The sequence below is a fragment of the Poecile atricapillus genome, chromosome 1 (genome assembly GCF_030490865.1).
Source record: "Poecile atricapillus isolate bPoeAtr1 chromosome 1, bPoeAtr1.hap1, whole genome shotgun sequence".
Taxonomy (NCBI): domain Eukaryota; kingdom Metazoa; phylum Chordata; class Aves; order Passeriformes; family Paridae; genus Poecile; species Poecile atricapillus.
In genome coordinates this window covers 59,388,436-59,630,158 of record NC_081249.1, presented here as the reverse complement: position 1 = coordinate 59,630,158, position 241,723 = coordinate 59,388,436, and the positions used below count along the sequence as shown (strand labels likewise).

At 40.0% G+C, this 241,723-nt stretch overlaps 5 protein-coding genes across 18 annotated transcripts; 2 read left to right on the top strand and 3 right to left on the bottom strand.

The window, feature by feature from the left end:
• Nucleotides 1–22,625: 22,625 nt before the first annotated feature.
• RGCC (regulator of cell cycle) lies at nt 22,626–36,588 on the bottom strand. Its single transcript, XM_058829340.1, has 5 exons — nt 36,407–36,588; nt 36,012–36,188; nt 26,536–26,643; nt 24,959–25,021; nt 22,626–23,236 (listed from the first exon to the last, which is right to left on the bottom strand). Exons 1-5 carry the CDS (start codon nt 36,441–36,443, stop codon nt 23,229–23,231), a joined length of 393 nt encoding a protein of 130 aa, XP_058685323.1. The 5' UTR covers nt 36,444–36,588; the 3' UTR covers nt 22,626–23,228.
• An 11,745-nt stretch (nt 36,589–48,333) lies between these two features.
• NAA16 (N-alpha-acetyltransferase 16, NatA auxiliary subunit) lies at nt 48,334–111,303 on the bottom strand. Of its 2 annotated transcripts, XM_058834484.1 has the most exons (20): nt 111,170–111,303; nt 98,945–99,029; nt 96,586–96,690; nt 95,852–96,009; nt 94,770–94,904; nt 88,680–88,833; nt 87,047–87,166; nt 84,796–84,891; nt 81,100–81,206; nt 60,728–60,800; nt 60,325–60,494; nt 59,803–59,959; nt 57,792–57,916; nt 57,058–57,271; nt 55,121–55,314; nt 54,294–54,402; nt 53,684–53,782; nt 52,953–53,096; nt 50,404–50,501; nt 48,334–50,138 (listed from the first exon to the last, which is right to left on the bottom strand). In XM_058834484.1, the coding sequence occupies exons 1-20, from the start codon at nt 111,221–111,223 to the stop codon at nt 49,938–49,940; spliced, it is 2,598 nt and encodes an 865-aa protein (XP_058690467.1). In that variant the 5' UTR covers nt 111,224–111,303; the 3' UTR covers nt 48,334–49,937. The 2 variants fall into 2 exon arrangements, 1 of the variants encoding a protein (XP_058690467.1); XR_009277142.1 differs by lacking the exons at nt 48,334–50,138; nt 50,404–50,501; nt 52,953–53,096; ... (4 more) ...; nt 57,792–57,916; nt 59,803–59,959 and adding an exon at nt 71,075–71,246 and having other exon boundaries at nt 60,454–60,494.
• Nucleotides 111,056–128,850, top strand: MTRF1 (mitochondrial translation release factor 1). Of its 4 annotated transcripts, XM_058834567.1 has the most exons (12): nt 111,056–111,187; nt 114,621–114,765; nt 115,404–115,536; nt 118,093–118,551; nt 121,069–121,160; nt 121,983–122,064; nt 122,328–122,435; nt 122,527–122,699; nt 123,856–123,973; nt 125,109–125,245; nt 126,877–126,975; nt 128,626–128,850. In XM_058834567.1, the coding sequence occupies exons 2-12, from the start codon at nt 114,670–114,672 to the stop codon at nt 128,743–128,745; spliced, it is 1,617 nt and encodes a 538-aa protein (XP_058690550.1). In that variant the 5' UTR covers nt 111,056–111,187; nt 114,621–114,669; the 3' UTR covers nt 128,746–128,850. The 4 variants fall into 4 exon arrangements, with proteins under 4 accessions (XP_058690550.1, XP_058690558.1, XP_058690566.1 ...); XM_058834575.1 differs by lacking the exon at nt 114,621–114,765 and having other exon boundaries at nt 111,130–111,245; XM_058834583.1 differs by lacking the exons at nt 111,056–111,187; nt 115,404–115,536 and having other exon boundaries at nt 114,643–114,765.
• A 7,808-nt stretch (nt 128,851–136,658) lies between these two features.
• On the bottom strand, nt 136,659–155,371 carry WBP4 (WW domain binding protein 4). 4 transcript variants are annotated; one of them, XM_058834606.1, is made up of 10 exons: nt 155,265–155,371; nt 148,752–148,824; nt 147,265–147,327; nt 147,045–147,168; nt 146,016–146,228; nt 145,162–145,217; nt 142,268–142,334; nt 140,162–140,301; nt 138,899–139,131; nt 136,659–137,145 (listed from the first exon to the last, which is right to left on the bottom strand). In XM_058834606.1, coding segments are annotated over exons 1-10 (1,179 nt in total). In that variant the 5' UTR covers nt 155,267–155,371; the 3' UTR covers nt 136,659–136,937. The 4 variants fall into 4 exon arrangements, with proteins under 4 accessions (XP_058690589.1, XP_058690598.1, XP_058690618.1 ...); XM_058834615.1 differs by having other exon boundaries at nt 146,016–146,225; XM_058834635.1 differs by lacking the exons at nt 148,752–148,824; nt 155,265–155,371 and adding an exon at nt 154,554–154,583.
• Nucleotides 155,372–155,426: 55 nt separating this feature from the next.
• Nucleotides 155,427–240,309, top strand: ELF1 (E74 like ETS transcription factor 1). 7 transcript variants are annotated; one of them, XM_058834528.1, is made up of 10 exons: nt 155,452–155,531; nt 160,416–160,488; nt 202,440–202,737; nt 211,001–211,175; nt 219,334–219,441; nt 220,033–220,197; nt 225,019–225,102; nt 228,108–228,300; nt 229,366–229,833; nt 238,615–240,309. In XM_058834528.1, exons 3-10 carry the CDS (start codon nt 202,666–202,668, stop codon nt 239,225–239,227), a joined length of 1,878 nt encoding a protein of 625 aa, XP_058690511.1. In that variant the 5' UTR covers nt 155,452–155,531; nt 160,416–160,488; nt 202,440–202,665; the 3' UTR covers nt 239,228–240,309. The 7 variants fall into 7 exon arrangements, with proteins under 7 accessions (XP_058690493.1, XP_058690511.1, XP_058690503.1 ...); XM_058834520.1 differs by lacking the exons at nt 155,452–155,531; nt 160,416–160,488 and adding exons at nt 174,395–174,578; nt 176,241–176,352; XM_058834547.1 differs by lacking the exons at nt 155,452–155,531; nt 160,416–160,488 and adding exons at nt 174,664–174,778; nt 176,241–176,352.
• The last annotated feature ends 1,414 nt before the right edge of the window (nt 240,310–241,723 follow it).

Genomic DNA, 241,723 nt, shown 5'->3' with positions numbered 1-241,723 from the left:
TCCAGGGCCAGGTCTGACCATGAGGGTGGGTGGAACTTCTAAACCTGCCCTCTTTCAGTTTCCCCTTGTTCTATTGCCACATGCCCTTGTAAAAAGTCCCTCTCCAGCTCTCCTGAGCCCCCTTTAGGTACTGGAAGGTGCTGTAAGGTCTCCCTGGAGCCTTCTCCAGTCTTAACAACCCCAGGTCTCTCAGGCTGTCTTCACAGGAGAGATGCTCCAGCCCCCTGACCATCTTGATGTCTATTCTCTGGACTCACTCCCACAGGTCTGTGTCCTTACTGTGCTGGCGCCCAGAGCTGGATGCAGCACTCCAGGTGTGGTCTGTCAAAAGTGGAGGGAAAGAGGTACTGCAGTAGATTTGGAGAAAGTGAGAAGAAGTGAGTGAAGCTTTTTTTAAAATTTTCAGCTCAGAAGGGAAGGATTTGGATTTTGGCTTTAATAATATTTCATTGCAGAGCATATTTGACCTGACAGTGTCTCTCTAAATTATAAAAATTCAGGGCAAAATTTTCCCCAGGCCATACATCTCTCACCTGCTTTAATGCCCATCGCTACCCCAGGGAAATCAAAGCAGCAACTGTGCTTTTCCCTGTCTCACCAGGACTTGCAGTATTATTTCACTGCTCAAAAATTCAGCAAACACTCCTCTTTCATGTTCCTGGGATTTGCAGAGCTTCCTAATATGCATTTATTTTTAATTAGTGGAATGCTTAAGAGTAACATGGCATTGTCTGGCTAACAGCACCAGTGGCTGCTCTCATTGCAATGCAGGCACCAGCTTTGTCTGTCACTCATCCCCTCTGAAAGCATGCTAAGGTGTTTTTCATCTCCTCTCACAGTTTAATAAGGCACTTTTGCACTCATCAGTTTTTATGGAAAGGCCCTGTTTCGGTGAATGAATAGAGCTGCCAGTTGGAGCAGGACCTGACCTATCACTAATGCTTTAATAGAATTAGTCACATCAGCAGCAGTGATTTTAATTACCTCTTGTAATGCAGATTTTGGTCTAATTCTGTTTCTATATGTAATATGTTCATACCCACTAGCCAGTTAGTAACACTACACAGTCTTTTAGGATTATTATTTAACTTGGTGCAAAAATTTAAAAAAAATAAAAGAAATCAGAAAGTCCAGGCAGATGAGATTTCAATCAGAGCAAATGCAGGTGATATCTCACTCAGGCATGTGAGATTATTTACAACAATTTGTAGCAAACAAATCCTCCTACAAAAATATAACTTGCAAGGCAAACTGTTCAGTTGAAGGATTTCCTCTTCTAGGAGACAGACTTTACACCACCAAAACAAACAGGTAACAAGTTGCTTAATTCAGAAGTGGTTTTGTTTTTGAGATTGCTATGTTAATGTGAACAGCATTGTCACCGAATAAAATGTTTTAAAGTCAGCTACATTTTCTGGGAAATAGGTGTATGTGGGAAGATTGCAGAAAAGATTTTACATTCTCCAGGATGAAGGTGGTGGGTTTGTGGGTGTTTTTCAAAGACAAGGACAAAATTATAAAATTTGAATAACTTCATTTTCATGACCATCTATTCTCCACTTTTTGACAGGACAATTAAGCATATGAAAATGAAAATCTATTTTTAAAAAACAGATACTTTAACATTACTCACAACATCCTTAGTCTGAACATCTGGCATGACTGCATGCAGAAAAATTCTGTGTATCAGAACACAGGTCTACTACTACACTTGTGCTGTGATCCTAGTCAAGAAAAATCTCATTGCAGTAAATATACAGAGAGTTGGAAATATAAAAAAACCTGAAATTTCAGATATTGATCCTGTTTTTTCCATCCATCACATACAGTTTTTCTTTGGGTGGGCTGAGCTGTGCAAATCCAGGTAGGGCTGGAAACTAGACCCAGACCCTGGTTGCCTGAGGCTGTGGATCCCTACCACTGGGTGTAATCTGGCACCAGCGTTCCCTCAGTTCCAAAAGAAACGTAAGGAGAGAGAGCAAGAAGGAGAAAAAAGGACAAATTCCTCATTTTCAACCTGCTCAGCTTTCTGAACTGTCTTGACTTGAGCACCAAAGCAGGCATGATCAGGATGGAGGTGAGAAAAGCAGATGAGGTAGCCAGAGACACCAACCAGGCACAGCCACAGCAGTAAAATTACCCCTACGGAAAACACCAGTGCGAGACCGGGAGAGGGTGGTCAGGGGAGGCACACTGGGCTCACAGAGCAGCACTGAGATGCTGCCATGTCCTGGCCAAGCCCCACTGTGGGCACCAAGCAGCACAAACCCACCCTGGCTGAGGATGGGCAGGCTCAGAGATGGAGCTCAGCTGCCAACGTCGGCACCACATCAAAGTCTTGAGGGCTGAGCCTCAGGCTTCAGCCCTTCAGCTCTTGTGTTTAAGCCTCCTCATTAGCAACAGGCATCAAATAAACTTCCCAGGCACGTGCTCAGAACAAATTGAGGCTTGTTAACCTCATGGAACAGTGGCATGGGGACTAGAATAAAACATCTATGTTCCCTGCATACAAATTGCAGGAGCTTTCTTTCTTTTTAAACACATGCAATTTCATTCTAGCCAAGCCAAAATTTATTGGTCCCTGGAACCTCTTACTGAGGGTGGAAATATCCACTCAGCACCTATAAACTAAACAAATCTCACAAATATGAAGGAAAAAAAAATCTTTTTATATCAGAACTTGATACAAAGCCCATTCTTAGCAACAGCCTTTTCAGTTCAAATCATTAAATGAATATTTTATATGAACTACTCTGGCCAGGCTGAGTGAGATGACAATATTATGTGCAGACTGTGGTCTGGAAAAAGTCCACAAATAACATTCATGGTTAGGAAAATGTGTTATACTGAAGGGTGATATAAAGAATGGTGTCCCACATATTTTTGCTGTCGTCATGACTAAATCATGCCCCATGCCATCTGCACCAACATCTGCATTTCAGCTTGAATTGGTTCAGCATGTGCAAGGTCACCACTTTGGTTTCCAAGTTGATAATTGTAAATAACTTGGAGGTTTTTAAAGAAATATATTTGTTAGAAGCAAGGATGCTCCCCTTGAGTGCTGCATTCAGCAGCAGAAAGTGTGGCAGAACTTTGATGCACCTAAACTACCATATTTTTTCAGAATTATCTGAAATTGCTCTGCATGTCTCCACTACTCCCTACTGTCTCTAGCTCCCTTGGCTGCCTTCTTCAGGAGGGTGAACAGGGAACACTGAAACTCTGTCCTCCTTCTCTGCTGTACTGAGGACTGAGTACCTCACTGCATCCCTTTAGAAAGTCATATAGAAGTCATATACTGTGACCAAAACAGCAAAATCAGAGTAGTGATACAGCTGTCATAGCCCTCCTCACTCCCTCAGTTTTCTGACATGACCCACTTTCAGTGCGGCACAGTTCCCAGAGAACAAGCCAGATGTGAGAGGAAAAGGAACCTCAATTCATCAATACATTTGTAATTGAGGCCCTGGAAAAGGACCATGTTTACCTTTAAGCACAGATTTCATGAGACAAGGGCTGTGCAGGCAGGCACAGACTGGCAAGCCAGCCCCTAGTGAGGAGATGTTCTAAACTGGCTGTCAGCTTGGTATCTGAGGGCAGCAATCATATTAGGAAGAGCAAACAGTGGAGCCCATGCTCGCCCAGGGCCATGCTGACCTGGAACACAAGGGTATGCCACACTGCAGCTGCTCCCCATGTCATCACTGACTTCTCCTCTGCTGTTATCTTCTTGTTTGAAGAGGACAGAGATTGTTTCCTGCTCCTGCTGTGATTTCAAAAATTTGCTGCAAAGGTTGTAGCTGAGCACTGAACAGGCATGGACTGATGGAGCAGTGAAGTGGGGGCAGTCATTGTAAGTGCCACTGAAAAAGAATTTTAAGTTGCCTTATTCTCTCTCTTTCTTGCATTTTTAAGTCACCTCAATTGCCATTGCTTTCAAAAAGGTATCCATACCCACAAAACAGCAGATTTCCCTCTAAAACCTCAAAACTCTCCTTTAGCACCAGCTCAAAAAAAAAAAATATCATCATCCTCTCAAATCACTCCTCTCTCTGCTGCAAATAGTGCTATAAGATCAAGGAGCCTGTGGGGTCTGGTCTTTTGCAGGCAGGATAGGTTGGAAGCAGACAGTCTTAAAACACACAAAATCTGGATTAACACAGCAGAAGCCCCACACTCCAATATTCAGGAGCCAAGCCCTGAACTGCAGCATCCATACCCAAACATGGGCCAGCATTGATGCTGCTTGTGCACTGCATGCAGAGAAGTAGGAATTATTTTATTACAGCTTTAATCACGTGGTATTAAAGCTCTGAAGTCATAAAGGAGTTTATAAAGCAATGAAAACAGTGTCCTTTCTCCTCTGTGTTTTAATTCATCAACTGTGAGTTTTTATCCTCATGCATATCACAGATAGATCATTCAGTTAGAACTAGATAGTGACAAAGGCCAAAATATCATTTTAAACAGCATCTTAGAGTGTTAATCCAATACTTTGAATCACAAAATATAAGCAAAACACTTCCATAAATGCTTCTGAATGATTTACAAAACAGCTGAAAGATCCCAGTGTTTGCTGAAAAGCAGCTCACAGCCCATTAGCCTTTATCTTCTTTCAATCATCCTTCCTGTTTAGAGCAGCTCCTAAGGGGTGTCTCAGGAGAGACAGGCAGATGCAGTCACTTAACACAACTTAAATCTCACCCACTGGCACCTGCAAGTCCCCTCCACGAGACCCTGCACTCCCTTCTCAGCCCCTTCCAGACGGTTTGGCTAAAATATTGCACTAGCGGTTTGCTAAAGCAAGACACTATAATGCACACCAAGCATCTGCAGCAGGTCTCTGCATTGACACCTAAGTATGACCCTTGCAGAGAACTGTCACATGAGCCTCTGAGGACTTGTTTGCACCCTCCACGCGGCACACCTGCCCCAAAACCCGTTACACAAACTGGAGCCAGCACACAGCCACAGGGGTTTAAAGGCTTCCTACTCAAGCGCAGGTGTGTGCCCTCATTAGTGTGCCTCATTTGCAGGGTGAAAAAAAAGGAAGTAGCGGTGTTTCTCTGTGAAAACAAAAAGGGAAAAGATCTTTCCTTTCACCACCGCCACCAAAAATGAAGAGGGAAACCAGGAGAGAAGTTATTTATCTAAAATAAATGAGAGCAGAAATAGATGTGAAGGGCTGGCTAGAAAGAGACAGGAAACAAGTCAAAGCCAAGCTGACACAAACAAAAGCAAATAGCCAAGAATAAGTGTGCCAGGCACAGATTGAGGCAGAAGAGAGCCTAAAAAGAGCTCTTTTCTATCTCTATTCCTCTCAAGTGCTGTGGAGAGTGGCTCTGAGTAGGTGTCAGGCTCCAGACTTGGCGTCTCCTCCTCCCACCCAGCGGCTCTGCCCCATCCACCCTTGGAGGCCCAGGCTATGCAGGGCAGCATCTCCCTGGGCTTTCAGCTGAGAGCTGCTCAGTGCACGCTTCAGAAAACAAACACACCTCTTCAGAGGGCTTGAGGCCTCCTGTCTGTCAGCTCAGCCTGTAAAGCCCAGCCTAACTTGAGATAATGTGAGACAGCAAACCAAAAGGGCACTGAGCTCTTTCTGTGCCATGGAGGGGTCTGAAAGCAGCATTATTTAACTCAGTGGCTGCTCCTAACAAAAGGCATGTTGTTGCTCTGGATGACTTATTCTAGGAAAAGCATATGTGTGAATGTGGGAAACTTGGACTGGCAAGGCAGTGAAGGTCAAAGCTTAGTCAATTTTTCCTCAAAACAGGAATTCAACGCTACATGACTAAAAAAAAAAAAAAAAAACCAAAAAAAAACAAACCTCACCAATTCCCTTTGAATCACTCACGTTTCACACTCTGTACAAAACTAGGTAAGCATCACTTGTTCCATCCTTAAATATTTTTTAATCTCCAGATTTTCAGGTGGATCTGGACCCAAGCCATAAGGGACCAGTCTGCAGTCCTGAATCCCCAATTCCCTCCAGACTCCAATACTCACTGCTGCTGACTTTCCACCATGTACATAATGAGTGATGCAGCCACTAACATTGTCCTCCACTGCCTTAGGGTAACAGCTCCCATCTTACACCATTCCTTCCCATTTCATATCTCCTGCTTCAGCAGGATCACTGCAGGTGGGAAGAATTTGCTGGTTTTAACCTTATTGATGGTTGATTGATATTTTCATGTGCGTGCTAATCAGCCAGCCTTGTCCATGCTAAGGAGGATGTGTCATTGTGCTCAAAGTAAGGTGGACATGCCTCCTACAGGAAAGAGTGGTGGAAAATGGAACAGGCAGATACTTTCTCAGCTTTAAAGTATTATGGTACAGGATTACATTAAGTCAAGACAGGAATTAAGATTCTTGTAACAAACCCATGATTAAAACAGTTTTAATTTAACAAAGGCTAATGCATACAAATATTTAAGTATTTGAGAATCCCTTTCTAGTAACTGAAACTCTCAAGTATCCATCAGTCATGGAGCCTTGGTTAACACTGAAAAATGCCAAGATGAAGCAAACTCCTCAGGGAGTCAAAGACAGAAATTCTATACATAGGCATGAAAGTAACTTGTTCCATTACAGATGGAGTTTGAGCATTACTTTTGCAGTTCGGATGCTGTGGTGTTTGTGAAGACACAGCTGGTAGTGTTGTTTAACGCTTTTCTGAAAAGCTAGTTATTTTATTAATATTTATTTGATCTCTTGGTGATTGCTGCAAAGCATGCCAAGAGATTTGCTTATGGAGAAATTAAAAGGCATGAGACACCGTATGAATCACATTAACCCCTGCACAGCCAGAGGCAATTATACATGTTTGTACCAGGTTTCCCACAATCTAATTACAACAAGGTGCTCTAGGAAAAGTCCAGCTCCATCTTGCAGGCCCACCTGAAGATAATTCTCTTCATTTAGGCTGATGGGCTTTGTTAATTTATGCTATTTGTATCTCATGCATATTTTTTAAGAAATAACAAGAAGAGAGCAATCAGAGGATTTTGGGGGTTCTCTTCCCTCTCCTAGTGGGCATGGCAAACATGTTGGCTCCAAGACTCAGAGGTCACCATGTTCCAAAGGGCAGCACAATGGCAGATCTCTTGTGGGGTCTGAGAGGGTCAGCTCCAGCCCCCAGCATGCAGATACACAGGAGGAACCTAAGGGCACAGACAAGTAAGAAGCTCAATGAAATGGCTAATCCATCATCATCTGAGCTCCTGCTGGCTGTTCAGCAGGGTGCCAGCACACACTGACCATTTCTGCTTGCGCTTAGAACCCACCGTCAGTGGTCAATTCATTTTTATGCAATCCTCCTTCTTTTCACCACAACACTGTCAAAAAACCTTTACAATGGAAAAAATTCTCTATGGCTTCTCCAAATGCAAGGACAGAGTTTGGCATTAAGCCCGCAAGAGATTCAATTTGTAAGCAGACGCCTCATTGTGCTCTTGTGGTCACTGTCTGGGTTTTGTGAGTTTTGTCCTTGTAAAGCACAACTTCCTTTGTCCAAACAACTGGAAAAATGAGGAATATAATAAAAATAGGTGAAAGAACCCCTGCCTTGGAAGTAATCCATTCTCCTCTGGGTACAGACCACCAGCTGCTGCCCCATGCCTCTCAAGTGCCAGGCCAAATGGAGCAGCTCACCCTTCCCTTGGCTTTGGAAACACCAGCACCACATAGATCCTGCCTCCTTCTGTAGAGCACTGGGCCAGGGGAGGCTGGTTGTTGGCACAGAGCAATCCCTGAGCCCACTTCCCCAAGGCCACATCCGTGTTTCTAGTATTTCCTAAGCCTCAGGAGTCCAGGAAATCCCAATCACTAACCAATCTCTCATTATCTTAAAACCAAAAGTCCTGTTAATGGCTTTACCTCATACTCTGCAGCTCTGGAAACTTGCCCAGCTCCTTCTTGAGTTACTTACTTCAGCTGATGATCTTGGCAGGTTTTTCCCCAAGATCTTGGCTACTGTTCCTTGGTGAAACTGTGCAACCCTCTTGTTTTGTGGTTGTCTGTGCTCAGGCTTGACTCCACGGGGCATTAATTCCTGCAGCCGTTCACAGACTAAAAGCTGAGCAGGCAATTAATCAGTGCAATGCATGGAGGCTCTCAGGCACCTACAATCAATTAATGACTTCACCATGTGTTCATTAGTTAAGAAAATCTTTCCATGCATTTGTGATAAAATCACTGTGAGTGGTTAAACCTGCTTTCCATAGCTTAATTTAAAAACTAAGCTTTATTGCAGTGGTTCTCCCATGGCAGAACTGAAAGGTGCAGCCCTAGCTCCTGTGACTCCTTTAATAAAGTTTAATAAAGTTCCCATTTACAAGCATCTCTTGTGCCATTATCTGGCATGAGGTACATGAGACAAAACCCTTCAGAGCCAGCACCTTTATTAAAAACATTATTAGGGTTTCATTTGGGGCTTCTTTGAAGGTCAGTGGGATTTAATGACCCTCCTTGCTTTCAACACCAAAAGCTGAGCAGGGGCTGTGCAAACCTGAGGCCCAGCCACGGACAACTGGTGGAAGAAAATAGCTCCAAGTTTCAAGGCAAGACAACATCCATCCAGAAATCAGACAGGGATGGAGGATGAGGTCTGAATTCCCCTAGGATATGCATTTGCACCAGATAAGACATAATGAGCTTCTACAGCTGTCTCATGGGTTTGGGCTGAGTTCTGATGAGAGACACATTTCTGATGAGGAGACACTTTTGGGGAGTTGCATCCAGTCAAAGTACCCCATGATTTGCCCTTGGGGTATACCCACAAAGAGGTTTCAGCCAGGTTCAGGACTAACCCCATCAGTGCCTGTTGTTTCCTCAGCTGCCTTTTAAGACAAATTGTTCAAACAGGATACTGGAATGCTGTTTTCAGGAGTCATGGACAACTCATGGGGGTGCTCATGTCAGCTGCCACCATCCCCAGTGCAAAACCCTAGCACTGGCACTGGTGACAAGGACGTTTGAGACTAAGCTGTATCTCCTAAAAGAGAGAAGTGGGATTTCTTTATCCCTCCTAAGACAAAGCAGAAACAATGATCTCAGAGAATTTGAGCAAACTTTGCTTGCAGACAGGTTCTTTACCCTGCCACGTGTATTCATAGAAGACCATTGCCCCATCGAGCCAGGTGGGTTGAAGGATGCAGAATTCTCTTGGCCACCACTCCCAGGCAGCCGCTGTCTCTTCTTTGTCCCAAGTCAGCAGCAGAAGCAAATCTGGGAGTCGTGCTCAGCGCACGCCAGCTGCTGCATAATGACGCACGGACAAAGAAAACCCATGTTCCCAGGCCTGGCATCTCCCAGCAGAACAGTCTCCTCTTTGTGGCTTCAAAGAGACCAGCACTATTTACAGCACTCCAGATTCTGTTCTTCAGCAGTTTCATGTTCATTGAAAAACAACTTTCTAATTTTGTAGTGCTGCACAAAAAGCACAGACAGGATGGATTTGTCAGCTGCTCCCGCCTGTAAAAAAATAATAATTTTACCACCAAGTCTTCCTTCACCAGACTCCACCCCTTCCTCAATACTCTCTCCCACAAAGAGCTTCTTCAGCTTCTGCCTTTGCAGGTGGACAAGTACCTTGCCTCTGGAAAAGCACTTCATCGAGGCAGTGGTTAACACTGCAAAGGAATCTACAGGGCAGGCCTCACAGAAAGTCATTTTACATTTCAGAGCTTGGAAAAAGCTGTGAAGCCTCATTAAGAGATTAATAGATTTGGGAGCTCCTGTGAGATGACAGTGCAGCTCTTGACATTCTGGGAGGCATTGGTTTGTATTTATGGTAAATGCAAGAAGGGGCTGCATGTGATTTGCAGCATAGAACCACAGATTTTGTGCTGGAAGACACCAATAACCTGCCACGTGCAGGGACAGCTGCCACTACACCAAGTTGTTCAAAGCTCCGTCCAACCTGGCCTTGAACAGTGCCAGGGATGGGGCATCCACAGTTTCTCTGAGCAACCTGTACCAGTGCCTCACCACCCTCATAGTGAAGAAATTCTTCCTTTTATCTGATCTAAATCATAAATCCAAAATTAGTGTCTCATGACTGGGGAATATTTGAGGGGAAGGTGAGGATTAGCTCACAACACTGTGGAAGAGCTACAAAGGGGCTACAAAAATAACTGGAAATACCTGTATGGCCATCACTGCTTACCATGAACCTACATACCTGTCACAACATCTGCTTGAGAAGCCTCAAGTGAAATCAAAGGCTTATTTGAAGTCCAGAATTACTTACTGTCCAGTTCCTTAAATGTCACACTAAAAGAGAGCAAACTGAGAAGTTCCTACAGCATTTCAGAAAGAAACTTGTCTAGATAGTGAACACCAACAAAGACAGAACACCTGGCAAAGTCAGAGCCACCATGCCTAAGTTGGTTATATCTAAGAAACACTTGTATTTTTCCACTTCTGAGCTCAAACTTACTGATTTTGGAGCCCTCACTTTTTATTCAGAAGTCTGCTTTGAGAAGTTCCACATTAGGTGAGATTTCCCCCTTCTTTTTAAGCGAAGCTTCCAGCCCTTCTGGTTTCAGAAAAAGTTTTTAAAACATGACACAAGTCAAGCAAAGGATTAAAATGCTGTAATAATTTCTGATGTCTGCCCTGAAATCAGGTTTGAGACAGTTTGGAGTCTCTCCTTGATATGTTTTGAATACTTGTCATAGCTTTAGCTTTAGCTTCCTAAAATGTTCTTGTCTCAGCAAGGCAGACAAAAACATGGATGACTGTTTGACCTGAGCAGATCAGATACACCGTCCTGGAAGAGAACATGACTTTTGGCTCAGTGTGTGTGTCCTCAGCAGTTTGCTATTTGACCTTTCTTAACAAACAGCACTTCAGCAGTGGGACTGGGAGCTATTCTGCAGGCAGTTCTTTGAGCCACGCTGTCATTGTTCAATATTTAAATGTCCTTTTAAAATGCTCTCCAGATTTCATAATATTCACAATCAAGTGTTTGCACCTTCCTCACTGGGCACATCCTCAAAGGCTCCTAGTTGCATGAGTCTTCTTACCATGGAGGGGCAAGCCTCGGACCAGCAGTTTCTAAGGTTTTCAAAAGTTTTGCTAAATCAGTACAAACTGGTTCTGGCTGGAACATTTTATAGCTGGGGTGTTCTGAAGAGCTTTTTTTCCTCCCTTTGTGATGCATTAAAATTCGAGACAGATGATGAGGGGGCTGAAGAAGGTACTAGAACATTTCTAGTCACAAATGGGGGAGAGGAGAAGCTTGGGCCAAATCTGCAGACAGCCTCCTGTTTCCAAGTCCAGAACATTTTATTTTGGATTCAGAGGTTTTAAGACAATATCAGCTTTCACCAGAGGTGATTTGGGACCTTGGGGTAAAAGAACAAGCATCTGGTGTCCAAGGTTAACAAGTTATTCAGGAAGAAGCACAGGTCCTTGAAGAGTGAGCATCAGAATATAAAAATGAGGGAACATGGCATGAAAAGCTTAGCAAAGGCAGCAAGATATGCCATAAATTAATAATCAGATCAACTATCCAAAAAAACAGAATTAAATGAGATTCAATTAGTTAAAGCCAAACAAGTATGCAAAACAAGGATAGCAAAACAAGCTACAGTTTTAGATCCCCTCTATGCTGTGCATTGGAAATGACCAGGTGGAGTCAGCTGGAGTCTCCTTGGAAGCCTTTCCATGCACTGCAAAGATTTTATGATCAGTTCCTGCCAATATTCAGTCACAGAGACGGGTCTTCACCTCAGATCTTGGATACAAACTGTGTCCCCAACCAGCCAAAGACTAAGGGCTTGGAGCAGAACATTGGAGGGAATCCTGAGGTGTATGCTAAGCACAGAAAATCAGAGTAAATGCCCATGACAGTGCCTTTTAATGCCTGTCTGACTTGAGGACTCGATACAAAACAGAGAACTTGGATGTGGCCTGCAGGGATCTGAGTAACTTGGCCCATACACACTGCATGGGAGAGGAATTTGGCCCAGGATACACAAATCCTCTTCTCAAAGTCAACCTGTGTTTTAGGGTGAAAGAAACCCAAAAAAGGTTCCGAAGGGAATCACAGCTGTGGACTGCACCAAAGAGGGTGGAGGCAAACCTCCAGTGAGTCACATTCTTCTGGAAGAGGGATTCATGCTTGCAAGGAATATTTATTTTGGGCAAAGTCAGTCACTCCTGAGTCATGCCAAAGCAACACCACTCAGATGATCAGGCAGAGAAAATTATCCACATTGCCTTTCCTAAGCAGAGCAGGTGGCAAATGCAAAGCAGGTGGCAAATGCCATGCAGAGGAGTGTCAATGTCCATCTGCAGCCCTGGTCCTCCTCTCTGAATCCTAAAACCCAAAAGTGGAGGGGAAGGAGGTGGAAAGAGGCCTGGAATTCAAACTGGATCAGTTTGGCTCCCCAGGAGGGATGTGGTTGCCCCCCTGCAGTGACTCAGGGGTCTGGAGGGCTCCACCCTGGCTCTTGTGAAGCTGCCAAGACCAATCCCTCCAGCCACAGAAGAGCCTGCCAGCCCCGATTCCTGGGAGCAAGAGGAACTCATCAGTGGCAGCGAGGGGAGAGGGGGATGCTGGGAGCAGCAAAGGGGAGCATGGGAGGCAGGAGAGGAGAAAATTAATTGTGGGCAGAGAAGATGTCTCCAAAGAAAGCCAGAAAGCACCTACACATAGTATATAAATGAATACCTGCCTGTCCCTAATTTTGACACTTGTGGAAATAGACCTCTTTTGCTGTGCATGCTGGTGGATCTGGGGGTGGATCTCAGCAGCTGCAAGAGGAGCACACACTCCTCAGTGACTCCCTTCACGTCAGGATGAAGGGGAGGAGAGACCTGCAGATGTCCACCCACTGTTCCTTCCCTCAGCTCCTGCACATCCAACAGTGAAAAAGCCCCAGATATTGGACAACTTTAGAATCCCCAAAAACATGGCAGAGTCCTGCCCACACATACCTCAAAACTCTATTTCCTTTCACTGAAGCAATTTCCACCTTTCAAGGCTGGAAGCTTAACAAAAAGCCATAAATGGTATCTACTGTTTCAGGATGTTTTCTAAAGAGAAAACACCTGTGTGCACATAGGAGGAAAAACATTCTGTTCAGGCTCAGGCACCCAGGAAAAGGACCCCCATCAAGCCCATTATTTCAAGCCAATGTTATTTTCCTAGAACTGGTAGGGACTTGAGTTAATCTGGCTTGTAGATGAGGAGAGGCTCTCATATGGGGTCAGGCACAGGAGCTCAGTGTCTTTAGAACAGGCAGTAGGTCTGAGCATGATGCTGGCAGTGAGTCAGGTCAGCTCCTCATCCAGGCGGCTGAGGTTTCACAGGACAGAGTCAGCAACTTTCTCAGCTCCAGTTAAAGCACAGTGAGCTAAGTATGAAAAAACAGCCTGAAGCCAAGCCTCTAAAAGCTGAGAATACATAATTTGATGTGAAAGTAGGTCTTGATTTCTATTGAGCTGGCTCTCTGATGCACATTCCTGCGTCGGCTGCTTCACATTGCATCAGGCAGGAGCGTCACACTACCACTTGTTCTCTGCTTGCCCTGTAGCTTGATTTCTGAAGCGGCAAGCCAACAAGCCAGATAAATTCAAACTTGCCACGCAGAGACATGTGTTAGTGTTTGGGTGTTGCTTGGGCAAACTTCCATTAAAAGCAGTTTATTTTCCCCCAAGCTTTGGCAAGGAAGTAAATATGCCAAAAGGGCCAAGATACACGTGGCCTGTCCATCAGCTTCTTCCCTCTGGATGAATGACATTAACACTATAATCCATCCTTCTGGCATATCTGAAAATGGTTCAGGATCCATTTCTGTCAGCCCTCCTTTGATGATTCCAAATGAGGGTACCCAAGCCAGAGGCACAAGGCTTTTAGAAGTGTTTCATCCTACCAGTCCTACCATCTCCTGAACCTCCCTTCACCTGCTGCTAGATGGAGGAGGAATGGTACACTTCATATAGTAGAATTTGGGGTCAACCTTCCTTTAAACCAACAAGCTAAGCCCCAAAAGGACTGGATACTGTACCAAAAAAACTTCAGCAAAACTTAGAAACCGTTGCTGAGACTTGCTTGTGTCTGCAGGGAGCTAGACACAGCAGAGGGTCACTGTAGGGCCCAAAACCAACAGTGGTTTTGCTCCTGGGAAAACCCAGCATCTTGGGGTCATTTCTTCACACAGCCAAGGTGACAGAGGCAAGGCCTCATGGGCCACCAGAGAAACATTGACCTGGTTAACACTTACACATGCACACAGTACATTAACATATACTTTTTTTCTATTTCTCATCTGGTTTCATGAAATTAGATGGAGGCATCACACCAGGCTCTGCATATAGGCTAGTAATACTCACTATACTCACCACATGAACTGGGGTTGTCTGGAAATCTTACATCTTTTTTTTCCATTAGGAACAAGAGACTTGTAATTCTGGCACTGAGATGAGCTGAGGGCATCAGTTTCCATGCAAATCTCTATGATATCAGTGTGATTATGGGGGAAAATAAAAGTTCAAAAACAGGAATTGGAGAAAAGCCAAAGAATAGGAAAATGAGAGGCTGAGCCCTTAACTGAGCAAAGCTGAGAGAAGGCACTTTTCCTGCCTTCTGCCTTTAGCATGGTCAGTTTGCAACCACACATCGTTACCACGTAGTAGTGTTTCTTCTTGATAAAAAATCAACATTTGCAAAGCTGGCAGGTCTTTCATCCTGCCATTTGGTTCTCACAAAAGCCAGGAAAATTTATTGATCTTGAAGGGATTTATAACTTTCAAAAAATACAACAGAACTGGTCTGGCTTTAAGAAATGGTCTGTAAATAGTAGAGGAAACATCTAAAATTGTATCAGTGGTTTAACAGACACATACTGCAAATGCATTTTTATGTACAGAATTAGAATAAAGCAGGAATTGCACTTTTGGAGTCCCAGTTTCCTGTCTGCTAGCATGGTACTGCATGCAGACACACCAGCTCCTGTAATTCTGCCTCTGAAAGCTCTTCAGAGAGCTCTTCTGTTGTATGCCAGAAACTGAGAAAGCAAATCCTTACAGCCTGGCACCCTCAAAATCCTACCTTGCCTTTTCCCTGTTTCTGCAACTTCACCTCTGCTACTTCTTTTAAGGACCTACACCATCCTACTTCGGGCCAGGCTTTTATGTGTATGCATATCTGTGCACACCAAACCCCCAAAGGAAAGGCTTTCCTCAAGGAACTGGCTCAGTTCAGAGTCTGTCTCCCATTTTGGACATCGTCATCACCTCACCAACTGCTCACCCCTGCATGGAAAGAGAGAAGAAGACTGAGAAATAAGAGCTGCTGGAAATTTTTCCATCAAAGTCTAGACACGTCATTATGGGGAAATAGTCTGCAACAGAGGTGCTCTGAAAGTAAAAATTCCTGAATAAAAAAGGAGCTCAAAGAAGGTTTCCAGAAATGTTTGGGTGATTTTATTCTCCCTTCCCCTCATTTTATGAGGTGCTAACAATGGTATGTCACAGGATAGCACAGAAGCTTAACTGTCTTACTGGATTTTGAATATCAGCCAATAATAAGAATAAATTTAAATCCCCTTTTTTTTTAACATCAGGCTTTTGTTACGTGGGAGCCAAGGGACATTTCAAAACAACTATGTTATTCAAAATACATAGGGAAGTCTGCCTCATTGGCTTGGTAATGTAAAATTTATTTTTAGTCAAAAAGAAGTCAGTTTTTTGAAAGGTCACTGGAGAAGTACAATTGGCAGATGCTGAATGGCTCCTTCTTATTTAACCACTCAGTCATGAAGACTAGGGAAGAGTGGCAGATGGTCCCGCCATCATTGTGAGAAATACTTGTTTTAGTCTTAAACGTGAGTCCATATACTCATGTGAGCTGTTGTGGATGTGTCCTATTAAAGAAACACTAAAACAGATCTGAAATTTTAATATTTAAATGTTTTTCAATCCAGATTGCCCATTGTTTGGGTAATTCCCCTCCATCCCTATCCCTGATAGAGATAAATAAAGTAACACGTACACCAGGGCCCATCCTCTGAAGCTGAACCATTTCATCACAAAGAAAAAAAAAATCAGATTCCAGTAAGCTGTGTTTTGGTGCTTGCTGCTGTTCTAGCATAGCCAAGGTGTGTGCATGGCTGCAGCTGAGCCAGGCAGGGCAGGGAGGGACAGGAACAGAGTCACACCACAGCCTCACTTGGCCACTGAGAAGGGATGTGATGAGGGAACTGCTGCCCCTTGATGGACAACAAGGCGCTGATGATGCTGGGGAAAGCCAGAGTCTGTGAAACAGTCTAAATGCTTACACTTCCTATGGCCCCACAAATCAGGGGGATGGGGCCAGCTGGGATGCAGAAGGTTTTAGAAACCTGGAGAGATGAGCAGCGTCTCATTTAGCTCAGCTCTGGCTCTCCTTGCTTTCTGCCTCTGAGGTAGCAAGAGGCTCACATCTCTCACAGTTCTTTCCCAGAGAAGACCATGTGAATTTTGAGCCACAAAAAATAGATGGAGGAAAAGAAATCTGCAACCTCTAATTGTGTCTCTCATCTTTCCTTTTTCTGTGGATGGACCAGCTGTCAGACAGCCTGCAATGCCCATCTTGAGGTCCTGTTTGGGAAGACCACTCTGTAAGAAGGGGTTTGTTAGATACAAAGAAATGTAGAGGGAAGAGAACTATTCATGTGAGGTGTTTTGTGTTAGGAGGTACCTTTACAGCTGGTGGAGGTGCATTTCAGTAATGTATTTCATCAGGGACCATGTATTTCTTTATACCTTCATGGCTGGTGGAAGTGTAAAGAAAAACATGGTCCCTGATAAAAGCATTACTGAAAACACTGAACAAGGTTACGAATGGATTTTTGGACAAGTTTCTCGAAACTCTGTAACTTTTCTCTGCAATCACCTGGGCTGGAGTTACCTGGTTGCAAGTTCAGGAAAAACCTACCAAGCTGGTTCTCTTAATTTCATTCAGCAAGGGCTCAGGAATGTCAGACACACTTGCTATGACATTTCCTACAAGATTATTTAAAGATGAAGTGCTGTGAGCAGGAAGCCTTAATCCTAAACTCAGCATTAATGCAGTCTTTGGATCCCTGATGGACACGGCCAGCCTCCTCTGGCCAAGCACCAAACTTTCACCTCTCCCTCCAAACTGGGGCTGCTGCATGCTGGAGAGATCTGCCCTGAGCTTTATAGTGGCATTTATTTATTGGAGCATGCCAAAGTGCTTTGAGGCAGCTGATGTATGGCTGCTAATGTGTAGTAACTACTGTTGTATTAGCAGCACATTGTACCAGCTGTCAACAAAATAAATTATCTGGGATGCTATTTGGAGACTAAGAGCTGAACTGTTCTGTATGGCCTCTGAGAAAAACATGTATTTTGCTTCACATCATAAACTCTACACATAAACAAACAAAGCTACTGTTCATAAATCAGTTTTCCAAGAGCATAAAACTGCTAAACTATACACAGCCTTGAAAACCAGTCTATGGAGACAGATTTCCAGCATCAGAGTTTAATGTTGCATGAGAGTCCACTGAAGTCACAGCTTGAAAGCACAAAATATTTGTGGGTATAAACTCTTTAGCACCACTCTGTTGCCAAACCCAATTGGGGAAAGAGCGTCAAGTCCCATCCACCCTTGTGAATCACTCTGCTTCTCACAGAGATGGAACAAAACCAGGGGACAGCACAACCCTTCACTCAATTTTAACTGAGATACTAGGCTAAATGTCTCCTGAGGTGTTCTAATAGTGTTCAGAAACTCCTGACTGCATTGCACAAGAAAGCTGACACAACCCAAATTTATAGACTTTCTGGAGCTCTGAAGGAGCCATCAGCCCAGCTGCACACTGACACAGAGATAAATCCCAGCCCACCTGAAAATTTCACCATGGACTTCAGCAACATCCATTCCATCCTCAGCCACTGAGCCACACATTACAGATAATTAACCTAGAAATTGTCTGCAGCTGAGATAGTCACTGGCACAGTCCTAGAATGCATTTTTTTAAAAAAACAAACTCCAAAACTCCAGATATCTTGCTACAGCAGCAGGGCTGGCCTGACTGAGCATGGGGCAGGCAGGTAAAGGATTGGAGCTGGGCTGCAGATGGGGAGCACTGGTGGGGGGCAGCAAAAGCCAGAGTGTGTTCTGGGGGTACAGAAAGCCAAAGGGCACAGCCCTGGGGTCAGCACCGTGCCACCCAAGCACCATCCCGAGACTCCCCGTGGTTCCCTTGCTCCTGCCCAAGGAGGCGACTGGAGCTTCCCACCCTGCCTAACACGGTGGGAATGGGCAGGCAGTGCGCTGGCAGTGGTGAGGATGAGGAGTGCCCTTCTCCTGCAGCTTCTTCTGGCAACTCTGCTTCAGAGCACAGAGCTCCCATGGGTTCATCCTGTGGCATCCCACAAGGGCTTAGTGCCCGGGCTGTGGGCCCAGCACCTCCCGCCTGGCCCAGCAGCACGGGGCCCCAAGGGCCAGGGCTGAAGCAAGCTGCTGTGCTTGCACAGTGCAGAGCCCCAAACACAGGAGCCCTGCCCAGCTGGGGGTTTCTGCCTCTGCTCTTCCAGCCCCACCAGCTGTAAGGCTTTAGGGTCACTTGTAGGCAGATTTATTTGAGCACCTACACTTTTCTTTAGTCAGTGGATTAAGGAGCCCAAATGAGAAACCTGCTTAGCTGTCGTGATTTACAATATTTGCTGTAGCAAAGGACCATCATTAGGGGATAATTCTGTCCCCCCCTCCTTTCTGTAATGGCTGGCAAATGAGCCAAGGGCAACATCCTAACCTCAGTGGTTTATGTAAGTGCTTAATTCAGGCTAAATTGGTCCTGACCTGATTCAATAGAGTAGCAAGACTTTTTTTAATGTGAAGGCTACATATATACCATAATACTTTGACTGCTTTGTTTTTTCTTTAAGACAAGGGCAACAGTTTTAATTAAAACTAATGGTCTGAAATACATTATCAACAGAACCAAATGATGGCAATCGGTGTTAAAGCCATCAGCTATGGAGAAGGCAACATTCACCTTATTAGGCTGAAGACTATTTAAGCATCCTTAGGCCTCCCAGAGAAAATGATGAGCTCTAATGCCTTGGGAGAACGGAGGCACAGGCCTCCAGTCTGTAGCTTTTAAAAGCTAAATCAATAAATATTTTATCTTTCCAAACACAGGTGTGAAAGAGCAAAAGCAACCAAAGCCCTGGGGTGGCTTTGTAAAAGCTGGCCTATTTTAAACCCACAGGTCAATCTACAGCATTTGACTGATAGCTCTTTTAACCTCTAAGAAAGAAAAGAACCCTGAAAAGATCTGGTTTACAGGTCTGATTTACAGTTTAGAATCTAAACTGATGAGATGTAGCAGCTAAGATCATGTTACATTATTGTAAAGTCATCTAGAGAGCTAGAGCTATTGGACAGGCTGCAAAAAATCAGTAATGTAGCAAGTAACATGGAAAACAGGAGATTTCCCCATTGAGAATATGGATTTTGTGCTGTCAGTGTGCAGAGCTGGATTTAGTTCAAGAACTGCTGCAGTCATATTGGCTTTGCTTCCAAACATTGCAACTTTGGAAGTTTCTCCTCAGCATCTTCTCTAGCAGATGTCATGTCTAGCATCTTCAGATAAATTAAATCTCCCATTATGGCGCCAGTGGTGCAAATACCACTCATATGGTCAGCTGGGTACACCTGAGCCATCTGAGATGAGCTCCAGAGGAGACCCATGCAGGGTGGACCTTTCCCACTGAATTCCCACTGTGAATTCCTGATGCTTCCCAGCAGGCAGAAACATCCTGTGTCAGTTTTCTTTGCAAGCATCCAGTACTGAAACCAAGGCTTAAATTAATCTGTGAAGCTCTGAACATGGATTCTCCTGCCCTCTTTGACCTTTCAGATTAGGTAATACTGCTGGGAATCAGTTCCACACCCGGCATGTACAAAAAAGGCCCATAACAGTAAAAAAGAAGGGGAAAAGGCACTAGCACAAGGGTCATGGGAGCCAGCAGGGGTTGAGCCCTTCCCTTACAACCAAGCTCCATCACTGCCAATGCAACTGTTTTCCTCCCTTCTAAAAGCTCACCTGGATGCCAGTGCATCAGCAGTGGCTACAGATGCACAGGCAACCCAGGAAAAACATAAATATAAATCCCTCCTTTGTCTGGTCTCTCTCCCTTATTCAGGTTACCAAGCATAACGTGTTACCCGGTATCAGCTTGCACCAAGGGCACACAGAGTCAACAGCAAACCCAAGATAAGATACATTAGCTCAAGCCTTGATGGTGGAGGGTTAAACTAATCCAGTTAACCTTGAATTTGCAGTACGTAAAGAGCACACGTGCAGGTAATTGTTTCACCTCACCCTCCACAGGTTAAGCTCTGGCAACACATCTGCTTAGTCTAAGCTGCTCATTTCCATTTCAGGGTGCCTGGTGTTGGCACAGCAGTGCTGAGACTCTTCTGAATTCAAATTCAGCATTGCAGCACAAGAGGGAGGTCAAAACAAGGATTGAAAAGTCAGCCAGGCCCATAAGGACAGTGCAGTCTCCAGCAATGTTCCTTGGGGATAAAGCATGACAGAACTTTTACCAGCAGTGCATTTTTCAGTGCCATATGTAATTGGATGATGAACTTAAGTCATAAGCATCCTCCAGTGAAATGACATCTATGTTAGTGCCTTTCTTCTGACGCATTGAAAATTGAACTTAAACTGGCAGGAATTCAGATAAACAACTCCACAGAAGATACTCCCAGATTTGCAGCTGATGATCTCCAGATCTGCTGTACAAGCAAGAAGTCTCCACCTGTTCATGCATAAACAAGATTAAAAAAACCCAAACAGATGGTGACTTAATCCCCAACTCCATCACCACTGACATTAGACAACATGAGGAACACACCTTGCTAAAGCCTTTGCTTATACCGGAAGAACCTTCAAAATTGGGTGTCTGTAAGGACAAAGTATTGCCATTCCAAAGTACTGCACATTTGTGCTGATTTCAACTTATAAAGGGAGACATCTGACTTTAAATACTGATTATAGGCACAGAGTATTCAACAGGATCAAGCAACAACTGAACATGCAGAAGTGGAAAACTCATGCCTCAAACAATCCAACCTGAGGAACAGAGGAGCAAACAGGGGTCCATCTCCCACCGCCTCAGGATCCCTTGAAGTGGCCACCCCCTTGTTCACACTATCAACTAGCATTAAAATATAGAAACACAGCCAAAGCTGCTGCTGCTGCTATTCCAGCAGGTTTAAAAACATGCCTTATCCTAAGAACGTTTCTGAAAAGGGAAGCACAAACTTGTCCCTGCTGTCCCGGTTCCCCTTTCCTCAGCTCCTGCTGAAAGGCACAGTGTCTCCACATTTAATAGAAGTCCTACACCAGTCAAAGGAATCCCTTCACATCTGGAACTGAGGAGGAGGGGCAGACATCCCCCTCAAGTTCCACAGAGGAAACAAAAAGCAGTAATTGCCCCTGTATGCTTGCAGCATAGTAGCAGTGAATTTTACACTTCCTGTGACACAGGAGCCTCTGAGAAGGTCTCAGCAAGGAGAAGGACATCACGGCCTCAAACCTGAATCATAACTATTTCTTTCACAGATCTGAAAGTTAACCTACTGCAAGCATGAAACTTTACCCTCCTAATTAATTTTACTCCCTTTCTAGTCTAAGGGACAATTTACCAACAGAACCTGCAGTAGGAAATGCTGAAAGGAATGTTTCTTCTCCAGGAACACACTTCACCACACACTGTGGACTGCCTGACAGAAGGAAAAAACTCACATAACCTCAAGACTCTTTCAGACTGATAAAAATGTACCCAGTTCAGAATTTTTATTTTCTTACTAATGAATAAAACTGGGGAAAAAAAAAAAAAAAGTTGTGGTGTTTAATAAAACCCAAATATTTTGGTAAATTTTTAGGAAATCTAAAATTCAGGGAGATAGATCTGCAACATCCTTATGGTGTTCCTATTAGGGATACACAGTAGGTTTTCTCCAAGATGCAGAAGGCAGGTCTAAGTGTCCTTTGAGGTCCCCTAAGCAGGTAGCTGTGCCACAGGTACCCACACACTCCAGACACTCTCAAAGATAACACATCAAGGGAGCACAATAACTGAGCCGTTCAAGCAACTGCTCACGAGACAGCTTTGGTCAAAATAAGGCAGGAGTTCAAACCAGCCCAGCCCCAGCTCACTGAACAGACTGGAGAGCACAGACAGCAGAGCCAGGTGTAATGCCTGCAGCAGCTGGAGGAGAGCTCACATAATGGTATTCCCAGAGCCTAATGCATATGGAAAGAATCAGGTTCCTCATAAAAGTACAGGTCCACCTTCCCTCTTTCAGCAGCACACTGATGGACAGGAAGTCTTTTCAGAGTTGTTGACTGTTCCAGACCCAAGGGCTGGTGTTAGAACCATCCAGACACAAGTAATTTCTCAGTGGTACAGGACCTCCATACCTTTAAACTGATGAGCCAAAATGTCTGACCTTCCAAATAGTGAGTGCTTCATGTCAAAGGTATCAGAGTTTGAAACCATCTTTTACATAGGGTTTAAAATATGTGTTATTGTTCGAATGCTCAGTAAGTAAGTCTTATTTCATTTGTATTAACACAAACCTGAAGTAACAGTTTGACCAAATTTATTATTTTCCTGATTGTATTAATTTTACAGAGTACAAAGCTCTCTTATTTAAGCAACCAACCACATTAAACTAGCATAACAAATTTTGCCTAACAGGAAATATACCATTATCAAGATATTTTGAAACATGTTGTTTTCAATAAGAGTTTAATTTGCACTTATATTTCAGAGTTTGAACGTTCATAGGAAGCTTCCAGACATCTGGATTCCAGCTCAGGATTTATTTGCATACAAAAATATATTATAATGGAAAAAAGCATTAAAGTTTTCAACTATATAAAATTACAAATATATTTGCATAAAAGCAACTTTAAATTAAAATTAAAATTCAAGCTATATTTTAAAGCAAAATACAGCTCTAACATTTAAGTTATCTTATTCCATCTGCTGCAAAGTGAAAAAAAAATAAAAATAAAAACCACCAATGTTGCCAGTTAAATACTTGTAGGAGTTCACAAAGGTTATGTTCAGAGGATATCTTGGGGAGCAAAGTTATCAGACAAGGGCAGCAGTTCTCAGTGATTGATGTCACTTATCCTTCAGAGGACATTCACATGCAAGCACAATGCTGAAAATTCATTTTACATACCTGAAAATACAGAACAAGAAAGATCATTTAGTTCTCTATTAAATAAGATCACATGTTGTTGACATATCAGACACTTGCCTGTGCCCAGCTTGCTAGACTGCCTGATAAGCCAAATTACATGGTTTTTTTTAAGTTAACATGAAAGCTGAAATGCTGATGTGCAAAAATGACAAGGCAAGTACTGTTCTAACAAGTGCATTAGGCTTGAAAAGGTATCTGTACAAAGTTCTGTGTAACCTCAAGCATACCTACAACTCCTCAAAAATGTGATGATAAATACCAGATGGAAGTTGGACTTCTTCCTCACTGTACAGTGGTCCTGTACAAATGAAACTCTGCTGAGATCACTGGAGATTTGTCTAGTTAGGATAAATAAAAATAAATTTAAAAATCTAAAAAATAATAAAAAAGTCACACCAAAAATAAAAGCACAAAACCACTAGAGCAGGTGGTAGTTCCTGCCTTCACCTTTGATGTATTTTTGCAAGGGAAAAATAAAACCTACATATAATAGGCAGCCCCTTTAGAGCTGCCACGTGGCTGTGCAAGATACGGCAGTGGAAATATTTAGCTGTTTGGCCTTTCATTGTCCCACGCAAACCTTCTAAAACTTGGATTTTTTTCAGAAGAGCAATCAATTCAATTTCAGTGGTGAAGATGGAGTTAGCTCAAGCTTACATCCATGACAGAATACAGGAAACTAGAAAATGTATTTTAAGTATGAGAAGTGAAACCAGGATTAAGGTGCAAGTAAGACAGCAGGGAAGCAGGGAGCTCATAAGGGCAGCTGGCTTGAATTAAGTCCACATCTTCAAGAAATACAGGGAAGGGAAAATACCTAATGAATACACAAAACTCTCAGTTCACAGTTTGAGAGGGCTTTGCTTATGCTGCTTTTTAGGTCTAGTCCTACAACTTGTTGGTTTGGGCTCTATAGCCTAGTTCCACACAAAAAAAAACTTCAACCTGAAACACAAAAGAAATGGTATTATGTCCACAACAGAAGAGGATGAAGCAAAAGGAATAGGCAGAGGACATGGTTGGCAATAGGTGGCCAGATTTTTGTTTGTTTTTCTTTAAAAATCATAATGAGGAATTCATTACTGTAGCTGAAAGATACAATTTCTAGATAGTGGAAGAAAAAGTGATCCATATTCCATTCCTGGTAAAGGCAATCACAAACAGGATTTTGACATTAAGTCAACAGATACAGATATGTGCTCCTTAATTCTTTCATAAAGCAAAGTCTAGAACAAAACGTTTTTTCCTCACCTAAGGATACTCCTCCAGTTACTTAGTTTTATAATGAAGAAATAGATCAACAGTTTTTAAACTGAGTTTTGAGTATTTAAGAAACTGATGTTTATTTATTGATCCACTGTCAAGGAGGGATCCTTGACAGGATGGCCCTGACAGGGGTGAATTGCAGCTGACTCAGAGGTGGGACCAGGGATTCATTGAGTTCAGCCTTTGTCACACAGGCTAAACTTGAACATACAGGCAGTCTGAATTTAGTCTGTTCTTATTCAGATAATGATCCACAGGACTTTAGTTTAGTTCTTATCCAGATCTTATCCACAGGACTAGAAAACTAAAAGGAACCCAACATTATAGAAACTATTTGTATTTTTCCCTTCCCTCTTTCCCTACAGATTGGTTTTCAACACTCTTTGTAGCAAGTACCAAGTGAGATGCAAGCAACTAATAAAAAAATCTACTCACTTTCTAGAGTTCTGTCAAGATCAGCAATGAAGTCCTCCAGTTCTTTTGTGTCTCCAAGCTTTGCTGCAAAATAAGGGTCAATACTTAGGCATGATATTTTCTCTGGCTAGAAGAAACTCTAGGAATGTACGAGCCTCCAAATAATTTGCAGGGGTACCAAACATGCTGTGCATTATCATCAGCAAAGCTCAGTATAGTTGCTGCAATGTCCAAAAGCACTTAGAGAACATGGGAGAGTGAACTGAAATTCTAGCTTTCATAATTTTCTATTTGACAGAAGCAACACAAAGGAATACTTTCTGTAGTCTCCTTAAAAAGAAGGGGTTGCAGTGAAGAATAAAAGATACATATCAACTGATCCATGTCTTTGCTACTGTGGCCACCTTTCCTGTTTCATCTCTTCAGATGCTGTATGCATGCCCCTAACCAATCCCAATGAGCTCCCAGTCCTACTCAAATCTCAGCCCTTTAAAATCATGTCAGTATCACAGGTTTGCTGTGCTGACAGATGCTTTGATCTTGGTCCATACACAAACATCCACCAAATTTCCCACTACTGGAAACACCACTGGTTCCATTCAATGTAGTTTTACAGCAAGTTGCTTCTTTATCTCATTTCTGAGGTCTTTTCCAAGTCAGTTCCAACTCCTTCTGTCTTCTCATCATGAAGAACACCTTGTCCTTTAGTGTAATTCTTTGCCAAATATTTCCTGTCAGTTTAACTGAGCTCTTTTTTTGCTACTTCAGAGAAACCGTTACTAATTATTTCTCCCTAATATACCACTAATTGAAAAGAAAGCACTTACTTTGTTTTTTTATGACTGGTCACTGTGGAAAAGATATGAAAGCATGAAAGGCTATTGAACACACAGCTGAGGAGAGTAGTTGTAACAAAAGCACCATGTGCTACACATGTATGAGTGTTCACTTATTGATATGTCTGCTCCAGAGCTAATCCAAGTTAACATGAATGAAACACTGTCCTAGGAAGTCAGATCAGCTGCAAGACAGAAACCTCTCTGAAACAGCAGAACTTCAAAGGAGGAAGGAATTGCTGATACATGGCTTGTGTAAGCACTGTGAGAGGTCTGTATGGATCTGAGCAATGGTGTTAAATGGCAGTATATGGCTTCAGAGGAGTCCCTCTGCCCCTGCATTCGGGCTAAGCATTTTTATAGAAAAATGGGACACTTAAGCCACTGAGCTGCTTCAGTAAAGAAGTAACCAAGTTAATAATTAATCCTTATAAGCCAGAAAACTAATTTTTGAGCTCAGTGTTTCAAAACCAAGAGAATTTCCAGGCCACCTGACAAGTGCAGATACAGAATGCTATTGCCATTTACAATCAAGACAGCAATAATTGCAGCTGTAGTGTGCACAACAGTAATCCTTAGTTTTGTTGTCATTAAAATAAAACCAAAAAACCAAAAACAACAACAACACAAAAAAAATAAGAGAAAAAAACCCCAAAACACAAAAAAAAAAAAAAGTCCATGCAAACGTGAATCCTGGTTCCCAGCAAGAAGCCCATATAATTGAGGATTAGGAAGAAATGCCAACAATTAAAATTAAGATACCTTTACAAGGAGTTACTGAAGGGGACGGCAAGCTTGGAGTAGATGCAGTTGAAGAGTTGAGCTTTTCATCACTGAGACTGAAACTATTTCTGTAGAGGGAATCTGCACCTGTAAAAGAGCAGCATTATAAAGTAAATTTGACACCTTCTGCAAGCTTGCAATATAATTGAAACCCAAAATGCAGCTTTTCCTAAACAGACTTCAAAGTCTGTAGAACTCAAAGTCTCCAAAACCAGAAAAGTGAATAAATAAATCCTTTATTGTTTGAAGGTTTCTGTTCCCACTCTTACTATTAAAAAGAAAGCAGCCCTAGTCTCAATCCTCATCCCCAGTAAGGAAAGTGTTAGCTTGCCCTGAAGTCAGCACCATTTGAAAAATTAAACAGAAATTATGATTATCCCACATCAGCAAAATTAGACCTGCTAGGACCTGCCTAATTCACAATGTTCTGGGAAATTCTGTTACCTCAATTTTTCAAAAGTTACCAAAAAACCCTGAATAGATCACTCCAGGACAAGGACAGCCCCCCAGGATAAAGACTATATTTAATGTTGTCCTTTATCCCCAAAGCAAGTGCACCCCTTTCCCCATTACTCACATCACTCTCACCCACTTATCACGTTACTCTGTTGCTTTAGGTATGGCATTTTTAATTATTTTATTCTGTGACTGTCTGGAGTTCACAAAGCAGTACACTGGTACACAAAACATCCTACAATCTTATTTTAGGTGATCTTTCAAAGGAAGCCTTATATGTCCTGGAAAGGAACAGAAATGGCCCCAGTACCATTTTGATGTTCTCATATTTTAGAGGAGGCCTTAATCTCGAAAAGCATCTTTACTACAGGGCACCCAATGTATTAATCCTGGCTCCACTGGAAGGAGGCATTGTCATCCTGCTAGAGACACTAAAATTGCTGGTCCTGCAGCTTCAAGCCAGTGGTCTGAAAACTGCAGCTCTACAAAAAGGCACCACTGTGATGCAAACATGACCATGGTCTCCATGTACTTGGCACATTGCCTAGGACATCAAGGTATGTCTTCATATACGGCGTGGTGACTACCACTGCTTGCCATTGAGGCCAGCAGTTCTGCTCCCTGCAGCACACACAGCACTTGTCCCTGGAGCCACAGCCTGGGAGGTGGCTGCACTGCAGCACCAAGTCCACTCAAGAGAGAATTGTCACATTCCTTGGATGCCTGTCCCATTTGCTGTGCCAGGAGAGGACTGCTTTAGCTAAACTAAGGGTGGCTTGATGAATTGGCAAAAGGGGGCAGGACCACAGCTTGCCCTGCCAAGATCTGCACATCTACACCTCCACTGAACATCTGGATGTCTCCAGACAGCAGACACTGAGACCATCCTCTTGCAGGAGGTCTCACTCCCTTGCCTCACGTTCAGCTGTCTTTGGGAAGAAGAGTGTGTGCCCACACCCCACCTCCTCTAGCCTGCTGTTCTTCCCAGCACAAAAGCACCTTCCACAGGAGCATACAGACACAGAGACAAGTCAGACCAGACCACTGCACCTACAAAGCCTCTCAGATCTCTCCTCAGCCATAAAAGCTGTTCTGTGCTTGTTTGTTCTGTGCCAGCTTCCAAGCTCACCTCTGTTACAATACACACTGAAAAGCCTCAGGGGAAAAGCTTCAGCCTGGAATACTTTCCTCTGTCTCATGCATTTTGGCCCACCACTGTGTTGGATCTTTCAGTTTCCTCTGCCATCATCTCAGATCCTGTTCTGGCAAACACGTGTGACCCTCAGTGCCACCCAAACATGAGCGATGGCGTGACTGACACCTGGGACCTGTTGCCACTTGGTCAGCCCCCACTTGGAATTTCTTGTTTATAGAGGCGGGTATGCTTCTTCAAACTACCCTCTGATTGCAATTTCTTTATCATCCTCACTCTCAAGAAGTGCTGTTCTCTCTAAACTTCAGCAGATCAAAACCAAGGTACTTGAAACTTCAAATACATGGAAGACTTGGTGAATACGATGCAGAAATGAGATAATTTTAGACAGAAAAATGGTGAAAAAAGATAAGCTGTTTTAAAATTAGCTCCTAAAAACAGAAAAAAAAATTAAAAAATAACCTAAGGGTGAAAGAAACCTGTTAGTGTTCTGTAAAGATGTGTGTCACCAGTGCTGTACTACACATGAACCCTGTACATTAAGTTGATACTTTCTCTCCATTAAAGGTATGGCAAATTTCCTCTGAAATGAGTTTACAGAACAATTACCTACTAAGGCCACATTTTTTTCAGCCAAGATGCAAACCCCAGTGACTAAAACACAGAATGGAAAATTCTAGCTGTTCAGGACAAAACCCCCACCATCACCAAAAAAGCCAAGTAACTTGTAATAGCTCACTCAAACAGAGCTGTAGCCAAGACTGTAATTCACTGAAACACTGACAGAAGAGACCAAAGATAAAACACTTTTCAGGCTATTTATTTGAAAAGAAGGGAACAAGAATTTCCAAATTAGTTCATATTTTAAAGGTTTTAGAGCTCATTGAACTAATAAAAAACACAGAGAACTATGGTTGTAAATCTGAGTTTATTTTTAATGTCAAATCTCTACTCCTAACACCCAGACACCAAATGTGGCAAGGCTGGGTTAACATGAGAAAATGTTATTTCATACTGGCTTCCATAAACCTTATGCTGGGAAATATTTACAACTGGGCAAAGATAAAATATGACAAAACTGTTGCTTTAAATCTCTGAATGTTTTCCTTCCAGTTTCAAAAGGTGAAGTGTTTTCACATAACAGTGTTATCTTCTGATGGGTTGTAATAGTTTCAGGAAAATATCGACATTTATCTTTCTCAAAGCAAAAATATACTTTAGCTACTGACTGTGGCTTATTCATGCCGCCAAGCATCAGAAATTCTAGTGATGTAAGGAGGAATGCATTGACTCCACCAGCAAGGTCACCATAACTGCTGAAAACAAGGTACTGTTAAAAAATACTTATGACATCCACCACAGAAAAATATCCTCTTTGGCAAAGTGTGGCTGTAGGGCAGAAAGCTCTGGGAAAAGGACACTTCAATCTTTGCTCTCTACCAGCTGCCAAAGCCAAGATTTGCTCATTCACCTCCAATAATGGCCCTTGGAAAAGTTCCACTGCCAGAAAAATACAACATCCTCTGCAACCCAATAACCAGGGGCTGATGCCAGGGATCTCATTGCTGCCGTCCTTCCTCATCCAGCTCCTTCTCTCCCACCACAAGTTTGTAATTCATTACTTATTTTTCACTTTGTACCTTGATTCTAGTCCCTGTGTTTATATATATAAACTCTGTCACTTCAGCTGTTTAAAAAATAACAAAATTCAAATAGCCTCTTAAAAAAAAAAAAGCCTTAAAATCTGAGAGTTTTATCAGTGAGTTGATTTACATCAGTCAAGCTACACTGCAAAATTAGGGGGCAAGAATAAATATGGGTATCTTTTACTTTGGCAAAGTAATCTGTAGTTAGTACAACTTTACTGTTCCAGTATATGGTTAAACCACAAAATAAACCATGGCAACACCATGTAAATATAGAAATGCCCCCATGAAATGAGTAATTGAAAGGCTCTTGACAGTAATGGACTGAAGGAGGAAAACCTCAAATTTTTCATTTTAAAACAGACGACGGAAAAGTTCAGATGTGCAGCTTCTTTAATATCATGCTCTTTCTAGTACCATGGCTCAAGATACAATTTTGAAGAGCACTGGAGTTGGTAAAATTTTTACTGCAGTTTTCAGTGGGGAAAGTTTTAGGGGAAAAGTTTAAAGCCCATCTCTAAAGCTTTCAGAGAGAAGCTTCACAAGCCCACTCAAGTGTCCACAAACCATGAATTCATTATAAAACAGGAACTCAGCCCTTAATGAGCAGGCTGCACAAGTAATTCCTAACAGAACATAGCCTACTTGCTAAAAAAACAGAACAAAAAATCTGGAAATTGTAATGTCACCAGTAGAAGTGAGAAATATTTATGATACAAAAAGCCTGTTTCACAATGCGTATGTTCCAGCCCCCAAAGACAGTGTTCATTTTTACCATCACCATCACCACAGTTACTCTTGGCTGCATTGTTTATTTTTGTGGGGATTTTGCCTAGCTAACAAACATCTGTTCCAATACTGACCAAAAAATGACACCTTTTCTCTACTGACACATCTAAGCATCATTTAAAGGATTTCAAATTACATAGCTATAGGGAAGTGCTCTAGGAAGCCTGAAATCCAGATGTACAAGCATGTCTTCTCATTACATACAAAGCTGACCTTCCCACTCCCCTCCATGCTTACGAGCTATGAGGCAGTTTCCAACTCCAGACTACCCTCAACTAATTTTCATTTCTAATGAGTAAGGGCAGTGGGTGTGCTGGAGTGACAAGAATGGGAAATCCTATGAAAATGTGCATTTCTCAGCACACTGAAATACCTGTGGAGAAGGCTATGCACCTGAAACTTCAATTTTTTCTTCCTCTTGAACATACCAGTAATGTAATAAGTTTATCTCTCAGATCATTTAATAAAAGGGACTTTCTCCAGAAGAGTCTCACTTCACTTTTTTTTTTTCTTATAAGCATTTTATTGTCCTCTTGTTTGAGGCAAGCCATTGGAAGTTCACAGACACAATCTACCTCCTTTTTATGTTACAAGGCTGGCATTTGCTGCAGAGACCAAAGGTTCATCTACTTCACATCCTGTCTCTCACAACAACTCACTGCAGATGCCTGTAGAGGAGCTTTAGAGTGGTGCAGCCACACAGTGATAGCTGCAGGATGAGCTCAACCAAGTGCTCTCAATGCACACACCAGTGTCTTTCCTGACACAGCAGTGGCACCAGCCCAAGCAGTCTCCAATGGCCCCATCCCTCCTGCTGGGATTTTATCAAGTTACCTTTGAGTACGTGAACTTGTAATATCAATAATACCTTAAGGCAATATCTTTAACTGCTCATGAAAGAAATAACACCTCATTTCTTTGAAACACGCTAATTTAACTTGATTTCCTCATACTGGTGAGGTAGCAGTCACTTTCCTAATGTCACTTAGGATTCTCCAGAAGACTGTCTTGTCCCTACCCAAAACATCTCTTTTTTGTCTGATAGTCCCAGACTACTTAAGCATTTGGAAAATATTTTACATCTTCAATAATTTCTGTTGCCTTCTTTATGGTTACATAGACTGATAGTGTAAACAAGTTTTTTGGGGTGAGTGCTGCAGTACTAACAGTGGCTGATGCTTCATCTCTGGACAGCCTAGGCATTAGCATGAGCACATGGAGACATCCACAGCCACATCCATATAAACACAAGTGCTGGCACTACACAAAGCACTGAGTGTTAAAAGATCTTGCTCAACCCCTGCACCTACTTAATTTTAAAATCATAAAACTAAGAGTTCTAAATGCACTCAGGATTTCTTTCTTGTGTTTAAAAGCCATGAGGCATTGCTCAGAAACCATTTACTTACCACTAAAAAAATAACTACAAAGAAACACTGCTGTCTGTATGAGCACAAGAATTGAATTAATGAACTTATTTTTGCAATGCATTTAACTGAGAGGCAGGAAGCTGAACCTGCCTCAAGAACACATGGAACTACAAGTGTCCAACATTTCTGGCAGCAGAACAGATTATGATGTAGCTTTTCAGTGTTATTGTAACTTTGGCCCAAGAAACAATAAAGCACTTCCCACAACCTCTCAAAATCTAGCTTCCCATTCATTATCCTAAGCCTAAACTTGGAAGACTGTCCTGACACTGCCATATACTGTACTGGCACTGTGCACTGGCTGGGCATGCATTACACAGGCGAGCCTGCACTCTTCTTTGCAAGCTTATTCTGACACAAGGAGACAATGCTGTCTGTAAGTTCATTAATACAGCTGCATCTACACTAGCAGCTTCTGCCAGCACAGCACTCTCTAGCACAAATCCTCCTTTATCACAGCCAAGATACGTGGTGAATAGCAAAGAGTTATAAAGTATTCCTCAGCTTAGAAGCCCCAGCACAGTTAATAACCTAAAGAATGAAGCTGCTAGACTCCAATTCGTTTGAATACATCAAGCTGAAACATAACTGGTTCCAGTCACAACTCACTCACAGTCCAGAAGCTCTGGAATGCTGGAGTAGCTCAGCATTGCATCATGATTTCCAGCACTGACCCAGTCAGCTGTGGTGGTTCGTGTAATACGCGTGGGCCGAGATGATCACGCACATCTGCACGCACGAGCCTCTCCGTGACCGCGAGCTCTAGAGTCCATTGTGCTGCCAACAAGGCTTCACCACAGCCAAGCCAGACCTCGTCCAAAGATCATTTGGGCAAATGACAGGACAAGATGTGGGAGAACAAAGTACTGTTTCACCCGTTTTTCACACAAAACCCTACCTTTTCTCAAGAGGCAGAAATATGTAATATAAGAATTTAAAGCAGTATTTTTGGAGCTAGCTCCCTCAGGAGATTTTAAGGATAACAGAATATTTGCAGGATTAACTGCATTGACAGAGATCTTTTGCAAACTTTTCTGTTAAATTAAATGGGCTCATGCTCATGGCAAACCCCAGGAGAGTAAAGGTTTTCCTTACCCTGCTAAGCAGTATTGCTCAAGTACAACCACTTGGTATCTGTTGGTAGCTTCTCATGACACTGAATTTAAGGCTGATTCGGGGACACTGAAACAAACAGTCACAACAGTTTAAAATGTTTCCTCCCCTTACAGTTCCATCCCTGAATGGAAAGATATCACTGCAGGAGTGGCCAAAAGATACATATGCCTAACCTTCAGCCACACCACATCAGTTAGGAGGATTAGATTGAACAGCAAACAACAGATAGCACTGAAACACAATAGTCTGAACTGTTCTATACACACCTGATAAAGTGTACTTGCAATAGTCTTGGCACTGGATAACAGGATTTTTCAAAGATGTAAAGAACCTTCAGGAACAAGATGATCATGCAAACAACCTGCAGATAATATGGCTTTTAAAGATTCGTGTTATCAGAACTTAACTCTTTCAGCCCAGTTGCCCCTTGATTCTGCAGTGGTATTTTAACCTAAGCCTTATCACAGGAAGAACGAAGTCATGAATTCAGCACTATACTGGCTAACACTAAATTGCAGAAATCAAAGGGAAAATAAACTCAAGAAATACTTGAGTTTGAACCAGAAGAACCTGGGTAAGTAGGCAACTCCCTGCGTTTATTCTTAAAATAGATGTAGGGAGTGTAGCTGGATTACATCAGACACTAGAGCCTGTGTTATAAAGGGAGCTCTTCATAAATCCACAATTCCTCTCCAATCCTACTCTAACTTCAAAACAAAAAGTTGACTGCACTGAGTGACTTCTTTAAGAAGTGTTTTACCTGGCCTTTCCTGAGTCACAAACAGAGCTGGCTGGTTTTGTTTCCTTTCCCTTAAATATGTCCTCACAGACTCTGGTGCACCCTCCTGGTGCCCTATATGCCAGTGTCCAGAAGGCAGTGATTTCAGGTTCTCCAGAGCCACCTTTCACATGATGCACCACCAAGGGAAGGACTCAGCCATGGGACAGGATTTGAAAATTTGACAAATTCCTCATACAAGATCTTTGAGGACTTTGTATAGAGCCATCAGACCCTCTCTATCCTACTACCCCACTACTGTCTTCAGACTAAATCCATGTGGATTTGTCACACAGATTTTTATTTTCCATATTTTCCTGAAGATGTGATCTGCCTGTTTACATGAGCATGCTGTTTTCTCACCAGGCCTTCTGCCATGCCAGAGAGCACTGTAACCTTCCTCCAAAGATCCTTCTTGCCAATTCTAACAGAGCAATTTCAGGCAGTTTTCAAGATTAAAGTTTTTTGAACCATAGCAGATAACTATCTGTAGTTACTTAGGATTTCTTCACAGAAGAAGAATAAGTTCTAGATACAGGGTTGGGGTTTTTATAATTTTCTCAACAGTAGATTATTTTGGTCTGTCATTACAAGTGTCTCAATTGTGAGACACAATAAGTGTATGTGAGAGGTTGACAAATCACACCAATACAGACTGCACAAGAAGTAGTAGCACTAGGGCTGCCAGTTTGACTCAGTAAAGGCGGACTTCACCTTACACAACCTCAGCCATCCAAAAGAAAAATGTTCAGTCTAAATTTGGCACACGGTTTGAAATCCACCTTGGAGGTAGAGAGATTCTTTGAAGGAGTTTTACACTCACTACATTATGAAACAGAAAAACAGCATCTTGGCGTGTGTATTTCCACAGAAAAAACCCAAAGGTAGTGCTAGGCAAGGTATCCAAGTTCAGGGCAGGTAAAACAATATCTGTCAAGGAATTGAATTACATGATCCATGTAATCCTTGGATGATGAAATAAAGGGCTCTGATAATGTGGAGAATCTGTGCTCTCACAGCTCAAGTCTAGGGAGATAGCATTAGTGTTTAAGCACTAAATCAACAGAAATGCACCTCAAGTCCCTCAACTGATAAAGAGGCAGAACAGATATTAGAGGAGCAGTCTTATTATAAATACTGCAAAAGAGGTAAGTTTCACCAGACTTCCATATAGTTAGGAACTGAACAAAAAAAAAAACCAAAAAAAAAAAAAAAACCCCAAAAAAAACAAAAAAAAAAAAACCACAAAAAAACAAAAAACCAAAAAACAAACCAAACACAAAATCCAAACCAACTGGTTATAGTCTGCATTTAGCAGGACTTACTTCTGAGAAAGTGACCTACTGCTCTCAGAGAGAACAGCAGTTTCCAGCCTCACTATCTGGAAGAGGAAAGATGTTTTCTCTCCTTGATTAGTAAAGTCAGTAAGAGGGGTTGAACTTCTTTCCAAATTAGCTAGAAAAAATTTAATTTCAATTCTTTATTTTCTTGCTCCAATTAGCTTCCTACCCTTCCTGTTCCATGTTCTGCACACACCATAGATATCTAGCTAGCGTAATTGGGCACAAGGAAGCTTAAAATCAGCACTTCTGAAACAGCAATAACTCTGTGGTCCATCCAGATGGATGGATGGATGGATAACCATTCCTATAACGGGAAATCTGGGTGAGTTTCCACCTGTTGTGGGAAGCACGTTTTGGCTCGCTCGCTCTGTCCAGATGATTCTGGAGACACAGCGGACAGTCCCTGGGAACCTGGGAGACATTTTTCACTGCAGATACCGAGATGTCCCGGTGTCCCGCAGCCGGCTGGCAGCCCCACCTTCTCCCACAGACAGCTTTTTAGGCTCCACTGCAGCAACTCTCCCCTCTGTTCAGCGAGTAAAACCAGCGGGGCCGGACTATGCATCCCTGTGACTTCTAAACCCAGAACGTAAAGGAGAAGGCGCTGCTTTTATAGAAACAGACGGGGTCCCGGATCCCTGCCTCTCCCGAAGAGGATGACGTGCTGGTGTGACGCCCGCTCTGGAGCCTCGCTTCCCGGCCGCCCCCCGCACAGCCGGCACGGACGGACAGACGGACACTCACTCTCGGAGTCGCTGAGGCCGCTGCTGTCGCTGACGCTGGCGCTGCTCCGCCGCTTCATGCGCTCCAGGTGCTCGCCGTAGAAGAAGCGGCGCCGGCCGGCGGGGCAGGAGAACTCGGCCAGCACCGCGTCGAACTCGCCCAGCGCCTCCGCCAGGCCCCCGCCGTCCTCCCCCGGCGCTGCAGGGCGGCGGCAGCGGCGTCAGAACCGGACCGGACCTGCCCGACCCGACCCTGACCCGCCCGCCCCCCGCGCCCACACCCCGGCAGAGGGAAAGGGAGGGAAGAGATGGGAGGGAAGAGAAGGGAGAGAAGAGAAGGGAGAGAAGAGAAGGGAGGGAAGAGATGGGAGAGAAGAGATGGGGGGGAAGAGGAGGGGTCCCGCCAGCCTCTCCCACCTTGCACCGCCGGGCGCTGGGCTGGAGGAGACTTCATGGCGGCGGGCGGAGATGCCCCAGCGCCGCTGCCGCCTCCCGCCGCCAGCCGGAGCGCCCGGCCCCGCTGCCGAGCCTCTTATAGCGGCGGGGCCGGGAGGGGCGGGCCGGGGGCGGCCCCGGGCGGTGCAGGTGCTCCGGGCCGGGTGTCCCAGCGCCAGCGCCAGCGCCAGCCAGGAATGCCGCCCGTGGCCGCCCCTCAGAGGGAGTGCGGCTCCTCGGGCAGGGTCGCGCTGCGCTCAGCCCAGCGCCGGCTGCCGGCCGGGCTCTGCTGCGGCAGCCAGAGCCGGCTGCAAGGAGGGATCGTCACGGGAACGCAGGACTGGGTCAGCCTTGCCCAGCCCCATGACTGCCAGCAGGACGGGGCACACAGCGCGACGAGGAGACGGCAGCTCGCTTGCAGCGAGCGCCCGAGGCTTTGCATGCAACAGCAGCGCTGCTCGGCCACCCCCGAGATCCCCTTCCTTCCCATCGCCACGGCACTGGGCTGGCGTCTGTCTGTGGTTATTGCCCTGCTCCGGACATTGGTGAGCAGCGGGCACCGCCGTGGGGGCAGCTGGGCCAGGTAATTCCAGAGGATGACCCGAGGAGAAGAGCAGGTGGCAGGGGACACGCAGGGAGTGTTCAGGCAGAGGGAGTCACGGCCCCAGGTTCATCAGCCAGGGTGTTCTCCATGGAGTGCTTTCCTTCTTAGGAGGAGGATCCTAGCACTTGTCCTGAAGACAAGCAAACCTGATGTTTATAGATGCCATAGCTGCGGAGTGTTGCTCTTGTGCTGTCTCTTGCTCGTTTTAAATGTAAGCTGTCTGAGCAGCTAAAATACCAGTTCTGTTAAATACTCACTGGGGAAGACTCTGTCGTATTTAGTTATGGCCAGACATACTGAAAACAGACATCAGGTGCTATTCCATGAGAATGCGTCAGCAGTTATGATTATGTTTGTGTGCTGATGAAAATATTTAGAAGAGTCAGGGAAAGGTAAGAAAAAACATCTCTGAAACTTTTTGACATTTTCAGACATGCTGTCATTGCTTCTGCAAGATTCAAAATGAGAAAAACAATGTTCTAGACAATAAAACAGATTTGTCCACCTCTCCTTACCGGCTGATATGGAGGCATTTATTTATTTTTGCAGTGAATCAAAAGAAGTTCTCATGGCAAAGTTCAATTGTTATTTATTCTGTGGCTTCCTCCTCTCTGTGGTCTTCCTCTGTTTTTCTTTCTGCTAATAAAAGTGTCTACAAACAATCCTTTTTAAAGACCATGGTGACACAGATGGAAAGCGAGGTTAAAAAATAGGGGACAAGGAGATACGAGGGTGTGACGTCAATAGCACGAGCAGGAGGAAAGACAATGGATGCAAGGCAGAAAGTGGACGTGACTAGGCACAGCTCACAGCCAAAAAGACAAGGACCTGGCTCTGCAGCTGATGTCAAATCTCTTTTGTTCAATCACATATGATCAACCCTACCTGTACCACACACATCCCCACCAAGCACTGGTGCTTTTTCTATAGCACAATCTGGTTTAGGGGCAAAAGGTGCTTGAGGTTAGGCTTGAATCTGTCCATTTTCTGAGGAACACAGGCAAAATAACCAAAGGCTAAAGGTGCTCTTGTGCCCTTCCTGTTGTTTCTCTTAAAGATGGTCAAGCAATCTCACAGCCTTTTGGGATGTCATGTCACAAGAAAAGAACACAAAGGGGGATGAAGCTGCACAAGAAGGTTTGCATTGCTTGGGGCCTTGCTGCCAAAGGGGTATGACCTGCCTGTTTCTCTCTTCTTGTGCTCCTGGCCTAGACCTTCTGCATGTCTTTTGAGCAGGTTTTTCTCATCTGCTGTTGAGCTAATTCATCAATGTTAGAACAGCAGAAAACTAATCCAGCAAGAAAGGGAGTGATTTTCTCTTGAATTGAGTGGAATGGGCTCAGCTCAGCAAAGCTATTAAAAGGAGGGTGTGAATAGGTAGGGGAAAAAACCAACTGCTTTTCTGTAGTGACATAAGAATTTATCCCTGGCATTCTCTTCAAGTTATTATCTTACACTCAAATTGACCATTTTCAGAATGATTTCTAAGCATGCTGAAGAAATGATTCTATGAACTTCCCTTTTTTAGAGCCATGTGTTTGAGAAATCATCTTTCCTTAAGACAACCTGGGCTTAAAACTACTTAGTTGTGTTTACTGCTCCCCAGACTAATCTCTTAATATTTCTTTCAGTAAATACTCATGTTTTCTCCTAAGCAGCCTTGATTCTGCTGAATGCAACCAAGACAGCTGATGAATTTCAATTTTCCACATAAACCATTAGCTTATACAAGAGAAAACAAAGATTCACTTTTATGCTTATTGGTTATGTCATGGACTGTGGAGCCATACACAACCATAAATATTCTTGAAAGGCTCCAGCTGAACTGCCTGCACTTTTGCCACAGATGCCAACAGGAGCAGCCCACATCCCACATCTGGCAAAGCGAAGGAGTCGCTTTTAAGTGCAGCGCCCTGAAACGCTGCAGGCTGACACACCCAGCTGCTCATGTTTATGGGGAGAAACATCCAACACAACTCCTAATGTAAACCTCAGCTACTGAATCCCTCTCATTTTCTAGGCAGCCATCCAAGCTGTATTTAAAGTGAATTTCTTCTTGACCATTCGACACAGCGTCTCCAGATCCTCCTTGGCTGGTGACGCGATGTTTACAGTGGTTTCCTACTGCATTTTTAACCTCACAAACTTGTGAGCCACACAGCTATTTAAATCAACAAATCCTGCCTGTAAATGTGCTCCAGGGAAAGGCTTTTAAAACAGGCACTTTGATATAGCCAAGCTGCAAGGCTCATGAAGTCCTAGTTTTCTAAACGAAGCATGGAGTAATTTGGGACACAACACATTATGTAGAAACACCAAAGAGACTCATAGAATGGGTTTAAAAAGGCATTAATGCTGCAGGTTGAATAATCTAGTTGCTCCCAAAGCATGGCCCAGAGATGCCCACAGATCCGTAAACAGCTTCTGAGGCATTCATATAAAACAGGAAAAAAACCAAAACCAAAAAACAAACAGAATGAGGAATTTACTGGAAATAGGTTATAATTCACAGTACAGGTGTAGCACCATGTGCACATACACAGAAACTGGAACTGCAGGAGGGGGAATATTCATATCTGAAATGGCTGAAAAGTTTTTGTCTAACGAACCATTTCTTTTCATTACTTCAAAGATCAAGAATAACCCAAAATATCAATTCTGTTGAGTAAATACCATATTCCCAGAGTTAAAAACAGATCTGTTGTGAAACTTACACCTGTCTTCTCATTGGTATTGATACTAGACAAAAGCCAGAGTGCCAGATCCCTGCTCATAGGAGCAGCCTGGAGTTTTGAATATTTAATTTCCACAAGTCTTTTAATATTTATTAGTCTGTGAAAATAATAATTCTTTACATAAGTAACAATACCAAGTTGTTGAAGTAGATAATTCAAAACCTGTGAATGACAAACAACAGCCCATCATTGCCAAACTTCTAGCTAAAGGAAGCAAAGGAACCCAAAATTAAGACAGCTGTCAAAGAGAAAAACGAAAACTGCCAGAGGATGAAAAAGCACAGGTGCCAGCCAGGCTGACACACAGGGAAACCCAACTCCTTGGGCTGCAGAGCAGGAATAGACCAAACATCACCAGCATAACTTGTCTCCCTGTGCAGCACATCACAACCCTGCTCTTGGGATGCTCATTTGAAGGGAGGCAGTGGTTGACACTTCAGCCAATTTTATCCTTCACGCTGCAAGTGGAATTGCCTATGTGAGTTAATTGCTGAACTTGTTTTGTAATGAGGAGAGCTGCCTAATTAAACCTTGTCAGAGATGAGCCATGCATTTTACATAGGCTGCCCAATTACCATTCAGGGTGTTTTGCTATTTTTGCTGCCAGCTGGGCTAAACAAAAGCCTATGACCTGTAGCTCAATCCACATCATCAGTGGGAAGAGTGAGTGACTTACAGCCATACATTAATCTTGAAAGATTGCCAAATAAAAAATCTTTTGCCTGAGGTCTTTCATAGGACTTTACTTCCTCTTCTCCCAACACGTTCTGTAGACCTTGAACTGGAACCTGGAGTTATTACAGACTGATGCATTTCCTTTTGGTTTTCTCTTTGCCCTTGACTGATGCACAGTGGATGCAAACTCATGGACCTGCTCGCAGCCATTCACTGCTGTGGCCTTGTGAGAAAACCATACACCTTCCTGCTGAATACTGCCAAAACCTAAACTCACTTTCTCTGGCCCATTATCCTTCTAAATTTTCTGCTTGTCAAATTAACCTCCTAAATGTGCACATGATATGGCCTGTGTCTCTTCCTCTGTCTTTCAGTAACTAGGGGCAGAATCTCTTGGAGAATTTACCATTTATTTATTTATTTATTTATTGCATTATAAAATTGGAGTTACAAGAGTTAGTGGGCAGTAATATCTATTATAGCCAGGTTGGGGGGAAGCTTCAATCTTGAATTCACTAAAAGTCACAGTAAAACTTCATGTCCATCACAAAATCCTCAAAATCCAACTGCCCAGAGCTTGCACTGGCTGTAAAGTATTGGGGCAGTTGATAATACAGAAGTGTCAATGGAGAAAGGCAAAAAGCTTCTTTTCAGAGCAAGATTGCTTCAGATTTTGGAGAAACCAACCAATTTTATAATGCTTGAAAGCTGTACTAGTGTTTCTGGATCTCAATGCAAGGAGGTGGATGTTGTCTGGTAGTCTTTTCCCTGCAGTACTAAGGAGCCACCATAGAACAAGCAGAGAGAAGTGGACAAAAAGCCAAGAAAATGTAAGCAAAGGGCCCACGGCAGTAAGCCAGGACGGGGAGAGAGCCTGGAATTTGGAGTGCTGTGTGGCAATCAGAGGTGAAGAAATTGCCTCCATTCTGGCTCTGTTTTCAGGAAAACAAGGCTGTGCACATATCTTCTGCACATGGGGGTTGCACATGACACTGTACAAGGCTGATTAGAGGAAAGGGTTTGTTCTTCTTCCATTAAGTACTCCCTCAGCAGAAGTCATCCAAGAGTCCAGCAGCAGTAAATACCTGTGTTAAAGGGTAGTGTGGGGGAAAAGAAAGGAAAAGCATACTTATGAATGTAAGGTAAGAAATTTATTTCCTGTGTTAGATTGTGGGCTCAAGCTCAGGGCAAACCACTATCTCTACCTCTACCTGATGTTGCTGCCACCATATCAGCATCCATATATATGGATCAGGAACTGGAGACACTAAATTCTTTATTTTTCTGCCAGTTTTTCTTCAAAACCTTTCATGACTACCACTCTTTCAAGAAACTTGTACTGTTTCAAATAGAAATGAAAAACAGTTGTTGTTTCCACCTGCTTTGGCTCTGAATTGTTGATAAATTGAGGAGTTAAGATTGCTGGATACTGTGCTACTTTAGGAAAAAAGTGGCAACTCTGTCCAAAAGAGAAGGAATGTTCACTCAACAGTGGGTGATTACATACAAGGAAAAAAAGGGAATTTAAGGCTTGAGAGGCTTGTATTTCACAAAAAATATGTGACACACAAACCACATTGGAAGTAAATTTAAAGCCCTGTGAAGCAAAACATATAAGGGAGCTCTTATGTATTAAAACAATTTAGACATCTCTCCTAATTTGTCTCCTCCATCAGTAAAATAAAAGGTAGTGAATTTTTCTGGTAGATTTATTTCACATTAATGCTACTTGCTATGACTAAAAATTATGCATTTTGTGTTTTTTCTGTTATATTTCACACACTCATGCATACAGAGCCTGTTTGGCTCAGTCATCTGGTACTTCCTATCCAACACTGTTTGTGGACTCTGTGTTTCCAGAGCCTTAAATCTGGCCAGGAAATAGAGATTCTACATAGATGCAATTAATAACTACAAGGATAATAAAAAAATACTTGTGGCCAAAATACCTAGCCAAAAAGATACTGACCACATCTAAAGGAATAAAAATACTTCTTGTAAGATAATTTGAATTAGATTTTCCTAGGAATACTGAATACCCTATGGGTTTTGTGGAGGCTTTTTGGTTTGTTTTTAAAAATGTACATCGATTTCCATTTTGTTGTTTCTCCTTGTCCTTGTGTTATTAAACCAATATTTTGAGTTTTCCAGGGTGTATTGCACCAATCTCAAGGAAACTTAGACCAGCATAGCCACAAGAACAAGGGAAGTAAGAATTGGCAGGGGGTGCTGGGTGTTGCTCCCATCTAGCCCACTGAAGCAAGCTATCAAAACAGGCTGGAAAAATCAAGACTTTCTCTCCCTCCTGAGCTCTGTTGGCTGAAAGGCAGTAGGAGGCAAAGGGAGAAGCCAAGGCTGCTTGCTTGCTGTGGCATGAAGGCCACAGAGGTTAGAACAGGAGAGGAGCTCTTCAATTACTTGTGTTGCAGTAGTGCCAGCCATAGACCAGGACCCCATAGAGTCAGACACCATACAAATGTGGAACAAAAGCAGTAATTCTTGAGCTTTGGTTAGCCAGTAATTCACGCCCCTTTAAGGGGCAGGAATTTGCATGTTTATGGTTGGGGAATAAAAATGTTGGAGTCCATTGGAGCCTCTCCTGTTACCAGTGCACAGAATATTGTGTAGATGGGAAGAAAAAATCGGTGTTACAGCCAGTGATCATGTATTGCATCCAGCCCTTTCCTCTGAGTGATGCACTTCATTTTAGGAATAATTATTGAGCCCTGGGTATTTTCTCCATTTTTCTCAGCTTCAAATAATTTTGTGGCAAACCATAGCAGAACCATGCTTTTGTCACAAACAGAAATTAAGTAAACCATGCTCTAATTCTCTCAGCCAGAGGGAGGATCTGTGACAGCAACTTCTTCCATATGCCCATTTTCCATTTTCAACTCTTATTTCATAAATAACAGGCTTTCAGAATTGCTCACTCCATACTGCCCAGCTCCACTAGCTGTATGTCTACATCAGAGAACTTGCATGCAAGACTAGAGTTCAGAGCATTTACACAAGAGGGAGGCAGTTAAAAAAAATAAAAGAACATGAAACACCACTCAAAAGCAGAGGCTTTGCCACTGTAGACAGTTAAAAAACACAGCTCTGCACATCCAGATTTATCCCACCATGGCACTGAGAAACATTTGTATTGTCCCATTGTATCCAGGGCTTCTTGGGCCATAGGTCTTCCTGAAAGCACATTCAAGGAGCACACACCTACTCAACACTTACAAAGCAGGGTGCCACACTTGGCACTTGGCACAAATGTGAGTTTCCTGTTATTACAGCAAGATTACAAGCCCTCAGTGAGTAGGAGGAGACAACAGAGGAAAAGAGGTGGTCACCAGAGACAGAAATAGCTCATGTTTTTAGGAGGATCTTTGCAGCCAATTTATATTGTGGTAGGCCATATACCTGGTCCAACCAGCATGGCCACTGCCCACTGTGGCCCTCGCTTCTCAGGAAGGCCAGGGCTTCTGTCAGCTTGGTCAGTGCTCACTATCTCTAATAATAAAGAGACAAATGCAGCGACAACTTTCTTCTTACCTGTTGCTGTCAGTTCCATAACGCCCCTGCCTCCCAGCCTGGCTCCTCTGAGATGGCCAGGATTGTGAGATTACCTGTGAAACAGGGTAGGGAGAGCTAGGCATGGTCATAGCAAACCCAGAAGGATCACAATTTCTTTGAGGAAAAGCACTTCCTATGACGGAAGCTGATTGAGAGGAATTTGAATCTTCCTTGAATGGAAGGCCATGCACAAAATAGCCTGATAAATTTATGTGTGGACTGCTCATCAAATACTTGATTAGCCATTGCCATCTTTTCATTTTCTGTCCATCTGTAATTGGTAGACAACCAACCCACATTTGCCAGGAAATGTTTGTGCTAAGCTGTTGACTTGACTCTGTTCACAGAAGCAAAGAGCAAGTGCCAGAGCATGAAGTGGAGAGAGAGACTGGAGAAATACAGTGGGGAGAACATAAAAAGTTTTTAGCAACACATTGTCAGATAAGCTCAGGAAATCACATGGATATACATCTTTCAGCACCACTTGTTATAGTCTAGGTGGCACTTCAGAAGCAAAAAGAAAAATCAGCTTTGCAGATCTCAGTACTGCAATAAGTATTTTTAGATGCCTGGCATCCTGAGATGCCCATAGCTTTGCACTGGATATAGGGGTGCCCCTACATACAAGAGATGTCCAGCCTTCTGATTTTTTTGTGAATTAATTGCCTATTAAACCAGAGAGACTTCAGTGAAGGTGTAAGCTCCCAAAGAGAAGATGGACTACACCTATCGATATCACTACAGGGCTGTTGGCTTTTCATTACCTGTCCCCTGGAGAATCACCTTATGAACCCTTCAGTGTTCACAAATGACACAGCTGAGTGCCGTGGTCCTGAGCAGTGCAGGAACAGCAAGGGACTGCTGACTTTGCTACACCACTTGGGGGATGGATGCTCTGCAATGCCCAAGCTAACCACCATGGCTCAGCACCTGAAGTAACCCTCCAACCCCTGAGCAAATGAATCATGCTCTCTCTTACAGATCCCCAAAAAAACTTATCCATGGCAAAACTAATGGCTGCATCCCAGTGGTTTGAATTTCCCTGGACAGGTATTTAGACATGCAGGGAGTGTGTTACTAACAGAAAAGTTCCTCCAACTTCAGGAACTATCAGAGCTCATTTTAAACGCAATCAAATGCATGGGTTAGCTAACAGTTGATTAAACGCCTCCAGTGACAATGAACAGACTCCTTTGGTGTTTGATGCCTTTTGTGGATTCCTGGATGTCTCCTGCACTACTGTTTACAGAGCCTAGCCTCAAGCAGGTATAGCTTGCTTGCATTTACAGATAGGCTTTATGGCAGTTTACTGCCCGTGGAATAAACCCTTGTCTCTGTGCTGTATGGAGAAGACAGCTCCTGCTTTGATCCTTGCTTCCTCCTTCCTGTGTTGCTTTAAATATGAGCATTTATAATATAAAATCAGTCCTAAAACTACCATGTATTAGTTCTTCCATCTTACTGCATACCTAAAATACATCTAGGAACCTCTCAAAACCCAAGCCTCCTCCTAAGTGCTAACAGCATGCTCTCAAATACTTTGTCTAGACTTGAAATATGTTCAAGCAGCAAAGTCCAAGTGGGGAACAGACAACATGTTTAGTTCATGATAAATTAACAGGAGTGAAGGCTAATCTTCAAGGCCAGCATGTTCTGCCTCTCTTTGACAGCCTGAAGGCAAGAATGGGGTTGAGTGAAATTTTTTGCACAGAACATGGGATTTCCCGAAAAAGCCAATCTGATTATCTGTGGGCTCAGACATATTTTCCCAGTATGCCTGTTCTCTAAAGGTCTGAAGTCCAAGCAACTGTGCTCCCAAGATCCCCACATCGATGCCCACAGTCAGCTAGGTTATACAAACACGAATCTAATCCAGACATTTAAGGACATACAGAACAACGACCTCACTCCAGTGCCTGAAAAAAGGAAAAAAATATAAGCATTTTCCTACACTCTTCCTACAAAACAACGCCTAAGAGATTCAGCATTGTTACTATGAAAATATTCTGGATGCAAGGCTTCCCTCTAGTGGAAAATCCAAGAACTTTTCATCAGCAGCTGCAGTTAAGGCATGGAAAAACAAATGCAGTAAGTACATAAAATGTTACTGTTGAGACAGCAAGTGGCAAGCGCATTCACACACGCCAACACAATTATGCTTGAACCTTCTGTGTCACACTTAACGCTTGACCTCTTCCTAGATGCTGTAGCTGCAGAGATGTGAGAAATCGCCCCTTTCACCTTAATTGCCAGTTCCAGACTAAATGTTTGCTATCCATACACATATCAGGTCAGGATTTTCCATTAGGACCTGGGTTCAGAACAAGCTTATTTTCTATGATGAGAAGTTTTGTCAGCCTTCAGGGTATGCCTGCCTGCCTGTGGGAACAGGAGAAGGAGAAAGGGCATATGAGATGGCAGGACCCTATGCGAGATTAGATGCTGAGTTAGTGAGTTCTCTTGACATGTATGCTGTTAACACAATTATTTGGTTGGTGCAGGGACAAGAAATAAGTATTTTAGAAAACTCACAACAAAGCAGCTCAAAAGGCTTTCAAAGATCTAGAAAACAAGACAGGTAAGTAAATAAATTACTGTAATTAACAGCAATCGTAATCCAGGCATCTATAGCTTCACATCCAGACTGGGAAGGAAATTTGAAGGTGTTGCTAAGAGCAAATGAAGCCTAATTAACCTATATAGCAGGAGATCACAGAATACTTCACACAATGATAGGGCTGCTGTTTAAGTGCAAGGGTTGCAGAACATGTGCTGCAGGTGGGCAGCAAACCCAAGATCTAGTCAGAATGGTGCCCAAGCCTTGTTGCACACATATCCCAGTGGTGTTAGTCCTACATACATTGTTATGTATTCAGGAATCACTGCTGCTACTCCAGTCATTCTCAGCTCCTCCTTACATGGATTCATAGACCCTGAGGGAGAGCACAGCCACATTTTTTGACTGAAATGCCAAGCCAGAGGTGCAACATTTTTGAGACCCTGCTAGTCAGCATGAATAAATCCTGAGCCATCAGAGATCACAGTGCTGGCACAGTGTCCCAAGCAGCAGCAGCACCTGCACTGCAATGGAAGAGGAGCTGCCCTGCCTCAGAGCACTGCTGCCACACTTCCCCTGCCCTGGGTTCTGGCCATTGTCTGATGAACTCATTAATCACCAGAAATCAGAGCAGCCAAAACAAACATTTATAACAGTTCAACAAGCTCAATTTAGCTCTTCTCTCTGAACGATCTAAAGCCGCCAGGTTTGTTTAGATAAATGAGGTCCTGCATTCTGCCAGCAGCCTTAGGCTGCTTTTGCATATTTTCCTTATTTCCGCCTGGACACCTTAAGGTAGCAGCAGGTAGTCAGGATACACAGCACGCCCTGCCCATCTGCAACAAAGATGAAATTTGGAGACTGGATTGCCAAGCATTTGTTACCCCAATAAGTTCACACCTGCAATGACAGCCCTGAGAAAAACTAAGCAGGCTGCATGCCTCCAGCAGTTCTAAGAGAAAACCAAGCCATGCACTGAGTGACAGAAGACTCAATTTCCAGAATTCTAGTATAACTCTTAGCCTAGATATCAAAACTATTCATCTACATATTCAAGGAATCCACCGCTGAAGAGTGCTTTTGCTGAAATCTGACTTCAAGTGTCAAGCCAAACAGCACAGGACTGGATAAGAGTGCCACAGCCTTCTTGTGAAGGCCTGAATGAAATCTCTAGCAAGAGCAGTGTTAGCACTAAAAAAGAGACACTGTATCACTTCATGTCACTGTGCGCTGACAATAGAGTGGTTCTCAGGTGCTGCTGAGCCAAAACAATGCCATTATGCTTCACTACCTTCCCCTGAGACATCTTTCAGCAAGTTATTGCACAGCCAAGGGCACATGGTGAATGTGTAGGACAAGACCACATCACCATTTCTCAGGGTAGTGTGTTACTATCACAGAATGGTCTGGGTTGGAGGGGACCTTAAACACCATCTGGGTCCAACCCCCCTGAGACCAGGCTGCTCAGAGCCCCATCCAACCCTTGAACACTGCCAAGGATGGGGCATCCACAGCTTCTCTGGGCAACCTGTTCAAGTGCCTCACCACCCCCACAGGAAAGAATTTCTCCCTGTTATCTGATCTAAACCTACTTGATTGCAGTCTGAAGCCATTACTATTTACAGACATCTCAATCTGCTAAATACTAATTTTTTTAACTACTTACAGAGTTAACGTTAAACCAGTGAATGTTGCAGCTCAATAGAAAAAAATTAGAATGATGGGCTAAAGTTTGATGTCCATAAACATGCAAAAATTCCAAACCAAAGGCAAGTGTGTACAAAATAATTTATTACAGCATAACATATGTTGGCAGTATTTTACAGTGAATTTTCCATTCAACAATTTTTTAATCTAAACAGATGACACGCAAAGGAGAATTTTAATTAGAACAGTTTATTTGTTTAATAAAATCTCCTCTTCATGAACTGGTATTTGCCTTTGAGGGGCTAGTTAATATTACTGAAATTATTTATATTGCAGTGAAATAAAAACAAACCAAACTGAATAATTCCATTACAGTTTCCAGAAAACATTTTCTGTACAAGCCACAGTATAATTATGTTTTGATAGCAGTTCTTATAGAATGTAAAGCTGTCATGTGATATGTAGCCATTTTGTCTAGCAATGCTATGCTTTAAATAGGTATATTAGATTTAAACTTCCATTTTGATGTGTTGTATATTTTTAATAGTTAATGCACCAGAATACAAAGTAAGAAAAAGGTTCATTATGATTTGTAGTCAGCCTCTTTGTGCTCCCTTAAACAGTTTTAAAATGTAGAACATATTTCTCACACACTGAGTTACCTTGCAGCACCTACAGCAATAGCATTTAGGCATGAGAAGTTCTGGAGTATTGGCCTTAAGTGGACAACTAAGACTTTTAATGGAGGTAATACAGCACACCCACCTGTGAGTTTTTATGATGTAGAGAAAAACTGTATTCCCCATTACTGTACCTTCTGCATTTGCCCAAAATTGGAGCAGCTTTTTTCATTCTAAGTGTCAAGAGATGAACAGATGGGGAGAAACCAGAAGAAAGAAGAGGAAAGGGGAGATGGAAAAAAAGACAAACAACAGTATTCAAATTCATTTTGTCTTCTTAGGGAATTGCTTCAGGATATTAAAACCTTAAAATGTTAAACTGACCATAAAATTAAGGAAACAATAGCTATGGAACACAAGGTAGAGGAAATAGTTTTCAAAAAGCCTTAGATAGTTGTTGTTTTGGATTTTTTTTTTTTTACACAAACCTTATCTTCATATCTGTGAACACTGGTTCCATATAAGACACACACCTGACAAAAACATGCAACCCCCCAGTGCTTTCATTGTTGCTGTGCTTCAAAAGAAACCAAACTGACCAAAGATTAAAAAAAGAAGTCCGACCCAGAAAACAACCCAGAAAAAGAAAACCCCTGAAGAACAGTAAAGACAAAGAGGGCAATTCAAGCAGCACTTCAGTCTTATTCTGCTAAAACCTCTCAAATGATAATTTATTAACAAGATATGTTCACATATATCTGCATATGTAACAACACTTAAGTGAAAGCAGTCTTTAATATCCATATTACTGTGAGGGAGGGCTGATGAATTATTAAAAGACTTAAACCTGTACAAATATAAACATGAAAAATGCTGATTAAACATGTTTACATAAATATTGGCAGTTTTCATTGGGAGGGAAAAAAACCCTAATAGCATACTCCACTTAACTATCCAAATTTTTTTTTTTTAGATATCTGTTAAAGATATTAAAATACAACCCAGAAAAGTAACCCTGATCTGTATCCAGCCAGCATGTAATGAGAGTCAGTTTCGTATACATGTGTGCATGTAAGTATACACACACACAGGGCTTGCACACACTACTTCAGATTTCATTGGACAGCAAATCATGGTTAATAGCCGTGTGATTCACAGACGCAATGCTGCTGTTGTCCTCGTTTGTGGCAGGCATGAAGGCAGATGTAAAAGGAAACAGTTTATGACATGCTGCTTGATATTCTTCACACTGAGCGTGGCAGCTTCCAAAACTGCCATCAAGCAATGCCTCAAAAACCTTTGTTAATGTCTAAAAAAACAAAAGCAACAATTAATAAATGCAATTTACTATTGTTTTATTTTTAAAGGCACATACTGTGTTAAACAATACTAGCTGAGCAAACAGGTTTCTATGTTGATATTTACGTATCTTTTACTTAGAGGAAAAATTAGAAACCTTGCTCTTTCAAGTATTAATTTATCATGATAAATGAAGCATGCACATTATCCTGCATTAAATTACACACTATTTAAGATCTCACACAGTTGGTGGCTTTACATATTGTATCTTTTACCTTCACATTTTTGTCTCTCATGTTTTTATCCAATTTAGTTGCAACAGCAATTGCTTTTTCTTGTCTTGATTTGTCCAGGAAATACATCATCTTTGCACCTTATCACAAGACAAAAGCCACAGTGTTTAGTTTTCCTAAATGCCATACCACATACACAGACACAGTACCTGAGAACTTATACATAAACGTGAGTTAGACTTCTTACAAGTTTTAATAAACAATATCTTCCTCCCTGATCTGTAACTGAAAACTAATGAAACTAAAGCCATTTTGAAATTTATTAGAAGCATAAGGTTTGAATAATACAGGAGACCCATTCCTGCAAAAGGGACATGCCTCACTTGACTGACAGGTCTTGAGTAGAGAAAAATATTACAGAGTATGCTGATGACAAACCCTTCAAATCAGCAGGCTAAATGAAATCCATCCAACAAACACAGAAGTGAGTAATTCTCAGAGACACACTGAATTCTATTTAGAAGTACTGGAGGTAAGTGAACAACAGTTACTAAACCTTGGAACATGGCCCAGTAGAAATTCAGGCCAGGCCACATGGCAGAATGCAGGGCCATGGCTGCTCACCCAGAGCTAAGGGCACAGCTCATGTACAAGGAAAGTGCAGCACAAACTTGGTGCTTCGCCTGGACCAGACTACATTGGTGGAAAGGAAAACGCTGCCTTATGGAACTACACAGCTTCTTGGACCACTAACAGTTTACCAAAAGTGGTCTGGCCATCTCTGCAAAATCCTGTACATAGCTACCTTAATTTAAAATCTCATCTTAATAAATGTGTTGCCACTTTATGTACTTTCCTTTGCCCAAATATAAAGTGCAGACTCACCCCACTATGTAATCTACCGCAAAAACCAAAAAGCTTAATCATTTTACTGGAAAAATTAAAACCCCACATTCTGGATGTTTTGTCCGTCTTGTGGTTTTGCTCAATTCATTTCCCCAATTATTAGTTTTCCCAATTAAATACAGTTTCCTAGTTCTTACTGCTTTTTGTAGGTTTAAGAAAATAAATTGCTATACTCAATTTAGAGCCATTATTGCTCAAAAGACTTCTATTAGCCTAGTTACTCTTGCTTAAAATTAGGGAGGCTATGGTACAGAAATCGGAAAGAGGTTAGAAGTCTGCTTACAGCTTTATACTAGTAATTTTAAGCTGAAAAAAACATATTTGTGCCCTCAGATTTAGGGTTTAGGTCTTTCAGATCTTCACATTTGCAAACTTTAATTAAAGATAATTGTTCAAGAAACTTAAAAATTGTACAGTACGTAAGTCAATTGCCTCAAACCTGTTCCAGCATAAACAGAAGACTGAGAGCTTGGCTGAAGTCCTAAAGCTACCAAGAACCTAACTGGTGACTGTAGCGTTTTCCATAACTCTGGAGGATCAGAAAATAAGACCTGTAAAGCAGCCAGTGAGATGCTCAACATTTACAAGAACATAAGAACACATCTCTCAGAATTAGGAGCAATTGACTGCTGAGATATCTGTACTTGACTTCTCAAATCTTGAGCGTGCTTGTAGTTAAGGGGTCCAGGTATTTCACAAAGCTGTCCAGAAACACAGATCTTATAAAAGCCAATGGAAATCTGTGGTAGTCCACCTAACCTTCCTTTAGGAGCAATGAGTAATCCTCTGGAGCTAACTTCTTCCAGTTATTCTGGACAGACCCTGGGTAACTTTTAAAGACCAGGTGAAATTAGCACTCAGTACTTGAAGTGCCTGATAAAACTACACTTACTCTTGTCTCTTAACTGCTAGAAATGCATTTTGTTCTCTACCAGCTTATCAAGTCACATCAGTATTCCAAAACTTTCTGTACTAATTTAATTCCAACTTCCTTTGACTTAGCTCCAGCAGCTACTTGTGGTTCTTCTATATAAACAGTGTCTGAGAGTCAGATTTCAACAATTTCACTGCTGGCCATGAAGCAGAAAAGCAAAGGCTGCATAACAAGTTCATCATGGTACTTTTATTGATGCTGTTGCTACGTGATAAAATTATGAGTAGGAACAGAGACATTCCAGCTGAAAAGAAAACAGGGAGAAGCACTTGCTAATTGATATGGGATTTTCTAATATTTTTCTAATAAATTTTGTATTTTCTAATACTAAAAAAAAAAAGCTGTAACAGGAAATACATCAGTGCTTGAAAACATGAATATCTGTGGTGGTTTGACTGCACTTTTTGAAGGTAAGGAGCAAGTTCCTTATGCATCTAATAAAAAAAATGTAGTTCATGTTTAAAAAATGGTACAAGCATATAGAAAACCCAGCCTGGCACCCTCCACCCCAAATGCAATTTTATATATCATCCCATTAGAATTTAGGTATGAATTCACAGAATGGTTTGGATTGGAAGGAACCTAAAAGATCATCTAGTTCCACATGCCCTGCCATACCCTGGGACACCTTACACTGGACCAGGATGCTCTAAGCTCCATCCAACCTGTCCTTGCAGACTGCAGATAAAGATTCTGGATTTATATCACTTGAATCACCTCCTTTTCAAGAGCATGAAAAGGTCAGACAAACCTGACAGTTGGTGCTGAATGGAGGTAGCATTGTGTTTGAGAAATTCTTCATTAAAACTCTCCAAGTTTTTATGAACAAAGATTTTCTGCATTTCTTGAGTTAGGACCTTGCTCACAATTTCTGGGAGGTTACTATGGTCAGACACTAGAAGAGGGAAGGCAGAGAGACCAAAAAAAAAGCCATTTAAACAACTGTAGAAAACACTGAAACCACACACATCACTGCTAAAAGTCCCAGTTTTAAATTTTGCGCACAGAAACACAAATCTCAGATCAAAATGTGTCAACACAAACATTGCTGATGCATTTACAGAGGAAACATTCATAAAGGGTGCTCTGTCATGTAAATTTTCAAGTTCACCACACAAATTGTTTCAGTCAGAATACTCTCTCCTGTATCTGCCACTCATTTTCTTAAAACTTAAGGTTTTCCAGGATGCTTAGAACACTCACTTTCCTGTGAAATCTAGCCAAAATGAGTTATTTGGTCCACCTGGTGGAACAATGGAGGAAGGAGTATAATATAATACACTGTACAGTACACAGTACAGAGTACACTGGGTAGCATAGCCTTCGTCTTCTTTGGTATTGCCATGAAAAAAAAAACCTTGTTTTTATTTTCCTTTGTATCAGTTTGTGTTTCAAGAGTACACATCACAAAAATATATAATTATATTCTTGCAGAAAGTAATTTCTTGTATCTTTATAATTACGTATTTCCTAAACACATACCAGCTTTAGAGAATTTAATCAAGCACTCATGTAGCCATGGGTTATTTCTGTTGATAGCAAAAGCTCTTTTGACAGACTGTAACATTAACAGAAACTTTCCTGTGGGAAGGAGAAAAAACAAATATTAGGAAACCAAGATCAAGAATGAAGAACTTTTTTTCTTAATTATCGATTACTATTTTCTTTAGTAAATCTAGTACAAATACTACAAACATCAGTTTCTATACAGAATTAGAAAGGAAGTTTCTTTTCCCAGTCAAATTGCTTAATAAAACAGAAGTTCTTGCTGCTCAAACTCTAGCAACACTGCACAGATGTTACCACCTATTTACCTTTGGTTTCCTCTATATAATTAAAGATCACCCCAAAAATACCATTCCACAGTATTTATGTGTATATACCACAACATAATCTGCCTCTTAGGGTTTTTTTGTTTAAGGGTGACTAAAGAAAAACACTATTTACCCTATTATTACTGCATATGATGCACACCTCAGCTTCAGTCAGTTAAGTATTTATTCCGGATCATTTCCACTACACTTGGATAACACAGGCTGCACTGAAGGAGTAAAATTTTGTAGAGCAAAAATAAAATTAAGCAGTACTTTACCTTTTCTAAAGTATATTTCAAATGCTAATAAATGTGTTTCTATATCATCTCCAATAAGATTCTTAAGTGGTATAAGGAACTTAATGGCTTCTTCTAATGGATTTTCTACCTGTTTTAATAGAAGAACAGTGAAATTCACGGCTTAAAGTAGATGTCAAATAAAACCCACCAGTAGTTTCTGTTATTCAGAGCCTTTTAGTAATCAGAGGTCAAAGGTGAACGGAAATTAGCTTTCTGGATTAAACTGCACCACAACATTTTTATTTAAACAGCAAGCTTTTTAGAAGTGTTTATTCATCATTTCACGTTGACAAAGCATCATTGCTAACTCTGGCACTGCTTGGGCACTCAGTGTTGTAATTTAGCATTTAAGAAACAATTAAATACAACCACCTTAGACAACAAGCTTGAAGTTTAATGTGGTAACAGAGGTAGTTCTTTATGCATAGCAAAACACTGGCTCATGCCTTCAGACTTTGTAAATTGAAATAATTTGTGTTACTTTTTCCTCTATTCCCTGTATGAAAAGCAGATTTCTTCAGGTAAAACGTGTCCTTCTGTTCAGTATCTATTTTAATGAAGTATGGCCTACTGTTTGGAAAAAAAAAACCCTGAAATTTAGGGAAAGTAACAACATTAATGTAGAACTTGGATTTATTGAGGAAAAACACTTTTTAGTGTAAAAAGAGATGGACAAAAAGGCACCTCTGCATGCAAAAATGATTTTATAAAAACAGCTAGATTTGTCTAAGATAATCAGATAGCAAATCCATTTTTTAGGCTTTTTATGATAATCACAAGAGTTTAACATGAAAGACCATACTAACCCTTTCCAGTTTTTCAGGAACCAACTCTTCCCTGGGTCCACTAGTTTCCTCCTCCTCTTCATCTCTCTTTTTCTTCTGATTTTTTTGCTGTCGTTCTCTTTCTGCATGCTTTCTTTCTTCTTCAAGTTTTGCTTTCTTCTGTGCTCTTCTTTGTTTACTAAGCATTTTCTTCAATTCTTTGGCTGAGAGATTTTCTACAGATTAAAGTAACAGACAATATATAAAATATTTAATTCAAAATCTTCTTTCTCTCAAACAACTCAGGTCATTATGTTTCTCCTCATCATCTCAATATGGCAAACTTTTAAGTGATTTCCATAACTACCAAAAGTCACCAGACTATCACCACTACACAGGCCAACACTGCTGCTGGATTACTATTTACAGCCTAACATGGCACTTCATCTTGTGTATTTTCTCTTACATGGCTGTTACAGAAACCTCAGTGATTTCAAAGGTTAGCTACATGAAGTTGTTACATCTGTCACAGGTTTTACCTCAGAAAATGAACAATGGTAACACTAAGCTCTCATTTTCACTGTAGCTCAGCTTGCTTCTAATGCCATCTAGAAAAATCCAGATTGATTTGCATCCCATCTGAAAACTTGCTAAACTTGCTATTCTTTGTTAAAAAGTGTCTGACATGTATACAGCCATGATAACTGCACTGATTTCATGCAGCTGCCATGGGATAACTAAGTGGAAATTATCAGTTTAGCCAGACTAATACTGCAGCTTCCAGTCTGTTTACTGTGATATTTCACTGAGAATAGGATTTTTGCTAAATGTGGCAAGGCACAGAAAAATGGGCTCCCAAGGGACTAACACATCATTTTGTGGCTATGGCAGCATGACCTCCCTGCTTGGGTCATCCCTATTCTGACACAGGGCAACAAGTGATCTTTTTACCCCGTCCACACAGTGCTGCCTTCTCCCACAGATAAGCCTACTGAACCCCAATGAGCAGCAGGCAAATGCACTAACATGACTTCTTAGACACCACCCACCTTTATGATATACTGCTATCTTCTGTGACAGATCCTCTGTCACACACTGATTATTATATACGGAAACAAAGTTGGAGAGAAAAAAAGGTGCAAGTTCAACTGTTCAAATATACCTCTTCATTAATCATAGGCAGGTATAGAAAAACTTACTCACCTCTGAATAAAGATAAGATTTTATTTGCAATATTAAGCAAATTTGGTTTAGCTTCCCTTTTTCCCCATGTCAAATATTTTTCCCTTTGCAAAACACCAGACATGAATTTCACTGGTTTAGTCAACAGCCACTGCAAGGCTGACAGTAACTGTAATTGCACTAAAGGAGAAGCAACTATTTACCTTAAGTAAAAAAAAAATCTTAAATAATCTGCCATTGAATCCTCAGATTTCCAAGCCATACCCCACTGGCTTCCTAAGAATGTCTCTTCCGTTTAATACTAGTTTTAAATAATGTTCTAAATGTGTTAATATTGCTAATACATTTACCCATTTATTCTTTGGTCCTCAAGTTGTGTGAAAAGTGGTAAAACTTAATGCAGTAGTAACTAGTATTACCATGTAATAATTTAAATACATGAGACCAAAATTAAATTCTTACAATTCAGACTGCTTTTCCACAAAATCTATCAATTGCTTCATAATTCAATAGTTAATAATATTTATCTACAGGCTGAACTGAATCTGATTTTAATGTTCTGAAATGTCACTCCTCCCCAAATAGTCCAAAACTACACCTAGGTTCATTCATGTTCTAGTTCTACAAAGTAATGGGAAGTGAGTAGAGAACTGTAGCCTGTTATCTATGATCTCTTTTCAGTTATAGTGACAGAAGAGAGGAAAAACTCGTGCTCTATTTACTCTGTAACATGTAACTTACTTAGCTTAACCTTTTACATGTGTCAGACATATGAGGTTTCATTAAAGTGTAGATACCTGAATTCACTTCCTGCTCTTTGCTTTCATTGGTAAGAGGATTATCATGGAGCTTCAAGTAAATTTCAATTGCTGATCGGGCAGCCTTGAAGTAGAAGGCATGTTTCCTGAGCACATCTTCTAATCTCAGAAGGTCTACATAGGCACGGAGAGTCATCTTTCTCATGCAGTACGTGTGGAAGTCAAATTGATCATCTGTTATCTCAAAAAAATGCTTAAAAGAAAGAAAGAACACACTTAATATACTCAACCTTTATTTAGTCTACTTTTTATTAGAGGTGAATAAAGTTACAATTTATATTTATTTACAGACAATACTTAACAGGCATAGACTGTTCAAGAGAACCTATCAGTAGGGAAAAATCTCTGTTAACAAAACTTATAATATGATTATTCAAAGACTTAGGCACTTTAAAAGCCAACTGAAATGTGACTGTTCTGATTCAAAACACAGTTGTCAAAAGTCAGCATAAAATTAATGTATGAATAGTTGCATAGTTAGGAGATCTGGTATTTTATATTGAAACCTTTTGACTTCAAAAATAGTCTTTCACATACTAGCTAGAGAAGACATCTCCTGCTACAACAAATCATCAAGTATTAACCTGTTACTGAAAGCCATTATACTGTTTCATATGCCTCTAACATACAAAACTGTGCTGATTACAGCAACAAGTACCTTCATTTGCATATAAGAAATACTGGTGAAGCAATGAGTGGTGTTTGTTACTTACCCTCTCTACTTCATGACATTTTTTCAAGGCATCACCATACTTCCCTAGCCTTTGATAAGCCGCAGCACATTCCGTCTGGAACCACATACACTGCATCTCATTAAGGTTCTCCATAGCAGAAGTTCCTTCCTGAAATAATCAGGTTTTGCTATTGTAATTTACCAGCTGCATCTTTTAACTGTGGCTGGTTTCAGGCCATCAGGAGCAAACAATCAATCCTTCACCTTACTTGGAATAGAACAGGAAATGACCCAGTGACTGAGAATAACACTTGTGATATTCTATGCTCCCCAAGATAGAAAATAATAGATTGACATGATTAAAAAACCCCAGTTATCTGAAGATTATTATCTCAACAGGTTTTTAAGATTAACTCATGCTTGTACACACAGTCTCACATCTACAATTTGGGGGCCGAAAACAGCATTATATTAAAAAATGCCTTGAGTTAAGCAAATAATTTCAGCTGTATTTCCCCATCAGGTAAGTGGCATCCACCAGTCTAAAAATCCAGCAATATTCACTGCTTTATCACACAGTATGAGCGATTACACATTTCTCAGGACTTGTTTGTCTAAATAAGCCAAGTTAGATTTATATTTGATATTTTTGACAAGAAAAAAATCCTAAGATTGAGATTTTATAACCATTGTAATGCTCTAGACTAAGTGAACTGGAAAAACAGCCCATGTATTGTTAATATAAGTCATTAGGTTTTCAGAAGTCTTTAGAGCAGAAAAAAAACCCAGCTAGATTCAACATTTAGTTACTGAGCATGATATTTAGCCTGTCTTTCCAGATATCTATGATAAAGTTCTTCCTTACTTTAACACTTCTGACAAGCGAACATGATGAGTTTTAGTAATCAAATTTTCAATCATTCCTAGAACCACCTAGCAAGCTTAAATTCAATTTCAAGTGTTACCACATCTAAAACTTAAAAAAATAGAGGAGCCTAATTTATGTACTCCAGGATATCCCATGAAGTAGTCTTCATGTTTAGTTCCACAAATTATACAAAAATCTGATATTTATAAATCCAAATTTTGTCCAATGTCCAAAAAATGGAATTTCAAGTGCTTGTCCCATCTTTTAGGGACTGACTCTGCTTTAACAAAAATTTTGTGTGTAATACTAGCTTAAAGGAATGAAATGTTCAAGTCTAAATTAATTTATGTTAATACTAAATCACAATGAATATAGCACACATCCCTGTGCAGTTAGATTAGATGGTACCAAACGGAAACAACAAGGTATCCATCAGATGCATTTCAAAAGTATTTTGAAGTATGGCAGTAAAAGTACTCCTGGACAACTACCTTTGAACAACCATTTTTTTTCCCAGTATTTACTGGGTCTAGGCACCTGGAATATCGCCTCTATCTCCAGGGCCCCCAGCACAAGAGGATCATGGGCCTGTTAGAACAGATTCAGAGAAAGGCCATGAGAAATCAAAAGGCTGGAACTCATGTCCTGTGACAAAAGGCTGAGAGAGCTGTGGCTCACCCTGGAGAAGAGCAGGCAGGCTCCAGGGAGACCTTACAGCAGCCTGCCAGTATATAAAGGAAGTTCATAAGACAGAAAGATTTGCCACCAGGATCAGTGGCAACGTCAACAGAAGCAAAGATTTGAAATAGAAGAGGGCAGCCTTAAACTGGACACAAGGAAGAAAAAAATCTTTACCGTGAGGATATGGCAATACACTGGATTGCAGCTGCCCAGAAAGGTTGTGGATGCCCTGTCCCTGGAAGTGTTCAAGACTGGGATGGATGCAGCTTTGAGCAACCTGAGTTAGCCAAAGATGTCCATATTCATGGCAGTAGCATTGGACTGTTCCATCTTTAAAAGGCCCTTTCCAATACAAACTGTTCTATGATTCTGAGTAGTTCCTTACCAGCAGGCATGGAAGCATTATAATAAAGATGGGTATTTATAAAAGATATTTGATCAAAAGTTATGAGTGAAAAACCACCAGAGGCAAGCAAAACACCTCTTAATTAAAGCAATATACTTGCCCTTGTGAATTTAGAGCACATCTCCTCTGCATCCTTCACCATATTTGCTCGCAGCATGTATTTAGCACACTTAGAATTGATAAATCTGTCTGCAGTATCCAAAGACTGTGCTTCATCCATCCATTTGGCAGCTTCCTTGATGTTACCTACATGCTGTTAGGGAGAAATTAAATAGTTAACTTTCAGTAGAGGCCTGCTATTGACCATCTCCTAAAGTCTGTATTTGCTACTGCTAACTCTCCATCAGAACCAAAAGCCAGTGCTATTCTCACTCCCCCCACTTCCAGACTTCTTTTCAGAATTACAATTTGCTGTAAGTTGTGACTAGCTTTGCAAAACCCAAACAAAAGGGTTTTCATTTTCTTCCTGACAAAACAGTGCCCAAAAAGAAACCCACATGAAAACTGATGCCCATAACCACTGCTAACTGAAATATTACCCCCACATTCAAAGCATTTTGATGAATTGATTTTTCTTTTATACACTAGGTACTCCACATGTCCAAATTCCCCTTTTACCTTGTAAATTTTTGCTTTCAAATAGAATAGCTCTATTAATGTTGGAGTGCTTGCAATTGCAGCATTAATGTAATCCAAGGCCAAAGAACACTGGCCAAGTTTGTCAAAGTGCTGTGCCAGGAAATACCGAACCCAAAGCAGTGTTGTTGGGGGCTCTTTCTCTCCATTTTCTGCAATAAAATGGGAAAGGTTACAATAACCAGTAAAGCTGAAGACTGCATTTGAAAAATGAACACAAAAACAAAGCTCAGCAAATTCAGCAAATATTTACTGTAATTTTTTTACTAGAAAATATAGTAACTATTTTTTTGCAAAAAGTATCAGCACTTCAAAGGTTCTTGATAACTTCCATGAACAGTATTAGTAGTTACAGGGTAATTAATATAAGACCATAGAAACTTACCACATGTACTAAAAAGGTCACAAGTTTTCAAAGAGGCTTCATAACCAGTAACGAGTTCCTGGATTGTAGAAACCTATATGAAAAATAGTATGTGCTTAAGTTTTGCTTTACTATCACTTTAACAGAAACTAATACACTGAAAAGAACACTTGAGCAGAGAAATTGTACAACTACTTAATTTGGAAAAAATTCAGTGCATTTTCACATAGTTTACTTCACCTTTCACAGCTATTTTTGATCACCTATTATAACTAGTGATGTGTCAGGGAAATGGGTTGATCTCAGGCAGCTTACAGCAGAAGGTTTTCAAGTGCATCTGATTCGTATCTTACGTAAAAATTCCAAAATACAACTTAATTTATGCTATTCATTCTTAAGCATTGAAACTGAGCCAATTAGAAAAAAAAGTGCTGTGAAAAAGACCATGCATGAATTTCCCATAACAACAACGAAACAGACTTCTGTGTTTTTTCAGCAGGTTGATCTGTACTATTAATGATTTCTGTTTTGCTTGAAAGGCATTGTTGCCTAGAATGCAGCTTCTATCTTATGATAAAAATCTATACATTGACTGACTGAAGGCTAATACTTCCTGAAATCAGACCTTGTCAACAATATTGGCTTTCATTCCTAAGTTTAAGACTCAAAATTCATCCATACAGTTTTTAACTCACACTATACAAGTCTGACATTTCCAGTAAGTACAAACATTAGTATCTGTGCATTTCATGACAACTACTCCAATTCCAGGTCCACAGCTCAAAAATGCCACTTAGTATTTCTAAACATTTTATGAAGTGCTCAATCTGTTTTATAGCTTCATTCGAAACATGCCTGCCATATGTGTCAAGCAACCAATGAGTCTCTTTAGGTAACAAGAACGATATTACAGTAAGAATATGATGTATATACACTCAAAACACAGAAGGGACTTAAAAACCTAAGACCTGACTTTAAACACAGGAGGATAATGGCTACATTCACCATTAGGAGACATCTCTAGATGCTAACCTAAAACTTCAATGGTTAAAAGTAAGATGATACTACATTCAAAAAGCTGCTTGCAAGAGTAAATAGAATCGTAGGGAGACAGCAAAATTTTAAAAAAGCACAAATTGACAGCACACGCATTCACTTCAAGATATACTTTGTGAGAGAAAGAAGAAGAGAATAAACCCTCTTCTAGAAGATCAGAGTATACAATTGGAAGGACACCACTTTATTTAACCTAATTCAGCACAATTGGCAAAAATGGTTTCAAAGAAAGCACAGAAAGTGACACACCCAAGTCACACACAGCTACTGTAAATATCTCCAAAGTGTAATAAAATGTATAAACACACACATTCTGGAAAGCTCTGGACAAATCTCATAAGAAATGAGTTTTAGCAGCAAAATCTCATAAAATATAATAAAATGTTACTGGACTTGAAGTAACTACAAAGCAATAAAGGAATGCGAAGAAGTCACAAGTAAATGGATGAAGGCAAACAAATGCATTAAGTTGTTCTCTGGCCTGCCTCAGACATCTGTTTGCCAGAAGAAATCAACACCCTCAGAAAATATTTGAAGATTCTCCCTAAAAAAAAGTTTAAAAGCAGAAACATCTGCTTCAGGTAGCAGGGTTGCAGTGTGCATATGCAACTTTTTAAGTGTTATTTCCTTGCTGATTTTCACCGCCATTTCCAAGTATTCCCAAAGTTATCCTCATTTGGCTGCTACTAACCTCATAATCGGTGAGCTGTGTGTAAAGGGATAAAGATTGCTTCATTTCCTGAATAAGCACACCCCACCACCAAACTCTACATATAGATGTTTCAATTACTGCACACTTTGGAGTACAGCTTCACATCTGGACAAACACCAAGCTACCACCAAAAAGAATGGCATCGCCACCCCTGAGTCACATGTGCCTGGTCCCTGCTTTGGCTGAGTGCTAGTGACTGTATCCATGGTTATCAGTGATTTTTCTCCCTGTTCCACTTCAGTGCACCAATGCCCAATTACTCATTCAATCAGCAGCAGGCACTGGCAGTGGACAGACCTGGGACATCCTCATATGAGGGTCTTGAGTAAACTGACATTAACAGTGAAATAAAATACTCTGAATCTTGAGGAGATGAAGAATACAAGGAAGTATTCTGTTGTAAAAGATGCCAAATTCTTCCAAATTCAGAAGACTACAGTGGTTTTGGCTTTTGCAGCTCAAGAAAATACACTGTAATTGTCATTCTGGAAGCTACTATGAACAGTACATTTGGAAACAAGTATTCAGTGAAAGCAACGCCTAAGAAAATGCAAATGGAATAGCTGGATTATTGCAGACATACTTAATGAAAATAGCATTATCTTTTTCCCTTACTTTTTATGCTTATGCTTCAGTCTCTTGCTAGTAATTTAGGAAAATAATTCCAGGTTTGTGTGCTGCTTCAGGGAGAAAATGATCTGGAAATATGAACCATAATTTCTGTGTCCATATTAAATGCAAATTTAGTTGCAAAATCTGTCTCTTGAATTTGCTATTATCTGTATTCCACAGTTACCACTGCCATCTTAAAGACAGTAATATTTTACTATTTCTAAAAGCTACAGCATTCTTCATGATTTTATGATTATTTTCATTATTTCCAAAAATCCAGCTGAGGTATATGGAAATACCATGATATTGACCAAAAGCTAATTTCAAACAGAATAATTCTAGGAAAACAGTGTGTTTGTTCTCTTGCCATTGAGTTGAAAAAGCTTAAGGTATCACAAAAGTGTAGTTGAAGTCATCAACAAATCTCTCATTTCATTACAAAAAGACTGAATTAATTCCTGGGGTCACCAGTTTCAGAAGCCTCTTAATCAGAAACCAAGCCTCAAACCTTTCATAGGTCACTACCTACACCTTTAATTCATTATTGAAGAACAATGAGCTGAACAGCAAGAATCCAAGAAGGAGGAAATAGGCTTTAGCCTAATTTGCAGGAACAAGTGAAGTGCTCGTTTCTCCTCCTAAAGATTAAAATTGTAAATGCTCACAAACCATTATATATTCTTGTCAACTGTAGTAATCCTGAAAGTTAAAAAAGCATCTTCCACACTTGGTACTACTTCAAGCAAAGACTCCACCAAAGTCACAATGCTCTTCCATTCCTGTGCAGTGTATTTCCATTAGAAAGGACAATTTTGTAAGTAAACTTCAATTAAATGTCTTACAACGAATAGCTGAGAAATACAAACAAATCAGAATAAATGTACACACCCCTTAATTTCTTTTCAAATTATAAGTAACAAGAATCTAATTTACTTCAAGTCGAACTCTGAAATACCTTTTTCTGTGAGTGCTAGTTGGTAGTTATCTGATTACACCAGTATATGTTTTGTGTCCTCTTTTGTAAGGGACAGCCTAAGGAAAGTGACTGTGTTCTAGGTAAATAGGTGATGACCAGAATACTTCTACCATCTTTTGTAGCTATCACCATGGCATCTATGGGCCAGTCATTAGAAGGAAATCTGTGCTGCATGCTATGCTATACACCAAGTGACTTGTGCTACAGAAATTTTTCTTTAGACAAAAAAAGGCCTATCAAGGGTAAGAATGATAGGTAAGAACTACAGTAGCCTAAATTTTATTTTAATTTTCTGTCTATATTTCATGTAACTACACAGGAAGTAAGTTGAATGAAATGATAAAAGGAATTAAAGTAAGGAGAACAGCAATACAGAAAGGTTAAGAAATATCCATAACAAACATGAGGTGAAATACATAATGGAAGATGAACTCAAGAGCCCACTATCACAAAGCAAGGATGCAAATTTTTCAAGTAAAAGGCTTACATTTATGGTTATTTACAGAACCTAAGTAACATAATTGATTCCATATCTTATTAAAATTACAATAGACATCTGTTTCAATGACAGCCTTCCAAACACCAATACAGCATTTCCTTCAATGAAACAATTGTAACAAAAGGAACTGAATTATTGCAATGTACTAGAAAGTGGTTACACTTAAGCTGTGTCAATAGTAGGTTTTTTAAAGACTTCAGCTTGTTAGTTTATCAGTTGCAAACACTTTATTTAAGTAGTTTTGTTTTCAGTTGTTCCTATTAAAATTCAGTAAGAAGTTACCAGCACTTCCAGCACAAACACAAGTCAAAAGTTACCATATAAAGGTAGTTTGGGAGGCAATCCACGTGCTGACACTTGGCACAGGTTTGAGTCCCTGCCATTTGACTTCCTGAGGACACATTTAGTATGATCTGCCCATTTTCAAAGCCAAGTGACCAAAATGGAAATGAATAATGGTACTGAGATGTAAAATTTCAAGGTGTACCCAATAAAGCTGCCCAAACAAGAAAACATGCTACTGATCTATAGATATAGATGCAACCGTGATCTTAAGCTTGGAAAAATTCGTTATGCATTAGTACAGGCAAATCCAAAAAATACTGTAAGATGTGTGTTCTCGTATGCGCTTTTATAAAAAGACTTGACTCTTGCAAAATTCATACATAATTACACTGCTGATTCAGGCAACGGGTATGTTATCGTGCCTTGAACACTGTCAGCAGTGAAAAGGACACAAAACAGTGAGTGACACTTAAAACACTGAAATGGTCCATCATCATGCATCAGATGGATCACTTCTGGGTATAATCACACAGTAGGAGACGGATGCTGTAGAAAACCACTTTGCATGTTTCCTCCTTATGGAATGCCTAATAAACATACATACTGAAAGCTAAACATTTGCATGTTGTGGGCTGTTTTGGGATTTTTTTTAAAATAACTGAAACTTTCTAAAGACCAGTTAGTCACAGTTCTGTACTGCATCCAGAGTAGTTTTAATTGTTCAGTTACTTTAATGAAAGTCACTTTATTCTCTTTCAAGCACAGTCCACTGCAGCCTACTCCTAAACGGCAAACAGTGTCTCTACGATGATGCTACTGTCTCAGAAAACAGTCTCACCTCAGGGTCAAGTCTACAAGCTTCTGAAATATCAGTGTCTCACATGGTACCTTGTTCTTCAAACAGTATTCAATGGATTCTGTAAGTTTGAAAACCCCCTTGATCTGGAGACTCTTCCACGTGGGAACACTTCAGCTAACCCTTCTCATAACCTCTGACACAGAGCTAGAAGAAAAAAACTAGACAATTTTTCAGCAGGTGGCCTAACAACGCTTCTCTTAAACAACTTCTGGGTACTTACTGGACAGTAATTAGAGCAGACAGGTACTAGAAAAATAAAAATTTCACAGGAATCTCACCTACTCAGCTTCATCTGTCCCAGAAAGCTCTTGAACAAAAATGTAACGGAAGGATGACGTAGAAGAATCATTCTACACTCAAAAGCCATCTAGTATCAGACTGGAAAAACTAGAGTGAAAGTATGGGTGCTTTTTATTCCCCTCCTACACAACAGAACTCATTTGAGACATCCAATCCTGAAATATGTAAAACCTTCAGTTGCAGAAAAAAGACCTGTAACATTCAGCAATCAAAACTGCCTTGGTATTACTGAGCAGGTATCTCCCAAATAGTTAGCAGCCTGAAAGTTCAAACACTAACTATATTTTGACCCAAGAATCAGATAGACAGGCCCTTCATTTTGGGGACAGTGTTACATGGATCATTACCTTTCTAAATTTCAATATGCAGATAATTTTAAAGACAACTGTAGTGCTTCCTGAGGAGGGCAATAGCTTGCTGCCAAACTATTCTCCCTCCTTCAAACAAAAGCAAGTCATTTCACACAAACATCATCTTATATTGATAAAGCATTTTTACTGTTGTAGCAAAAGGACATCTAATGCAGAAAAGCCTGAATAAGAGAGGGAAAACAACTGGGAAGAGGGGATACCCTTCATTAACTTGCTCATCCTCCACAGGATGAAGGTCTTCTGCACTAGAAAATAAATAGGATGATTCCTAAAAGATGTTCTCTAATCTGGAATCTGACAATCTGACTCAGATAGCAGGCAGCTTCTCATGATTCGAAGTGACTATATGGATGGTCTTTACCACTGGTAAGATGGATTTTAAGTGGTTCTGAAGCTCTGGAGGGGGACTGAAGAAACCAACCTTCAAAGGCAGTATTTCCACATGTTGCATTTTCACTTAAGGCAAAATGATGCATACAGGGGAAACAAGAGCATGTGTGCTTGCCCTTCAAGAAGAGGTTATGTCATCTGCTCTTAAAACTTCAGATTGAACAATGTTTCTCCTTAAAGAGAACTCTCCTGCATCTTTCCTGAAGAAAACTTGTTTCTTGCATATAATGCATGGTGTTGACAACATGGGCCCTGCTGGTCACAGAATCTGATCCCAAAGCAGCATCAGCAAATCAAACATCTCTGAATCAAATGAGTACTTATTTGAAAAGCCAACTCTTAAAGATGCAAAAACCTCAACTTTAATAGCAGCAAAGTACATCTCAAAGCTGAAGAAATCAATCCCTTGGTTTACCTCTGAAAATATAATTGAATTTTTACAGTATCTCCCTTCACTGGTGTTGCTAATAGTGGTGCTGAAAGTGAAAACCTTCTGGTTCCACAAGAATAGTATCCTTTATTCAGGAATATGGGATTTTGTTGAGTTTGTGACACCACTTTTCCAGCCCAGCAGAAGCAGCATCCGTTAGACTTGTCACTCGAAACACCTAACCCCCCTATATCTAGATATCTCTGTAGCAACACATTGAGATATTTAGAAACCATTTGCAAATGGCTTTGCTACACAGTACCCAAAGGAAACAGCTGTTGTGCCACTTCAAAATAGCCATTCCTCATCATCTAGAAAAAATAGGATACCTAGAGACTGAATGAGTCTTTTAACAGCAGTTGAGTGTTGTTCTTGCGCCAGAAAACTGTGAACAGAAAGTCCTTGTGACCAAATTAGGAATATCTTTCACAACACAAAGAAACATCTAGTTCATGCCCTGAAGCAATACTCTACATTCCTCATGGGAAATGGAGCATGCAACAATAAATAAAGTCCACAAGAGTACTATATCAATACTTGAAGTCCTTGCCACAACAAGATGTTATCTAAGAGAGTGGTAAGAAGGCGCATGAAGCGGTATCACATTATACAAAAGTGGTATCAATACAGCCTGAAGAACATTTATGAGCTTCATACCAAATAAATTAAGACTGAAAAAATATAATGCAGTTGCTGGCCCAGAGTTCTGGAGAAGGCCGTTAATGACATCAGTTTGAACAGGGTTTGCAGCTGGTGTGTGGCACACAGCTAACATCAAATTAAGCCTTTCTTGAGCTGTGTCCAATATCAGCCCATTTCTGAGACAGTGGTAATCATTCACACACACACAAACCCAGCCAACACAACAGAGCTGAAAGCTGAACCTATGAAACAATGCAGACTCCCACTATAAAAGCTGGTACCATGTTTTCCTTTTGATTCTACGGTGTCCGCATCATTCTAAACAGAACCTTCCCCAGAAACAGCTTATCACTAGAAAAAGCTCTGACACAATGACAGCACAAACAAGAATGTCTCCCATTGCTCAACAAGACACTTTCATAGCCTCCCTGAAAAGGGTTGCTTGATTGCTTATGATGGATGAGCTAGACGTATGGGCCGCCAAAGAACTTATACTCCCTTCTTGAGAAGGGTCTCTAGAAACACTGTGATAGAGGATGCCAGGTTCAGACCCGGGTAAGCTCAGCCCATATGGCGAATCTGCAATCTGAAATTCCCATCCCTACAAATGCTGATGCTTAGCTGTGAATTTTCAGTCTTGCAAAATACTTAAGAATGGCAGCAGAGGCATGCTTCTGATTATCTAGCACAGTCCCATCACATGGTTAATGATATTTCAGTCCAGTGCATTTTGACCATACCTTTCTGCATGGAAAAGGGAAGGAAGTTGCAAATAAAGAAGCTGTCAATAGATTCAAAAAGAAAAAAAAGCTCAAAGTCAATTAACTACATGGAGGGGGGAGGGAGAAGGGCAAGAGGAAAGGGCAGCTACACTTTTCTAAAGTGTTTTACAAAAGCCTAATGAAGACAAGGAGCATCTTCATCTATAGCCAAGAGGTCACTGGCATGAATTGAGATATACTTTTTATCCAAAGAACAAAATATGTCAAACACACGAGCCAGCTGGCACACTTGCACTGTACAAAAGGTCTGAGTTCATGCTCTCCCAATGTAATCCATACAGGAAGGTGTTTATGGGCAGCCACCTAAAAAGTTGCATTTCCTACAACTCATTATAATTCTGTGTAAATTAATACCCAAGACCATAGCATCTATAAGCCTAGACAGTTTAGAGAAGAAAAAAAAACCTCTGCAGCAAGGCTCTGACTGGTTGATTTTTTTTTTTACAGTAACATTTCTCTATTATTTAAAAAATGTCCCATCTACCTCCTTTCTAACATAAGATGCTAACATTCAGATTTATCAGTGTAAAAAGTAAAAGGTGTAGGGTATGAAAATGACTGAATATTTCCATTTTCAGTCACAGCAGCTACATACTAACTTACTTGCAACTGCTTCCTTTGTCTCACTTGAAAAGTTTCTCCTCAACTTTTTATATAGCAGACACAGCTTTCCCATACCCAGTGTGGTATGAGCAAGCCTACAGAAAATAAATTACTCCAATTATGAAAGCCTAGTCAGCCTCATACAAACAACTTCCATTGCTTACATCTTAGGCTAACATCTGAATGCAATAATAAAAAAAAAACACCATCAAAAAATATTTTACAACTTTCACACCATGAAAATAAAACCAGGAAAACGGTACAAGCAGCCTTTTACTTAACACAAGTCACTTAAATTTCTTGTTTATTTTGACATATACAGATAACAAGGATGTAGCTTTACTATTTAGTGTAACAGTGAAAGAGTTGCCTTAAAACTAACAGCAATTCACATGTAGGTACATCTCTATTTTTAAATTTATTCAAATGAGCCATCAATACTCCCTTCTGCTTCCCTAAGAAAACCATTTTTGAATGTGTGCATATGCTCATGTTACATAGGCAAAGAAAAATCTGTCAACTGCAGTAGAACACACATTTTATGGTATCATGGTTAGTCACCAACTTTAGCATTTCTCAGTGTGTGGTGGTTAAGTAGGCATTTACTCTCAGGAATTCTGCCACAAAACTACCATCTTGTTATGACAGGCTAACCACAAAGCAGTAATTTTACACTACCATAGTTTAAAACCACTTGTGTCCATTGCTGCTAGCACTGCTAACAGCTGATCTTGAAATAAGTGATACTTTTTCTAGTGTCAACAGCACAAATGAATATACAGGCTATCTGAAATACTAAACTTAAGAAAAAACTTCCTCCATTTATCTAAGTCTAAATAGCATTTGTCATTCAAAAAGTAGCTTGTAACAGCTGTTCTGTATGCTTGCTCTGCTGTAACAACCTGCCTTTACAAACAATACTATGTACAAGCATAATCTATTGGAAAGTCTACAGCAGCTGTAGTACAATACAAACACACATTCAGAGCAAACCAACACTGTGATCATCTCACAACTAATTTAATGAGAAACTGGTTTTCTGAAAGCTTTTGGACAAGTTTGGGGACTGCACTAAAGAAAGCAAATCATTTCACATGAGCAAAACATCAGTAGGAGCAACTAGAAGCAGAGATATCTAGAGCATTTCTTGCGGGCCTCCAAATGGGTTATCTGGAGTAGTTAATCCCAATATAGATCACCCAAACTAAAAAAGCTCTCTTGATAAAGTAGCTCATGAATCAGCTGCTACAGCTGTCAGCTCCTGGCTTACATGCTACTGCACAGACCTAAACCGTCAGACATCAGCATGTTTTACACTCCCCATTCTCACTGCAGAGTGGAAGCATCATATCCTTGCTGTACCTACAATGACATTTCCAAGCTTGCTCCTTCCTCTATTTATTTTAAAATATTTCCTTATTCCTCCTGGTGATCCAATTGCACAATACAAATGCTATCTTTCACTATGAATGCACCAGTTGTCAGCCAGGTCCTGGGTAAGTCCACTTACCAGATCACCCCTCCAGGAATTTTAACTCAAAGATGTTACCTCCTGACATTTGAAATGATGGAGCCAGCAAGAACAAAGGGCTGTCCTTGGTTAATCTTATAGAATTATTTCTTCTTCAAATGCAGAGTTTCCTAACAGAACTAATGTTTTCTACTTCCTTATGTAACTCACCAATAATCTGCACAGAACAGCTAACTAAAGAAAAAAAAAAAACACCCCAAAATAACCAATCAACCAACAGTGGCAACTTGCTTTATATTGCTTTAGCTTTCCACATTAAGGAAGAAATATGCCTTCTTTCCAGAAAGGTTAAAGAAAGATCTTCACTGAAGACAGCCTACCTTCCTGTGTAGACAGTCTTACACCTTTTTTTGAGACTGTTGTTTCTGATGTTTCTTCCAGCCAGACATTTTCTCTCATCCAGTATTTCCTCACAGTCTCCATGATTTTAGATACTCAGAAAAAGGGCACATGTGCACTAATGTCGAGCTTCAATGGAATCAACCAATGCACCTGCAACACAATCGACGTAAACCTTGATGTTGACTAATTGAAGATCTTCACTCTTTGGAATTTTATCTCATGGATACAGAGACCAGCACGCATGGGGAACCAAAGAGGTTTTCTGAGCATTGATCAAGTACAAAGAGAATTTTCTGGGGAGGAAACGCCAAGATCCATCTCTTGTGAGGAAGAGTAACAAATGAGGCTGTTCACAGATACTTCTAACACATCTGGACTGTAGCTTATAGAATGTGAAAATTACTTCATCTCATTTATTGCTTATACTTCAGGTTATTAGCTTCCAGCAGCCAAGAGCTTCCATTATCAGCTTCCATCCTGCCAAGAGCCAGTTACATTCACTCTGGGCAGTAACTCTGCATAAACAACAAAAGTCATAATACTAAAGTAACACTCCTAAATACTTGTTTTTGCTTCCCAAACATACAAAGCCTACAGCTTATTCCTAACATAAGAATTATACCAGCAGAAAGATAGCAGTAGGATAAATGTCATTTAAATATTCAAGTACTCCTGCTAATCAGAAGCTAAAAAAACGACTGATAAAAGGATTTAATAATCCTCTATGTTATACAGTAGGGTTTTTAAATTAAAGATTTCATATAATTCAAGGAAACTGAAGGAAAATGGCTATACCTTGCTGATACCAACATTTTAATAGTAACAAACTTCAGATACTAGAGCAGTGAGCAGTGTATAAAAGCCATGAAACCACTTGTAGTATAAAAGAAAAGCCCAGCAGCTAGATAGTAAATCTCTTTGACTAAGACATCCATATCACAGTACTTAAATTTACACTCAGACTATATTGTATTCAGACACTTTCCTTGTAAACGCTCCATGTTTCTCAGCATATAAAAATCCCCATATACAGAGTTACATGTCAAAATCTTTCATTCACACAGTAGTAGTTTAAGTGATTATTCCAAAAAGTCTCCACAAATGATGAAAATTAAATTATTTATACCACAACAGAAATATCAACTATAAGTAAAAAACATCTACTATATTTGTATTTTTCAAAGCTGTGTTTTAAGTAACATTAAAAGTTGTAGAGGAAAGCAGGTTATCTTGTTAATAAAACCCCCAAAACACAACCACATAAGTTGCTTTATGTTGGATAAAGTTTTTTATTATTTCCTCCCTGCTATCCTCCCATGTATCTCTGCTGCTTAGAGTTAGTTCACTGTAATTAGCCACCTACAATTCTTACTACTTAGTTTTTGGCTAAAAGTCACAAAGACCAGAAATTCACTTTAAACTACATGTTGCCTCCAAGTACCTTTAAAAACTGATGATGCAAAAACCTTAGTATTTTATGGCAAGATCAGTATCAAGTGAATAAATTTCCAATGGCAATATGAGAACTACATGTCTTAAATGTTCTTAAGAAACTCATTTTTTCAGAAATAACTACAATTCTTCAAAACAATTCAAAAATTATAATTGGCCCCACTACACACAAGCATGTGATTATTTTTTTTTTAATCATGTCTGTGGACTTTGCAAATTAGGACAGCAAGTGGTTGTCTTTTTTTTTCCCCTGTGTTTAATCCATCCATCTTTTCAAGTTTGGCGTTGCAGAAACGCTTAGTTGAGTGGCTCCACTTTTAGCTTAATAGCACAACATACAAAGAAAAAAATTGAGTACAAATTTAAAGCTGTACAGACTCAGTACACTGGTACTCAAATACGTGCACTGTTCTTTCAGCAAAAACAGCAGGGTGGACAGACAGGGTGGAATGGACAATTGGGAATGTGAAGTATTCTGTCCACAAGTCAAAGCTCTTAGATAATCCATTCTGAATTGCATGAGAGACTCATAAATCAGTTCCCTAAGAACACAATCTGCTGGAGTCCTATAAATTCCGTGTCTTTTATTCTCCCCCCTTCAAAACACACAGTATAGAAAAAGCAAGAACTTCTCTGGTGCAGAATTTCTATATATTAAAACTCCAAAATAAGGATGACAGCTCATGGGACTTATGTTATCAACTCCCATAAAGCAAGCTATTTTTGGGTTAAAGGCCATTTTCTCTTTCAACCTATGCCATTGTAGCTGTCACTGTAGACCACAGTAAGGCACCAGGTACTGGGAACAGCAGATATAGGTAGCAGTTGCTAAAAATTGAAATCCTGATCTCCAAAGCACAACACCTCATTTATAACCTCGAATACAACATCTGTCAAGCCTTAGACAACCATGCCACTGATCACCTCCCAACAGCTGTGCACTTACACAGCACATCAAGGGTAGGGACAACAGCACATTGACCCCACCAGTGTCACAGCAATAGTCCCTGCTGCATAATGCTATCAACACCAGCAGGTCTGCTAAAACAGACTCCATCAGCAGAAACCTACTCAAGTGAACATGAGCTATCTGACCTAAGAAATTAACCTGGATGCAATTATGACTTTACTAGACTTTTATCAGTATTCTGTCCTCCACTTTTCCTTCACCATCTAGATGGGGCAAACTCATCTTCAGTGAGCATCTACATCAACAGCCTGGCCAAATGATTGCTGATTTCTAAGCTGGAAGTATTCTTTACACAGCTCTTTTTGTTTAATTGAGACTACAAGCAGATGATCACTGACAAAATACCAAATGCACAACACTTTCTATTAGAATTTGCACTGTGAAAATTTTGCAGCAATAAAGACAGATGCCATATGTGCCACTCAGAGCTCCAAAATCAAGACTGATGAAGGACTGTACAGAAATAATCATATGTGATCTGCAGATCACATCCTCAGCCTAACCCCACTGCAGTCTTTAAAAAACAACAAGTTGTTTGGCAAGTGCCTGCCCTGAAGCATCAGTTTCACATACTTCATGGAACCTGTGGTGAACCATGCATTTACTCACATTTAACATAAACCTAATATGGGTCTGCAGTTACCCAGCTGTGTTTTGAAGTCAATCCATTTCTAAAAGGCAGATTCTGTGACAAGTTTTTCCCTTTGTGAATAGCCTGAAGCAAGAAATTCTAGGAAGTGATTAGGGGCTCTGCTGGCAAGTGGATATAAAAAAATCACAACTGGAGACTCCAAATTACACTATCTAGATTAGGGATCTCAGGGCTTCTGTACATAAGCATTCACGTATATCAGCATGCCAGTCTTTACTGTGCCTTTCTGCACCGTTTGCTGTAGTGTCTCAATGCTTCCAGACTTAAATAAAATGCAATTGCCCCGGCACTGCAGTAGCAGTTCAGACAAGCTTGCCTGCTGGCAAGCAAATGGCTACAAGCTGGTCCTGGACCCGAAGGTGAAACACAGTAAGAAGATTAAGAATCATGCAGGTTTGAAGAGATCTCTACAGACTGCCTAGTCCAACACCTTGTTACAGAACAGAGACAGCTGAAGCAGAATACTCCTGGCCACGTCCAGTTACATTTTGACCATCTCCAAGAAGGCAACTTTACTACCTCTCAAAAACCTGTTCTCGAGTTTGACAACCTCTGTGATGAAAGTGTCTTTTCTTTTGCTCAAATATTCTCTTGTATTTTAATTTGTGCATATAATACCTTGTCTCTGGGCACCAATGAGAAGCATCTGCCTGTCTTTTTTCATTCTTGCCTTCATTTAGTTACATACGTAAGATCCCATCCAAGCCTTCTCTTCTCTTCTCCAGGCTGAACTAAGTAACTAATAAAGATGTTCCCCACTACTGGCCCCAGTGTTACCTACTTGGGGACACCAGCTGGAGTTTATGCAGCAGATGACAACACTGAGCCTGGTAATTCAGTCAGTTTTTAGTAAAAATTACTGTCTACTAAGGTGTACCTCAACATGTTGTCTGGGTTATCACAGGTAGTCTCAAAAGCCTTGCTAGTTCACAGGGATCAGCTGCTGTCCCCTTGTATGCTGAGATAGTCATTTTGTTAGAGGAAGGCTATTAAGTTAATCAGGCATGAATTCCCCTTCATAAATCCATCCTACCTACTGTCTTTTGTGTGTTTGGTAATGGTTTCCCAGATTATTTGCCTTATTAGCTTCACAAAGATTGAGATTAACCTGACTAGCTCATAGGTCCCCAAGATACTTCCTTTTGTACATGAAAACAGGAGACATTCATTCTCCTCCAGACCTTAGGAAACTCCACTCATCATGATGATCTCCCAAAGACTGAGAACAAGTACAATTACATTGCCTAGCTCTGCTAAGAGCTGGAGATGCATCCCAATCAAGTTTCATGTGCACATCCAGTATGTTTAGACATTCTATCCTCTGTACCAAGATACATGTATTCAAGAAAGCAACTCAAGTGACACTCACATATCCTCAAAAATCACCAAAGTGGTGTACATTCTCTGCTGCCTTGATATACCAAACTTGATACTTCATCAGCAACTTTTAGAAGACTACCAGAAGATTTACCAGAAGTGTTGAGCTTGAAATGAGAATCTTATTAGAAAAGATGATAAAAAACAGTATCATGGAAGGTGCTTTGAATTTTACTGGATTGTGTCTCATGAAGAAGCATGGAGTTAAATTTTCATTTGTTTGCTTTTATTTTTAGCATAACAGCACAGTTGTCAATGAAGTCACTGACCTCATTGGTATCTTCTGCATCTCTTTGATATGGGACAGGAATCCACTCCTGGACACGTAAAAGAATAAACACATCAAGACACACTACATGTGCCAACTAGGCATCAGCTGAACAATGCACTGCTCCTCTACTGTATGCAGTCAATTACAGAATATATGCATGTGCCTGAATTGAGTCTCCTGATTTAAGAAGTGTGCTACCAGAGGAGCAAAAGAGTCCTAAAAAATAGAAAGATAAATATCACCATATCCAGTGTTTACCTTGGTGCTAGAAGACATGAAGATGCAGGTAGAAAAGGTAAAAGAAACTTGAGCTCCTGCTTGGGACAGGTCTTCCTCCCAGGAAGATGAGACATGTGCTACATCTACCAATTAAAGCCATAGACGCAATGCATGAAAAGTAAAGTTGGAACAGCAGATTTGGTGTCAACACCACCATGATGTTGTCAATCACACAGTGATTTGCCTTTACAGGTAACTCTTACCCAGAATTCTCCCATTTTATGATAGAAATTATCTAAATAAAGTTAACATGGGGGTAAAAGGTCTGAGAAACAAACAAACATGAAATAAACTTAAGAGTTTTGTAGAGCACTAAAACACTCACAGGGTTCCCTCAGGATGTCATAAATAATAGCCAGAACCAAGAATGCGTTTCAAGAGGAATTGTACAAACAGGCAAAGGCTGGTATCTGAGAAGGTGACTGAACTTGAGATTAGGTGATAAAAATTAGTATCAAGCTCAGAATGCAAGTTCCTTAATGCTAGTAACCTGTAGAGGAAGCTCAGCTCTTGTTCAGATCAGCTACTTCCTTTCTGCAGACCTCATGGGTGAGTAGAATCTGGTGCAATGCTTTTTACATTTGTGAGCTTTGCTTTTATGTAACCAGACTTATTTACACTTCATTATGACCAAGGGTTTCCAGATTTTAAAAGCCTCACGCTGCCATGTAATGAATATAAGGAAAACATAGCTAATTTCTCCACAACACACAGTGGTTACCTCAAGAATCATCTGAAACAAGCTGGTAGTGATGAACATTATACTTCAAGTATTTTTTTTAAATACAAATCTATCAAGACTGTGTTCCATCAAACGATTTCTGTGACTCAGTATCAGCAATGAGGTACCACTGAACACAGTCTATATGATATTATAAACTTCCTTTGAATGAGACACTGAAAAATAATGTAGGACTGAGTCTGGAAGTCTCCATCACCCTTCAATTGACCTTGTCTTCAGTTGGAAAGACACAGAATCTGGCTGTGTACCAGTGTATCATGTTATGAAGTGATTAGTGCATGCCTTTGGTATCTGCAAACAGGGAACACAGTAACAATTATCACTTGAGAAATAACTTGAACTCTTTACATCCTAACGCCTTCTACTCCTTATTCATGCACATAACCTGTACAAAATCAATTACCAATATAATAAAAAAAACCATGAGCAGACATTGACACAAATGGCCTTTGTTCAACTGTTCATCCTGCAATTCAATGCCCCTCTCATTCTAATATTAGAGTAATTTTATGCTTCAGCAGAGTATAGAACTGCACTCAGGATACTGAACAGCTGGCATGATTTTTTTAAGTATATGGTATTTTTATCATCAAAAATTTTATCCACAGCAGAATACATTGATCAAGTTAAAATGACAGTACAGTTTCTAGGCAAAAGACAATTGCTAGCTTCTTTTCTTATGGCTTCTCACCCTTAAGTCTGAACTACTTATGTCAAGCCACCTCGGCTGGAGGAGATGAAGAACAAGCAGTGAAACAGCAAACCAGTTTGCACGCTACTTTATCACAATAGCATAACAGCACAGAACCTGAAGAAATCACAACCTCATCTGAAGAGCTTTGAAGGATTAACCATGTCTTGCATAACTTCCTTCTAAAACTACAGAGAAGAACCTAAGTAAGATCACCGAAGTGCAAGCAGTGATGGACCACAAAGCCTGAAACCAAGTCTTGCTGCAAAAGTATGCACTGTAATTTACAGCAAAACCAGCTTTTAACACTTTCTACCCATCAGGTTGAAGTCTGCTTTAACATGATCATCAGTGGGTGAGCAATTTCCTCCAAGGAGGCACGAGTATTGCTGGGAGTGTTAAAATCCAGTACCGATTGTCCCAGGTTTCACCACACCATCTCTTACTTTCTCAAGCATCCAAGTTTCACAGCTACCAAATCTTGAACAGTTTCCTTTTCAACCCAATTGTGTAGCCAAATATAAACCTCTGCACATCACAAACTGAACACAAGGCAAACATTTTTTTTCTGCTCCAGGATTAAAGGAAAGACGTATAATGCAATATGAAGCATATTTTAACTCATTAGAGACATATTTATTAAGGAAGGATTTACCTCAAAACAAGTCTCTGAGCATACATAGACCTTTGTTGCACTATTTCTTCCAACAATAACCTTAAGATTAACAAACAGCTTTAAATTTCCCACTTATGGTACCCTTCTGACACTTCACCCAAAGGATCTTAAACAGTTCTACTTACTTAGTTCTTCCTGTGAAGGAAGATTAAAACCACCTTTCCTACTTAACCAAAGTAAGGCTTATTCTTTTATGAAGCAATGAAGAGCAAGCTGTAACCCATACCCTTCACCACACCAATACTGGCACAAGTATGTAAACAAATTCCAATTCAAGAGCTGAAAAAATAACATCTCATGCACCCAGTTGGCACTCAGTGATTTCAGTTTTATTTTTGGTGGGGCATTCATTAATTCTTTCCAGAACCAGCTGGGAAAGCTTCCTCAAAGTTAGTTTCATAGAGATGAGGTGTTCATGTAATAGATACTTTGGGAAGAAACCTACCTAGCACAGCCAAAAGCCTGAGTAGCAACTTACAGCAATTAGATAATAAACAACGTTTTCCCAAATGCATCTGACCAACATTTGCCTTCTATACAACCACCTTTTTCTCCTTGCTGTTCATGAAAGATCACAGACCCACCTGGAGCTCTAGTAAGAAGGAACTTTCTAGGCTTAAAATATCAACTCTTTTATCAAGTCTTCATATCTATGCCACTTCAAAATCCAACTGCAGCTAACTACAGCAAGCTGCACTTGTTTCCAAAGAAATTTCCTTCTTTCTAGAAGGCATAACACAATACTGACTACAATCCTCTTTCACAGTCAAACTGTATATGTGATTTATGTGAGAGCTGTTCCAAACTCCAACTTAGACAAATTAGATACCAAAACAGAATACTTTCCTGAAAGGTGTAGCACGCAGTTTGTCACAATTTTCTGCCCTCAACCCCTAATTTTTTTCTAATTCTAAAATTAACCGTCAGGGACTAAAACTAAAGTTCTTTTAGTTTCAAAGATTCTTCTGTCACACTACAGCTATATGCAAACCAAATCAAGTGAAATGTGAAAGACAGCCTGCCTTGGTAAAGAAATTATTTGAAATACGACAAAAAATGCTTTTGTGGAAGTTAGCAGCACAAACAAATCCTAAGCATGTTTGGAAAAAGTGAAGCTCTTGATTTTAATTACTATTTAGGATTAAGCTAGCAGTTCTGAGCAGCACTGATTTGATATAATGAAGATAACTACCAGAAAGGCACCTTTCTGTGTAAGTCTGCCCCAAAATATGGTAGCCCTCTTTTTTGACCCATCATGTCAAAAATTAAGTGCTAAAAATCTTTTCATATGCCAAATGAGTTTATATGTATCTTTCAACATCCAGACTCTTCACACGTCCAATAGCAGAGGTAAAACTTCCTTAACATTAACTGCACTTCTATCTAGATACCCAGTGTACAACAAAGTAGAAAATTTCAACTCCATTTCATTTACATTGGTAAGTGTGAATTAGCAAGGTAGAAAAGCCTGTACTATACAAGTGTCCTGTTTTCAGCTGGGATAGGGTTAATTTGCTTCTTAGTAGCCAGTACAGTGCTGTGTTTGGAACTCAGCATGAGTACAACACTGATAACACACTGATGTTTCAACTGTTGCTTGTTAAGGTGTGCTTATACTGTGGTGAGGACTGTTCAGGTTCCCACGCTCTACGAGGCAGCAGGAGCACAAGAAGCCAAGAAGGAGCATGGCCAGGATGAATGACCTGAAGTAGCCAAAAGGATATTCCATACATTCCATATCCAGTGTCATGGCCAGTATATAGGAGGAGTTGGCTGTAAGCTGTCAATCACTACTCAGGGATAGGCAGGGCACTGGTCAGTTAATGGAGAGCAATTGTTCTCTGCATCACTTGTTTCTCTTGAATTTTATTCTTCCCTCTCCCCTTTTCATTACAATTATTAGTACTATTACAGTTGATTTTGATTCAACATTAAAGTGTCCTTATCTCAACCCACAAAGTTTATGTGTTTCTGATTCTACTCCCCATCAGGCAGGGGTGGAGTGAGCAAGCAGCTGCATGGGACTTAAGTCGCCAGTTGAAGTTAAACCGCAACAACACAATACCAAAATTTACTAAAATTATATCAACCATTGAAAAAGTACAGATTACAGAAATGCACTGAAAATATCATGTTATGACACTAGCAAAGAAACTCTTCAAAAGAACAATTTTAGTCCAAATAAAGTAGTATTCACTTCTGGTTGGAAAGCTGCATCATATATTTAGAGTTTCTCCAGATACAAACCCCTCTGTTTACCTAGTCATGAACAGATTAGAATACCCATAGTGTTTGTAGCAAAGGTAATATCTGAAGAGACTGATCTGTTTTCTACACACATTACTAACATGCTTCAGTTCAAAAAATTATTTTTGGTATATCTTACTGTCAAGATTGGAAGGAAGACTTACATTTGAAACAACAGTTCTTATGTGACACAATTATACCAAAACTGAGTTTAAAAGTACAAAAATGATACAGTCAAGCTTCAGCTAAAGACTGAAACAGGAAACAAACTTTTGTGGTAAATACTAATGCATTCATGCAATTCAGAAATGTACAGAGAACAATAGCCACCTGTTATTTTAAAAGCATTACTTCTGGTGACATCATAAACCATAAGTTGAAAGAATCCTGTAACACTTGCACTCAAAGCACACAAAGGTAATGATCATTGATTTTTCAAGAACCTCAGTGCACTCTGTACCAATCTGACTTCAAGCATTTTGACATCAAGTGATCATTCACATATGACAAAATAACATTAGGGAAAAAAATGTTCAACAACTCTATTTGGTAGGTTACAGGAAAAGCTACATAAAAACTCTTCAATAGTCTACTAGAAATTCAATACAGAAGATTTCATTAAAACCAAATAAATACTAAATTTTACCTTTTCTGGATTGTAATATAAAGATTTCAAAGTGGTAAACAAGGGTGGGCAGCCTTTACTGAAGTTAACCCTCAGGAACTTATCCGTTAGTTCTCTAAATTTTTCACCTAGGAACAAAAGCGTGTTTGGTTATATGTCAGTGATTGCAAGTGTTATAAAAATATAAGCACTAACTGCTGTGCAACTCTGGATAACAGAGGAACTAAGAAACTGTAATTAAGGGCTTTAATATTTTCTGTTATTTAATAAGACAAATATGCTCCTGATTTAAAAATAAAAATTAAAAAAATCAAGAGTAAAACACTTAAATTGCTTGTGTTTAGGAGTCTGCTGGCAGATATGGCAACAGTCCTCAAACCTGCAGTCCATTAAAAAGAAAAATTAAGTGCTGACTACAGAGGATGCAGCAAAAGCTGTTTATACAAACACTGAAAACACCCTATAATATTAAGAATAAAAATGGAGATCTTGCAAAGGCTCCATCATTGGAGGTTTCTATGAGCAAGTTAGACAAATATGTGTTAGGGGTAGTGCAGATATAAAATATCCTGATTTGAGGAAGAAGGATGGATGAAATGAACCCTTTGCATCTCTTCTAGACCTGTTTTTATTAGCAGGACATGACTTGTAGTATGATTGTTTCTGGAATCAAAAAACAAGAATTATTGTTTCAGAAACACAAGCACCTTAACAGAATCACCTGCATCAAAATACACTGCAGAAAGCTAAAAATCTGAACTAATTATATTTTCAGTTAAAAATTACAGTACTTGCGAGTAAGTGCTACCTTTCTGAGAAATACTCTTTAAAAAAGAAAAAGCAGTACTTCAAAGAGAAGACCTCCAGCCAGAAAAACAGCTGGTTTTCATCTTTTTTCCTATGATGAAAGTAATGGCTTTCAGCTGTGGGGGGGAAGTGTGGCTGGAGAGTGGTTGTTATTATTTGGTTGGGTTTTTTATTTAAAAAATAAATATATAAAAATACTATATAATATGTAAACATAAATACATAATTATATACAAATAAATATAAAATAAATAGTTTCCTATTATTTTTATTGACTTTGCTTGCTTTGTATAGGGAAGAACTTTTTCCACACTTCAATGCCTCCTCTGTTGTGGACTTCTCTAACTTTCTCAACAAGGAAGTAGCACACTTCACATAATACTAAGACGCACCCATAAAGCTGCCAAAGCTGTTGAAGTAACTTCAACAAGAACACATTAAAAATTTGATTAACAGATTGCTTTTAGATATTCAGAAAATGCAGACACTACTGCTTTGTACACAACATTTTCATTTACTTCTACCAATTCTCAATCGTCCTATGCTTACTGTTACCAGCAGTGTTGCTGATGAACACTGAGAATAATGGAAATAATGCATGTTCTCACCTTGCTCTACTAAACCAAACTGCTCTATATAGAAACTCCCACTACCTGTGGATGGGGATCCATAACTGCACTAGCACATGCTTTATTATAGATAAATTAAAATGTGTGTCTCGCACTACAGAAACTCCCCTCTATAAAGAGAAAAATCCATTTGTTTCTCCTGTCAAATTCTTCTGATTTATCTTGCTGGAAGTATTATTTAGAATTTAGGAAAGCAAGATCCCAGTTTCCATTAAATATCTATTTACTTACAGAAAGCAGAACAATTTTAAAACAAAGTCTAAAGGAAAAAGGCACACAGCTGGGCACCCACCTATGACAAGAAGCCAAGTTACAATTTAGTCTCTGAGGAACACACCTGACCACAGGAGCATAAAAAAATCTAAAACTGCAAGCAGACACACTTGATCAGTAAAATTGATGGTAATAGCCTTTCTCGATAAAGGTATGTTCCAGCTCAACGAAGGTTAGGATGCAATGCACATCAAGGTCTGGACAAAGACTTGTCCTTGTAATATAAGCCTAGATTTTAGAGTATTTTAATTTTTGAGAGTAATTTAATTCGGAATCAAACAGTGACAGCTGTAACTGGTCAGTGACCACACTGGAACAGTAACTGCATTTACCCAGAAATTCTATCCTCTTGAAACTTGCAAATATTTTTCTGCAAAAATGTTCCTTTCTATACCTTCACAGTCTCACTACCAAATTTCAACCAAAAGAAATTCTTGTCTCCTGTACTTCTAAACACAGAGAATCATGCAGTAAATAGATTAATCTCTACAGGATCAAAAACAGTTTTACACATTCATGCCTGATAGGTTTAACAAATATGTTAGCAGAAACAAGTTTTAATTCTGAAAAATTCTTATTTGTTATAAAATGCTACAGAAAGTAGCCAAGATATTTTTCTTGATCAATCTAATAATGAATTTTTCTTTTATTTACCTATTGTTACAGCACGAGCAACTAACTCTCGTTACTATACATATTTCTACTTAAATGAACATAAGCTGCGAAAGAATACTGTCAGGCACTTGCATGTAAGGCAACCTAAGAGCAAAACACAGTGAAATTAAGTCAACAGCAAAGCACACTATTAATAAAGATATAGAAAAGCATTTCGCAAGTTTGCTTGTCTGCTGTGTTACCATAACAATTTTATTACATAAAAAAACCCCAATTACTCATCACCCAGCTTCGCAAATCTAGCTAAAATGCCTTAAAATTTGTCCCTGTATCTTCAAAGAAACTGAAGTATATAGGAAGATAAAAGACACAAGCAGCAACTTCTTATGAAGCAGTTAAAATATTTTGATTTTACAGAGGAAATGTGTATGCACATTCAGACACATAAGCAACAATAGGGGAGTGGACTAGAGGTGCTCTGGATCATTTAAAGGTACCAACAAGTGTGGTGCTCAGGAAATGAGCTACACTAAAAACTAACCTTATAAATTTAAAGGCATGAGAAGGTATGTTACGAATTTGAAGTTCATCTCAAATTTCTTGACACTTGATATGTAACTTATATACTTTCCGAAACTGGAGTTTCAGCAGCTAGACAGCTATATGCTAATTATATATATTTATGGTATTTACCATTTCATTTAGTCTCCTTCGTTCTATTTTGGAAGAGTACAGATTTCTATTTTAACAAGTATATACACATTTTCCTTCCGTAACTGAGGGTATTTGTGCACTGTATTTCAAAACAAATTTTGAAAGGGCAAAGTCAAAGAACTTAGCTATAAAATGAAACAATTTGGGCTACATAATTCTGCAGGTATTTTTGTTCCTTTTCTTATAAAATTAGCAGCACAAAGGTAGTTTTTATTGTCAAATTAAGTTCTAACAGCTCTACAAGAAAGTAGTTGTACATTTTTACAGCAAAAGTATGCATATTAAAGATACAGGAGGGGGTATGCATACATACATCTCACACCTTGAATTAAAGCATACTATACCCTACATTTTAACTCATGATTATTAACTTGCTTAAAGCAGAAAAATTATGTACAAGAATTTCCACAACTCGTATCATTCTGTACTGTAGTTTTATCAATACAAATATTACATAGCTCATACCATCATATCTGAGTGTACAAAATTTTTCTATCAACTCCTAAAACATAAAAAAAATTTGTCTAATCCAAGAGAAATATGTACATTTGGTTTGTCTACATGTTCAAGTAGTTATTAAATGCACAAGTAGGTACTAATTACATATTAAACAGCCTGATGAAAACTTCAGAAAAAATAGGAAAAAAAACTATTACAGAACAGATATGCAACTTGTTACCTGAAACAAAGTTTAAAGGTAATCTTCTAGGTGAAACTGCTCTGGGATGTCTTTTACTAACTTCTTCATAAATCTGAAGCCTCTCTTCTAAAGTGCCTATTATTAGCAAATACAATAGATATAAGTAACAGACATAAAAACCTATTCTTTTAGATGTCTTTAAATGTTGAGAATTAATTGAGCTAGACTCCTTAATGTGGATTTGGACCAATTTAAACATTTCATGTTGTTTTTTCTAGTTAATCATAAAAAAACCCCCAAAACTGTACTGAGAACACACTGTATATACAATACGCAACTAACAACATTAAGAACTCTAAGGATAAACTGTAAACAAGACCATTACCTTGCACATTCAATTACACAGAGCTGGAGTTTGGTTTTCTTCAGTTATATGTTGTTCAGACCCATTCATATATTATATTACATTCAAGCTTCAATTAACCTGTTTTTTACTACACACCCATTTCAGACACACATAAAGCATTCAGAGAAATGTGCTGCATTTCTAAACCATAGGTATACAAATAGCACACTATACAAGCACGCCTCTATTATAGGTCCTCTGGTGACAGCAAAACCAGGGTACAATACTGCCATACTGCCAGTGTAAGTACTGAGCACTAGAACTTTATACCTTAATGGTTAACAAAAATAAAGCTACTTGAAGATTTTCTGCCCACTCCTCCCCTTTCCCCCATAATATGCTTTGGAGCTCCAATGTGGTTACATCTTAAATAACACTCATGTTTTGCTTTAAAATGCCATTTTTAATACAAATTAATACAATTTTAATACAAATTTTGCTTAAATATTAAATTCAAACAATTTAAAACGGAATGTACAGATCGAGGCTAGAATACATATATATATTAAATATTATCTGTTTTCCTTTCATAAGGAAAACAGTTTTATCTTGTCACTGAGCTCAGATGCTGGGGAAGAGGGGGGAATATATTACCCAGTGTCTCCAAGAGATGTAGAGATATAAAAGTAATACTAAAATATTGTTTGGACTGGAACTAAAGCATATAAGAGCCCTAATTGAAGTCACAAGTTGGAGCTCCAGAACTTACCATGGGGGAGGAAATAGTCCTAAGACCACCTAAAAAATAAAGTAGCATTATTAGTTTTATAGAATTAGTCAAGTTTTAGTCTACATAGGATTTTAATATGTAAAAAACTACTGGACTGGTTCTTTGTTAAAAACTACAGGCTTTCATCAATATATTTGCTGTCTTACAGAGAACTGAGTTCCTGGGTAATTTAATTTCTGAGACAATAGCCATGAGATTCAACTCTATGGATACACCAGGAAAACCACTCCAAAGGGACCACTACACTCTGAATATATGTAAAAAATTAAATAATTTTCATTACCCAATCACTAGCTGCATTCTCAGACCTCATAAGACCTAATGGTAAAGCTTTCTAGAAGAGTTGGTTGAGTAATGTAATGCAGCTATAACATCTACAAATAATATAATTGTGAGCTTATGATTTATGATGTCATCAGAATAACTCCAATAAACTTTTACTAATTAGTGAAAAACCAAATATAAAGAAACCATTCCTGTGTAAATGTAAACACTCTGGAAAATTATGGCTGCAAAACACCTAATATGGAATAAATAGCTGCAATATTGTAGTTTTGAAAAAAGTTATTTTTTCTGGAAAAACAGAAGAGCAAAATACAATAGCAGAAACATGAGCTGGCATCGGAGTAACAAAGACTTTAGCACATTTATCACCTTGACCTTCTAAGGTGCCAACTTAAAAAAAAAGAAAAAAGGTATTTTTTTCAGATGGTCCATCTTAAAAGGCCATCTTAAATACATATTTGAGTATTTCCTACATGGCCCTAGAAAGAGGTATCACCTAAATAAGTTTCAAAATTACAATTTTATGTTGTGGCATATGATAGCAGTCTACCAATCAACTACTAGACAGGAATTAATTGCCATTTGGTTTCCAAGTTCACATGTGGCAAGGCAATGTTCTTCATATAAGCATCTCAGCAAATGCCACCCTTAATTCCAATAAGATAAATACTTGGTGTTTTCATGCATAGAAGTTTTTCAGTGAACATTTTAAAAATGAAAGACCATACTACATAATATTCAAGATCAGAAGGTACATAATTTTCTGCCAAGTAGAACTTTCTAATCTAAAGCAATACTATATCAAACAGGAGCTCTAAGTGTATCCGATATCATACATATTTTCACTGTATCTGTATAGCTTAACTTACTGGGTTGTAGGGCCTTTTCCAAGCCTTCATAATAATACCAGTTTTCTGCATTTCGCTCAATTAACTCTTTGTATACTTCACCAGCTTCTTTCAATCTTCCTAACTTGAGTAACATCTCTCCTAGAAATAACACAGCACAGAACTATGAATTACATCAGAAAACACTTGTGAGTAAAGTTTACAATACTAGATGCATAAAATTGTTCTTAAGCATACAGATTCTTAAAAAGATGCCTTATTTTCCCCAAAAGCAGTTGCTGTTTGTTACAAAGGCTACTTGAAACTACCACACATTGAGCTCAGAATATTTATCACCTGTGAAAACAAAGACTACCTTAATGTCTGTATCTAAGTATTTAAAATAGCTATTGGGAAGACCAAATAAACAAGCAACTCCTCCTTACAAGACTTCATCACACAACTAAATCAGCTTTTAATCAAGCTGTTTACTTAAGCACATTTTCACATCAACTTACTAGTTTTGAACTGGTTAATCACACTGGTTTGCTACTAACTAAATGGTTCTACCAGGTCTAGCTTGCAGGGAATTAATTCCACAGCAGCTCATGCTGGGCTGTATTCTGGGATTTGTGACCAAATGTTGATAAATACACCAACATTTCAACCACTGCTAAAGCAGTACTTGTAAGCCATCAAGGCTTTGTCTTTTTACCCCCACTCTGCCACCAGCAAGTAGACCAGGGTGGACAATAAGGCAGTAGTGGACACAACTGGGACAGCTGATCCTAACTGGCCAAAGAGATATTTTATGCTATTTAGTTTCTTACTAAGCAATAAAAATTGAGGAGGTGTTGGGGCAGAGTAGCCATTGCCTGGAGGATAGCTGAACATCAGCCTGTGGGAAGTGTACAGTGACTGCATCAGCTGAGGATCTGGGTTTGATTTTCCTTCCTTCCCCTTTCCAACACTGAAGCTATCTCAATGCACAAGTTCTCTTGCTTTTGTTCTTCTTATTCTCTCCTGATCTGACAAGCGAGGCTGGATGAATTAAGTGGGCAGCTGTGTGGGGCTTACCCCACTGGTAAGGGTCAGCCCAGCACAACTGTGCATGCAAGGAGCAGTTGAAGAACACGTGCTGTTACTCACACATTCAGAATTCAGTATCAGCACTTCAAATCCAGAAAACAACTGTGAGTTATTTTTAACCAAAAGAAGTCAACTTCAGTATTCACTTCAATAAGTAAGTGCATTAGGAAGCTTGAAAAGGAAACAAGAACTTGATACTCCAGTCAAAAAAGAAGAAAAATTTGTGTTTGTACTTCAAACAGTACTCTTATGAAAGTGTACTTCATAAGATTAAACTGGCTTATAACACTTCTGACTTATGGAAAGCTAGTCTAGCGTATCAGTATCATCTCTGAGATCTTGTCTGTTCCTGTGTCAGCCCAAGACAGACTACCTGCATCCACTACCTTCTTTGGTTGGAAAAGTTACTGGTTCGTGCACAAAATTGTCAATCTGTTGGTACCAGTTTTCCTATAATAATTGTTACAAATGAATTAAAGACTTTACATGCTAGTTTTTTTTTTCCTTTTACTGCTCTATTGTATTTGAAAGCCATTAGCAAAAGTTTCTAACAAAATTGACTAAGAGAAGAATAATAATGACTTACCTTTGATTTCTTCTACTATTAATTTATCACATATTTGCTTTTCATATGTCTCTATATGTTCTAAAGACTCCTGAAAAAGATCTGCCTCTCTCATCACTTGATTCTGATACAAAATCAGTTCACTATATTCATAATCTATTTTGTTAGGAGGAACCTGAGGGGAGGAAGAAAACAATATATTAGTTAATATTTACCTGTACCTCAAATGTATGTAGCATTACAGAACACAAGACTTACAACATAATCAGGTCTGTTTATATACACCATCTAAACACTCGAAACGTAAAACTCCCATTATTCACAATCAAATCAGATTCATTTCATGATACCCTTTGTAGTTAACATTTTAGTACAAGTCCTTTATATCTCTTTTTTCTATCACTGTGGCAAATTAATTAAAAGCTGAATTGTATGAGAGAAAGCAAAGATCTTCATATATTTTCTTTCTCAAGCACTTGTGCACTACAAAACAATTAGACTTAAGTTCTAGAGCAGATGGCTGGGGTCTAACAGTATCATTTTCAGCATACCAGAGTTCTGCATCAGAACTCATTTCCAAGAGGAATGATCCATCCATGACAACTGGAATTTTTCAGATAGAAAGCTTATACTATTTCTCTCTAACCAAGTGCTCTCTGTAAACTTCAATCCCCCAGAAAATACAGCACACAAACATACAGAGTTTTTCAAGCAACAGAATTATTTTTAGGTCTGCCTGCAGTTGCACACCTAGGACTTTCTAGAGGCTACAGTACAACTGGTGGCTCATCCACCTTGCAGCACTACAACAGCCAAGGAAGCAGGGTAACATACAAAATTATTCCTTTCTGAGAACTCCCTAAAGCAGATTTAGGCAATGAAAAGTCTTGCTAGGGGTATAGTAATTCTTTTCATACTAAATGCTCATCACTAATACACAAAATACTACTCCAATTGCAAGAATGTTAGAGACAGTAAATGCAATCTCCATAAAATGCCCAGCAGATCAATAGAACTATATGAAATGCGCTGTCCCAACAGAAATTCCGAGAGAGACTTATAGTCTAACGTGATCTTTTACATAATAAAGGATGAGAAGCAGTTGAGTTTGACAAATTTAATATTTTTTCCTGCGACACTACATACTTTGTTTCTTCCTGAGCAACCAACACTTTAAAGTCACATGGGTCACTAAACAGTTTACTATCATTTTATAAATAATTTCAAAAAAGAAACCACAAAAAGCCAAAACATTACACTGGCTGAAAGGAACATTTTTAAGAATAATGTCCTAAACCACTACTTCCAGCCCTTCCCAAGGCACAAATTGATTTTATAGGATTTAACACCTCTAATTACATACTCTTCAGATTTTGAGAGGCAGCTTTTAGAGTATTGCTGGGCATTTTTAGAAAGATTTGCTTCTACATATAAGTGTTCTGAAAGATAGTATAAGTAAATAAATGCTGCAAAGACATGTGTATCTGACAATGAATATTACTATGAAAATAATACCATTCAAGTACTTTTTTTAGCAGCTAACATAGTATAGGAAATGATCACTAATGGAACAAGACTATACCTTATACATACTAGACAGCAGGTAGCATGAAATTCTACCCACTTCTCAAAGTAGCTCTCTTATCTACAGCTCCACTTTCATTTCCACCTTTGCTCAACTTTTAGTCTGTATTACCCACAAATAAAAACATTGTTACCAGGAAATTGTTTTTAACTGCTTCAGAGAATGGACACATGGAACAGGGGTTAAGCATTAAGCGTGTCTTCCTGTTTATCCTTACTGCAGTATCATGGAACAATACTGCAGAGCACCAACTTAGTTCTTTCTCCTTCACCTCCTCCTAAAAATATCCTTTCCTCCAACACTATACTCACATCTAAATTCCAAATTCCACAAGTAGCACAGCTTTATGGGACATCATGAATTGGTTTTAGGCCTTCAAAACAGATTACCCAAAAACCCATAAAAAATACACAAACAGATATCAGTTGACATCCTCACAGCTGTTTTGGCTCAGCAGGATCAAAAAAAATCAAAAAAAACAAACCCAAACCACCAAAGAAAAAAAATATCAAATTAAATTATTACACATAGAGTAAATCCACAAGAAAGGTACTGCACTTACTCACACTCCATTTGAAAAGTTATTTTTAAAAGTAATTTTAACAAAATTCCATTTTCAAAGATATTTTGAAATCTCATCAATTTAATGATGATTTAAATCTGTAATTCATCAGAAGGCAAGCAGTTAACAACCCCAGTAGTTAATCTGAATAATCAGATTGTTTTATAAAGAGTAAAATCTTCTATAAAGAGAATGTCCACACCATTGTTATTGCTGCTTAATCCATCTTTACTCCTCCCTCCCCCCAGAAGAGATATGATTCTTGCACAGGAGATGTCCAACTTTCTCCTGAACTCAATTCTGCTGTTTCAGATTAAATTTCTTCCTCTCCTTCTGGACCAAAGGAGAATCAACTTTTGAACTGCAGGTCCCCTAACAACTGTCACTGAAAGAATGTGACAAGATGCAGCCAAAACATACCTAAGAGCAGACCCCCAAAACGCCAGAGGTTTTCTGTCCATATCTGTATTTGTGGGCCTGATGCGAAAATTAGGAATAAAATAAAAATTAAGAATAAAAAATTGTTCTGGAAAAGAAGAAAGGAAAAATGGGACATACAACAGTAAAACAAATTGCATAGTTGTTTTACACCTTGGTTCCCAAAATTTGAATTCTGAACTGAGTCTTACATCATTTTGACTTAACTTGGGACAGTACAAGCTGTTTCCTGCAGGGATGTCTGTCTACCTTTAACCTCATAACCTGTTTTTGACTGAAATATTGTGCATCTGGCCAATGTACAGCTTTCAGATGACAGGCAACATTGATCTTCATACACACTAAGAGACAGAAAATTCACCATTTCCAGTGATAATTTAGCCACTAAAATAAAACTGTCAATTATAAAAAGCAATTTATCACTTTAATTTGTTGATCAACTTCCTGATGCTACTTCTTCCTTCATTTTCCCTGCTAAGCAAGCTTCCTAGCTATCATTCTTCCCAAACCCAGCATACATTTTGTATTAAACTCACCTAGACTTTTTTCTGTTTACGGTAAAGAAAGAGACTCTGCCCTTCACAGATTTCCCTCTAGTCATCTTATTCCATATTGTTCTTCTCATTTTCTAACTTTTTTTGACAACAGGCTCATCAACAAGTCTTGATCTCTCAGTAATGAGTGCTTTATGGATAAAATCCCTGCTTGTCAGAAGTGTGTAAGATATAAGTGTGTATAAGAGTGTATTTTACTTTTCACTCGTAAGTTTTCCCTGAGGGACAATTTTACAGTAAAGTCAGACTAACTGCAGCCTACATCAACAAAGACAGCTCACTTCCCTCTATTATTTCCCTTCCTCTTTCCCCTCTCACCTCACAGTTGTTCAGTTCAGCCAATCAACCCTTCCAAAGACTGATTATCTTTCTGGCACTTAGGTTTCCTGAACCAACCCTCCACAAGTCAGCTAGTGCTGCACAAGGAAGTGGTGCAAGCACAGCAAAAAAACTCAAATTGCTAGTCTTGGCAACAACTTGTAGATAGATTAGCTGCATTATTTTGTAATACTGCATCTTCAGCTATTCATCTTCAATCAGTAAAACGACAGTTCCTTGATTTTTTTCTTAGTTTTACTGCTTGGTCTTGGCTGTTTGCATTCACATCTGAAAGGACAGAGCTGCCTGAATAATTCAAGTAAATAAATATCATCATCCTACATTACCATTATTTGTTAATTATTATGACAGCAGCGTTTCATGTACCATGTTGCATTTCTTTGTCTATTCATTAACATGAATAGTAAACACTATCAAGCCTAGTACAGATTGCCATAGAACTCCTCAAAAACATCTGTTTGTTGAAGAGTTCGGCTCATGAGTCATTTGGATACCCTTTAGTCTTTCAATCCTCCTTTTAAACTACTACACATCTATTGCAGTCACATGCAATATTCTGTAAAGTCCATCACAGAAGTTCATCTATCAAGTTGCGTGCTTGTGAACTACAGGCCAAGAGGGGAGATTTGGGAAGGGAAGGAAAGTAAGCAAGATGTGTGCCTCCTCTAAGATCTATGCAATGTCCTGAACTTAATTATTTCAACTGCAGGATTGAAAAATCCAGCCACTGCAAAACCAGTACATTTGGGGAGTGTTGTGGAACAGCCAACACATGGCAAAACTGAGCTGCGAATCTGCCTGGGTTCTACTGACAGTTCTGGACCCAACACATTGATTCCCTCTTCCAGTGTTTGGGGCTCTGCCTTGGCCTGCACTCATCAGGGAGCTGGCACAACAAAGAACAAGACTATTTTCAAGAGAAATTGGACTAATGTGTTCATATGTATTTTTAGTGTTTTCGAGGAAAAAAGACAATATACCACTTAACTGTCTCTAACAATCACAAAAAAAAGGACAGGCTTGATAGGACTGATTTCCTATAAAACTATGTTGTCCAACATTTGTAGCATATTTCTGTCCTTCAATGCTTAAGCAGCTTCTCCACCACTTGCCTCTGACTGACATGATGCTAATGAACAGTTAAACCAGCTCATTGTACAAGTACAAGCAGTCTTCCTAGTTACAGGAATTTCCAGAATATCTACAGTTTTATTAGAAAATGGCATCAGTGCTTGCGCTCACCTTAAGATCATCTTTGTTTTAGGGTGAGCCTTGAGATGGTGGTAACTTGCAAACACAGCAAACTCAACTGATATAATGCATTCACCTACAGTATTTAAATCTGGCTTAGTCACTAGACTGAACAGTCTATCATGATAGCCCTCAACCAACCATGTTTACACACAACCTTTTAGAAAAGACAACGCTACCAGCATCACTTCCATTCTCTCCAAGGGGCCAATACCACTACTAAGCTCTCTTAGTACTTGAAGAGCCTCAGTTTCTTATACAACATTTGCTGTTTTCCTATCTCCTGCATATTCTTTCTTTCTAACTCAGTCATTTTGACACCAAACTCAGACAGGGCACTGCTGACTCATTTGAGAATGACGACTTTTTGGTTGTCAAACACTCAAGAGAAGATGACCCAATTTGGACTAAAACTTACTCTTTTCAGTTTTTACTCAATGCTGAAGTTACAGCTCTTCTGAAATACCAAGCTATATATACCCAGCTTGCAACATCCTTTTCTTGACCAGGATATGTGATCAAGACAAAACCCTGGTCTCTCCTAGCTATTTGTTTCCTTTCTTACACTTAATCCCATATATAACAATTCAGAAAGGATATGAGATTTTTGTTTTTAAAACACACAGTCTAGTGGTCAGGTAATATCTTACGTATTTTTACAAAGTACTTCCAAAATGTCTCCCCAGGTAAATGGATCTATAAACATGTTTCTTTTTCTTTCCACACTGCAGAATAATCAACACATACACTCTGTTCTGCTAATTTAGACTTTATAGCTCTGCATTACCACTAAAGAACAAGGGGATAGTCTCTCTCAAAAAAGGTTATACTCAGTAATTTTAGGATTGTACCATTGATTTACTCAGGTCTCAGCAACACCAAGTCTGATCAAAGAATTTTCAGCTACATGTTCATGTTACTCTGAAACTAAGCATTGATTTTAAGTGTACTATATACCGGTGCATACAAACCACTGACAATATTACACTCTTTGTAGAGATGTAATGGCATCCAGACTTTGGCAGGAGAAAGGGCAAATGAGCACATCCAAAATATTAAAGTATTTTCAGTATTTTCACCTACTGTAAAGGGGCAGGATCATCACAGGTCTTTTCTAGCTAAAAGTCTCACAAGCCTTAAGTTACTCCACATGAGACTCTCATATCTTCAACCCCAACAGTTTATTGAGGCAGGGGAAAAGTATTCCTCTATAATTTGTGTCTGCAGCTAAGGTCCTGGAAATCCTTCTGCTCAAAGCAGAAGGCTCCATAAATAACAAATTTATTCCTAATTCATAAGTGACTTCTATTTCCAAAGAACTAATTCCTCAGATTCTATCCCTTATACAAAAAGTGTTCTCTTTCCAGACCAGGAAATCTTACCTGCTGGGTTTTCCTAAACTCTTCAAGTAATTTTAAGGCCATATCATAATCTTTTAGTAAGTGGTATGCAATGGCATATCCAATCCAGGAAGCTCGTTGTGTGGGGCGCAGTTGAAGCAGCTGGTATCTTGTCTCCTTCAGTAAAAGAAAAGCAATTTTAAAAGAAGAATTTTTAACCAGAGTTACTACAAATTTATCATGATTTAACACCAAGACAGCTAATATTTTAAAAGAACTTTTAAAAGCCCTAGGCAACCTTTGAAATTCAAACACCATGGGAAAAAGCAGCACATTTGTGTTTGATAAATTTGGAGGTTACATTCTAAATACTCAAGTCATGAAACAAAGCATAAAATGTATTTGTGGAGACACGGAAGGTGTCATTTTCAAGAGCACCTCCTAAGGGCCTAAATTATTCCCAAAGATAGAGCTCTGAAATCTCAGCAAGTCCCCTCCACCAGAAAGCAGGAGCTCACTACCACTGAAAGAGTGGCACCCACTTTTCTATGCACAAGGTCCTCACACACAACTGCAACACTTCTCAGAACTTCTTCCCAAGTCAAATCATATCCCTGGGTCAGTGATTCTATTATCCCTTTGCATTAGCAAATTCATAGGAATTAACATCCTAAGTAAGGAGACCAACTAATGTCAAGCCCACAGTCCAGTCCTCTACTTCACAAAAAACATATGAATCAGTTCAGTCATTTTGAAACTAGTCACTGATTTTTGGACAAATTTTAAGGCTTTATTTATAACGATTATCATCACTGGGATTCCAGAATCAGTCATCATGGGGCAAGTTACCCACATACTAACAAGAAACGTGATAGCGTATTTCTTACCAAAAACACCTTCAGCATTTGCACCTAAAAACATCGTTTGTAGGGTTCACAATTGCTTGTTAAGTAGTTCTACTTGCTAATTTAAGTATTGTCCCCTTTTTCTAAACAATAGGTTAAAACATTTTTGAAACAGCAAAAAGGAGTAGCAACAGAAATACTACCAATAAAAGGCTTCACAGTGGAATAGAACAAGAAAAGGCTAACAGCAGTAAGTGTGAATTCAAGGAGAATACTTACCCTATATCCTTCTAAATCCCTCATCTGAATCTGCAACAGAGAGAGATCTCTCAAGATCTGTAGATTATCTTTATCTAGTTTGAGCGCATTCCGGTAACATTTGATAGCTTCATCATATTTCTTATCTGAACGCTGCAGAAGACCATAGACATGCCAGCCTAACGCAGGTTAAGGAAGATACATTCACAATTTTCACAAAGTAACTGCAGTGCACATATATTACAGGACAAACAACTTGACATCTTCCTTGAAGATCAGTACCCTTACAAATGAAGACGGATTACTGCAGCCAGACTTTACTAACACATTGTAAAATATTAAATGCTTCCAAATATTTTTTTAATGAGATTTTACTGCTCAAGTCACATTCAGAACCCCCTGAGCATTATTATACAAATTAAATTATCCAAACTCCAGACTTTAAGAGTTAGTCACAGATTTATTATTTAAAACATGCTACCATAATTACAGTAGCAATTCTTACTCATAGAAGTGTTTAATTCTAACAATGGAAATTTGTGTATGATTTCTACTTTTCCTCTCTTGCCTGTCTGTAACCTCAATTAGACTCCAGATTTTACAGTAAGGAAAAAACAGAGCTCCCATTGATTCATTGACAAAAGGAAAACTTAGCATTTTGTGGATCAGAAGCCTTTGTCACAATCTCAGCACCTTAGATTTCTGTCAATAGTGTGCCACAGCAGAATGATCAGGTTTTGTACTACAAAGGATACAGACGTGACTCTTCACATCATTACGAAGTCCTTTACGAACAAATTCATACGCTTCCTCCTTCTTCCCTAAGCAGTTCAAGGTCAGTCCTTTCATTGCAAGTGTCTCTGTAAGAAGTATCAGATACTTACATTTCTGACTTCCCATATGCCAGCTTCACAGTGCAGACATCCTTTGAAGCTGTTACACAGTGAAGCCCCCCATTAAAATATAAATTTAGATCAGGACAGCAGCCTAGCACAAGTGAAGACTATTACACAGAAGCATTTTCTTTCTTGAAACTGGTCTTAAAAAGACCACTTTTAATCACATCATACAGATGTGATGAACACAGACAACACAACACAAACTCTTATTAATTAAAAAATACACTTAGCTGGCTTCGAGGGAGTTAACAATAACCTAAAGCAAACTTAGAGAGTTCCTTAATGTGTATTTAAGTTCCAGATGCAAAGACCAAGGGAAAAAAGGCTATGTCACACCACAAGAAACAAATCTCTGTCACAGTAAGTTACCCTGTTACAGATTTCTTACATTAGTTAAGGGAAGCATATTTACTGCTACCATATTAGGAATGTAAAAGACCTCAATGCAATAACATTTTAATCAACATTCTGAGAGGCACAAGATTTCAAACAGTACATTGGTATGACTCCTGCTCTCCCTCTTCCCTATTCTTCAAGGCACACAGTAGACAAGCAAGTTGCATGTAACGCATGCACTATGCCTGAAAGCTGCTCCAGATTCTTATTTCAGTTTTTTTTTTTTTAAATAAGAAGCCACTTGTTGTGGTCCCTGCCAGAAGATTAGTCACTTTTTTCATCATAATGCTCTGGTTTTCCTCCAACTACAACGTCTTCCCCAGTATTAATGGCAACAGACCATGATCTCAAGTTCAGCTGTAACAGCAGTTCGAAGTTTTATTGCTAGACCCATTTAATGTTTTTTTTTCTGTACAGTACACCTATAAGTGAATGATGACCTAAAATTAGTCAATGTGGGGTTTTTTTTTGTTGTTTTTTCAGTTGTCCTACATCCACACAGTAAGAAGAGAGAAAGCCAGAATGATACCTTTCAAATATAAAGATGTTTGAAAAAGAGTATATCTGCACTGTGGGAATGGGAGCAAGTTAATCCTGCCTTCTCACACCACCAGGGAGGAAACTGCCCAGCCACACCAATCCATCTGCTTTGCCACCTTCTCACTAAACTTTTGAAACTCCTTGTCTCTGAGGTTAAGTGTGACAAGTGCAACTTTCCATCAGATCATTTCACTGGCTTAGTTCTGCTTCAGCTGTTCATTTCAGGCTTTACTCCCAAGCTTCAAAGCCATTAGTGGCTCAAAGCCCAAGTAGTATATGGATTGCCAAGGCAGCTAGCTGTCCTGGAAAAGTTTAAGACGCAGCAAGAGCAGAAAAGACAGATCTGTATACTGGGATGTCGTAAAAACAGAAGCCCTAGTAAGAAAAATGCATTAGGTCACAGCTGAACAAACCACCTTAGCTTTAAAGCAACAATAAACCTACTTTTATCTCTAGGGAAGTAATGAAGACAAAGAAACAGCAGACGTGGATGGAAGCATGAAAAAGATTAATCAAACATTTTGACAAGATTTGACAACATTAAATAGGAAAATAATTTTACTGACACAGTGCATGCACACTGTGTTAGGTTGCTTCAACAGTTAAAAAGAAATTCACTGTATCAGAAGGGAAGACTGAATAATGTAACAGAAACCTGTAATACAGTAAGACTAGAGTATCCTATTGAGGATGTAAATAGAATTTAACAGATGTAAATAGAAGCAATATTCTGCTGCCCCATTTCCTCCAACATTTATCAGAGCAGGTTCACCAGATTCTGTCTTCAGCTTCAAGTATTAACAGCAGCAGTATTACACTTAACTCTGCTCCCTTTATGCAGCAACTTGGTATGCAGTATAGAAAATTTAAGACTATGAACTTGACCAAAAATACCCCAGATTTTTAATTTATTGGCAGAACACGTTCATCTAATATTCAAAAAGAGGCTGGGCTTGCTTTAAATAGGAATGTAAGAAAAACCCACACTAGCATTCTGACCCAGAAACCTAGAAAGGCAAGTTGGAAGCTTCACTGAAGTGCTGCTTCCACCATATATTTTCATCTTCAACATCCCACTGGCACAGGAGTGTTTGACTGAGGCAGAGTGGAAACCTCATCTGAATGCACAAAGACTGAATATACAGAGTAATTATTCAGTCATAACAGAATCACACTCCACAACAGGCTCTTTCTTTTCTTTCCCAATAATATGATATAGACTAATAATACATTGAAGCTCTTGACAGGAGACAAAAAGAAATCTTAAGTCTGCAGTTACCTCCATGTTCAGCAAATTTTGGGTTAGAAAGGATCATCTTGCAGAACTTGAGTCCATTTTTGTACTGTTTTTGTTCGTAACATTTCTGTAAAAGAGGTGAAATACAATCACTGAAATGCACTTAAAACCACAGTACCTTAACATACTATTAAATGTAGTCATTCATCCAGCAAGGTATGGTGATCAGATCACTAACAAACTCTAGGCAAATATTCATATTAAATTGTCTCTTCTCAGCATTCAGAATATGCAACAAATACTCTACCTCATGATCTACTTTTTTATAAAAAAGTAATTACTTTTCAACAGAAATAGGAAAGGGAAATAGCAATATCTACTTCAATTCAGATATTCTTAAAATAAAAAGCAGAGATAGAAATCTTGACCCAACAGGACTTTCAAGGAAAATTAATCTCAGAGTCTGGACACTCCTTTCAAAATCCCATTTCCCTGGCCTAGTGACTTCCCAGAACAAGACATCTCAACACACAAGACTTTCCTAGTTGCTAATACAGACTTTTGGAAAGAAAAGAAACTATGAAGTAGGATAGACTTATTATAAGCTCAAATTGATACAGAGGTATCAGGGTGAGACAATTTACCTTGATAATAAAAACATAAACCATCTAATTTCTACCTGGAATAGAACAGCTAAGGGCTACTTATAGATTTACTTAGAATATAATTTACCTAATTACTAGGTAAACTGGCAAACAGTGTGGTTCAACTGTGGAAACACATGGAAGAAACAAAATGTGAACGTGGGTCCCTTTTCTTCTTTAGGAAGGTATTCCCTGAATCACTAAGGTTTTAGTAATTTAAATCAACTACTGATCACTACAGTGGATCATTAAAACAAAACCGTTTAAGCCAGTTAAAGGCATGCGTCCCCAGTAAGCAAGAAAGTGATTTGAGGTCACTTAAGCTTTTTAACTGTAGGAAAACCACCAAACCAGGCTTAACTTGGCCCCATTTTTGGTTAATAAAGACTATTGTCCTGCTGTAATTTAGATAGCTACTCTCAGGAGAAGATAGGTCATTTCAGTTATGTGCTCGAGTGCTTCAGCAGTCTCTCACTGATCATTCCAACTCCATCAATCTTCCAGGACAAAGGCAAAATCTGTGTTAAATTAATATGGAGATAGTTACTCCTTTGCAATCAAAACAGATCATCCCATTACTTCACAGAGCAAAATCAATACAGAAACATACCTATGCTCACTTTGGGGTAATTGGCTAAGGCAGCAAAACAAGTATCCTCCCCCAACCTGTGAGGAAGGGCTTAACTGCAGACAGATTTTAGGCTCTTGCTGCCTGAAACTCGAGACACTTGCAGTTAACCAAGATTAAGTGCAGATTAAATCACAGAATAATTTAGGTCAGCAGGAACTATTGGAGGTCACCAAAATCAACTCTCAAAACAAAAGAGAGCTAACCTTGATATTAGGTCAGGTTGATCTGCTGGACTGACTTCTGGTAGGATGGCCAGAGAGTTCCCATCAGAAGCAAACAGTTATACTATGGGAATTCACATTTAAGCAACAGCAACAGAAAAGCTCTGAGATTTTATTTTTTTTTTTAACTGAGAACTCATTTCAACACCTTTTACAAAAAATAACCTAGGTTGTGGCCAAATTTGGAGTCTTGCCTAGGGGAAGGCAAAATTCTCCTATTCATCTACTTTCTTTGTTAACTTACTATTTTAAGTATGATTTTTAAAGAATCCTAGGAAAATACCAACAATGTGCTACGTATGCTTTCTAAACTTATTCAAGTATGCCTAAAAAAGTAGCAATAGTGAACATTCATTCACAGTTCTACAACTCTTGCAATGTTGACTGAAACTCCAAATACATAGCAGTACTTAACCAGAAGCTATTTGAGTCAAGTGAGCACTTAAAATAGATTAAGTACTGGAGAAAATCAGATCCATTATCCTTGTTTGGACATTTTTATCCTATAGAGTTCAGTCTACGGCCTAGAATAAGAACTGAAGATAATTAGAGACAAATGTGATTTTTGGAGGGCAGACAAGATCACATTTTCTCAAGCCCAACAGATGAATGGGAGAAATTAATGCATTCCACACTTGAGAGGAAATGTAAATTCAATATTCAGTTTTTTGGCTTGCTGATAACAGAACCAGCATCCTTAGTTTAGGTTAAGAGAAGATCTCAGAGCCCCAAGTCCAAACTTTAATCCAGTACTGCCAAGTCCACCACTAAACCACGTCCCTAAGTGCCACATCTACACATCTTTTAAGTATCTCTAGGGTTGGTGATCCAACCTCTTCCCTTGGCAGCCTCTTCCAATGCTGCACAACCCTTTCAAATGAAGAAATGTTTCCTTATATCAAATTTAAACCTTCCCTGGTGCAACTTGAGGCAATTTCCTCTTATCCTGAAGCTTTTAGGACAAAACTGTTTAAACCAGTTAAAGGCATGCTGTATCAGGAGCAGAGACAGGAAAAAAGACCAACCCCCTTGTTACTACAGCCTCCTTTCAGGAGTAACTATCAGGTAGTTGTAGCACAGATGGACATTTAATAGCTGGAAATAGTTGGAAAGCCAGATGTCTCCACATGTGTTTAAGTTTTTTACTTATCAGGACAAATGTGGCTGAAATGCATTCACAAGAATCTATCCCACTGCATTAACTCTTTGGTATACTAAAAGCTCAAGTTAATTTGCTGAGTTTTTTTATAACTGTCTTATCAGTAGTTCTTAATGTGATGCTCCCTATCAACCCTTTATGGCAATCATTTCCTGCTAAAGCTAAAACTAAATCATGAATGTTTACACGCTTAAAACCTCAACGGGAAATTGCAGCAAGGCCAAAATGTCATCCAGAACTTCTGCTACAAGATATTCCTGGAAGAACAGTCTCATTTATGAAGAAATTCCTGGAAGAATCTCATTTATTCCCTTTTTCAACACTAACTCAATTATATAATCTGCTTGCAAACTGCCATACAATTAATCTAGATACCATTTCGTGTACTTTCAGATAAGTATCAAGTGCCTCCACACAGATGTCACACTGGCACTGCATCTGAGAAGTAATTGTAAAGGTAAAAAATCCTACCAACAAGGATACAACAATGAAAAACAAGAAAAGGCTTGATTCCTGCATTACAATGCCTTGCTGCATCTACTTAGGAAAATGCCATTAATAAATTCTATTTCTTTTTGTGTTATGTCATTTTTTTAAAGATCTAAAATCCCTTCCACTACTAAATATAAACAGAATCAAGGATCTGAATCACTAACATTACTTGTAAAAGAGAAGGACTTGGCATATCACTACTCAATCACATGTCATTTATATCTTACTTATGTTTAACTATTTACAATGACATCAGGTCAGTGCAGGGATGATTTTACAAGCTACACCTCCCTAGAAATAGCATCTGCTGCTTTGAAAAAGGCCCACCATTGAGAGAAAGTTACATTTTCACATACATAGTTAATACACAATACAGGCAATTTTATGGCTGAAGAACAGCCCATTACCTCAGACATTAGCATTCGAAGAAGTCACCTTAACAAAAAATTATCTCAACAGGTGACTAGAAGAGAGACTGCAGCAGCAGCAACCAATTCCCTTCCTCACACCATGGCCCCAGTGCCACTAAAGGTATTCAAGTGATGTATTATTTCACAAAGCATTTTTATGTGAAGACTAGATAAAGAGTAGTACCACAGGACAGCTACTGCATCAAACCAAATAGTGTTAAACACATCAATAAGGCTTCCCTGATTAGTTTAAATGTTTTAATAATTTAAAGTTACTTAAGATGGCCTGTGACTCTAACAAAGCTGCAGTGAAGTTCAATCCAAACTGTACACTGACCCATCTGATGGTGAGCTTGTGTAAAGGGGGCTTGTAAGAAAGATGGGGACAACTTTTTAGCAGGGCCTCTTGTGATAAGACTAAGAGGTGATGCTTTATTGCTAAAAGATCAGTTCAGACTAGACATAAGGAAGACATCTTTTATGATTATAGTGGCAAAACACTGGAATAGGTTGCCCACAGGGGTGACAGATGACCCCTTCCTGGAAACATTCAAGGGGTTTTGAGCCACCAGATCTAGTTTAAGATGTCACTCCTACAGAGGGGAGGGGAAGAGAGTTGGACTACATGGCCTTTAAAGGTCTCTACCAATCCAAGCTACTCTACAATTCTATGTGCAACTTCTTTAACAAAAATACCACAATTTTGGTTCTGCTGTCTCTCAACAAGAACTTATCAAACATAAAATCTAAAACAACATTTTAACATTATTCTCTAATCCTAGTTGTAGAGCCCACATTCTGTTAAGATAGGTCTGCACACCAACAGGCTGCCTTGCCAGAAACATGATGGAGCACCAAAATCATCAATAAGAAAAATAAGTATTTTAAATCAAACAATTTTAACACCGTTGCATGAATACAGTTTCAAGTTTTATTAGAAGAACAAATGAAAGAAACATTAGGTTGGAAAAGACCTCTATAATTGCCAAATCCAGCCATCACATTCTCATTGAACCATGTCCCTAAGTGCCATATTTACATGACCTTGTAAATACACCCAGGGTTGGTGGCTCAACCACTTCCCAGGGCAGCATGTTCCAGTACTTAACCACCTTTTCTGTGTGGAAGTTTTTCCTCATATCCAATCTAAACCTCCCCTGATGCAACTTGAGGCCATTTCTTGTTGTCCTGTTGCTTGTTACCTGGGAGAATATACTGACTCTGACCTCACTACCACCTCTTTTCAGGTAGTTGTAGCATGTGATAAAGTCCCCCTTGAGCCACTAAACAACCACAGCTCGCTTGGCCACTCCTCAATAAGACTTCCTTAAGACATCATTTGTTTTAGTCTTCCTTCCATATAATCCTGCCTGCAGACCTCTCAGCACTCAACAATTGCATTCTTCTTGCCAGGTAGAGTCCTGTCTCCTGTTGCCAAGATTTTGGTGTAGATATCAGGATTTTGGGAATACCTAGGATTCATTTAAAGAAAAAAATTACTCATGTTCTCAATGCTCTGTAACACTGATGGAAATGCTGCTTAAAGAAAGAAATGAAGGACTAAACGTGAAACAGCAGAGCCTAGGGAAAAAGGACAAGGATAACACATCAAGCCTTACGGAAAGAATGCTGGAAATCAGTTATGCTGGAAATCTCCCCCAATCACGATGGTGATCAAGCTCAATAGTAAAAAACCCTCCTAGTAATCAATGACACCAACTCTGATCAGCACCTTTTCCTGGGAGCTATCTGACAAGTACTTTGAGGCTGATCAAATTACTGATACACATTTCTGACCAAAACCAGACATAACCGATACAGGAACATCAGCACACTGTCAGTATTCTTAATCGACATTTAACACTTGGACCTTTTAAAAAGCCTTGTTGCCTTACTGCACATCTATAAAATAATGTCATCAGCATAAAACAGACAATCTATTTTCTATAGCAGCTGAAAAAATGAGTTGTCTAAGTACCTTAGTCAGATTTTAAGCAACACTCAGTAGCTACTGTTTCGAATCTAATAATAAATATTAAGCTATTCACCAGTTTGATAGCAAGGTCTGTCCATCTTATTTGAAGGAGTTCAGCATCTGTGTTGGAAAAGCTCCTCATATTACAAACTATATGGACATTTTCAATACTGACACGCAAAGAAAGCATTGTGATACCACTGAAGTTCAGAGACAGACTAGAAACCTATCCATGAGTTTTCTAAACAGCATCCCTCTCTCCACACTGACTTCAGTTAATGGATATTTTAGAGAATGAAAAAAAAAGGATCAGCTGGAAGGGGCTTCAGGTCATGGAGGCCAAGAAAGACATTAATTCCCTCTCAAGCATCTTAAATTTCTAGTCCCAGGGCAACCATTCCAGAGTATCATGTTTTTCTATCCGTTCTCCGTACCCTACCACGATTTTATATATGCATGGCCACCCCATGTCTGCTATTACTCTGCTGGAAGACAACCTAGATAAATCCTTTGCTTGCTTCGACTGTTAAAATGGACAGGCCATATCATTCTTCCCCAGACCTGGGGACTTAGCAACACAGAACAGTGCTGAGTCAGAACACAGACAATGGTGTACAATAGAACAAGCAGCCAGCACTACATGGTGGTAATATTTTGATCAATGTATTAACGTCACAGTAATATCTAAGGTTTCACTATCATGATACTCTGTATACAACAACAGTGTTTTTGTCCCTTAACCAGATTTTCACAATTATTCAAGTTCAAATCACCAGAAGATGCAAAACTTCATACATAATGCAGCTGGTAGTAACAGTTGTAATCACTGCCGTTTGTATTATTATTGGCAGAATAAAATTGATATTGTAGTACGGGAAAGAACATGTACGTTAAGAGAATGTTTTTCCACCATTTACTGTCATAGAGCTCTTTAACAGCCCTATAAACTACACCTCTTTTAAAAGGGGAAGCTATTATCAGTAAACTTGCCTTAAATTAAGGCCTAGTGTAATTTCATGCTGTGCACACACTCTCAATACAATCTGAACTCACAGAATATCCTTAGCTTCAAAATGGAAGAAACAAGGAAACAGAGTAGAAAGAGCTCCTGCTGACAAGTACTTTGCATTTGTAACTTTTACACTGCTTGACTTAATACAGTTCTCTTCTGTTTATGAGTGTATGTGCCCCTGCAAAGCAAAAACCATAACAGCAACACTAGAAATGAGACAAGCCATAGCCCTGACAAACATTTTCCAGTAGTTTTCAATCTGCACTTTGTGCAGAAGTACTGAAGAGACCAATCTGCCACATCTCCCGGGATGAATTGCAATTTGCTTAGCAAGAACTCAGACTAGGTAGGTGGCTCCACAACATAGTGGAACTGCATCTGAGAGCACATAAGTAAATGAAACCATGAACACCTGCACTGTTTTGTGGGATCTGATACAAAATACAGTAAAAATAAACATCAGGCTTTAAAAGTTAGAAATTTTTTTAGGCATCTTCAAGCAAGTTCAAGACAATTAACAATGCGAGCCTTCAATTTAATCTCAACATTCCATACTTGACAACACAGTGATTCAGCCAAAAATTGCATGAATCACAGCAGATCAGAGCTGAGATCAGACACACCTGGAACAGGCCACTAGGGCTAAGATACAAGTGCTGGATGAAGACAGAGAGCATTATGAGTAAGACAAGCTCTACTGCAGTTCTCACCTGAATATTCTCAGCCTCCAGTTATTTGTGCCTCACCAACACTTCAAGTAAAAGGGTTTATCTTCACTCACAAAAAGAGTAAAGAAGTTCCCAACCACACACCCCTCTAAGTGTCCAGTTTTTTTATATGGCTAATACATCATCCAGCAAAGGGCTCCACAGTGTAACTACCTTTTTGTTAATAACTATTTGGAGCCTGCTACTTTGCAGCCACCATTTCTACCAGAATCAAAATGAATCACAGTAGCTTGAAGATAGGCAAGTACCTACTTAACTTCTCCAAATTACTTAACTTCTGAATCTTCTGTGAAGTTCTTTCTCCCTCTAGACGGTAATTTCATACTCCTCCTTCTGAGAAGGCTTGGGGGAGGAACCAGGAGAAAGAGCAAAGCACACTGCACTGCAAACAGACTTGCAGTGTACTTGGGCAGCAGCATACCAGCATATGCCTTTTCCCAGGATTCACCAGTTTTCAGTGTATAGGGGAAACTATCTTAACAAAACTTCAAATACCTCTAAAACTCTCAAATCTTGGGGTAATCCATCTCACAGCCCATACGAGGTCTGTACTGAATTAGGACTTCCAAGTCTTACATTCATTTACAACTAATTTTACTTGTTATGACTCAACGTGCTCCAAAAACATGGAAGCTTTCAGGTGGCCTTCACTTTTTGTGCCACAAATACCTTAGAACTAAATGCTTCCTGCTAGTCATGCTTGTTCTGTTCCATATAAACAGCCAAATAAGAAAAAAATCCAGAATAAAACACAAAGGGACTAAACTCTGAAAAATTACCATTTTTTAAAATGAAAGTATGAATAAAAGTCCAGAATGAAGAAACAACCCACAGCATTCCACAGAAGCCTGCTTTCCGAGCCTTGCATGATGACCTTCACAAACTCCTTTTGAAAAATTAAACCAAGAATATCTGTTTGGGATAAGATTTCCTCCAAATGAGACTCCCTCAAATCACTGGCAAAGGTGAAGTGTGACTTTCCCTTATGAAAGTCTTACTGACAGTTACCATTAGCCTGGCCTCTATCCTCCAAAATTCTGTCATTTCAGTCGTTTGCAGCTGGCCAGGGATCCTCACCACCTCGTTTCAAAGTCCATACGGAGGGAACCACCTACACTCTTCCTAGGCAGCCTGTCCTCAGCAGCAGAAGCAACAACCACACCAAGAATCAGTCTTAAGTTACACCAGAAGATTTTATGTGACTGCTCCAAACTCCTGTCTTTAAAATGAATGGATCTTTAATGTTAAAGACTTCAAACTTCCACTACTCCAGTGGTGGATTAATAACGGCTACCTCAGCTATGGTATTTATCTCATTTGGGAGGCCCTAATTAGCATAACAACATTTATCCCAATTACCAAGTTTGACAGTTCAGTAACTCCCCCCATCACTCTTACAAGACTGACTAGTTGCAAGCTTATACACCATTACTACTCCATTGCATAAAATTTTAAAAAAAGCTTTCAGAATTCTATGCATAAGAATTAATTTAATTAAATCCTACAAACACCTGTATATTTATATTTTATCAAAGAATAAAACTCTTAAGGTAATTGAAGAAATCGGAGAACAAAAGGGACATTACAGAGAAATTGAACAAGTCCTCAAACAGGGCACTTGAAGTAATTTCTAACATTTCCTTACCCTAAAAAACAGAAAATACATGCCTGAATCAACTGAGCAGCAACAACTCACTGCTGCAAGGCTATACACTTGCAGACTTTTTGTGTCTTATTAGTTGAAGTCAGCTGCAATTAAAGCAGCAAACCTTATTTTAGGCAACAGCTATATGAGGAATTTGCTAAGAAACCAAAGGATTAGTAATTTACAGGCATGATACTATCCAGAGTTCTATTACGCATTAAACGAACATCAGACCATACCTTACACCTCATGAGCCTGGGCTGACACCAACACTTACTAGAAGACAGTAAGCGTTTCTTAAAAACAAAGAACAACTTGGCAAGTAAGCCATGAAAGCATGACAATAACCCCAAGGCTTTTCTCTAAAGCCTACTAGACTACTTACGAAGACTACTACCATGCCCTGTCCAGACAGCTGATTTGATTCCATAAAGCCAACATTTAAGACTAATTCTGAGGCAGTTTATAGTATGGATTCTTGGGTGAAGGAAAGGGAAAAAAAAAAAAATTCAAAGCTGCTTAAACTGAAACATACTCTGAAGGCAAATTTACAACTCAATTTTAAATACACAAAATGGAAGATCAGGCTAAGCTTACTAGAAGTAAACACCAAATACATGATACCAAACTTCAACCTCAATAAGAAGCATTTCTAAGCTACCATGTTTATTTTAGACTGTATCTACCCCATAAAAAGTCATCTAAGCTGAAGACTGACTAATTAGCAAGAAAAATACAAGCACTCCTATATTAATTCTTATGATGTTTTTCTCTTTCGATGACAGTGGAACAGATTCAAATACTCCATCCATGCCTTCTGTGGGGCTGTGAAGTGGAAGAGAAGAGCCTGAAGCTGCTCAGCCCCTTACTCCCAAACATCACACCTATAAGAACCAACAGATCTTCCAGAGGAAGAGCAACGAGACTGAAAAAGTCTTTGCAGAAGAGTGAAAGCACGGCCTAAGAAACAAAACAGAGCTGGAAGACAGTATAGAGCAAGAAAGGAGCTTTAGCACTACCTTAAAGTAGCCCTGATCAACTCGGACTATTACCTATGTTACAATTGCTATTACTGCCCTAATCACCTACCTGCTAGTTTTAAGTCAACTAGTTCTAGCGCTGCCAAGCATGCAAGCACACAAACTGATGTGGCTTAAAGGCTATTTACTCAGCTTCTCAGGCAGACTTCCCAGCTTACACTGAATTCCAAGAGGCCACACTAGCCACAGCAGCTCTGACAGCTTTGCTGTAATGAAGCATCTTGTTCAGAACATTGATAACCTGTGCCATATGTTACATACACACTAAGTCACTGTACAGGATTTCTCATGATCTCCAAATGAGTTTTCCCTCTCACAACTGCAAATTCTCTGCAGAGCATTCATAAAAATACTACAGAATTAATATATGAGTACAATTCCCTTGTGATTAAATCACTACATGCTTGTAGGGCCTTATTATGCAGCCTCCCACATAATCCCTGCCCCCAATTTTTGAAATTACTAGGGATGCTATGGGCATTTTAAATATCCTAGCAGTGCCAAAGTAAGCAAAAGCTGGTTCAATTAAAGAGCCTTTAGCACCACAAGCTATACTACTAAACAAAAATACTCTGAGACATCAAGCAACCACAGGGTTCCATGTGCAATATTACTATTCCAGAAAGAAGCACACCATGAAGGAGTCAGAGACAGCCAGAAAAAAATTGTAAGACATTAAGTGACACTCTATGAAGAGATAAACTAGTAATTTTGTGATCAACACTTTAGGAACTGCAACTGACCATTACTCAGCACCAGTTAAAGGCTTCTAGAAGTTTTAGAAAGCAAATAAATTTCTGTATGAACTTCACTGAAGTTTTGCATATCTCTCCTCCTTGCCTAAGCACTCATTTCCAACAGTTCTATCTATTGTTTAATATACCTTTTTTAAACAAAATTGTCTAAAATACAATCTCCAGAAAAGCCAATCTATAATCCAATCAAAAAAAGCTTCAGAAGCGGCTGCTACTATGAACTTGTCTGCTGCTAGTAAGAATAATCACTTAACTGTTCTAATATTAGTCACTTATTTTTAGCAGAGAGTAAGAGGAGTGCTAGAATGACTTACTAAGATGCATACCATAAGCATACAGTAAGCAACAAATCACCATTAAGAACCAGTAAGTTTTTTAAAATCAGCATACTACATAAAGCAGCCAAAATAAAACAGCTCTGAAGCACCTGCTGAAACACACCAGCTCCACACAAAGTGCAGGAGCTTACACACACTATTTGAGCTCAGCTTCCTGAAGCCCCAAATGTCTACCTCCGAACCACTAAGTACTGAAACTACCTACCCAATTCAGAGAGAACTAAAGAAATTTGTGCCTGCCAGCAGGATTACTTAGTGTGCTGCACAGACGTCCTCTGCCTGCAGAGTGGTAAACTGACACAAAACACCACAATTTTGTTGAGGCTGGAACTCCATTATTATCACACTGACAAGTTCATGAAAAGGGGAGTGCTGTGCTTTCTTGTCTCGGAGAGAGGAGTGGGGCTTTATCTTTCCATAAAGTGCTAGCATGATAAAGTATACAGTGATTGAGTTAGAAACTCACAGCTAAAGCGAGCTCCTTCTTCAAAGTTCTCTCACAAACGCTAAACGTCCTTTGCACTATTAAGTCTCAAAGAGCGGAATTCACCCAGCACAAAGGAGCTGAGACAAGTCCTCCAAAGGACGCACAGAAGCAGGATACTTCAATCCACCACACGTCTTCAACTACACTCAAAACTGCTGAGCGAGCGAACTACTTTTAACCCGGTCCCCACACCAAAACCGACGCTCTCGGTGGTAATGAAGCCCAGATAGGTATCAACCAAGCAACAGCAAATCCTGCTACGCTCGCACCGTGCTTCGAGGTCCACTGCTTCCGCGCTGCTCGGGGAGGGGAGCGGGGAGCGGCGGCGCAGCCCGGGCTCGCCCCGCAGTCCCCGCGGCGGGCGGCAGGAAGGCGCTCGGCGGCCCGGGGAGGCTGCCTGGCTCCCTCCCCGCTTCCCGCCCTCGCCCGGCCGGGGGCCACACCAGCCCTTCTCGGCCGCCGACACGAGCAGGGGCGGCTCGCCCGGCCTGCTCGGCGGGCCCCAGACAAAGGAAGGAAGGAAGCGGGGACGAACCGGGGCAAGGAGACGACTGCAGCCCGGCTCCCCCCGGGAGAGCGCGGCCGCCGCATCCGTGTGCGCTCAGCCGGGGCCAGCTCCGGCGGCGGGCGAAGTGACCCGGAGGGCACCGAGCGAGGCCAGCGTACGAGAGGGAAGAGGAGGGAGAAGCGGCGGCGGGAGGAGGAGAGAAGAGCGGGGCCGGTGGCTCACCAGGATCCGCTTGAAGAGGTTGCTCTCCTTGGGCGGCAGCGGCACGGACGGCATGGCGCGGGCGGCCCTGGGACAGGCACGGCTGGCGGGGGTGGGGGCGGCCCGGGAGGGGCGGCTGTCGGTACGAGGGACGGGAGGAGGGGGGGAACACCGGGGAGGAAAAGCCCGAACTCGGCGGGGCGGCGGCGGCTCTTTAACTCATAGCCTTGCGCCGCCCGCCCTCCCCGCCGGCTCCCCCGGGCCCCTCTGCGCAGCTGCCGGGGCGCCTCGCCGCCCGCCTGACGCTGCAAAATGGCCGCCGGGGTCCCCTCGGCGCAGGCGCAGCGCCGCTCCCCTCACAGACACCCCCTCCGCCCGCCCGGCCCCAGGGCAGGGAGCGAGGATTCCCTCCGTGATTCCCAGTGAGATTCCCGGAGTGGCTGAGGAAGTGCTCTGCTCCTGGCGCTCAAAAGGCCGCTGCGGAGAGTCAGGCTGCCCGCAAGCCTGGGAGGGAGGCGGCGTTGGGAAGGAGCGCAGTCTCTGTCGGCGGCGGGGCTCGGAGAGGCTCTGCGGGCTTGCGGTGCCCTGGCTGGTATTTAAGGAAACAACAGCAAACTTGGCAGCCAGGCTTTGAGCGAGCGAGGACGGCCCCCGTCGCATTAAGGCATTTTCAGCAGTTGGTTATGTAAAACTCCCCGACACCACCGTGCGCCCAGAGAACAGCGGCGTTTATTCATCGCTTGGCTCCTTCACCGAAGGAGGTCTAAGATCTTTTATTTTTTTTTCTTGTTATTCCCAAAACTCGTTCTTAAAACCAAACCAAAACCACCAACAACCAGGAACACTAAAACTACATGGCCCAGGGTATTACTTAGACGGAAAATTGATTCAACTGTCAAGGCTACAATCAATTGAAAAGACAGTCTTACAAGGAAAACAAACTAGGCAACTACAATTAAAATATCTTGTTTATGTAATTAACCTCTAAAAATATTAATTATATTTTGGCATTTATTTCGAAGTATCTTAGTTCTGTAATAATATGGTTACCCACCTACAGTTGCAGATAATGAACATGATAGACATCCCCAAGTAAAGCAAGCGTGTGTGAAACAGGAACTCACAAGAGCCAATTAGAAAATTTGTGTTCTTAATATATTTTATTTGGTACTCAGTAAGTAGATGGCTATGAGACTGAAGATCCCAAGCAGCATGTCCTTGACTTGACACAAGCCTTGCTGAAGCTGATGACATGATAGCTGCTTTCCTTTCCAGCTAACTGAGGGAACAAGAAAGTAGACAATTTCTTGGAAGACAATAACCTGGATGTCAGCCTAACTTGAGGACTACTAATTAGGGAAAACAAACAAACAAACAAAAAAAGTGGTATATTTAGGAAGCCTCCTGAGATGAAAATAGCAAAGATGAGAACATAAAGTATATACTTTCCTGTAGTTCTTTACAGCTAAGCCAGTAGCTTATGGACACTTCTTGTGAATGGCTGTTGGTTTCTGTAGGGTTTTGTTAATCTGTCTAGATGTGTGGTCTGACATAAGGAATATCTCTATTGTGTTTATTTCTCTTTTGTTCTGGCATGAAATTGGTGAATCTAAATCATTACAGCTTCTAATGATGTCAGTCAGCAGGGTCACCGATCACAGTATGTGTGTTTTCCACATGCAGTACCCAGTTCTGTACTCTTCTTTCTGCTATATGCTATAGCAGTGCTACTAGATACCTAGTGCATTGGGTATCTGATTTTTACAAAGCAGAAGTATTACTGACAGGGATGCCAGCCTTGGCTTTGCCCTGCAGCATTATTTTCAGAGCCTGTTTTTACCATGGCATGTGTTCAGCACTTTTAACAACTAGCTGAAGCCTTGACTCTATGAACCCTAGTTTCTGTCTTAGCAAAAGACATGTTATGCCTCTGGTTGGGTTGAATGTAAACAGATGCATCATGAAGAATGGTCAGACAAATACTGTGCTAGGTAGACCTTTGATCTGAAGCAATTAGGCTGTTCTTGATACCTAAAGGTCTCTGTTTCCTGATAGTGCAAACACTGGAAAGAATGCCATGTAAAAGTAGGCAAATTGCAAATAAGAGGTAAGGGTTCAATTTGCATCTAGATGTGTCCATATTAAAAGTCTGTGTTAAAAGCAGCAAGAAAAGGAAAGCAGGGAGGCAACAAAAAACATTTTTAGGCTAGCTGGGAGAGAATAAACAAAGAAATGAGCTTTGTGGGAAGGCAGAGCTCCAAATGAAAGTGAGGTTTGGGAACACAGTCAAGAAAACTTCTTGTCATTTAATCCCACTGTGCTAGGCAAAACAAAGCTCTCTCTACAGGCTTTGTTAATAAACAGGGCTGTATTCAAGATGCGTATGATTCTGTCACCATTTTTTTCCTTCAAACAGAAAGATTTCAGAAGTCTGCACTGTTGGGGCTGAAAGGGGAGGAATGATATTGAAGCATTACATTCCTTGTAACAAGTTTGCTATTTTTCCGGTGTGTGTCACTTTGCTCCTGTGCAAGTTGCAGGGGGCACACCACTAAACCCACTTAGGGCCCCCTGTGCGGAGAAGGGCCCCCGTGTGGGCATGGACCTGCCTTCGAGCCAAGCACCTTGTAAGGCCTGGAGCCTGTTCTGTCTGATGAGCTATCTCTTTTCCTCCAGTTTCTAAATTAGCAGGTTAAGAGTGCCAGGTTTTAAAGTACAGGACCACCATGACTATCCCGAAGCCCAGGAGCCCAGCTGTCTTCCTGCTGTCACTCTTCCCTTCTGCACCCAATGTCACTGTGGGCTGCTGAGGAAGGTGGTGGCACCCTGCCCCAAATAGCCCATGCCCCATAACCCCTGATCTTCATCAGCTCCAGATGCATCAGCCATGCAGGTTTTAAGGCATCAAAACAAACTGTGAGAGGGGTAGAAGCACAGATTTCACACCCTTCATACTCAGTTCCCATACTGCAGTCCGAAAGCACATGGTAAACTTAGGGAAAGAGTGTATCATACATGTTTTGAATATGAGACGCATGGACAGGTCTTGTGGTGAATGGACCCTGGCAGCCCTGCTGACCGCACAAGAGTCCAGCCCTTGTCTTGGCTGTGTAGCCCCTGAGTGCTTTGCTGCCCGGTAGGGAGGGGGCAGGACTTCGTTTCAGTCTCCCGTTTTCACACTGAAATTAAAACATTCACCCAATGGTATAATAAAAACTAATCATGATCATGTTTAATCAGAGGATTTAATGCAAGAACCATTACTGGCTGGAGTAGAAGCTGATTTGATTTTCCTTGGCCCACCCCCTTCTTTTAAAACCAATTTTGGAGCACGAGGTCTACTTGCAGTTTCAGGTTACTAGGTTCTTGGTTGTCTTCCCAGAGTACCTTCCCCATACTTTTAAGTATCAAATTGCATATTTAGAGTACCAATGCAAGTATAATTTTATTATTTCATTTCACTGAGTCCCAGAAGTCATAGTGGAAGAAGAGTGAGGTACAATGGAAATGGTATCTGGCTCATGGCATCTCTAATGGCACATCATTGTGGGTTCAGGCATGGCGAAGATTTCAGTGCTGTTTGCTGTGGCCCTTTTGAAGACTGGACCAGCTGCAGGGTGGGTCCTTTCTTTTCTCTCTGGAAGTGGTTTTCCATCTGTCTGCCTTGCCTCCTGTTCCCTTGGCTGGAGCAGAGCCAGAAGCTGTCCTCAGGTCTAAACAAGTGGTTAGTTGTCATTTAGGCACTGAGGTTTGATCCAAATCCTACCCATTGATTGATTATGTTTTCAGACTTTTGGAACATTTACTACACCAAATCCCAGTGATATTTTATATGCCAAATACAAAAGTTCTACCTTTTTCTTTTTTTTTTCTTTTTTTTTTTTTTCTTTTTTTTTTTTAAATTTTGTAGAACGATGGTGGCTGGGAAGAAAGGTATTTTGGTGATTATAGGTATAAAAAAAAAACTTTGCTTAAGTGTTTTTAAAATTTTAATTAGGAAGATAGTGGTATAATGCTTAATAATAGCTTTTAAAATGTCCACATACATAGTATGTTTTATAACATTCTTTATGAGGAAGCTTCAGCTAACCAGCATAATCATAATCAGAATGGTAATGTTTATTAATATTTTGTTTGCCTTTAGTAGCACAGTAATCATTCGTTTTGAATAGAATTGAGTAGTGAGCTCCGACACAAAGTGGAGCTTAATGTTATTTTATTCAGATTTCTCTGAAATTAATCTTTTACTAACCAGATTCGAAGGCGGAGGCTGCGGAAGCGCGTTTTCCCGCAGGCATTCTGGGAGTGGAGTGCGCTGGCTGCACTTCCCGTCTGCCATGGCCCCGCGGCCCGGGCTGGGATCCGTGCGGCGGCCGGGCCTGCGGACGGTGAGTGCCGGGGCTCCGCCGCGGGTACCGGGGAGCGCTGCCGCCCCCGCCCCGCCGGTGCTCCTGCCTCCTCTGCCCGCTCCTGCCTCCTCTCGCTGCCCGCTCCTGCCTTCCCCTGCCCGCTCCTGCTTTTCCCTGCGCGCTCCTGCCTCCGGCTGCCCGCTCCAGCCTTTCCCTGCCCCGCGAGTCCCGCAGCGGGGCCGAGCTGCCGGGGCGCTCCCTGCCGGGGGCTGTGCTCGGGGTGGCCGCGGTGGGAGGCAGAGGTGTGTGGGAGGTGCTCCCGGGACGCGGCCTCGAGCTGTTCCTGGTCCAGTCGCTGTGCATTGGAGTGTCTTCTCCTGCCCTGTACCTGCGAGTTCGGGTGTGACTGAGAGCTGCTGCATGGCGCCGGGAACATCTTGGGTTGTTGGAAATGCGTTTTATAATCTCTGAAAGAGTTCGCAAGATTGAGAACTCTTTCCTGTCTTGAAATTATTATTAATTTTTTATTATTATTTTAATGGGACAATTACAATTGTCACTTTCGCTTACTGGTTTTTGATTTGTGATGTGCACGAGGTAGTTTTAATCACATTAAAAAGTTATTAAAATCTGTTTTAGAGATCATTTAATAGGTCATCTAATGCTCATAGCTCTATAAAAGTTATATGCCTGTTTATTTTTATGCAAATGTGGTGTGGCAACCCCTCTCTGCGAAGGAAATACCTTTTTTATTTAACATAGCAAAATTATTTTGAAACTTCTGATCTGACTACTTTGAAGATCTGTGTCATTTCATTACTCTTCTTTTATGCTTTGAAACTCAAGAATTTTGTTTCTGAGCTCTCAGGAAAAGCAATAGAACAAATTTGTTATTATTGGGGTACACTTCTTCTTAACTACACCAGTAAAAATTAGCTAGATGGTTGTAATTAATATGTTTAATGAATTAATTAAAATAAAATATAACATTAATATTTTAAAATTGAGTTGATGATGGTCAGCACTTAGCCAAGCAACAACAGGCCATGCTGATCTGGAGCAAGTCCATATTCATTAGCAGCATTAGGTCTTTTGGAACTGAGTCCACTCCTGCCTAAATCCAGGATCATAGATGATAAGCCTGGTTTGTGCCTTCTGCTGTGCTCCTGGTGAAGGGAGCAGGATCCCTCTGCTGCAGCTGATATTAGTCCCTATAGTAATCCAGGAGGGGTATAATTTTCTTTCTGTACATTAAAACAGTCTTGAAATTGCTGCTGAGGATACAATAGCACCTGCTGGCTGGGGAATCTGGGGAGGGTATAGAAGTAGAACAAAAGCCCTTGCTTCCTTCTGTTGGTAGTAAAAGAAGACAAATAAGATCTCTTTTTACTTCATATTGCACTTTCTTTATTGTGGACAAATGGATGAAAGTAAATAGGTGAGAATAATGGGTGAGTTGAGTGTCAAAGAAATTTGTTAATAAAATGCATGAAGATGCACAGAAGGGCTTGTCACTGATGAATAAAAAAAGAGTTGTGTCAGGAAGCTGAAACGTGTGTTTCCAGGCGATCTTGTTGCAAAAAGGTTCATGCCCTTACTTTCTCAGAATCCACTTTTTTGAAAAAATCAGTGGACAGATGGGACCATGGCACTGGCAGGGTTATAGGAATGCTTCTTTATATATTGAACCTTTTCTGTGTGAGTAGTCCTAGAATAAGTGTGGTCTCAACTTAGTCTTCCTGGTAGAGCCTTGAGCGCCAATATAAAATTTTAGATCACAGTAGTAATTCATAACGTAGTTTGCAATGTCGATGATATAAAACGAAGAGGAAATGAACTTTAATAGAGCAGCAGAAATGCTGAGGGGAGCCTGGGTCCTGTAAAGCTGTAAGCCAAGTAAGTGTCTCAGAAAAATATAAGAGCTGTATTTCAGAATCCCTGCTTCTTACTCACCTTTTGGATGGAAAGTATTATGTTGCTAAAGTGTAAATATATCACAGTAAGGAGTATACAGGAGACATAAAGCAGTTCTCCTGTCTTCTTCATATGAGTGAGTGATTTTTTGTAAGGGCATTGCAGTCCTATTGACTGATCTGTTGTATGGTTATCCACTAATGTCCTCGTTTTATAGTAGTGGATATAATTTGGCACATAATTCTGGACATTTCTTACATTCTCTATTTATGATTTTTTTACCTCTAGTATTGATTTGTCTTCTCAGCAACATTTTTCTTTCATCAGTAAGGCATGAAATGGCTGGATTTTTCCAATGAGACATATGGCAAAATGAAGCTATTGTCTGTAAAGTTTCTTCCACAGGAGCTTTTCTGAAGTATAAATAAACTGAGGAGAAGAGAGAAAAGACTTTTTCCAACCCTCAGCCAGTACAGTGGTGGTGATAAATTGTGCTCTAAACTGTGACTAAAACAGGAATAGTTTTGTCCATGATGGTTACATTTGTGTCAGTGTAATTAAACCAGGATATGGGCTTGATACCATCCTTGTGTTTGTTTGTTGTGGGTTTTTTTCTTAATAGAATGCTTTCTTTTTCTAGATAAAACCACTGGCCAATGTACTGTGTACTTTTAATTTCAGGTGGTGGAAAAATAAGAAACAAAATGAAACCTTTCCAAAAGGTCTGTCTTTTCAAGAGCCTGCTTGCTAATTGCTGCTGCCACAGCCAACTTGACAGCTGTCTTCTCCCTCCTGTTGCAAAGAAGATAGGGTGCATGGTGGGACTGCACAACCATGGATTTTGGAGGCCAAAGCCTTTATTGGACACACCTCGATTCACTCTGTCTTTGAGCAGTCAGCACAGGAAAAAACATGAGAATTCTCAAGCTTTGTGGAAGCATAAGGCTGTGCAGAAGTATCTGGAGACTCTAAGCAAGGAATACCAGCAGGTTAGTCGTCAGTTAACTGCAGACTCATTAAATGACTTTGAGCAAAGAACCCTGAGAAGAAGGTGTGCCGATCTGTCCCCCATTGCAGCTGCATTTCAAGAAATCAAAGAGGCTGAAAGAGAAGTTCAGGAGTTAGAAGCGATGTGCACAGGTAAAGGAAAACACATCTACTTGCTTGCTTCAGAACAGCAGCTGTGCCTATGATAAATTTGACTGCTCAGCCTTTGAGGAAAGTTTGTAAGTTCAGCCAGCCCTGGAACACTCCCCAGTCCTCCCTGCTCCTGGGAGCATTCATACTGCAAGGGCTTTCTGCATCCAGCCACATCCTTCTATTTTTCATCTCACGTGACTTTAGTTTGAGCTCTTAATATGGTAATTTTGGGAGAGCAGGGATTGTCTGGAACCTCAGGAATATCCATCTAACAGAAATAGTTGGGAAGCATTCATTTTGAGGTTATTTTCTGGCTGAGCTGAGAGCAGTTTGAACTGAAGAAAATAAATTAGCGAGCCTAAAACCTTTGATAGATGCAGACCTCAGCTGTGTTATTTAAAATGGGATTCCATCTGACCAGTTCAGTGATATTTATTGAGCAAATGACATGAACTTTCATTAGGCTCTGAGTTGTCAGTTTCCAATTTAAATGGCAAAAGCTAATATTTCTTTGGAAATATTTGGGGAGTCCTTTAAGGAATAAAAAATGATGGTTCTTTAAGAAGCTGCTGCTTTTCAGTAGTCTGTCACAGTAGAAGTTGGGGTAAAAAAAGAATCGAAATTTGTCACTGGCTTTTGTACCATTTAGTAATCAGAAAGTACACAGGGAATAAATAAAAGAATTTACAAAATAAGTAATGGTACAAGATTTGGGGAAAAACCCCAGCATTATTACAAGTATGAGGAGGTGCACACAGTAGGAAGGAAAAAATGGCGTCCATTCTGCTACAGTGGTAAGTATTAAGCCAAGAGAGGGAAACATTGACCTGGAGAGAATGGGGTTTACATTAAAGCAGTGAAGGAGGGGAAAATCAAAGGGTAGGAGAAATCTGTACCCAGCAGTGTGAATGGAGGAGGACAAAAGTTCATGGTGCTTTTCAGAGAGAGAGCCCAGGGGTGTGGACAAAACAGTAAGAGCCATCCTGAAATAAAGATGTAAATGTAACTTATTTAGACAGGTAGAAAACATTTGTATACTTTAGTTTTTCAAAATAAATAGATGTTTGTGCTTTTGGGAAAAAAAAAATGGTTATTTAAAATATTTTAATCCTCAACCCTCTCTAATTTTCTTCACTGGAGAAAAGAGGAGAAAGACTGAAGGAGACAAGGTACAAAAATTTTATGCTGAAAAATAAATGTTCTTGAAAGAATTAAAAACTATTAAGAAAACTGGAAAACTCACATTTCAACTTAGAAAGGCTGTTTTTGGATCAAATATAATGAAAAGCTTTTCTTATTCCATAAACGATGTGGAGGAATGGAGTGAATTCTAGTTGAATGAAGAGAAAAGAATGGTAAAAAATTACAGCCAATAAATTAATTAAATAGACCCAAATTATTCTGTCTGTAGCATTTATCCTGTGGTCAAGTTAAAATACAGATGTCCCCTTTATTTGGCTGTTCACTGTTTTCCACTTAGCTCCCTAGCTGACCCTCTTCTCTCTAGTACCTGAATTCCTGACAATTGATGTAGGATTTTATATTTGCAACACTCCGTGAAGCAGAAAAATATTTCCTAGTTTCCCTCTAGTGATGTGAGTCATGAGGTAGGTTAAGTGAATTCTGTTTTGCAGGAATGGGATACCAACCCTTTGAACCTTAGGCTCATTGGTCACCACCAGACCATCTCTCAGTGATGTTGACAGAATTTGATGCTGTCATTTGTCAGTTTGATACTGTTTGTATAACTGATCAATAAACATACTTTTTAGACCAACTAGAAGCCAATGAGAGTCCAGTTTTATGCTGCATCTGTGACAAACCTATGGTTTCCATGCTGGCCACAAAACAGGTTTTCACCTCCTCTTTGTTGCTTTGTTCCCTCACTCTTACTCCCAGCTGCTCAAAGCTGGCTTCAGCCATTCCTTCCTCATTTGTGTTGGTAATTGTCCAGTTCTAATTTAGATCTGGTTCAACTTGGCATGGTAAAAACATACATTTATTCAACCAGACTTGCTTTTTTAATTTCAGTGAGTTGAATTGTTTCGCTTTCTGGTGAGTAGAAAAGTGGAATGAAAGATGAAAATGAGATGGGATTCCCTGTTTAAGCAGTGACAGGTTTTCCACTTGACTCCAACTGTCTTCTAGGTTTCTACTTAGTATAAAATCTATTGCTAACTGATCAGCATTTTTTGTTACTGTAAACGGGAGCAGAAAAGGCTTGGAGCTTCTGTGAGCTTTACCTGAGAATGTGTCATAGTTTGTTAGTAAGCTCTAAAATGTGGGAAGGGGCAGTCTAATCACAGGTAAAATATCTGCTGCTCCTTCTAGTACACCTGGAAAGTATGATCATTGAGTTAGCAATGTGCATCCTAGTTTGGGCTGCTTTATTTGAGTGTTTCATGCTGGCAAAACATTACAAGCTTTTCTGTGATACAGTGCATGTCTTTGGACAGCTGTGTTATAATTTGCTCTAGGTGAGATTGGCTAACATCTATTCCTGTTGTTGGAATTTAGAGCTAGACAGCAGAGATGAGAAACAACTTCTAGAGCTTGCCTTAGAAGAGAAGGAAAGCCTGGATAAAAAAATGAACATGTTGTGCAGAAAGGTGAGCCTGAGGTAAAATTTTACAGCTTTGTAAATAAAGATGTCAGAAAACCTTTCCTTTATGATCTTACCAGTAGATTCTGACACTTGAGTTTAATGATACAGAAGTCCAGCTTCTGTGTTCTCCCTGAAAAGAATTGGCAACATTAATCATTAGTAAGCTTTTTAGTGACAATTGTGTCTTAGACGATGACTAATTGAGTAATTTTTCTTGCTTGCTTGTCTGTCTGTAAATGCTGAAGGGGATTAAAAAAGTGGTGAGTCTGTGCTACTGAGACTTGATATGACATCCTAGTAACTGTTTGTGGCAGTGGAGCATGCACTCTTGCAGGATTTCTGAAGTCCTTCATTTTCTCTTCAGCTGACAGCACTCCATGAGTGGAGAAAATATAAGCAAAGAAGTTGAAACAATTCAGTGGAGACTACTGTGTTTGGGCTCATTTCTATATTCAGACTAAAATAATATGAAATGTGACTTTCTGAAAAGTAAGATTAATGTAAAGATTGGCTGGGTTAACTTTGTCTTCATAGGTAGCTGGGGCTGAGGTGGGTGACCTGGCACCTGACTTGGCAGTACTAGATTTTCAGCTAGCTATCATGTGCACTAGCATGTTGCAGTTCCACACTGACTGCACTGAGTTGCAATGGTCATTGGACAGTTTTTAGTCTTACTTAACTAGCTTGCCAAAGGAAGTCAGTGGTTGTGTGTGCTCAGGCTGTGGTGATTGTAAAGGCTGGTTGTAAATTTGATTAAGAAAAGATCCAGGGTCATGAGGGAGATAATGGCATTCTGTTTTTTCTTTTTTTTTTTTTTTTTTTCCAGCTTTTCCAGCTTCTAGTGCCAAAGGAAAAATATGATAGAAGTCCTGTCATATTAGAAGTGACAGCTGGCAGAACAACTGGAGGTCAGCAAAGCCCCTACAGTGAAGATTGCTTCCAACCTCCATCCAACTCCATTAAACCTCTTATGGGTTACTCTTAATTCTTTTTTTAAACTTTATTGGCATAAAATAATACTTTCTAAAGATGAGCATTAACCTGCCTAATGACTGGGGTTAGAGTTGCAGCTAAGTGTAAAAACTGCTGTTTATGTAGTAATGCCTTTTAATGCTTAGGGGACATCTGCTGGCAGTTCACTGTTTGTATGGTAATGCCTTTTCATTTTTAGGGGACATCTGCCAACAGTTCACTAAAGAAGTGTTTGAGATGTACCAGAGCTATGCCGACTACAAACATTGGACCTTTGACATAATGAACTATACGCCAGCTGAGATAGGTACAGCAGTTCTTCAGAGGTTCCACCAAGACAATAAAATTGAAAGCAGTGTTTCTCTGCTGTTTTTGTCACACACTGTTTGTCTCTCCAGGAGGCTTGCATCATGCTGCTGCTCATATTTCAGGAGAGAATGTCTACAGGCATCTGAAATATGAAGGAGGAACTCACCGAGTCCAGCGAATCCCTGAGACAGGCATGTCATCAAGGATGCAGCGTATTCACACTGGGACAATGTCAGTCATTGTCCTCCCTCAGCCAGAGGAGGTAAGCTGTTCATTGGCATGGCAAGGTAGTGCTGAACCCTTGCTCACCCATTTTGACATTGGAGTAGGTGTTATTTAAAACCATGGTACTCTTCTGGGGATTTCACTGATAACCAAGTGCTTTGTGCAAGTCCCAGTGAAAGAACTGCAAGTGTTCTGACTCCAGGAGGTGATAGTCCTTGGCTCTGTACCTTACATGTATAAATGCATCTTCAGAAGCGACTTTGCAGAGATTTGCTGTTGCCTGAAATGGCATTTGAGTGATCATTTCATTAAGTGTTCCAGCCCCAACACTGGCTAGGCTCACTGCTTTGAGTAAGCCAATTTTAAATTACATTACATATTAAGACATAGAATATATCCAAGAAATTCTAAGAGTTGTATAGTAATGTGATTCTGTACACCTTTTGATTCTTTTTGTTTGTTTGTTTCATTTAAATTATTGGTGTCCTTCTCTGGTAAATCAAGGACAGTCTCCTTTGAATGTGAATGAATGTGTTGGCTAGTCTGTCTGAGATCTTGCTGATACCAACAATTCTCACTTAGACCACCAATTTACACAAAAAATAAGCAAAACCAGATCCTGTAGGCTTTTCCTGCAGCTTCTCCTGCTTCTTCATAATGCTTTCCTTGCAACATTGATCAGATCTGAATGTTCCTTTCCCATCCACTGAGCTCAAACTATGGTCCAGTTCATCATGGACTCCTATTTCCAGTGTGGCAATCCTTACTTGAATGAGTCTGGATATACCTATTTTCTCCTCAGATGATTCTAAGAACTGTTGCAAGAATCATTCATGCTTGACTCATGAACAAGATCCTTGCACTGATGTTTAGAAGTGGTTTTTCATTATTTGCTTATTTCTTAGTCTCTCTGCCAAAGCTAGTGGTTTTGCAAAACAGTGATTTTGTTTTGTTTCACACACACACACACCTTGTTTTGTGAAGGACCTGGAGTAAGAGTTTGAAAAACTAAGTGAAATCTTTCAGACATCATTTGCTTTTCAGAAATATTTGACACGATGGTTATGACTGTTACTTTGGAACAGTTGTAAAGGAGCAGTTTTTTGAGAAATGATTTCTTATTAATGCTGAGTGTCACTGACATCCAAATATATTTAGAATGAGCAGGAAGTAGTAATTTTCTTTGATTCTAGGTTGATGTAAAAGTGGATCCCAAAGATTTGCGTATAGATACATTCAGAGCCAGAGGAGCAGGAGGGCAACATGTTAACAAAACCGATAGTGCTGTGAGGATTGTGCATCTTCCTACAGGTAAGTCTGGCTGTACTTTGTACTTTTAATCACACTGAATCTGTATCTTGAAAAGGAAGCTTGTTATCCTGCAAGTTGTCTCTTGCAGGGCTGGGCCTTATACCAAAGAGGAAGTAGCCCCTTCTGGTTCTGTCCCTCCTGTAACCAGGAAATGTGAGAAAGGGGCTGTGTACCAGGGGCACAGTGATTGTGCCAGTTTTGTCTTTAGAGGGAGTGTTTCATGAATACACTGTCTTTGAAGGATGAAAGAACAAATGGAGGGTGACAGGGATGGGGTAGAAGATGTAAATAATTTACATTGTGTGCTCTGTACCTTCAGCAGTAATGGCCACTGGCAAACAAGGGCATGCATAGCCTAGCTGGAATCTGTGTAGTTACATGACTGATTAAAAAGAAGGCTTGAAGATTTTAATTCAATACTAGATAATTCTAATATATGTTGGATAGAAAGGAAAATGTATATTTATGGGAAGGTACTGTGTCGACTGAACCACTGTGTCTTTTTTGGGATTTATTTTATTGAAACTCAACGAGCTTCTCTCTGTACAGATGCAGAATCACTTTTGGCATGGGAAATTCCAGTAGTGACCTGAAAACAGCTGTTCCCTAGATGCCTTTTTCTTTCAGAAATCAAATGAGAAGTTACACATTTCTTTTAAAGACCTTTATTTAATTTTATATCATTTTTCATAAATAAGTTCAAGACTCACCAGTGTTGATTTGGCACCCCTTTCTCCTAGAATAATGAATGTTCCAGTCTCCAAGAGCTTATCTGGACTAAGATTTTAAAAACTTGCGTTACACTCTTTTAAACATGCTCTTGTAGACTGTTCAAATTGAATTTTTAACATACGACAGCTAATTGGAGTGAACCCAGTTTCTAGAGGCAATGTCAGAAACTTGTTTGCTTCATGAAATTTTAAAATATCCTTGACTTTTCTGTAGCATGGAACAAAGCTCCCTGGTGCAGCTGTGACAAGTTTGAAAATGCACTAATGGTTCTGGCCAGTGCGTTAAAATGACTTTTTAGGCGCTACAAACCACCACTCCAGTAGGCTTCATTTGCCTAATGTGTTAGAATTAATTCAGCTTGTTTGTTCTTTGTTATAATGGGCTCTTGCATGCCTCTGTGAAGGACTGGCAGTTGAGTGCCAGCAGGAGCGGTCGCAGCAGACGAACAAGGAAATAGCTCTGCGGACACTGAGAGCTAAGCTGTACCAGCAGGTCATTGAAAAGCAGCTCAGCCAAGAGCAGAGCGCCAGGAAGCTGCAGGTGAGGACAAGTGGTGCCTGAGATCTTCAAAGGGAGTTGTGTTGTAGATTTTTTGTTTCTGATCTCTTCGGGTGGTGGGGACAGTGCAGGTGAGAGTGTGTGTCTAACTGGGGGTGCTTACAAGGGAGGAGAATCTTGTACTTTAAAATGGTAAGTCTGGCTTTACTTAGCCCAGTTCAGTGCTATTGTAGACTTCTCAGGCAATGAAAAGAGACATCAACCGTGGCTGGGAAAGAAGAGTCAAAAGATTGGCTGAAATATTTCAAAAGGGAAAATTCAACATTGTGTACTGAATGCCCCTGTTAAGGCCAGAGTTACACAAGTTAAGAATCAGAAAAATGTTACATTCAATGAAAACTAGGATCAGGAGTTCTCAGAAGTTTCTGAAGGAGAGTATTTTAAGGCCATACAAAGCTTTTGAGAGAAGCAAATAAATAAACAGTCCTGTCACTCTGCAATTAAGTAGCAGCTTATTTGATACAGTTTAGGTAACCTTTTGAGAAAGAAACAGCTTCTGGAAGAGTTACCTCAAGTTAGGCTGCAAAGTGTGCTTTTCTCTTGAAATGTCCTGTCATTCTTTTCCCATTCTTTGAGTATTTTCCCTTCTGTGGTTCAAACTTCAACAGTCATCTATTGGAATAGAAATGCTTCAGAATTAGAGAATTACTCAGTACTCCAGATTTTCCAGCGCAGCTATTTAATCACTTATTTCAGATTGCATTTAAGCATACTGTCCCTGCAGATTATTAACCCCGCTGTTGTAAGCATAAATGTGAGCCGTTTATCTTTTGTTATTAATTTCAGTTTGAGAGCCTTCAAAGCTGCATAAAGGACTTACATTTATATTTATATTTATGTACATTTATATGACTAGTGTGAAAAATAAGGCAAAAGTAAGTTACCTTTCCTAATGTTTCAGAATTTTTCATGAAATTCCACATTCTAAAATGCACATGTTGAGTCCAGATGAAATTTTCACCAAAGCCCACTGAAACGGACACACATTTATTTATCTGAGCATTTTTTTAGCATTTAATTATCCATTTTAGCGGGGACCACAGTGTTTAATGAAGTGTTTAATCCCGACAGTGCTACATTTGGGTTCTGCTTCAAAAGTTAGAATTGCTGTTTGCACTCTCACACTTCACCACTAGAGGGTAACTTAAATTCTTACTCTTAATCTAAAAGTCTCTTCTGGTGCTAATTTCTGACAGCCACACGTTGACTGTGCTGCTTCTGTTATTAATGGAGCCTATTTTCATTATTTTGTGTGGAAGCTACAACAACACTCCCCCAGCCCTCCCCCCAGAAAACCCCACTTGTATATTATTTGATGTAAGGACTTTCGTACTTTACACGACCTCTGAGAGTTATGTGGTTCTTTCAGCTACAGAGCTGGAACAGAAATGTGCTGGAGGATATAGAAACTTGGTCTGTGATACAGAATCACAAACAATACAGTTCAGTAATACCACAATATTTTAAAAAATCCCATGTGCCAAGCCAGCGACCACTAGGTTGGTTGTTGGAACAGGCTGATCTATTAGAGTGTATTTTAAGTATCCTGTTCTAGAGAAGTATTTGTTTTTTTAAAAACACAACAGATTTTATTTTTTCCTGCTTTGTTGCAGTTAGGAACAAGAGCTCAGTCAGAGAGAATTCGTACTTACAACTTCACCCAGGACAGAGTCACTGACCACAGGATCTCATATGATGCACGTAATATCAAGGTAAGGGTTGTTTAAGAGAGTATTTAGATACTTACGTTTACTGTTAGAAGAAAAAATAAACTTAATGAGCACAACTTAAGATATATATATATATATATGTATGTATATATGAAGAAAGTAGCAAGTTGTGCTCTGACAGAACACTAGATTTACAAAGCTTAAACTTACTTTCCTGCTTTCTTGTAGTCTTAGGGATTACTGGCACAGGCTCTGGCTCACTGGTCTACTTCTGTGTGTTTTTCTCCTACTATATGAGAGAAAAGTGACCAAGCATGTAGTCCTTAGTGAGATCCATGAGTCCTTTGGCCAAACTGAGCAAGTGACATTGGAGATACTCGAGGCATAGTACATCCAAACCGAAAACCTGACAGGAAGGACTTCTTATTTTTGTTAGGCCATTCTTTCCTCCTCCTACTGGTGAAGTAAAGAACGAGAAAAACTTTTATGTTTGCATCACAGGCCACAGTTAAAAGAAACCAAAACTGAATGTTTTCATTTTAAGATTATCTGAGATCTTGTTTCTGAGTAAGTATCTGCATATGGCTTGAATCTTACCGATTGATCAGCCTGGAAAAGAGAAAGCTTTGGGGTGACCTAATTGCAGCCTTCCGGTACTCAAAGGGAGCCTACAAGAAAGAGGCAGATTTTTACAAGAGTATGTAGTGATAGGACAAGGGAGAATGGCTTCCAATTAAAATAGGGTATATTTAGATTAGATATTAGAAAAAATTTCTTTACTGTGAGCATAGAGAGACACTGGTGCAGGCTGCCCAGTGAAGCTCTGGGTGCCTCATCTCTGGAAGTGTTCACAGCTGGGTTGGATGGGTCTTGGAGCAACCTGGTCTAGTGAAAGGTGTCCCTGCCCCTAGCAGGGGGTTGTTGGAACTGGATGATCTTTCCTGTACATTCCAACCCATGCCATTCAGTGATTCTGTTTATTGGGGGTTTTTACAGTGGGGGAAAAAAACCTAATGGTAGATTTTTTTTGTGTTAAATTTATGAAAAACAAAGTTTAGGGTGATCCCTCAATATTTTGGCTTAGGTATCCAGTTGGCTGTAAGTACTGTTGCATAAGGAGCAACACTTTCAGACTGTACCCACAGGTGTCCTAGGTAACTCTAGAGAATGCAGGGCATAGTGAATGTGGAATTGATCATAGTAACTGGAGTGCAGAATACCACAGCAGAGGAATAGTTCCATGATTGCATAAAAGTGGCTTTTGTTAGTCAGTTAGTCAGTTGTTAGTGTTTGTATCTTTCTCGAGAGAAACTGGAACCATAAACTGCCTGACAAATGTTACTTGAGCTTTGCTTGCAAAACAGCCTCACTCTTGCCATGGACAACAGTATTGGAATGAGGTTCTTCAATCCTTCATTGTTCTTGCAGGGAATTTTCATGTAAGTGCATGGGTTACACGAAAGCAGGGCAGTAGCTGCTTTTGTTGCTGCCAGAATCCATGTGCCTTGCACAGGCAGGCAGCTGCTGTCCTGCTCCTGCCCACCACTGCTGCTTTCACATGGGAGGGGCCTGCAAGGATGAGCAAGTGGAGGGACTGCAGGCAAAGTCCATTTCAGGGGTTTGAGTAGTTGGTGTTTCAGAATAATGCTGAAGGACAGTCAGTAATGCTTTTGTCTGCTTTTTTTTCCATAGGAAATTCTAAGTGGGAAAGAAGCACTGGATAAACTGATCAACAGACTGCTGGAGTTTGCAGAGATAGAGGCTGTCACCCAATATCTAGAAAATTTGCAGGCTTTAGAAGGAGGAGGCTGAAGAGCTCAGGTAGAATTAAAACAGAATCGTTGTGTTTCATAGCCAAATAAAACAGATGTGTTTGTTAGATGATATGTTGATTAAAACCTATTTTTCTGTTTTTCAGTGTGTAATACTATTCTTTTTGTATCTTGATGCAAAGTGGGTTGAATTTATTGCAGCAGCTCTGGCAGAAAACCATCAGCTTGGAGTTCTGTGTGCACACTGCTTTTGTCTTGGCAGCAGGGCTTTGTTAAGCTGGTCCCTCTCTTGACAGTATCACAGCTGGAAAGGCACAGAATTGTGGTGATGGCACAGAATAAATACCACATAGTGTGCTTTTTGTTTGGTGGTGGGAGATGTTCCTCTCCAGGTAAAAGAAATTGAGCTCCCCTATTATAGTCTAGAACCTGGTCTCATGAATACTATTTTTTTTCCGCTTACCGTGTGAGTTTCCTAAATCAAATCCGTTGGAAATAACTTTGTATTATGATACTGTATTTTTTAGAGTAAATATACAAAAGCAAAGGGAGTGAAGGGGCCAGGATGTTAAAAGAGAAGCCTGTTAAATTTCTTCCAGGCACTCTTGGGTCAGCTTGTGGTGGACTGGCCCATGTACTGCAGTGGTGTGTAGAAGTACGTGCTCTAGTTTTCAACTAAGTTTATGAGGTAACAGGCAGCTCCCTGCCTCCTGGCAGAGGAAAGGAGTTGATACTGCAGATGCCTTTCAGCAAACCAGGTAGCTCTGGAATTCAGCTCCTGTCTTTGGGAATGTCTGCCTTTGCCTGTCCTTGAGGGGATTCAAACGTCTACGGGGCACACTCGGCTTTGACAGGACTCTGCACACATGCAGTGCTGGCAAGCACTGAGCACAGGCAGGCACTGGTCCTAGGCCTGACTCAGGAATGCTCTGCACTCAGGGCGACACAAAGATTGGGTCTCTGCTCTGCTGGGTTCACTTGCCACATCATGGCATCTTTTCATCCTGCTTGTCCCAGGTTCTGCTGTAAAGCTGCTCTGCACTGTATTCTGCACAAGATGAGCCAGTTCATTGTTACAATTTAAATTCTGCCTTGTGGTTGATTTACATTTGTGTATTTTGTAATCAGGAATGGTGCAGTGTGAGAAAATGTTCATCTAAAAGGGTGCAGTTACGGTATATATACACGGTATATATAGCAACAATTGTAACATTATTCAGCTATATTAAGAAAGAGAATTTGTGACAGGAAGAGAGCAGGAAAATTATACTGGTTCCTCCATTCTGCAATTATTATTCCATTCTTTTGTGTGTTCTTATCAGCAAGCTTTGTCTGACAATTTCTCTCTCACTTCCAACAATTTAATTACAAAGCTTTGGGGCTTCAGTTGGGTTGGTTGTTTTGGTTTTTTTTTTAATTGGTAGCTCTGCAAGTCAATCAGGAAATTTATTACCATGCAATTCAGGATTCATTTGGACTTTGACTTCTTTCAGTAAGCAGTCCAGAAAGAAGAACCCTCCAGAAAGATCTGTAATTGAGCTTATACTTCTTACAGTGCCAACACACTGGCAATAACTAATATGATCAGCTGTAATAGGAGAGTATCCAGCTAACATGGTTATCCACTTATCAGTCTCACTTTCATTATGCAATTAAATGCACCAATTAGTTTTATTAATTATATCTCTCAAACATTTCTAAGTTTCTTTTAGAAACTTCTTAAAAAAAATTTAAATAATAAGATTCCATTTCCAGGATCAGTTAGTGTCTATGAAGTTCTTTACTATGAAAAATGATTGAAACACTTAAAAATACGAGCCTTGTTTATTTTACTGCAAGAAAGAGAGTGATATTTCTGCAGGACCTTATGGATATTTGTGATTGATTAGTTTTCTTTAGCCCTTTTTTGTTGATGGTTTTGTGCAGAGTGATGAGAAGAGGGAAAGCAGAAAGCAGCTCCCCTCTTTACTAAGTTTTGGATGTCTCAAATGTAGGTATTGAAATTTAGAAGCTGAACCCAGGAGATCCTGAAGGGTCTTTGTCCTAAGCTTTTCCTGCAATTGCATATACATGTGTATGCCAGCAAAATATGGCTATGACAGTTTGGGATAGAGAGGAAACACTTCTAGTGGAGGCCACTGCCTGCAGTGCCCTGCTTTACTAAAACCAGATGTATGTGCTTCTCCTCACTGAGAACACATTACTTGAAACTGTTTGCTCCAAACCTAAGAAATACTTGAAGCCATATTTTATTCTAAGCTCTTTCATCCCAGCCTTTCTGTGGGATGTAAGAGCTGAGAGATTGTGCTTGACCATGGCCTGACACTTGTCCTCAAGGAAGGGATGTGCAGAATAACACTGCTATTTCTGAGGCGTTTTCAGGATGGATAATTTCAACTTGGGCTTTTTGGTTCCTACAAGCAAATCAGGACTTTCAGCAGCAAAATCAATAGCAGGAAAAATTACTGTAACAAAACACAGGGAAGAAAAGGGAAAACAGTTTAGTGGGGAGAAACAAACAGCCCCCGGAGACAGCACAACAGAGGTTCCTCTGCAGCCTCCTCCTGCAGCATTCCTTGTCAAATAGTGTTACAACAAACAAACTGCCACCCCCTCCACCTGGCTTCCCCTCAGCACCGTCTGGGGACCTTACTCACACACGTCACGTCATAGCTCAGGCAAGGCACCAACTTCACCACTCTGCAGACCCTGCTGATTCATAGGAAACATAGTTCCTGGATCTCTTTCATTCCTCTGCTGAGGTCTCACGCAGCAGCATCTCACCCAGCCAGCAGGGAAGCCAGACAAAAGCTGTGTGTGCCCGGAAGCAGCAGCTATTCCATGGCAGTGGAGAGATAGATGCTTAGCCTCTGCAAAAGAAGGGCAGCCTGGGTGCCTTGCCTCGATTGCCTTCGTTGAGTCATCGAGCGTGTGTCTGACTCTCAGAGCTCATTGTTCCTAAGGCCAGCAAATATGTAATACTGAATCACAGTCAGTCAAAATCAAAAAGCTCATATATTCAGCTTTATTTTGAATGTTACTAACAGTGACTGCAACTCAGTTAAAGAATTTTAAATAAAAAATTTAAACCCAGGGTTTTTGTTACTGTAGCTGATGCACAGAATAAACCGATTTCCAGTTACTGCTTAAGGTGCTACAGGAAGGCACACAGACATTCTGTTGGTAGCCACAAAATAAAATATTTATTATTTATTTTTTAAATTTATTTATTTTTATGAAGCATTTCCATATTTACAGACCTATTTTACTTTATTTTTACCCCAGGGCCCGTTTTGAACAGAATCTGCACCCCTAAATCTCCCACATTGCCCTAAACCCCCTGAACAGATGCATGATGGTAATGCAGATTGTTCAAATGAAAGCTTTATTCAGTATTTTCATATAAATTCCACTTCAAGAGCCTGCAATATTTTGTAATTGGAACTGAGAAGAGAAACCAGCTGTTACTTTGCAGACATTACTTATAAACTAAAACAAACGCTTTTCAATCATCCCAAGCAAGTCATTAAAATCCACTGTCTCCAGCTCATGGTCTGTAAAACATTGTCTGCTGGTTTTTAACATAGGCTATTTATGGTTTTACAGGTAAAATCAAATCTGCTTTTGAGAATCCTGGGAATTCCCCAAATTCTCCAGGAATCTCTGAAATCTGACTCTGGGAATCATCTTGGGCAAATTTAGCCTTTTTGAGATGATAATTTGCAACACTTTTTGCTTTGTACGGAAACTTTTATTCAAGTTCTATCCTGAAACATTTCACAAAGCTAAACCTGTTAATCACACAAATGGTTAACACAAATTCTAAGTTAAATAGTTTAGCAGGTAGAAGGTAGGGGCATTAAGAGGTAGATAGAAGAGAGACTGAAGAGGTCTGGCTGACAAAACAGAACCCAAGGGTTGCCACAACTGATAGGAGGTATAGAGATAGCTTTTGTACCAACAAGCAGAAGGCTCTAAGGACTGCAAACCCTGTACAAGGAATGGAATGGAATCTGTCTTGGGAAAAGTAATTATCAAGGAAATCAAAAGAGCACATATAGTCAGGTCTCGGAACAGCTTGTGTATTGTTGGAAAACAGACAGGGTTCTTCGGGGCACAGTGCAAACAGGCAGCAGAAGTGCTTGTGGGAGCTGGGACCTGGACAGACGGTGCCTACAGAAGAGCTCAAAGGTTTCTGGAAGTCTCAGCAGAGCAGGGGAGAAGGAGGACACCAGAAACACGGCACAGCAGTGATTTGCGTATCTGGGAATACTGGGGGAAGACAGCGATAATAAAAAAGTACTAAAAAAGGGGAGACACAACTCAAAAAACAAATCAAAGAAACCAAGCAGCATGAAATTGTTTTTTACTCCCTTTCTGAGGTGCCAAAATTTGCACTGAAATAAAATTTCTTTCAGGGAAGAGAAATGAAAACGGAGAAATGTTTTTATACATGCACAGGTTAGTGAATTTAACTCAGATCCATGTCATGACCAGCCCTCCCACTTCTAAAACTGAGTATTAGAACTGGATGATGCTGCAGGCACAAATTTTATCTATGAGGGTCAAATAAAACTTTATTCGGAAAGTGTGGATCTCAACCTACAAATCCCCAGGTAAAACATTAACATGTATTTTAGCCTAAATAGGAACAAGGATTATTCTATACCATGGGTAAAATTGAGCAGTCTCTGCACAATTCCTGGCACAGCAAATGCCCAACAAAATAATTTTTCTTTTTTCTGTATATGCGATGTATTTGCTTCTAAAACCATCACCAACTTTAGGCAGGCCCTGCTGTAAAAATACACACAAGGTCTTATGCTGTGAAGCTGCCTTTCTAAGCAGACAAGGTTGGTGAAAACATGAGGCAAGGAAAGAAAAATACAGAGCAGAGAATTGACTGGCACGAAACCACACAGAAGAAATCATCATCAGAAATTGCAATTTGACTCCCCTCTGCTCTCTGGCTCTCCCCATATTGCTCATAATGTCTATGACATAATATAAAACCAAGGGTGCAGTCCTCAGTCAAGGAGCTTGCAATTAAAAACAGGCAAACAGATAAAACCACTCTGTCTGATAGAAAATAGATTAGCCAGAAAAGACAGCAGTTGGCTGAAACAGTAAAAGGAACATTCCTTTGTCAAAAGCCAGTGCAGCCCAAAGAAGGGTTAGCAGATGAGGAGAGTAACTGGCAATACCTAGAGGGTTCCTACAGCAAATTCCAAAAGCAGAAGAGTTTGCAGGGAGATAGGACAGAAGGGAGGGAGATCTGTGCAAAACAGATGTCCTAGAAAAGCAACGTCTGCCTTAAATCTCACACAAGACACCATTTTTGTGTAGAGCAGAACATATTTGTTTTAGATACACAGGATCAGGTAAGGAAATTGAATGATAGCATGGTGAAAAATTAAACAATAGTTTAGGATATATTAAAATTCATTCAACTGGCCCTTTTTATAACTTACACTTGAGAGCAAAGAATTAACTGGTCTCTGACTTTAAGACATAGTAGAGAGCAAAGTGCTGTATTTCTTTGTGAAATGCAGGCTTTAGAAGTCACATCAGCTAAAACCACATGTATGGTATTTAAATTGACTTTACTAGCTGTGAGCAAAGAAAACTTTTAATCTTCTTTCCTAATGTTCTGGTTTGTCTATTTAACACAATACAAAGACCTTTGGTTCATATTACAACTAACAGCAGCTCCACAAAGAAACAAGTTTTGAATGCTCATTTTCAGATGTCTTTAAACATCTGCTCAAGAGATTTAGTTACAGGTATCTTAAATTGCTGCCTGTGACCACTTCAAAGTAACAAAACATTTTAAGGAAAGGATGCTAGTATTTTGGGAATGTCAGTAAAAAAGGAAAGCTATCTTCCTCAGAGGATATTAAAAGTGGAGCACAGAAGAAAACCCTATACTATACTATTCAATAAAACTGTACTAATAAACAAAAACAACTTTTCAGAAATCCTAATTAAATGCATATACATTAGGCTTGCAGTAACAGAAGGAGAATGAGTACAGCAGTACAAAAAAAGAATTGTGCTTTAAAGGAAAGCATGACCAGCTGGTAACTCAGCAGCTGGCAAAAGCAAAGGAGCAGAGAGAATCAGATGTAGCGGTAAGTCACTGGTAAGGGTGGCAGACAGCATGTGGGGTCATGTAAAAGGCAAATGAGGTTTAGGGATGTATCAAGAGTTAATTCCAACATACTAAAGAAGTATTGGTCACATCATGCGTGGCCTTAATCAAGGTGAACTAGTCCAAGGAAATCCATCTAGGCAAGTGTAGTAGTCCAGGCACACTCAGGCTGGAATGCGTGAAGAGAAGCACTGATGGGACACTGAAGATCCTGTCACACAAGGACACTGTTTGTCCTTCTCAAAGAGAGAAGATGTGATGGATTCAAGATGAAGGAAAGCTACTTAACTCAAGGGCAGGACTTGTATAAATTGGAAGAGCAAGCTGGCCACAAACACAAGGAAACTAGAGCAGGCTCCCAGAGTAATGTTCAAGTAAGAACAAACCCTAAAAAATCTGATTAAGAAACTCTCTCCTGTACATGTTTGAGTACATGTTGTACATTCCTGCATCTCAGACTTTGAAGCATCCTGCATGTGTCCTGCATCTCTAAAAGATAATCCAGGGTCAGATATTACAGTAAACTTTCAAATTTATCAGAACAAACATCATACAAAATACACCAGCCCTAAGGAAGCCAAGAAAACACATGGAATTAAATACAATAATTAATTCTCTTCTAAACATACAGTAAAAGTCACAGAATAGAAAAAAGAACTTCAACTTCTACTGTACTACACAATAAACCAGATTACCTGTTTTAAACTCCTCTGTCAATTGAGCCAACAGATTAATAGTTGTTTTCTCAAAGAAATTCAAGCTCAGCAGTTACCAACTCTATTTTGCTGGACTCTTGACAACTGCCTTAGCTGTATTCCTTTTTTCTTTTTTGACTGAGACTCTCCTGAACAAAACACCCTGAGCTTTAAGAATAGAGGCATAGTTTTTAACAGATTAATTATCTGGACCTTTATGGTTCACTGTTGAATGGCTAGAGAAGCAATGAGTGCAGCTATATGCTGACACAGGAAACAAATCCTGGTGATGCTAAATGCAGATCAATCCCACCAAGTAAAGAAATCAAATTAACAATCCTTAAGAAAATGTCCAAGTCATCTTGGACTCTACAGCCATCAGCTCTGCTGATCTTCTGGTTTCTTTCCCTATGGTACTGAGAATGACGAAGCTTCAACACACTTAGGCCCTCTCAGCTTATCAAGCACTGCAACTATAAAACACACACCTCTTATCAACAGAGAAAACACAATCACCTCAAAAATGGTCCCGTATTCTGTACCAGGGCCAAGTCTCTAGAGTATTTTTTTCATTAAAGTATCAGGCAAGTGTTTTTTTGCTAGGAAAGACACAAAAAGAAAGCAAGACTGAAAAAGAAAACTTGATAAGTAAAAGTAGACAACAATAAAGCAAGAGACAGGGAGACATCACAGAAATACCTACTCCAACAGTGGTGGCCCTGGTGCTGTTACTACAAGTTAGGATTCATCAGGGTTAAATCTTCTGCTGAGGTTTAATACATTTACCATGCACATACACAAATTATTTTTCAGAACATCACTTGGAATTGGTGGCACTGATGTGACTAACTCTTCTAAAAACAACTTCCAAATGATCAGTTTGAAATGTTGGCAGTCTCACCACCCACTCTTGCAAGCGATCAGACGAAGGTTAGTAAGCACAATATTTTACTCATTAGCGGAGAAACTACACCACATAAACAATCTTGGGGGATGATTTTACTCTGTAGCATATTCTATTGATCCAGTTCCTCTATGAAAATAAAAGGTCTGCTTCATTTTTGTCAGATTAAGGATTACTACATTCTCACATACTTAGAAAAGGAGTAAAAAACCTTATGAAATGTATTTAAAACAGCATACACAGAGCAAATAGAACTGGGATGGCATGGTTAAAATAAAGAATACGGATATTTACAATATTACAAACTTCCACTCCAAAACCAATCACACCAAAATAAAATAAAAAAATATTAAACTCACATATGTTTTAATACCTATAAATCCTTAACTTCTATCCAACATTTTCTTTATAAAAGCCCATTTAAAATATTAAACTTTTGATTCACTCTAGCTTAAGCAGAATCTAAAATAATTTGTTAAGTATTACTGATCACTTATTCTTTGTCTTAAGTTTCTAGATTTTCCATTTTCAAATTTTCTCTTCTTAAACGTTGGCACCCCTTCTGTCAGGTCTCCAAGGGAGGTGACTGTCTTCTCTTTAAATACGACTGTTTCCTCTTCTGGATCCTCTAGGACCGGGGGTGCTACATTGTCATTCTCTGTACTTGGAAGCTCCAGGTCCACTTTTTCACTGGAAGAGGAGAGGAAAATGTAAAAGGGTTAATGTAAAGGAGAAAGCAACATGGTGCACTGGAGACAGCAACAGCTATTTTTATTTGACAAAACAGCTTTGAGCTAGATGCAGTCTTTAGTCATCATCATGACAGGCATCACGAAAAAACCCATGTTCTTTGTTTCTTCTGTGTGGGCTGCCATAAAAAGTAACAAACTAACATATTCTGTTCAGAACTCACAGCATGGCCAAAGCACTCATTGTGTAAACAGTCCTGCAAGAGATAATAGGGCTGTGTGTCTGTAAATTTAAGAATATTGAAAGACAGTGGACAGTAAGTAGCAGCAGTGGTTCACTGCCAGAACACCACCGAGTTGTTTTCCTCAAGTGTCTGTCCTGAAGAGCACAGCAGAAGAGAAACTCACCTTACCAAATCAGACAGTGACCCTAAGCTGGGAGAGATGGCTTTGGAGGGTGGGATCACAGCCAATACTGATTCAAACAAATCAAAGACAACAACTAAAAATGACCTATCAGTTTTAGGGGGCCAGCAGCAAAAAACACTGTGCTCCACAAGGATAACCTCTGGCACAGAGAATGGAGAAGAACCACAGAGCTGGCAGAAAGTTTCCTAAATCACAGGTATCTCACCAGCACACTGTTGCAGAGATATTGGCCAAGCCACACAAGAATACTTTTGCTACTACTGTGTGTTAGACATCTGTGACATCAGATGTCAGCTCATGTACTACACCCAGTCTGAGGTTCCATGCTTCAAGGAAGACATGGATCTGGCTCAAGCACCCAAACAGGAGTCTAAAAGACTGATGGCAAATCAAGAAAATGCAATTGTTGAACTATCCCAAAAATGTAAATTTCCTGGAAGTGGGTGGCACTGTGCCTATACTAGATTTAAAGTAAATAATGAACAACTGCATTTATCTAATTGACACGTGTTCATCTCAAGCCTGTCTGTTAAAGTATAGACTGATCTACCAGGTTCAGTGGCTGAAAGCACCTTTTACGACACAGTACTTTCCAAAAACCCAAAAGAATTTTTCAGCTCAGGAGTCAAGGAGCAGCTTAGCTGGTCCAGTTCAGGAGATGTTATGTGAACATTATCATCTCCAAGGAGTGCATAATTTAGTATGAACACTGTCAGAGGTCTACCTGCTCAATAATGCTGGAGAATGGAACAAGCATAAGGAAGAAGACTTTTCATTCTCCAAAACCCATTTTCACCAGACTCCTTGAGGGACCCACAAGAAGCTGACAATAAAAAGAAATACTTTACAAGGAAAAAAAAAAAAGATGCACCACAGGCATTATGCAGAAAAACGAAGCAACCCTTCTGATCAGATGCACTTCATGAAAACATCTGCAGTTCATTGGTCTGACATGGGGGAGAGAGAGAGATCATAGGAACTCTTGGGGCAGCTGAATCAGATTGTTGAAGGAGATGATGTTAAGGAACATAAGCTTAGAGTAAGAGCATTTAAATATTTGATACTCAGCCTCTGAAAAAACAGTGCACAACTATGATTCTTAAATCACTCAAATTTACTTTGTACACATGGTGAATTTCTACACAAAACCCAAAACACCATCTCTACCTGCAATGGAGAGCTATTACTTAAAATAACCATTGTGAAAAGAATTGTATTTGGGAAACATTTCCCACCACAGTTGTGCTAATTCTGCCAGAATTCAGAGGAAAAAGCCTCACTTCTTGCAAACATTATGAAAATAAGGATAGTAAAAAGATAGTTACCCTCCTTCTTCTTCTTCTTGTTCTTCCCCTACTTCCTTAAGTGCTTTCCATTTTCCATAAGGGTTGGTCTTGTTAGATCCATCACTAGAGGTTTCTTGGGAAGCTGATTTACTCTCCTCTTTATCCACAGTTTCTTCTGACTTAACTTCTCGCCATTTCCCATAAGGGCTTAACTTTTTAGCTTTAGGAGATTTTTTCCCTTCCTCTGATTCTTCACCATTATCTCCTTTCCTCTAAAGAGGAAAAAACCCATCTTAAGCAAAAAAGCCTAAATAAAAACATAATGTAGCTTTATTTTACATCTTTTATTTGCTATTATTATTATTATCTACTTATTATCTACCAGTCATGCTTTTCAACCAAGAGTAACTTGAAACAAGAAATTCATATTCATATAATCCACAAATTTTTCTTCTTGAGCTTTACAGATGAAAAAAAAAAAAAATCTTAACTGTTACAAGAAATAAAAGCAGGAGAATCCCATCTACCAAGGCTGAAGTTAACAAACTTACAAACTTGCTTGAAGAAAAGGTTAGCATATCTTAAAATAAAGAGGAAAAATTTCACATGCAACTTTCCCTACATGCAGATGCACACACTTATTGCTAATACCTGGTAGCAGTTTATAATGACGCACATTGATACAAAAATATGTGTTTTACAATTAATACCTGTCTAGGAAAAAAAATTGTATTTAAACTGTCTCTGACTGTTCTGATATGCTGGCTCCAGGGAAACCATCTAACCCAGACAGAGACATTACCATACCCTTTATCTCAAGTTTTAAATTTATGTTTTAAATATATAATTGATACAGATTTTGTACTATGTGCTATGTTTTTTCACAATTTAATAAGGAAACTACAACCATGCCATTTTCAGTCCAAAGCATTCCCTGAAGGTCTACTGGCCGTCACATTTACTAATGAAAGGTTGAAGTCATCCTCACACTGAAATACAAACCATTTTGTGGATTATTTCAGAGAGATGACAGTGACCTTTCTCAGTGAACATCACATGTCTTGTAGAATTCAAGGTACTTCTGGGTGTGTTGAAGGAAAGATCGTGCTTTCTATTCTGGAACAGTGCCACTAATGAGCCAAATAATTGAATAAAGATTCATTTTATTAATAACTGCAAAATTTTATGTTCAGTCACACGTTTTAATCTCATTTCAGTAAGTGCAGCCACAAAACATAAAAGATTCAGCTACAATTTTTTAGTATATGATCATGTATGTAAAATAAATCTGAAGAAATTTACCTTGAAGTTTGTTTCTGAACTCTCTACTTCATTCTCACTGTCTTCTGAGTCTGATTCAGATGCTGTTTCTTCAGGCTTGTCACGCTGACCCTTCTCATTTGAAGATGAAACAAAACCATCTGGTTTCTCCCATGTGGATACTGTCCAAGACATTTGAACAACCACATTATTTATGCTTCTCATTTTGATCTGTTATTGCTTCAACAATATAACCTTTCAGAAGCAGCACTGCCTTATGCAAAAGTACAGCAAATAATTTAGCAAAAAGCTTTTGCCTTTGTTTGGTACATTTGTTTTAATAACCATAATCAGAAAGATAACATTTCTTCCCAGCAGAGACACAGTCAGGACAGCTGAGTTCACTGTTGATAAAGCTTGTTTTAATTAACTCTTACAAAAAACATCACACATGGCAAACTGTGACCCACAAAACTGTGGTCCCTCTCATCCTTACACAGGACAAACAAATTAACTAATTGCCCTGTAGATGTGCCTATTTGATTTGAGTTGTTCATTGATTATATAGACAGGATAAAACAAAGAACGATAACTGCAAGCTGCAGGTCTCCAGGCAGCGAAACCCTTATCTAGTGCTACTCTTCTTAGTAACATCAGGTCTCTAATTAAAAGAGCTCTCAAGCAAACAAGGAAATACAAACATCAGTCTGGATGGAAGTACATACAGGATATGTACATATATCCTCATTTTCAATTTAAAAGTAGTATTCCAGTAAATATACTGAGAAGAAATACTCAAATAAAAGTTGACTTAATGGTCTTAAAACTGGTTTTAGTAAGAATAAGGCAAAAGTACACCAATTTTCAGTCTATAATTTTATATAAGCTTTCAGATGTAAAAAAACCTATTGTTTTTCCTAACTGCAAACACATGTAAGTGCCTAAATGTACCTTGAAGAAGTAAAGATGTAAGAAACTGGCAATGAATAACTCTGCATGAACAGTGCAGTCTCTTAAGGGTACTGCTGTCACCTGACTTCAGATGAGTCACTGAGCAATTCCACTTTCCCTGGTGCCATATAAAGAGTGGAATCAGTGCAGCCTCCCAGCCTTGTAGCACCAAACCAGAAGCCATCAGTCCCCTAAGTTACATGTCTGACATGAGACACTTATAACTGTTTATATCAGTTAAAAATTTGTCTTGTCATCAGAGGATGGAATTACTGTTAACGGGACAGAAAAGTAATTTTCAAGCACTCCCAAGACACTTACTTACAGCTATATAAAAGTGAGATACCAATTCGAAATCTCAAAAGCCAAAATTCTGCCAAATGTGATTAGAAACACACTTTTCACAAGTGTCATATGTCCATGAAGTACTTAAAAAAACAGCAAACACAGGCATAAAATGTATCTGAACTTGGAAGGAAACATTTAAAAACGACCAACACTTCTTTTCCTTTCAAAAGAAATTGCAAATCACTTGGGCAGGGGAGCAGCTCTGTGAAAAACCGAAAGGTTTTGGATTGGTTTTCTTGGTTTGTTTTTTTTTTTGTCCCCCCTATTCTTGGCATCATTAGCAATGCCACTTCATACCCAACTGCAGAAGGAAAACTCATAGCAAGCATAAAAACCACTTGCTCTCCAGAGAGGCATCATTGACCTTAAAATGTTTCAAATAGATTTAGAAAACAGATGCTATTCTGAGGGAGTTACCACAAAGTTCCCCATGTAGGGAAAGAAAAGCGGAAAATAAGTAGGAGGTAAGATTCTGGACTTTCTTATCAATGCTATGTCAGCAAGAGGAAAAGTTTAGGAGATTCTTAGTCAGTTCTACATGCCTGTCAAGACAGAATCCTGCCCCCTTCCAGTTTCCAAACTGTAATTTCAATATATATGTAGTAAAGACAAATGCCTAATTTAGACTTACAAGTTGAATGTCCAAAAACATCTCTGAAGCAAAAATGTATGCACACTGACAATGCAGTCTAAAAGCCAGTGCTGACTTAAGCAACTATTTCATTTCAAGTAAGAAAGCAGTTTAAAAAATACGAAACTTACTAAAAAATGCAGTTATTTGCAAAACAAAAAGCTTCTCTGAAAACCTTCTCTCCTGAAACAGAGCTTAACTGGAAAGAAAGTTCTTACCTCCAGTTTGTGTGTTATAGTAATAGGTATGACCATCTTCAGTGACACCTTCCACCCACTCTGCTCCCTAGGAAAAACATACAGCAGCTCATGAAAAAAAAGTTTTCAGGATCAGCCAAAGCATCATTTTTAAGTCTATTCAACCCCTGAATACTTTTTTGTCTGTGATCACCTTACTGGTTTAAAGCTTGAACCCCTAACATTGTTAGAAAGTATTCCCTTTGACTTTAATGAGATGGAATTCCATAACTTAAAATACTGCAAGTGCACCTACACAATCATTTCTCAAACAGTGGATAATTAGTATGAGGCTGTATAATAAATGCCATACTGTTTCAATTTTTATATAGGACATTATCTTACATGTTTGGGTTTTCTCAAAATATTCATCTCTGAGGCTGTAATTTCCTAGTTGTGTAATTGTCTTTAGTGAAGATTGCTGAAAAAATTCTCTGGGAGACTTAGGTCTCTGCGAGGGCTACAGAAAACTAGTACAAATTAATTTTAACATAAATTAAATATACACAAAATAAAAATTTACCCCAAAATACAACATTACAACAAATAATTATAGAATCAAACTTTGTTTGCCAACAATTTTACTTCTTTACTAAAGCACCAATTTCAACAATGCACTCTTTTTCCCCACTGATTAATAAATAAACATGAAATGTTTACAAACTTGCTGGTATATCTTTGTGGATATGTAATTTATTTACCTTTTTTTTTCAGAATCAGCTACAGCTATATAATCAGTCAATACCCATGCCCTAACATCTTCCTTAAGAAACCAGTTTTCATCCCATCTTAAACACACAAGTACAAGGAGCAGTCCTTAAATACCAATACTGCCAGCTCTGTGTTGGGAAACTTCACCATACATTATTTTGGTATTAATGTGTGTGTATATATACAGAGATATACAGACAGGCTTTTGCACACCTATACATTTGCTTAATACTCTTATTAAAAATTTGGGTTTTTAAAATAAAAACACAATACAATCAGAAGTTAAAGTTCCTGCACCCACTGTGTAAACACAAAAAAATTGTACTGGTAGGTTCAGAGCAGGCAAAGGCACGAAAGCCTTCAGGATCACATTTTCTCAAGGTTTCACCCTCAGAAGTTTCAGTGTGCTGGTTTTTGACAAAAGAAGCAAAAGGAAAGTTCATTTTAAGTATAAAAAAAAAAGTCTTAAGTAAAACCCTTCTTTTTTTTTTTTAAGAATTAGATCCTGAGCATTTGTAGACCTGCTGGTTAGAGGTTTTCAGCCAATATCTGACACTAGGCACATTAAGTGTCCCATAACATAAATGCTAAGAAGCATACTGTCAGTCTAACTGGTTATAGGCAGCCTTCAACAGGCCCCTTCATTACCCTGTTCTCCTCACCTCTTACCAAGTCTGAGCAAAACCTAATGTGCTGTAAAATCAGGAGGGCTCCTGGCATGACATATTGCAAGCATGCCCTTTAATTTCTGGGCAGTGAGTCCTTGTTAGAGATCTGGAATGTTCCCAATATCCTTAGCTCAGACTAAATAAGGGAGCAATCAAATGCTTGTTTTTTGCCATAGCAAAAATAAGACAGGACTAAGTCACTGAGCAGGGTGAGTGAGGAATGGCAAAATACAGCTGTGTTGTTAGAGATACTGGGGTCTGAAGGTGTGTGCTTCTGATACGGCTAGGATGAGCTAACTTCAAATTGTTGCCAAGAAGGGAGTGCCTTCTCCCCCAATCTGCTCTCCCCACATTGGCATTTTTTCCTGATTATTCACAAGGCTGATAGCAAGGAAATAAGCCACCAAAACACTAACCTAAACTCTGATGCCTCCGCTGCTTGAACTAGTTCACTGTCAGGGTAAGTATGTACCAAGGGCCATACGAGATTAATTCAGGACCACATATTTCAGTGGAAGGCTACAGTAAGACTGACTTATTGCAACTCTATGCCTTGACTGGAAAGATAAAGTTGAAGTGCTGATTAACAAGTTGTGCAAACCCACAGGACAAGGGAATCAGAAAGCCAGAGTAGCATGTGATGTGATGATACAGAGCTACAGAACGTCAAGCATTCTGAATGTCCAAAAACAACTTTTTGAATTCTAGTGTAAAATCCAACACCGGCAAACTCAACAAAAGTGACATCAAATTGAAGTGTATATATGACCTATCTTGAAAACAGGGAAATGTAACTTCACAGGAGTGTTGGAAAAATCCTGTTTTTAATGATGTGAGGCACAAAAATCCTGGAGTGATAAGTATCATGGGAAAACTCATTAATCATAGTAAGAAATTTTTCTGCCTTTTGACTATTCTGCAAGTTTTTCTGTGCCTCAAAAAAGGAAAATTAAGAAATGTACTAAATTACTAATATTACTGAATAATTACTTGCATATAGGTTCCATGATCATGAGAAACACAGTAAAACTTATTATGTAACTGTACTGTAAGCAAACACAAAAAAATAGACATTCTTTTTTTGTCAACTATCTGACAATGCAGTCTCAGTGTTGCCTTAGATAAAGGAAGCTTAACTACCTCAACTGTGTAATATTTTGTTTTTATAATTACATTTAATTTAAAAAAGTTTTAACAGAATTTATTCAGAATTTCCCAAAAGCTTTAAATTTTATGGGTTGAAGCACCAAAGAAGTATATTCTGCAGGAACCCAACCACCACTAATTACTTCTCTTCCCTTGACAGATAAATCAGCCAAATAGGACTTCTAAGTAAAATTGCAATTTATCATAAAAGACTCTACATATTCAAATTCTATTTTCCTAAGTTTATGAAGGGAAAAAAAAAAATCATCTTCCTCAATCAGACAACTTGCAAATTGCTTAGATTATTTAAGTGTTTACAAGGACAAAGAAAAATATGAATAATTTGATTACCGTTGGTGAATTTTGAGAGTTGCCTTGGAATCCTTTAGGTTTCTCCCACTGTGATTCTTAAAAAACAAAAGCATATTTCAACCATTTCATATCATTCAATTTGATTTATTTTTTATAATCTTTACTAAAAATAGATCTAAACGATATGACACTGCTGTTTGCATACATATAAACAAATTATATAAATATATATACATGATGCTGGAATATGAATAATTCTTGCCCAATCTATGGTATGAACAATAAACCAAAGTATCACAATTACAGCTGGCTTTACTGGAGCTGACAACCCTCCAGACTCTATTACTATGCCTGATACAGAAACACATGACTTTTGGTTTTAAAAAAGCCCAAAAAATTATGAAATTATGAAAGACTACAGTAAGTAATATCATGAATCCTTAAATTCATAAGAAATAGTTTGCAACATTCTCATTAACCATAAATGAGGGTTGCTTTTATGTTCTAAAGTAAATCACAACTGCAGCTCCTCAAGAGAAGTCAGTTAGATAAATCCTATAAATGTGGAAAGATACAATCAGTTTATTTCATATCCCTGATCACAAAGCTTCTTCGGGAAGAATACGGTTATCTTTGTGTACTAATCCCTGGCAGGCTAAACTGTTCCAGAAACTGTGGAATTACTGCATTCTTCCATTATTAATCAACAGCAAAACCATTCTGAAATTCTGGATACCCAAGTCTCAAATGTTAAATACTGAAACTCCATCTAAGTGGTCAGATTTTAATTAACAGCATAATACTAAAAGAGCAGAGAAGTAAAAAAATGCAGGTAGACTTTTCTCACTTAGATTCAATAGTTATATCTCCACTTGCTCCTCGGTAGCTTTTACCTCCAGTTTTTGTGTTGTAGTAGTATGTATAGCCTTCAGGAGATAACCCTTGCACCCACTCCTTCGTTTCAATTTTTGGTGGCATTGAGGCATCCTGAGGTGTCTTTTTTTTCTTTTCTTTCTTTTCCTTCTTCTCTTTCTTTTCTTTCTTTCCTTTAGTTTCCACTGTGTTACTCTGTATTTTACTCTGTGTTGAACTGGAACCTACATCTTCTTAGAGAAAATAATATCCTTTAAAAAAAGTGTACTATTCTGAACTTAAAATATTAGTCACTCTTGCAAAACAGAGAATAGGAAACAGAAAATAGGGAACTTTGTTCTAAGGCGTATTTTTACTAATGAGTGAAAATCATTAGTGCTATACTCATAGCAGGTACACTTAAAATACTATCTTGAAAGTATCTTGCTTTGTACCAGTACTATAGCATCAGAACAATGTCCAAATTTAAAAAGATGAGTAGAGAGAAAAATCGTAAGGACCAATGAGCTCTAACTAAACAACAAAAGAGAAACTAAAAGAGTTACAAAAAAGACAGCTGCTACAGGAGCCTGAAACTACAGACTTGTTTTTAAAGGACAACATGCTTCCAACGTACAGAACAAAGGTACTTGCTGAGCTGCAAGCTGACTAGGAGATTCTCATCTCCACTGTTTCACACCAGTGGGAACGCAGTTCTTCCTACTCATGGGAACTTTTGCCTCCAACTGGCAAAAGTGAAACATAAAATTAATCAAAGGAAGCTGCACTGCTGATTCAAAGCACCACCTACAGCCTAACTTTCTGTTAAAGCATTGTTTAATTTTTCTACTCCAAATTTGACTGCTCCATGGATCAGGGGATACCATAGCTATAAATACTCTGTAGTGCAACTTCTACTACTGGCAATTTGCAGACTCCACTTTTTTTTTTAAATGAGCAACAGTCCTGGAGGCCTCCTCTCTCGCTCCTAAACCTAATTTAAGACAACACGTTCCTATTCAATATTCTTTCAATTCTGTCTTTAATCTTCTGGCAGTTATATGAACTACCTGGCTTAATTCCAAGCCTTTTCATATCCTCTTGATATGCTTTCATTGCAGCCTCCTCCATTGCTGCAAATTCTTTTGACATGTTTTCTTCTTCTTTTGCCTTTTCCAAGCTTTTCTTCTTAATCTAAAACAAAACAAAGCCCAAGAGAATAAATTAAACCAATCTGATAATGAAAAAGAGTAAAAATAAGCATTTTTGCAATTAAGATATTTGAATTACCTCACTAATTCTCTTTGCCACATTTTCTTTATGATTCTTTCCTCTTTCATGAAACTCAATGCTCTTCAAAGTAAGAAAAAAACCAAGAAAAGTAATATGTATTATACAATTTTAAAACAGTAAATTTTAGTTATTTAAAATTTAGTAGGACTAATTTTAGTTGAACAAGCCTAAATGTAACCTGCTCTGTGAACACTTACAGCAAACACTACAGCTCTAAAATGGCTATAGGAATACAAGAACACTGAGAAACATTCAACAGAGAAATCATAAAATGTCATAGGATATTTATAAGATTTTTTTTTTTTTTAAATAATACTGCTCAGCACACGTGTTAGAGACAAATAACAGGGAATCTGGGTTCCCTCTTCATGCTATCCTTCCATGTATCATCATGGGCTTTTTTCCTGTTCTCATGCACTTTTAAAAACCATATGGGTTATTTAGTGTTCCAAGTATTAGCTACTGCCCTTAATTGCATTATGCTTCACTTCAGAAATATCTCATGAATTTAAACTAGTCTGAAGGTTTAAAGATCTGAAAAAGAGAGAGAAAAGGAGGAAAAGGCAAAGTGGGAGATTTGGATAACTAAGGATAACAGAACAGTCTGCAAGCCAAAAAGCTGCCAGAAAGACTGAAGCCAGTAGGAGCTGGAAGGAGTTCAGAAGCTCAGGTATAGCAGTGATAGTGCTCATGTGGCTCTTACATAAAAACATCTGTGCCCATTTGGCTGTTCAGATGTTAAATGCCTAAGCCTGACCTATGCACAAACTGATGTGCAGAGGATGCACACTTTGGGATGACTCATCTTGTTTAGAGACAGACTTTATAAGTTGCTCAAATCCCTTCCTTGACACATATTTCTCTTCACTTATTCCAAGATACCTGCAGTTCACGTCAGCTAATTAGGTATCTTACTGTAAGCCAGAGGAGGCTCAGCTCTAGAAACACCCCTGGCATCCAGACAGGAATGCAAAACTTACTGCTAAGGAGGACACCAACATGTCTAGTAGTCTGCAAAAGGCATCTGCAAGTCTGAAACACCTTTCTGTAACCCAGTAATGCCTCTGTGGGCTGTGTGAAATGAAAGAAACCTGTTTTAAGAGCTCAGCGCACTAGCTGTACTGTGCCTACCACATACAAACAGTACAGACACCAGGTTTTGCTTTCTACTTGCATGTGAAAGCAAGGGACAGGTGCAGACAGTTTCAAGACAGACCAAATGTTAAGTTACAGAACTCAAAGAATAAGCAGGGTCAGATATTTAGTCCTTATCTGTACTGCCATGGAGAACAGCACACACCATCTTGTATGTGGGTATCTGGCTCTGATGTGATATACTTTAAATACCCACAGGTATTACAAAGGCATTTTCATAGAACAAATTTCATGCATCAACAGACTAATATCAAAAAGTGATGTTTAAAGCCTGTAATTCAAATTCCTAATATTTCAAATAATGGACATAGTATGGTAGACCATCATACAGGTCTGTTGTCTGCTATCCAGCACTTGCAGTAATCGCAGAATTTTTTAGGCTGAGATTTCCAGTAATCGGCCCTGGGGAAAGAAAAAAAAAGATGTATAATCTGAAACAATAACCAAAACCACAGGTTTTCATATATGTTAATATATATCTTCAGAAACTAAATTTAGTCTTCTTTGTGTGATTAAATACTAAGAGTTTGATTTTCTTTTTTTTTTTTTTTTTTTTAACCAAGTTTGGGGAGCCAGTTAGAGCAGCTGTATTAACAACTGTGTCTCATAAACCACAGTTCAGTATTGGGATTTTGACCATCTGACCTCCAAAAACTGCAGAATTTTTACAACTGAGGCGGTGCTGTAAGAACCAGAAATACAAGACAAAGCAAGCCAGAGATAAACAAGCAGCTCTAGATACCCCATTTAAACATGAAATGGTCAGAAAAGTGCAACTTGCACTGTTTTTCATAAAAATGCCGGATTATGTACACAGTGAACTCAGCAGCACAAAGGTGCAGTTCTAGACAACGCTGAGCTACTGTGGGGAGTGAATCCCAGACCAGATTCTGACCTGTGGGGTCACACACACAGCAGCAAATTGTTTGGATGTTTCAATGTAAAAATGTAGGAATTTCTGAACCAAGTAATTAAATAAGTGAGGAAACAAGGGGAAAAACTCTTCAGAGCTGAAAAGTTAGCATGTTGAAATATTTAACAATAAAACAAGCAACCTCCAATGGCTGTTTCTTCATCAAAATCCAGCTTCTAATGCCAGATGAGACTTGTGTAGAAGCAATACTATTTCTCATTGGCTTGCAGCAACAGACACAATGCTTTGGCTCACCAGAACATATTTGAGCAAAAGACTTCTACGTTTTTAAGTTAAAATGACAAAGGATGAGGGACAAAATTTTAAAAATATTCACGATTACACTGAAAACATCAGAAAAATTGAATCTTGGTCTTTTGTCTGAAGACCACTGTACAAAGTTCAAGGAAAATACTTACTGACATTCTTGCTCAATAAAACCAAAACTTCTTCCATGCACAACAATAGCACCCTCAATTCTTATGGTATATGTGAGCAGACTTTAATTACAGAAACAGATCTGATCAACTTAACTCCTACAATTTAAGCAGGTATCAAAATACACTCTCCCACTAGTGCTTCACACAAAAATACAATTACCAGGAGGCTATGATTATTTGAAAGTCTAAGTACAAAGAATGTATTCTGCAAAAATGTATCAACCTATAAGCAACAGTGAGTTAGCAATGCACAGCTTTTCAAGCAATTTCCTGGAAATTGAAAGAAGCAGCTGGGCTTTCCCCAATTTAAACAGAAATCTGCTCATCCCTAAATGGTCTACTTTAGAACTGTGTGATTACTCAGTCACACATTTAATTAAAAGGGTTTTTTTGAGACTTATACCCAAACATACAGGGGCAAAGCCTGAGAAATCTAATGCTCTGACTGGAAAACCAGTTGAGTGGGAAGAAGAAATTCAAAGCTCAGAAATGCCACAAGATCCTTTTTTTTGCTTGAGCTATAAATTGTCTCTAAACCCTTAGACATGATATACAATAAGTTTCCAGCTAAATGCAGGGGTAAACTTCCTATGGCAATGAACCAATTTTGACAGAAAACATAAACTTTAAAAAAAGCCTCACTCATGTTTTGGATGTGCAAGAACTTCTGCCTTCTTCCAAGTTTAACCTAAGACAGAAGGCTCCTTCTCTTCAACAGAATCAAATGTAAGTATTAAAATCAAGACTGTACAGCTGCACCCACCACAAGTCAAGACCTGAGAATTTGACTAGATGTATTTTCACACCTCTATTTTACACCAATTTCTTTCCTAAATGCTGCTGGTCAGCACATCTACTTCAAACCACTGTAGCAATACATACAGTAATCACTCTGGAGAACCTGAGGGAACACTTGTGGCTTCAGTACAAATCCACATCTTGATAAAAGTCTTCTAGCTTCATCTCCTATTGGTTTGCATAAAAACTGGAGCTGTCTCTCTACTCTTATATATAAAATAAATGTAAATGGTAGTGTGCACAGATATCCTAAGAATCTTAAATCCTGCATTTAATGATTAATGAAATTGTGTAACTTATGATCTGAATTCTGTGGCATGAGGAATACTTATGTACTCATACTTAAGAGCATGAGGAACCTTATATACCAAAAAATTCTCTTGAAGATTTTCTACTTGAGTTTACACCACTCAGAAAAAAATTCTTCCATCGAATAACACCTGCCACTGTAACAACAGCAGAACCTGCTAAGTTTCAGTGATGCTACAAGGAAAGCAAACCAAAGAGGAATATTTGGAAAGGAGCAGTAACTGAAGTGAAACCCCACTTTGTTGAGATGCTACAAGTGCTTCATGGGCTCCATTCACAATTCAGATCCATGACAATTTTTAAGTCTGTGTTTTTTTTAATCAATCTGACAAATACAGGCTTGAGACTAGATGCTCTTAAAATAGTATAGAGGTTTTTTTATTCTTGAATAATTTTGTACAAGTCATGGGAAACTCAGTTATTTTAAAAAGTCATTGCAGTCAAAATGGTACAGCTTTTAAGACCCTTTGTTTTCTGTCAGCAATAAAGTTAAGGTTGATTCTTGTTTTCAGCTCTACAGCTGGGCCAGCCTCCTAAGGACTAGAAAGCTGGCCACCCGGCCAGCACCAGTATAACTCCCTTTTTTTCTTTCACTGAAACAAGGAGACAGTCTAGAGTACATCACATCTGCCTTGTCCAAGTTTGCAGGGTTGAGATTTAGCACTGCACACATTTCACCAGGTGTGGCTCCCAAAAGGGAGCTTGGTGACACAGACCCAGAGAGGTGTGTGCCAGTTTTACTGCAAAGCTCTAACTGAGGGGAAGGGTTCTGGACTCTGGCTCTTTGGAGCCTGACTTTCCAGAGCTGGCTGAGCAAGACAACTTGATAGCCTGCTACGAGGGAACAGGGCAGCACCAATACAGATGGGTACTAGGCAACTTCTGGACAAACTGCTGTAGACCTAACCAGACTTGAAAATCCCATACTAACTTGCAACCAATTTGTGTCTCCTCCAGAACAGTGACTTTCTTACAACTTTTACTGGTCATACCACTCAGAAGAAGAATGTACAACATTTTAGGGGGTAAAGGAAAAGGAAGGAAAGAAAAAGAGGAAATGAACATCATGGTTTTTTGAAACCCATGAGATGGTAAAGTCTTGGCTGCAAACAGCAGAGTGCAAATTGATCAATGTTAAAAACATTTACAGATTTCTGAAATTAATTTAAAACATCAGAGTGAACAAGAAGACAAGAAAGAACAAGTAGCAACTCTACATTGACAATGCTTGTCCCGTTTGCCATTCCAAAAGATATTAAAATGATGAAACTCAGAGAGAAAGCACTGAAACTCAGGTATTTATATTCTGAGCAAGACATTTCTTGAGGCAGGATAATCAAGCAGCCTACGCTGCAGTGACCAGGTTACGCATCCCAGTGCAGGAACCACATGTTTGGGAGTATGCAAGAAGCAGAGGTTCAGGAAGCAACCTGCAGAGTAACTCAAGTACTGGAGTCCAGGGTCCTGAACCCTCAACCTGTAGGGCTGCTTCTCCTCACAAGTTACCGTACCACTAATGTTTCAACAGGTGATGCAAACAGCTTTCCTTATACAGGGAAGCTTAAAAACCCTCGTAAAGTAGCTATCTTGAGCTGACACAGCTTTGCCAAATTTTACATGGAGATTGGGCTGGAGGATTTGCTCCTACCATGCACTGAAATCAAGGAGGGAGGAGAAACACAACTGGTTTAGGTGGTTCTGAACACAATGAAAAAGAATTTTATTGTACAAACAAAATCTGGCAGCATTTGCTTTGAATAGCTCTGTTCTAAAATATCTGACTTAAAATCTGGCAGGGATGCAGGGTGTTTGTATGAGGGATGTATCTGTCCAAAACAGAAGCCCTCAGGGATAAAAAACAGTATACATGGGCTCAGTGTCTTCTTTGGTTTGAATACATACAACCTCCAAACACTTTACAAGAATTTAACATCTAACAGCTTTCTGGAAGTTTGAGCACTGAAGAGCTGCTACGTGCATCACCACTTTGAATACCGGTTTGTATAGTTCATGACTACACAAGCAAATTAATTCAGGGTAGAGATTGTGGCTGATCTGTAACAGCCACTCAAAAGGACAGAATCTGTTACTATTTCTGAACACTATTTGGAAATACTGCATACTTCTGAACAAAAGTAACACTTCTGTAACAGAAAGAAGTAGAAAAAAACAAAAGAAAAAAAAATAATTCCACATATTTCACAACAGACCCTCCTCCATATGGGAAGCTGTTCCAGAACAGCTAATTCTAATTCAAATATACTAGTATTGGTGAGACATAAAATTGCAATGCTAAGATTGGCAGAGAAGAAGATAAAAAATGTTTTCTTGTACTGTTAAGTAGGTCCCAGTGCCAGGGCCCCTAATGACTCACCCTCCCCAATAATTCAAAGCAACTCTGTTCCTTCATGGTGTACTAATTGTACCTTAAAAACACTTCTTAGTTAAAGACCCTTAACTTTTTTTTTTTTTTTAAGGTATGTAAAAGTCAGGTCTAAAGAAAAGGGTATCCCTGACATTTCAAGTACATAGAACTGTCCTTCTGCCTAACCCCAGCTTGTTGGCTTTCTAATAGATCACACAATGTATGTTTATACATGGGCTCTGACAGATGGGAGTTTTATCCACACGAAATATGGCAGTTCTCTGAAGGGCTTTGCTCTTCTGGTCCTCAAGTCAATTTACTTTTTGCAATCCCTCTGTAAATTCTAATTCACAACACAAACGTCTGTTTCTTTTTATCATTATATTAGCCCCTTGTGAACTACATACAAACTAAAACATCCAAGGGCAAACAGAGACTGCAGGAGCTGCTCAGCCTGACCTGTATTTGCTAGAATCTGCTTTGCCAGACCTCTTTTCAAAATTGCAAATTTCAGAATCACTTAGGTTGGAAAAGACCTTTAAGATCATTGAGTCCAACCCTCAGCCCAGTACTGCTAAATCCACCACTAAACCATGTCCCTAACTGACACATCTACGTGTCTTTTAACTACCTCCAGGGATAGTGACTCAACCACTTCCAATGCCACAAATACTTTTAACATACAAGAATGCACACAGATATCAGGGAAAGCAGCCTTCTGCATGTATGGAGCTCCAATTCTCTAGGTCATTTCCTCTAATTTCGGTTGTCTAAATAGTGAGGTAGAGCTGTCTCAGTTCTCCCTGTCACTAGATGGAAACTGTCATCTCAAGAACAGCACACTTTGCATCCTAAAGAGACACTTGAGAAGAGTATTGAACTCCTCAGGTGTGTGTTTCATCCTTATACAGGGAACCTAAAGTGAACTGCCTAAGTCAGCTTTCAAAAGTTAAATATCCGAAGTCAGGGATATCTGCTGAGAGCAGAGGTCTGCTGCTGTAGATGCAGAAGAAGGATATGGGCTATGTCAGGAAGACTGTGATAAGAATTAGAAGAGAGGAAAAAACCAGCAACATAAATTGGGTCAGGAATCTGTTCAGGTATAATTTTAGCAATAACTAAAATTAAGAATGCTGCTGTACCTAGTACCAGTCTGCAAGGCAGGCTCACACAGCTCACCATCAAGTACTGCCCCACAGACAGACCTCTGGAGAACTTTTTGACGTGGTTAAGATTTTTTTTTTCCCCCCCCAGCAGGGAAGTTAGGATATTTTAAAAAGTAACAGAAACAAGGAAATGGACATACCATTCTATATTCCATTCTCACCTAATAAAGACACCAGCTTGGATTTTTACACATCTCCCTCCCCCAAACCTGGTCAGGTATTAACACAAATTTCCTAATTAAAGACTTCGAGCGGGCAGTGATGGCCAGGTAAAACCAAGGCACAGGCAATCTTGTTCCTCACGCCAGAACCAAAGGCAGCAAAGGAGGCCGCAAGGTGGGGGCACCTGGCACAGGGAGGGAGACAGGGAGGCCGGGGGGACGGAGGGAGGGGCAGGAGGGAGCACGGGGAAGTGCAGGGGACAGGGAGGGAGAGAGCGGGGGTGAGAAAGGGTACAGAGAGGGGGTGCAGGGTGAGGGGCCACGGGCCCCATCCTCCGCAGCCCTCCCTGCCCCGCTCTGAGGGACGCCGAGTGCGTCCGGCGGGAGGCAAAGCTGCCCGGCGTGTATTGGCGCGATAAGAGCAAGACAGCGCAGTAAAAACAAACAACCTGAAGAGAGCGGCAGGCCGGACGGGAGCAGAGGGACCGGAGCGATATTGAAACACCTCTCTCAGCAGGGCGGGGGTCGCCAGCCACAGCCAGGGCACGGCCGCAGCCCCACTGACCCCGACCTGCCCCACGGCCTGCGAGGGCCCGGCCCGGCCCCCGCACCGCACGCCGCCAGCCGAGCCCGACCCCGGCTCGCAGGGCGAGCGGCTATGCCCGCTCCCTCCCGGCCCCTGGCACTCACATCGCCGCTGCCCCGGCAGCAGCAGCAGCGCCGCCGCTCCGCTCCGCTGACCTGCGCTCCCCTCCGCTCGCCGCGCCGCCGGGGTGGGATGGGGCGGCGCCGGGAGAGGGAGGGAGAGCAGCGACGGTAGCCGGGAGGGCTCAAGCCGCGCTCTCCGCCCCTCCTTTCTCCACCTCCTGCCCTCTCCCGCTCCTCCTCCCTCGCCCCCGGGGAGGCGAGCGCTCAGCGGGAGCCGCCCGGACAGGGAGAAGGAGCCGCGGCCGCTCGGTGAGTGCCGCCCGCCGCCCGAGTCCCACGCTCAGGGGCACCGGGAGGCTCAGCCGCCTCCCCTGCCGTGGGGAGAAACACCGGGGACCACGGGTTCGAGCCCCGCCGCCGGCAGCGCCCCGTGCCGGGCAGTCCCTGCCCCGCGGCACCCGTGGGAGATGGCAGGTGTGGGGAGAAGGGCGGTGACAGGGTGCGAAGGGGCTGGGGAGGCACCGGGCCCCGGCCGGGCGGCGCTGCGCGCCCTAGGGCGGCGGCCAGAGGAGCCCCGTCCCGCCGGACGCCGCTGCCAACTTTTCTGGGAGTTCGGCGGCGCGCGTGTCGAGAGGGCTCCTGCTGCGTGCCGGCTTCACCTCCTCCCTCTCCCCGCTGGCCCTGGCGCCGCCGCCCTGCCCTCCCTCTCTCCCTGCCTGCCTCCCTCCCGGCCGCCCGCTTCTCTCGCCGTCGTGGGGCAGCCGCGGCGGGGGCCGGGGGAGAGGAGGGGGGCAAGGGCCGGCGCCGTCCCGGGGCGGGGGGGAGATGGGGACGACACGGTCACACTCGGGCGTCCCCGGCACATTGGCCCCGGATCGCCTCCTCCGCTGCTTCCCGCACAAGTAAAACTCACCCCGGGCTGGTGTTTCACAGCACACCCTCACCCCCCGCTCTTTCCCCCCCTCCCGCCCCGCCCTGTGTGACTGATCTCCCCACGGTTCTGCGAAAAAAGTCGTGTTAATTCACCGGCTGCAGCTGGCAGCCTGTTTGCTACAGTCACGCACAGGGGTGGAGGAGAAGCCTGCGGAGTGAGTCATGGCTGTAAGAGGCCCTCCGGTTGTTTATGGCAAAAACAGGGGGGTGGCTCATTCAACATGTGGGAAATACGGGGAGTAAGAGTTGCCTCGATCCTGTAAGGACAGGGCAGTGGTACCTGTACCTAGCACCCCCCGCCCCGGCTCGCTGTCGAGCTGGCTGAGAAGGGAGGTGAGGAGGTTGCCTTTTCCTCTCACAAGGAGGGCTTGTGGTCAGATTGTCATAGCTAGCTGCAGGAGTTTTGCATTTGTCAGCATTTCCATTATAAGTGTACTTTTTATGTAGTTTGCAACATGGCTATAAATGTATGCCCCGGGTTAAAATTCGGTTGACGGCCTCCTCTTCATCTAAGCAACTTCTGAAATGATTCTGCTTAGATCCTAAGTGGAAATCCATGGAAAATACAGCCTTTTATGTTTCTTTCAAGTTTAAAGTTTAGCTCCTTACACATGGACTCATTTACAGCTATTAGTCCAAACAAATTCCTTCCCCCCTGAGTTTGTTAAATTGGGGAAGAGTTTAAAGGCTTTGCCTCTGTAGGCATTGGTCATTAATTAGTGCAACAGAGACTCTGAAGACTCTTATAGGATCCCTCCTACCTCGAGTGAGGGCACCCACCTACGGAAGAGACATGGGACACGGTGTGTCTGCACAGCTCTAACCCCCGAGGTGCCAGGGCAGTTCCAGTGCCTCAGCACCACGGACAAGAAGCTGGTGTTAAAGTCAAGGCAGAACACGTTAACTTCCCTCTATGGGATTTTTAGATTTTTTTCTTTTTTTTTACCGTGTCCGTTCAGTTGCTGCGTCTGGGACAGGGAACAAGTCCAATATTTAGGAACTTTCATTTTGTATACCTCTGTATACACACTGGATCTAGATACCGTGAAACATGCCTGCCACCCAGTGGATGTCGCTGATCTCTATATATTCTGTACATTTACCGCCTCTCCCCTGTGCCCAGCCCTACCCCGTCGGTAAGTTTACAAAGCCAAGTGCTCAGGATGCCGGGCTCATCTCTGCCGCGGGCCTGTGCCCGACGATGATGTTGGTCGTGACAGGATGTGCCTGCATCTTTCCCGGCCAGTTCGGGACCAGAGGTTCGTCCCCCAAGGTGTAGCAGCTGGGCAGCAGAGAGAAGAGGTAACAAGAACAATGCAAACAACTGTACACAGAGGGAGAGACAGCTTCGTTGCTGAGACAGCTGGAGAATCGGATTTTGCAGCCCCAGCCTTTGCTGTTGATTTCCACATAAACATGAAAGTTTTTTGCCCATGGTCTTTTGAGTTTTCTGGGAGCCTGACCTGAGTCCCTGGGATCTGCTTCACAGTTAAGCTAAACTTAACTTAACCACGTGGAACATAAGTGAGTGTTTGTTTGCTCTCTGTGTACAGAAGATGTTTCTCGTGTCTAAGCATGTTAGAAATACAAGCCCTTGAGCGTTAGAATTGCTCACTCAGTGTTTTTGTCTTAGTTTCCCGTATTAATAATATATGGACAACAGTATCCTTCATCTTACAGATTACTGTAGTGATGAGAACCATATAAGAACCTGAGAGAAAAGAAATAATTTCCTCTGTGATTTGAAAGTGTGTGCTGATGCTCTAGAGAACAAGGGCAAAAAGAGGAGCTTGTGTGTTAATTATAGCAAAGCTTCAGTGGGAAAAAATGTGACCAGGTCAGTTGCAAATACAGATTGATCTAATTAGAGATTGATGCATATGAGTGCTAGGAGATATTTTTAGTTACTGTAGACCAATTCTAATAATTTCTAAATTCTGCTTTGCTTATCATGTTTTTAGTACTGCATTTTATAAGTAATTTCCTATATTTTCTTTCCCATAGGAAAAGCGCCAAAAAGCAGATAGGCAGCCTAGGGTAGTATATTTGTGTCACTGTCCTTCATCAGCTGGATTCCTAATGTAACACCTGGGACTCTGCTGTCAGAGCCCCCTGTTGAGGGTAACCAGTGGTGGCAGGTCGTGGCTGTGGTCTCTGTTGCTGTACTTGTTCATATCCCTTGTTGTCTGATCACCATGAGGAGCTGAGAACAATGTTGATGTGGCCTATCAAACACCTACTGAAAATGCACACAGTGCAGTTTGGATTTGGACATTTCACCAAATGCAGGTGGACTTTTCATGAGGGCAGCAAAAGGGGGACCTCCAATATATGGGCTCCACCCTTCATTGCGATCTGTCACCGGGAGATGGAAGAGTGTTACAGGCTTTCAAGTTTGCCAGAGGCCTGTTGCTGTTGGGAGACAGCATTTTTCCTGGTTTTGTTCTGAAAACAGCTCAAGTATTTTGGCCGAGTTCTTCTAATCCCAGTCTGCCTCTTTCTGCACCCCTCACTCAGAGGTAACTTCTACAGCACATGGAACAAAATTTAGCCTGAGGCAGACATTCAGCTTGGAAAATTTCAACCCAGGCAGTCAAAGTCTGGCCAAGTTACAAGCAGCTGGAAGCAGCGTCTTGCATTGGAAGTGTTCAGCAGCTGCCTAATAGGCGATGCTACAAGCTTCACCAATCCTGTGTACATGGAAATATGCTGCTGAATTACAATGTTATTTGATTGGTTACCTGGTCTACTAACCGTTCTTTTGGTTTGTTGGATTTTTTTTCCTTACTAGAGAAAGGAACCTAATCTTTGGCTAATGCTAGAAATGATTTTCCTTACTCATATTATTCATTGTTGTTTTCCTGGCTGAAAAATTGAAAACTTTAAAATGGAGCCTCTGAAATAAATGACAAGCCAGGGCTTACTAGTTCTGAATATTTCAAAATGACTAAAAGATTGTTAAAGACCAGTTTACAGTAGAACTAAAGCAAATTGCTTCCCAGCGTTTTGAATTGTAAAAAACCCACATCTTCCAAATTCCTAAGCTATTCATCAACTGCTCTATTGTAGCAGACTCACCCTATATTGTGTTCCTGATATATCTATTAAGTCTGCAGTGAAGTGTGAGTTTAAAACAATTGTGCCATGGAGTCACTGTGGAATAAATACCACAAACATTGGCAAAGTTGCTTCATAAATCTTTCTTAGTTTAGGGAGGCACTTAGGCGTGGCTTTCTTCTATGGGAGTGCAGCTGTTTCTTGTGAGGTTCCCTGGGGACTGGATCTTGGTGTAAGGCTGGTTAATATCAATATATTCACAGCTTTTGTGATGATATCACATCTATACCACCATATTATTTGCAGGTTTGTGCATGTGTGGAACAAGTTACTAGTACATGATACTCCAAATAATTTTCTTAAATGATCAGCATCTATCAGAAGGCATTTTTCATGCAGCCACATACAAAGGAACCAGGATTATAGTTACACCAGCATGATAGAGGACTGTCCGCAAACTGCTGATTTATTAAAAGAAGGCTTAAGAATTTGTGCAGAGAATCATCTTAATGGGAGTTTTCATTGCAATGCTGCCACTGAAGTGTGGTCTTGGCTGTGTAGCAATAAAAATATTGCACAGAAGTATGAAAGTACATGGCATTAGTAAGATCATAGGAATTCCACGTCTGGTTTTGCTGCTCACATGTGAGGAAGGATGTGAAATATTAATACGAGCACAGTGACAAATGTGGAGACCACATGTCACAATTGCAGGTTGTACATCTGAGAGAGAAAATGGTGCCTGTATATATCATTCACGTGTGTAAGGAAAATGCATCATATTTACTTGACTATCCAATGTCTGAGAGATGAAGTTAGGCATGTTGTACTTTGAAATAATCAGTAGCAATGAGGTCGGTAAAGGATTGTAGAGGATTTGCAGTTGCTGAGAGTTTTTAAAGTTGCTGGGGTTTTCTTCTCAGAGATGTGCTTTCACTTGCTTTGGTGGAGGCTGTTTCCAGTGTGTGTATAAGGGGGAAGGACTGTACTCCATTCACCTGCATTTTTCCCTAGATTGAAAAAACAAGATGACGTGCAGTGCTTTCCATGTATTGTAACACATGTTGCTACCTGGACAAGGTTACAACAAAATGCCACGCTTCAGAACTTGGCTGGTTTTCGCCTGGCTCAGGAGGACCTTTTTTTCTCAGTGCCTAATTTGACTGCTGGGAGTGTGATTAATTATTGTGTACTTCCCTCTAGAGTATCAACACCTGGTGGCAGCTGGTGACAGGATATCAGATCCTCACTTTACAGAGTCCCCTCCTATTCCCAGGTTGGTGTATCATCTTTCTTTGTTCAGGATACTGTCAGTTATATTCAGGGATGAAAGAAATTTTTTTTCTGCCTTTAGATAGGCAAGGACATTGCTCAGTGTTCAGAACTCAGCTGCTCACTGCTCTCCCCTTAACCCTCTGTCCTTCGGGCATTCCTCTCCTGCAGCCACATCTGCTGCAAGCAGACAGAGGCAGGCAGTGTGCACATGGCCTGGCAGCGGAGCACCCCTGGCAGTCACTAAAACAGCAGAGGGTATGTCAGTGAAATAATTTTGTAACCTGAAACATGACTGACTGCCTGAGTCAAGTTGAAGCATTACCTTTAATGCTTCTTTTCAGGCAGCTTCACAATAAACCTCAAGGTTTAATTTGGCCTGGGAATTGAACTTGAGCATAGATAGCTATGAGATGGTGCTTTATAATGCCACAGTCCTTTTTTTTTGATATAGCAAACAGACACATTTTTTTACCCTGGCAGCTGAGCTAGGACAAATATACTTTAAAGCATTTTATTGTTTTTTTCTGTAAAAAACATATTTTATTTTACGTACTCTAGCATACATAGTATCAAAAGTCTGATGTTCAAACTTTTACAGTGGTTTTGGTTTGGCTTTTTTGTTCACACTTTAAGATATCCTACAAAGGTTTTAATGAAACATTTTCTATATAGGATTAGTTTACTGGAAGCTTACTTTTTGAGAAGAACTGAAACTTGAGGAGACAGAGTTCTTGTAAGTCACTATCTTTAGTCTTGAAAGCATGTATATGAGTGTTTCCACTGACTTGGAAATACTCAAGCACTCCTCTCAAACATGATTTTTAAATACAATTTCCTCATCTGCTCTATTGAGATATTCATGTTTGAGAAAATAGTGACAGTACAGCCTTCTAGTGTTTGGCCCATATGCATGTTGCTGTATTCATTTGAGTTAATAATAATGCACTATTTATTTCTAGAACATGCAGGAGCCGACTTAATAATAAAATTACAAATCAGATTGGATGTTTTCAATTTTAAAGAGCTCAGTTAGGCTATTTAGTAAATTTCTTCTCATAAAATGGCATAATTAGCAAATAATAAATTTGGCATTCTATTTTGATGTTTCAGTATTTGGATAAAACTTGTGTTAATATAAGATGATAATGAGTACTGCCACATTGTGTCTATTTTGAAAGTGCAGTCATGGGTGTCACTGTGTGGCATCTTACAGTGTTTGTAATATTTAGTAAGTTTCATTCCCTTGCTGGTTGTCAGGTGAAACAGTGTTTGAGGCTGAGATTAAAATTGTCAGAATTGTTAAGTGTCCATCTCAGAGGCATATAAAATTTGAACATAATGCTGTTCAATAATTGAGCTATATAGCTGACTGTATGCTTAACAGCACAAATTCATGTGTAGGTTAATTTTGCACTCTGAATTAACAAATGCTAGAAATAGTAGTAGGACTGGGTTATCTGTCAGGTTTGATTTTCTACCTCACCACAGCCAAGTGTCACTATAATCAAAATAGTCAAGTGTTTTTATGGAATGCATTACTCTGTACCTGTTGTGCAGACTTCCCATTTGGTCCCTAATCTAGCACACCTGTGGCCAGTGAAGATGTAATTTTGCCCACTCTCCAGAATTTAACTTCCTTCTTTTATTTGGATGTGTGTACAGAATTTTTTTTTTCACGTTAAAAAATAGTACTAAAACCCACGTGTCTACTCTAGGCAGTGGATATCCTGGAGTTTTTTTCCTCCATGAATACAATAGTGACATTAAGTAGATACATTGTCTGGATTTCCTAGTGATACAGGCATCAGCAAAATTTAATGAGGTGTTTCAGCTTGCTTGACCTTGTTCTGTGACTCATTTGCGTATCATAGATTCAGGTAGGAAGCCAAGCACTCTCCAGGTCCTGGCAGAAGGTTGCTTACATGGTATCTGCTGCTACAGCTTCTGTTTCAGCATCTGCTGCTGCCCAGAGAGGCACTGCCACTGTGCCATTTCCAGCAGCTTGCATGTTAACCTGTGTTGGACAATTCTGGGGTGTGTTTGGACTCTTCAGAGAGGGGGCATGAGCTGGTGGTGGGGCAGTGGAACTGATGTTGGAGAAGCTGTAGGATTCAGCAGCTTGCTGCAGGCCTTCAAAGACCTTTTCCAGCCAAGGGGATATTGAACAGCATTCTGGTATCTGTTCTCTGTCCTTTCATTCTGTTAAGAGGGAAAGCTCTAGGAGAAATTGAAAGGTCTGTTGTTTTTAAGGTCCACTGTTGATCAAGAGAATTACAGCAGATATGTTTGTTTTAAGGGAAGCTGAGGGTGGACTTTGTCACCAGTTTCCTGAAGAGGTGACTGGGTTATGCCATCCAGTGTCATGGGATTTGGTATTTTTTGAGATAAATGACAAGTGAAGTGGTATTTTGGGTAAGAGGACAGAAAGACTTGTCAGAAAAAGGATGGTAACAGTACCTAGTGTTCATGTATTGCCATAGGAACACTGACTGATCCAACTTTGTCATTGTTGAATCCAACAACTAGTTGTGTTGCGATAAAAATGTGTTGTCTAACGAACAATGAATCTCTAGAGCATGGTCCATAGCTGTGATGTCTGCTTGTCCTCTTCATCAGTCACCCCCCGCCCCCCCCGGCAGCTGTTCACTCATCTTCTGCTTGCATTTACTGCCCCTGACCTGCCAGCTGAAAACAGGACCCCTTCTGTTTCTGCCAAAATTATTTTGCTTAACTTACCAGGTTAAACCAGTAGATTTATTTCACTCAAAATGGACTGGGGAGCTTAGGTGACAAAGCTGAGGCAGGTTCTGGTGACTGTGCTGAGAAACTGCTGGGGGAGGGGTTAAGGAAATCAGTGGTATGTTAGTGGAGATATCGGAAATGAGATGTATCCACAGAATCTAGAATTGTAAACCTTTCTCCAACCTTCTGCTGGCAGACCTGTGCCAGCATTTTACTTTCATGTTTCCTTCTGGTAGAGGGGAATTATACCCACATGTAATTTTAAGCAGAGAATAGATCCCCCTGCACCTGCTTACCTCACACTGAGTTAGAGCTGAGCTCTTATGTGTTCGGATTTCCATGTACTCTGTGAAGCCGTCTTTCATAGGATGGCTATTCAAATGAAACCTTCATCTTAAACCATCCAAAGCAAACCTCTAGGGTTTTTTTTCAGGTTTTCTTAGTTTACCTAATTTTGTGGGTTAACAGAATTGGTCTGAAGGATTTATAAAAAGATTACTAAGAATTTTTAAAATTCAGTTTTCAAATGTTTATATAGTCATGTAGCAAAACTTGGCAACCCTTACAGATATAATACTTTAATTAATGAACAAACTGGTTTCTGATCCTAAGTATACTACAGCCATGATGGCGAGAGACAGAAATACTTTTATATTCTTTGCAAATGACTGTGAATTTTTTCTAGGAGCATCTGTCAATGTTAAATTGTTTTCATGTCCTTAAGTATACCAATATACTTCTATCATTATTGTTATTGTACTCTTCTGGGAGGGGGTGATTGCATCATTGTGTAACTCATTTGAGGTGAATTATTTCAAATGCATTACCTAAAGTCGGATGTAGCAGCTTGCTTTGCCTCTGGATGTACATTTTGGGGCAGTCTAAAGCAGAGGTCAGACAAAACAGATTTTCAGGGCAGCATGTTTTCAGGATGTTGTTGGCATAAAAGGTCTTGATGTGTTTTCTGTGAGAAAACCATTATGTTAACTTTTGTAGGTGTGTTTTGTCCCTATGAAATAAAAGCTGAATCAGAAATGGGGGTTTATAGTCTCTGTTTTATCGTTGTGTGTGACTAGCAGCTGAAAGGTCAAGTCAAACTGTTACTGTAGAAGCTCTCCATTGTGTTTACCAGGTAGGTGGGGGTTTTTCTTCTTTTCCCAAATCTATACACATTAGTCAGAGAAAACAACTAATTTAATGTTTTCCTGAAGGAAAAATGAAAGATATTTTTAGAGAGAATGCCTTTACTGTGGAGAATTATTGCAGAATATTGTGTACTTCTTCACATACTTTCAGATTCAGACTAGGTTTAAGATCTCATGTCTTTGCCTCAACACGTGTCAAGAATATTACTTTTTCTAAAATTCCTTTATTCTCTAGGTCTCCTGGATTCACACTTTCCCTGTTTCAGATTGACATCAAGACATGTAGCAACATTAAATGTAGTTAGACAGTTTTGTAATTAGACAGTTTTGTAGTTTGTTGGAATTTCTGGTTTACCATGTGGTGGATAACCGTATCAATTCTCTCTGTCTTCTTTTTGGAGTTGGAACATGTATATTCAGATACAAGTTTCCATTCTGTATATGTTATTATCAGACTGAGCAGTAGTCTTGCTATAGGTGTTTCAATAGGCAGAAGTGTTTGTGCAGGTGTCATTTAAGGGAGAAAATGCATAATTGTGGTTCTTTTGCATAGTACTGTGATCATGTTTGCAATTATAATTTTGTTTCATAAATCCTGTACCTCCAAATCTGACTTTTTCCAGAATGGTGCACAAATAATATACTTGGGTAGCTTTGAAAACATTCACTGGATACTGTCATATACTTGAGTAGAAAGGGGAAACTTAGTGTGTTACAGTATATTAAAGAAAATTAGTATATTTTCAGAAAGTTAAGTAGAAGTTATGTGCCTAACACTGTTACAATCACCTGCAGCCACAACCCTGAGACAGACTATTTAGGATCTCCTGGAGAAGCAGCAACCTGCTGCATGCAGGTAAGAATTAGCAATAAAAGAATTAAAGGGTGCTTGTTTAGGGTAGGGGAGTTAGTTTTCTCATGAAACAGAGTAGCAGGAAGTAAGCTGCTGATAGCTTATGCAAAGCAGCAAGGGATCATATCATAAAACCAACAGGCCTGAGGATGAGAGCAATTAATGAAAAAAGAAACAAAAAAGTAATTTACTTTACTCTTTCCCCTTCCTCAATGAGATCATGGACTACTGTCTTAAAAAAGGTTGTTTTAATTATTGTTATTCTGAATATTAACATTAAATTAGTTTGATGTTACTCTTCAATTACACAGGAAGATTTCTGTGATCTCACTCCCTAGTGGTATATTTTTGTCTGTTATGCAGAGCTGGAAAACATTTCTAATGAGTCTTGCTAAAAATGGGGAGCATTAAACGGAAAATTCAAGAAATAAAATTAGTTACAGAGGAACAGTAGACGAAACAGTCTGAATTTAGGCTACTGTGCTAGAATGTGAGCACTCCTGTTCCTTGATGGTGGATGGAGTTGAAGTCAGTCAATTCCAGTGGGGCGTTTTTCAGAGCATACGTATCTTTAAAGCTGATGAACCTTTAATAAATGCAGGACAAAATGGATTATAAGGTTAAACATATATATCAAAATGCTAAAGAGACAAAGTTAGACTAAAATAATAAATATAAATTATATATAGTACTTTGAATGTAGCATTGAGAATACTAAGTCTTTATGACAGGTTATTTGGGGAGAATATTGAGCTGTTTCCATTAATAACAAAATGACCTCTGTTAGCAGAAAGCAGGAGGAAAATCACATGTGTGAAGCTGTGCTTGCCATAATGTCTTCTTGTTCTCTTAGTCTCTGATTCTTAGTTTTGCTTTCATGGCTCTCTAGACCACAGAACCAAGAAAGATGATTCCTGGGAGGCTTTTGCAAAACACATCATAGTAGCAGCAATTCTCTCTGGAACTGAACCTCCATGCCTGTTTAGGATATGTCTGACTGTTGTACCTTGTTTTTATGGGGAAGTGACAATAGCAGTGGTGATGGTTTGATTTCTTGGACTGATCCACAGGACCTCAGTCCTACAGGATTTGCTGGTAGGACTGCTTGCCTGGCTGAAGATGAGCATAGAGATGGACACTGTTTTTTGTGACTTGAAATGTAGCTGAGAGATAAAAATGTTGGTCTTTCAGCAGCCAGTTCTGTTTCCCAGCTGAGCTCCTCAACACCCCTCCTTTTTGTTTCCTGCAGTCTTTATTTTTGTTCCTCTCTCTTCTCCATGATTTATGTATTCACCAATTGGTTAATGTAGCATGTATTTGGATAGGTAAGCCTGCTTCTAAAAATATTATTTCCTGAACAAGCAAGTAACCAGGTTGCGTTTCTAGCTAACTGTTCTTTAATAGCCAGGTCTCTGCCTGAGCGAGTTGCAATGGAAAATTGATTAATTCACATGAGCTTACCTTTTTTCACAATTTGTTTTCTATCTCCTGCCTCTTCGAGTTATCACTTTTATCTTTCTCCATTAATTAGAGCAGCTGGAAGAGCAGTAATAAACATGCTTTCCTTTCCTTTGTGTTCACATCCTGAGCAGTGCAGAAATACCCTGTTGCATTCTTGTAAGCATCTAAAACATTCGCGGAACTCTAGCTCGACATTTTTCTAAAAATGATGTTTATCTGGATTTCCTTTAATTACATGAATTTCGTCTACATCCATATAGGGAGTCAGCACAAGTGTTTGAGGTAGCCAGTGTGGCCTGCATAAGGCGGTGGGATTGAAAGAATAAAAGAAATTGGAATAGAAGTAAACACTTTCTCATCTGACTGGAGCAGTAGAAAAACTTGCAGCAACCACCCTGACGTGCATCTGTCGGATGCTTTTCTTGTTATCGTCTAAAACACAGATGTGGATAAATAATTCCCTGGTACTTCTTTAAGAAATCAACAGTAATTTCCTGTAGTGTGGATGGCTTTCTGGGACTGCGCAGCCTCCGCACCCTAACTCTCTGGTTTTTAAAAGAAAATTAATAAAAAAAAAAAAAAAAAAAGAGGCAGCTGCAGAAGTGCAGCTTTGGGTCCAGAACTGTCTAGCTAAGGGCGGTGCCTAGCTGTTCTCCCTCAGGAGAGGGTTTGATGGGGAACATGGTGATCCCTCCCCCTCTGCTCCCACCCTGTAAAGAGGCCAAACAATAACAGCAATACGGACACGGCTGTGTAACTTTGGCATGTGTCTGTGTGCTAGTGTCTGGGTGTACCAAATACTTTGTCTGTGATTAATAGCATTCCTTGCATAGAAACTTCTGAAAATCTCAGCTTCACTCTTGATTTTTAGACTGATAAATACAGACATTAAAAAAATCCACTGTGAGCACTGTTTTGGTTTTTTTTCCTCTTCCCAGTATGTGATTATTATTCATGACTGTGTTGCAACATCCAGAAATGTAATGAGTGACTCACAGAATGAGCAGAAGAAAAAATACAGTTAAAGCTTTTTAATGAGGATTTCTTAGCCAACTACAAAGTGTCCCAGTTAAGAAACCACTGTTGGACTATATAAAATCTGCCCAGTCCTTGATTTTCTGTTCCTTCTGGATGTATTTGCAACATAGTTTCACTTAGGATATATTTCTGTTCATTCACAGCCCTGAATTTCTTTTCTTTCTCGTATCAGGGATTACAACATTCTGACATCAAAAAGAAAAACTACAGAACAACATGTTTACAAATAGTTTTGGATTTTGTGTTTGTGTGTGTAAGAAAGGAAAAGAGCAAAGGCCAAGTTTACCACTACTGTTGTAGTAACATCTCTAATGTTTCCAGATTAAGCTAGTATTCTTCAAAAACTATCCTTGCAAGGATTCCAGAGCAAATACAACCATCCTGTTAATGTAGCATAGCTCTGAAGAAGTATAATAGCGGGGGATCTGAAGCTTGTGAGATGATGCTGGGTGTGCTGTTCTACTTCAAGAATCAAACTGACTCTCTTTCTGGAAAGATCAGTTCTTATTCTTGGAAAGTCTGGACTTTTCTTTCATTCATATGTTTTTGAATTTTGTAAGATTTATGAATTTTACTTCATGTTTTGTATCTCCTTACCTTTGTATCTTACTTGCACAATAGTGGGAAATCCATATTTGCTTAAAAGCTTTGAGTGCAAATCTGTAGAGATAGGCAACCTAATACTTGTCTTTCAAACCAGCTGTACCCACAAGTGATCATTTCCTTTGTAAAGTTAAGGATCCAGCACAATCTTACTGCATCCAGGATTGTACAGATTTGTATTTATTAAAGTATATTTTAAAGGAATTTTCAGGGCTGATGAACATACTGTGGGAAAATTTGGAATAAAGACATGATATTGCTATGCCCTTGTTGGTTCTATTGGGATATTCAGTAACAAAAATTAATTCATTTTGGCTTTGTTTGTTGCAAGTATGTTGTAGTGAGGTGTTCTGTATATAAAATGGCATTGCCTTTACAACGGAAAGCTGTACTTGGGCCTTGATTAGAATTATACTGTTTTCTGCCTTGTTTCAGAAACAGGTTGTGCCTTTTCAAACAGTAAGTTCTTCTAGATTAAAAAAAAAAAAGTAAATCCAGATAGATTTAGCTCTTTGTTGGTATAAAATGCATTCCTCTGTCCATTTCCTTCTGGTTAGTTGCTTTGTTTCTTGTAGGGTGTGTGCTGGAACAGTTTGTGCAGATGGCATTCAAAGATGTAAGGAAAGTTGACCTTTTTGGATCAGTTTAGTGACTCTGAATGAAGAGCTGGAAATTAGAAAATTATAAGTGAGTTGGATTTTAGGATGCCAAAGCTTTAACTGGCTGAGTGTGCTTACCAATAGCATTAGGTGACGTGTGACAATTTCTTATTTTTCTCCTGGGAAAACTTGGTAACACTGCATTGTATTTTGCAAATATTTTCGGATCATGGTTTAATTCCTTTTGTTTCATGATTTTTGTGAGGTCTAAAGCTCACTGAGAGAAGTAGTATGGGGTATAAATTTGTCCCATCTCTATTTTCATTTCTTTGCGTGACTTGCCTTCAAGCTGTGGGTTTACAAGTGTGACTTCTGTCACACCTACTGCCAGGGGTATTTATAGGATGTTAACTTTCAGTGCACTTTCTGAAACAAATGGGCAAGGAGTGTGCAGAGGGAGGAAAGAGCAAGAGCTAGATCAGGTCAGAAAGTCATGGGTTAAGCGGTACCTCTGTCCCTCCCCTCTGCCTGTAGCATTCCCAAATAATATTGATTTTTTTTTTTTTTTTCTTTGTGACTGTTGTGAAATCATGTGAATCTTAGGGTGAAAAATGTACCTGAGTGCTGGCCCAGTGTAGTAGTTATTACTACCACAGAGGGAGGCCTGATGTCCTTGGGTGGCAGTGCTCATCACAGCCTGATCTAGTTCAAGAGCAGTCAGCATTCCCCATCTGCCCTGGTCAGCTTTCTGCTACAGTAAGGCATTTAATAGGATCATTGGAGGGCTTAACAGGTACCACATGGATCAGAAGCAGTGTAGGGAGAGGATGGGAAGGGAAAAGTGTGGTTTGGATTGGTAAAGAAGTGCCAGGGACAAGTTGGAGCCTGTAGTTTCTGGCTGAGAGTGAATCAGAGATTATCCCATGTCAGAGCTGTATCTACAATTTTTGCAATTCTTTTCCTCCACAGTTAGCTTATCAGTGGAAAGGAGAATATACCCAGATTTTAAACTATTCTCAGAAATATTGAGAAACATTACTTCTCAGCAGAGGCAAACCTATAACAAAAGGAGGAAGGAAGGAACTTGAAAGAGTGAGGAGAAGTAGATTTTCCTAGAGGCTTGATGTTGCTGGGATGTGACCTAGGAATAACTTAGAGGTGATCCAAGAGGAGTTTGTGCAAGGCTGTACAAGGACAGGGATTTGTAGCTGTGTGGGATGTTGCTGTACTGCTGGCAAAGGCAGTGGCTTTGCCGAATTTGCCTTCACTAGGAAACACTGGAGGCACAGTTGGAACGACAAAATGGTCAAGGTTAAAGCTGCCTGGTTCTTGATTGTGAATCCATTTAATTTCAGACACCTCCAGCCTTTCTGCTACGAAGGAATCATTTTTGGAGAGTTATGCTGGACTTCAGAAACACTCCCTTGTGTATTTTGAAAGATGACATTTACTATCTGAAGGATTCCAACTAAACACAGATGGCCAGATACCTTCCCTCTCAACTTTTGAAAAGTCTAGTGGCCTTTTTATATGCATGTTGTTTACTACCACCTTTCCTTTCCAACAATTCAACTAAAGTTCAGAAGATGAGCACAGTGTAAAAGCAGACTGTATTTTCTCAAATTCATTGTGCTCTACTTTCACAGTGTGCACTAAAATATCACTAAACCATACCTTTAAATTGCAAATTAAGAACTGATAGCTCCTCTCCAGGAGCTCTCCAGGTGTCACCCATATTTCTTCTCTGAGATTCTTTTCTATTGAAATCTTTCAAAATGCAAGTTTGTAGATGACAAACAGTTGTCTTATAAATATCAGAAGTGTATTGCCTGAATTTGTGATTAAGTTTTTAAATAACACAATGGTAGAAATTTTTCTCGGCCTGAAGTCCTAGCAGAGACTTCCTTTGGGCATAGGAGTAAGTTACCTTATAATCTCCTGATGCAATTTCTCCATGTGTAAATATTTAGGTCATTATGCATCTGGCAGCATTAGAAACCCACAGAAGTGTCAGTCTGTGTTGTATGTGGTATCTACCCCCACGGGAGGTGCCAGCCGGCAAACCCAAAGTAATGGAACAGTAACGCTGTGATAGATGCAGATCATATTTATTGGATTAAAATGTGATAGCACCACTACTGGTATTTCTTGGTGTTGTACACAAGGAGAAAAGAAGGTGCAGGAGTTTGGGTGCTAAGGCTTGGGTGAAAGCTGATTCAAGTGTTGTCCTTCCATGCACAGCGTCATGTTGGGCATATCCATTGCTCAGGTGTTCTTTAGGGCTGTGCTTGTGAATGGGATTGCAGGAATTTTTCCTTCCCTTCCAGAGACACCCGAGATGAACTATTTTGCAAAGCCTGTGATCCTACAAACACAAATGCAAACCAGAAACTTCTTAAATCAGGTTGCTATCCAGTCTTGAGGCAGTGTGATGAAGCCCCAAGTCCATGTGAGGTGATTGTATGAGCCTGAGCTGGGAGCAGGGTGGTGGGATCTCCTCTTGCAGGAGTGGAAAGGAGGTAGAGCATCTTGAGCTGCTTTAGGAATGGTACCACAGGGTGTCACATAAATGGGAGCTTGCTAGGGCTTCTCATGTGGTGAATTTGTGTATAATGTAGCAGAAAAATAAAAAGCTAAGAGCCTTTGGATCTAAATTTTCTGCTCCCTTTCCTTCATCAAAACAGTATTTGCTCCTCCCCAGCCCTCATCCAAAACCGAAAGCTGAACACAGTCACAAACCTTCCTTTTGGCTTGTTTTTATAAGACTAAGTGATATGTCTTTCAGGTGGGGCAGGATACCTCCAGAGCACATCATTCTGGTGTGTCCTCGCATGGCTTCAGAGTTTCAGGCTGCCCCTTGTTCAGGAGAGCTGTTCTTCTCCTGTACTTTCTGACAGCCCATCTCATCCCACCCTTGTAGGCCTGTAGCTTTCAAAGCCAATTATGAAGGAGGAGATGATTAGCAAAGCAGGGTGTGAAAAGAGAAGCAGCTTGGGTTTTCACTTGAGCCCAGCAGAAGTGGGAGCCACATTCAGGTCTCTGCCACCCCAAGCCTGCTGGGCTGCGCTGCTCCCCTTGGAGCACATGATTTGGCATGTGTTTCTCTAGGAGCTAGGGCCAGCAGCAAGGTGAAATTTGTGTTCTGCGTTATTTATTTATTTATTTATTTATTTATTAAGCAGCCTTAACTTTTCTGCTGGTGGGCTCCACCCTCTGCCACGCTGTGCGGCTGCACAAATATTTGCTCTGGGAAACAGTGGGGGGAGTAGCTCCATGCGAGGAGTATGAGGCTGGGATGGAGTGGAGGGCTAAAGCTGTTTAAATTGGCTTAAGCTGTGCTGTTGGTCAGAGTCTAGCTATGTCTTTTGGGCAAACAGTGATCTAAGTTTCGTGGAAATACTCATCCCAGCAATGGGCACGGTCACTTTTTTAAGCCAAAATTATAATTAGGAAGAAACCCGATACAGTTCCAGGGATGAACATCCACCTGCATTCTCTCTTGCTAAATGTTTACATTTTACATATGCTTTTTAAAAAAAATACTGCTTCCAGATTTAGCTTAGCAATGGCACAATGTTTGCATAGCTTGTGCTAGTACATCACTATAAAATAATTTTTCAATTTAGTTGATTGCCTGGATAAGAATGTGTTGTTTCTTTCCTCCCTAAAACATAACTATTAGACTTTCTTTAATTATTAAAATGGTGCTCTTCCTGCGCCAGTGTTACAGTTCCTTGTAACCATTGTGCACCTGGGTCAGATTTCTTCCCTCTATGCCCCATGATTTACAAAGGGTTTTCCAGCACAAGAAACAAATGCTTTTAGATGTAAGATTGGATTAGACTTAAGTTGTTGGAGAGAAGGAAATATACATCTGTTCTGAGAGGTGGAAAATATATAGTGACTAAAATAATGACACAGTGTTTTCTCCTCATGGACTTTTTTCTACTGAGAAATGCTTATGAAGTCATATTTTGATAAAGAGCTGTAGTGAAGATATTTTAGTACTGACTTAATTAATACTTTTAATCAGTAAGTCATAAAAAGTGTACTGCTGCTTCTTTTTTCAGATCTTCCCCTAAAGCAGGCTGCAAAAACAGGATGATAAACGACATCTAATAAAATCATACATGGGTAACTGCCCTTTAAACAATAAACTGGGACCCAGTTTTGCTTTTAAGTGACATGCAGGTGTCATAAGGACTCGATTACTTGGAAGTAACCCCAAAATTTACTTCTTGGTAATTAAGCATAACCAGTAGTTGGAGATATTAATGTCCATAAAACTATGGGCTTTATGCAGTGCAAAATTATGGGACTACTGTTTAATTATTACTGGCAGCGTTAATGACAGCTGTCCTGAAATGTGTTGGAATTTATCTCAATGTGTTTGCTAGAAGTAGCTTCAGGTTTTTCTTACTCTCATCTTCCCTGCTCATTGCAAGGTTGCTCCTGCTGCTTCCTTGGTTCCCAGCTCCTTGCCCTGCCGCTACACGCTCTCAGTTGGCTGTTCGGCTTGGGTCTCTGTGTCACGCCTTCCCTTATGGCGAGTGCACTGCTTTGGACTCTGCCTTTCTCTGGGAATTTGTGAAAAACCAGTGCATGTGCCAGCCCACGAACAGAGCATGAGCGTACTCTTCCTACACAAACAAGGTAGAAGTAACTCTGTCCTCACCCTCTGCACCACATTTTTAAGATTACGCTTCTGTCAGGCCATTCAACGTGCCCTGTGTGATTGTAGAGCCCATCCCAAGCACCTGCACTGCTGTGGGCTAGGCGGCTTTTAGAGTGTTGTTTACTAGGCACAAGGGTTTGTTTAAAGAACATGAAGAGCGTATCAGAAATTTACTGGCTCTGGCATTGGCTGTCTGTCCGTGCTCCACTGGATTTAAATTTCCCCAAGCATTTTGGCCCTCCAAAGTTTCACTGTTTTTCAGGGGCTAATCAGTTTGGTGTGAGCAAGACGATATTACTTGAAAAGATGAGATGTTCTGCAGAAATATGTTTGTTCATTTAATTTAGGATGACAGAACACAGTTTTAAACCGTTCCAGGGGAGGTTTAGGTTGGACATTAGGAAGAATTTTATCGCAGAAGGGGTCGTCAGCCATGGGAATGGGCTGCCTAAGGAGGTGGCAGAGTCATCGTCCCTGGAGGTGCACTTGATGCCATGGTGTAGTTGACAGGGGGTTGTTTGGTCGTGGGTCAGACACGATGATCTCAGAGGTCTTTTCCGACCTAATTGAGTCTGTGAATTATTACTCATGGTGGGGAGCGGGGGGATGTTTCGTAAGGCTCGGAGGCAGCGGCGGGGAGCCGGGCGGGAGCAGGACGGCGCGGGGCGGGTCGGGTCGGGCGCGCTCCGCACACGAGGGAGCCGGGCCGGGCCGGGCCGAGCGGAGCCCGGGCGGGTCACGAGGCCGCCGCCGGCCCGTCCCACCCCGCACCCCGCCGCCACCTGCGGGCCGGGCCCGGCGGAGCGCCGGCCGCCGCCCCGGGGCGTGTCGTGTCGTTCCGAGCCGAGCCGCCCGGCCCCGCCGTGAGTCACCGTCCGGGGCCCGGGCACCACTTCCCCCTCTCGACAGGAGCCATTTTAGCTGCACGACGCTGCGGGGAGGCCGGGGCGGCGCCGCGGGCCCCGCGGCCGGGCGGTACGTGCTGCCCGGGGAGCGAGAGCCGGGCGGGCGGGCAGGGGGGAGCGCGGTGCCCCGGGCGGCGGGCGGCGGCTGCCGCTGCCTCGACGTGCGGCCGCGCCCGGGGCAGCGCTCCGCAGCCGTCGGGAGAAACTGCGGGGAAGAGGGAACTTCTGGAAAAGCGCAGCACCAGGGAAAAGCGAAATATAAGTTGGGCCGTGAGTAAAGGGACGTCTCGGGGCAGCAGTGCCGTGAGCTGCCTGAAGCTGAGCCTGTTGCTGCGGGCAAAGGGCACCGCGGCTGTGCTTCTCTGAGCAGCGCGCTGCACGAGTGTGACAGCTGGCTTGTAATTCTGCTGCGTTTTATACTTTTGTCTCCTTTTAAGCGTGCGGCGGTGCCAGGCAGGCTGCCGGTCTGAGCCCTCCAGCCGCCGCTCAGCGGACTGTAAAATACACGTATTTTATTTATTCTGAAGCTGCGTGTGCCTGGACTCGGCTAGCGTGGAGCAGAGCTCGGTCTAGAGCGATTCGGGCAAAGTGTTGGCTATCAGCGCTGCGGCTTTGAGCACCTTCGCTCCACTGCTGATAGCCCGGTGTGGTCCGTGGAGACTTTAAAATGGCAGATTTAAAATATCATTTCAAAGACTGCTCACTCTCTGCGCCCTTAAATTGAAGTTCCCTTTCTGCCGAAACAGAGCCATTAACGGCAGCCACCGCGGTGTCGTTTCTAAATAGAAGGAGTTAAGTTGTTATGCGGGCAGGTACTCACCTTTTCCTGAAAATTATTACGAAATGAAAGTTATGGTGATGGTGTAGACCACCACCATACATGGCAGACCAATTAGAAAATAGGCTTAGTGGTAGTTGTAATGGGAGAAGAAAATCTTGGAGGTAATTGTGGTGCGTCAAATTGCTTCATAAACTTTCAGTGGTTGAAAACCACCTTGATTCTCCTAATTATGTACTTCTGAACTCTAGCAAAGTATTTTGAAAAAAAATCAATGTTTCCACTTTCTTTGAACGAAAGTGTTCTTCTTTAGAAGTTTTGTCTGAGTGTATAACTTTGGACCCTATACTTTAGTCTGTCATTTGAGAAATCAAATTCGATATCTTCTTACTGAAAATTAAATGACAGGGCACTTGAGCTGTTGTGCACAGGGGAATACTTTCCAGGTTCATTTGCTCTCTAGAGCCTGTATCTGAGAAGTATAATGAAGTCTTGCTTAGTAGTGTGATCTGTTGCAGAGGAGGGAGAGAGGGAGGCAACCATTAAGTAAATGGTCATGTTTTGGGTGAGGCTGTCTCTTGCTTTCCCAGTGTTCAGCCATATCTTCCTTCGGCATCTTACAGTACAATAGTGTTTTCACTATCTTTTCATTTTACATTTTGTTTTTTTTTTTCTTTCTAAAAGCAACAAGTTTTACAAGTGTTCAGAAGATTTATTTGGGGCATTTTTACATGTTGAAATATCACAGATGAAATTACAGAGGAACCACTTGAAAAAAAAATATTTTGAGTTAGTAATAGAGGTTTTTTTCTGAAAAATTCTTAAATATATTTGTATCTTTCTTTTTATCATCATGACTTTTATTTTCAGATCCTAGGGTTCTCTGCTTGCAGCTGGTATAACATGACCCTCCCTTTCCTTATCTCTTTTCTCCCTTTCTTTCTTTTGCACCAGACCCTGTTGAGACATCCAGCCCTAAAAACTTGAGGTTTTAAGTTTTCTTTCTAAGTCATCTCCAAAGCTGCAGCTGCTTATCTTGGGCAGAGGGCTTTCTGTATTCTAAGGGGTAAGTGGCTGCCGCTGCTTTCTCTTGATCAGGGCTTCACAGAGGAGCAGTTCCTCTTTGGAGGCTAAAGCTGCCATGTTCAGTCTCTTGCTGCTGTACAAGAACTTCGCCGGGGCCACAGACGCATCTATGGTACAGTGGTGGAGCTAGGAAAATGTGATTTGAAAGTCCTCCCAAGACTTACAGTTGACAGCTTGGAGAGATCTAGAAGCACAGAAGTGGATTAGAAGGTACAGAGAAATTGTGTTATTTTTTGTATAGCTGAAGCTCATGTTTGTCTCAAAAAAAAAAAATAAATCCTACTTTTCCCCCCCTCAACCCCCCACACCCTCAAGACAGAGATCTTTCAGTTTGAATTGAGTTTGTGATTGTTGAGAGAGCCATGTGAGTGGTGTCATTAGATGCCAGTTAGATTGAACATTATTGCCAGATCTCTGCTTTTACAGAAGTGATGGTTTTCTAATGTGTTCTTTTCTCATTCATTGAATATTAGAATTGTCAAGTCCATGGTCTTGGTCCTCAAATGAGAAGAAAAGAGGTAGACATCCAGATCTGAAGAATGTTGTTGGCCTGGTATAGCCTGATGTTTCAGGGTTGCTGCAAACTCGTACTTCAGTTGTGTGTCTTAACTTTTTGGACACTTGATGTATGAAAAAAGCTTAATACACGATGTGTATTTCAGTGCAGCTGTATTCACGGGGGGGAACTGTGACAGGACTGTGCTCAGTGAGCTGATAGAAAAGAAAGAAAAATGGAGGATTTCCCTCTGTATCAGAAGAGAAGCTTTGATCTCCAAAACAGCTTTCTCTTCTTGCAGGTGTTGCAAAAAATTCTCAGCTTTTGCTTGCAGATTTTGTTGTTTTCACTGGCAGTTTTGGTAACTCCCTGAAGTTTTGTTGGGTGTGTGAGAAGGAGCAAGGACTTTCCCCACCACAGTGATTCAGCACAGGAGTGGCAGAAGGTGGAGTTCACCTCTCCAGCCTTGGTTACAATCTGCACCATAAGCTCTGAAACTTTGCTACCATATGCCAGTGATTTATGGTACTTATAATTTTAATGCCACTGACGTGTTTTAGAGATTATTTGTATTCTTAAATCTTGCTTTCTTAAATCTTACCTAAGTGTTTCTCCACAGATAAAGTAGTTGACAGAGACTTTAGATGCTGGAATTTTAAGTCTTTTGCTTATCAAAAGTCTGCAGCAGCTGTGTGAAAGGCTCTGGATGTTTTCACTTTCCTGACCTGACCTGGCTAATCTATACAGACATAAAAACTATTTATTCTTCAATATGAGCCTGTCCTTTGGCAAAGCTTTTCACTGACTCCATGGTTGTACTGAGAGGATCCCATTGGATAGGGACCAAAGTGTATGCATTCTTACCTTGGTCTGCTTTAGGCTTTACCTGTCAGCCATCATCAGTGTTGAATCAGAGGCTGGAGCTCAGGTCATGTGTTTGTCCTTAAAGAGCTCACTCCTCTTGTGTCATGTGGAGTTTGTTCAAGGTTCAAGCAGGCTTCAATGTGAAACTGATAGTAGTTTTGTTAGCCTGGAAAGAACCCCCAATTCCTAAATTTATGTGAAAAAATTATTTATCTCTGTACTGGGGGAAAAGATACTATTGGTTAGGGTAATTTGCTAGTAATAGGAATGCTAAGTACATGGGTTGGAAACTGTGGGAAAGAGTTGAATTGGGATGGATTGAATGTCAATGTCTTCATCTATAATTGGATATTTTAGTCTATTCCTAGAACACACTATATTTAACTCATCGTCAACATTTCTGTGTGAATATACCAAATACATTTTTTGTTTTGAGGGGAATGTGCTGCACTTCTTAAATGCTGCCGTTAGCGTACTAACGGTTTCACCGCTGCACTTGTGAGCTCCTTCCGCATTTCTTTCACCTTCTTAGCGTGGTAGTGGTTTGACTTCTGTAGTGGGTTCAGTTTAAATGTCATACCACACAAGTCTTGAGTTTCTGTGTTGGAAGACAGGAGTGAGCCTGGGTGATTCAAATTTTTATCTGCTCTTGAGAGAAAGAAACATTTTTACTTATTTTGGCTGCATATACTGTTTTGTCATGCTGTATGTTCCTCTAGAGTTACTTGTGTTTTTCCTGAGGTCCTTTGATGGAGCAAATAAGGCTGACAGGTTAGAAGAAAACTACCTTGGTCTTCTGAGCTTTGTATCAAGTAATTTCTGCTGTTCCCCAGTTTTCAGTTATCTTGGTGTTTATTCAGTTTTAAGTTGCAGCTAGGGAAAGAAGCAGAAAAATATAATTGTGAAACTACAGTTACAAGTTGTGATACCCGTTGCTGACCACTGTCAGAAAATTAATGTTTAACTTGCCCTTCCAACCAGACTCAATTTCAAATTAAGAGCAAATTGACAAGAACAGTTTCCCCCTATTTGTGTCTGCTACATGTGCTGCCCTACATAATTTTGGAGCTTAGAAGAATAGTTTCCCAAGGATGTGATGACATGGTTTGTTTTCAGTGGAGGCTGTCTTTCCAACCAGAAGATGACCCTCGTAGGAAGAGCTTTCATAAAAACTATGTCTTGAAGGCACCAGGGCTTGCACATTGTCTGCTGATGACAGAACTTGCCTGGTATTGTCCTTGGAGGTGCTGGTTACATTATCCATTGCACCCTCTTGACGCGTTTTCTGTTTTGGGCTGTCATTCCTCTGCCTCCAGAGCCTCTGTAAACTATTTACTCTCTGTAGCTATTCAAGCTTTGTCCTGATGCCTGTAAATTAAACATGCAAATGAGAGTATTAGCTATTAAGAAAATAATTGTGAAGCTTACAGGCTGTGGAGGGCAAAGGGTCGCAAACTGCACACATTGCAAGAATTCGCTTCCCTGTCTCATGGTGCCTCTGACACAGCTTGTTGAGAGCTACATGTGCCCAGCAAAGGGCTTCAGGTACTCTTGGTGCTGAGCTATTGAGAGGCCATCCTTGTTTTGAGTTCGGTTTTTTTTAAAGACCAACTAATGCTTATTTCAAAGAGATAAAAGAAGGAACTGTAGAGAGGAAGTGTCTATCTGGGGATCTTTCTTCTTTACAGAAAAAAGATAGTTTAGTCATGTGAATGAAAATGAAACTTTCTGTGTTGAAAAACTGTCTAAAGTTTGCAGAGGACGGCTTGCAGCATTTTCGAAAGTGCTGCTCCTTTCAGTGAAAAAAGTGTATTTCTTTTAGTATCAGTTCAAAGCAACAATGAAATAAGTTACTTTTGAAGCAAGTAAGAGAAACACAGTTTTAATTTGTCTGAAGGGCTGTAACCTGAGCAACCTGATCTAGTTGAGGATGTCCCTGCTCACAGTAGGGAGGCGGACTAGATGACCTTTAAAGGTCCCTTCTGACAAGAACTATTCTATGATTCTTGAGCAGAAACCATTGATTTAGACTATTTAAATATGGACTATGAAGGGATTTCCGGAGGAAAAAGCAGCAAGAAAGTTACTTTTGGTAGAATATTTTCCTATTTGGACACTTCTGAAATACACATATCTGATTCTGAATGCTTGACGTAATGCAACATTCTACCACTTGTTTTTATAAAGACATAATTGTCTTTTAGTATGGTCCTTCAAATGACACGTATTAAATCTTGTTTCAGTGGTACTGGACTAGAAATAATTCTCAACAGTAAGAAATATTGAAAAATTTTTGCCAAACTACAAGATAAGAGCTTGGACTTGCAAATTTTTTTTTTTAAGTTATAACAGGAGTATTTGCAGAAAAAAATTGAATACTTTTGAAGCAATGTAGCTAGAAGGGTATATTTTGCATCTAGATTCTGGTGTTTGTAATGTTTAAAGCCTCTCTTATGGGTGCCATATGTTTAGGTGGGCTTTGGAAGTGTTTTGTTAATTTGTGCTTTTAGACTTGATAAACAGAAAAGCTGTGATGACATTTATTGATATATGATGACGTGAAATCTGTGCATTTGAGGGGAGAGACGGTAGCAGTTATTGCTTGCAAATAGCTAGCTGGGTAAAATCATATTGCCTTGAGAGAGGAAATCCAGGACTACTGATGCATGCATGCTGCACAGATATAACATGGTATTAAAAAAGGAAAGCGAAAAAAATCAGTGAGAAGTTTGGTGGGTTCATTTTTTCTGCCTTAAATGAGGATCTCTAGGTGGGGTGAAACTTCTACTGTGTGGAGAATGGAGAGTTTCTTCCTGACAGAGGCTGCCTTTGGAGAACCTGTTACACTGTCTGTCATGAACAAGCCTGGTATTTATTAACTAGATGGGAGAATAATGCTAGTGCCTTGATGCTGGCTCTGGTATTTTCTCACACCGTGTGCTTACAGAGCTTTGGAGCACAGTGCTTCAGCCTCACACCAGCTGCTTTTTCACTCATAAGTGAAGGCAGCGTATGTAACTTCCCTGCTGATTTGGTGGCACATCCCATTAAACCCAGGCAGCAGCGGTTTGCATGGATGTGCCCTAGAGCACAGGCGGGAGGTTTGTGCTATGCAGGTTGGATAGTGAACTGTCCGGGAGGTGATGGGTTGTAAATCCTTAAACAGCTCATTTAGCGTCTGCCCAGGCCCTTAGCTTGCCCTTAGGTAAGACTCAACAGGAAAACTGTATTACTTGAGGTAAAGTTGCAGTTTAAACACTAGACCTATGTTTTTGTGAGCATGTGAACCTGCACCAGTCTAATTTAATTTAAAATGTGCCTTTAATGAATCAGTCAGATGTGGGCATGGTCATTCCTGGATGTTTCCTTGGCAGTAGCACTCATCCAGCTGCTTGAGGACTCCCATCCTCATTTTTTCTTGCTGACAGCATTGGATTGTTTCTTAGTGCTTTATTGCCTTCCCCTCCTATCCGCAGTCCAAGCTGTTTGCAAGAACAACCTTTTCCTTATCTGGTTCAGCCAAGATGGGCCAAGTTGGCAAGTCAGATGTCAATGCCACAGAAGTTGCTGGTTGACTGAACCAGGTTAGGGATTGATTTCAGAGTGGTGGAACTATGGAGTTTGTAAGAGCTGGGGTTGAGCAATAGAAGGAAGGACGAAGTAGCACAGTAGTCCTTGGAAAAGGACCATTTTTCATGGCCAATGTTTCAGAAAAGCGGTTCTTAGAATGATTGACTATCTCTCTTCTACACGTCACATTATAACTTGTTTTCCAATTAATTATCTGAACACCACAGCTGGATGCTTCTGATTGAGAAGAGGAATGTGTTAACTAATAAATTAAATATTGCCCAAAGTTATGTAAAGGCATAAGTCTTAATAATGTAAAATGGGAGGAAAAGTTGTCTGTTGATAGTTTGGGGTCATGTGGAAATAAAAGCTTTCGTTGAAGGCAGAAGCTTGGGCTTTTTGTTCTTTTTACTTCAGAGAAGTAAAGTGAGGAGAAGGGGAAGGAAATGCAGGGATGAGAACTGCATTGCTGCAGTTTTGAAAGAATGTTAACTTCTTGCTTTGTTTAAAAATATTTTAGTTATTCCTGTTTGCTAAATTAGGTTATTGAAATGAAATTATGACCTTTGCTCTGAGCCTCAAACAATCCAGAAGAAAAGCAGGTGTTCGAGAAGATTAAACCTCTTACCTCAGCTAAGAAGTGTTCTGGTAGGGCTGGAGTTCTAAGGGTGCCATATTTGTGCTGAGACTGAAAATGTAAGAATGAGGAAGAATTTTAGAAGTTGATTATGGTCAGTTGCCAAGAGCAATGCCATGATAAATTATTAACTCATTGCACTGTACTGCCTTGTAGTGCAAACAGAATAGCTGGTTATTGTGCTCTGCTTGGTAAGTCAACACTGTAAAGAATTCCTCAGTTATCTGGAAAATGTCTTCTTTGGGGTGTTTATTAAAGGGATATGGTAGAATTAAAAACCATGCTCTCCTCTGCTGAAGCTGGTTAAAACCAGTAGAAATCCATGAAGGCAGTCTGTCTGAGGAGCCTGGTCAGTGGTTGTTGGTCAGCTCAGTTTCACTTTTGCTCCTCCCTTTTCACAGTACTTTGGTGTGGTGGGGTCCCCCCTACCTTCCCCAAAAACACACCGGAGCGAGGCAGTTGGGCCGTTAGGTGCAGAGACATGAGGCAGGTTGACTCATAGCTGTTGTGCTGGAAAAGCTGTTCTGTGGAGACCACTCCTCCCGTGTTAGCTGTAACTGAGTCAGAAGAACAAATGCAGGAGCATGTGGCTACCTTGCTGATGTCGTGCAGCAACAGTCTCAAGGAACAAATTTACAATCTTTTAAGAATTAAGTCATCCTGATTTTTGTCCTCTCCTCCTCTTATATTAGCCCTATGCTTCTTACATTAAATTTCTAAGTTAGTAATCTATAATTCATGTAATAGATATGAATTTGCATGTAAATATTACTTTTTGTGTTGTTATGCTTAGAGCTAGTACCGTAGTAATACACCATGAAAATAAATACGAGAATTTTGAAATGTTTGCTGTGATAAAATCTGTTGTTCATCTGTAGCAGGACACAGATGAACTTTCAGGGTTAAAAAGAATATCCAGCTTGAGAGAAAATAATTTCTGGACCAGTGTCAGAATCTGCCACCCCAGTTTTCTTAGGAAAACATTGAATCCTGCCAGTACATGTTGCAAGATATGACCAATGTGACTTAAGAACTAAGAAGCAAATCTGCAAAATGCTGTTGGCTACATAGTATTGTTGGAATCTGAGATGGAAAAGACTTTTTTTTTTTTTTTTTCAGTTCTCCTTTTGCCAGTCCAGCAAATTTAGTAAGGTTCAGTTCATGCTGCAAGGCTTTTTTTTTTGTTCAGAAAGGCTTTTGAGCAACCATTACTTTTTGTATTTTATTTTTTTAATTTGTTGGCTGCTTGGGATTACTTGAGTACTTGTCAAGGGTGGGACATGTGTTTTAAGTGGATGTCAGAAGTGCTGCTGAAGCAAATGTTCTCTTAGTGTCTGATGGGTCCTAGTTTAGGGCTTTCATTCTGATTTCCAAGGCATGAAGTCATCAAGCGTTCGGTGACACGGAGTGATGTAGTCTTGTCTTTTGAGGCATGGGACAATTGTGGTTCTGTGGAATAACTCACATGGTCACAGAGCTCATGTGGGAACAGGGAAGTCAGGGACAAAATACGCTCTATCAGAGTAACCTAATATTTCTGAATTGGAAATTAGGAGAATTTGGACCCTGTTCTTTTTCAGGGAATTGCAAACCTCTGACTTTGAGGTGGCAGTTCTACTAAGAGTGCCAGTCACCAAATGAAGGTGTTTCTATCTTGAACCGTTTTGGGATAGGGATGGAGCACCTTGGTTCCATGAAGAATAAAATGTGTCAGATACTCCTTGAAATCCAGTGAGGATGTGTACTGCTTTCAAGTTTATGCAGAAAATTCTCCTAGACTACAGCAGTATGTGATAGTGTTAAATCAACTATATTTCCCCAATTAATTACATGGCTGACATGTCTTGCTTTAATTGGTAGCCCTGCAGATAACAACACAAAAGTGGTTTTCCTCCATTTTATACAACCAGTTGGCCATTGATGGGGGAAGGATATGAGGCCATCTTAATTTCTCATCCTACCTGAAAATACAGTTTTTAGGCCGACTAAGGAGATGATATTTTCTGACAGATGATATTATGGAGAAATGTAAGATTGAGCAGAAGACAATTTACAGAGGGGCTGAGTATATCATATTGCTTCACATATAGATACTATAGAAATTCTAGCTGTACTGGAGTTTCTGCTTTTCACTGAAGTTCTGCTTTGTCTAGCAGTTGTTTTTTGTGCTTACCATGTGGGTACCAAATACTTCTTCAGGGTTTCAATTTTGCAGTAGACTAATAGGTGTGGTACTCTATGTATTAGAGTTAGAAAAGCCCTGTAGATCGTTAACCTGTCCCCATTTCTAGGACAGGGTGATCATACAAAAGGCTGGTACTGTATTTGGCAATGGGTTTTTTTTGCCACTGATTGTGGTTCACATCTGAAGATTTCAGAAATAATCTTAAAAGATTTCATCCGTTAAGTAAAATTACTTGGTTTCTTGGTGGTGTACAAGCCTGGTTGAGGAAGACCAGACTCAAAAACCTCCACAGCTGTCCTGCCTGTTGTCCTGGGGAGAACTTCCTACCAGTGTTTTGTACACTGCTTTGGTGGCCTTCTGGGGCCACATTTCGATACGCTTGACCTGTTTGCTTCTTCATCCATCCATCTGGCTGGCTTTCTGCATGGGGGGCTAATTTACTCCATTTTTTTCCCTGTTTCTTCAGAAGGTATCACAGAGTCTGTGCTCCTCACGAGTGGCCACGGCCGGCGCGGGGGGACAGGGGTGGCGGTGCTTGCAGGAAGCGCTGGCGGCTGGGCCCGAGTATCTTGGGCCGCGCTTCCTGTCGGTTAAACCACGAGCAGGGGCGCAGATGCGCCAGAGATGGCAACAACGCCGCCTGCCCCAGGCAGCCATTGTGTAACCTGCTCTCTTGGCTGCAGCATGCTCTGCGCCCACGCGCCAGGGGCCTTGCTGTGCCTCCCAGACCCTTCTTTAGACACCTCAGAGTAAAGATCAGGGTTTATTCAGTTCAGCAGAAAGCAGGACTTGAACTCGTGAAGCGTGAATTGTAAGAGAGTAACCATGAGAGTTGTCTTAACACAGCAAGAGCTGAGGTCTGGTGTTTTGTTTTCCACAGCTACCAGTGTGGGAGTTTGTAAATACATCTGAGAAACGGGCAGGTTGGGCCTCAAGTTGTCCAATTTCACTAATATCTTTCTGGGCAGGTAATTGCTGTGTTACCTGATCAGCTTTTATTGTAAAATCTGACTTTGGAGTGGGCTTTTTTTTCTTTTTAATTATTAATTTTTTCATCTCAATACACTTGTGGTTTTGAGACAGCTCTGGCTTTCAGTTAAGCAGCTTTTTAGAAGTGCACAGAAAAAGCACATAAAACGTTTTATTGTAAATTATGTAAATTTTTTAATGTAGGTTGCATGATTTCTGAAGATATTTATGTTATTGCAACATAATTAATTTACTGAAACTAGAACTCTAGTAATATCTACCCCAGCATCATATTTTAGAGACGCTAATACTCTGCACATGAAAATTATTTTAGAACTGAAACTGTGCATACATTTCAGCCTTTTTGTCTCATGTGGTGACCTTTTGTTCCTTATGTGATAGCATAGCTCCCAGAATATTGTTTTTTTCTCTTAAACTGTATGTTTGTTGACTAGCCAGCATTGAGTAGATATGTCTTTGCCCTGTGATAAAATGTTTCTGTACTATATGCTCTTTAAAATAGAGGGTCTTACCTGAGGGACGCACCTCGGGGTAGGGAAGAATAGAAAGGTTGTAGGGACAGTGAGATTGGATGGGTAAGGGGCTTGGGGTTTTTTTGTTGCAGTTGGTTTAGGTTTTTTCCTCCTGCCTTGTGCTGGGCTGTGGGGCGCTCTGCATCGCAGCCCACATGAGAGATTTTGCATACACAGAAGAGCCGCTCTCACAGAGGCCGGCACCGCTCTGAGCTCCTGGTCCCCTGGGTTTCTGCAGGGCCAGGAGCCAGCACCACAAGGGCAAAACTCGGCATTTTGCCTCTGTGAAAGGCATGAGCTCTCACATTTCTACCATAGCTGTACTGGAAGCCTTTCACAGCGACAGGATGATTCTGCTGGCCTTTCTCCCTTTCAGTTTTTGAGCACTGTTTTTCTCAGTACTGTCATGTTTGAGAAAGGAAAGATGCAAACAGGGCACAACCCCTGAGGGGAACGCATAGTAAAACCTGCACAGAACTGCTTGAAGTGTATGGCATCTTGAAAAAATGCATAGATTTGTGGGATTTTACCCACCCCAAATTCTGATACTCTTTCATTGTATCTATGGTCACAGTAAACCACTGAGACTTCACAGAAGCAGGTGAAATGTTAGACAACAGAAGTGAAAAAATGAAAGGAGGGTGGAGGATAAATTAAAGAATGGATTAGAAACTATGTAAAACAGCCTGTCTCTTCATTACCTTGTTTATTGCACTAGTTAATCTTCCATCTATCACTCAGCTTTTCCATGTGTTTTCTTCTTTTGCTTTTTTTTTTTTGGTGCTTTTTTTTTTTTATTTCTTTTATTTTTTTTTTTTTAGTTCTTTATTGTGGGGGTTTATACCATGTCGTTTTTTGTTTATTTCATTGGATTTTTTTTTTATATTTTTTTTTTCTTTTTTGTTTGTTTCGGTTTTGTTTGTTTTGTGGTGTAAGGTAGGTTGTTATTTTTTTATCTTCTTTTTCTTTTTTTCTTTTTTTTTCCTTCTGACTCTGTATGGTTTGAATGTTGTACTGGAAGAGGAAAGGGTAGGTTGGAAGTGATACATAAAAAACATTCTGCCTCTGGTTCCTATGATAATTTGTGGGTTTTCATAACAGAGATGATGTCTGCTGAGGAGCTTCTTGCGTGATGAGGCTGTGGTGCTGCAAGAAAAGCTGGAATGTTTGTTTTCCCAGAGACCTAAACGAAAATTGTCAGAAGGCTGGAACAGCTGTCCTGTGAAGAAAATCTAAGAGAATTATTCAGCCCAGAAAAGAGAAGACTCCAAAGAGATCTTATTGCAGCCTTTCAGTGTATAGACGTGACTTATAAGACGGATAGAGACATTTTACCGAGTCCTGTAGTGCCAGGAAAAGGGACAGTGGTTTTTGACTGAAAGAACATAGATTTAGATTGGACATAAGAAAGACATTTTTGACAGTGAGGGTGGAGAGGCACTGGCACAGCTTGTTCAGAGAAGTTGTGGATGCCCTATCCCTGGAAGTGTTCAAGCTTAGGTTGGATGGCACTGTGAGCAATGTGATTTAGTGACAGATGTCCCTGCTTCTGGCAGTGGGATTGGACTTCGATGATCTTCAAAGGTCTTTTCTAATTCAAACCATTTTCTGGTTCTCTGCATTGGGGCCTGCATCAACTCCTGATAATTTAGTGAAGTCAGATGTGACCTAAGGAAAGACCTTTCATCTTCAGGAGTTGAAACCTGCCTTTGCTCCCATTCATTATATGGAAAATATGAGAGTAGTCTCAGCCCTTTCTTATGGAAGCGTTAGAGGTTCTTAGACTGAAGGAAAGGTAGGAACAACCTTATCCTTATGGGTTAAAGTGTGAAAAGTTGCTGTAGGAGAAATATGTCTCCTCAGTTCCCCTTCTGTGTATGACACTGTAAGGGTTTCTCTTTTGGGAAGCATGAGCGTGCTTGTGCAACAGCCCCATTCAGACAATGCTTGAGAGAGGGGGCAAGTGCATACTCAAATATCTGTATTACCTGCTCTGCAGAGCCGAGGGGAAGAAGAAAGAGGTCTCCAGGTTTTGAGCCACTAGCTGCGGTGAGATTGTGCTGCTCTCTTTTGCAGAATGAGACCAAGTTGGGCACACTACTCAGCACAAGGTGATGGGGCGATTTTGCATTTTCCCCAGGTGATTTGGTTCCCCCACCAGCCCTGCCTGCTGCCTTGCTTCCTCCCAGGGGGGTCAGGCTGGCTCACAGAGCCCAGTGGTAGGGGCTGCAGCTGGATGGCACAGGGACATGGGCAGCAGCCACCTCTGATGCCTTATTTAGTTCTGCAAAAGACATAGGAACATGAATGATGAAATGAGGAAGAAGTGAGGCTTGAATTTCTCTGCACCTGGTTTGTGGGAGCTCTGAAAGTTTCCAGAATGCACTGATCCTGTAGGTGTTTTCATGCAACACTCATAAATTCTGTGTCAAGTTCATTTCATTAGCAGTGAATTTCTGTGTCTCCCAGGAGCAGGTGTGTGCTCATATGAGAGTGACTTAGGCTTCAGTGTACACTTCCCCAGACGTTACGAAATGAGAAATACTGGCCTGTCCAGACACTGCCTTCCCTGGAGGGACCTTTGCAGACCCTATTCCTTTTCCATAACACTCTTAAGAAAAATATTTTTGCTTTTTTACTTTAATCTTGTTGGTCTTTAAGTTGTGCTTTGTCACTGTTTGAAACCCCATGGTGGGAATTGTTAGTCTAACAACAAATCAGAAGATAATTTATATTCTCTTAATAGCCAAATTCAATAGTTCGAAATTCCCCAGACTAATAGTCTCCCTTCTTAATCCTACCCCATGCAAATACTTTAGAACATGAATTTAGGCTACATTTATTTCTGTAAAAAGAAAAATGTTCAAATGGCATGGGAATATTAGTTTCTGTCTTATTCTGCATAGCTGCAAGTTAATGTATTTATTATTGTAATTATGCTGAACATCATGAAGCATATGCATTCTTAGAATAACCTGATTGAATATATTGCATTTCAGAGTGCATTACAATTGGGAGCTTAAAAGCCCAAAAAGCTAACTTTTAATTATATCTTGAGTGAATGTTCTCCACTACAACTGCGTAAGAAGTCTCTCACCTTGAGGAGGTTTTAAAGTCATGATTTTAGATATTCCCTGTTTGGTTCTTTAATTAAGATTTTTTTCTGCATACTTTTGAATTACTTGGGTCTGTAACATGTTATGTCCTGGATGGATGTTCAGTACTGCAAAAACATCTGTACTCTTCATACGGTTAATGCTGCTTCTCCAGTTCAGGCAGTCTTCAGCACCTCATTGATTTAACCCAGGACTGGCTTTTGGGGAAGGGCAATACTGAACAAATAGGTGAAGGGCCTTGTTTTTAAAAAGGCATTTGGTTCAGGACTCTTACTGTGCAGGATTAAGAAGCAAAGACACCATCATACTCCAAGTCCAGGGACTGGGGGATGAAAAGCTGGACGTCACTCAACAATGTGTGTTTGCAGCCCTGAAAGCGAATTGTGTCCCGGCCTGCATCAAAAGCAGTGTGGACAGCAGGATGAGGGATACGATTCTGCCCCTCTGCTCTGGGAGCCCACACTTCTGTGATTCTGTGAAAAGAACACAAATCGGTGAATTTCTGACTTGGAACCTGAAAGGTAATCATTACCTTTTGAAAAGCTGGCTTAAATGAGACAAACATATGCAAGAGGGAAATAAGAGCAGTATGGAAGGATTTGCCTCTGAAAATGTTGTTCTTAAGGCATATCAAATGAGTAATGCTGAAAATGCTAGGAGGGAGAAAGAAGGAAAGATTATGACCCAGACTGGAGATAAAAAGCTCAAATCTGCAGCTTCTCTGCAGGGGTGAAGGAGTCATCTCTGGAAGGTTTAGAGACAAGTGAATTGTGTTGCTTCTTTCCGTGTACAATGGGGAGATACTCAGTGTGTCTACAGTGGATAAGATTATTGGTATAGCTTGCACATAGAACTCTTTGTGCTATGTACTCCACACCCTTAAGTAGTTGGCTGTCTAGTAACAAGGTGGTTTGTGTACCAAACAAGTTACAGCAAGAGCCTAAGGTCTGGGTTTTGTTGGTTTGGTTTTTTTTTTCTTTGTTTTGTTTTTTGAAGTCCCTCTGGCTATGTAATACTCATATTTTCTAACCAAGACCATGTTCCTCCCTCCATGTCTCACTGCTCTGTGTGTGTGTTCGTACTTTCTTAAAGTTGTATCCCATCTGAAGCTCAGTTTTAGGCTAATGTTTTGAAAGTATTTGAATTCAGAGCAAACTGGTCAGCAGGTGACTTTGCTCCCTTTCCTGCATGGTGCAGATCTTACCTATTGTTTTTTACTTGAGAATATCTGGAGTATTTTGAAAGGACAGGAGTTCCTTCTTGTCTTTCTCTTTGGTGAGCTGTGACACTGGTACAAACTGCCCATGCAGAAAGCACGTCCCAGCTCAGAGCTGTGACTCATGCAGAGGGAAAATACACAGTTACAGCCTTCCAACCCAAATTAGCTTTCACCCTTCTACCTGTGAATTTAAAAGCCTATATCCATAATTTTCAATAAATTTCAATTTTTTTGTTAGGCTTTGGATGATATGTGAGTTGCAGCTACAGTGGTCTGTAAATTATCATACACTGGAAATCAGACAGAAGATTTCACCTCAGAAAGGAGTAACAAACATCTTGCTCTGGGAAACTCTCTTAAAGATGTGGTTTGTTTTAAGAGACCAAGTCTACCTGGCCTACATAAATGCAGTCTGAGCTACTGTAAAAAACCTGTTTAAGGCAAAAATTAAGCTGGATGCTCTTGTGCTAAAAAACTCCAGACAATTATATTAGAAAAGACACAGTCAAAAAACTACCTCTGACTTGGAGGTTAGTGAGAGGGAGTTCAGAAGTCCGACTGATGGCTCTGACTTCGCTGTGTGCAACTGTTCTTTATCAGTCTGCCAGTCTGTAGGTATGGTTTGGTACTTTGCACTTCTTCTTAAATTACCTTCCATTGCCATTTCTACAGACTTTTGAGTTAAGTAATTCCACTTGTGAGATATTAGGAGATGTTACCACCTTTTCTTGGGTTGGGCATTTTTGTTGCTTTTTGGGGTTTTTGAATTTATATGAAAGCTCAGTGCAAGTATTTGTGATTTTGAGAGTAGGAGATGTGCCTTTATTTTTCCCAGAGATTTGCTGATGGAGATTTGTCTCTCCCATCCCAAACTCATGGGTTAATCCCTGCCTGTGATAGGAATAATGTTTGACTCCCCAAGCCCGTGAAACCCAAAAATTCACAATACTACTTGCCTTAGTTCACTCATGAAACTATTTCAGAAAAAACTTCTGAAGAGGAGTAATCTCAGTTGTTGTGACTGAATGGGTGATAAAATGGACCTTTGGGGATGTTTAGGGAAGGTCTGTATTGTGGCACTGTATAGGTGCTCTGGCTGGTTACAGAGAGAAATTATTGGAGAAAACAGGTGACTTCATGCCTGGTGCAAAAGTTCTCACTGATTTATTCTTGTGGTATATAAATGTGTGACTGAGTATTTAATTTCTTGTATTTCTGGGTTAAGTTAAATGAGGATCTTTGTGGCAAATAGCTAAAAAGCTTCAGGCATGGTTTGCAAAAACATGTTTTAACTGATAAGCTTTATAAATAAGACTGAAATATGTATCTATATTTTACTCGTGTGTCATTGTTAACCACAGTGCTAACAAGTATAAATAAAAGTGTTCTTGTAAATGAGTAGAGTCTCAAAGACTAAAATGATTGTCTAGTGCTGAATTAGAGCAGCTTATAGTAAGTATTAGTTGCAGTGCTTTGTGGTATGAGCTGTACTGTTTCTCATTACAAGCCCTCTTAGCCATTTATTTTTTGCTTTGCCTTGATTGAGTCTGCAATTCTTATCTAAAGGAGTAAAAGCTACTTAAGTAAAGATTTAAGTTAATGCAGCATGTAATTAAAGTTCTTCTTGTGTCTTTCATCTCTGGTCTCTTGAGTTAGCTTGCTTGTAGGAGTGTCACGGTGTTCCACCCTATATTCTCAGCTTTAACAAAATGGACCACTGGTCCAAAGAAGAAGGATGCCTGAACAACCCTGGATGAGTTGTAAGAATATACATATTCATTTGTTAAAACTGTATTTAAGTCCAAGATGCATGATGAACATGTAGGAAAGCTAAGGTACCTGTCATACAAGAACGCATAAAATACCTTATGTAGTCCTTTGAAGCATTACCACTGCAGCTGATGGCCCAGGGATGGCCATACCTCTTGTGTAAAGAGGGAAATTGCTCCTCCTTTTGTTTCAGCATTGCAGACTTGCCACTGTCTAAATTGTAGGCCCTAGTCTGTGGAAATAGGGTTGGCAGGACACCTTCCAGAAAGGGAAGCTGGGCTAAAAGCTATCAGGGAGATGGTGGAACAGCCAAGCCCAGGGCAGCACCACGTGCTGGCTGGGCAGAAGGAAGCTGGTGATGCTGGGAGAGCTGTGGGCTGGAAACACCATCTTGCGCCATTCCAGTTACGTGCTGGGAACACACCTGCCTGCCTCCTGCTCTAGCAACAGGGTCTGAGGGGAGGCAAGGAATCTGTGGGATTACATGATCTTGAACCTAGAATGGGGATTGGGGTTTCTTAGACCCCTGAGATAAGTGACAAGTGCTTCCAGACCAGGGTTCTCATTGGAGGTAGGGTCGGCAGGTGCAGGTTTGTTCTTGCCAGCATCTTGGGGCCTCTGTTCTTGGTGTAGCCTGCCTGTGTTCCGCAGTTCCTAAAATGAAATCTCACTGTATCCTGTAGCTGTGAGGTAAGAAGGAAAAACGACTCCTGTGCTGCAAATGTTTTGTAGGTGATAGAGTCTAGAATAAATGTTTCTTCTGTTGGTAGAAAGGGTTAAGCATTGGGGGCAACAGGTATAGGCAGACTTAGGTATGTGATATGTTCGACTGTTTTGCAAGGTGCTATAAATGTTGGCTCCGTGTAATCTGATACCAGGGCAGGACAGGCTAACCTAATGGAGGAAAATAGACAGCAATGTAAAAGAACTGGAAATTCAAGTCTAGCTGACTAATACCAGCCTGCTCCAGAGGCTTTTGACTGTTCATTTTGCTGACAGCTGACAGCAAATGAGAGGCAAACAACAGAAACATGGCCTAATCTGCTCTGTGTTCATACAGATTTTTTAAAGACACTGCAAAGGTAAGACCCTTTATATTTCTCAGCCTGGCACTTGCTGAATGCAACCTTGAACATAAACATCACTGACAAGAGCAAAGCACCAAACTGAGGCTTGGAGTCCAGGTCTGTGGGTTTGGGAAAGGGAAGGCCTCAGCAGGTTCTGTGTGGATTAGTTTGTGCCCCTTTCTGGCTGGTGCATATCAATTAAATTCAGATTTCTGAAATTGCTCAAGTACTCAAACACAGAAATGCAAATCACACAGCACTTCTATGGCTATGTCAGAGAGTAATTTTGAACGTATTAAAATATTTTGTTTGTTGCTTTCAACAGTCCAGTTAGAAGAGTTTTTTTAAAAAAATGAATTGCAAAATAAAATCCACAGAATGCTAAAAATCTGTGTTGCAGAAGTTGTAATTGGATTTTTTAATGTCCTGTAGCAACTTTTGCAGAATGCTGAAAAAGTCCTGTGGGAGTTTAACTCCCTGATCTAGAATTACTGATGCTTGGCTGGAAGAGGTTGCCTGGAATAAGAAACTTTTAAATAGAACTTGATCTCTGCTGGCCTCTTTTTTTTTTCTTTTCCTCTTTAATATATATATGTGTCTGTATGTATATATATATATGTATATATAGTGCTCATTTATAGTGCAGCTAAAAAAAAATTACTGTTTTTTGCCATCCATTTTTCTTTGATAAATTTAACTTTTACCTGCAGATAATTTAAAAATAATGACTGTTACTAATTTATGGGCAAAATAGTTTTTAGGGAACGATTGACAGTTTTATGTCAGTATTGGGTATAGACTGGCAACTGGTAATTTGTGAAGTTTGGCATCCTTCCAAAGCAATTATATTTTGTTTCTCTGATCTTTCTTCCTCCCAGAGCCACTACTTCATTTTCCTGTGTATATGTGTTAATCAAAAGAGCAAAATTTTTCAGGGTTAAACAGTTCTTCCCCCCTCCACCCCTCTTTTACAGGTTTCCTCATATCTTGTTTTAGCTGTCTTGGAGCTCAGCCTTTACGCTCTTTCTGTGTTGGGATCTTTCCCTTGGAAATCAGTGAAATTTGACTTATCTGTAGCTCTATTGTTACAGATGCTTATAGGCTTGTGGTCTTAATGCTCCATAAAAGGTGCTATTAAATGCCAGAAACCACTTAAAGGTGCCTTTTAAGATGTTTATTTCGTGTCACTGGAAAAATACATTTAGTTTGCAAAAATTTCTGAACTAGATTTAGGATTTCATAAATTTACTGTTTTCTGGGTATCTTTTTTTAAAACAGCCTTTTGAGATTTTCTGCAGTTTAAAAAATAGGAAGATATATTTGATACTAATGTTACTTATTAATGCTGGTAATTTGGTTATCTTGTTACAAGACATAAAACCAGTCCTGTCTCTGCAAATTTACTATTGGATAAAATAGTGTGTACTAATTGTGGTAGTAGAAGAAGTAATGAGAGATCTTTTGTTTTCCCTTCTCTCCATAATTAGTATCACTTACCACTTGATGAGCTAGAGTAAGTGGACAATTTGCAGTGTCATATCCAGCTTGTAGTCCATCTATTCTCGTTTTGCAATGTTTAATACATTACTGTTTGTCTGGTGGAGAATATGTAAATCCAAAAGTGCGCAGTTAAGAGGTATAAAATGGCAGCAAAATCCTGCATTTAGAGATGTGATTGCAATCTGCAATACTGAAGGTTTGTCTTGTGTTAAGACAGCTCTTTTTCATTGCTTAAAAATAAATCCTTATGTAGTGGGGCTGGCTTGGCCTAATTACATTGAGCTGTTTTTAAAACATTTTACAATTTTCCTAAGCTTTTGACTTCAGTCATTGTCTGTAGCAAGGAGTTTGAGCAAGTACCTCTAGGCTGATGCATTTTTAATTGCTTTCCTTTCATCCTTTCAAAACTAGTTGCTTCTTGACTTAATTGAATGTCTCCTTGTTCTCATTTTATTAGTTGAGAAATATGATCACCTGATTTTTTTCCTTTCTTTACCAATAGTGATGAATTAACTACAAAAGGCAGAATCAAGGGGTAGACCAAGCTAGTGACTGCCAAGAGTTTTGGACCAGCAAACCACACTTCCCAGCCTCTGCATTTATGGGACATTAGCATGTTTGTGTACCATTATGCAGTAGCAAGAGGAGTCTTTGCTATGAATGTTATGTTTTCATCTGGTCCTTGGATCCATATTATGTTGCTGAACAAGGCCATGCTTTCAGAAACATTCCCCATAACAAAACTTGATGGTTTTGTTAGGATAAGAGACCTTTAGGTAGCCCTACAGAGAATTCTTAGAAAGATGGGCGGTCATGCTGTCAGTTGCCAGGGAGCTTGGTGTAATGGTGTGCTTGTGGCCAGCATTTTTGTGGTGGTAAAGGCCTGACTTACACTCCTCTCTCCTTTTTGATAATGCCTATGCACAGATGTTAGCTTTCCAAGACCAAGATGTTCGTACTGCCCTGAGATATTGCTGCTGCTCCATTCCCTGGCTGGAAAACAGACTGTGGAATTCTTTCAGGCTTGGCAAACCGTGTGCTGACCCATGCACTGCCTGGGGGACACTGTCCTTTTAGATGTCCTCTTTTTTTGGAGGTGGGGGTGTGGGCAGTTCATCTTGCTTGTTTGGCTTTCAGTGGGTGAGAGAAGATCAAGCTAAGTATTTTCCCAGCAGCACTGGGATGTTGATGAGCAGCAGTGGGTGGAGGTGGCTGAACTGGAAGCAGCGAAGGAGGACTTCTGCAGATCCCCTTGTTGTATGGAGATGTGGGAGATTGTGGGGTTTTTTTCTAATCTTTGGTAGGCAAAACAGCTGCACCAGAAGTTAAAAGTCAATTAGTAGTAGAAGGGCACACATTTCATACATGTGCTTTGGTGTATATATAATGCATGTGCACACAGATGTAAAGTGTTTTCATGCAACTGCAGCTGGTTTGTGTGTGCCTGGGTCCATGTGTCCATGCAGGCAGGTAGAGTAGGGGCTGTGCAGTGAAACAACGTTATGTGGCTTTTATCTTTTGTAGTTGAAATAAGTGATTTATCTGTGACCTGATGCATTTTTTCATTTGGGTTACTTTGAATTGAAATGTTTCAAAGCTGTATGAGTAGCCAGGTTATGGCTTAAACACTTCAAAAAATTTACTCTGCTCTTTTCTTTTTGGTGTCTAGTGTGCCAAAAGTCAGGAAGCTGCAAAGTTATGTTTGAATCCATTGAGCAGTTTTGACTGGGATGGAAGGAGAGGTGAGGGCTGGCAAGCAAGGAGGAAAAGAGGTCCAATTTCTCACGTGATTTGGGGAGGAGAGGTGGGATGGAGTTGTCCCGTCATGGGGGATGGGTCATGTCCCATCTCCTTAACCTCTTCTTATACTATGCAGCTAGTCTATGAAAATGCAAAATTCAATTCTTTTCATGCTTGGGGAGTAGGGAAGCAGGAGAGTGGATTTGGACCCTCTATTCCCCCTGGAGTGTCTTTGCTCCCTTGCTTTAGGTCAGCTAACTTTTCCTGTTGAGTTGGTTCTACTTTGCTGGAGCAAACATTGCAGAGAAGTGACTAAAACCCAGCCTGACCTTTCCTTGTCTGATCAAATTAGGGAGGCTTGCTCTTAACAGATGCTCAAATACTTTTTTTTGGAGTTTAGGAGCTTCAGTACTAAAGCTGGGGAAAGCCTGTCTCTCCTCAGTATCTTTTAAGTTGCTCTCTAGGCCTGGCCTGTTGGTAGTGGGCTGATATTTTGTTGCTACAGCATATATTAATTACTTACAGTGCTCTACATCTACACACCTACACTGATTTGGGGCTGCCTTGACACATTGAGCCTGCTGGCGAGAGAGGATACAGAGGGAAAAAAGCTTCAACCATGCTTTAATTTTTTTCAGCTTTCCCAGTGCTCTGCCAGGTTGCTGGGGTTGTGTACAACAGCTGTGTTACATAAATGTGTTGAATAAAAGGAACTTAAAAAATATGAGGGAACATGGGAGATTGGAAGAAAAGGGTTTTCAGGGGTGGGGGAGTTTGTAAACAGTGCTGGAGCCATTACTGTTAATAGTCTGGAAAGGAATCTTGCCTCAAATTAAATGTTCAGGCTAAAAGAGATAGTTACAAAAAAAAGAGATGAAAATGTGATTTTTTTATTGTTATTTTATTTGTGATGGCAGAGAGCTTATTGCTTGCATTTGTGGTTTTTGCTCTCTTTGGAGTGAACTTCTGTTTTTATGTCAAGTGGGTTCATTTAATTTCTTTGATATTGACTGGATTTTCTGTCAGTTTTGGGGTTTTATGCTTGTTTATATTTAAAAGATAAACCCTCTTACTCTCTGTCCTCCTTGCTGTATATGCACAGAGAGCCTGTGGTTTCCAGACGGGCTGCAAAACAGGGATTTATTGATAGTGATGATTTCTTTGTCCTTAATGAAAGCTCAGCAAAGGTCACTCTGTTGGCTTTTATTATGTCAGCTGCCCTTTGCACAGTTTGCCCTAGGCAGCATGGATGCTCTCAGAAGACTTGAGTCTGTTCCTTATGTTGTTTCTTTCCTTCGTCAGTGCTACCCTCTTAACCATGTTGTTTTTCTATCTCCTTTAATTTGTGTGAGCAGTTGAAATACTGAGCCTTCAGAAACTTTATGTGCCAAGTGACATATATTAATTTATTCTTCTTGTCATTTCATCAATGCAGATGCCCTGGGTCTAAGGACATGTTTCAAATCCCTTGTCCTGTGAAAATTTGTAGTATTACTGAATACTAAAAAATAATCTATGAAGAATGACACAGAATACTAAACTGTTACCATTTATGCTTGGTGTGGACTCTATATAAAGATTGTTGTTGGTCTGGGATTTCTGCATTGAGAACTATGATATCATTCAGGTTTGCCCTCCTTTTTAAGAAGACCTGACTTATGATGATACTTGTTCATTATCTTAAAGGATTGTTACTCTTCAGAAGGTGAACTGACTCTGGATTGAACTATGGTGGTTCTACCAGTGGCTAACCTCCACTGGTAGAATAGAGTTAGAAATTTGAGTGAAATGGTGTGGTTACCATCCATGTGTTTGTCCTCACCTGAGATGGTTTTTGTTCTTTCTGTTCAGATTTCCAGGTGATATCTTTAATCTTCTCTTTCCTCTCATTCAGTCTTCTCTTTTCCCTGTATCCAAGATTGTGTAGAGAAGGGGAGGTTCACGTTGGCATTTCTGTTAAGTCACAACTTTGATATTTCCAGGCTAGTGCTAATGCTGCAGACTGTCTTAGGAAGTCAGTGGGGAATTCCAATATCAAGTGATTTGTCCCTGTGTTGAATGAGTGGAACTGTTTCATCAGTACTGAGAATTCAGATCTGCACTTGAATCTTAAACCAGCTAAGCTGGTTCTTATTTTAAATGTAAAAATGATCTTATTAATTTCATGAGAAAGGCAGTGCAGGATGATTACAGTCATCTTTAGTAACCCTAAATGGGACTGGATCCAGTAGCTTTCTGGAGGCATCTTTCAGCTCATCTGGGATGCTCTCAGTACCAAGACTTGAGTTTTCTAAGCTCACAGCTGACCTTTAGCAAATTTTTGGGTTTCTGCCTGGTACTGTGATGCCTGCTATGCCTGCTCCAGTGTGGTGCCATTATCTTATTTTGGTGTTCTTCATTACAGTGCTTGATTGAGGTAGTGTGGCCTATACTGGCTCATATTATCAGGATTTGAAGGAGAATTTGTGGATTCCAACATGGAGCCTAATTGCAATATTGCAGCTTCACCACTGGGACCAAAAACATTGGTTCTGGAGGTATTTCTTAGAAGCTTTGTTGAACTGTCTCAGTTAGTCCTCAATGGGCTAGGATTAACTGGGGGGTCTAAATGGTGAAGAGTGGTGGGGAAAAAGTTATGATGGCTAATTGATGTCTAGGACAGAATGCTACAGTGTGTCTTCTGGGATACCAGAGTAGCATGTACTAAGACTTAGATTAACTGAATGTGCTTTTTGACAGACTGATTGGGGAGCTTGTTTCTAGATGTTGAAATCAGTGGATGAGGGGAGTTTCCAGGCATATTGAAATAATTTGAGTTCAGTTTTAAGGATTAAGCAAAATTAAGAAGTTTGTTTATATTGTTGTGTCTTAATGCTGCTTTTTATAATATATTTGTACAAGAATTGGTAAAAAATGAAAGCAAAACCTTACTTCCTCTGTAGTTCTGAAAATTTGATGTAAAATTTATGATAATATATATTGGGTTCCCTTTCTCCTAGGATTATTTGTATGTAGTCAAGATTACTGTGTATTTGAATAGAATTTACACATTTTATGCTGTTTGCAAATAACTTACTTTCTACTTGTAGATGTATATAAAATCAGGCAGGGGATAAGAGGCATTAAATAGCAAAAACAATAGTTGTGCTTGTGTTAGCCTATAGAAAGCAGGACCCTCCGATAGTTGGAATAATGAAAGCACACTTTATAAAACTAGATGTGAAGGAAAATATAGCTGCTTTAGAATTCTGCTAACTTCTGTGAAGAGCTGCTCTTGTTTTCTGTATGGCAAAAAAAGTGATATGGATCAAAGGAAAGCACTTTTGCAATGTTCTGCTGTGCTATTGTTGCCCAATGAAGATCATTCACTATTACTATACACTACAACAGAAGTAATGAAAAAAATATTGTGCAAACAGTAGTACTCTAAGTCCCCAAGCTTTATAAGGTTAGGTATAAAAGCTCACTAAAGCCTGTTCACTTGTCTTTGGATTTGGTACTAATGTGGTTTGACATTTCTCTTCTGAAAAGAATATATCACTTGACTTCATCTATAGAGCCCTTGGTGGTTTTGGGGATGGGGTGTAGGGTAGAAGGAACAGTCTCACATCACTGTATCATGGCAGTGCAGAACTCATAAAACAGCTTTTGACAGACCATTCCTACAGTGGCATCAGATGATTAGGAGTTCCGTGTTAGCATGAAGTGTGACTGGTTTAAGCAGTGTTTGTGTGGATCAAATTACGTTACGCTGCTGCAGTCTCTTAAATGATATTAAATCATGATAATTTGTTTTGCATTGAGAGTTTAGTTGTTTCTTTTTTTAAAATAAAAAGTAAGGAAATATATTATGGCTTTTAGTAAGTTTACTGCCACACATTTTGGATCTTAGGCATTTAGTGTACATTTTGGTATTGTAGTATCTACTGTAAAATATTAATGTTTTATAGAATAATGAATAACCTGGCACTAATAGAAGAAAGTGTCAGTTCCCAGTGCATATGGGGAACTTTTAAAATTTTTGGGGTAGCTTGACCTCCAGTTTTTCTTAAATTTAAGAGTTTACTGGGTAGCCTGTGTCTCCAACATGTCCTTTATCCCAATTTTACGTTGACTCTATTAGTTGTCATTGACCTTAGAAAGTTACTGGGTCTTAAGAACTTGTAGCCTCGTTGATACATGTGGCTTCAGTCAGTGTAATGTCCATGATTATAAGCCCTTGCAGTATTCTGGCTGTGGACAATTAGTTTAACCCCCATTTAAACAGAAGTCTCCATGTGGATGACTGAGGAGGTTCTTGTATTTCCCTATTTGCCTTATGAGCCTTTATAGTGAAGTTGCTCTTCACTGATTAGAGGGTGTGACTTAAAATATTTAATCTTCTTGGACAGTTACAATTTATTCCTAAGCAGGAACCAAAATAGAAGTTGTACTTCAATAAATTCCCATACCTGTCTTCTCTTCTGAAAAAGTTAGTATATCCCTGTTGGCATAAATTGGCCCACTTAAATTGCTGTCTGTAAGGCAATATTAAACTCTATATTATATAGTTATATACTTTATTTTCAGGCTGGTAGGAGTCTAGGATGGGCTAAGCTGTGCTTACTCCCACTATGTTGGGATTGTGTATCTGCTTCCTAATGGCATCCACGTCTTCTAAAAGGCAAGGCCAAATAATTAGATTTAGCGAAGTCACCCAGGATTATATGGTTGCATGTAATGCTTTCAGTGCCATAACCCTGCCCAAGTGTGGCGAAAGTCTTGTTAAGTATTTAAGTCAGCCAGTAAAATGGCAAGTGCTGAGGTTGAAATGGTTCCTTACAGCACTTCCTGCTCTGTTCATGCGTGCAACTCTCATTAAAGCAAATATTCTGTAGTTAAGGTTGTGGCTACTATTACAAACCTTTTAACAGCTAATTAGAGTACGCTTTGGAAGTTGGGGAGGTTCTCCTGTTTGCATAATCTTGGGTTTCCTGATTTCTTAGAAGGGAAGGATCTAGTGACTTAAATGCCTGAATGCTCTGCCATCACTACTTAGCAATTTGGGAATACTACAAATCTATATAGGAAAAACAGCTGTTACATTTCCTAGAGTGAGGGAGTACAAGTCTTTGACATGATCCTCCCTAATTAAATTGCTTGGCACTGGGGAGAGGAAGATGCTCTTCATTTTTTTGAGTTTCAGCCTACTGCAAAAAGAAGGCAAAGGTAAACCTCCTGTACAAAAGAAGATGCTAATCATCATGAATGGCACTGATATGTATTTTCCTGAGTGTCTTGCTCTGGATGGGTACATGTTAGACCTCTGCCCCTTAGTCTTTTGTCACAGCAGCTCTTAATCAAAGGTAGTTTAAAGAATTTTGCTCAAAACACTAGGAACCACACATTTTTCTTCCTTTAAAATACATTGATTTAAATTACTAGGCACCAACATACTCCTTAGGTTTGTAATTTTAGACACTTGTTCCCATTACTATTTTGAAATGATAGATTTTTTAAGTAATGTCTGGGTCACCTGAGTTGTATACGAAGAGTTCTTTTTGCGCTTGCCTCTTTCCCCAGAGGTGGTGCAGCTTCCTGTTGGTCAGCTCAGCCCTAACCGTGTTTACCTTTGGCACCAATGAGTAAGCAACAACATGGGAGCTGTAGGCACACATCCCTTCACTGAAGCTGTTTACATACTGTAGTTGGGGATTTTTTTTTTTCTTTGTACTGTGCAGTTTTTTTGACAGTTCTAATTTGCCATGACGTGGTCAGTACTGTTTCCTTCCGGCTGCTTGCGTGCCTCTGGTAGAGATAAGGGTACGTTTACAGTGCATTTTTAACATGAAGCTGAAGATCTGCTTCATGTAGAATGCAGGCACTCTCTGCATTGTGAAAAGAATTTATTTATTGGTTGCGTCATTTTGACATGGGGATTCAATTTCCAGAGAATTTCACTTGCAAAACAACAACTTTGCTAAATTTGAACTGTGTGTGAAGAAGAAATGTGATATACTTGGGATGTCCTACAGCCAAGTAGGTCGGTCTGAATTTTTATCTTTACTTTGAATAAACTGTGAAGATGAGAGATACTAAAGAATGTGAAAACTGCATACCTGAGTCATATGAAAATGTGGATTTTCTTTTTGTTAACTTTTTAAACTTTTCCTTAGTCTCATGCTTTTAGTATGAAACACTTTGAAACCGTTGTCTTATTTCCTGAAACAGTTCTGTTTCAGGTAATGAAAGTTCTCGTACATTAATCAGTGAAAGTAATACCTTTGGAGACACAAAAGTGTCTGACTTCCTTGGACGTAGATAGAACAGTTTAATACATGGAAAGCTTTATTGCCACTGCTACTATTTCACATTGCTAAAGTAACAGTTTTTTAATGATAATTTTTTTTTTCCCTCCACAGTGATAAAGGCTATCGAGGTGGGAAGAACAACTCAGGAAAGGATTTGCCTTGGTTTTTTTTGCTTTGAGAAAACAAGAGCCCAGGAACACTGATGATCTAAGAAACAGAAACATTGATACTCGATTCATTTTGTGAACCCGCCTTTCTGCCCAGCTGGACCTCTGTTCTTTCACATTCAAGAACGTTTTTCTTTGTATGTGGAGCTGAGACCTGGGAATGCGTTATTATGGCAGCAGTTGTACAGCAGAATGAGCTTGTGTTTGAATTTGCCAGCAACGTCATGGAGGATGAGCAGCAGGTATGGGATGGTGTAAGAAACCATATTTGTACAAGTTAGTGCTAAGAGTTTTATGAACCAAGAGGAAAAAATGTGGTGTAAAACACAAAAGGGAAACATTGAGGTCATTATTGTTGCAGCAGATCTTTGTGCTCTTTCAAAAGCTTCCTGTTGCTTCCTGTAACTTGCATGCGCGGAACAGAAATTGGTTGAAATGTTATAACCTCTGCAGTATTGCAGAGACATCCTCCTCCAAAAATATTTTTTCCTGTTTTGCTGATTTGTGCCAGTAGAATCCATGAATGTATGATGTAGAATTCCCAAAATTACGGTGCTTTATAGTTTTAGCTTCTCTAGTGTGCTAGGATAAAATTCTGAGTAGAAGTAATGGTTGCACTGCAGGTGACTGGAAGGGGCAGTATGTATCTCCTCACTGTTATTTGCAGATTGTTTTCTAAATTGTATTACTGCATGCTGGTTATTCAGAAATCAGCTTGAAAGTAATTTAAATTAGTTTTTTTACACTACAGGGAAAATATGTCTGTTTCTACCTGAGCAGACTCTCAGTTAGGTGTTGATTATTTAAACCACATCCTGTGAGTGTTGAAGCTTCAGTGTAGGATTCCTGTTGTAAAAATCATATGGCTTCTCTATAGATGGCGGTTAATATTAGAGCTTGCACTTATTAACAAGAAATAAGGTGCCTGAGCCTTTTTAAAAGGCTAAGTGCCATGGCAAACTGTTCTTTTTTGTTAATGTAAAAAGCATTTATTCTCCTCTCTTAAAAAAACCTTTGCTTTTGGCTTTATAATCTTGTCTCTGGTTTTCTGTATGGCTTAATATCTGGCTGGGTCACTGGCCTGTTTCTGCTGCCAGAGTCATGCGATCATTTCAATGAACTGAGTGTTGTCTGTCTAAAGTGCTAACTCAGTTTTGGGTGGAATTAGTAATGTAACTTCCTTCCCTGTATTTTTCCAGAGCTTGTGGTAGCCTGGGGATTTAGATATGGGAATTGCACAAGTGTAGTTGAAAATGGGCCTTACTTAATACCTCTCCTGGTTGTTCATTGCTGGCTTTACTTAACAAGCCAATAGGAGAGGGAAGAATTGAGGCAGGGAGGGTTACCTCAGTGTGGTTCCTGGGAGGGGTAGTGAGAGCAGATACAGTTTTGTTTCGTTTAGCCGTGCATTCTGCTTCTTGCAGTTTATTTTGATGCTTAACTGAGAAACTTTAAAAATACTAAAGAGTGCTCAACAGGACAATAAAACCTTTCTAAACAGATCTTTCTTGTCACCCCATGTCGTTTCTCCAGCTTCAGAACAAACTCAGCCTTGATGTTTATTTCATAAGTTCACTAAATTCTTCTCTAGATAAAGTCTAAGAAAAGATGTCCTGTAGCATACCCTAAAGGTGGTGAAATCAAAGATGTGAAAGGCCGGAGATAGAGGGTGCATTGCAAGAAGTCCATTGCTGCAGCCAGATGTAAGCTCCTTTTAAATTACTGGGTTCACTTAGTTCAGCTATCAAAGATGCAGGTAGCCAGCTAGCTGGCTGCCTGAAGGTAAATCTTAAATACTCAGTCGTACAAAAGAAGTCCTGCCACAGGTGAAGACCTGGGAAGCTGGAACAAGGTTTAGTTTGGCTGAGGGTTCATAGCACAGTAGTGCAAAAAGACTGCTTCTTTCTTATACTTGATGGACCTGCTTCTTACTACACAGGAGCTATTTCTACTCCTAAAGTTGTTAAATTCTTAGATTAGTTGTATTTAGGTATGGATAACAATCTGTGTACTTTGCAAAAATTTTAGCTCTGTGAGTGCTCTGTATTGGGCAAAAGCATTTTCTTGGATCTTCATCGTATACAAAAGGTGTCATTTAACTCATCTTTGGATAATTATTTTTGCAATGCCCTCAGAAGCTGGCATTTTAAGAACTTTGGTACTTTTCTTCTTGTCAAAGTTTTGCCTGGAGCTGTCTTGTGCCAAGAGCTCTTGGGACATGGAACAGCTGTGGGGAGAGGTTCAAGGTCTAAGTGGCAACTATGCTCAGTATTTCAGGGAAGTCATAATTCATGGCTATTTTGTTTAATTTTTTTTTTTTTAAAGTCTTGGTTAAACAACCATAAATTATGAACAGTCCATTTGCAAATGTAAGCATTCAGCATTCAGTGGCAGATGCCAATGGGAGGGGCTCAATCTAATGGAATCGTGTGAACGGGAAAGGCTCACTCTTATCAGCTTTATCCTTTGCAGTTTAGAAAATAATTATTTTTTAATTTTTTATTGTTCTTGGAGGGTTCATTTATCACATAGTAGATCTGTGGTGAGGAAGAAGTGAAATGAAAATATCCTTATAATTTTCAGAAGGGAACAAGAGGCTTGGGCTAAAGCTACTGATAACCTGTCTGGCTTCTGCTACACATTAGGGATCTAGTTAAAATAGAGAGTTTGCTTTTCTTTTTCATCTTTTCTGTGTTTTTGTTTTGTTTGTTTGGGTTTTCTTGTTGTTGTTGTTGGGAGACTTCACACATAAAACTGGGCAGGAGTTCCTGCAGGCTTTGGCTGAGTCAACGCTGCTGCCTAAACCTGCTTCTCCTCCTATCTGCAGCTTCTTCTCTCAATGCTTTTTCATTTTTTCCTTTGTGGACTTACAGCTAATGTGATATTTGATCAGGACATTTTTAATTTAAAAAGCTGAATAAAAGCAGCCACAGTGGCTAAATCCCTAGTAGGAAGCTTTAAATGGTGCCAGGGAGAAGTTGAATCATTACAACCATTAAATTGCTAACATGGTTCCCAGCATGACTTCTCTGTGTTGGGCTGTGCTCTCTTAGGTGACGCTGATGCTTGTAGCAACCTGTGCCTGAAGACCCCTTCTGTACCTCTGGCGTTTGTTTCTCTCTTCCTTTCTTTTCATAAAGAAGGGTCCGAGACCTTAGGTTGAGCCATGACTTCTGCACCATCATCTGATGCCTACATTTTCTCTTCCATGTTCCCTGATATCACCGTGGGCTTTCAGAAAGATTAAACCACCTGGTCAAGATGAAGATCTACATATTTTGGCTATTTTCAGCTCCTGCAGAATATTCCTCCCTCTTACTCTCTTGCAGATTTATGAAGACCTAAGGGAAAATATGAAATCTATAATGAGGTTGTCTTCCCAGAATAGTGAGCTGCATGTGTCTGCCTGCAGCATCCCTCTGTGCAATTTGGTCCCTTCTCTGATGCTGGCAGTGGGAGCACCTTTAAAGTTGAGAAACTGCCTCTGCACAGGGACTGTCAGCAAGGGAAAACCCAAGGCTATTTTCTAGTCCCTAAGGTCACTTCCCCTAATACTGTTTAGTTTTTTGGGGTGTTTTATTTGTTCTTTTTTTTTTTTTTTGGGGGGGGGTTGTTTTTTTATTTTTTTAATAGGAATGGCCATCTGTATTGCAAGTCTGAATGCTGTCCTTTGGTTAAAAAGACACTTGTTTTTTCCCTGAGGTTGCTTTCTCCTTTTTTTTTTTTTTTCCCCATGTATCTTTTCCCTACTGCTGTCTATTTCATGTGTTTCTTCCCACCCATCACTCACTTGCACCAAAATTATTTCACACCAGTTAAAAGCTAGTCACTTTATTCCTGGGACAAGTTGTCATCCTTAAAGACTTTTAGTATGAGAAGACAGTACCTCCAAAGCAGAAGAAATCCCTGTCCTTATTTTCCATTTCTGTGGCCAGGATGGTGTTGATCTTCTGCCAGTTGGTGACAGTTCATGAGACAATTTTCAGAGAAAAAAAGAAACACCTTGTCAGCATGTCAAACACTAAAAGAATTAGAGAGCAGGAAGGAAGATTGCTGCCTTTAGACCCTGGAGGAGGACTTGGTTCATTTTTCAGGGGATTGTGGAATATAACCAATGCTTTCAGGGACCTGCTCATGGGACTTTCCATGGGCTTCAGCATCTGTATGAAACTTGCACTCCTCTGAATTGGTAAAGGTTGGTCTACAGGGATTTGGTGTCTTAAGATTTGGGAAGGTTTTAGCAGTAGCTCAATGGTTTTATATGTCCAGCAGACATGGGAGATGGGTTGGAGCCAAGTCAAAGCTTTGCTGGAGTTAGGGTGTCATATTTTACCTCTATTTTATAAAAGAAAGATGAAGCAGTAGAAGTAGGAGAAATTTAAAAATACACAAATTTTTCTTCTGTAGATCTCTGTATTGATTTCTTGAAAATCATTGCAAACACTTTAATTTCTTCTGTATCTGATGCAAAAAAGTTTTTTTTAAACTTTGGGATAGTTTGCACTATACTTTTTGCTAGGACAATCTATTGTATTAGAAATAAATTATTTTATGATCTTGGTATTAGAGAGACAATTTAAATTGTGTTAATTGAATCACTACCCTGTAGTTCTTAACTTAATGCTTTTCCTGTGTGTAATTCTCATTACACACTAGATTCAAAGGGAGTTGTAGTAAAAAAGGGCTCTTTTGCAGTTCCAAATGTATACAGTTATTTTTATGTCTTACAAAAAAACAGAGCTAGAGGAAAGTTTAGTTTGGCTCTCAATTGGGATTCAGGCACTTCCAGTGAAATCAAGAACGTAATAGAAGTACCAAGGTGAGATTACCTCACAGTCATGTGTACATCTGTGTACATTAGAATTAGCTTTTAAAACTAAAGGTAAGGCTTGTTAATGAAATAATAACCAATTGCAAATAATGTACAAAAAAGCAATGACCACTTCCACAAAAATGCATTTCAGATTAAATTGGTTTGTAGTTGTGTGAATACTTTTCTCAACAGTAGCATATTAGAATTTGTTCTTTCCTTTTCACAGACATAGCAGGAAGGAAAGTCCATACATTTTACCACTGTAGGTATGAGTTGGACACAGTTATAACAATAATTTTAAAATAAGAGGCCACAAGAAGTGATGTTTACTCTGATTCTCACAGTTCAAAACTGTGATTAAGGTAAAGAAAAGCACATTCAAAATGTCTTACCATGAGTGAATGTTTTTCTGTTCATCTCCAGTCTTTTGAAAGCATAGTGTGTCAGCAGCTTCCCTGCTTAGTCCAGCACTAAGTTCAGGTGAAGAGGTCTTGCCCTGCCGTGGGGGTTTCTCTGCCTGCAGACAAACGCAGCAACCATATCAGTGTGTGTGCATGATGGTTGTTTCTAGATATGGTCAAAACACAGTTTAACCTTGCAGAGCAATTCATATGGATCAAACCACTTCTGAGCCGCATGAAGAAGCACAGTTCAGTACCACAGGAAACATTCTGGTCAGTAGTGAAGTGTATTTGTTTGGGCTTTTGTAACTAGGTTTCATAGCAAAGTGAGTAGGGTGTAATATAAGTAGGGCTTTGAGAAACTGATCTGAAAACATGTGACAATCAGTTGATTTTATCTGTGTTTTGTTTATTATTCTGAAACATTTTTCTACAACTAGTCCTCTCAGAGGCCAAGCCAGTGGCATGAGCATCAGTCATTAGAGAAGGACAGTGCTGAGCCAAAGTAATTTTCTTCTTCAGAAGAAGCTAATGTAAGGCTTATCTTGAGCACAGGCAACCTGATCTATGGCTGCAGACACTGCAGCTTTTGAGCTGGTGCAGGGGCGGAAGTGGGGCAAGAGGAGCGCCCCTTGCTGCCCTGATGTGGTGGGGAGGAGGAAGCTGGCCCCTTGCTGATGAGTGTGCAGGACACAGATGCCTACACCAGAAACAAGCACCCCAACACCTTCACCATTTCATAGTCAATGAAGAGAAATAGGTGTTTTTTAGGGCATGACATCCTATTGTAGCACAGGAGGCTAAAACTGGGCAGGGAAATTGTGCCCTAGAAATACCATCTCTGTCTGTTGGATGGGAAGGAAACTTGGGGGTTCCTAGCTCACATCCAAGTGCCTGCATCACAGCTGTCTCTAACTTAAATCCCAAAAGTTATGTATTGAGGCATATTACTGAAACTGAGGTATTTAAACTATTTTTAGAACATAATTGTATCTCAGGAAGGAGCTGTAATGGACCATCTACCTTGTAGCTTATGAATGTATTGTTGAAAATAAAACTTTTTTAATGTATATAGCTTTTTACTTTTCTTCTCTCTTTACAGTGCTTTATATATATATATGTATATATTTAATGTGGCTTTTATTTAATTAAATATATTTGTTTATTCTTGCCTGGAAGCAAATAGGATCCAGGATGTTTGGGTCAGCAAACAAATAGGATGCAAAACATGAGCATGACTTTTTCTGAGGAACAGTTGGGACCTCTTGGCCATCAACGATTTTTGTTTTCTCAGCTCCAGCATGATGCAGCATTGGTTAGAGGTGCCCACAAAGGTGTGGGGTAGCAGCTGTCCCATTGCTTGACTTGATATATATCTGGGGATAAGATTGCGCAAGAGGGCTTTAACTGGTCTGTACTTTGTTCATTTTTATTGATTTTCTATCATATTGCTCTCTTCTGAAACATGTTTCATAGAATATGTCGTTATTTGTTGGGTTTTTTTTTTTTAATTTTGGTTTTGTTGACTTTTTTGGGGTGGTTTTTTTTGTTTTCTTTTTGTTTAGGAGACTGTCCATGATGGAAGCCCATTAAAATACTATTTTTGGTTTTTAGTTCTTCTTTTTTTCCTGGTTGCCCTTTACCACAGTTTTTGCTGAGACATGTTTTACAAAACACAGGGCAATTTAAAGTGGTAATTACTGCCTTTTAAAATTTCTAATTGCACTTTCTACTTTCAGTACTTACGGTCCAGACTCTTCCCTAGGGGAGGCTTACTCCCCTAGCTGTTGTCTGGGTTGAGCAGATAGCTCTGATACCATTTTCCATCACTGTGAGAGATGAGTAATTCTTAAACAATGGCATTATCATACAGTTGGTTTTTTGCCTTGGGTTTTTAACTTGTGTGGTTAAAAAAACTACTTGATCTTCCTTCCAATACCTGAAGGGAACCTGCAAGAAAGACAGACTATTTACAAGAGCATGTGGTGACAGCACAGGTGGAAATTACTTCAAACTTAAAAGATGGTAGGTTTAGATTAGATAGTAGGAAAAAAAATCTTTACTGTGAGGGTAGAAGGGTACTGGAACAGGTTGTTCAGAAAAGCTGTGGATTCCCCATCCCTTGAAATATTTAAGGCCAGGCTGGATGGAACTCTGAGCAACCTGATGTGTAGTGGAAGGTATCCCTGTCCATGGCAGGTGGATTGGAACTAGATGATTTTAAGGTTTCTTCCAACCCAGGCCATTCTGTGATTCTAAGATCTGTACATATCTGTGCTCTTCTGTGGAGGGTGGGACCAAATGTACATATACTGATTTTCTCAGAAATATATTTTAGCAACTTTTTAGGTTTTTTTTTCTTGTTTTTAAGCTTGACACATTAATAATGTTTCATTTTTGTAGTGAGGAAACCTTAGAGTTGCACTAGACTTTCCTTGAACCTGTTCTATCAGGTTCTATCAGTTCTACTATAGAACTTTCTTCCTGCAAATGACATTTTAAAAGACTCACTTTGAAAAATGCAGTGTCTGTAGTAGATGTTATTTGCTGAAAACCTCTTCCTGTTGAGCGGTTGCCTTGTCAGAGAGTGTGCATCTTGTTATTATTGCTCTTAGGTTTGATTTCTGTTTTCCAGCTGCCTCTTTTCCTCTGTATCTGATGCAAAATGACTATCAAGACCAAAGGATGATGTCTAAAAGTGGACAAGTGGAAAGTGGCAAGGGGGGGTGTGGTGTGAGTGATGTCAAATGACTAAAGCTATAAGAATTAGAGCGCTTACATCAACCTGTTACACCCCTTCCTTCTGTAGCAAGTGTCCCCTAAAATAGTGATTTTCAAATAGTGTCTCATAGGAAATATGGTGCCCGTGAGAGCTTTGTCCAGTCCTCACAGCCACAGGACTCCTTCACTCTCAGCTTGATGGGAAGAGCAAAAGGTGAAGGTGTTTGCAGGAAGTTGCTCACCCAGTATTATTGCCAGCAAGATGTAGCACTTACTGTGCCATGCCACTCCTCTGTATTGTCAGCTTTCATGCTGCAAAACTGTCATGCAAGTCTGGTGTTATATACTCAAGTAGATACTACAGCAATATTCAGTCTCTGGCTCTTGGTGGAACACTGCTGTAATTTGCTTTCAGATGCTAAAAATCATATTTTCCTTTAGTACTCCCTCCTGACTCTTTAATATCTAGGTGGTTTAGTACAGGTCTGTTCAAGTATTAATCTTTAAGTGGCTAGATTGGAGGCAAACTAACTAATATTTTGTTGCTTATTTTTTTCTCCACCCCCCCAGCTTGGTGATCCATCCATCTTCCCTGCTGTCATCGTGGAGCATGTTCCTAGTGCAGAACTCCTACATAACTACTCTGGCTTAACCTGCGTGGATGAACCTAGTGACATGATCACTGAGAACTCTCTGGATGTCGCAGAAGAGCAAATCATAGAAGATGATGATATCACCCTCACAGGTTGGCAATAAAACCATCTCTCTGCCATGTCTTTGCACCAAGATGGCTGTGACTAATGGAGGAAGAAAGTTTAATGACAAAAAACAGGGAGCAAAACGTATAGTGGAATTGAATGCTGTTAATTCTGTACAAGACAGAGAAAATGGCATTAATATTGTTAGCAGGTGGCTTGCAATCCTAGTTGCACAGCTGATAATGGTGAAGAGTTTCATCCATCAACAGTGATTAAGGCAGAGTCCTGCTCAGAGTACCAACAAAGTTTTCTTTGTTCTTCATAGGTTTTGTTTGCTTTTACTTAATAGATGGTGCATTCCTAAGTAAACATATATACCAAAAAGCAGGAATGTGCTAGCATGACTTATTGGTGTAAGTATACTCAGCATAGTATTAATCTTGGATCTCTAGTAATGATTCACACCTAAAATACAGATATTTTTTGTAAATAGTGTTAGAAAAGGTAGCCCTAAAGAACAAACAATTGTCAAAAGCTCAAACACCTGTCACATATTTTAAAAATAACTCCTCACTGAATGTATGTATTTGATGTGTTTTTGCCCAAAAAGACTCAAAGGTAGGGTAGATAATTTACAGAGAGGAGTTTTGTTTCAGCCACTAGGCTTCACACCTGGACTGTGTCCAGAGAGAGAGACAGCTTGCTGGTTTCACTCAATACTTTTGACATTATTTCCAAAGACATGCTCTGATACAATCTTTTACTACAAAAAGCAAAACAAGAACTCAACATAACTTGACATGAGGAACAGTTCACAGAGTAAATTGACATGAGCTGCTCTCAGTAAATGGTTTTATCTGATGAGTATGGCTCCTTTTTTTTTCATAGTAGTGAATTATCTGTGAACAGACTGTGACCATACAAATAAGTTAGGTTATTATTCAAGAAGGTTTTCCGTACTCAAACAGTATTTCATATTGAGACCTCTTGCCAACTTGCTGTTCATATTAATTATTCACACTACAACTGGCATATCCCCAGTGTGTTACTTAAGCACCACTTAATGCGTCCGTGTGGATTTCATAGTGGATCATTTTTGTGAATCCATATTCACTGTAATATATTGTGTGTGAATTTTTACATGCATGAGTAATCGCGAAGCTCCACTTTTGTGAATGCCCTTGTAAACCTTTTTTTTTTTTTGTTGCTGGTCACATGAGACGGTTTTGCAAATTGCTGCCAGAAACTGAAAATATTTAATCCTTGTAACTGATGGTGTCCAAGGGTTTCTGGGATACTTTGGAGGCAGACAAGTACAGTATTGTTCCCATCATCCATTATAGTTCAAGAAACCTGGTTTTCTTTAAAGGCAAAGTCCTTAGAAATTGAGAGCTGCCACTTTGCAGAGATAATTGTTGTGATGATAACGAATTATCTGTTTCAGTGTCCATCCTGTGCATTCAGTGGATTTCCTTAGCATGGAAAGGGAAAGGGGATGAATGCAAGTTGACTCACGACCAACACTGTGGCTGGAAATCTCCTGCAGGCAACACTGGCAGCTCAGCCGCTGGTCTCTGGCAGGAAGCTATCCAGACTGACTCTAGTGGGGCAGAATTTGGGGCCCAGGGGTGTGAAGGCACCCCACAGGAAGAGACAAGAGGACACTGGGGAGGGAGGCCCCTGTTACTTCCCTGCCCACTGTGGACAAGCACTGGCTGTGTAGCCACAGCTGCCCAGTTGAACTGCAAGACTGCTGTGTGGGAGAGACCCCAGTTCAAGTATAGCTTGCTGTAGACTGCCTCTGAAATGGGGCTACTCACAGCTCAATTTTCCCACCTACTCTGTTTTTCAGCTGCTTTTTTTCTTTTCTCTCTTCTTTGAAGTTTCCTCCTTGATTTTGTTTGCTCTCAACAGTGAAATGTGTTGTTTTGCTCTTTGAAGTTAGTACCAGTCTTTTCAGTCACTTCAACATTATGCCTTTGAGAGAGGATCAGACATCATAAAGACTGTACTAATTCCACATTAAAATATTTATAAGACTGAAGTTCACAGCAAAACAAAACTGAAACCACTGTAATTTATGACTAAACAGTACTGAGAGATGGCTGCTTAATATGAAGGATTTAGGGTTTTTTAAGTTACTAGTTTTTCAGTACTGTTTTATGACTGTCATACACTGGGCTTCTCTTTTTTCCTAGATTAACAGAAATTAGCAGTAGTCCTCATGAAACTGAAGCAATTAGTTTTTAGGGGTCTATCTGCAGAATAGTGGACGCTGATAGGTTTTTTCATCTGTAGGATGTAGCTTCAGCCCTTCAAAAGCACATCTATCACATGTTGGTGATTACTTACCTGTCAGATAAATGATAACCTGCAGAAAACTATAAGAATGGCATCTATTGCACATGAAACCCTGCTGAGACATGGCCAGAAATCAACTTTTTAGCTATGTTAATGCTCATCCTGTAATTTCTTTTGTATTGAATAGGCAGCTGTGCCTTATCAACCTCCTCTTTAAAACCACTTTTCCCTGGAAGAACTGTGTTGGCCATTTCATGGTCGGTTTGTTGCCAATCTTATAGGATTTTAAATGATTAACCATCATGTAGTAAAGGGTGATTAACAAAATAAATTGGAGCATTTGGCTTTGAATGAAGTTTTATCTCTAATGGGAATTTTGAAATATTTTTTCTCTGAAAAATACAGGGGATAATGTTTTTGTGCAGAAGAACTCTTGGCCAACTTGTCAGATGGTACAATTTGCTACACTTTCTATATCCTATTAATGTGGCTAGTTATGGATATAAGGTGCACAGGAAGGAGGAACTATTCGGATTATGTAATTCCTGAAAAATTTTTTTTGTTGTTTTTTTAACTTTGTCACATTTGTTGATTTTAATCTATTGACAGTTAATCAAAGTCTGCCATTTTGTGGTTCACCTATTCTGGCATTGTTTTCGTGGCATCAGGGCAGTGGCTGCACTGAGACAGTGTCGGGGGGAGGGGATGAGAGAACAGGGACAGAAAGTTTGCATTTAAATGTCCCATGCCCTGGTCTAAATAGGGAGCATGGAAGTGTGCATTTTCATAGATGAATAATGGTACTTAATAACCGGTTCATTTTGCAACATTTTGAAGTTTGGGACCATTTGCCTAGTACATTTTGTGAAACTCTAGTAGTCCTGCACAAACACAGCTTCTTGGTCGTCATTTCTGATGTTACAAAGAAATCCAGAGGACAAGTTGAGTGGAAACTGAACTTTATAGTGTTAATCTGTGAGGATTGCGAGTTGATGAGATGCCAGTTGCAAAAAATCAGGTTTTGGTTTCAGTTACTTTGTAAAGAAATTTTTCACAGCTGGCCTGTAGCTCTGGTAAAACCGGAGGGAATTTTTTAATATACCTCCTCAATGAGATAATTCTCTTTACAAATTGTAAAGCCTTATTTAAAAAACAAAAATGGCGATTTGCAGGTCTCCTGAAATACCTGTGTTTTTAAACTCAGTTTTGCAGTGGCAGATAGCAATCAGCTAAGAGTAGATACTAAAAAGTGCTTAGCCACAGCCAGCTATTCTGCAAAAGGGGGATCTGTCCATACCTAATGGCAACTTTAGATTAGCAACTTTTAGCAACTTCAGGTTTCTTCGGACATTATTTTGAGGTTCTGCAGTCCCTGTTTTTATCTCTAGAAAAACCAGCAGTGAATTTAAATACAGCTGTGACTAGCACAGCCTTTATCTCAGTCTGGAAAAGGACTCATTTTGCCCACTCTCCAGAGCTTCCAGCCACCAGGGAAGCAATGGGAGCAGGATAGAATTGCCCAGAGTGGTGTAAAAATTTCAGAAAAGGCACTAGACAGGAGTAGAGAAAGCACGACTTTGAATTGAGGTGGAGAACTTCCAACATGAGGCATAATTTCAAGGCAGAACGCTGTGTTTGGGCAAGCATTGTGCTAATGATGATTTATAGGAACCTGGATTTGCAGTAACTGGGCAGAAATTGGCATGCAGATACAGAGGCTTACGCTTGTGGCTTGCTCAGATAAACAAAAACTTATAGAGTACTCTGGGAAAAAACTGAGGATATTTTTAGATGTGTTTTTTTCCCCTCCCTTCTCTTTTTCTCCCTTCTTCTTCTCCCTTTTTCCTTCTTTTCTTACCCATTTTTTCTTCCCTCTTTTTCCCTTTTTCATTTTTTCCTTCCACATTTTTCTTTCCCCTCCCCCTATTTTAATTATTTTTAAAAAAAGCTTCTGTCTATTTCAGATAACGTTTAAAACCTGATACTTTGCAGAAATGACACTCCCTGCTGCCCCATTTTTTCAGCTCTGACTTTGGCAAGGAGGAAAAAATAAGCCATTTAATTCCAGTTCTTCTAACAACTGGGACTGTATCATAACATCCAGTGATTGGAATACCATTCTGCAGCATTACAGAAAAGCTAAAATAAGAGACACCAGCTTGCCTTTGGTAGCTAAGCTGGTTATCCTTGAGCACTGTCTCATGTTGAAGGATGCACATGAGCATCTTGCTGTTAAAAGGACAAAGAGGTGGTCCTTCACTTTTTCTTTGAGGTGCCCCACACCTTGTTTGTATTATCTCTTGAGTTCTTGTAATTCATCTTGCTAACCCAGCATACCCCCAAAACCTTTTCTCAGACATTTTATAAATCTTGGTTGTCTCACTATGTGATCAAAAAAACCTGAAGTCCTGGCATGTGTTAAGTGACAGAAGTGTGGGTCATGAACCAGGGGCAGAGATGGGAGGGAAAGCCACAACCCTTGGTTCTTTCAGCAACAGGGAAATATTAGCTTGTCTTGAACCACTCTGTGAAGTCGTCTTCTTGGAAGATGCTTGAAGGGTGTTGGCAAGAGCAGTGAAGTGGTTAAGAAACTTAATTTTGCCATCCTGTGTTTGTGGATAGAAAGATAGTGCTGCTTCTTGTAGAGGAATTCAGGTTCTCTGGTTCAGGTAGCTCTGCTGGTAAACTGCAGAGTGAGATGCAGACTGAGCTCAGGGTGGGAGCCAGACACAAGAGGCTGTGAACTGCCAACGTTTGGGATAATAATACCAGGGCCAAGCAGGCAATGAACAGTGAGAGATACTGTAGAAGCCCAGAATTGCTGGTCTTTTGGATAAGAAAGGAGAAGACAGGTGACAGCAGTGGCAGGGGATGGATGGACACAGAGAGGAAGAGGAAGACCTGCCTGTGGATGGACTCTGAGCCTATAAAAGTCCAGGTGTTCTTTGGCTGGACTAAAATAGCCCACCAGCGTGGGCTATTTCTGTGTCATTGTGCTGTGAATAAATGGCTTTATGGAACGAGACATCTGAGAATCTGCTGTGGTTTTGAGCCAGTGAGGGAACCTGGTCTGACTGTGGAGTGAGTGTGTGGGGAGCCAAGGGGGACACGTCAGTCACGGGAGCTGCCCACTCTGGAGGGGCTTTGACCCAACAGTGGCAGTCTCTGGCCTTGGGATGTCACTGCCAGGGAGTCTCATGAATGGTCAGACTGGGAAGTTTCCTTAACATGCTTATATTTTTTCTGAACAGCAAATCATATCAATTTCTATGTTTACATCATTAATATGGCTATTATAAATTCCTTTCATTAGTCTTCGATAGGGATGGTAAACTTCTAGCCATATGGCGTAATAGTGATGTAAAGCTGGTAGCCTCTTCCTCACCTGCTATTGTTCTGAGTGAAGAATTGTCTCTGCTCCATCACCTTGGTACTCGAAAGTCAGCAAGTGGGTTTGATCCTCCTGCAGCCCTTTCTGAGGAAAGAGCAGACAGCAGCAGCTCTCTCCTCCCTGCCTGCAGAACTGAGAACCTGGGGGTACCACTGCTGGCTTTAAAATTGTACATGATAAGCCAGCCGTGCTCCATGACTTTGACTGAGCTGGATTGTGGCAAGCTAACATTCCTGTCCACTCAAACAATGTCAGTAACTGAGAACAGCTGCTTTGGCAGCGCTGTGTGCATTTATATTTGTATGATGTGACATCCTTCTTGACATCTTGGTAGTGCTGGTAGATGATATGGGAAGTTCTCATCCAGATAAAGCTTAGAACCATAAGCATCAAGTCACCGCACCAGTCCAAGAGTGTACATGGCCACAGACTGAATGGGATGGGCACGCTCTACCTTCTCCTTCCTGATGGGCAGGCATTCCCTAGGGATGCTGTGTGGCTCTTGTGGCTGAGATGCCCTGGGTCTGAGCTCCTGAGCCTGTCAGCTGCTAAAATTGTCAGCGATTTGCTGCCCTGTCCTGCTTCCAAGGTCAGGACCTTAGTCCATACTCACTTTCTCTTCATGCTATCCTCCTCCCCAGCTCTGTGTTTCTCATCTTTTAAGACTGTTTGGAGATGTCAGCCAGAAGGTGCAGATCCTTAACTGTCTGAATGTCTTTGCCAGATATAGGAGGTGGTCCTGTAGAAAACAGGGTGAGTTGCTGTGTGGATCAGGGGTTCCCAGCACCCCTGATCCACAGTACTTTATTCTGCATTAGCCTGAGCCTCTTACACTAGAGGCTCAAGGAAAAACTCAGAAGGTAAGGAGGCTTCTGTAAATCACAGCTGGTGGAAGATCCAGCTGGTGGATGCCAGCGTTCATCTTTACCCTCTCATAATGATACAGTTGCTGAAGCTATAAACATTTGGGATGAAACTAGGGGGTTTTGTTTGGTTGGTTTTTTAAGGATGCAATTGCTTAGTGCTAATTGAAGTGGTTGCTTTGTTGTTGCTGTGATATTTTTAAGGTTAAAATAGAGAAATTCTATAAGTTATAAACTTGCTTTTGTGTGCAGAAATATTCCAATGTCACTACATTGTGTTTTAATGTGTATGTTTGCTTGCTCTGTTAGTCAGTGTGGTTTTTTGGTTTGGTTTTGTTTATTAATGTGACTGCCCCACCCAAAATTCCTCAAAGCCTAACAGGGAGAGAGAGGTGTAAAGCTTGTAAAAGTAACTGAGGTTTGTTGGTGTCCAAGGGAGGGGAATACTAATGCAGCCCTTTTTATCATTTTGATAGATGCAAGTGAATTCCTCAAAGTTGCATCAAATTCATGTCAAAGGATAAGGAAGTCCAGCCCAATCATTTCTATTCGACAAGCAGTAATTTCTAAAAGGATGCATTAAACAATTTTAAAAGTTTGTAGTACCAGGAACTGCCATCTATGTTATTTTTCATGCTACAGTTATTTTGAAAAAATCATCTTGTAAAGTCCTCTTCCAGTTAAACCAGTATTATCTTCTTGAACAGCTGTTATTTTGCAAAATGATATTGTATTGGATTTTTTTGTTGTGTACCACTAGATGATCTTACCATGTACCTTAAGCATTATAATTAATGTTCAGGAGCTTCGGGTTTATCTGATGGCTGCCTCGTGAGATTAATGAGAAATTGCTTAGAAGTCAAAAATTTTCAAAAGCTTGCCAACCTTTTATATTGCTTTTCGTGTTTCATGTTTGCTTTCCAGTGTGTTCTTGGAGCCTGCACTGTTAGCCCTACATGTAATTCCCATGAATTTGAACAGTTTAGGATTCAACTACACCTTTACATCACATGGCTTCTAATAGAACCTGTGAAATATTTTCTTGTCTCTCTTCCACACTAAATGACTGGATAGTTTTGATGGGCAACTCTTATTTATGGAATTCACTTCTGTTCATAGAACCACAGAATTTTTAGGGTTGGAAAAGATCTCTCAGATCATCAAGTCCTACTGTCAACCCAGAACCACCCCCATGCTCACCATTAAATCATGTCTTCAAGTATCATATCCACATGATTTTTTGTGGATATGACATTGGGGCACCATAAGAAGTTAGCAATATTGTGTTTTTAAATAATAATCTCTGGAATATTGCTTGTGGTAGTGATATTTCTTAGTTTCATGGGTGTTGTGTTTTAGTGCATGTGCTTGATCAGCAAAGAGAAGGATTAGAAAGATGAGGCAGAAACAAAGGGTTTGTTTTGGGTGTTTATACATGCAATCTGAAAAATGTACTGTACTAAATAAAAAAAATTATTGCAGTGTGCATTTTCTTCCCAGCTGATCTGTTGCTTCATATCTAGTACAAGATCATCTCTATCACTTTTTCTTTTTTTTTTTTTTCCTGGGATTGAAATAGGCATAAATATCATGTTAAGCTTTAAGTCTAGTTTGTAGCTTCTTAAGAATTTTTTTCTACCTTGCTTTTAGTTGAAGCATCTTGTCATAATGGAGATGAAACAATGGAAACAATTGAAGCTGCTGAAGCACTTCTTAATATGGACTCCCCTGATCCTATGTTGGATGAAAAAAGAATGAGTAAGTTTTTTTATGAAAATCCAATCTGTATTTGCCAGGTTTATTTGTGAAAGGAGGAGGGATTCACTGCAGCATGGTTGCATGGAATTGGTAAGATTTTTTTCCTAATTTCCAGATAGCCTTTATGTACGTAGTTTGAGTATCAGAAATCCAGTGTTGCATACAATGAAGGATTTCATTGCTATGCCAGAGTTGAACAGGAAAGGAAAGAGTCAAAGATTACATAGAGAAAGTGTGAATGAAGTTGGATGGTTTAGATTGCAGTGTTTTATTTGGTTGATGTTTATGCTGTCCGGATAAAAGAATATACATTTACATTTACAGATTGCCTTAAATACAAATGTGTGATCAGCAGATAATTGTGCTTTTTGTGGGGTGGGTTCTGTCTTTCAATTGTTCTGTTTTAGTGGTGCTTCTGCTTGCATAAAATGTTGTCGGTACATATATTGAATTATAAACCAGTCTTCTCTCACTTGAAAGACTGAAGTGTCATTGTTTGATTTTATTCTATGTTTGAATTTTTGCTCTAAAGCCAGCTTTTTAAAATTTTTTGGCTGTGTGAAAATACTCCTTTTGTCCCTTTCCCTTCAGCAACTATGTTTGGTGCAACGGAAGAGGAAGAAATGGTGCCTCCTATCACACATGTGTCAGTCACACTGGATGGGATCCCTGAAGTGGTGGAAGTTCACCAAACCCCAGACCCTTATACTGAGTCACCAGAGACTCCAGAATTTGAACAGCCAAAGAAGAAAAAAGGTAAGATGCTACCGGAGAACAGCAGTGTGGAGCAGGAGAGTAGTGGGTGGCATAGTCGCTTCCTTGTGGGTGTCTGGAACCATTCTGGGTGTCAAGCCAAAATAACCGAGTGAGCTCAGCCAGAAATGCAGGGAAAGCGTTTTCTTCCTTCCTAGTGTGAGCACATGTATGGGTGCTTAGACTAATGTCATAGAAGTCCGATGGCTTATCCTATGGGAATCTGTGCTTGTTCCTATTTATAGTTTCTTCTTCAGAGCAGAATTGCAATACAAGCCATGGAGCTTTTGCTGCTGGGAATACAGAAGTACTTTCATTAGCTTTTACTTAGCTTCAACTGAAGATACTTGATCAGTTCAGAATATGGGATGAGAATAGGGAGAGATTTTTACCTTTTCTTAAATATTACTAATTTTTTAATTATTATTAGTAGCTGCTTGCTACAGTAAGTCCCATTTGTAGTAGATTACATTTACATTGCGTAGGGATGTTCCACTGCAATCAGTGCTGTGCCAAAGAGTCATGAAGTGGTGTTAGCCAGATATTCTGCTCCTGTTTTCCCACCCTGCTTCAGCGTGGACCCCATTAGAGGCTCTGAAGCTGGTGTCTGCAGGAAAAGAGAGTCATGCTGTACATATAGATGTTAAATGCCCATGCAACAAATTAATATAAAAAGAAAAATAAACAAAGGAGCTTATGTTTCTGGAACTAATCCTAGGGCTCATCCTAGAATATGAGGACTTTAACAGGTTCCCCTGTGTAATAGCCTTCCAGAATAAGGCTTCTGCTATCCAGACATACTCCTGTGGAATAGGAGTGCGTTTTTGCTGCTACTTTTGATGCTAATTCCAAATGTTGGGAATTGTTTTGTGTGAGGGAGACCATATTGGCCTGTGAAGATCTTGGGGAAGCCTCCTGAGCCCCATGTGTGTCACAAGGTCTCATAGGGATGAATGGGTGTGGGTCAGCAAGTCTCTGATTCCCGTAAGAAAGCTGAACTGAAACTACTGTGGAGGAGAGCTTTACCAGCAGCTGCCTTGAAAGTGCTTCTGGGGAAGTACTGTGGCTGTGCACACTACTGTGAGATAACCAGCTGTAAGAGGATTTTAAATTGGGAGGGTTTTGTTTGTTCTTTTCTTCCCTTCTTCTTTTTAAATGTTGACTACTGTGTGGGTCAAAACAGGGAGCTGCTGTCTGCCAGACGTTTAACCTCTTTGGTTTGATGCTTTTGTGTTGTGCTTCTGCTTACTCCCACTCCTTCCTCCTCCCTAGGTATAGGTTAGAAAACCAGTTGCTTCACAGAAAATGTGTGTTTGTTTTAGAAAAAAAAAATGCTAGAAAAGATACATCAGCTCAGTGTGTCATTACATACTAGTTTTCAGTGAACTTGAGGCTTTGTAAAATAGATGGTATGGTCTGAGTGATGTAGAAGTATTACTTCAAAATGTCTGGGGATTTGTAAGCCATTGTTGTACAAGAATTGCTGCAAAATGTTATTAAGTTTGTAGTGCACTTTTGGATAATGTGCAGTGTGTGGGTGGGATTCATTTGGGGGTTTGTTTGTTTGTTTGTAGGGCTTTTTTTTTTTTTTAAGTACACTGTTTCCTTTCCTTTGGTCAGTTATGAGGTGTGGCAAAGGATGATGATCATTTTTCCCTGTCCATATCACTCATGATTTTATAAGATTTCTATAGATTTCATAGACTTCTAGCATGTATAAGCCATTAGCTAAACTTAGAGGGGTTCACAGTGCAGAGCATTGCCAGCTAACTGCGCCAGAATGGCACTGCCAAGTAGAGCTCCTCCAAGAGAATGTTCACCAGAAGCAATGTGGTGGTTTCACTTCCTTTCCTTTTGGCCTTACTGCTGCAGCAGGAGAGCTGTATCCACCCATCTGCTCAACTCCAAGCCCGTGTTCAGCATGATGTTTGTACTGATGATGAATGTCTGAGCACTGAGCTGTTCAGCAATGGATCAGAAAGACAGGAAAAACAAAGGGATGTCAGCCAAAGAAACCTGGAAATTTGCTATATTAATACCTTCTTTGTGTTTGCTGTGGAGGGTATCTGGCAGCAGGTAGTCACATAAGTTATGTACATCATATTTTAGGTATATGTAATTTATTTTGTTTATACATAAATTTTATTTTTAACGAAACTCACTGACATAATGCAAGAAAATGGATTTTACTTTTTCTGGTGTAGCATAAAATATTTAATCAGAATGAACATTTCACTGCCTAATATCAGCTTAATTTGTAGTAGGAATTTCTAACCTGAAGTGTTTTACAGCCATGGAAATAGGAAAGTGAAAATACCAATTGTAAATCAAATGAACTATCCAAAATTATGGTAAGCCCACATAAGGCTTAGCTCTTGTACATTTTTATCTTTCCTCTTTGTAAAATTCTCTCCTAAAAAGGAATTTAGTGATCTAGTCTGAAAAATAACAAATTCATGCTGTATTGAAGCAAAGGAGGAAGCATGCTAGTGCTTAATGTGCTTTTAAAAAATATCTTATTTTAAACAAAGGAAACATATCTGATGAGTCTCTGTTAGCTGGGTTTTTGATGGTATCAGTCAGTGCCTGGAGATTATAGCTCACAGTGTAATCTAAAACTATCCAAATAAAGTATCTCTAGCCCAGATATGCAGCAGTAACAGCAACACATTTCTGTAAACAAGTTTCAAATCCTTCACTGGATTTCTAATTTTGGATGGGCTTCTTACAGAGTCCTGAAGTAGTCTAGGCTAAAGAGAGAGAGCCTAGAATTGCTCTTGCAGTCGTATTCATATGTAGTAGCCTAGGTTATCTCTAATCAGAAGTGCATAAATTATATGGGATCAGTACTAGGAGTAGTTCAGGTGTGACCTAGTTCAGCTCTTATCCACTTCATTTCCTTTGAAGAACTGAACTCATTTAGACATAATGTCTAAATTACTGATATCAAAATAATACTCTCTACTCCTTAATGGCTACATTTACACCTGTTCAAGAGGGGAAATGAGACAACAGAGTCCTCCCACAGCTCTAATGGGGGAAAGCACTTAGCCAAATTTACTCTGAGGGACTTCTTGTGGGTTAGAAGCTCATCCATGCGATTGACTTCATCTAGGACATTTTAGGTAAAACAGACATTTCTGCAACTTGCAGTGGAGAAAAGCTGCTAAAAATGTACTCCAGTAGTTCTTTATTCTTTCATATCATGATATATGAATAAAACAATGTCAGAAGTTTTCCTACCTTCTTTCAAATCAAGGACAACATTACTGGCCAAAACAGTGGGTGTCATTTGTGTCCCATTCTGAGTCATGAATCCTGTGAATGATGAAAGCAAGAAAATTGGAGGACTCCAGGTTTAGTTTACTTAATATAGCTCTCTCAACTATCTGTCCCATGCCTCTCCTCCCCCATGCACTGTCAAAAAAAAGAAAAGGTACAAAGATGGACTTAACAAGACTGCTAATGTCAAAAAGTGAGTGCTTAAGCCAAAGTTTCTTACGATTTCTCAGTAGATACTGGAAGTTTAAGATGAAAGAAATAGTGCAGACTGTCACTGAGCTGGTTTTTTTTTAATTTTCAGACCTAGTGAAAAACCCTCTCTCAGTCTGCAGCAGAGCTGTTTCCTTACTAAAACAGCCCCTCAAAACAAAACCAAAACTGGAAAGTTACAGTGTATGAGCTTGCACAGACCTTTTGGTCTTGCCTTTTTAGAACATCAACTCTTTGGAAATGCAATAAATAGAGAGAAAAGAAAATTTCCTTTAGATTTTTAACTATGGCAGTATTCTATCTGAACTAGAAAGATGTTCCTCTGAGTCTTGCGTATGTTTAGTCTATTCTACCTCTTAAAAGATTATAGGTAATAATATAGGTAATGTCAATGTAGTAATGGGTCACTGCAAAGCCTGGTAAGATAAATTCTTACTTCATAAGGAAGTTCTGAAGGTTTCTGATTAATTACATCAGCTGTAAAAGCTGCCATTGCAGGGAATGAGAACTAATAAAAGAATAAGTGCAAGGTTTTATATTGAAAAATATTTCAGCATGACTTAGCTTTTTTGTTCCCTTTTGTGTTGGCAGTTAATTTTTCAACATTTTCAAACAAGTGCTCTTCATTTTTGTGATCAGTTCTAAGTAACTTCCTCTTTTCAGTCTTCCTCACCAGAGAGCCACCATGCTTATGACTTTAAAAACTGGTAGTTTTTCAGAGCCTGTTACTGGTTCTTCTGATCTTCATAAGCAAGTGATTTCCCTTTATCTGCAGTCACTCTAGAAAAGGTGTAAAAGACAACAGGACTGAAAAAAATGTTTGTTTGCTGTCAGTGTACACTTGCAATAGATTAAACAAGGAGACGAGCTTGTTTTGTCCTTAACTTCCATTCTGGCAATGAGTGAACATGATAGTGCTCTGTATTTTATTTACCTTTTCCTGTCTAAGCCCTTAGACATAGTTAATAGCTTATTTTTCTCATCTTGTCATTTCAAGTGCTCTTAGAAGTATCTGAATAGACAAAGAAATTTCCAATTTACATGGACTTAAGGAAAGTGCATTGTGTAGTCTTTTTTCAGAAGTACGGTAGGAGCATAGGAGGCCCATCCTGCTATAGAAAAAGAGATTCAGCACAGAACTAAGTTCCCAACTTACTAGAAATTAATATTTTTTTAAATTGGAGAAACAAATCTCTTTCCTTTCCCTTCCCCTTTCCCTTTCCTTCTTCCTCTTCTCCTTCCCTCTTCTTCCTTACTTTCTTCTTTTTCTTCTTTTTTTTTTTTTTTTTTTTTTCCTTAAGCTGCAGTTGACTTACTGGTGATTTATTTCAGGGAAGAAACCAAAACCATCTCGTTCTGAGTCCCCTACTACAACTCCAAACATATCTGTGAAAAAGAAAAACAAAGATGGAAAGGGTAAGTCAAAATAGTTGTGTCCAGAATTTTTAGGAGAGCATTGTTTCTGAGTCATCTGTAAAAAGAAAAAATGCACCAGTTTATTTCTGATGTAAACATAGGTTTTATGTTCAGCAGTGGTTAACATCTCAAGGCAAGGAAAAGATGAGCACATGAGTTTTCTTGTTGAAATACTCGGTTCCTTGGGAGAATAACGTATTTGTCACTTTAGTTGCAAGGGTTCTTGGAAACTCTTCAACATCCCTGCAGAGTTTGCTGTGTTTTGAATGAAGTCTTGGGGAGTGCTTTGCATTTTATTAATGCTTCTTAGGCTGTGGTTATTTTGACAGATGATCTTTGAAAATGTGTTCCATCTGTATGTGTCTAATTCTGCATGAGGCTAAGCAAGGCTGCCAACTGGCAGCAGGAACTACCAAGTCCTGAATTTTGAAAAAAAGTAATAGCACAGCTTGAACACTTGGGCAGAAAACTTGGGGGTTTGATACTTACATTCCTTCTGTATTTAAAAGGTAGAAATAAAAATAAATGCCACATAACTGATACAATAAATCATTTGCTCAGCCTGAACTGTTCAGTAGGGCCTGTGAGTTTTGTCAGCAGCTGGGTTGCTTTGCTATGGGGTCCAACACTGCCCCCGTGCCCAGGCTGGTGTTTAAAGGGAAGGCTGATTCCCAGCCCCAGTGAGCTGTGCTGCACTCAGTGGGAGCTGAGTGACCTCCCCTGTGTCACAAGTGCCTGCTGGTACACCTGGGGACAGATGTGCTCGCGTGCATGCAGTGCTTGCCAGGACAGCAGCCTAGCCAGTCCTGGACATTGGTAGCAAAACAATATCACGCTCTTGAAGTCAGAAAAATCTCTACTCTGACAAATGAGTATGTTGGGGTGTTTTTTCCTTTGGAAGAGGCATTTTCTGCAATAACAGGAAGAAAAACCTGTTGGCAATCAATAAATAATTTTACATGTTAATGCCTTCAATTTTAAATATGCATTGTTGTCTCTTCTTTTTTTTTTTTTAATTAAATCCCGATTTTTACGTAAAAATGAGAGGAGTATCAGAGGAATATCCAAGTGGTGCTCAAATGAAATCATAGAAAATGTGGAAGCAGCTAGCCACAAAATTTAAAGGAGGAAGAGTCTAACAGTTTCTGTCGATGATAGCAAGGATACTCCATAATTCACATTTGTCCATTGTTACAAAATTGCTAATTCTGAAGGGAATAAAATGGAGCATGTTGCCTGAAACCACTGCCTGTTACGAAAACCATTTGTTTTGCATTTTTAGGAACAGAGAATTGATGTAAAAACATAGTAATATGGCCATCCATGGCAGGGAAGCAGCTAGAAAAGCACAAGAGTGGCCTGTCTGTTACTTAGGGGGAACTTGTATGCTAAAATTACAAGCTCTCCATACAATTACATGATACAATGCATAGAAAAAATTGCATTTTCCACATATTTCTTTTTCTGCTGTGACTCAGAGAAGGTTAAATATTTTGTGTGTGAGTAAAGCAAACCTGTTTTTTGCAGCCAGTCCTCTCCACAGTGATTTTTAGTGGATAAGCAGTGACAGATTTTCAGGTTCCCTTGATGCAGCTGAGCATTTTTAGTCTAGACTACAACAAAAGCACTCTGGATTAGGTGGTAAATTGCTGGGAATGCTCTCACTCCTGTCTGACACTGTCTTGCCTAAGCAGTCTGTCTTTGCCTTTGGGGCATCTGAGGGCCAGGAGGCTGGTTTATGTAAGACGGGAGACATTTGTTGCAAAGGCAGTGTTTTTTTCTCTAGGAATGCTCATTTTTCAAGCTTCCACCTGCTGAAGGAGCTGCTAATGTTTTTGTATTGGCAGTGCTGATGATTTTGATGAATATTTGCTAAATATACTTTATAATATCATATTATAGGATTTTCAATTTTTCTCATTGAAAAAAAGGTCAGATTGATGGTCCTTAAAGTTGAAAAAAATCTGCTGGGCTAAATTGAAGCTATGAGAAGAGATCCTGTCACCTTCTGATCTGCTGGGTATCATTTTTTGTGAAACTTCAGCACATGCTATCCTTGCTGTTTTTGCACAGCTACTTGTGGGAGGTGATACACGTTTTTTCTTGGTTTCTCAGACTAACAACTAAGAAGCTTATGTGAAGCGTCAGATTCCCAAAAGAACATCATATACCAAAAGCCTTTAAAAAAAGCAGGAAAAAGGGTCTCATTAGCTGTATGGTTTTAGACTCCTTAAATGTGGTTTTGGAAGAAAAAAATTGCAAATTTTGTGCTAGTTTTAAGTATTCACAATCTGTGATTTTAATACTCTTTCTTTATATGTGGTAAACACTGAACAGATGTGATGAATTTCCATATAGAAGTGTTTGTCCCTGCTTATTTGTAAAATGAAATTTGAATGTTGTCCACCAGCAAGCACAAACATTGACTGGATTAAAAAAAAAATTACCTTTTTCTGTACTTTGTTGTTGAAGGTTTGCCTGCCTCAGCACATATCACTGATTGTTCCACATAAATCTCATTGTTAAAGGCAAGGATCTTGTTTAGCCTTTTAAAGGATTATAACACTCACCTCGATTCAGCAAAACATTTAAGCAACAGCTTAATTTCCAGCATTTTTAGGGGATAGAACTGAACATGTTCCTTTTCAAGGTAAAGTGACTGCTTCTGTAATTGGATTAGGCAGGAGGGAAATGGGCACATGGGTGACTAATGCTGTCTAATGTTGGTGGTCCTAATGGAGTGGCAGTAGGTTACAGAGTGGCTGGGGTATTTGGACACCTAGATTATGATAACTCACAGGATTATAATAACTTCCCTTCCCATGCTCTTCCATCACTATTTCCTAGTCTTGATTATATAGTATAATGTATTTTGTAAAGATACCAACTTCTTAATTTTAAGATTATTTGCATAATTATATAAAATATGGCCAAGTAACTATTTTGTTGTTGCTGTTTTTTTGGTGGGTTTTTTTTGTTTCATTTCTGAAATTCTTTTATTCTAGGAAATACAATTTATCTCTGGGAGTTCTTACTAGCACTGCTCCAGGACAAAGCTACATGTCCTAAATATATCAAATGGACTCAAAGAGAGAAGGGCATTTTCAAACTGGTCGATTCCAAAGCTGTGTCCAGGTTGTGGGGAAAACACAAAAACAAACCTGACATGAATTATGAAACAATGGGTAGAGCTCTCAGGTATGTGCATTTTTAATAGCTGACTGTTTTTGTTCCATTAAATATCTCATCTAATTTGAATAACAGAAAAATCTAGTATTCTGTTAGTTTGGGAAATGAAAATGTTATTTCAGCAAAATAACTTAGCTAACTAAAAGTAACCCTCACTAACCTCAATTCCAAGTAAGTCGCCTTCAGTTTCGGCATAGGCATTTTTCAGTACTGCTGCAAAACTGCATCTTCACAGTCACACACAGACTTAAGTAAGAGGCTGAAGATTTCAAGTGGGGCAAATCTTTTATATAAAATTTGAATCTCTTGTGAAAAATCACCAACATTCATGCGTTTTCATCAAATTATTTCTACTTGTTGCATATGATTCCATCTCCAGTGGAAAATACAGTTTTAGAATTCAGTTCTGGCTTCACTTCTCTGAACTTGTGTGTACATACAGTTCTAAAACATAGAATTATGTGCCACTGCCTGTCAGACTGGGAGTTTTCTCATACACAAAATCTGTGCAAAATAAGTAGACAACCATGGAGCTTCAGTCTTAGCAGCTGATTGATAATTGTCCAGCTGAGCTGCATGCATTTCATTTCCCCTCACCTTGGTGTGCATAATTTCAAGTCATCCTACTAGTTTGTAAATATAACAGAAACAGTACCCTCCTGTCCTGTTCCCTTCACTTTGTTGTAGCGAAAATGTCTGCCTGTGCTCACTGGTGAATAAACACAAATTCTGATAATTGGAAGAACTGTAGGGGTCAAAAGGAAAATTGAAAGTTTTGTGCAACTTTTTACAAAGTGTGAGTTAATAGCAGATCTGCCAAGTCATGGAGTTCTCTCTCTCCTCAGAGTTACCTATGTTTGAAGTTAAAAGGTAGCATGAAATATCAGTAAAAAAAGAGTTGTTTGAGGGGAAAAAACTACATTATTAAATTGGCCATTTTTTATAATGAAGAAACTAGACACATAAAATTTTTTTGATTTGCTGGCGCTGTGTTTATTTTCTGGGAGTTTGGTTGTTTGGTTTTGTTTTTGGCAAAAAAACCTGTGTAACTTGATGTGGATGCACTTTAAACAGATACTATTACCAAAGAGGAATCCTTGCTAAAGTAGAAGGTCAGCGCCTGGTATATCAATTTAAAGACATGCCAAAAGATCTCATCTATATTGATGATGAAGATGCGAGCCCTAGCACTGAATCATCAGATTCAACTCTGCTCTCACCTGCTGTGGCCAACAGAAACCAATCAAGCAGAACTAGAGCGTCTGCAAATGCAGGAACAAAGGGAGGATCAACCTCAGTGGTAAAAACAGGAAACTCAAAGCCTGCTAAGCTGAAGGAGCAAGTAGAGGTTGTACAGCAGCAGACACCTGGCTTGACTTCTGAAGTTTTGAGGACAATGCAATCTCCACAGCCAGTACAACCCACTCAGCTTTTTCGGACAGTTCATGTAATGCAGCCATTGCAGCCCCTCACAGAAGGACAAGCAGCTGTAACCAGTAATGTTCCAGATGAGTCGTTAAATTCCTCAGTTCAGAATATAAGGTAAGAAAATGTACAGAAAATAAATATTTGAATAATAGTAAATTCACTGGATGATGGCTAGATATACTTGATTCTTTGTTTTACTTCCAAGAAATGCTAGTCTTCCAGTTTGATTGAAGTGAAATGATGTCTTTGTGGGTCATCCTAGGAATTTGAAGTTACAGCATAATATGACAGGTACACACATAAGCGTACTGCTTGTGGTGAAGGGAAGCTCATCTTTTCCATGGTGTTAGGCCTGATGCATATCATTTAGAAAGTAAAAACACACAATTTCTCTTTAAAATTGACATGGTCAGTTCTGTCCCACAGTAGAAGCTATGTTTTCATGTCTGTTTTTACGCTGGTGTCTTTACTTTTGAATTTTACATGGTAGGTCTGCATGATACCTTCAAAATTATTTTTCTTTGTAAGAATTTTTGTCATCTTTTGCATCCTTTGTATTGTCCCCAGTTACAAGGATAAGCTCCATATTACCTGCTCTAGCATTTTGCTGCTGTTACAAGAACAAGTTCTTCCAATTTTGGGAAACAATTAACAGAACAGTCCTTTGGGAGCTGTGCATCTGCAGACATTTGGGAGACAGTCATGCTTCCATACTTAATTTGTGAGTCAGCTAACACTACACAGCACTTAAGCATCATGACTCTTTTGCACCTACCCCTTAATAGTAGGATTTACTTGTAAAAATGGACAAGGGCAATATAGTAAAAGGAAAGTAGTACAGACATAATTGAGGCTATACCAAACCATAAAAGTCAGCACAACAATAATACTAAACATGAATAGTGGGAAAGTTCAGCAATTTGCAGAGTTAAATAGCTTCAGGGTAGACCTACACTAAATTATGGATGACCAACAGTATCAGTAATATAGATGGTATGAGGAATGGTAACAACAATAACAGAAGTATCTGTAAGACTTAAGACAGGCAAGAAGTCCAGCCTAACATTTGGAAAACTATTCAGTTACATTATGACATCCAATTATTGTATTACAGTATCTCTCAGTCAGACCTTGGGTAATAAGCTAAGGGAAAAAATAGTAGAGATGATACATGTGTGAAGTTCAAATGAAACAGGAGCCTTAAATCCTTAGAGTTCTGTTTTACGTTGGTTCTCATCCATTGTTTTTAACCAGAACATTATTCCATGAAGTCTCCAGCTGTGCTTAGCCAAGATGACAAAGTGAAGGAGTTAAAAAAGAAGCATCAAACCTTTTCAGAATGGTATAGAAGTACGGCTGATTAAGAGAGTTTATACTAAAGGGTCTGAGCAGTTAGAGTGAAAATACAAACTACAATCCAGACTTTTTTAGTGTGCTTTTAACTAGGTTGGGACAAGCTGCAAATAAGGTGCCCATGTCTCCTGTGCAGTAGACAGTACCCATTCCAGGTTCTCAAATACAATTTATGACAGATATATTTCTGCTCAGCTTCAAAGGGCAAGCTTCAGATCGTTAGTTGAGGTAGAATGACACACTGAACATATTTCAGAGCATATGTTTTAGGTCTTGTTTTATAATAAGGCTGAAACAAAAGTTTGTTCAGACAGTTGTAAATCTTTGGCAGATGAATGTTTGTATACGCATTCTGAATTGCTGCAGCAGGGCTTCCATAAGCCCTGAAATGAATGATCTGCATGATTTGAAAATGTACAGTGGGTATGACTGCCATTGTAGACTAAGAACTTTCAAACCTTCTGATGTATGCACACACTCTGTGGGGTTGTGGTTGGGGTCACTTTATACTGTGGGAAGCATGAGGACAAATAGCAGCTTTGGTTGTTTGGAACAGCCAGTTGCTGTTCAGTGGCTGGGGCATATAAATTGTCAAGATAATTTCGGCGAAACAGCAACAAGGATCCGGTAATGATCCTCAAAAGGTTTTCTGATGGTTAATGGTTGGGTTCTGCCTTGAAGCATGAACATCTTGAACCCATATAATTTGTCTTATGCAATTTAATTTCTAAAGTTTTACTCATGTAAATGTTCACCCCTCTTCTTCATGGAAATAAATGTTTTTCCTTCTGCAGCAATTTGCTTCTGTTCTGTTGTGAGAAGAAAAAAATTATAGAGAAATTATTGAGCATCTTTGAGGTCAAACAATTGGTTTCTTAACACTTAATCACAGCCTTCAGAGAATGTTTGAACGTGCATCTTCTCTGCTTCTTGGTAAAAGAATCGTATTTGAAGATTGTTGTGAAGTGCTTGTGTCATCATCCCTGACCTGCACTAGGCAGCACTGCCCGGTACAGACCACTTCCAAAGCATCACTGGGAGAGTGTTGCAGCCCAAGGCCCAAGTTCCCCAAGGCCTCCTGGCATTTCTCAAAGGAATGGGTATGTCAATGTAAATCTGTGGTTGGCTCTTCACAAAACAGGCAGTGACTTCATTTATAGCTGCACAAAGCTTGTTTCTTACTCTGAAGTGGAAAGGTCTTGGCTTTTGGATGGCTTTTGATGTGCTTTTTGGACAAGTTTTGGTGCTGCTCTATGAAAAGAAGACAAGAAGTGTTACTTACAAAGGATAAAAGTCTCTTCTTTAGCCCCAGTGCTTAAACAGAAAGGCTGTGATGTACTAACTGAGGCTTGGGAAACAGGGCAGGAGCAGGGTCTGGTCAAGCAAATTGCGTTTTGCTGAGTGAGGAAAACATCTGGTATCCCCAGTGGGAATATTCAGAATTGTAAACACCCTGCTGTTCTGCAGGTCTAACTGTTCTGGCTCGGTATGTGCAGGCACAGTAACTGCAGACTCTGGTCATGCAACTGGGAGCTGAGTTTGGTACCACGTTTCCAATGAGAAGATAAAATAAAAAATGCCTCTCTGGATGAGCAATTTATTGCTTAATTTTTCTGATGAGACAGCTTTTATGAGGCAGAAAAAGTTTCTTTGAGTTCTGTGCTTGTAAATTATTCTGTTTAAAGCAGAATAACTGACATAGGTTAACCAGAATACCTGGATTATTGGAGTAATTGCGTTTTGCCTTGAAATTAGGAGGCACTAGCCTGGCATTCATCTATGTGTACATTGGCTCATTATAAGCATTAAAGGGCATCCTTTCTGTTGCTGCAGAAAGTGCACCTCTCCTGTTGGGCTAGCGACTTACCTTGCCTAGGGCATCCTACAAGGCTTGTCCATGTTTGGACAAGTAAATTTCTCCCTTAAATGATGAAGACTGCAGATAAAGACAGATGCATTTTCATTTACCTTTAATCTAGAGTAGTAGTGATTTAAGATGGAGTGAAAAGAGATTCTTACGTTACTTTCAGTTCAGAGAATATCATATAGGGAGTAATTTTAAGTTATATGCCTGTCTCTGTTATTGGCTATATGGGACATGGCTGAACCTTCTAGCTGGCAGATCCATATACCAAGAAACTTGCAATTAGCTGACTTCTGACAGGCCCTGTGCAATGTTGCAGCACATTTCAGGCTTTAATCTGTTTCTGTCAAAATTCAGCTCACTGTTTCTTTTCTGCACTTGCAAGTTGTCATTGTGTTAGCTTGGACAGAGCACATTAGAAGACCAGAATCCTGACTCAGTTTTGTAGCTGGGAGAAAGCTAATACAGGGCACAGAGGATCAATGGAATATGCTCTCTGTGTTCACTTCTGAACAGGAGAACCTTGAAATGATGAATCAGCCACAGTTTTTGTCTTGATCTTTTTACAACCTTCAAGGTAGAAAATTACTTCTGAAGGTGATACAAGTACACATTGCATCCTGATTCAAGGGGAGGAGGAAGTAGCTGAACATGAACCATGTTTTTTCAGGGCATGAGCATTCTGTGTAACAGTGATGAAGCCAAGAATTCACCAACACCATGTATTGGCCCCAGTAAGCAGAGTCAATTGCCTTTGAAGGTCACGTGTACCCAAGCAAACACATGCTTTCTGCTGTTGTTCCAAAATCTGTTTCTGTGTCCAGGCTGTGATGCTTTGGTGGTCTGACTGCAGCAATGCTGATGCTGAAAAAAAAATAAAATTGTCTAGCAGGAGTTTATCAACTATGAAAATGTGACTACAGCTGCTATTTCAAATGAAGTGTCTTCATCTCATACTTTATATAGACATTGTCTTGCATAAGTTGCACAGTGAATGTCACCATTATTTTCTGTAATCATCTTTCACACCCTATCTCTATTGGCTTTTGCTTAAGCTCACATAATCCCACAGACACTGAGAACCAGTCTGGCACTGTCCAACTGAGATTTTGCATTGACCATCCAATTTCAGTCGCTTTTTCTTGAATAAGAGAAAGAGTCCCATCTGCATGATGTCAGTTGGCAGCTCATCACTCCTGTGCCATTTCTATAGGTCTCCTGAATAAAAACCATCACAGGTATAAGTCTTGGTAAAGGGCTCCCTGGGACTTGATGGGGAACATGGGCAAAAGATGACAACAGCAGCTGAGGACTTGCAGATAACGAGAAACAACTTCTGAAGACCTTCCTTTGATTGGCCACCATCAGCGCATGTGCTTTGCTTCTGTTTGTCTTTAGCCAGCAGTCTTCTGTCAGTGCTCCAAATGCAAGCCTGCAGTTTTAAAAGCTCTCCAGCACACTGGTAGTAGGATTGTTGGATCTGGCTCACTGCTGCCATAGCCTTCCCCAAAGGAAGGGAAATGGGATTGTTACAAAGAGCTCAGCTCTGTAATCTCTTAAGTGAAGGCTTGACTGCAATCCAGGTTTCAGGTTGCTGAGGAAAAATGTCCTTCCTGAGGGAGATGCAGAAATAGGCTGATGTGGTCTCAGTGAGCTTCTACAAGAAACTGTGATTTAGCTTACAACAGGGCGTGTTTCTCAGAACACATTTCCAATATGGACAACTTCTATCACAGCAAAGACTTTAGTTATAGCCAAACATTTTGATTTTCCTGCAGCTGAAGAAGACCTTTTCTTAAGCCCACTTCTGATTTAATTTCTGAGATATTCAAGAAGGCAGCTACAGAAATAGTGTCATTTAATCAGATTAATTTTTTTTCTACACAATAAGAAGATATCCATAGGTGCTCTTTTTCCATGTCTTTGGCACTGCTGAAAGAGGTGGACCTTCTGCAGGTCTGTTAGTAGCAAAGTTCCTGAGTTTAAATTCTGGTAACTGTGCAGTTTTGAAAAATTCTGGAAAGAAGACTGTTAGACTTTGTGGTTCAGTAAAAAAGACACCTTGAGCACTGAGTCCTCTGCCTTTGTCCTCTCATACCTCTCTTTCTGTATATCTTAACATTGCTTTGTTTCATTTTATTACTCTGCTGTGAAATACTTGGTTTACCTTGGCTTGCTTCAGTATTTTTGGTATCTTCTCCATATCATAAATTTAACATAAATTACCATAAATAAACCTGTTTTTCTTGCCTGTCACTATTTACCTCTTGATGAGCTAATAAGATATTGCACAATTCTAGGCCATTAACGGTAAAAAATGGCCTAATAAATAGATTATCATTTTCTGCCAAGCTAAAATGACTTCAGAATTTTTGTCATTCTTTTCTCAGTTGTAATCAGATTGTTTTATGGCAGCATTTCCTTTCCATCACTGTTGCTCAATGTTCTTGTTCTTTTTGAAACCTCAGCAGCAACTCTTAAAATAATCACCCAAAAGATTTGTACCTTAGAGAAGAAAGGCTGTTAGCAAAATGCCAGTGAAATTCAGAAACATAGCAAAATATAGACTTAAAAGCACCTAAAATAGTGTAGCACAGTGTTAATAAATTGCCTTAATTATTGTGTACTTTTTTTTTGTAAAACAGACAAAATTATTAACCAAACTGTATCTTTTCCAATAGTATTTAAGGCAAATTGTTTAGGCAGATAGATTTTTAGTTAGTAATCAGGTTTAATAATTAAGACAAATGTTTTGCTTGGCCACTATTAGCATAAATAAATATTCTTGTACAGATACCTGGTGCATGCTTCCCTTGTAGTAAGTTCCCACTGTGTGTGTATGCACAGGTCGATACATGTGTGTATCATATATTGGTATTTTGGCTGATGGACAAGACAGCACATCTGGAGTAAAAGGCACGGGACTGCCTTTCAAGAGAAATAAAATGGCTTAAGATTAATATGCAGATACTAGAGAGTGCTGAGACAAATGTCTCTCAGAGCTGTTGCTCCTGGTGCTTTACAGATAGATACCTGCATTGATTAGATGCAGTTCACACATTTTGAGCTTATCCTTCAAAGCCACTTGGCAGCTAGCAGCTTTTATTTTTACAAAACAACAACAGAACAAGGAAGTAGCTTCAAGGTAATTATTGGAGGGCATACCAGCACAGGTTAGCAGCTTCAGCCCCTGCTTTCAAAATTGCCACTATTGAGTCATTCATAATCCTTCAAACTCAGGTAAGTTTCCTCATGGATTAAAGAACTGGCTTGGTATCTATTCTGATACTTTTGATGCTTTTCTAATGGCAGGTGTCACTTATCTCTTCTTCATAGCTGTTCCACTTGCATTGCTGGTCTGTGCAGACTTTCCTGGGTTGAGCTGTACCTATCTGACAATTTGATTTTATTAGAAGTTTATTTAACTGTAGGTAGTTTACTTTTTAAATTTTTTTAAAGAACCCAGTGGATGCCCTCATCCTGTTGCTACTTCTGACACAGACGTTAGTGAATTTTCTGTCAAGGTCCCAGGGGAATTTCTGGGGGAAGAAAAAAGTTAGCACTGATAACCCTTAGGAGACTTGGTATGACACTTGCTACTGTCATTCTGAACCTTGCACTTTAGTCTTGGTTGTTGGTATTTGCTGTGCCAGCACTAAGTTCTCCAAAAGTTTGAAAGAAAGAAGCAGTCACTCTAGCTGGTGCTTCACCTTCAACCAGACACATTTCCATGAGCTTCTTCCTCAGGATTTCTTCCATTGTGTGAAAAAAGAGCTCCAGATTGACTCTGGTGTGAGTCACATCAAATTTTGTGTCATGGTTAGGATGGCCACTGTGATGAGACCTATGTGGGAGCCTCATTCGCAAGGATTAGGATTTGGTTTGCTGTAGCAGCATTGCTGGGTGATGCAATCATCTTTCGTTGGAGGAAGGGAAAGCTACAGATGGAAATTTTGTTTCTTGTGTTACCAAGCCATATGGGAGCTGGGGAAAACATTGCCTGTAGCAGGAACTGGCAGCTAGAGGATGCTCAGGGAAGCGCCTATGTGCTCTGAGCCTGATACCAGCAGGGTTACCAGGCCTGCTCTTGCTGGAGCAGTCTTTGGAACTCAGGTAGAAGCCTTTCCCAGAGGACTGTGCGAGTGGGACATGAGAAATCCTCTACATATATTCCTGCACTTGTCTCTGCACTAAGAAAGGGGCAATGCAGCTCCCTGTGCAGCTGGACTATGGCCAGCAGCAGCATTTGCATCCACATTGTCCGATAGCTTCAGCACCACCTAAGTCCTGCTTTGGTAAGCTTTTTGTTGCAACTGTGGTAGCCAGAGTATGGTTTTAAATTGAAGTTTTGAATACGCTGAATTGGATTGGGCTGGTCAGTGGCTTAATGCTGACATGTAAGCTTTCACAGAGCTGTGAAAAATGAATCCTGTATGGGTAGAAGGACTGTAGAATGCAGGACATTCCATGGTTGATGTATGGCAGGCAACCCTTAGAGCATATCTCAGGTCCAGTCTTCAGAAAGAAGAGCAGGCAATATTGTGCATTGGACATTAAAGTACAAATGTTGGCAGTAAATTGCTTTCCATCTAAAGTGATTTCAGCATGGGTAGAAATAAGCTAGGAAGTGGAGATAGTTATTTTTTTTATTATTATTTTTGAGAAAACACAAGAGAGAGCTTAAGATTAAAAAGGGAGAGGAGGGCAGGTAGGATTAAACATTGAAGAGAAGCAGGAAGATTGGAGAGAACTCTGCATGACGAACAGAAGGAAGGAAAGATTGCCAGAGACAGCATGGCACAGTGGCATGGAACAAGGAAGTAGTAACTGTGGCAGTTACCCTTCCGTCCCTTCCTCTCTCCCTCCCCTGGTAACCCTTTATGTTTTCTGAGGTTTTTGTTTTCTTTTTCTTTAATTTGTGTGACTGGAGCATGTTTCCACATTTAAGTCAGCACTGTGTACTGCAGCAATACAGCCTTTAATCCTCTAATGTCCCCACAGCTCTACATCTATTGACAGTAACGTGGTACCCAAGTCTGTTAGCCTGCAACTGATGGAATCACCCTAACTTAAAATGATGTTTTCGAAGCAGGTTCTGATCAGTTGTTTTACCAGAAGGTGTGTGTGAGCCTGGCAGACGGAGTGCTGTGTCCTGTGAATGTGGCAAGGTTGTGCCCAGACAGTACTGTTTGCTATTGCTACCATGTGGATACTTTTGAATATAGTTAAATGTATATGTGGATGTCAGGACAATTTTAAGGCCTGACTTATGAATTATTTAGGCTTATAATTTATTAATTACTTGGCGTAATTTTTGAAACTGATGGCAGATGTCTAGTGGGTTGTGCTTTTGATATTGGTCAATGCTTGAGATTAAGGTCTTGGATGTGATTCCCAGGTTTCCTGATGAACCAACTGAATGTTTCAAAGGTAGGCTGTTCAGCATTGGCAGTATTGTTCATGCAGGGTACCTTTACTTTGGGAATTGTCTTGCTGAATTCAGGGGTCAGGTCCAGTTCTTGTTTTATTAGGAGAGATTCTGATATCTCTTTTGGAAATGTTGGGCAAATTAAATGTTTTTGATCCCAACTGTTTTTTTCTGTAGTAAATCTATAATTATTTTTTCAAGATGCAGCATGGAAGTGTTCTGACCCAATAATCTTCTCTAACCTTACCAGGACCTTACAGACTCCAACCCAGGTTCCAGTGGTTGTTTCTCCTGGAAATCAGCAGCTGCATACTGTAACACTCCAGACAGTGCCTCTTACTACAGTGATAGCCAGCACAGATCCAGCCTCAGTACCAGCAGCACAGAAATTCATTTTACAAGCCATTCCTACTTCCCAGCCCATGACGGTTCTTAAAGAAAACATCATGCTACAGTCTCAAAAGCCAGTCTCACCTCCTTCCTCAATTGTGCTGAGCCCAGCACAAGTTCAGCAGGTGCTCACCAGCAGCGTGCAGACAATTTGCAATGGAACAGTCAACATGGCTTCATCTCCATCCTTCAGTGCCACCACCCCTGTGGTGACGTTCTCGCCCAGCAGCTCACAGGTGGTGTCTCAGCCATCGGGCACGGTGATCACTTCAGTCATTAAAGCACCAGACACGAAGCAGGTTGGCTTACAAGAAGAGGAAAAGGAGGAGAGTGACAAAGTAGAAGATACTGAGCAGTCAGAGCAGAGAATCCAGCAGCAACCATTTGTGATGGTAGTGTCCAGTTCAAACAATTTCCCATCTAACGTGCAAGTGAAGCAAGAAAATGAGCCATTGGAACCCAATTCGTATTGATAATTAAATAATTAAAAAAAAATAAAAATAAAAGACCCTGTGGATGATTATTTTCATAAATGTGATGGGACCTTTTCAGTTATGTATATATGATTTGATTCTGAAGCATGAAGTTGCAAAGCTACTTAATTTCTGCAGTTAATTCTTAGAATTCATGCTTTAGGATGGATTTTGATTTTCTGTTAATTGCTAAATGTTATCATATAAATAAAATTATATATTACTCATTTTTCAAAGTACAGGCATGAAGGAACATGCTTTCTATGCTATGAAGACTTTCTCCTGAGGTAATTGGCCAAAGTTTCAAACTTCTCTCTTATTTTGTTGTCAGTCTGTTGCCGATTTACATTGCAGTAATGTTATTGTAACCTTTTCTGTTTAATCTGTATGTGTATCACCTTTGGAAGCAGCAGTTAGTTTTAGTAAGACAGTTTCATTCCATGTGTTTGAATTTTTATGATCGAGTATCTGTTTCATATCAGTGAATGACATCAGTTTTAGACTTTGATAACCAGGTATCCTCTTGCATTTTTTGCAGCACAAGCTCTTGTGCATGCAAAATTGAATATACACTCCTATTGAGAGTACTCAAAACATATATTCCAGTAATGGACAATGCCATGTCTATATTTTATATGAAAACATCAGATATATTTAATTACAGAAGCTAACGGCATCACTACAGGTGCAAATGTTTCATGCCATTTTGCAACTATGAAGCTTAACAATCTTGCTTTCTACTTCAGATTATTTTGTAAGGGGGGAGGGAAATTAAATATATACAATTTATGCAGGTTTTTGGAGATTAATACTGCTAAGAGCTCTTGGTTTTGATTGTAAATACTGTATATTCAATGTTGCAGGGAAGTTTCTTCAGCTAATTTTTTTCCATACAAATTTTTGATAGATGCAAATAAGATCAATAAGATCGTTATGTTTAGAGGTCTAATGTTATATGTATTCATATTACTGAGTGACTTTGTATTTAAAGACAAATTTTTAAATGATGGAGCCCATTGAACCATGGGTCCTTCTTTTGTATTTTTAATTGGTTTATTATGAAAATAAATCAAATGCAAAAATATTTTTTGTATTTACTTTGAAATATTTTTTATTATTATAATGTTTTGACAATTGTTATAAATAACTAAAATACAGTGAGGAACAGGACAATGTGATTAGTCAGTGTGGGTCTGTGGTGGAACACAAGCGATTTACAAATCACTTCTGAACAGACTTTAACATAGTCAGTGTGCTGTCGGTATCCTTTGAAACAGCAGTAATCTATATTTTTGTAGCTGAAGTGAAGGTTGAGCTAAATCCAGGAACTGGACTTAAACTTCTTTTCCATCACTTCCCAGTACGTTACAGACAAACACAAAATTTTGAGCAAAATTCACAAAGCTTGTTGTAGCTTGTATGATACAACTGACAGCCCAAACTATTAGGGCTTCAAAATCTTGTATGTTGTAGTTTTTAAGCAGAGGATAAGTTAATAATAAATACGGTGCCTGGTATTATGATTCTATCAATATAAAATGAAAGGACATATGACTTTCTATGATTGAATTAATGTTGGAGTTTTATTGATTGGTAGGTAACGTTAAAAATAACTTCAAGCACTAGTACTAGAAAAACTAATAGGAGCAGAATTGTGGCAAAGAGAGTGTGGTCTTGCCACTTGACAGAAGAAACTCTACAAACTATTGAATAAGCAGTTCTCTGCCACAGCTGCCATGTTAATTCAGTGTTTCTTCCCTCTGACTCAGCAGTCCACCTGCAAACCCAGTGCCTCACCCCATTTACAGGAAGGCTGGTCATACCCACACTGGTGGTTGTTTATCTGGCAGCGCTCCCTGCAGCTGAGGAGCGCTGGCAATATTTTCAGGAATGTGGATAAGCATTGTGGAAGTGTGTTTGGTAACAGCCCTCATCCCAAGGGCTATGTTAGATTGTCAGAAGCACTAGAGAGGGAGGCTAGTTTTTTTAATCAAACTGTAACATAGGGATGTTTTCCTATACTACAAGTATTTCACAATTGTAGGAAACCTGAAGTGATAATACTTGACTGACATTAGTGTTTTTAGATACAGGGAAGTTGATTTGGTGTTTACTGGAAATGTGGGGGGGGAAAAAATTGCACCATAAGGTTACAGCTTTACCAGCAAAACTTCATGCCATAAATGCAGCTATTACACATGGAAAATGATTTGTCAGTTTCGTTTATGTCAGTCGGAGAAGTGGAGAAAATCTCCAGCAGCAGTAACGTGTCTCCACCAGCAGACTGTTGTATAACAGACAGTAAATGGAAATCACTCCCTCCCCATATCCCTTGGGCTCTGGTGTGCCAGCCGGGTGGATCTGTACTTTGAACTCTCTTTGGTATGGCAAAGGAAGGGAGAAGCTGGAGTAAATCATAAAATGAGAGCTCACATTGGGAGTTTGAGCAATACCTCCCCTGTCATAGCTGCCTTTGTGCCTGTGGCAGCAGCCAAA

What these genes read in the sequence shown, in the direction of transcription:
- RGCC (XM_058829340.1), bottom strand. Translation starts at nt 36,443, where the DNA reads ATGAAGTCTCCTCCAGCCCAGCGCCCGGCGGTGCAAG. An exon ending in CGGCCTCAGCGACTCCGAGA is followed by an intron (nt 26,644 to 36,011) that starts GTGAGTGTCCGT and finishes GCTCTTTTACAG; the next exon opens with GTGCAGATTCCCTCTACAGA. An exon ending in TTCAGTAACTCCTTGTAAAG is followed by an intron (nt 25,022 to 26,535) that starts GTATCTTAATTT and finishes CTTATTTTGCAG; the next exon opens with CAAAGCTTGGAGACACAAAA.
- NAA16 (XM_058834484.1), bottom strand. Translation starts at nt 111,223, where the DNA reads ATGCCGTCCGTGCCGCTGCCGCCCAAGGAGAGCAACCTCTTCAAGCGG. An exon ending in AAAATTTGCTGAACATGGAG is followed by an intron (nt 96,691 to 98,944) that starts GTAACTGCAGAC and finishes TACTTCTTACAG; the next exon opens with AGACACTTGCAATGAAAGGA. An exon ending in AGAGCAGGAAGTGAATTCAG is followed by an intron (nt 55,315 to 57,057) that starts GTATCTACACTT and finishes TTTAATCTGTAG; the next exon opens with AAAATCTCTCAGCCAAAGAA.
- MTRF1 (XM_058834567.1), top strand. Translation starts at nt 114,670, where the DNA reads ATGGCATCTCTAATGGCACATCATTGTGGGTTCAGGCATGGCGAAGAT. An exon ending in CTATACGCCAGCTGAGATAG is followed by an intron (nt 122,436 to 122,526) that starts GTACAGCAGTTC and finishes TTGTCTCTCCAG; the next exon opens with GAGGCTTGCATCATGCTGCT. An exon ending in GATTGTGCATCTTCCTACAG is followed by an intron (nt 123,974 to 125,108) that starts GTAAGTCTGGCT and finishes GCCTCTGTGAAG; the next exon opens with GACTGGCAGTTGAGTGCCAG.
- WBP4 (XM_058834606.1), bottom strand. An exon ending in GGATAGCAGACAACAGACCT is followed by an intron (nt 147,328 to 148,751) that starts GTATGATGGTCT and finishes CTTACTTTGAAG; the next exon opens with AGCATTGAGTTTCATGAAAG. An exon ending in AAGGCTTGGAATTAAGCCAG is followed by an intron (nt 146,229 to 147,044) that starts GTAGTTCATATA and finishes ATTTTCTCTAAG; the next exon opens with AAGATGTAGGTTCCAGTTCA.
- ELF1 (XM_058834510.1), top strand. Translation starts at nt 202,666, where the DNA reads ATGGCAGCAGTTGTACAGCAGAATGAGCTTGTGTTTGAATTTGCCAGC. An exon ending in TCATGGAGGATGAGCAGCAG is followed by an intron (nt 202,738 to 211,000) that starts GTATGGGATGGT and finishes CCACCCCCCCAG; the next exon opens with CTTGGTGATCCATCCATCTT. An exon ending in GAAAAACAAAGATGGAAAGG is followed by an intron (nt 225,103 to 228,107) that starts GTAAGTCAAAAT and finishes CTTTTATTCTAG; the next exon opens with GAAATACAATTTATCTCTGG.